Genomic DNA, 234,174 nt, shown 5'->3' with positions numbered 1-234,174 from the left:
TTGTCCGCCTGTTAATCTGACTGTCAGAGACGATTGAAAGAAAGTACAAAAGCTTGGGGATAAAATTCTCATCTCATCTCATCTCATAATCTCTAGCCGCTTTATCCTGTTCTACAGGATCGCAGGCAAGCTGGAGCCTATCCCAGCTAACTACGGGCGAAAGGCGGGGTACACCCTGGACAAGTCTCCAGGTCATCACAGGGCTGACACATAGACACAGACAACCATTCACACTCACATTCACACCTACGGTCAATTTAGAGTCGCCAGTTAACCTAACCTGCATGTCTTTGGACTGTGGGGGAAACCGGAGCACCCGGAGGAAACCCACGCGGACACGGGGAGAACATGCAAACTCCACACAGAAAGGCCCTCGCCAGCCACGGAGCTCGAGCCCGGACCTTCTTGCTGTGAGGCGACAGCGCTAACCACTACACCACCGTGCCGCCCCTAAAACGTATCATGAGCCTGAAATTGTTTGATATTGATCACAATAGATAGTTTTCACTGATGTCACGGCATTCCGGGGAACGCCCCCCAGCCGCCATCTTGCGGGGCAAACAAAACGGACCATCGCCACTACCGGCTACGTTATCTTGGACGAATTTATGAAGTTATATAGTCAGTTTTCTAAAATAAAGATAAATGTCGGTAAAATCAAGCAAACGGAAGTATATAGATACATTAGACGACATCTCACGACAACGGTATGCAGCCAAACTGGCCTTGATTGGGGGAATTGACCCCTACGAAGTGGACAAAGATGCATATTCAAGTGACTATGCAGGGCTGCCAAAGCCTGAAACTGCCAAAGCCTGCTCCAAAGCCTGAAACTGACTTCATCAAACATTAAAGGCTGTCTGATATATGCAACTTTATATATTCACAGCGCGCCTTTTGGCGGATGCTGCCTTTTTCACGGCTGAATCGCGCAGATCCGATTTTTTTTGGGGGGGGGGGGGCGTTGGAGTGTCTGATTATAATTTCAAAGTAAATTCTGTATTAAAATTACTAAATAAGCAAATCCATTACAGTCCATGAAACAGGAAGTATAAGGATGAGAAAAAAACAGTTTAAATCAGAAAGCTGCGGATATTTGCGCAGTCCTGCACACCGCTCGGGCTGCGCTAATGTGCGCAGCTTTCCGATTTAAACTGTTTTTTTCCTCATCCTTATACTTCCTGTTTCATGGACTGTAACGGATTTGCTTATTTAGTAATTTTAATACAGAATTTACTTTGAAATTATAATCAGACACTCCAACGCCCCCCCTAAAAAAAAAAAACGGATCTGCGCGATTCAGGCGGCATCCGCCAAAAGGCGTGCTGTTTGCATCCCAAACACAAATCAAATCATACAGAATAGACCTAAAATGTTTTTTGAAAATGACCCTGAGTGAGTGAAGTGACAAGTTTCAAATAGAAACGTGACAAACGAGCGATATTAAGTGTACATTACAATGTAAATGTACACTCAGCAGTTCCAGTTAGACATTCTCCAGAGATTGTTCACATGATGTTTTGGTTTCCAAAAACAAACTTACACACAATTGATTGTTTATTTAAACAACTTACCACTTATAAAATGATCAGAGCAGACTTTGCTGTGTTTGGAAGGCTGATAATCCTTGCGGTTGATTCTTGCAAACCATAGATTTCTCCTTTGTATGCTGAGTTTGTTTGCTCACCTTCGTGCTCCCGTACAGTGGGAATTCCATAAAAGCTCCGCTTGACGTCATCATCTGACCTATTACAACAGCCGTGAATACAACAGGTGTGCACCATTGCTAGCTTTAAATAGTCTGCTTGGGTTCTTTTGAAGACGTACTCGTGCGTTACAATGTGTGCTCAGTGACCCGTACGGTAAGCTTGACCCACAAGATGGCCGCCACTAGGGAATCCCCGACTCTGTGACATCATGTGAAAACTATCTATATCAAATACAGATTGTAGTAGATTTTATTCATACAGCTGTAATGACAAGAAGGTCCGGGTTTGAGCCCCGTGGCCGGCGAGTGGAGTTTGCATGTTCTCCCCGTGTCCGCGTGGGTTTCCTCCAGGTGCTTCGGTTTCCCCCACAGTCCAAAGACATGCAGGTTAGGTTAACTGGCGACTCTAAATTGACCGTAGGTGTGAATGTGAGTGTGAATGGTTGTCTGTGTCAGCCCTGTGTCAGCCCTGTGATGACCTGGCGACTTGTCCAGGGTGTACCCCGCCTTTCACCGGTAGTCAGCTGGGATAGGCTCCAGCTTGCCTGCGACCCTGTAGAACAGGATAAAGCAGCTAGAGATAATGAGATGAGATGAGTTGGAGAAATTATGTTCTTAAGCCGGTATCTCACTGGGCTGAGACAGCTTGCGACAAATTGCGAACGTCGTTCGCGAGAGAGTTTCAAAAGTGTCTTGAAACATTCGCGGGACTTCTCAATTTCCTTACGTGAGTCGCAAAGTGTCGCTCCTTCATCGCTGAAATTTTGAACATGTTCAAAAAATTCGTGCGACAAAATTTCTCTCAAAATAGCCGCAAATGCGTCGCTGGTGTCGCAAAGCCATCGCAAACCCTTCTCAAGTCAGTTTCCGTGACGCTTCCTCTACTTCTCTGTCTGCCAAGGGAAAGCCGGGCTGCGACAGCCTGTGACTAGTTGGAGACACAACAATGGCGGTAAAATATGCGAATATCAATTCAGTGTGATTCCAAGTGAAAATTGTTGCTAATTCGCATATTTTATCGTAATTGTTGTGTCTCCAAGTAGTCACGAGCTGTCGCAGCCCAGTGAGATATTACCCTTAGCTCGATGCTCACACTCACAATCGCTCAAGTTTCTTGTTGCGTGAGTGTGTAGCGACTGCAACTCTACTGCTGATGTTTGTGGGTGTGGCCTGTCCAGCGTATTCCATCCATCCATTATCTGTAGCCGCTTATCCTGTTCTACAGGGTCGTGGGCAAGCTGGAGCCTATCCCAGCTGACTATGGGCAAGAGGTGAGGTACATCCTGGACAAGTCGCCAGGTCATCGCAGGGCTGACACAGGTAGACTTACATTCACACCTACGCTGAATTTAGAGCCACCAATTAGCCTAACCTGCATGTCTTTGGACTGTGGGGGAAAACGGAGCATGCGGAGGAAACCCACGCAGACAACATGCAAACTCCACACAGAAAGGCCCTCGCCGGCCACTGGGCTTGAACCCAGGATCTTCTTGCTGTGAGGCGACAGTGCTAACCACTACACCACCATGCTGCCGTCCAGCATATTTTTATATCGAAATAAGAACAGTAGTAGCTATAGAGGTTATTCAGTCACGTGACGTATCTAGTATGGCAACCACCACCGAGCGCTGTATAAAATCTGGAGCGCTTATAGCCCATTCCCCTCTGTAGAGGTAAACAGAGGTGGACAAAGTACCCAACTTCATTATTTAAGTCAAAGTACAGATCCCGCTGGTTAAATGTTACTCCAATACAAGTGAAAGTTGTCCAGTCAAATTTTTACTTAAGTTAAAGTACTGAAGTACTTGCTGTTAAAAATACTTAAGTATTAAAAGTACATTTTTTTTGTCAACACATTGTTGTATTATTGCCACAACGCTTACAAAACCTAATGCCGTTACCAAAGACAGAAATGTGAATTCACAAAATGAACGCATGCTGTGCCATCATGGCGGTTTAACGTCAAGCTAGCTAGTCAGTGAAGCTCCACCTGACATGCTAGCAAACTCTTTTTTAAACTTGAAATCATACTGGGTAGCTAACGTTACTAGAAAAGAAAGATTTCTTCATTGTTTATTTGGCAAGATTATGCTAAAACACATTTCTGAAAGGACTTCAGATAAGTTAACGTTATTCATGTTAGCGTAACTCCGTTTTTACCGTACATGCTAACTAACAGTGTCCAAGTTAACTAGCTACATGTTTTTGCAATGCTTTAAAATGAAAAAAAAAAAATAAATATATATATATATATATATATCATTAGTAATGACTAAAATGGGGCGGCACGGTGGTGTAGTGGTTAGCGCTGTCGCCTCACAGCAAGAAGGTCCTGGGTTCGAGCCCCGGGGCCGGCGAGGGCCTTTCTGTGCGGAGTTTGCATGTTCTCCCCGTGTCTGCGTGGGTTTCCTCCGGGTGCTCCGGTTTCCCCCACAGTCCAAAGACATGCAGGTTAGGTTAACTGGTGACTCTAAATTGACCGTAGGTGTGAATGTGAGTGTGAATGGTTGTCTGTGTCTATGTGTCAGCCCTGTGATGACCTGGCGACTTGTCCAGGGTGTACCCCGCCTTTCGCCCATAGTCAGCTGGGATAGGCTCCAGCTTGCCTGCGACCCTGTAGAAGGATAAAGCGGCTAGAGATAATGAGATGAGATGAGATGACTAAAATGAATTTATAAAGCAGGGGGGAAAATAATATAAATCATTTGTTATTTTATTATCAAGTACAAAACTATCGATAAATCATAGCTTCCAGATCCCGGAAGAATGCAGCGTTGCCCCAGGGCAAATCTTGCGCAACATCACACGTGGAACCACGGTTATCTGGGTCATTTCCATTCATCTGACTCTGTGTTTGTTTACTCACTGAGATTGGATATTTTTGTAGGAATCAGGGCTGAACAAGAAACTTGCAAAGATAGCCTGTCCGGCTGTGGACATGTGGAGACACTCCGTGGTCAACCACATGTACTATGTAGCAGCCACAGCTCCAGCACAGAATAGAGCCGACTATCTCCGCGAGATGTGGCTGTCAGTGGACAACCATGTCTGTGCTGTTCATGAACATGAGTCCAACATCTACCCATGCTGCGACCACACCGATCCGCTATACAACCGTGACAAGGAATGGATGGACAGAAGTAAGGTTATAGCATGTGGAACAACCTGAGAATATACAGTCTATTTTGTTTACCTGAATTTGCAAGGATATTTTGGATTCTTTTGCTTTCAGACACTGTAGGAAGTATCAAGTTCTCAGATATTGTCACTGATGAGAAGTTGGTAAAAGACATACAGAGGCTAACACCAGACCACCAAACATCAACCTTGGAAGCCTTCCACAGGCTTCACCCATTTTGGGTGGCTTAGTCAGATCACTAGGTATGAAGATGAATGGACATTTAGAAAGTTTCCATGTCTCCAGAAATTAATATGGTAAGGTCTTTGCATATTTACCGGTATCACTGAATGTTATATTTATTTCAGAACATACTTGGTGGCTATGCACCATAATGAAAATGCCGGTCGTTTGCAAGCAATTAGTAGAGATGGGTGGCTGCAGTACAGACCAGCATTCCCAAAGGCAAAGGCTGGACACCACACCGTACAGATGGCGGAAACCGAACCAACAATTGGTAAATGCAATAACAAGGAACATTTGCTCATTAAAAGTAGTAGCGTAGACAAAACCTGATATCAATCACATTTTATCACTAATTAAAAGCAGTAATATTGATGTACCATATGTGCCAATTGTACAAATCCATGTTATTTTTCAGAGTATGCTCACAGGCTGATGAGGAATTTATTGCTGGAGCACAGAAATGGTCCGAGACGGCTCAAAAACTCTATCTTTGAGCTCAGACAGGAGAAGCCTCCTGCTCTGGTGGCAGCATATCCTCACCCAGATAAGGATGAAGCTGTACAACATGTGACACGCTTCGATTGAGTGGGGGTACTCCGAGGAGACAGCAATTGTATGATGTTTGTTAAATGCATGTTTAAGAGATTTTTTGTGAGATTAATGGAAATTTTGACTGTATACATAGGGAAAAAGTATAAAAGAGAAATATCATGACACAAAACTTTGTTTGTACTGCATGCATGTGGACTGTTTATTTTTCACTTTGTTTCATTGATGAGTTCTAATAGAAATATTTAGATTTCTGGTATGACTGATTTTATAGACATCACAATGTAGGCCATTTGAATCCAGCCTATTGTCCATTTTGATTGGGGAAAGTTTCTCTGATTTTTGAAACCGCACAGGCAGGCAGAGGTTGTCAGTTATTCTTTCCTATTATACCCCAACACCATGTCACCAGTTGCCGATATGCTGCATGTCTGTATATTCTGAAAGTAAAAGAATATGTGATGAAATACCAGTAGTATACCCTTATCAAAAAGAAGTCCATTTTATTAAGTATACTTAAGTAAAGTTAAAGTATATTTCCTTAAGTATACTTTTGTGTACCAAGTATACTGATATTTATTTTCCATCAATTTATGGCCTTTTGGATCAGCTTTGATTCTAAAACACATGGTCAAGCAACATAATGATTGTTGCTTTGTACAAGGAAAAAAGTGAGATTTAGAGGCATTACATAGACTTTAACCTAACTGCATGTCTTTGAACTGTGGGAGAAACCGGAGCACCCGGAGGAAACCCACACAGACACAGGGAGAACATGCAAACTCCACACAGAAAAGCCCCCCATCAGCCACTGGGCTCGAACCCAGAACCTTCTTGCTGTGAGATGACAGGGCTAACCACTACACCACCGTGCCTCCCCCATATTATTATTATTATTATTATTATACTACCAACAGAAAGACTGTACAATACTTCCTTTCTATTTAGAACAGTTGTTGAAACAGGATTATTACCTCCGCCAAGGAGGTTATGTTTTCGGTAGCGTTGGTTTGTTTGTTGGTTTGTCTGTTAGCAACATTACGGAAAAAGTTATGAACAGATTGCTCTGAAATTTTTTCCAGAGGTGTGACTGGGCACAAGTAACAATCCATTAAATTTTGGCGGTGATCCGGATCACCTTCTGGATCCCGGATTTTTTTAAAGGATTCTTGGCGGAGGTCCGCGCTCTCCGAGCGCTTTTCTAGTTTTCTCATGTTATTTGTCATTTTCACTTCATTCTCACAGTCATGTCTGAACAGTATTTATTGGTCACATTATTCACTGTCATTTTAGACACAATTAAATTTTGATGCTTTTTTCTTTTTAAGACCACACAGTGTTCAGCAAATGAGGTAACCTTTAAAGCTAGACAGCCTTTCGATTTCATAAAATCAGTGAAATTTAGTTCCCTCTGATATTTGGTCATTTTCTGTAATATCTCAAAAAAGAATCAGGCCATTCTGTGGCTGGGAAGTTATTTAATTTGAGGGGATTAAAGCAAATAATGTGCATGAAATCGCTTGCTTTGCGCAGTCAAGCAGACAGCGGAAGTCCGTGTGCACATGTACAGGTTTGCCTTCTTCTTTTTTGGGGTTTTACAGCATCTGGCATCCACAGTGTTGCATTACTGCCATCTACAGGTTTAACGTTGAGCGTGCACTGACAGTTCCATCATTCTGTCGCTAAACAAACAGCTGATCACACCGAGGTGCTCGCTGAGCGCCGATATTTATTAATTTGGCCCTGCGTTTCCTTTCCTTCGTATATAACATAACGTCTTTTCTTCTCGCTTTCCGTTACTGTAGTCGGTCTTTCACGTTTCATTCTCACACTCACGTCCTCCATTTTTCTCTCCTGTTTCAAATTTGTATCCCACAATGCCTTGCGTGAATGGGGAAAGCCCACCACGTGATGCATGACGTAGTATCTTGAATTGGGTCATGGTGAAGCAGGAAAAAATTGTGGAGAATTTAGGGACACGTAGCTCTAATTTCATTAATTGTTCTATTTTAAAGAATAGGTACCCTATGGGTATATGTTGCTACTGCGTATAAATAAAATTGTTTTCTGATACCATGTCCATACAGTAAATATAGTGTCAGTTTTGCAAAAGCATCTCATCTCATTATCTCTAGCCGCTTTATCCTGTTCTACAGGGTCGCAGGCGAGCTGGAGCCTATCCCAGCTGACTACGGGCGAAAGGCAGGGTACACCCTGGACAAGTCGCCAGGTCATCACAGGGCTGACACATAGACAACCATTCACACTCACAGTCAATTTAGAGTCACCAGTTAACCTAACCTGCATGTCTTTGGACTGTGGGGGAAACCGGAGCACCCGGAGGAAACCCACGGGGAGAACATGCAAATTCCGCACAGAAAGGCCCTCGCCGGCCACGGGGCTCGAACCCGGACCTTCTTGCTGTGAGGCGACAGCGCTAACCACTACACCACCGTGCCGCCCCCTATGCAGGATGAGTTTTGCAAAAGCGTTCATTCAGAAATTGCATTGTGCAGGATAAGACACCAGTCTTCCATGTGTCCAGTTCTCGACCACATGCAGGTGCAGACAACATGGACGAGGAACATATGCTTCTCATCAGAAGATATGATCTTGAAGACCGCAATCCAAGGTTACCCCATTTGCAGAACACTGCGTGGTCTTTAAAAGAAAAAGCATCAAAATTGAATAGTTTGTGTCTAAAATGACAGTGAATAATGTGACCAATACTGTTCAGACATGACTGTGAGAATGAAGTGAAAATGGCAAATAACATGAGAAAAAAAAATCCTGTTTCAACAACTGTCCTAAATAGAAAGGAAGAAGAAATCGACGAAAGAGAAAATACCCTGTAGAAGAGAAAAACTGAAATAATCTCTGTAATAATAACTATAGTAGTAAAAGAGCTGGACTGGAAAATGAGAAAAACAATAACAGTGAATGGGAGCACTATAAAGATATGTAAGGAATGGGGGTAAAGTGGAAAAAAAGAGGAGGTAATAACAGGGAAAAAAGTCAGGAGATACTTTTCTTGGGGCAAATTAGATCAGATACGACGCTTTAACTCATAAACCAAATACACGTGATGTGAGTGGTAAGATAACGGCCAGACGGCTTCACTCTGATGAGCCTATGAGCTCTCTAGATTTTATATAGAGCTCAGTGGCAACCACTGGCTGACCATATTGGACATAACACCTTAAACAAAATGGCGTCTCCATTCAATGCTTCCAATGCTAATCTGCACTTCATTTTCCATAAATTAACCCATAAAATGGATGAGGTTTGGGAATGCCTAATCTGAAAGAGGAGTCACCACAGCAGTACGCTGCCTCGAAGGCAATTACAGCCTGTCATGTCGAATCAATCAGAGCCCAAAGCTCCATCGTACCCCCGGAAGCTGAAGCAGCAAAGAAACAACATCAATCCCTCAAATTGGGAAACCTTAAATCTAAAGTTGAAGAAATCGACGCTTTGCTCCCACAGCCTCTGCTCAGGCAAGTCACCCAAGCGCGAGATAAAGGTGCCAGTTCCTGGCTAAATGCTATACCCTATGAAAGCCAAGGTCTAGTTCTGAATAAACAAGAGTTCAGGGATGCTTTGCGCCTACGATACAATATGTCGCTAAGCGATTTATCACAGACCTGTCCATGTGGCTCATCCTTCAATGTCAATCATGCCTTATCTTGCAAGAAGGGAGGCTTTATTGCCCAAAGACATGATAATGTATGTGATTTCTTAATTACACTATTGAGCAAAGTTTGCCATAATGTCCAAGCTGAGCCTCAGCTGATTCCATTAAATGAAGAACACTTTGATCTAAAATCTACAACTACAAGTCAAGATGCACGCCTGGACATTAAAGCTGGGGGTTTCTGGCAATGAGGAGTTACAGCATTTTTCGATGTACGAGTCTCGCATGTAAACTCCAAGTGCAACCAGTACAAGACAACCTCAACAATCTTCAAGGAGCAGGAACAAGAAAAGAAAAGAAAGTACCAACAAAGGATTCTAGACGTGGAAATGGGTTCTTTCACACCTTTAATTTTTGGAACTAATGGCAGAATGGGTGTTGAAAGCCAGATCTTCCTTAAAACTCTTGCCGAGAAATTAGCAAATAAAACCGGGCAAGACTATGCAGACACAATGACTTACATAAGAACCAAGTTATCTTTTGAAATTTTGAAAGCAGTAATAATGTGCATTAGAGGTTCACGCACTCCTTTCTTTAAAAACAATGAATATGAATTTTTATTGGATTTTACTGTTAATGCCAATCTTGCTGATATTAGATAGTTTTTTTTTCTTTTCCAGTTTTGTTTTTTATTTTATAATTTTTTTTCTTTGGTAATTTGTAAATATGGTGTTTTTAATTCGTAAGAGTTTATATATTGTAAATTAGATTTTTTTATCAATGAATTTCAATAAAGTTGTCATTTAGGACTCATAAAATGGATGAAAAATGTAAATCAAGATATGCACAAAAGTGAGATTTAGTACCACAGACCCAGATTCAGTCCTGGCAGTGATGATGACTGCTTTAGACAGAAGCAGTTTAGTAGAGGAGCTTTAAAAATCTTAGACATTTAATATCAAAATGTACCCAATTCATAATTTATCATATAAAGTCTGCTAGGACATAACGCATAGATCTATTGGGATAATTTATGGGCTTGTCAAAATAATAATGTATTTATCGTAAATACATAACACTGCATGTGGTGTAAAAATACTGCTGTCACATTGTTTTATGAACAAGCTCACATACTCGATACAATACATATAATGCTTCTAATATCACCCATATGCTATCGCATAAATGTAACAGTTTTCCAGGTATATAGATCTGTGTGTATACAGTGGCATGCAAAAGTTTGGGCACCCTTGCTGAAAATGTCTGTGACTGTGAATAGTTAAGTGAGCAGAAGATGAACTGATCACCAAAAGGCATAAAGGTAAAGACGACACATTTCTTTTCAGCGTTTTCTGCAAGATTTGTGTATTATTTTTGTTTTGTACAATTGGAGAGTGAAAAAAGAAAAGGCGCACCATGCGAAAGTTTGGGCACCCCAATACATTTGAGTTCTCAGTTAACTTTTACCAAGGTTCCAGACCTTAATTAGCTTATTGAGCTGTGGCTTGTTCAAATTCTTTGTTAGGAAAGGTCAGATGATGCAGATTTCAAAGCTGTATAAATTCTCTGACTCCTCAAACTTGTCCCTAAAATCAGCAGCCATGGACTCCTCTAAGCAACTCCCTTGCATTCTGAATAATAAAATAATTGATGCTCACAAAGCAGGAGAAGGCTACAAGAACGTAGCAAAGTGTTTTCAGGTAGCTGTTTCCTCAGACTGTAATGCTATTAAGAAATGGCAGTTAACAGAAACAGTGGATATCAAGGTGAGGTCTGGAAGATGAAGAAAACTTTCTGAAAGAACTGCTCATTGGATTGCTAGAAAGGCAAATAAAAACCCCTGTTTGACTGCAAAAGACCTTCAGAAAGATTTAGCAGACCCTGGAGTGGTGGTGCACTGTTCTACTATAAGCGACACCTGAACAAATATGACCTTCATGAGATAGTCATCAGAAGAAAACCTTTCCTGTGTCTGTATCTGTCAGAGTATTAGGGTGTTTACGGTACTCTGCTTTACGACTGTCGCAATGTAGCTGTTGCTGTTTACTCAAGGCGGGTGTTACGGCAGTGGGGGGAGGGCTTTTACATGAGTTTTCACGTGTATGATGTGGACATGAACCGAAGAGCTCCGGGATAAAGTTGAAGTCACAACTTAACCTGTGTCTGGACATTCCATGTTTTATTACATGGTGTCAGAAGTGGCCCGTGTTTTGCAAAGAGTGTAAATCATGGCAAAGTTCAACCCACCAGAGAGTTTCAGCTTTGATAAACCGATGGAGTGGACGGACTGGAAAAGACGGTTCAAGAGATATCGATATCGAACGGCCACTGAGCTCAACAAGAAGTCGGGTGAAGTACAAGTGTGTTCCCTGGTGTACGCAATGGGGAGTGAAGCAGAAAATATTTTTAAGTCATTTACTTTTACTGACCCAGGAAACCAGAATAATTACAAAATAGTGATGGAGAAGTTCGACGAGTATTTTTTCCCACGGCGGAACGTAATCCATGAGCGTGCTGTTTTCCACCAGCGCGTACAGCAGCCTGGTGAGCAGGCAGAGACTTTTATCAGGGCTCTTTGTGATTTATCAGAACACTGTGAGTTCGGGGCAGCACGGTGGTGTAGTGGTTAGCACTGTCACCTCACAGCAAGAAGGTCCTGGGTTCGAGCCCAGCGGCCGACGAGGGCCTTTCTGTGTGGAGTTTGCATGTTCTCCTCATGTCTACATGGGTTTCCTCCGGGTGCTCCAGTTTCCCCCACAGTTCAAAGACATGCAGGTTAGGTTAACTGGTGGCTCTAAATTGACTGTGAGTGTGAATGGTTGTCTGTGTCTATGTGTCAGCCCTGTGATGACCTGGCGACTTGTCCAGGGTGTACCCCGCCTTTTGCCCGTAGTCAGCTGGGATAGGCTCCAGCTTGCCTGCGACCCTGTAGAACAGGATAAAGCGGCTAGAGATAATGAGATGAGATGAGACTGTGAGTTCGGGGCGAGTAGAGATGAAAATATTCGGGACCGAATCGTTGTGGGGATTCAAGATAAAGAGCAGTCTCATAAGTTGCAGCTCATGTCAGATCTTACGTTGGCACAGACTATACAGTCCGTTCGCCAGTCAGAGACAGTGAACATGCAAATCAGTGCGCAGGCAGCAGAGGCCACGGTAGCCACAGCATCCGTACAAGAGGTGCGGGGCACGCAAAAGAAGAATATAAAATGGCAGCGCAACGCCAAGAGAGGGGGAAAGACGGAGCACGGGAGGAAGTGCAGCCGGTGTGGGAAAACGGAGCACAAGGATCCAGAGAGATGTCCCACTCGCAATTCAGCTTGCAACAAATGCGGCAGGAACGGACATTGGCAGAGCCAGTGCAAAACCAAAGCGGTGAGTGAAGTAACAGAGGCGGATGAGCAGAGTGAATACTTTCTGGGATCAGTGAATGCAAATGGACAGTGCAACTTCTCCTGGGTACAACCCCTGTGAAGTTTAAGGTCGATACAGGGGCTGATGCTAGTGTAATGTGTGAAGAGACTTTCAATATGCTCATTCCAGAGAGAGAACTGAAGCAGACTAGTGTATCTTTGACCAGCCCAGGGGGTCAATTAGACTGTCGAGGACAATTTCAAGTTAACACCACATAGAAGAACAACTCATACTCATTCCCAGTGTATGTTATTAGAGGGAAGTCTGTCAACAACTTACTCAGTAGAGCCACTGCAGCTGAGATGGGCCTCGTGAAACGGATCGAGGAGGTCCATGTGGCGCCTTTGGAGAGCATGGCACGCTCAAGACGGAGCCTGTGAGGATACAGCTCAAGGACAATGCCACCCCATACGCAGTGCAGACCGCGTGCAGGGTCCCAATACCACTGATGTCCAAGGTCAGAGAGGAGCTGTGCCGCATGGAGGAGAATGGCATCATAGAGGAGGTTACCCAGCCAACCGATTGGTGCGCCCCCATGGTGCCTGTGCTCAAAAAGAATGGAAAGGTGCGTATATGTGTGGATCTTAAGAAACTAAATGAACAGGTAAAGAGAGAGAGATTCATCTTACCCACACCAGAAGAGATTACAGCGGAGCTGTGTGGAGCAACGGTGTTCTCCAGCCTGGATGCAGCCTCGGGGTTCTTCCAGATTCCTCTGCACAGTGAGAATAGCAGACTCACCACATTCATCACGCCATTTGGCAGGTACTGTTTCCGACGCTTACCGTTCGGGATAACGAGCACCCCAGAAATTTTCCAAAGGAAAATGTCAGAGACACTTCAAGGCCTATGGGGCGTCTCAGTTTATATGGATGATATTGTTGTGTATGGAAAGGATATGGAAGAACATGACCTCCATCTCCAGAAGGTCCTGGAGAGAGTCGAGTCTGCGGGGCTCAAGCTCAATAAGGAAAAGTGTAAGCTCAGACAGGAGCAGCTCAACTTCCTGGGCCAGGTGGTCAATGCCACAGGCGTGCGGCCGGATCCAGCAAAGGTGCAAGCCATCCAGGAGCTCGCTGCACCAGAGAACGTCCACGAGCTCAAACGTATCCTTGGCATGGTGAACTATCTCGGTAAATATGTGCCGAACCTGTCCACAGTGGGCCAGCCGCTGTACGAGTTGCTCCAGTCCAAGACAGCATGGACCTGGGGGCCCGCACAACACACAACTTTTGAGAAGCTGAAAGAGCTCCTGATGACATCGCCCGTGTTAGCGTTTTATGACGTCAACAGACCCACCGCTGTCTCAGCTGATGCAAGTAGCTATGGGCTCGGTGGCGTGCTGTTGCAGCTCCATGGACAAGACTGGAAACCAGTCGCATACTGCTCAAGGAGGCTGACCGATGCAGAGACCAGATATGCGCAAATAGAGAAGGAGTGCCTGGCGAGTGTCTGAGCCTGTGAGTGGTTTGAAAAATACCTCTACGGCCTTGAGAGTTTTGAACTCGTGACGGACCACAAGCCCCTGGTCCCACTAATGAACAGTAAGGACTTAGACAACGTCCCATTAAGGTGCCAGAGACTTCTCATGTGGCTCATGCGCTTTAAGCCAGTAGCTGCGTATGCTCTGGGGAAGACCCTTGTTGTGGCAGACACACTGTCACAGTCATGGACAGTGTGCCAGCTACTCCGCAAAAGATGGACAACATCCGAGCAGCTACTGTAGCTGATGAGAAGCTGCAGACAGTGATCAGGTACATCAGGTCAGGCTGGCCAGACCACGCATACCACGTACCAAGTAACATACGTGAGTACTTCCCTATGAGAGATGAACTTTCAGAGTATGATGGAATGGTCATCAGAGGAAGCCGCATCGTGATACCAGGGATGCTGAGGGCAGACATCCTTGATAGAATCCACGACGGACATCAAGGGCTCTCAAAGTGTCGGGACAGGGCAAACGCTGCTGTCTGGTGGTCCGGCATTTCCTCACAGCTGAAACACAAGGTCTGGTCGTGTCAGTCCTGCTGCGAGTTGAGAAGAGCACAGCAGAAGGAGCCGTTGATCTCTACCCCGCTCCCCAACAGATCATGGCAGCGCATAGCTCTGGACCTATGTGAGCATAACAAACAGAACTACTTAATCATCTCAGACTACTACTCGAGATACATCGAGATACTGCACATGAAAACAACAACAACAAGTGATCACGTCTCTCTGAAGCTGAAAGCTATATGCGCCCATTACGGCGTTCCAGATGTGGTCGTCAGCGACAACGGGCCGCAGTTCACAAGCACCGAGTTTCAAGACCTCGCCCATGAGCTTGACTTCGAACATGTCACCTCGAGCCCACACAACGCACAAGGCAACGGTCATGCGGAGAGGGCGGTGCAGACCGCTAAGCGAATATTGAAACAGGAGGACCCTCTCATCGCACTAATGTGCTACAGGTCAACACCATGCAGCACAACAGGAGCCAGCCCAGCTGAACTACTAATGGGATGGAAGATTTGAACAACACTGCCTACCCTCGAGAGAAACCTGCAGCCCTCATGGCCCAACAAGCAATGCATCAGGCAGAAGGACGAGGCCGAGAAGAAGAAGCAAGCCTTCTACTACAACTGATGCCATGGGGCCAGACCCCTACCCCCACTTCAGCCTGGTGGTGATGTCCTCACCAAGCTGGACCACCAGAAATCCTGGACAGCTCCTGCAGTAGTGACCACTGAGAGTGTCACGCCACGCTCTTACATCATCCAGACACAGCAGGGGGCAACACTCAGGCGCAACTGGCGCCACCTCCAGGACATGCCTGCTCCACAGCCACCTGGGGGCAAAGCACCTGTCTTACTTGTTCGCACGGATGTCAATCAAGAGCAGGGGGACTCCAGTGCCAGCATGTATGCTGGTGCTGAAAATCTGTCACGGACCAGGTCTGGACGAATCTCTAAGCCAGTCATCAGACTGGACTTGTGAGTTAACATGACCTTGCACTCATGGCCTTTGGGGGGGGGGGAAGAAGGGAAAAGAGTTCCAGGTGGTAACTTTCAAACCACATAAAAGAGTTCCAGGTGGTAAAGCCACATATATTTAAAAAAAAAAAAGAGTTCCATAGAATGTTGTAAACTGATGTTTTAATATAAAAAGAGTTCAGGGAAGCAAACTGTGATCTTATAGTAAAAAGTAATTTGATAATCTAAATGTTTATTGAATATAAGTACTACAAAAGATAGACCTAGGGTTGAATGTTGTTTATTGATATTTAATGAAGAATGACACTGTTTACATTTCATCAGGACATTTAATGTGTTCCTGCTGATTGCTATAATGTTATGCTGGGATTCAAACCTGGGTCGCTGGCGTGATAATCCAGCAAACCCTCACTAGGCCACCAGGGGGATGACTCAAGTGCAGAGGCGTGAGGCGAAAGTAGAGTATCAAAAACAGTTTATTTACATTATATACAGTCCAAAGGAAAAAAACAAAAGGATAATCCAAAAGCTCAGAAGATGTACAAAAAAACAAAAATATCCAAAGGGTCAAAGTCCTAAAATCCAACTAAGAAAAGAAGAGGCAAAAACTCAAATGCTCAGAAGATCAAAAGGTCAAAACAAAATCCACAAAGTCCAAAAGAAAGAAGCAAAAACCAAGAATACAAAGATACAGGCAAGGTACATGGGACAGAGGGAACTAGCACTAACAGCATAGCATAAAGACTCCGTGACTAGGGGGACAAACAGAGGAGTATTTATACACAAAATAAATTGAACACAGGTGACACTAATGAAGACAAAACAGGCAATAAAGACAAACACAAAACACAGGAACAGTGGCGGCCTCTAGAGGCCAAAACAAACATGACAAGAAAAGGAAATAACAGTGGCCTCTAGAGGCCAAAACAGTCCCAGTCCTAACAGGACCCCCCCCTCTAGGAGCGTCTCCTGACGTTCCCAGGGCGATCCGGATGGGCCGAATGGAAGTCCCGACAAAGTTCCTTATCAAGTATGTCCCGAGCTGGGACCCAGCAGCGCTCCTCAGGACCGTAGCCCTCCCAATCTACTAGATATTGAAAGGCAAGGCAAGGCAAGTTTATTTATATAGCACATTTCATACACAGTGGCAGTTCAATGTGCTTTACAGAAGTAAAAGCAAAACAGTAAACAATAGAGAATAAAATTACATAAAATAAATAGGAAAAATATAATAAGAATTAAACAATAGTAGAAATAAAATAATAAAATGAAGTAGAAGTTCAAATAGCGGGAGTAAAAAAAACAGCAGAATAAAATAGAATAAAAGTTAAGTAAAATTTGAAACATGCAGAAACTGTAAAAGTACAGATTATAAAAACATGTATAGAAGACAATATTAATTATTTAACAAAAAGCATCTGAAAACAGCTTGGTCTTTAACCTAGATTTGAAGCTGCCAACAGCAGGAGCATTTTTTATGTCCCCTGGGAGTTGGTTCCATAGCTGCACTGCATAGTAGCTAAAAGCTGCTTCACCATACTTTGTTTTAACAACAGGTTTGAAGGTTGAAGTCCGCCACGGACCCGGCGGGAGCCAAGCAGGCGATGCACAGTGAACACAGTCTGACCCTGAAGATGCGGGGGGGTGGGGGGTTCCTAGGGGCAGGGGCATACGTGGACGTCAGTATGGGCTGCAACAGGAAAACATGGAATGTGGGGTTGATCCTCAGAGTCCGGGGCAACTGGAGCTGGTAGGCGACAGGGTTCACCCTGTGCACCACCTTGAAGGGGCCAATGTAGCGAGGAGCAAGCTTGCGGTTCTCCACCTGCAGCGGAAGGTCCTTAGTGGACAGCCAAACCCGCTGCCCAGGACGGAAAGCGTGGGCAGGTCTTCTATGGCAGTTGGCCTTAGTTTGGTTGGTTCTGGAGGTCTGTATGAGGTTCTTCCTGACCTTGCTCCAGGTCCTCCGAGCTCCCGGGTGGGCGGTGAGAGGGGAAGAGTGACCCCACTGGAGAACCTTGGCCCGGGCTTCATGTGGAACGTACAAGAGGCCCGGTGGCCCTGTCCCAGGACCGGGGTCCTGGCATTGGGCTCGTCGGACGGCCTCCTCAATACCCCAGCGGACAGGGGCCACAATCCGGGACACAGGGATAATAGGCCCGACTTCACTCTTCCTGTTAGTGGCAGAGAACAGCCTGGACAGTGCATCAGGTTTGGTGTTCTTGGAGCCGGGGCGGTACGAGAGGGTGAAGTCAAACCGACTGAAAAACAGGGCCCACCTAGCCTGTCGTGGGTTCAGTCTCTGGGCTTGCTGGAGGTACTCAAGGTTCTTGTGGTCCATCCAAACCAGGAATGGATGTTGCGCTCCCTCCAGCCAGTGCCTCCACTCCTCAAGGGCCAGTTTGACCGCTAGCAGTTCTCGATCCCCCACATCGTACTGGGACTCCGCAGGACTCAGGCGGTGGGAGAAGTAAGTGCAGGGGTGCAGCTTTCCTTCCGAACGTTGAGAGAGCACCGCGCCAACCCCACTGTCCGAGGCGTCCACCTCCACAATGAATGGTTGGGAGGTGTCCGGGAGGACCAGAATGGGTGCCGTGCAGAAGCGGTGCTTGAGGTCTTTGAATGCCTTTTCTGCCTGAGGAGACCAGACATAAGATCCACCTGTCCCTTTGGTGAGGTCCGACATGGGTGCTGCTACAGAACTAAAGTTCCTGATAAACTTGCGGTAGAAGTTAGCAAATCCTAAGAACCGCTGAACCTCTTTGACGGACTTGGGAGTGGGCCAGTCCCGGACGGCCAGGGTCTTGGCTGGGTCCATTTGGAGTTGGCCTGTCCAAACAATAAAACCCAGAAAGGAGACCTCGGGAACATGAAATTCGCATTTCTGGGCCTTGGCGAACAGATTGTTCTGTAGCAGCCTCTGGAGAACCTGGCGGACATGGTGGCGGTGCTCCTGCATGGTCTTGGAAAAGATAAGGATGTCGTCGAGGTAGACAAAAACGTACAGGTTAATCATGTCCCTCAAGACGTCGTTGATTAGGGCCTGAAAAACAGCTGGTGCATTGGTGAGTCTGAAGGGCATCACCTGGTATTCGTAGTGCCCAGACGGGGTGTTAAAGGCAGTCTTCCACTCGTCTCCCTGTCGGATACGGATGAGGTGGTATGCGTTCCGTAGGCCCAACTTGGTGAAGATGGTGGCGCCTTGGAGCAGGTCGAATGCTGTGGACATCAGCGGAAGGGGATATCGGTTGTGCACATTGATCTTGTTCAGGCCCCTGTAGTCAATACATGGTCGGAGCCCCCCATCCTTCTTGCCGACAAAGAAGAAGCCGGCACCAGCAGGTGAGGTGGAGGGTCGAATGAACGCAGAGACTAGGGCGTCTTTGAGGTATTCCTCCATGGCCTTGCGTTCTGGCTGAGAGAGGGAAAACAGTCTGCCACGAGGAGGGGTAGTCCCAGGGAGCAAGTCGATGGCACAGTCATAGGCCCGGTGCGGAGGAAGAACGGCGGCCCTGCTCTTGCTGAATACCTCCTTTAAATCCCAGTACTCTGTGGGAACTTGAGATAACTCGGTGAGATCAGGGGGCTCGGCAGGAGACACAGGAGAGCTAGAGAGCAGACAAGAGGCATGGCATGCAGGGCCCCATTCCACAACCTGGCTAGTGACCCAGTCTATATGAGGGTTGTGGCGGGTAAGCCAAGGAAGACCTAGAATAACTGGGAACTCAGGTGAAGGAATCAGGTGCAGGGATATTTCTTCCTTGTGACCTTGAGACTGGAGGAAGACTGGAGAAGTAACTTGGGTGACTCTTCCATCACCTAACACTTGGCCATCGAGGGCAGACACAGACAGTGGGACTTCAAGAGGTGCAGTCGGGACATTGATGCTTTGGGCGAAGTGGATATCCATAAAGTTTCCAGCCGCCCCTGAGTCTAACAAGGCTTGACAAGAGTGGAAGGACTCACCCCAGGAGATGGAAACCGGGATGTAGATTCCTTGGCCAGGAAGTCCAGGAGAGAGGGTAGGCCCCGTCACAACCCTCCCTCGGCTGGACAGGGCGGTCCTTTTCCCGAGAGCTCGGGACATGATGCTCGGAAGTGACCAGGCTTGCCACAGTAGATGCAGCACTTGTCCCTCCTTCTGCGCTCCCTCTCGGCTGCGGAGAGACGAGTACGACCAACCTGCATGGGCTCTGGACAGTCACTGGAAGTGGTGGACAGACTCCAGGTTGAGGCAGGGAGGCCGGGGAGGCTCAGGACTTGGTGGCGCTCTCTAATCCTGTTGTCCAGATGAATAGCATGTGAGATCAGAGTTTCGAGGTCACTTGGGCATCCAATAGAGGCCAGGCCGTCTTTGATGGGGTCAGACAAACCATGGTGAAAGGCTGAAACCAGGGCAGCCTCATTCCATCCGCTGACTGCTGCGAGCATCCGGAACGATATGGCGTAGTCTGCGACGCTTCCTCCTTGCTGGATGGACATGAGCTTTCTGGCTGCGTCAGTACTGATGTCCGCCTGGTCGAAGACCCGAAGCATCTCTTCAGTAAACAGTTCAAAATCAGAGCACTCGGGTCCCCGTCTCTGCCAGATAGCTGTTGCCCAAGCTCGTGCCTTACCAGCTAACAAGGTTATCACAAAGGTGATCTTGCAGCGATCCATAGTGTAGGTGGTAGGCTGGAGCTCAAAGGTGAGTTGGCACTGGGTAAGGAACTCCTGGCACTCACCATGCTTGCCGTCATACCTCTGTGGTGCAGGAAGGCTGGGTTCGCGAGGTGAAGGAGACAGTGTGGCAGGAGGCACTGGAGCAGGAACAGGAGCTGGATCAGGATATACAGGCAGAGGTGTCAGCTGTGCCAGGGTTTTCCCAATTTGCTGAAGCAGTACCTCGTGGTGAGCAAGGGCCTCACGTTGGCTTGTGAGCGTTCGTCTAGGAGCGTCCATGGTCGCTCCGAAGCATGTCAAAGCTGCCATAATTCCCTGAAGGTTGGCCAGGTAGACAGTTGAAGCAGCCTCTGCTGAGTCGGTCATGACGGAGTCTTTCTGTTAGGGTTTTGCTGGGATTCAAACCCGGGTCGCTGGCGTGATAATCCAGCAACCCTCCACTAGGCGACCAGGGGGATGACTCAAGTGCAGAGGCATGAGGTGAAAGTAGAGTATCAAAAACAGTTTATTTACACTATATACAGTCCAAAGGAAAAAACAAAAGGATAATCCAAAAGCTCAGAAGATGTACAAAAAACAAAAATATCCAAAGGGTCAAAGTCCTAAATCCAACTGAGAAAAGAAGAGGCAAAAACTCAAATGCTCAGAAGATCAAAAGGTCAAAACAAAATCCACAAAGTCCAAAAGAAAGAAGCAAAAACCAAGAATACAAAGACACAGGTAAGGTACATGGGACAGAGGGAACTAGCACTAACAGCATAGCATAAAGACTCCGTGACTAGGGGACAAACAGAGGAGTATTTATACACAAAATAAATTGAACACAGGTGACACTAATGAAGACAAAACAGGCAATAAAGACAAACACAAAACACAGGAACAGTGGCGGCTTCTAGAGGCCAAAACAAACATGACAAGAAAAGGAAATAACAGCGGCCTCTAGAGGCCAAAACAGTCCCAGTCCTAACATATAGAACAGCATTGTTCTATACAGAATGTTTATCTGTTTACTTGATTGAAGAAAGTAGAACTAAAAAGGGGAGATGTCAGAGTATTAGGGTGTTTACGGTACTCTGCTTTACGACTGTCGCAATGTACCGTAGCTGTTGCTGTTTACTCAAGGCAGGTGTTACGGCAGTGGGGGGGCTTTTACGTGAGTCTTCACCTGTATGTTGTGGACATGAACCGGAGAGCTCCGAGATAAAGTTGAAGTCACAACTTAACCTGTGTCTGGACATTCCGTGTTTTATTACAGTACCTGTGGATAGATCTCAGAAGAGTAGTGCATGCAAGACAGCCCAAGAAACTTGTAGAACTGGAAGCCTTTTGGACGAATGTGCGAAAATCCCCCAGATAAGAACTGAAAGATTATTAGCTGGCTTCAAAAAGTGTTTACAAGCTGTGATACTTGCCAAAGGGGGTGTTACTAGGGACTAACCAGGCGGGGTGCCAAAACTTTTGCTTTGGGCCCTTTTCCTTTTTTGTCATTTAGAAAATGTCTCATCTCATCTCATTATCTGTAGCCGCTTTATCCTGTTCTACAGGGTCGCAGGCAAGCTGGAGCCTATCCCAGCTGACTACGGGCGAAAGGCGGGGTACACCCTGGACAAGTCGCCAGGTCATCACAGGGCTGACACATAGACACAGACAACCATTCACACTCACATTCACACCTACGCTCAATTTACAGTCACCAGTTAACCTAACCTGCATGTCTTTGGACTGCGGGGGAAACCGGAGCACCCGGAGGAAACCCACGCGGACACGGGGAGAACATGCAGACTCCGCACAGAAAGGCCCTCACCGGTCATGGGGCTCGAACCCGGACCTTCTTGCTGTGAGGCGACAGCACTAACCACTACACCACCGTGCCACCCATTTAGAAAATGTAAAAGATGAAAATAATTTTTTTTGCTTAAAATATTAAGGGAATGAGTCATCTTTAACTTTATGCCTTTTGGAGATCATTTCATCTTCAACATGTTTAACTGTTCACAGTAACAGCAATTTTGACCAGGGGTGCCTAAACTTTTGCATACCACTGTACTTTGAGTCTCTGACTTTACAACAAAATTAATAATTTAATATGACAGAGATTAAATACAAACCAGATATAAAGTGTGTGCTAAAAATTCTACTGTACATTGATGTACTGTTTTCAGCCTCCAATATCGCATGCTTAACAGCCAATATCTATTTATTCTGGCATTCAGGATCTTTAGGAAATCTATAAAATGACAGCTGGGGATTTTTTTGCTTGATTATTTGTGTATCCAAATGCCGAACAATTGATTGTCATTTTGAATTTCAGCTATACTAACAGTATTTGGTGGGTCTGTGTACTAGATTGTCTTGCATCCAAAATGGTGCTGTTGACATTTTGACCTCGCGCAGTGTTTCTCAAACAATTTGGCCTCAAACTTGAACAATTTTTTTTTCAAGTTTGAGGCCAAATACTAAATAGTTCAGGATGTCGTAGTGTCCCAAATCCAGTAGCTGGTTTGATCTACAGTGGTGCTTGAAAGTTTGTGAACCCTTTAGAATTTTCTATATTTTTGCATAAATATGACCTAAAACATCATCAGATTTTCACACATGTCCTAAAACTAGATAAAGAGAACCCAGTTAAACAAATGAGATAAAAATATTATACTTGGTCATTTATTTATTGAGGAAAATGATACAATATTACATATCTGTGAGTGGCAAAAGTACATGATCCTTCGCTTTCAGTATCTGGTGTGACCCCCTTGTGCAGCAATAACTGCAACTAAATGTTTCCGGTAACTGTTGATCAGTCCTGCACACTGGCTTGGAGGAATTTTAGCCCGTTCCTCCGTGCAGAACAGCTTGAACTCTGGGATGTTGGTGGGTTTCCTCACATGAACTGCTCGCTTCAGGTCCTTCCACAACATTTCGATTGGCTTAAGGTCATGACTTTGACTTGGCCATTCCAAAACATTAACTTTATTCTTCTTTAACCATTCTTTGGTAGAACGACTTGTGTGCTTGGGGTCATTGTCTTGCTGCATGACCCACCTTCTCTTGAGATTCAGTTCATGGACAGATGTCTTGACAGTTTCCTTTAGAATTTGCTTGTATAATTCAGAATTCATTGTTCCATCAATGATGGCAAGTCGTCCTGGCCCAGATGCAGCAAAACAGGCCCAAACCATGATACTACCACCACCATGTTTCACAGATGGGATAAGGCTCTTATGCTGGAATGCAGTGTTTTCCTTTCTCCAAACATAACGCTTCTCATTTAAACCAAAAAGTTCTATTTTGGTCTCATCTGTCGACAAAACATTTTTCCAATAGCCTTCTGGCTTGTCCACGTGATCTTTAACAAACTGCAGACGAGCAGCAATGTTCTTTTTGGAGAGCAGTGGCTTTCTCCTTGCAACCCTGCCATGCACACCATTGTTGTTCAGTGTTCTCCTGTTGGTGGACTCATGAACATTAACATTAGCCAATGTGAGAGAGGCCTTCAGTTGCTTAGAAGTTACCCTGGGGTCCTTTGTGACCTCACCGACTATTACACGCCTTGCTCTTGGAGTGATCTTTGTTGGTCGACCACTCCTGGGCAGGGTAACAATTGTCTTGAATTTCCTCCATTTGTACACAATCTGTCTGACTGTGGATTGGTGGAGTCCAAACTCTTTAGAGATGGGTTTGTGACCTTTTCCAGCCTGATGAGCATCAACAATGCTTTTTCTGAGGTCCTCAGAAATCTCCTTTGTTCGTGCCATGATACACTTCCACAAACATGTGTTGTGAAGATCACACTTTGATAGATCCCTGTTCTTTAAATAAAACAGGGTGCTCACTCACACCTGATTGTCATTCCATTGATTGAAAACACCTGACTCTAATTTCACCTTCAAATTAACTGCTAATCCTAGAGGTTCACATACTTTTGCCACTCACAGCTATGTAATATTGGATCATTTTCCTCAATAAATAAATGACCAAGTGTAATATTTTTGTCTCATTTGTTTAACTGGGTTCTCTTTATCTACTTTTAGGACTTGTGTGGAAATCTGATGATGTTTTAGGTCCTATTTATGCAGAAATATAGACATTTTTAAAGGGTTCACAAACATTCAAGCACCACTGCACACCTTTCAAGTGGAATAAATACATTTGCATGCAAATTAAGAAGAACAAGCCTTTGTTATTGTCACATTCCTCCTTTGCATTTAACCCCCACATTCTCTTCTAATTCTAATTTGGCCCCAATTTCTATCAAATTAACTTCAGAAATGAAAGGGTTACTGTCCTGAAAACATTAAAAGTAAGTTATCCAATGAGATTGTTTTGTTTGTTGTCTCTAGGCTGAGAAGAGTTTAGAGCTTGCTTACTCATTAGTTAGGACTTCACTGCCAGGACAGAAGGCCATGGCAGTGCATGTTTATGTAGGAAGTGACAGATGAATTAACCAATCAGATTTTGATTTATAGTGGGAGGGACCAAAAATGTATCACTGTCGGCCTTCTCTAGGCCAATGCGAGCTTAACCACGAGTCTGCACCATCAGCGTGGCAGTGAAGTCACCTTCCAGCCGGTGTAGCATTCATCAGTAGTGTTAGTGAATGCTAATAAAGCAGTCAAGCCAGTGCTATCTATCGAGAGCAAGTAGCACAGGCTAACAACTGAGAAACTACGATTTCTGTTTTCAGACTCTTCTTCCACGCTGCGTGCTCGCTACCGTATTTTTCACTCAGACTTAAGTATTCATTTCCCTGTGTAATTTACTTAGTTACTTTTAAAATCAACATCAACAACTACACACAACAGAGCAACCTGGCAGCCTGCCACTAATCCCTTACAAAATCCTTTGCCCTGTTGCTTTTTTGGTGTCTGGCTAAGTTTTGGCTGAGCTCAAGTCCCAGCTCTAATAGTAACGGTTCACCACTGATCACACCTCATATCTGACTGAGGGCTCACTGGATTGGTAACTGCTGTGGTTACTGACCGTGCTGCCAATATGTTGTCTGGGGCTACGCCATTTATACCTTCAACCTCATTGTCAAGAAGGCAGTTGAGGAACATCATGGATTGATAAATATTCATAGCAGAGTAAGGAGAATGGTGTCCTTCTTCAGAACAAGTGCAAAGGCCAATGAGAAGCTAATCCTTGCACAAGAAATGATAGGGTAGGCAGCCTCTGAAGCTTGTGAAGAAAGTTGACACCAGATGGAATAGCACCTACGACCTGCTGCAGAGACTTCTCAACCTCCAAGAGCCTGTTGGTGCTGCCTTGGCCAGTCTGTGCTGATTTTGATATCATCCAACAAAGCCTTGAAGTGCAAGCACCAGTTAAATATGCCACAGCAGAGCTCTCTGAGGAGAAAATGGGGTCAGTGTCAAAGGTTATTCCCATTATCCAAATGATTCAGCACAGTGGCAGAAAAAATAACAGGTCTAGCAATAAACCAAGCTGCTGAATATTTAGGGAAGTTTTGAAGCAATATGCCAGTAAAATATATCACAATGGCTAGACAAGCCAAGTATTCGCAACGGTGACTGCTAAATCCCTGATTTAAGACCCTCAGGCTTGGCAACCCTGATAATGCTCATGACACTGAGCAACTGCTGACAGCAGAATATGCCTCACTGATTGGGGCAGCCTGTGAGCATGATTTACAATCAGAGCAGCCACCTACATCCGAGGGAGTCCAGAATCCTCCTCCAGCCTCAAATAATCTTTTGGTTAAAGCTCCTGGACTGCCAGGTCAGTGAGACACAAAAATGTTACAGTATTCATATTAATGCCACTGAAGAGGTAAAGATGTACCTCACAGATGTGTACCTCCTTCAAGCAGAGGTCCTTCTTCAGTATTGGGGTGCCCATAGTAATCAAATATACCATGCACTGAGAGGCTCCGGTTGAAATTATGGATTCTGATTGAGGGGCACAGCCCCAAAGAAAATAGTACTATGCCAGTCACTGAAGAGAATCCATAATTACTGGTGCCTTTCAGTGCATGGTATATTAGATTTTTATTATATCCACATTCATTGGATATGAGCAATCACGTGCTCTGATTAGCTACTCTACTACTAGACTATCAGATAATATACCGTGAGTAGAGAAAAACTGTTAGGACTGGGACTGTTTTGGCCTCTAGAGGCCGCTGTTATTTCCTTTTCGTGTCATGTTTGTTTTGGCCTCTAGAGGCAGCCACTGTTCCTGTGTTTTGTGTTTGTGTTGATTGCCTGTTTAGTCCTGATTATTTTCACCTGTGTTCAATTTAGTTTGTGTATTTATACCCCCTGAGTTCAGTCCTCTTGTCACAGAGTCTTTGTGCTGTTATGTTTATCTCCAGTTTCCTCTGTACCGTGTTCTTTGTTTTGCACTTTGCTTTTCTTTTGGACCTAGTAGTGACTGTGTTTTTGGATCTTCTGAGCTTTGGTATTTTTGCCTTTTCTTTTCTGTTTTTTTGGCTTTTGTTTTGTACTTTTGGATATTTTTTATTTTTCCTTTATCTTCTGAGCTTTTGGATTACTTTTGTTTTTTGCCGTGGATTGTACATATTGTAAATAAACTTTTTGATACTTTTCTACTTCCGCCTCACGCCTCTGCACTTGCGTCATACCCCTGGTGGCCTAGTGGGGGTTTGCTGGATTATTACACTAGTGAACCAGGTTTGAATCCCAGCAAAACAAAATGGTGGTGTGCTGCTGAACCATCCGAGGATGAAATAAAAACTCTACACAAAATCAAAACCCTGAAAATACAAAAAATAAGCAGCAAAACATGGAATAAAAGTATTTGACTGTAAGAGCACATTTTATTTTTGAATTATTATAGCTTTTTTTTTTTTTTACAAATTGCTCCTGTTATTTTGCCAGTTTGTTTACATTCTTCATTTTTGAGCATTAAAATTTGTTAGATTTTTTTTAGATTGGTTCAAAAGCTCAAAGGCGTTTGAAAGTTAACATCATTGAAATGTCCAAGGAAGAATTAAATAAATGTCTAAAGCTGTTCTATACCTCAGCATGACAGCAAGACGGCACTTTCAGCAAAAAAAACCCAACAACACTAAAGTCAATTAATGCAGCCATGGATAGGTTTTTAAGAAGTCTGCCTGAATGGAAATGATTTTGTCGGACATTTTGTATAAAGTGTTTATTTATTGAATTTGCAAAAAATAAAAATGCTCTGTTTCTCAAAATCCAGTGAATGTGGATAGAATAAAACAGTTATTCCACTCAATCTCATCGTACATGGCTTATAGCCAACTCAGTGCTATGTGCCTTGTTGGCTATCAGCTCATGTACAACTCGATTTCATGGAATAACTCTTAAATATCCCTCATCAAAAAAATTCCAAACTAACAGTGTACTAAGAGGCAGCCATGTTTGTTGTTTACGTCAGAGCAACCTTCGACCTGTGCATGTGCAGTGTACCATGCTATCACTTTGGGTTTTTTTTTTATTTTTTAAATATATTAATTAATTTTACCATGCTATCACCTGTGTTGCTAGGCATGATCATGATGTGTAGATCTACACACGAAGAAATGCTTGTGGAGCCACAGCTGTGACTTGAGTCGGTTACGAAACCATTATTTTTGGTATTTGAAAAAGAGACCAAGCAGTACATAAAAAAACAATTACTGACTCACAAAATCAGAAAGTTGTTAAAACTATTGATTTGTGTGGTTATTTTAACGTGTTCAGTTGAAAATCCCCCTGGCTGAAATGTTAATGTTTTTGTTTCGATTGTATTAATGACTTCTATTTTTGTCTGTCTTTATTGTTAAAACAAATAGACTCGAGTCTGCCGTACAGGTTGAAACTGTGATGTCAGTTCATGGTATATCCAAGATATATTATGACTGACTCACACCATATCCATTTTTTCTTATTTTTGATGTCACGAGATGTGTTCCTTAATCAATGGTGGAACTATTTTATGTCATGTGAGCCATCCTTGGCCAATCCCTGCACAGGAATTTTTTGATGAGGTGATATAATGCAATTTATTATTATTCATGTTCTGGCCAGTAAATATCTGGCTCACTGCCACATTCGTTCCATGTGAGCATATTTTTTAAAAGCTGGGGAGCCAAAAAAGAAGCCAGTTAAGAGTTAAGCCCCAGCACAGCAGAGTAAATAATTTTCTTGAATGTGCATGTCTGTGCTATTGCATAATCAGGAACACAAGCATATTCATTCTTCTGCATGACATTTCAATTTAATATTATGAGCCTTAAAGTTTTATATTATAATAATAATAATAATAATAATAATAATAAAAGGAATAGCCAACAAACGGTGCAATGAAGGTTTTATTTAGAAAGTGAAGAAAACATACACGTTCAATGTGAATAAAGGTGAAAAATAATGCAATATATACAAATTAATCTGAAACTGATATGGCAATGTTCAAAACTTCAGGATGAAACAGTTGGTGTAGGAATGTGTATTAACCACCAGATGTTGTAGTTCAGCAAAGTGTCAAAAGTTTCGCAGCACCAAAATATTTTGGCTGTCAAAGCATCACTGTTTCAAAATCCTTGTTGGAAACATTCCTAGTAGTCAGGTTAAATGCAAAACAACTCCCTCCCTTTCTTCGCTTTTCTTTATTTTTTTGGCAGTCTGTTAAAAGATGGCTCTTATTTCTTGTTGAATCTATTTGTATAGTCAATTGAACAACAGCTCTTTTCACATTTTAGATCTTTTTTTTTGTTTGTTTGTTTACACAGCATTGTTTGGAGCTGTGTTACTTCTGTCAACAGTGAAGCCATGTGTATTCTTGCTATTTTAGCCCTCTGCTGTCTGAACAATGCAATTACAGCTAGGAAAAATGAAGAGATTACACAACCTAATAATAATTGTGATTCGTTTTTTATTTTATTGATTTGAATCATCATAAATTTTATCACGATGTATCATCGCATGATATATTGTTACATGCCTAATAGCTATATATAGCTTCTAGGGCAGTAGGCATGTGCCATACTTGATCGCCGTGCAATGGAGTAGTAAGACGTCTCCTTCCCTCCATTAGTCTGGGGTGATGCCTTGAGCAAGCACTAGCAACCCCTCGCTCCCCCTGGCCAGGGTTACAACCGAAGACTGGACTCGGCAAACTGTGTGGAGGAGACCCCCACCTGGTGGTTCAATAGGAAGGAAGGCAGACCCAGCAAAGCATTTGTGGAGGGCGATCAGGGCACAGTGCAACACATAGAACACTGTTGGCCATCCACTGCATCCTGACCTAGCTCCAGCCATCTTGATTCTCTCTTGTCCCTGGACCCAGTTAGGGTGGGACGAGAGAGTGAGACTGACAGCTGTGCAACTCTCCCTCACTCTAATCCAAGTCAGGCACAAGTCATAAATTCAAATTCAAGTCTTGTGGCGATGGACATGTGGCAAAGCAGCAGGTGCGGAAACACTGGAAGTTGTAGTGATGAACCTGCAGACAGGTGGCCCAGGGCATAGGGTCACTCCCTGCTAGAACAAATCAACAGCAGAGTTCAGCAGCCGCCTGGGTGTCTGAGCAGCCCTGTTTAGGATTCACTCTGCTCACCTTCATGGAGGAAGGGGCTAGAAAAGGTGCCTCAAATATAGCTTGCTTCATCTCACCCTGGCGAGTACATCGTGGCTGGCGGGGATCCCACTCAGCTGTCAAAATACAACAAAAAGATACTGATGGTACTCAAACTTGGCATGTGAAATGTTGGCACGTGGGCATACCTTCAAAGCTTGAATTGGCTTCATCAGTCATCTCCAGACCCACAATCACCACCCACCAAATTGAAGTCATGGTCATCTTCAACCCCGAAGGATGAACATCGAATCGATTGATACATAGCTTCTAATGCTAACTATTTTAATAACACACTAATCAGTGTGAGAATTGGTTGTTTGAATTATATGTTACGTGCTAGGATTTGTACTAACTTTGTTGCCAGATTAGCTAAGCAGGATAACTATACTAGCTACGGTACATACGCTCATCAGAGGTACCAACAAGCAATCTCTGCTACAGCTTTCCATTGTTTCTTTTTCTTCTTAATGTCTCTACACATTTAATGAGCGGTCAAATATGACTAGATATGTTTTTCTTCGATTTTCATTTTGCATCAAACAGCAAATGGGGACTAATTGGATTGGTTCAAGGATTCTAAGTTTGGATTTCTCACTTTACTGCATCATACCTGATTTGTACAGAATTGAGAAGTGCTCTTTTCACTTTTGTTGTTTTCTGCAATTGTTGCTGAAATCAGAGCTGAAATCAGACCACATCTGGATGACATGCAGGAAATCATTGATCGTTTTGCCACAGCTGCAACCCTCTTTGGATTGAAAATCAATACCACGGAAACAGAACTCCTGTACCAACCCTCTCCTGAGCCACAGGCAATGTCAAACAACATCATTTTGGTCAATGGAATGCCTCTTAGGAGTTCTGAGAGTTTCATCTACTTAGGCAGTGCAGTTACCAACACAAACTCATCCGACTTGGAGGTAGACTGCCAGATTCAAGCTGCCACCAAAGCCTTCGATGCATTACAAAAGCAACTATGGTCTTGCCATGACATCAAGAGAACCACCAAGTTGAAAGTATACAATGCCTCAGTCTTACCATCTCTGCTTTACGCCACCGAATGCATGACACTCTACCGTAAACATTTCAAAAAACTGACCAGGTTACAACTCCGACACCTGCATCAAATCCTCAAAATAAAATGGCAGGACAAGGTCACTGATGTAGAAGTCCTCAGGCAAGCCAGTACAGTAAGCAGGAAGCCCTTATCACAGCCTCCCAACTTTGTTGGGCTGGACACATCTGGCACATGCCTGGCATGTGAGCACCCAAAGCCATTTTTGATGGAGAACTGAGCTGAGGAAAGAGGAGTCAAGGAGGACAAAAACTGAGGTACAAAGACGTCTTGAAGAGGAACATGAAGAATGCCGGAGTTATCGATCAGATGTAGGAAAGGGATGCCTTGGATAGTGCAACACTGCGAAGCATACGTAAAAGCTCAGTGTCCGCAATTGAAGTCAAGTGTCTGAGGGAGTATACGAGGGCTCACGAAACCAGGCCATTTGTGCCACCGCTGCGGACAACTCTGTCGCTTTGGTGCGGGCCTCACGGCCCATCTGCATTTCTGCGCATCCTAATGAAGCACTCATCATTGCTAGCGATGGACAGCTGATGACAACGATGTCACAGGTTAACATCGCTTCATGCAGTTACAATGAATTTTCAACAGTTTCAAACATAAGGGATAACGGTTTGCTGTTGGCTTCTAAAACCAAAAAGAGCAACAACTTCTTTTCTCATTCGCCATTTCCCAGCAACATTCAACATCATATTAATGAGAAATCCAGTGTTGATGTAAGGGGAAAAACCAGCATTGGACTCCCATATCCAGAATGCAGTACAATTACATGAGTTATTCAGCTTAGTTTACATGGTGTTGATTGAGGATGATGGTATCAGCATGAAAGTTGAAGCTTTAGAACCTGTTCTGTTGAAGTAAAGTGTACTAATAGGAGGTGGCTGAACTCGACAAGACTAAAGCACTGTTGCAGCATTCTCTTTCAGTAGAGATGGAGGGTTAAATCACACAGTCACCAGTATCATCAAGTAGTTGAATAGCTTTCTGGGTAATATCGGAAATTGTTACAGTTATAACAGACCAAAATGCCCATTAAAAAAGAATAAAACATAGCTCATTATCAAATACATCTTGGATATTATTGACAGAGATATTTGTCTTTTAAGATCACCATGGAAGAAGTGCTCAAATTAAGTTGTCCATGCAAATGGATGTCCAGTGCTCAGACGTCAGCCTTAATATTAGAGCAAATGTTTGGGTTGCAGTCCTTTTTACGTTGCTCGCAAACCTCATGCATGTTGCTGCGACATGGTTTGGAAATGGTTTGGTACAGGAACACGATTGGAACAAATTGATGAATTAGTGTTGCGTTAGCGATTTTAACAGCCATCTTTTGGTCTTGTAGATGTAGTGTGAGCAGGTTGATGTCCATACAAATGGATTTCCTGTTGCTCTGAACTCCTGCACAAGCTGCTCTGGGTTACAATGACCCTGCTGGGCCAAAGCAGACCACACACTCGCCGCAACACGGCCCGTCTCAGGAGGATGTACACCCACGGGTCCAGGATCTGATTCCAGGATGCCATCCTCAAACCCAGCAGCAGCAGCTGCTCAGACTGCAGGTCTGGATTGGTATTGCCTCTGTAGAACTGCCTCACTGACATGGAGATGTAAATCTGAGCAAAGGAACATGGGAAAATCACAATAACAAGAACATCGATTACACGAGTTGCTGTTGTTTGCCTTTAAAGTGCCATCACCCAAGATTACCTCTTGGCAAAAGGTCTATCTTCTCTTCTAAGTGTTAAAGCCTCATTGCATTTTTCACATGTTTAATGCTTTATTTCCAGTAAATGCATCAACAGAGCTTTTTGTCAATTTAAACTTTGTCTTTTATTAGATATATTAAAGAGGCAATTAATAATTTTTAATTTGTAATCAGGCATTGTGTTTGCATGTTTGAAACACTTAGAACACATATATAATGTAACTAGAGGCACTAAAGGGCAGTTTGTCATTTTTAAGTGTTAACGTTTTTATTAGATGCATTAAAGCTTGTCATTTTAAAAGTGTTTCTGTAGTGTTTTTTTTTAATTGGCTGCATTACTGAGGCAGTTTGCCATTCCCAAACCTGTTTCTACAGTATAAGTTAGCATTTAAGTCTTAATTTTTTTAAATTTGTTGATATTTTTATTAGATACATTAAAGGGGCAGTGTGCATTTTTTTTAAGAATTCGCTTCTATTTTTTATTATATGCATTAATGTGGCGGTTTGTAATTTTTAAAACTGATTCTCTCTTTCTTGCTCTCGTTGGGTAGTATCTCACTGGGCTGCGACATCCTGCGACTAGTTGGAGACACAACAATTGCAATAAAATATGCGAATTAGCGACAATTTTCACTTGGAATCACACTGAATTGATATTCACATATTTTACCGCAATTGTTGTGTCTCCAACTAGTCGCAGGCTGTCGCAGCCTGGCTTTCCCTCAGCAGGCAGGGAAGTAGAGGAAGCCTCACGGAAACTGACTTGAGAAGGGTTCGCGACGGCTTTGCGACACCAGTGACGCATTTGCGGCTATTTTGAGAGAAATTTTGTCCCACAAATTTTTTGAACATGCTCAAAATTTCAGCGACGAAGGAGCAACACTTTACGACTCAAGCGAGGAAATTGAGAAGCCCCACAAATGTTTCAACACTTTTGAAACTCTCTCACGAATGACATTCGCAATTTGTCGTAAGCTGTCGCAGCCCAGTGAGATACTGGCTTTTCTCTCTAGCTTTCCTATAGCTTTATTAATAGATGCATTAAAGGGGCAGTTTGTAATTTTTAAGTGTTTAAATTTTTATTAGATGCTTGTCATTTTAAAAGTGTTTCTGTAGTTTTTTTTTTTAATTAGATGTATCACTGAGGCAATTTGCCATTCCCAACCCTGTTTCTATAGTTTAAATTAGCACTAAAGGCTTAATTGTTTATTTTTATTTTTAAGTTTGTCAATATTTTTATTAGATACATTAAAAGAGCAGTGTGTAATTTTTAAAACTGATTCTCTCTCTCTCTCTCTCTCTCTCTCTCCCCCCTCTCTCTAGCTTTTCTATAGTTTTATTATTAGATACATTAAAGTGGCAGTTTGTAATTTTTACATTTAAGTGTTTATTAGATGTGTTAAAGATTTTTTAAATGACAGTGTTTCTATAGTTTTTTTTTAATTGGGTGCATTACTGAGGCAGTTTGTCATTCCCAAACCTGTTTCTTTAGTTTAAATGAGTATTAAAGGTGTAATTTTTTTAAAGTTTGTTGATATTTGACTAGATAGTTTAAAGGGGCAGTCTGTGATATTTTTATTTGCTTCTATTATTTATTATATGCATTAAAGGGGCAGTTTATAATTTTTAAAACTGATTTTCTCTCTCTCTCTTGCTCTCTCTCTCTCTCTCTCTCTCTCTCTCTCTCTCTCTCCCTCCCCCTGCTCTGTCTCTAGATTTTCTATTGTTTTATTATTGGATCCATTAAAGGGACCGTTTGTCATTTTAAAAATTGTTTCTATAATTTTTTATTAAATGCATTAAAGAGGCAGTCTGTAAATTTTTAAGTGATAGTTCATAGTTATTAGGTATTATATGCAACAAAAGTGAACATATTTTGCAATGTGTTCTTTGTTTTACAAGTGAAGAACCTCTTGTTACAAAGTGAATTGAGTAATAGTCACATGACTGTACATCTATCTATCTATCTATCTATCTATCTATCTATCTATCTATCTATCTATCTATCTATCTATCTATCTATCTATCTATCTATCTATCTATCTATCTATCTATCACATATTGGCCTCAATTTGCGAAAAGCAATTATCCCCATGCCCTGTCCACACACACACATGGATAATTTTGAAAATATGGTTTTTACCCCAAATTTTAAAAATATCTCCATCCACAAGAAGACACAAAAATGACTTGAAAATTCTCATATGAGCACGCCAGTCAATGGGCATCCATGCTACCTGTATACGTGTGGACGGTGCCTCAGAGGCAGCAGAGGGCTCTTTAAATTCCAAACTGCTTCTTTATTATTTAATTGATCCACTCACAAGGAAGGGACTCCAGCAGACAGAGGACACCAGGGTTATGACTACTAGCTGCACCATCATCTCCACATCTAGTGAATGCGCAGATGAACTAGATGATCCGCATCTCCTGGAGGTGGTCGGTTTTGCTCCTTGGTTGTTAATCCTGGCCTGCAGCAACGTCAGCCCACTCACAACATTACACAGTACAGAGACTGTTAGAGCTGCTAGGCCCAGGCTCGAGAAGGCCAATGCCAGGCCGGCGTCAGCACTCGAGAGAGCGCCATGTACCGGAAGGAAACACCAGGTACCGGGGAACTGAGGTTCATAGGTACCTACATTGAGCAAGGGGAGCGCCGCAAAGCTAAAGGCCATGGTGATGAGCAGGAGGATACTGAGGCGAACATGGGCTGTGGTGGCCAAAGCAGAGTGCTGGAGCGGCTGTGTGATGCCCATGCACCGTTCCACGGCCATAGCACTACCCAAGAGGAGAGGAGTCAAGCCAAAGAAGACCATGCAGGCACCAAAAATTTTGCAGAAAACCTGAGGGGGTTCGCCTGCCTCCCTGCTTGATGCTCGTTGCCTCCTGACTCTTCCGAGATGCAGGTGCAAGGCAAAAGCGCCAGCGACTAAATGACCGGCCAGGTCGCTCAGAAGCAGAGCGAATGCTAGCAGCAGAAAAGGTGTCTTTCCTCGATGGTGGAAGCGTGTGTAGGATGCGGAGATGATGGCCAGGCCAATTAGGTTGGAGAGGACCCCGAAGGTCATGGTGAAGTAGGACATCCCAAAGTTTGGTGGGTTGAGAGGAGACGGTGATGTGGAGTTTGGATCATGCTGGCAGAAGAACGACAGGTTAAAGTCTTGACACATGGCAGGAATGGAGGACGTAAAGACAAAGTCCATGATGAGACAATCAGCAGAGCATTGGAAGCCAGCTTGTCAGATGTACACCATCTGGAAAAAGAAGAGAAAATTAAAAGTTGTATGTAGTTTTTTTTAACACAGACAGTGACATGAGTCATTGCATGCATCATTTCGTTACCTCTTAATGGTAGACTGCCTTTCGGATTTTTCAATTTTAGGTCATAAAAATAATTTTTCCTGAAACCCAGTTATTTTTGCTTAGTGGACCGAAAGCTACTGAATTCGAATCACAGACTTGCAATTTTATTAGTATTTTTTTAATAGAACAATTAACGAATTTAGGGCCACATGGCCCTAAATTCTCCACTATTTTTTCCTGCTTCACCATGACCCAATTCAAGATACTACGTCATGCATCATGTGGTGGGCTTTCCCCATTCATGCAAGGCATTGTGGGATACAAATTTGAAACAGGAGAGAAAAATGGAGTATCCTGAAATATCCTGGAGATATTCAAGATTGTGCCATGGACGGCTGCCTCGGAGTTTTGGTGCACTCTGTGTTGTCTTGTTTTGGTTGTAAATAGTGCTTCATGTAACTCTTCCCAAATTTCTTTCATGAGAGAAGAAGAACTGAACATCAGGGAAACAACTTCAGTGGACTTATTTCCTACATTCATTCCACCATCCATAGATTTATTGTCCATTCTGGTCAAAGGTGCCCTCACCTGCGCTGCTGCTGCTAGAGTGATACACCGGAGGAGAGGTAAACAAGCTGGAGGGCTTGTGCGCCTTTGCCAGCACGGACACCGTACACCGCTGCCTGGAATATATCTCTCCAACATGCGCTCATTGAACAATTAAATGGATGAACTCCAGCTACTTTTGGGAAAAAAACAGAGACTATTCTTTGTCGGCCGTTCTGTGCTTTATGGACACGTGGCTGTATGAATCGATACCGGACTCAGCGCTGCAGCTGGCAGGCTTCCAACTCTTCAGAGCGGATCGTAACATGGAACTCTCTGGCAAAACTAAAGGTGGAGGAATCTATTTTTACACAAATAGTGGCTGGTGTAACGACATGACTGTGATCCATCAACGCTGCTCTCCCAATCTGGAATCTTTTTTCATTAACTGCTAACCCTTTTACTCCCCCTACAAGTTCGCTTCATTCATTCTGGTCGGTGTTTACATTCTACCGCAAGCTAACGTGCAGGAGGCACAGCGCTTACTCTCCGACCAGATAGTGCGTGTGGAGTGGGCCAACCCAGACTCTTTAGTTATTGTCCTTGGCAACTTTAACAAAGGTAATCTCTCCCATGAACTCCCCAAATACAAACAGTTTATTGAATGTCTGACCAGAGAAGAGAATGTTTTGGATCACTGTTACACAACAGTTAACAATGCTTATCACGCTGTCCCTCCTACTGCACTGGGCCACTCTGACTATGTCATGGTCCACCTAATCCCTTTTTACAGACAGAAGCTAAAGTTTAGCAAGCCTGTTGTGAGGACATCAAGGAAGTGGAGCAAGGAGGCTGTGGAGGACCTTCAGGCATTTCTGGACTCAATAGACTGGGATGTTTTCAGGACAGCCACAAACAGTTTAGATGAGTACACAGAGGTGGTGACTTCATACATCAGCTTCTGTGAGGACAACTGTATATCTGTCTGAAGAGGGCTAAAGGCCAATTTATGCTGACAACCCAGTCCTCGCAGATGGCGTCGCAGATGGTGTCTGCGAAGCCCCCCCTTCGCAGACACTCTGTGCGCACCTCCCAAAAATTGTGACCACCACAGACAGCGTCGCAGACAGCGTCGCAGACAAGAGGGCTCTGATTGGTCCACTCTACATCCGCTGTACATGCACTTCCGCTTCCCTACTTTCCTGGTTTGTTTTGTTTTCACGACCTCCATTTTTAAAAACACGAGCGAAGATGGAGCAGCACGGTTGATCGAGGAAGTGAGGAAGTACGTACATCTATACGACTCCAGTTCTAGTCATTATAAGTAACCGGAGGATAAACACTCCACTAACCACACCCACCAACTACTCCTAGCGATTTCGCGACTTCGCACCCCCTTGCGTTGTGGTGGTGAATAACATCGTGCATGCCTATTACTCCCTGCTCAACGATAAATTACAACTGTCTGCGAAAAGCTATCTGTGAAAGCCTTGTCGCAAGAGCATGCAGAGGCCTTAAGGCAAATCATGAACTACAAACCCAAACCCCCTCACTCTCAACAACCTTCACCTTGCAAACGACCTTAACACCTTCTACTGCCGTTTTGAAAAACAATGGGACAGTCCTGATACCTCCCCCCACAATCACCACCCCCAACCCAACACCCCCACCTCCCCCCTCTCTTCAGGAGCCCGCTCCTCCTCATCTCTGTCCACATCAAAGGCCCCTTCCACCTCCTCCCCCACTGCACCTCTCACCATTCAGGAGAGGGATGTCAGTAGACTGGTCAAGAGACAGAATCCCCATAAATCAGCTGGACCTGACTGTTTCTCCATCCACCCTGAGAAACTGCACCGACCAGTTGTCTCCAGTGTTCACAGACATTTTCAACACCTCACTGGAGACATGCCACATGCCAGCCTGTTTCAAGTACTCCACCATCATGCCCATCCCCAAAAAAGCAAGAACCACAGGACTAAATGACTACAGACCCATTGCCCTCACCTCCATGGTGATGAAGTCCTTTGAGTGCCTTGTTCTCTCCCACCTCAAAGCCATCACAGACCCCCTTCTGGACCTTCTGCAATTCACCTACAGAGCCAACAGGTCTGTGGACGACGCCGTCAACACAGTCCTCCAGTTTATCCTCCAGCACCTGGATTCCCCAGGAACCTAAGCCAGGATCCTGTGTGTGGACTTCAGCTCTGCGTTCAATACCATCCTTCCAGCTCTACTACAGGACAAACTGTTCCAGCTAAATGTGCCTGACCCCACCTGCAGGTGGATCACTGACTTCCTGACTGACAGGAAGCAGCAAGTGAGGTTGAGGAAGCATGTATCCAACACTCAGACAATCAGCACCATATCCCCCCAAGGCTGTGCTCTTTCTCCTCTGCTCTTCTCCCTGTATACAAACAGCTGCACCTCCACCCACCAGTCTGTCAAGCTCCTGAAGTTTGCAGATGACACCACCCTAATTGGACTCCTCTCTGGTGAGGATGAGTCTGCCTACAGGTGGGAAATCGACCATTTGGTGACCTGGTGCAGTCAAAACAACCTGGAGCCAAATGCTGCAAAAACAGTGGAAATGATTGTGGACTTCAGGAAGAACCCAGCCCCTCCTCTCCCCATCACCCCGCATGACTCACCAGTGGACACTGTGGAGTCCTTCCACTTCCTGGGCACCACAATCACCCAGAACCTGAAGTGGGAACTGAACATCAGCTCCCTCATCTCAAAAGCACAGCAGAGGATGTACTTCCTGCAGCAGTTAAAGAAGTTCAACCTGCCAAAGACAATGATGGTGCACTTCTACACAGCCGTCATTGAGTTCATCCTCACCTCCTCCATCACCATCTGATACGCTGCTGCCACTGCCAGGGACAAGGGTAGACTACAGGGTATCATTCGCTTGGCAGAGAAGGTGATCGGCTGCAGCCTGCCTTCACTTCAGGACCTGTTCACCTCCAGTACACTGAGGTGGGTAGGAAGGATTGTGGCTGATCCCTCCCACCCCGGACATAAACTCTTTGAGACACTCCCCTCCAGCAGGAGGCTGCGGTCCATCAAGACCAAAACTTCACGCCACAAAAACAGTTTCTTCCCTACCGCTGCTGGCCTCATAAACATGACCAGTGACCTCTGCCCCCCTGCCAGTATCATACCTCAGACTCCTGACCCACTCTCCCCCCCACCTCAATAAACAAGACCAGTGACCCCATTTACTCTGCCCCCAGTTGTTTACCTGATTTGCACATTTCTTTATTTTATCTTATTGTTTACCTAATTTGCACATTTGTTTACCTGCACAGTTGTTTATTTATTTTAGCTTAGTTTTTATCTTATTTAGTTCTTATTTCTTAACATCTTACAATAGACTGTCTTTATTTAGCATTTATTTATTGAGCACCTTAAAGTGCATATTCTGGACCAATTTTGTTTTTTTTATATGAAAGTATGTCCCTTTACACACTCATCCAGAAGGGTAATTTTGCACAAGGCCGTCTGTCTACAGCAGAAAAAAATAAAATAACAAAACGCGTCTGGAAAAATCCCAAGGGAGTCTGGAGCCAGATTCGTGACGTTACCTGCGGAAGCGCCAGCAGGCTGCGTGAGCTCGCACAGTTTCAGTGCACAGCCTGTGTAGACCAAGTGCTCCCACTTCTCTCTCACTGTCAGGTCTTTTGGGAAACAATGAGTACTAATCCCATCAAGATTGGTGTTGCTACACCCTCCTACGATACATCTGTTAACCATTTTAATAATTACGCGATAACATTGAAGAAATTTGTAGAAAACCTCCAGGTCGTTTTCTCATAAACAAACCAGTGTTGACGTAGGATTCAGAAGGAGGCGTCCTGCACGTGACGTCATGAAAATCAATGTTTCCCGGGAAATCCAAATGCCAAGTTTTTTCAGAGGCAGACCAATTTGCCTCAGATGGCTTGATTTCAACTGAATTTTTCTGGTATTACACAAGGTAAAAAAATTGCACAAAATGCAAAATGTGACAGATATTTGACAAAAATTTAATATAAAATAGGAGAATTACATTGATCTTGCTCCTGAATTTACCTGTGATATGCACTTTAACTCCAAGCCAAAGTCCTTGTAGTTGCAACAATTACTTGGTAATAAAGTTTTTTCTGATTCTGATTCTGGAGGATGTGAGTGTAGAAATGAAACGTAAAAGCCCGACTAAGGTAACGGAAAGTGAGAAGAAAAGACATTATGTTGCGAAGGAAAGGAAAGGCAGGACCAAACTAATAAATATCGGCGGTCAGCGAGCACTTCGGTGTGATCAACTGTTCATTTAGTGACAGAATGATGTAACTGTCAGTGCATGGTCAAGGTAAACCTGTAGATGGCAGTAATGCAACACAGGATACCAGCTGTCGTAAAACCCCAAAAGAAGAAGAAAAAGAAGGTAAACCAATGCATGCGCACACGGACTTCCTCTGTCTACTTGACTGCGTGAAGCGAGAGATTTCATGTACAGTATTTGCTTTAATCCCCTCAAATTAAATAACTTCCTGGCCACAGAATGGCCTGATATTTTGTGAGATATTACAGCAATAAACATATATCACGATGACCACATTTCAGAGGGAACTAAATTTCACTGATTTTATGAAATTGAAAGGCCGTCTAGCTTTAACCTTTTAACATGACAACCACAGATGTTCACCTCATTTCTTCATGTCATTATGCTCATTTCCCTCATCGACGAATGGAAATGACGTGCAGAGTCACTTCCCTTCGTCAATTAGTTGTATGCTGCAATTAAACATTTTCCAGATAGGTAGAGACATCTTTGTCTTTTCTCATCTCATTATCTCTAGCCGCTTTATCCTGTTCTACAGGGTCTCAGGCAAGCTGGAGCCTATCCCAGCTGACTACGGGCAAAAGGCGGGGTACACCCTGGACAAGTCGCCAGGTCATCACAGGGCTGACACATAGACACAGACAACCATTCACACTCACGGTCAATTTAGAGTCACCAATTAACCTAACCTGCATGTCTTTGGACTGTGGGGGAAACCGGAGCACCCCCACGCGGATCAGTTAAATAAGAGCTGAGCCAGGAGAGGGCCGTTCCCTTAACTCCCACAACATTTTCTAGTCTATCCAGAAGAATGGAATGATCAATGGTATCAAATGCTGCACTAAGGTCAAGCAACACAAGCAGCAAGACACAGCCCTGATCAGTCGCCAACAGTAGGTCGTTTACTACTTTAACCAGAGCTGTTTCTGTGCTGTGATTAGGTCTAAATCCTCATCTCATCTCATCTCATCTCATCTCATCTCATCTCATCTCATCTCATCTCATTATCTTTAACCGCTTTATCCTTCTACAGGGTCGCAGGCAAGCTGGAGCCCATCCCAGCTGACTACGAGCGAAAGGCGGGGTACACCCTGGACAAGTCACCAGGTCATCACAGGGCTGACACATAGACACAGACAACCATTCACACTCACATTCACACCTACGGTCAATTTAGAGTCACCAGTTAACCTAACCTGCATGTCTTTGGACTGTGGGGGAAACCGGAGCACCCCCACGTGGACACGGGGAGAACATGCAAACTCCACACAGAAAGGCCCTCACTGGCCACAGGGCTTGAACCCGGACCTTCTTGCTGTGAGGCGACAGCGCTAACCACTACACCACCATGCCGCCCCGCTTTGTCTTTTAAAAAAAAAAAACTTTCTCTGTTCTAAGTGTCAAGCTGCTCCAGGTAATGTCACAATGTTCTTGTCTTTCTTCCTTGATGAGCATTTCCATTTGATTTTGCCCTAATAAAGATTAATGGATTGCAATCCCATGGTCTATTATGATCAAATAGAAGCCTACATGTGTCTTTTCTTAGAAAATCTGTTGAAATGAAAGTCACAGTAGGGTGAAGTGAAAAAAAAAAGTCAGAGACAAAGACAAGGATATTATATATTATTGAAATATTATGGCTATCACTGGTTTTTATATTTAGTGCCGTTTATGTTCATCTGTCTTCTGTGAATTCTAAATGTCCACTGAGTGAAATAAATTTGGACAGCTCATTTGTTTTCTCCTGTTCCCGCAGCCTCGCCGTCTTCCTTTCACTCTGCAGTGTAATCTTTCTCCATCATTATACTTCTCTCATGTCCAGCCTGTTCATACATATTGTATTCACTCTCATAGAGACTGAATGTATTTTTATTTTTGCATATATTTATGAAACTTTTTTGGTATTTTTTTTGCATCATTTAATTAGCCCCTGAGGAAAGAACACATTTTGTAACTCAAAGGACACACTTATGCCACTCAACAGCAATTTGGGAGCACAATTATCTGCCAATACGACCATTTTAAGTAAAAAATGTCTGAAAATAGGCATAATGATCCTGTCTTTGTTATCTAATAAGCTCATAATGATAAAATATTACAACACCTAATCAGAAAAAGCTGGGATGGTATGATGAAATATGTGGAAATGATTGGTCAATAATTTTTGACCTGTTTTTCACTCAAAACAATACAACAGCACATTATTTGATCTTTTACCTCATGCCTGTGTTACCTTCTGGCTCTCCCCTTTTAGTTATGCTGTCTTAGTTAGTTGCCGGAGTCCCTGCTTGTACTCGGTGCAATATGTACACTGTTCCTACTTATTCAGGTGACATTGGGCATACCTAATAACCTGTGTCCCCCCCCCCCCCCCCCCAAATCTGTCCCTCTGCGTTACATGTCAGTCCTGGGATCGAGATGGTGACCTCTTCTGCTCCTAGGACCTGCCTGATCCATCCTGGTGCCCTGTGTCTGGTTGGAGCCTCATCGCATCGCTCCTGTGGAAGGCGGCCCCATGTGGACAGTTGGGGGTAGTGCCTGGAGGATGCTCTGGACTCTTGCAGTGGTGCTTTTGTGGCTGGGGACTGCAGTTGAGTTGCTGACTTGGGGACTGCAGTTGACTTCCTGACTTTGGGACTGCAGTTGTCATGAACGATTTTGCGCTTGGGTTTCCGTCGGTGGGGGGTTTATAGCATCAATGAAGCTGACTTTATGTTAGGACTGTTAATGTTATAGTCATGTTGTCTGTTGTTGCCTGGATGGGGATGGGTTCCCTTTTGAGTCTGGTTCCTCTCGAGGTTTCTTCCTCGTGTTGTCTGAGGGAGTTTTTCCTTGCCACCGTCGCCACAGGTGTGCTCATTGGGGATAAATTAGGGATAAAATTAGCTCATATTTTTAAGTCGTTCAAATTCTGTAAAGCTGCTTTGCGACAATGTTTATTGTTAAACATTTTTTTCCCTGCAAGATGGCGCCAGTGTGTTTGTCGGCCTGCCGTCTGTTCCGTGAGCTCTTACCTGTCCGATCGTTGTTTTGTCTGTACCTGTTCCTCTCCCTGCTGCACTGGAAATACTCCACTGCTTTTCGGATTTACGATCGCCAGACACTGCTACATATTAAGGACTCCCTAGAACTTTTCACCAGGGCTTTGAACCAGAATTTTTTTCCTATTGGTTCGTTCCGAACAGAAACGGAATTTTAACGTTTCCGGTTTTGGGTTCCACCATTAAATAGACGTTCCCGAACCGGTTAGAACAAAAAAATTTCGTTCCCGGAACGGTTAATTACGTTCCCTGTCAGCTGTTTAACAAAATTATGTCTCTGTCTCATCCAGCTTAAACCAAATGTAGGCTAATTCTATTACAACCTTCATTAAATAAGACAAGAAATAATTCAAAACAATTATTATTTCAAATGTTGGTGATTTGGATTCTCAGTATGTCGTCCCATCTACACAAACAGAAAAAGTGCCAAAAATGAAAGATAATTCGTTTAGTGTGTTACCAAAGGCTAGTCAGGCCCTATAGAGGGCTACCGCATGACGTCACCGCGCCGCGAGATTTTGTTAGGCGCCATATTGGAAGACCAAGTACACATCTATGCAAGTACATACATACATAAAACAAACTACACCTGAAATGTAGCCAGGGCCGGTTCTGCCCTAATCTGGACCCGGGTGCAACATCGCGCAACCCCCCCCCCCCCCCCCCAAAAAAAAAAACAGTCTAAATCAGGACAACCATCACATAACTATAACTATAAACATTTTATATCAACTATTTTAACTAAATGGGCTATAATAAATAGGGCTGCAGGCAGCCACGGCGGGCTGCCTCAGAAAAGTAACCATTCAATGACACAACTGAAAGCCTGCAGCCACGGCGGGCTGCCTTAAAAAGTAACCATTTGTCCTACCTTAAAACTCGTTTTGCATTTTCTGCCTCCTTTTTTGTATTTTCGACCCTCCGTTTATTTTCTTTCCTTTTCTGAAAACCCGATTTGTGTCCAGACATTTTGTTCTGCTACCAACGAACTAACTTGTCAGGTCTCGTCTCTCGAGCCCGCGATGATTCCCATGGGAAGGGCAACAACTGATACATTTTTACAAACAGCCAATAGGGAGGTTGCATCGTTCAGGCTCTCCTTTGCTCAGACACTCAGTAATGCACTTACTCAACTATTATCAGGTGGAGACATGATAGTAGTCCACCTTCCCGCTCTCTCCATTCAGTCAGCGAACGTCACACAGGAAGTGAACCCCAGCGGGTCATAGAAACTTGTGCAGGAGAAGAATGGCTTTTTTATTTGTAGGCTACGGAAACTTTGAGGAACGAAATAAAAACCGGTATTAACCGGTTACCATTATTTTTAATAAGCGTTTCTGTTCTGGAACATAAAAAATAATAAAGTTTCTGGTTTCGTTTCTGTTCCATGTGAAATAGAAAAAGTTCCCGGTTTTCGTTTTCGTTCCTTGAACCGGTTCAAAGCCCTGCTTTTCACTGGTGGTAGTCCTGCCGCTCACAATTGGCATCATCATACGTTTGCTCACCTTCCCACAGAGTGCATTCGCTGGCTTCCCTGTTGCACCGTCCACCGAAGGAGGCGTTGCAAGCGCCGGGGCAAACGCGGAGGTTTTCGGGTGAAGATCAGGAGCCGAGCGAGTTCCGCCCTCTCACAACCAGGGCACACGGGATGGGATGATCTCTTCCTGACCTGCCATTCGTGGGACTGGAATTACTCTTCCCATGTCTCCATTGTGTCAGTGCATGACGGGTTATTAATATTGGGTGATTTTAATATTCATGTTTGCTGCCCAGACAAACCCTTGGTAAGGGAATTCTGTGACGTATTGGACTCTTTTGGCTTCACTCAACACATAGATCAACCCACCCATACACTGGGTCACATCCTTGACCTCATTTTGTCATATGGTTTCACTGTAGATAACATTATTATTGAGGAGGCTACTTTCTCTGACCACACACCTATCCTATTCAACACAATCCTTCCCAATCCTGTGCAGACCGTCAGAGCTCTTGGTCACTACTCTAGACGCATAAACTCACTCACTACAGCTCAGTTCTCAGACTGTTTTCTCAGTAAGGCTGTTGCTACTACTTTGTCTACAGCTGCATCTGCCTCATCTTGCCCAGATGAACTGATTACGTTATTCCATTCCTCCTGCACATCTATTCTCAATTTAGTGGCTCCTCTCAGTTACAGACGACCACATTTCAAATCTCAGGTCAGATTACGGTAGATGAAGCTACCTGCTCTCTTAGGCAGGCCTGCCGGAGAGCTGAAAGAAAATGGAGGAAAGATGGTCTCACTATCTCCTTCGAAATCTTTAAATCTTCACTAAAATCCTTTCAGGCAGCTGCCAAAGCTGCCAGAGCTAAGTATTTCTCTGATATTATTAATCAGCACTCCAACAGACCTAAAATTCTGTTTAACACTATAAACTCATTATAAACCCAGCACTCTCACCAGCTCCTATCACCAATACTGATGCTTGTGAGAAATTCTTGGAATATTTCATTGACAAGATTGAGAATATCAGAGCTCAGTTTCCCCTCCCACCGCCAACCCCCCTTTATGTCTCCCCTGGCCCTATACCTAGTTTCAGTCAATTTCATAATATTCCCCTTGCAGATTTAAAGGACCTAGTCCTACGCATGACACCAACCTCCTCTCCTGGTGATGCTGTCCCCTCTCATTATTGTTAAAAAAGCTTTTGATGTAGTTGGTCCTTCCATACAGGTAATTATTAATTTGTGTCTGTCATCTGGTGTTGTTCCTGCGTGTTTTAAGCATGCAGTTGTCCAACCCCTGCTTAAAGAGCGTAACCTGGATGGTAAATGCTTCTAAAAATATTAAATTCTTCTCTAAAAATAATATAATTATTTCTTCTCTTACGATTGGCTATGTACCCAAATCCTTTAAACTAGCAGTTATCAAACCCCTGATTAAAAAACCTGACCTTGATCCCTGTCAGCTGTCCAATTATACAACCCCGATTCCAAAAAAGTTGGGACAAAGTACAAATTGTAAATAAAAACGGAATGCAATAATTTACAAATCTCAAAAACTGATATTGTATTCATACTAGAACATAGACAACATATCAAATGTTGAAAGTGAGACATTTTGAAATTTCATGCCAAATATTAGCTCATTTGAAATTTCATGACAGCAACACATCTCAAAAAAGTTGGGACAGGGGCAATAAGAGGCTGGAAAAGTTAAAGGTACAAAAAAGGAACAGCTGGAGGACCAAATTGCAACTCATTAGGTCAATTGGCAATAGGTCATTAACATGACTGGGTATAAAAAGAGCATCTTGGTGTGGCAGTGGCTCTCAGAAGTAAAGATGGGAAGAGGATCACCAATCCCCCTAATTCTGCGCCCACAAATAGTGGAACAATATCAGAAAGGAGTTCGACAGTGTAAAATTGCAAAGAGTTTGAACACATCATCATCTACAGTGCATAATATCATCAAAAGATTCAGAGAATCTGGAAGAATCTCTGTGCGTAAGGGTCAAGGCCGGAAAACCATACTGGGTGCCCGTGATCTTCGGGCCCTTAGACGGCACTGCATCACATACAGGCATGCTTCTGTATTGGAAATCACAAAATGGGCTCAGGAATATTTCCAGAGAACATTATCTGTGAACACAATTCACCGTGCCATCCGCCGTTGCCAGCTAAAACTCTATAGTTCAAAGAAGAAGCCGTATCTAAACATGATCCAGAAGTGCAGACGTCTTCTCTGGGCCAAGGCTCATTTAAAATGGACTGTGGCAAAGTGGAAAACTGTTCTGTGGTCAGACAAATCAAAATTTGAAGTTCTTTATGGAAATCAGGGACGCCGTGTCATTCGGACTAAAGAGGAGAAGGACAACCCAAGTTGTTATCAGCGCTCAGTTCAGAAGCCTGTATCTCTGATGGTATGGGGTTGCATTAGTGTGTGTGGCATGGGCAGCTTACACATCTGGAAAGACAGCATCAGTGCTGAAAGGTATATCCAGGTTCTAGAGCAGCATATGCTCCCATCCAGACGACGTCTCTTTCAGGGAAGACCTTGCATTTTCCAACATGACAATGCCAAACCACATACTGCATCAATTACAGCATCATGGCTGCGTAGAAGAAGGGTCCGGGTACTGAACTGGCCAGGCTGCAGTCCAGATCTTTCACCCATAGAAAACATTCAGCGCATCATAAAACAGAAGATACAACAAAAAAGACCTAAGACAGTTGAGCAACTAGAATCCTACATTAGACAAGAATGGGTTAACATTCCTATCCCTAAACTTGAGCAACTTGTCTCCTCAGTCCCCAGACGTTTACAGACTGTTGGAAAGAGAAAAGGGGATGTCTCACAGTGGTAAACATGGCCTTGTCCCAACTTTTTTGAGATGTGTTGTTGTCATGAAATTTAAAATCATCTAATTTTTCTCTTTAAATGATACATTTTCTCAGTTTAAACATTTGATATGTCATCTATGTTCTATTCTGAATAAAATATGGAATTTCGAAACTTCCACATCATTGCATTCTGTTTTTATTTACAATTTGTACTTTGTCCCAACTTTTTTGGAATTGGGGTTGTAGGCCAATATTAAACCTCCCCTTTATCTCCAAGATCCTTGAAAAAGCTGTGGCACAACAGTCATGCTCATATTTACATAGGAATAACATCCATGAAATGTATCAGTCGAGATTTAGACCTGGCGGCACGGTGGTGTAGTGGTTAGCGCTGTCACCTCACAGCAAGAAGGTCCGGGTTCGAGCCCCGTGGCCAGCGAGGGCCTTTCTGTGCGGAGTTTGCATGTTCTCCCCGTGTCCGCATGGGTTTCCTCCGGGTGCTCCGGTTTCCCCCACAGTCTAAAGACATGCAGGTTAGGTTAACTGGTGACTCTAAATTGACCGTAGGTGTGAATGTGAGTGTGAATGGTTGTCTGTGTCTATGTGTCAGCCCTGTGATGACCTGGCGACTTGTCCAGGGTGTACACCCCCACGCGGATCAGTTAAATAAGAGCTGAGCCAGGAGAGGGCCGTTCCCTTAACTCCCACAACATTTTCTAGTCTATCCAGAAGAATGGAATGATCAATGGTATCAAATGCTGCACTAAGGTCAAGCAACACAAGCAGCAAGACACAGCCCTGATCAGTCGCCAACAGTAGGTCGTTTACTACTTTAACCAGAGCTGTTTCTGTGCTGTGATTAGGTCTAAATCCTCATCTCATCTCATCTCATCTCATCTCATCTCATCTCATCTCATTATCTTTAACCGCTTTATCCTTCTACAGGGTCGCAGGCAAGCTGGAGCCCATCCCAGCTGACTACGAGCGAAAGGCGGGGTACACCCTGGACAAGTCACCAGGTCATCACAGGGCTGACACATAGACACAGACAACCATTCACACTCACATTCACACCTACGGTCAATTTAGAGTCACCAGTTAACCTAACCTGCATGTCTTTGGACTGTGGGGGAAACCGGAGCACCCCCACGTGGACACGGGGAGAACATGCAAACTCCACACAGAAAGGCCCTCACTGGCCACAGGGCTTGAACCCGGACCTTCTTGCTGTGAGGCGACAGCGCTAACCACTACACCACCATGCCGCCCCGCTTTGTCTTTTAAAAAAAAAAAACTTTCTCTGTTCTAAGTGTCAAGCTGCTCCAGGTAATGTCACAATGTTCTTGTCTTTCTTCCTTGATGAGCATTTCCATTTGATTTTGCCCTAATAAAGATTAATGGATTGCAATCCCATGGTCTATTATGATCAAATAGAAGCCTACATGTGTCTTTTCTTAGAAAATCTGTTGAAATGAAAGTCACAGTAGGGTGAAGTGAAAAAAAAAAGTCAGAGACAAAGACAAGGATATTATATATTATTGAAATATTATGGCTATCACTGGTTTTTATATTTAGTGCCGTTTATGTTCATCTGTCTTCTGTGAATTCTAAATGTCCACTGAGTGAAATAAATTTGGACAGCTCATTTGTTTTCTCCTGTTCCCGCAGCCTCGCCGTCTTCCTTTCACTCTGCAGTGTAATCTTTCTCCATCATTATACTTCTCTCATGTCCAGCCTGTTCATACATATTGTATTCACTCTCATAGAGACTGAATGTATTTTTATTTTTGCATATATTTATGAAACTTTTTTGGTATTTTTTTTGCATCATTTAATTAGCCCCTGAGGAAAGAACACATTTTGTAACTCAAAGGACACACTTATGCCACTCAACAGCAATTTGGGAGCACAATTATCTGCCAATACGACCATTTTAAGTAAAAAATGTCTGAAAATAGGCATAATGATCCTGTCTTTGTTATCTAATAAGCTCATAATGATAAAATATTACAACACCTAATCAGAAAAAGCTGGGATGGTATGATGAAATATGTGGAAATGATTGGTCAATAATTTTTGACCTGTTTTTCACTCAAAACAATACAACAGCACATTATTTGATCTTTTACCTCATGCCTGTGTTACCTTCTGGCTCTCCCCTTTTAGTTATGCTGTCTTAGTTAGTTGCCGGAGTCCCTGCTTGTACTCGGTGCAATATGTACACTGTTCCTACTTATTCAGGTGACATTGGGCATACCTAATAACCTGTGTCCCCCCCCCCCCCCCCCCCAAATCTGTCCCTCTGCGTTACATGTCAGTCCTGGGATCGAGATGGTGACCTCTTCTGCTCCTAGGACCTGCCTGATCCATCCTGGTGCCCTGTGTCTGGTTGGAGCCTCATCGCATCGCTCCTGTGGAGGGCGGCCCCATGTGGACAGTTGGGGGTAGTGCCTGGAGGATGCTCTGGACTCTTGCAGTGGTGCTTTTGTGGCTGGGGACTGCAGTTGAGTTGCTGACTTGGGGACTGCAGTTGACTTCCTGACTTTGGGACTGCAGTTGTCATGAACGATTTTGCGCTTGGGTTTCCGTCGGTGGGGGGTTTATAGCATCAATGAAGCTGACTTTATGTTAGGACTGTTAATGTTATAGTCATGTTGTCTGTTGTTGCCTGGATGGGGATGGGTTCCCTTTTGAGTCTGGTTCCTCTCGAGGTTTCTTCCTCGTGTTGTCTGAGGGAGTTTTTCCTTGCCACCGTCGCCACAGGTGTGCTCATTGGGGATAAATTAGGGATAAAATTAGCTCATATTTTTAAGTCGTTCAAATTCTGTAAAGCTGCTTTGCGACAATGTTTATTGTTAAACATTTTTTTCCCTGCAAGATGGCGCCAGTGTGTTTGTCGGCCTGCCGTCTGTTCCGTGAGCTCTTACCTGTCCGATCGTTGTTTTGTCTGTACCTGTTCCTCTCCCTGCTGCACTGGAAATACTCCACTGCTTTTCGGATTTACGATCGCCAGACACTGCTACATATTAAGGACTCCCTAGAACTTTTCACCAGGGCTTTGAACCAGAATTTTTTTCCTATTGGTTCGTTCCGAACAGAAACGGAATTTTAACGTTTCCGGTTTTGGGTTCCACCATTAAATAGACGTTCCCGAACCGGTTAGAACAAAAAAATTTCGTTCCCGGAACGGTTAATTACGTTCCCTGTCAGCTGTTTAACAAAATTATGTCTCTGTCTCATCCAGCTTAAACCAAATGTAGGCTAATTCTATTACAACCTTCATTAAATAAGACAAGAAATAATTCAAAACAATTATTATTTCAAATGTTGGTGATTTGGATTCTCAGTATGTCGTCCCATCTACACAAACAGAAAAAGTGCCAAAAATGAAAGATAATTCGTTTAGTGTGTTACCAAAGGCTAGTCAGGCCCTATAGAGGGCTACCGCATGACGTCACCGCGCCGCGAGATTTTGTTAGGCGCCATATTGGAAGACCAAGTACACATCTATGCAAGTACATACATACATAAAACAAACTACACCTGAAATGTAGCCAGGGCCGGTTCTGCCCTAATCTGGACCCGGGTGCAACATCGCGCAACCCCCCCCCCCCCCAAAAAAAAAAAAACAGTCTAAATCAGGACAACCATCACATAACTATAACTATAAACATTTTATATCAACTATTTTAACTAAATGGGCTATAATAAATAGGGCTGCAGGCAGCCACGGCGGGCTGCCTCAGAAAAGTAACCATTCAATGACACAACTGAAAGCCTGCAGCCACGGCGGGCTGCCTTAAAAAGTAACCATTTGTCCTACCTTAAAACTCGTTTTGCATTTTCTGCCTCCTTTTTTGTATTTTCGACCCTCCGTTTATTTTCTTTCCTTTTCTGAAAACCCGATTTGTGTCCAGACATTTTGTTCTGCTACCAACGAACTAACTTGTCAGGTCTCGTCTCTCGAGCCCGCGATGATTCCCATGGGAAGGGCAACAACTGATACATTTTTACAAACAGCCAATAGGGAGGTTGCATCGTTCAGGCTCTCCTTTGCTCAGACACTCAGTAATGCACTTACTCAACTATTATCAGGTGGAGACATGATAGTAGTCCACCTTCCCGCTCTCTCCATTCAGTCAGCGAACGTCACACAGGAAGTGAACCCCAGCGGGTCATAGAAACTTGTGCAGGAGAAGAATGGCTTTTTTATTTGTAGGCTACGGAAACTTTGAGGAACGAAATAAAAACCGGTATTAACCGGTTACCATTATTTTTAATAAGCGTTTCTGTTCTGGAACATAAAAAATAATAAAGTTTCTGGTTTCGTTTCTGTTCCATGTGAAATAGAAAAAGTTCCCGGTTTTCGTTTTCGTTCCTTGAACCGGTTCAAAGCCCTGCTTTTCACTGGTGGTAGTCCTGCCGCTCACAATTGGCATCATCATACGTTTGCTCACCTTCCCACAGAGTGCATTCGCTGGCTTCCCTGTTGCACCGTCCACCGAAGGAGGCGTTGCAAGCGCCGGGGCAAACGCGGAGGTTTTCGGGTGAAGATCAGGAGCCGAGCGAGTTCCGCCCTCTCACAACCAGGGCACACGGGATGGGATGATCTCTTCCTGACCTGCCATTCGTGGGACTGGAATTACTCTTCCCATGTCTCCATTGTGTCAGTGCATGACGGGTTATTAATATTGGGTGATTTTAATATTCATGTTTGCTGCCCAGACAAACCCTTGGTAAGGGAATTCTGTGACGTATTGGACTCTTTTGGCTTCACTCAACACATAGATCAACCCACCCATACACTGGGTCACATCCTTGACCTCATTTTGTCATATGGTTTCACTGTAGATAACATTATTATTGAGGAGGCTACTTTCTCTGACCACACACCTATCCTATTCAACACAATCCTTCCCAATCCTGTGCAGACCGTCAGAGCTCTTGGTCACTACTCTAGACGCATAAACTCACTCACTACAGCTCAGTTCTCAGACTGTTTTCTCAGTAAGGCTGTTGCTACTACTTTGTCTACAGCTGCATCTGCCTCATCTTGCCCAGATGAACTGATTACGTTATTCCATTCCTCCTGCACATCTATTCTCAATTTAGTGGCTCCTCTCAGTTACAGACGACCACATTTCAAATCTCAGGTCAGATTACGGTAGATGAAGCTACCTGCTCTCTTAGGCAGGCCTGCCGGAGAGCTGAAAGAAAATGGAGGAAAGATGGTCTCACTATCTCCTTCGAAATCTTTAAATCTTCACTAAAATCCTTTCAGGCAGCTGCCAAAGCTGCCAGAGCTAAGTATTTCTCTGATATTATTAATCAGCACTCCAACAGACCTAAAATTCTGTTTAACACTATAAACTCATTATAAACCCAGCACTCTCACCAGCTCCTATCACCAATACTGATGCTTGTGAGAAATTCTTGGAATATTTCATTGACAAGATTGAGAATATCAGAGCTCAGTTTCCCCTCCCACCGCCAACCCCCCTTTATGTCTCCCCTGGCCCTATACCTAGTTTCAGTCAATTTCATAATATTCCCCTTGCAGATTTAAAGGACCTAGTCCTACGCATGACACCAACCTCCTCTCCTGGTGATGCTGTCCCCTCTCATTATTGTTAAAAAAGCTTTTGATGTAGTTGGTCCTTCCATACAGGTAATTATTAATTTGTGTCTGTCATCTGGTGTTGTTCCTGCGTGTTTTAAGCATGCAGTTGTCCAACCCCTGCTTAAAGAGCGTAACCTGGATGGTAAATGCTTCTAAAAATATTAAATTCTTCTCTAAAAATAATATAATTATTTCTTCTCTTACGATTGGCTATGTACCCAAATCCTTTAAACTAGCAGTTATCAAACCCCTGATTAAAAAACCTGACCTTGATCCCTGTCAGCTGTCCAATTATACAACCCCGATTCCAAAAAAGTTGGGACAAAGTACAAATTGTAAATAAAAACGGAATGCAATAATTTACAAATCTCAAAAACTGATATTGTATTCATACTAGAACATAGACAACATATCAAATGTTGAAAGTGAGACATTTTGAAATTTCATGCCAAATATTAGCTCATTTGAAATTTCATGACAGCAACACATCTCAAAAAAGTTGGGACAGGGGCAATAAGAGGCTGGAAAAGTTAAAGGTACAAAAAAGGAACAGCTGGAGGACCAAATTGCAACTCATTAGGTCAATTGGCAATAGGTCATTAACATGACTGGGTATAAAAAGAGCATCTTGGTGTGGCAGTGGCTCTCAGAAGTAAAGATGGGAAGAGGATCACCAATCCCCCTAATTCTGCGCCCACAAATAGTGGAACAATATCAGAAAGGAGTTCGACAGTGTAAAATTGCAAAGAGTTTGAACACATCATCATCTACAGTGCATAATATCATCAAAAGATTCAGAGAATCTGGAAGAATCTCTGTGCGTAAGGGTCAAGGCCGGAAAACCATACTGGGTGCCCGTGATCTTCGGGCCCTTAGACGGCACTGCATCACATACAGGCATGCTTCTGTATTGGAAATCACAAAATGGGCTCAGGAATATTTCCAGAGAACATTATCTGTGAACACAATTCACCGTGCCATCCGCCGTTGCCAGCTAAAACTCTATAGTTCAAAGAAGAAGCCGTATCTAAACATGATCCAGAAGTGCAGACGTCTTCTCTGGGCCAAGGCTCATTTAAAATGGACTGTGGCAAAGTGGAAAACTGTTCTGTGGTCAGACAAATCAAAATTTGAAGTTCTTTATGGAAATCAGGGACGCCGTGTCATTCGGACTAAAGAGGAGAAGGACAACCCAAGTTGTTATCAGCGCTCAGTTCAGAAGCCTGTATCTCTGATGGTATGGGGTTGCATTAGTGTGTGTGGCATGGGCAGCTTACACATCTGGAAAGACAGCATCAGTGCTGAAAGGTATATCCAGGTTCTAGAGCAGCATATGCTCCCATCCAGACGACGTCTCTTTCAGGGAAGACCTTGCATTTTCCAACATGACAATGCCAAACCACATACTGCATCAATTACAGCATCATGGCTGCGTAGAAGAAGGGTCCGGGTACTGAACTGGCCAGGCTGCAGTCCAGATCTTTCACCCATAGAAAACATTCAGCGCATCATAAAACAGAAGATACAACAAAAAAGACCTAAGACAGTTGAGCAACTAGAATCCTACATTAGACAAGAATGGGTTAACATTCCTATCCCTAAACTTGAGCAACTTGTCTCCTCAGTCCCCAGACGTTTACAGACTGTTGGAAAGAGAAAAGGGGATGTCTCACAGTGGTAAACATGGCCTTGTCCCAACTTTTTTGAGATGTGTTGTTGTCATGAAATTTAAAATCATCTAATTTTTCTCTTTAAATGATACATTTTCTCAGTTTAAACATTTGATATGTCATCTATGTTCTATTCTGAATAAAATATGGAATTTCGAAACTTCCACATCATTGCATTCTGTTTTTATTTACAATTTGTACTTTGTCCCAACTTTTTTGGAATTGGGGTTGTAGGCCAATATTAAACCTCCCCTTTATCTCCAAGATCCTTGAAAAAGCTGTGGCACAACAGTCATGCTCATATTTACATAGGAATAACATCCATGAAATGTATCAGTCGAGATTTAGACCTGGCGGCACGGTGGTGTAGTGGTTAGCGCTGTCACCTCACAGCAAGAAGGTCCGGGTTCGAGCCCCGTGGCCAGCGAGGGCCTTTCTGTGCGGAGTTTGCATGTTCTCCCCGTGTCCGCATGGGTTTCCTCCGGGTGCTCCGGTTTCCCCCACAGTCTAAAGACATGCAGGTTAGGTTAACTGGTGACTCTAAATTGACCGTAGGTGTGAATGTGAGTGTGAATGGTTGTCTGTGTCTATGTGTCAGCCCTGTGATGACCTGGCGACTTGTCCAGGGTGTACTCCGCCTCTCGCCCGTAGTCAGCTGGGATAGGCTCCAGCTTGCCCGCGAACCTGCACAGGATAAGCGGTTATGGATAATGGATGGATGGAAGTAAAAACACAGGCCATGTATGTAATATAGTCAAGTCAAGTTTATTTGTATAGCGCTTTACTTTTATAGCGCTATACCCCGCCTTTCACCTGTAGTCAGCTGGGATGGGCTCCAGCTTGCCTGCGACCCTGTAGAAGGATAAAGCAGTTAAAGATAATGAGATGAGATGAGGATTTAGACCTAATCACAGCACAGAAACAGCTCTGGTTAAAGTAGTAAACGACCTACTGTTGGCGTCTGATCAGGGCTGTGTCTTGCTGCTTGTGTTGCTTGACTTTAGTGCAGCATTTGATACCATTGATCATTCCATTCTTCTGGATAGACTAGAAAATGTTGTGGGAGTTAAGGGAACGGCCCTCTCCTGGCTCAGCTCTTATTTAACTGATCGTTATCAGTATGTTGATATAAATGGTGATATTTCTAGACGTACTGAGGTAAAGTTTGGCGTTCCACAAGGTTCTGTCTTGGGTCCACTGCTTTTTTCTCTATATATGTTACCTCTGGGTGATATTATTCATAAACATTGTATTAGTTTCCACTGTTATGCTGATGACACACAGTCGTATGTTTCTGCAAAACCTGATGAGAGACACCAGCTTTATAGACTTGAGGAATGTGTTAAGGACATTAGACACTGGATGTTTATTAATTTCCTTCTGCTTAACTCTGACAAGACTGAAGTACTTGTACTAGGACCACATACAGCTAGAAGTAAGTTTTCTGATTACACAGTGACTCTGGATGGCCTTTCTGTTTCTTCATGTGCAGCAGTAAAAGACCTTGGAGTGATTATTGACCCCAGTCTTTCATTCGAAACTCACATTGATAACATCACCCAGATAGCTTTCTTTCATCTCAGAAATATTGCTAAGATGATAAGAAATTTATTGTCATTACATGACGTGGAAAAACTAGTTCATGCTTTTGTTACCTCCAGGTTGGATTGTTGTAATGCCTTACTGTCTGGATGTTCCAATAAGCGCATAAACAAGCTCCAGTTAGTTCAAAATGCAGCAGCAAGAGTCCTTACTAGAACTAGAATATATGACCACATCACACTTGTCTTATCCACACTGCATTGGCTCCCAATCAAATTTCGTATTGATTATAAAATACTACTATTGACCTTTAAAGCACTAAATGGTCTCGCACCACAGTACCTGAGTGAACTTCTGGTCCTCTATGACCCGCCACGCCTACTTAGATCAAAAGGTGCAGGCTATCTGCTTGTACCTTGTATAGTGAAGGCTACATCAGGGGGCAGAGCCTTTTCTTACAAAGCTCCACAGTTATGGAACAGCCTTCCAAGTAATGTTCGGGAATCAGACAGTCTCAGCGTTTAAGTCTAGGCTGAAAACATATCTGTTTAGTCAAGCCTTTTGTTAATGGTGTTTATGAGGTAAAGGTGTAGATCTAGAGGGTCCTCAGACATAGAGTGTTTTGGTAAACTGGGATGTATGGATGCTGTCAGTCCCCACTCACTTGCTCATTCGAGTTTATTGACGGTGTAGTGGCTGGCTGCTTTATGTCCCGGGGCTCCCTTATGCCTGTGTTACCTTCTGGCTCTCCCCTTTTAGTTATGCTGTCATAGTTAGTTGCCAGAGTCCCTGCTTGTATTCATTGCAATATGTATACTGTTCCTACTTATTCAGGTGACATTGGGCATACGTAACAACCCGTGTTTTCTTTCCCCCCCCAAATCTGTCCCTCTGAGTTACATGGAGTCAACAGGAAATCTTTTGGTGGAGAGGGTGGAGACCTCGACTGGCTATCATAGCCTGCAGGGAATCGGCCATCAGACATTCTGTCGCATGTCCCAGACCTGCTGAAATGTAACTGAATTGTCTTGGCCAGCCCTAAGGGTCCCATTTGCATCCCATCATTGCTGAGGAGTGTGCTCCCATCACCCAATCAAGCATCCAGCCAGAGCAGGTCATGATATTTTTTAACCATATTAACATGCCATTGTTGTTTATTATGCCTGATGTCAAGACTCTCGTCTCTGCGAGCCTACCACACAGACTTAATACTTGTGTCATTTTTAGGGCATACCTAACAACCTGTGTTTTCTCTCTCTCCCTCCCTCCCCCTCATCTGTCCCTCTGAGTTACATGTTGGTCCTGGGATTGAGATGCTGGCCTCTTCTGCCCCTCGGACCTGCTTGATCCATCCTGGTGCCTTGTGTCTGGTTGGAGTTTTATCGCACCGCTCCTGTGGAGGACGGCCCCATGAGGACAGTTGAGGGTTACACCTGGAGGATGCTCTGGACTCTTATAGTAATGCTTTTATGGCTGAGGACTACAGTTGACTTGCTAACTTTAGGACTGCAGTTGTCATGAACGGTTTTGCACTCAAGTTTCCATCAATGAAGAGTTACAACATCAACGAAACTGTCTTCATGTTAAAACTGTTAATGTTATAGTCATGCTGTCTTTTGTTGCCCAAATGAGGATGGGTTCCCTTTTGAGTCTGGCTCCTCTCGAGGTTTCTTCCTCATGTCGTCTGAGGGAGTTTTCCTTGCCACCGTCACCACAGGCTTGCTCATTGGGGATAGATTAGGGACAAAATTAGCTCATGTTTTAAGTCATTCAAATTCTGTAAAGCTGCTTTGCGACAATGTTTATTGTTAAAAGCGCTACACAAATAAACTTGACTTGACTTGACTAAATGCTTGAGTAATTACCGCCCTATCTCTAAGCTCCCTTTCATTTCCAAGGTGCTGGAGAAAGTCGTGCTGTCCCAGCTGCTTCCCTTCCTGTCTGAGAACAACATTCTAGAGCAGTGGTTCCCAAACTTTTTTGGCCGCGCACCCCCTTCTATACTCCAACTAGGTTGACGCACCCCCAGTTCCCCAGTTTCAAAAAACACACGCTTTCTTATAAAGGCAGTATCTTTAATTGTGCTAAAATGATAACAAACATCGTGTGTCACACCTGCAGGAAACCACAAAAGTGAAAAAAAAAACACCAAAGCTTTCTTAGGCAGCACGTCGTGCTCGAATGAGAACATCGAATCACATTAACATATTATGTGCTCTCGTATTTGAATTAGATAGAATTTGATTGAAATGTAACAGTTTTAAAACGTTGCAACACGGTAAATGCGCAAATTCATTACAAAGGGAGATCACATCGAGACATGTAGTCTACCAGCCAGATATGGGGAAAATATATGATTTTCATCCATGTTTAAAACACTAGCAACACAACCCTGTCATTAAGGTTATGAAAATGAATTGAGAATGAATTTAATTTGCAAAAAAGTTAACATATAATAACAGTAAAAATAGCAATGATAATTATGAACATATGCATTTTAAAGAGATACAACAATTAAGGAGCATATCAGGAACAGATAAAGAAGAGGATCCATCTGATTGTGAAGTGCAGCACTGGTGGCTCAGTCTGCAGCGAGAAAGAGAGAGAGAGAGAGAGAGAGACAGACAGACAGACGGTGGGTGGATTCCTCCCTATCTGTTGGGGTTTCTCCTCCTTCATCCCTGATTTGTGGTGGCACATTTAGTTTTGCCGATTTCAACCAGTTGAGCATCGCGAATGAATGAATGAATGAATGAATGAATGAAGCCACAAACTACTGCAGAACCGTTACAGCGTAGAAGAGTTAAAAATCGCCATTACATTTTTTATCTTGCGCACCCCCTAGTGGCAGCTCGCGCACCCCCGGGGGTGCGCGCACCACACTTTGGGAACCGCTGTTCTAGAGCCGTTCCAGTCAGGTTTTAGAGCACTCCACAGTACTGAAACGGCTCTGCTCAAAGTGACTAACAAACTACTGCTCACTCTAGACTCAGGCAAGAATGCAATCTTGGTCCTATTGGACCTTAGTGTGGCCTTTGACACAGTGGACCATGACATCCTCCTCTCTCATCTTGAGGAGTGGGTAGGCATTAATGGGACAGCACTGCATTAGTTCAGATCCTATTTAAAACACAGAACCTTCTCTGTATCTCTCGGTTATTTCTCCTCTTCCTCAGCCCCAGTCTCTTATGGGGTCCCACAGGGCTCTATTTTGGGTCCAGTACTCTTCTGTTTGTATATGCTCCCCCTAGGTAACATTATTAGAAAGTATGATATCTCCTTTCACTTCTATGCAGATGATACACAACTGTACCTCCCCTTTAAATCTAGGGATTCCATACAGCCACTATTGGATTGTCTTGAGGACATTACAGTGGGTATGGAAAGTATTCAGACCCCTTTAAATTTTTCACTCTTTGTTTCATTGCAGCCATTTGCTAAAATCAAAAAAGTTCATTTTATTTCTCATTAATGTACACTCAGCACCCCATCTTGACAGAAAAAAACAGAAATGTAGAAATTTTTGCAAATTTGCTAAAAAAGAAAAACTGAAATATCACATGGTCATAAGTATTCAGACCCTTTGCTGTGACACTCATATTTAACTCACATGCTGTCCATTTCTTCTGATCCTTCTTGAGATGATTCTACTCCTTCATTGGAGTCCAGCTGTGTTTAATTAAACTGATTGGACTTGATTAGGAAAGGCACACACCTGTCTATATAAGACCTTACAGCTCACAGTGCATGTCAGAGCAAATGAGAATCATGAGGTCAAAGGAACTGCCCAAGGAGCTCAGAGACAGAATTGTGGCAAGGCACAGATCTGGCCAAGGTTACAAAATAATTTCTGCAGCACTCAAGGTTCCTAAGAGCATAGTGGCCTCCATAATCCTTAAATGGAAGAAGTTTGGGATGACCAGAACTCTTCCTAGACCTGGCCGTCCAGCCAAACTGAGCAATTGTGGGAGAAGAGCCTTGGTGAGAGAGGTAAAGAAGAACCCAAAGATCACTGTGGCTGAGCTCCAGAGATGCAGTAGGGAGATGGGAGAAAGTTCCACAAAGTCAACTATCACTGCAGCCCTTCACCAGTCGGGGCTTTATGGCAGAGTGGCCCGATGGAAGCCTCTCCTCAGTGCAAGACATATGAAAGCCCGCATAGAGTTTGCCAAAAAACACATGAAGGACTCCCAGACTATGAGAAATAAGATTCTCTGGTCTGATGAGACGAAGATTGAACTTTTTGGCATTAATTCTAAGTGGTATGTGTGGAGAAAACCAGGCACTGCTCATCACCTGCCCAATACAATCCCAACAGTGAAACATGGTGGTGGCAGCATCATGCTACCGTATGGGGGTGTTTTTCAGCTGCAGGGACAGGATGACTGGCTGCAATTGAAGGAAAGATGAATGTGGCCAAGTACAGAGATATCCTGGAAGAAAACCTCTTCCAGAGTGCTCAGGACCTCAGACTGGGCCGAAGGTTCACCTTCCAACAAGACAATGACCCTAAGCACACAGGTAAAATAACAAAGGAGTGGGTTCGGAACAACTCTGTGACCATTCTTGACTGGCCCAGCCAGAGCCCTGACCTAAACCCAATTGAGCATCTCTGGAGAGACCTGAAAATGGCTGTCCACCAACGTTCACCATCCAACCTGACGGAACTGGAGAGGATCTACAAGGAAGAATGGCAGAGGATCCCAAAATCCAGGTGTGAAAAACTTGTTGCATCATTCCCAAGAAGACTCATGACTGTACTAGCTCAAAAGGGTGTGTCTACTCAATACTGAGCAAAGGGTCTGAATACTTATGACCATGTGATATTTCAGTTTTTCTTTTTTAATAAATTTGCAAAAATTTCTACATTTCTGTTTTTTTCTGTCAAGATGGGGTGCTGAGTGTACATTAATGAGAAATAAAATGAACTTTTTTTTATTTTAGCAAATGGCTGCAATGAAACAAAGAGTGAAAAATTTAAAGGGGTCTGAATACTTTCCGTACCCACTGTAAGTGCTGGATGACCAATAACTTCCTCCAGCTAAATAATGACAAAACTGAGGTTATAATTTTTGGTCCTCCCAAATCTAGATCCTCAGCGGCTGACAAGCTTGCTCATCTCTCTCCATACGTTAAGTCATATGCTAAAAACCTAGGTGTCACTCTTGATTCAGAACTCTGCTTTAAAAAGCAGATTAGTACTGTTATTAAGAATAGCTTCTTCCAGCTGAGAATGAGCTCCCGTCTGAAACCTTCTTTATCCTTTGAAGACCTAGAAAAAGTCATCCATGCCTTCATTACATCCCGGCTAGATTACTGCAATTCCCTCTATCTTGGTCTCCCCCAGTCTCAATTAATGCGTTTACAGTTGGTGCAAAATGCAGCTGCTAGACTGCTGACAGGTACCAAGAAGAGAGAGCCAGGGTTCCCGCGGGTCCTTAAAAAGTCTTAAAAAGCCTTAAATACAACTTTCGGTTTTCAAGGCCTAAAAACGTCTTAAATTGTTTGGAATGACTGGAATTTTCGAAAGGGAGGTATTAAATTTAATATTGGACCGAACGAGTGAAATGTCTCCATCCGGTTTGGGTATTTTTTTAACCGTAATTTTAAAAGTGACCAGTGTACCTTTTGGGGGCAGCATTGGTTCTGTGCGTCTTCTATGCATTCTGTAGATCAAGAACTAATGTTAGGAGGCTACTGGAGGAAGTGTGGTGCGGTGCGGTGGTTGTGAAGAGTGAGAGGTACGCAGGTAGCTTACATGGGCGCTAGAAAGTGTTGATAATTATGGGAAGATGTCTGTTTAATGACAAGTGGTTGGGGGATGACAAATACCCCCAAAATAAGGAGAAGAATTGTTTGCGATAAAAAGCGCTGGATCACACAAATGTGTTTAAAGATGGTAATGCAGCGCTGGGGACATGGCGGACTGGGAAACTGCTTTTTCACGGACTCGAGGCGCGCGCGTGTGTGTGTTAGAGGTCAAGCGCTCCGAAGTGAAATGCAGGGGGGTTCGCGCATGTGCACGAGAGTCAGGTGGAAAATGGGACTTGCAGGACATATACTACTACTAATAATGATTAGCATCATTTTTTACATAATTAACATCGTTTATTGTACTAAGTTTAATATAAATATATAAACAACCTTTATTTCAAAACTCAATCAAAAAGAACTCCAGAAAATACAATAATTCTAAATATAGTACAATATAAATAATTTGTACAAAGTTTTTTAGTTTTATTACTTATTGTCTACAACAGTGTTTTTAATATAATAAGAATAATAACCACTAATAATTAGTAGTAATAGTTATTATTGATTATTAATCATTACTACTTATTAATTAGTGATTAATAAGTACTAGGGATTATTAAATGTTATAAAATTAAGTTATTAAAATTATTGCAAATAATCATTAAAAAGTAGTAATTGGTAGAATGCAAACAAATATTCATGGATTATAGATAATTTTTTTAAATAGTGAACATTGATATAAAATAACTGTACTACTACTAATAATAATAAACAATAATACTACGAGTAATACTTGTTGTTAATGTTATTATCAGTTCAATTGTTATATCAATGTTCACTATTAAAAACAAATTATCTATAATCCATGAATAATTGTATCACTACTACTACTACTACTAATAATAATTACTACTTTTTTAATAATTTTAACTAATCTTGTAACTCAATTTTATAGCATTTTAATAATCACTACTTATTATTTATTAGTATAATTTAGTAGTTGATAATAATAATTACTGCTTATTATTAAATTACATTTTGATAATCACTGCTTATTAATTAAGTCGTAATTAATGATACTGAATTATAATAATTGCTACTCTATTAATTAATATAGCTAATAAATAGTGATTAAAATGTTATAAAATTGAGTTAATTTTTTAAAATTATTATTAAAAAAGTAGTTATTATTATTATTATTAGTAGTAGTAGTAGTAGTAATACAAACAATTATTCATAGATTATAGATAATGATTATTTTTGAATAATGAACATTGATATAACAATTACACTGATGATAATTAGTTTACAGTTATTACAACACATTGATTAATATTGATAATGGTTATGAAAGGTGACAGTTGTTTTTCTGTGTTTAATGTAACGCTCTGATGATTCTATGACTGCATAAACAGGTTTATGCTGTTACCTGCTATAATGCAGAAGATACTCGAGAACTTCCTCAGCCAGCTGTATACTGTACGACACTCAGACTGATTTTGCTGTCGGACACAAAATCACACATCATCAAAGATAATCTTTGGGGATTGAAATAATGCCGGCTAAGGTTGTTCAGCTGGTTCTACTTGCCGTTTATTGTTTTCGTTTTTTAAATGATTCATGGTGTTTTCTCCAGTAAACACCAGTCTTCTCCTTGCTGCTACAGTAGTTCTGCAGGCCCAAAACACACGACTTTGCTTCAGCTGTTCGCATGTCTAACAGTTGCCTTTGATGCACCCTGTTGTTCACCAATTGTGTGCGTTCTTCTTAAAGTTAGTAAAAAAAAAATTGCAGAAAACAGTTTTAAGTTGTCATATTTATCATTTTCTTTGCCATGGTACAGTCTTAATTTTTCCATTTAGAGGTCTTGAAAAGGTCTTAAAAGTCTTTAAATTTGTACTTGAAAAATGTGCAGATACCCTGGAGAGCACATTACCCCTGTCCTGGCTTCTTTACACTGGTTCCCCATTAGTTTTAGGATCCAATTTAAAGCCCTACTAATAGTCTACAAGGCGCTGCATGGTCAAGTCCCCACTTACATCTCAGATCTTCTGAAACCACCCCCTGCACCTACTGTAGGTCCCTCAGATCTGCTGATAAAGGTCTCCTCCATGTGGCCCGGACTCACCTCAAACAAAAAGGTGATAGGGCATTTGCAGTAGCGGCTCCAAGTCTGTGGAACTGTTTGCCCCCAGACATTAGATTCGCCCCCTCTGTTTCCTCTTTTAAATCCAGGCTCAAAACTCACCTCTACTCACTGGCTTTTGCAACCTCTTAGCTGCCCATTCCCTCGTTCTTTTTGTAGTGGGTGTTATTCAATGTTGTTCTTCGTTTGTTGTTTGTGTAATTCTGGCCTCTTTGTCTATCTGTCAATCTCTGTGTTTGTAATGTGTACTTTTGTTGCAGCTATTAATGCATCTTTTCTTTTGTGTTGTGTTTATGTTTGTGCATTTTACCTCTGATTTCTTAGCTACCCTATGTACAGCACTTTGGTCAGTGAAAACTATTTTAAATGTGCTTTATAAATTAAATTTACTTACTTACTTAAAAGCGCTATACAAATAAACTTGACTTGAATATTATTGTGTGTTTTTTTTAAACTTATAATTTTGATTATAAGTTGGGACAGTAAAGCATTTATCACTTTAATATGTTGCCATTCCTTCTCACAATACTTAATAGATGTTTATGGACTGAAGACACCAAGTGATGAAGCATTTCAGGTGTTTTGTTGTTGTTGTTTGTCCCATTCTTCTTGCAAACAGGTCTTAAGGTGTGTACCAGTATGGGGTTGTTGTTGTCATATTTTTCATTTCAAAATTCTCCACACATTTCTCTATTGGGGACAGAGGGGACACACCCTCTTCTATCACAGCTATGCCTTTGTAATGTGTGCACAATGTGGTTTTGTATTGCCTTGTTGAAATCTCCCTGGAAAAAATATCGTCTTGAAGGCAGGATATGTTGTTCCAAAATCTCAGTGTACTTTTCTGCATTAATGCTTCATCACAGAAGTGTAAGTTACCTTTGCCAAGGGCACTGACACAACCTTATACCATGACACACCCTGGCTTTTGGACTTGTTCCTGGTAACAGTCTGGATGGTCATTTTCATCTTTGAGCACACAGTGCCCATTTGTTCCAAAAAGGATCTGGAATACTGATTTGTCTGATCACAAAACACATTTCCACTGTGTGATGGTCCATCCCAGATGCCTCCAAGCCCAGAGAAGTTAACAGCACTTCTGGACACGGTGAACATAAGGCTTCCGTTTTGCACAGTAAAGTTTTAACTGGCGTTTGTGGATGTAACTCCGTATTGTAGTGCTTGACAAAGGTTTGCCAAGGTAATCCCATGTGGTGCTATCAGCTATAGATGAATGACGGTTCTTGATGCAGTGCCATCTGAGGGATCGGAGATCATGGGTGTTCAGATTAGGCTTGGGCCCTTTGCCCTTTTTGCGCACCAAAATTCCTCCAGATTCCTTGAATCGTTTAATGATATTATGCACCATAGAGGGTGAAATATCTAAACCTCTTCATATCTTTCTTTGAGGAACTCTTGCTTAATTTTCTCTTTTTCATTTTTATGTAATACGAAAACAATTACAGCTTGTCATGTTACAGAGAAATGAGAAAGTCTAATCTGAAGACTTTTCCATGCCAGAAAAATGAATGCATTTCAAAGCACTGATGTGGAAATTTGAAGAAAAACCCCCCAAAGCAATCAAAACAAGTAAGAGGCTTAAAGGCACTAATCGATTTTGTCAGCATTTTACTGTACATGAGTGAATAATGAATTGTGCTTCCTGAAATAAATCCAGAGCAAATTGTAACTGGATTAAGCTCATAGAAAAACCCCTACTTATTCATGATATATTAACGTCACAGTGTAAGCCATTTCTGAGCGTTCATGTCCAGCAGGCCAGTGTTACATTATTCAGTATTAGCCATTACAAACTCAACATGAGCTTCTACACTCTCAGATGAGCAGAGATATCCTATTAAGGTGATTTTTTATTTGGGCTTTCACACTTTTGTACATGCTGCAATGAGTTTTTTTCATAGCTGAAATAACAGCATCATCCTCCCGACCCCTCTCCCCCCACCACTTTCCAAAATGACACACTGCAACACAATGGCTGAAAATGAAACTCTTCCTGAGTGAATGAATAATCAGTTTAGCATTTTAAACTTGGCATGTTGTGATATGTGGGGACTTTTTCTCTCCGTCCCTCTTTCTCTGGACTTGTTATGCATCCATGTTTTTTTTCTTCTTCACTTCGACCCTTTGACTTTTTTTTTTAATTTAAACTTTTTATCTGCAGTGTATTGAATACATTTTTCATATTAGGACAGGAATAATCAACCCAGGCAAATGGAAATTGGATCATTTGTTCCTCAGGTAAACAGGATGTTTACCTGCAGGATGTTTTGTTCCATGCATTAAGCGTTCTGCATACAGTCAGCAATGATGTCTCGGTTTCGCTTGAGGAAAACAATGAATAACTGACCCTGGGCTAAAAACATACTCAACAAAATACATGCTGATGATGTTCAGCTTTAAGAACTAAAAACAAAACTGATCCGTGTGAAAGGGAGACCCATGCTCAGTATGCTGGGGATAGAAAAGCCACACCTTGTTCAGTTCAAAATCAACTTGTGATAATAAAATTGAACAGAAGCATGCATTCAAATTAACACTTGTCAGCGAGAGCTAAGCGGCGAGCCATTTGTGTGTTCCTATTATTATGAGAAAAAAATGAATGAGAAGTTTTTGCAGAGTTTATTTCACGTAGACATTATTTAACAGAAGAGAATTACGAGTCGAGGTTCCTCACTCACCCAGGTCGCTCAGAGTCGCATCCTCCTGTTTTGCAGTAATGCCTCATTCGACATTCTTTCAGGATACAGTCTCTCTCTCTCTCTCTCTCTCACTTGCTGATTTGACCATTTCTTTGCCTCGCTCTCTTTCTGACTTGCTCTCTTTCCAAGCCCACCTCCTTTTTGTCATTTCTGTGCACTATCCACATTCCCTCTTTGTCCCTCCCTTTTTCTCTCCCTCCTTTTTCTACTTCTTTTTCTGACTTCATCTCACACTCTGCTTGTCTTTATCTCCTATACACTCTTGCAGGCTGCTCCATTATATTTAATGGATCCCTTTAGTACACTTTGACAGTAAGTAACTCTGTACTACTCACACTATGTCAGTAGTACAGCGTTGTCAATTTAATTAGGAAACAATATTTCTCCATCTTAGAAAATCCATGTTAATTGAAGTTTGGAAACATGGCACTTTGGAAACAAGGAGCTTTTAATGGCATTGTGTTATGAATGGCTGATTTGAATCAGTTGGCAAGTGAAATATTCATTAACATGACAAAGCCATTCACTTCTCTCCCTATTCATTTAAATAAATGGAGTTAAGCCGACCCACCATTATACAACTCTGATTAACCTTCTTAAGAGCAATCGGGTTGCTTAATGGTCAAAATCAAAATTATTATCAGCACGCTTAGTGCAATCAGGTGTACTAATAAGAAATTGAGACAAGGAATGATGAACATCAATTTCATTTGCTCTAAATGAGCCTGAATCAGGGTGTAAGAGAAATGTTGGCAGAGATAAGGATTCTTGTCTTAAGTCTCACCTGAGTCACTAATTTACTGAATGGTGTCTCTGAGTTTTATTCACTTACCTCTAACTCAAATTACTCAGGTTAATGTTACTGTGCTTTCTACTCCAGTAATTCTCAGTCAACATGAAGCCTTATTTCCTTGAATCAACCTTAAAAATTGCACAAACCCTTGTGCTGGATGGCATTACACACTCTCTGATTGTTCCATTGTGATGGCCAGTGGAAGATTTAGGTATGGGCGACATGGGCAGCCACCTAGAGAGGCATCTCAGCAGGGGTGGCACAGGACGCCCACGCACACACACAAAAATTTGAAATAGTAACACCATGTACAACAACTTGTTACTCTGGACTTGACTTACACTCTACAACTAAGGATTCTGGCATCAACTCGGACCTTTAGCCACAGGATTCTGAACTGGACTTGGGATTCTGGTCCTGACTCAGACTCCATTACTTGAGAGTCTGCAAGCAACTTGGACTCTATGCTTTGGGACTCTAGACTTGACTTGGACTCTATGCTTTAGGACTCTAGACTTGTACCTTACCTTATACCTTGGTCAGGTCTTCATCCATCTCGTGACAGGTCTACCTGCTTACAATCTCTTAATCATTGTTTGGCGGTCTGTAGGATTCGGTGCCATTTAACTTGATCCAATGCACAAAGCTTCTCCATCGCAATATCGTAATCCTCTCCTAGATACAGCTCAAAATCATTACCGAGCCTCTTTAGGATGTTTAGTCTTGGGCATCCAACACCTCTAGAGCCATGGGAGGGAACCCAATCTAGCAGGAATTTAGCGAACCTGCCATCTGACATCCGTGCCACATGCCCAAAGTAAAGGAGATGGCAGTAGCTTATGCTAATTCCTAGGCTACAGCAACCAGTTCTCCTTCTTATCTCAAGGTTCGAAATGTGATCGCGGAACAGAACCTTTAGGATTCTGCACAGACAGTTATGATGGAAGGCATCCATTCGATGTAACTGCTGTTGTTTAAGTGCCCAGGTGGCATACCCATAGAGAAGTGTTGTAATAACTCCACACTCAAGACTTGACTTGGACTCTGTGGTTTGGGGCACTGGACTTAAATTGGTTTTGAAAACTAGGGACTCTGGATTTGACATGGAATCCAAGGTTTAGGACTCTGGACTTGACTTGGGCTCTGTAGTTTGGGATCCTGGAATCAGTTGAACACAATTTTATTTCCATAGCACTTTTAACCATGGACATTGTCATAAAGCATCTTTATATTTCAATTATGGATATTTTGATCCCTAATAAGCAAGCCAGAAAAAAAATCTCTCAGGCATCCATGATAGTGTAGCATGTTAAGTGCTGTAGCATATCCTAATGTGGCTGAAGAGGCCTACTCTAGAATGACAGTCTCTCACACACTGGTTGCAGATAAAGGATACTGGCTCTCCTGAAGATGTTTCCCTTGCTTTCCTCTTTCACTGAAAGCTGGTAATTTCACTGAAAGCTGGTAATTTCAGCCTTCTGCATAACAGCCCTCCAAGCTTCACATAAGTCTGCTGTGTTTTCCCAATTGCTTGGATTGATGCCCACCAGCTTCAAGTCTCTCTTACACACATCATTAAAACAGAGATGCAGCTTTCCAAATGGATGTGACCCTTAACACAGTTCGCCATACAGCATATCCTTTGGAATGTGCCCTGAGTCCATGTGACGCATGTGGCCTAGCCACCTGAGGCATCTATGGCTTAGAAGGGTGTTCAAGCTTGGGATGAGAGCATGTTGAAGGACCTCTGTGTTAGTCAGTGTGTCCTGCTACGGAATGTTCTGGATACACCTAAGGCAGCGGAGGTGGAAACAGTTAAGCCTGTTTTCCTGCCTCGCATACGTTGTCCAGGACTCAGTGCCATAAAGAAAAGTGCTGAGTACACTGGCTTGGGACATGTGCAGTTGAGTATTTGCAGTCGGCTGAATAGTGGACCACACTTTCTTGTTCAGTCTTGCCTTAACCACTACGGCTTTAACAATTCTTGTGCTGACTTCAGTGTCCAAGGAGAGAGAGCTAGAGTTAGCACTCTCTCCCTAGGAAAAAAAAATATGAGGAAGAAAACTTGACAGAAACCAGACATAAAAGGGAACACATACTCTTCTGGATGATAGCGGATAGTGTGATTAGTCATCACTATTGACTTTGTCTCTACAGTTTGAGGCTCTGGTTTCAATCTGAACTCTAGAACAAATGATTCTGTCTTCAACTTGAACTGTATGGTTCGGTACTCTGGACTTGAGCTGGAGTATGTAATTTGGAACTCTGGATTTGTGTTTGACTGTAGAAGACAACATTGGGTTCCACTTCAGTTAGCCAAGAACAGAAATCTGTAGTTGCAGTGGACACAGGCTCACCAAAACTGAATACTGGATAAACATAGCCTGGTCTGACGAATCTTGGTTTCTGCTGAGGCACACAGATGCTAGGGTCAGAATTTGGCACCAACAGCATAAATCCATGGACCCAGCTTGCCTTGGGTCAACAGTCCAGGCCAGTGAAGGTGAAGTAATGGTGTGAGGAATGTTTTCTTGGCACACTTTTGGCTGTTTATACCAATCAGCCATCACTTGAATGCCACATCCTATTTGAGAATTGTTGCTGATCATGTGCATCCTTTCATGGCTACAATTTACCCATCTTCTAATGGCTACTTTCAGCATGATAATGCACCATGTCCCAAAGCAGAATTCATCTCAATCTGGTTTCATGAACATGACAATAAGTTCTTTGTTGTTCAGTGGCCGTCCCAGTCACCAGATCTAAATCCAACAGAACACATTTGGGGTGTGGTTGGGTAGAATGGGAGATTTGAAGTATGAAAGTGCATCTCAAAAATCTGTAGGAATTGCATGATGCAATCATGTCCAGAATCTCCAAGGAAGGTTTCGAGCATCTTGTCGAATCCTTGCCATGAAAAGTTGACAGTATTTTGAGAGCAAAGTGAGGCCCTAACAGGTATTTGTATAGTGTTCCTAATAAAGTGTTTGGTGAGTATATATTGCATGTTTTACTACGGACGTGACTCAGCCACAACACTACTTCATAAACAAGGCTGATGAGCAGTCACAATCATGACTTGATTCCCCAGTCTCTTATTAGTCTCAGGCTGACCCTGTATTTCAGATCCCAGATTGAGTTTTCAGACCCCAAACTGTTTTTTCATGGGGTTTAGCCATTCATAAATAATGAATGTGAGTTTTAATGAGCAATATGGTTGACTGCTCAGAGGTTCAGGGTCTCAAGTTTGATTCTGAAGTTTGGTTAGTGTCTGCACAGAATTGCATATGTTCTCTTGTCCGAATGGGTTCCTCAGGTTTCCTCAAGCCTCCCCAAAACATGATGATACATGGATTGTCTGCATTAGATTGTTGCTAAGTGTGAATGAATGTGTGACTGGGTATGTGTGTGGTGGCCTGAGAAGGTGTCCCATCCAGGTTATATTCCCACCTTCTCCCCAGCATTCCTGAGACAGGTTCTAAATCCACCATGATCAGGATAAAGCACTTAATGAAGAGGAATTAATGAAAAACATTTTGTATAAGTTGTTTTGTATAAGTTATTAGTGTTGTAGTGCAGACCACCTAAACCAAGACCAAGTCACGACCAAGACCAGAGTGTATCGAGCCCGAGACAAGACCAAGACTTTGAGGGGTTGAGACCAACACAAGATCAAGACCAAGGCAGGGCAAGACTGAGTCAAGACCAAGACCAGACCAGAGGGTGTGAAGGGGGTGGGGGAGGGATGACAGCCATTAACAGTAATGAAAATTTCAAATTCGCAATGAATCACGTTACTGGTCACATTTGAAGCAGGAGGTTTTACATCCAATCACAGTAATGATGTTAACAAACAAATCAGACAATGCACTGGCAATTTATTGAAATCCCCACAGTTGTGATCTTGACCGGTCTTGAAATAAAATCCCGAGTCTGCAATGTCTGAGACCGAGACAAAACCGAGTAAAATTGTGGTAGATTCCGAGACAAAATCGAGACCTTCAAAAAGTGGTCTTGAGACCAGTCTTGGTCTCAAGCACTGTAACACTCACTTTTATAAACTTGAAATCAGAGCATCAGCCATGCAGTAGCTCACACAGCCGTACCATGAGAAACCAGACTTGTTTATCATTAGCTAAATTGCTCTTCATGAGAACAATTTGATCTTCAAAACAAAACAATCAGAATCAAAATCCATTGAAAACTCTGGGAAGAGTAGCAATTTTCCTGAAAGTTTGTTAACTGGCCTAATTAGCAACTTGTTAATGAGAAATCACAAAATCAAGGAGTAACTTTTGTGCAGCTGGATTAGATCTTCCAAACAAAACAATCAGAATCAAAATCCACTGAAAACTCAGGCAGGAGTAGTGATTTTTGTGACTTGTGGACGAATGGACGGATGGATGGATGCTGTGTGATGGCAATAGCTCATCGCCCTACGGCCGTGTGAGCTCAGCCTATGGCAGTGTGAGCTGATCATGCTGAGTTTGTTGCTTGTTCTTGCTGACTTTTTAAGATCCATCTTGTAATCTCTGGCAGCCGTTCATTCTCATGCACAGGCTATAAGAGGGTTGTCAAAAACAGACTATAAGACAGATGTCAGACGATAAGAAATGACAAAATTCCTCAGAACTAGAGGATAGAAAGTTATATACATGTCAGCCTGGCTCCAAGGTTGTGCTCTTAGAATGCACAAAGACATTATTGTTATTAATGATGTTATGACTGCGTATAAATTATGGAGCACTTTAAGATAAGTGCTGTTCAGTGACAGATTTGTGCCCTACTCCAGTGTGCTGTGAAATGAAATCTTTTACTTGCTTTATCACACCTGGCTCAAAGCATCTGCTAATTGCTGAACCCTTTATGAAGTGATAGATCGCATTTCAGTATCCAAGACTTTATGGAGAGTTTTGTATGCAGCACTTGAAGGATAGTTCTCACAAGAACAGGGGAGGTTAAACATCAACTATTAAAATGATATTTATTTAGTCTACTTCATAAAATAAATGTCAAATCTGGCACATTTTTTGGTCTTATAATGCATGTAATTTGTATCAAGCTGAGTTTATTACATATTTCAATATTTTACTACTCAGCTTGCTTTTAATGGCTGGAGCAAGAGCATCCAATAAACCAACTTCACCAATATTCACAGTCTTATCCAAATTGAACTGCATTTCCTGTTTGAGATAAAGAAGCCATTTGTCAAGTTCTAATAGTTAAGAGGAATCAGATGTCTGCAGTAATATCGGATGCCTGCATTTGGCAGACGTGTTTATATCTGAAAGGAAACAATAGCAGCATAAACATATCAGTCAAAACACCTGATATGTATAAAGTTAAACAAGTTACTCCATATATATTGTAGCATAAATGTATGGTGTGTGTGTGTGTAACATGTGCCTCATTTGATTTTACAGTATTACAGTCATGGTATTTAAAAGGAGGAACGAGGGGGGCTTGATGGTGTAGTGGTTAGCACTGTTGCCTCACAGCAAGAAGGTCCTGGGTTCGTGGCCGGCGGGGCCTTTTTGTGTGGAGTTTGCATGTTCTCCCCGTGTCTGCGTGGGTTTCCTCTGGGTGCTCCGGTTTCCCCCACAGTCCAAAGACATGCAATTAGGTTAACGTGGGGCGGCCTTGGGCTGAGGTGCCCTTGAGCAAGGTACCTAACCCCGACTACTCCCCGGGCGCTGTAGTGTGGCTGCCCACTGCTCTGGGTGTGTGTGCGCATGTGTTCACTGCTTCAGATGGGTTAAATGCAGAGGATGAATTTCACTGTGCTTGACGTGTGCATGTGACAAATAAAGTTTCTTCTTCTTTAAAATGAGCTCTCTCAATAATCTGAGACCAAAATAAAATGTTAACATTTTATTGCGTTGATGGCATATTGTTGACAAATGGAGATCCTTCAAGACATTTGTCAATCTTTCCAGGAGTGAATGTCTCAGCAAATTCAGTCCAAGTTCAGGCCATTTAATGCTCAGAGATATAAATAAAACCCCAAGAGCTGCATCATCTGACCTACACACCACTGTAAACACCTGAAACATTGATGTTTATTAGAAAAAGATTGAACACGACTGACCTTTCATTGAAGGGCAGCTAGGAAAATGAATATGGAGCATGACTTAGGTTTGCAAAATTGCATCTGAAGTTCCTTTGGACTGATGAGACCAAATGAGATGTTTGGTCGTCATGGAGGGCACCATGTTTGGTGGAATCCAAACATGACGTGTCACTATAAATACCTCATACTAACTGCGAAGCATGGTGGTGGAGGTGTGAAGATTCATTTTATTCGCATCTCATTGCCATCATCTACTTATGCTGTGCAATAATATTACTATCTGGTACAATATCCTTTTCATTTGTAAGTATTGTCTTATTTAAGTCTCACTCTTATAATTGCAGTGTACAATTATGTTCATAGCCTTGGTTTTGGCGGCACGGTGGTGTAGTGGTTAGCGCTGTCGCCTCACAGCAAGAAGGTCCGGGTTCAAGCCCCATGGCCGGCGAGGGCCTTTCTGTGCGGAGTTTGCATGTTCTCCCCGTGTCCACCCGGGTTTCCTCCGGGTGCTCCGGTTTCCCCCACAGTCCAAAGACATGCAGGTTAGGTTAACTGGTGACTCTAAATTGACTGTAGGTGTGAGTGTGAATGGTTGTCTGTGTCTATGTGTCAGCCCTGTGATGACCTGGCGACTTGTCCAGGGTGTACCCCGCCTTTTGCCCGTAGTCAGCTGGGATAGGCTCCAGCTTGCCTGCAACCCTGTAGAAGGATAAAGCGGCTAGAGATAATGAGATGAGATGAGCCTTGGTTTTGGGTTTTGTCTTTTTCTGGCATGTGTTGGTTACTTTACAGACATACCGGTATTCCATCCTCATTATTTATGTAATTCACTACCTTGGTCTAACATCCGCTGTGCAATAGCATTCACTACCTGGTGCAATATTCTATTTCTATTTCAGTTGCAAGTATTTTATTAGTGCAATATTCTACTTCAGTTGAACTAGTACTACTCTTATTTAAGTTCCATTCTTATTTAGTTGTATATATTTAGTCCCCCCACACACACATACACACTCTGTCTGTCCCTCTGAGTTACATCTCATCTCATCTCATTATCTCTAGCCGCTTTATCCTGTTCTACAGGGTCGCAGGCAAGCTGGAGCCTATCCCAGCTGACTACGGGCAAAAGGCGGGGTACACCCTGGACAAGTCGCCAGGTCATCACAGGGCTGACACATAGACACAGACAACCATTCACGCTCACACCTACGGTCAATTTAGAGTCACCAGTTAACCTAACCTGCATGTCTTTGGACTGTGGGGGAAACCGGAGCACCCAGAGGAAGCCCACGCAGACATGGGGAGAACGTGCAAACTCCACACAGAAAGGCCCTCACCGGCCACGGGGCTTGAACCCAGACCTTCTTGCTGTGAGGCAACAGCGCTAACCACTACACCACTGTGCCGCCCTCTGAGTTACATATTAGTGCAATTGAGATGCTGACCTCTTCTGCTCCTCAGACCTGCTTGATCCATCCTGATGCCCTACTACTGTACGTCTGGTTGGAGTCTCATCACATCACTCCTGTGGAGGACGGCCTCATATGGACAGTTGAAAGTCGCACTTGGAAGATGCTCTGGATGCTCACAGTAATGCTTTTATGGCTGAGGTCTACAGTTGACTTGTTAACTTTAGGACTGCAGTTGTCATGAACAGTTTTGCACTCAAGTTTCCCTCAGTGAACAGTTTATAACATCAACGAAACAGATTTCATGTTAAAACTGTTAAAAATGTTATAATCACGCTATCTGTTATCACCCAAATGAGGATGGGTTCCCTTTTGAGTCTGGTTCCTCTTGAGGTTTCTTCTTCATGTTGTCGGAGGGACTTTTTCCTTGCCACCATCGTCACAGGTTTGTTCATTGGGGATAAATTAGGGATAAAATTAGCTCATGTTTAAAGTCATTAAAATTCTGTAAAGCTGCTTTGTGACAATGTCTATTGTTAAAAACGCTATACAAATAAACTTGACTTGACTATATTACATACATAGCCTGTGTTTTTACTTCCATCCATCCATTATCCATAACCGCTTATCCTGTGCAGGTTCGCGGGCAAGCTGGAGCCTATCCCAGCTGACTACGGGCGAGAGGCGGAGTACACCCTGGACAAGTCGCCAGGTCATCACAGGGCTGACACATAGACACAGACAACCATTCACACTCACATTCACACCTACGGTCAATTTAGAGTCACCAGTTAACCTAACCTGCATGTCTTTGGACTGTGGGGGAAACTGGAGCGCCCGGAGGAAACCCACGCGGACACGGGGAGAACATGCAAACTCTGCACAGAAAGGCCCTCATCGTCCACTGAGCTCGAACCCAGAACCTTCTTGCTGTGAGGCGACAGCGCTAACCATGACACCACCATGCCATCCCTTCAGTGAGATTCTGTGTGTAAAAGAATGTTCTCAAACATCAATGAATTGTAATATGTATGCATACTGTATGTAATGAATATTTCAGGTTGCATGCTGCTCCAGTAGCAAGCTCTACAGCAGACCTGGGCATTTTACGGCCCGCGGGCCGCATCCGGCCCTTTGGTTCATTCTGACCGGCCCGCGTAAGGTTAATTAGAAATTACAAAATAAACGTATTTTCTAATTTTACCTCATGCATGGACTGCATGTGCATTGCTTTTATTTTGAAGTTGTGTTCAACAAAAACGCAATGCATGCTACATGAAATTCCACGAAACCTAATCCCGCGATAACTACTTCCGTAATTTGTCCAGACCAACCACAAACTTGTACGTCATCCTTCAAACGATCCAGCCAATCACATAGTGTGACGTCACCAGCAGGCGCCAGAGCCCGAGCCGATCTGTAGATCTGATACCTACACCGAATCGATGCTTTCAGTGATGAAGTTTAACAAATCCAGGTATAGATCCTCTCTCACCGATAATCATCTGTCAGCTGTGCTTCGCATCTCCACCTCAGACATTCAACCTGACTTTGATGCACTCGTTAAAGACCAACAGAGACTAGATTTCTCTCACTGAACAAATAAAAAACTGAAAAACACCAAATGAGGTTATTAGACTACAAATGTGGGCATCATTATTATAATATGATGTATCTTGCTTGATATTTGGAGTAGAAAGACAATATTGTGATGCCTTTATTGTGTTTTGGGGTGAATGTGACTGAAAAAAAAATGGTACAAACGTTCACGTTTTGTTAACCATTGTTTTGGGAAATTTGATTGAATAAATGACATTTTTTGTAAGGCAACCTCGTTTTTTCCACACTCTTACCAGTCTTAGCAGCTTGTAAAAACAATGTTATTTACTGCTTTATATAAAGAAATACAATTAATATTATGCAGAATTTAGTTCAGCCTTTTGGTCCGGCCCTCCACAAAATTTTCTGTTTCTCATGTGGCCCCATGGAAAAAATAATTGCCCACCCCTGCTCTACAGTATTGTCAGTGAAAATCTTCTTGAAAAACATTCGGCCAAAGCATAAAGTCCTTGGTGGCAGTAGATAAAAAAGTCCATCTGCGCTCATCTCCAGACTCACAACACACTAAACATCTTTTCAAGACAATTAATACTGCTTGGCTTTAACCCTCTATACCAGTGTACTGTAATTGTTTATGATCTGACAATCTGGTGCTGCCGAGAAGAAGATAGAGTCCCTTTTTCATCTGGTTCCTCTCAAGGTTTCTTCCTCAGAGTTTTACCTCTGCACCATCTCCACTGGTTTGTTGATTAGTGATTTGAATCTATATCCTGATTCCTATAAAGCTGTAGTGTCTGTTGTTCAAAGTGCTCTAGAAACAAAAGTTAAGTAAACACACTTTATGTGATCGTATATAGTAGAGATCAGTACAGATACACATACAGTATTTGCATGTGATAATTGTGGAACTGTTAGTCCCATGTGCAAGCACAGATTTTAGTGAATCAGGGTTAGTGTCCTTGTGTGCATCAAAATAAAATAGCAATCCAAATTGGATTTACTTCAATAAGGTGCAGTGTGCCACACAAGCCCAGTCCTCTGATTAGATGTGTAGGGTAAGTGCATAGTGTTCCAGGTTTCAGGCTTTTGCACACAGTGATTCATTAATGCATTGGTAAGTGTGTGTGTGTGTGTGTGTGTGTGTGTGTGTGTGTGTGTGTGTGTGGAATGAACCATTGTAAACACCCCCACCCCCCTTAAAGCTAGACGGCCTTTCGATTTCATAAAATCAATTAAATTTAGTCCCCTCTGAAATGTGGTCATTATGATCAGGGCCGTCGACAGGGGGGGACAACCGGGTATTTTGTCCCGGGCCCAGGCATGAGGGGGGGCCCAGAACTGGTCCCTCATGAAGATGCCATTAATCATTCTGTTTCATTTCAAAATGTGTTGATCTGGGGGAGAAAAATGTGCTATATTTGCATTCAATGAATGATTTCTGGTTCTTTTGCCTTTATTGTCTTCAAAAATAGATTCAAGAACCCACCTACCACCCCTAATGCAGAAATGGTTTGGTCTTTGATTAAGTCGCCAAATAACACGGCACTATTCCATCATAACGCTTCGACAATAAGCGTGCAAGCCCGTTTGCCAACATGCACAAGTCAGGAGCAAAGAAAAGAAAAGAAAAGAGAAAAAGAGATGAAGAAGCCAAGAGCCTCAGGGGCTCACTGCATAGATATTTTAGAAAAGATTCAGATGATGCAGCAGGTGGTGAAGGCAGTGGGGCAGCTGAGCCAGGTAAGACACAGATAACTTTTTTCCAGCCCCGTAATGTAACCCCAGCATGCGTGACGCGCCATTCATAATTATAAAGTAGGGGATAGCAGGGTACACTGAGTGAACACTGAAATGCACAGGGCATTGAATTATTTCATAAACATATCGGTTTAATAACACTGTGTTGCATATATCTCAATGAAGCAAAGAATAGCACATTGGCCTGCAATCATATCCAAATGTTTTAGGCACGCTTGCTGAGCTGCGCTGAGCTGGACTCCGGTTAGCTGAAAGCCCGTGGAACGCTGCCTCTTGTTAAGTAAACCTTATTTTGTTGGAAATCATCCCGTGTAGATACGACGGCATGTGAAATTGCCAGCTAGATAGAGTTTAATGTAACGAATGGGCTATAAATGGGGTGTTTTGAGGTTAGTCTGTTGCAAAACATTAAACTTTCGCTTAGACTGGATACTCTTCAAACAATTCCCTTGCTCAAGTGAAAAATGATAGGCCTGTATGAAAAGCGCAATTAATGAAAGTAGCCTAATAAGCCCTAAATGAATAAAACAACCTCTGTTTTATTGTTGTTGCTTACACGTTAAGATTTTGAAATCTTCTCGGTCCAGTTCTATATCCAGGGAATGTTGTAATCCTTTTGGTTTATCCGTAATAAACGTGTCAGCCCCCAGGTCAGATAGGCTAATGTTACGTGGTTGGGAGGGTGTCAATTTTTTTTTGTAACATTCTAAATCGAGTACGGAAAGGACGTTTATGAAAAACAAGACAAAAAATACACTGAAAAAAAGAGGGGTTGGGTGTGGGTGGTTGCTGTGTGGCGATGTGCGTGCGCGCGTATGTGTGTGTGTGTGTGTGGGGGGGGGGGGGGGGGGCACTCAGATTATTTGGGGGGGGGGGGGCCCACTCAGATTATTTTGTCCCGGGCCCAGCCAAAGCTGTCAACGGCCCTGATTATGATATATATTTATTTCTGTAATATCTCACAAAATATCAGGCCATTCTGTGGCTGGGAAGTTATTTAATTTGAGGGGATTAAAGCAAATAATGGGCATGAAATCGCTCGTTTCACGCAATCAAGCAGACAGAGGAAGTCCGTGTGTGTGCGCATGCGCAGGTTTACTTTTGACCGTGCACTGACAGTTCCATCATTCTGTCGCTAAACGAACAGCTGATCACACTGAGGTGCTCGCTGAGCACTGATATTTATTAGTTTGGTCCTGCGTTTCCTTTCCTTCGAATATAACATAACGTCTTTTCTTCTCACTTACTGTTACTGTAGTCAGTCTTTCACATTTCATTCGCACACTCACGTCCTCCATTTTTCTCTCCTGTTTCAAATTTGTATCCCACAATGCCTTGCACAAACAGTGAAAGCCCACCACGTCATGCATGATGTAGTATCTTGTATTGGGTCATGGTGAAGCAGGAAAAAATAGTGCAGAATTTCAGGCCACGTGGCCTTAAATTCATTAATTGTTCTATTTAAAAAAAAAACAAATAAAATTGGAAGTCTGTGATTCGAATTCAGTAGCTTTTGATCCACTAAACAAAAATAACTGGGTATCATAAAAAGAAAATTCTTTTTATGACCTACACTTGAAAAATCTGAAAGGCAGTCTACCTTTAATGTATAATTAAATATAATGAAATACAGTATATGTGTATAGGAGAGATTTTTATGTATGAATAATTTAAGTCTTAATGGAGCAAAAAATGTTGAGAACCTGTGTTGATAGGGTTCTCAACATCTTCTAGAGCCATCCACAGTTCTTCTGGACACAATGACTGTCACACTCACGTCTTCATTTTGCACCAAAACCCAGTAGCCTTTGTTTGTTTTCTTTTTTAATCTGAAAATTGCTCTCTTATGTAATATGCTGCTCAAATACAAACATTTTTTTCTGTAACATTTAATTTTGTGCTGGAAAAAAAACCCTGAACGTTTGGAACTCTAAAATGTTTTTGTAATGTTTTGACTTGATAATGCAGAAATCGGCGGCACGGTGGTGTAGTGGTTAGCGCTGTCGCCTCACAGCAAGAAGGTCCGGGTTCGAGCCCCGTGGCCGGCGAGGGCCTTTCTGTGTGGAGTTTGTATGTTCTCCCCGTGGGTTTCCTCCGGGTGCTCCGGTTTCCCCCACAGTCTAAAGACATGCAGGTTAGGTTAACTGGTGACTCTAAATTAAGCGTAGGTGTGAATGGTTGTCTGTGTCTATGTGTCAGCCCTGTGATGACCTGGAGACTTGTCCAGGGTGTACCCCGCCTTTCGCCCGTAGTCAGCTGGGATAGGCTCCAGCTTGCCTGCGACCCTGTAGAACAGGATAAAGCGGCTACAGATAATGAGATGAGAATGAATGCAGAAATCATAAAATAGAAATATATAACAAAGTTAGTATGAAAAAGAAAAATAATAGGGTGCCTAAGACTTTTGCACAATACTGTATCTCAGGCGAAGCATGAGCTACCCTTCATCCACCCATTCATATAAACAGAATAAAAACATTATTATTATTACATAAAGAATTTGATCTCATAACATTACACTCAGCACGTTAACAGTTGTGCATGCCAAATTTTTTATTTTTTAAAAGTGCATCATTTATTTTTGTTTGAAAGAGAGCAGAATGAACCAAAATGTACCTGACAAAACATAGCAGTAAAAACATCTCTCTTTACATTACATCTGAAACCACCATCAGCACCTACATTTCATTCCTCAAGCAATAAAGTGATGTCATTATCACCAGCATATCTCACAGCACCATAACACCAGCTCGATTTGCATGATAGCAATATTTAGACTGAATATTGCCATAACAATACAAAATAAATCCTTGAAAGAAAGCAAGGCACAGATCTGTTTAATAGCTTAGAAGTACTGTCCTATGGTTAGCAATCATCCGGACAATATTGCATCGAAAAGTATACCAAAGTAACATTCAAATAATTAAAGCTCAGCATTAAATATTACAATAAAACTATTTAAAATTTATTTTAAATTGTGTACATCATTTAAAAAAAAACACACACATTTATAAATACATTCAATTCAATTTCTGTGAAAGAAATTAAGCCTGGGACAGTAATAATAACACGTTCCTGTTTCAACTCTTTAATCTGTTTCATTTGTGATAAAACTGCAGTTCATCATCTCAAAGCTGCTCCTGAGATGCATTAATGAGGAACGTGTTTAACTAAAAGCAATCATATGAGGGCGACCCTTATTTGGTTAATTTTAATTTTAGATCATCCCAGTTAGTCCTTCCTGAATACACACACACACATGCACACACACACGGTGTACTGATCAAAATTTTAGGCATGTATCTGTGATTGAGTATGCCAATCCTTTCTGTATCTTTGGGCTATAAATCAGTATTTCACCTTTACACTACAATTCATTCTCCTTGAATTCTGATTGGTCAGATTATTACATGTTGATCACATGTAATAATACGTTATTGTTTCTATAGCAACACATGGACTTGTATAGCTGATGCACCATACAATTGAACTTTAAATAAACCAATTTTAATAAACGTTTTTGGAAGGAGTCTCCAGTATCAATGCTTTGTGACTGATACTGAACTGTAACTAAGGTTTTTTTGTTAACACGCTGCATTTGTATGTCTTATTAACTTCAAGAAAGAAAGAAAAAACAGAGACCGGTGAGGGATCCACTGTTTATAGCTGCTATACTAAATTCCTGACATGTTCCATGGCTGTTCCTCAACAATACATGTGTTATTCTTTATAAATAAAATATTTTATTCTATTCACATTCACTGGATATGAGCAATCGTGCGCTCTGATTGGCTACTCTACTACTAGGATATCAACTCTTATACTGTGAGTAGAGAAAAACAAAATGGTGCAGCGTGTTGCTGAACCAACTAATGATGAAATAAAAACTCGACTTGAAAACAAAACCCCCCCAAAATACAACAAAAAAGCAAAAAGTATTGAAAAAAAGTATCTGATGGGAAGAATGTATCTTTTTTAGTTTTGAAGAATTATTATTGTAGCATTTTTCACAAATTGCTCGTCATTTCGCCGGTTTGTTTCCATTCTTTATCTCTAAGCATTAAAATTTGTTGAATTTTTTTTTTTAGACTTGTTCAAAAGATCAAAGAAGTTTGAAAATTACAGAACTGAAATGTCCAAGGAAGAATTAAATAAACGTCTAAAGCTATTCTATAAGTCGGCACAACAGCAAGACGGCACTTTCTACAAAAAACACAACACTAAAGTCAATTCACGCAGCCATCGATAGGCTTTTAAGAAGTCCACCTTAGCGGAAATTATTTTGTCGGACATTTTGTATAAAGTTTTTATTTATCGAATTTGCAAAAAAAAAAAAAATGCTCCATTCATACATGTCAAGTAATACGGTTTCCCTGTATTTTGTACGGGAAAATGCAATTTTTTGGCTAATACGGCATACGCTGATTTTCATACGGGAAAATTACATTTTGTATCAGAGATTTTTTCCGTTACTCCGAGAAAATTTTCTTAGCATCCACCATTTATTTTTTTAAACACGCATGCCCAGAAAGAACTATTTTCGATTTATGTGGTTTTATAGTTGCACGTGATTTTCTTGGTCATTTAAGTACATCGGCTCAGACTGCCCAGACTTCTGTGATGGCTGCACAAGTTATGTTCTGTCAATTTCTCATGGAACACAACATCCCCCCGTCTGTGGCAGACCATTTTTCGCAACTAGTGAAAAAAAAAAGTTTCCCGATTTAAAGACCGCACAGGAAAGCATTTGTTTTTTTTTTTACATTTATTTATTTATTTATTTATTTATTTTAAGTTTTTACTGTTTGCATGTAGGAAAGCTTCCTCCATTATGATGATAATTTTGGGAGGCGATACTGGGAGTCGCCGTTTATACAACGGCAACTGTAGTTACCCGGCGATTTCTGGTTTCGCTTCCCTAAACATTTAAATTGCTGATAGACATTATATGTAGACACAGATGACCAACACCCATTCGTCAGTAAACTGGAAAAGTATTGAATGAAGAGTAATGGTGGTAACAGTGGTGGGCGGCATGGTGGTGTAGTGGTTAGCATGGTCGCCTCACAGCAAGAAGGTTCTAGGTTTGCGGCCAGCGAGGGCCTTTCTGTGTGGAGTTTGTCAGTCCCCACTCACTTGCTCACTCGAGTTTGTTGACGGTATAGTGGCTGGCTGCTTTATGTCCCGGGGCTCCCTCATGCCTGTGTTACCTTCTGGCTCTCCCCTTTTAGTTATGCTGTCATAGTTAGTTGCCGGAGACCCTGCTTGTACTCAGTGCAATATGTATACTGTTCCTACTTATTCAGGTGACACTGGGCATACCTAATAACCTGTGTTTTCTCTCTCTTCTCCCCCTCCCCCCCCAAATCTGTCCCTCTGAGTTACATGTTGGTCCTGGGATCGAGATGCTGGCCTCTTCTGCTCCTCGGACCTGCCTGATCCATCCTGGTGCCCTGTATCTGGTTGGAGTCTCATCGCATCGCTCCTGTGGAGGGCGGCCCCATGTGGACAATTGGGGGTCGCGCCTGGAAGACGCTCTGGACTCTTGCAGTGGTGCTTTTGTGGCTGGGGACTGCAGTTGACTTGCTGACTTTAGGACTACAGTTGACTTGCTGACTTTGGGACTGCAGTTGTCGTGAACGGTTTTGCACTCGGGTTTCCGTCGGTGGGGGGTTTATAGCATCAACGAAGCTGACTTTGTTAGGACTGTTAATGTTATAGTCATGTTGTCTGTTGTTGCCCGGATGGGGATGGGTTCCCTTTTGAGTCTGGTTCCTCTCGAGGTTTCTTCCTCGTGTCGTCTGAGGGAGTTTTTCCTTGCCATCGTCGCCACAGATTGGGGATAAAATTAGCTCATATTTTAAGTCGTTCAAATTCTGTAAAGCTGCTTTGTGACAATGTTTATTGTTAAAAGCGCTATACAAATAAACTTGACTTGACTTGACTTGAGTTTGCATGTTCTCCCCGTGTCTGCATGGGCTACCTCCAGGTGCTCCGGTTTCCCCCACAGTCCAAAGATATGCAGTTAGGTTGACGTGGGGCGGTTTAGGGCTGAGGTGCCCTTGAGCAAGGTACCTGACCTAACCCTGACTGCTCCCCAGGCACTCTGTTATGGCTGCCCACTGCTCTGGGTGTGTGTGCGTGTGTTCACTGCTTCAGATGGGTTAAAGGCAGAGGATGAATTTCACTGTGCTTGAAGTGTGCATGTGACAAATAAAGGTTTCTTCTTCCATTAACGACCGTTGGTAACCTGTCTCCAAAATGTGTAGTAGGGGATGGAAGCGATTTAACGCCATCTACATGTTTGCCGTGCTCTGATTTTCTTTTATTGACCAGGAAAATAATAGATGTACATTGGGGAAAGGTCTTCAATGTAAAAACTGCTCTGGGTGTTGCCAGGTTTCCAAAGCTGAAACAACTTTTTACTGCTTTGCTGTGCCTCCCACATAGCAATGCAGATAGTGAGAGGGCTTTTTCATTGGTTAGGAAAATTCATACCGAGTACAGAAAAAAATATGGCTGCAGACACTTAACTGCATATCTGCAAATTGAAATGAACTGTGTTGAGGAGCTACAACTGCGACCCAAGCAGTGATATTATAGCTAGTGCCAAATCTGCAACATCTTTGTACAACAAGGAACACTCCAAAAAGGAATAAGATTTAAATTCTTGTTATAAATTACTGGGAAGATTTTCAGTTTAACTTCATAATTTATTAATATTTTCACTTATCCTTGTTTACATAATATACTTGATGTGGTTCAGTCATCTTTAGTTGGATCGAACACTGCTTGTGGTGCCAACACTTTTTTCTCAAATGGAACTTTTACTAACCTTCATTTACTGTTTGACATGATTATAATTTATTCCATGTAACCTACTATTTTAATTAACATACCTACTTAGTACTGCTGTTATATTTCAAGTAATTTTATTTGGTGGAATGTAATATTGTAGGTGATGTCAACCCTTGTCAAATAGAACTTTGTGTAATTTTTATGAACTATTTAATATTAATACATTTTATTTGCAAAATTTACATCAATAATTCTGGTATTACTGATGCAATGTATATTAAATAATTAAGTTTATAGTTCAGTCATTCTCTTTAGTAGATAATTGTTTACTTGACTGTACATATAGTCCTTTTTAATTCAGTTGTTTTACCTGGGATCTAAAATTTCTTTTTATTCAGTACATGCTTATTTGGGGGTGGCATGGTGGTGTAGCGGTTAGCGCTGTCGCCTCACAGCAAGAAGGTCTGGGTTCGAGCCCCGTGGCCAGCGAGGGCCTTTCTGTGCGGAGTTTGCATGTTCTCCCCGTGTCCATGTGGGTTTCCTCCGGGTGCTCCGGTTTCCCCCACAGTCCAAAGACATGCAGGTTAGGTTAACTGGTGACTCTAAATTGACCGTGAGTGTGAATGGTTGTCTGTGTCTATGTGTCAGCCCTGTGATGACCTGGCGACTTGTCCAGGGTGTACCCTGCCTTTCACCCGTAGTCAGCTGGGATAGGCTCCAGCTTGCCTGCGACCCTGTAGAACAGGATAAAGCGGCTAGAGATAATGAGATGAGACATGCTTATTTGATCCCTTTAACTTGATGCAGTGTGATAAATATGCCTATTACAATAGGAGTGTATAATGTGGAATAAAACAATTGGTGCTTTGGATTATATATTGGAATTTTTTCTCGTGGGTGTACCGGTATGTAAGGGAAAAGTATAGATTTTGTAAGGGCATGGGTAACTAAAGGTTGACATATGTGCCCATTTCTCAAAATCCAGTGAATGTGGATGGAATAAAACAGTTATTCCACTTTTTGACAGCAATTTGTCAATGACTATTGAACAGTTATTACATGAAATCGAGTTGTAAATGAAATAACTGTTAAATAGTCATTGACAAATTGCTGTTGTCTTAGAGAAATAAAAGACCTTCACATGCTGTTATAGGAAAATGATCAACTATGAGATTATAAAAGAATGAAAATTTTCATAAGATTTTCATTTTAAATAATAAGAATAAAAGAATAAATAAGAATAAAATAAGAAGAATCAAAGAGTAAAAAAATGTTTAAGAATAAAACACCTTCCTATGCTGTTATAGGAACCTAATCAACTATGGGGAAGCCATGGCCTACTGGTTAGAGAAGCAGCTTTGGGAGCAAGAGGTTGTTAGTCCAATTCTCTGGACCAACAAGAATAGCTAAAGTTCCTTTGCGCAAGGCACCTAACCCCCAACTGCTGCTCTGGGTATATTGTTCTGGATAAGAGTGTCTGCTAAGTGCTAGTTATATGAGTGGTAACAGTCAAATTTTGTTGATTATTTTGTATTTTATTCCTTACATATTGAACATAACATCTGCTTCTACAGCCTACTTTAAAGCTAGACGGCCTTTCGATTTCATAAAATCGGTGAAATTTAGTTCCCGCTGAAATTTGGTCATTATGATATATGTTTATTTCTGTAATATCTCACAAAATATCAGGTCATTCTGTGGTTGGGAAGTTATTTAATTTGAGGGGATTCCTGAGCAAATAATATGTATGAAATCGTTCGCTTTGCACAATCAAGCAGACAGAGGAAGTCCATGTGTGCATGTGCAGGTTTACCTTCTTCTTTTCCTTCTTCTTTTGGGTTTTACAGCAGCTGGCATCCACAGTGTTGCATTACTGCCATCTACAGGTTTCCCTTTGAGCGTGCACTGACAGTTCCATCATTCTGTCGCTAAACGAACAGCTGATCACACCGAGGTGCTCGCTGAGCGCCGATATTTATTAGTTTGGTCCTGCGTTTCCTTTCCTTCGCATATAACATAACGTCTTTTCCTCTCACTTTCTGTTACTGAAGTCGGTCTTTCACATTTTATTCGCACAATCACGTCCTCCATTTTTCTCTCCTGTTTCAAATTTGTATTCCACAATGCCTTGCGCGAACAGGGAAAGCCCACCACGTGATGCATGACAGTATCTTGAATTGGGTCATGATGAAGCAGGAAAAAATAGTGGAGAATTTCAGGCCATGTGGCCCTAAATTTGTTAATTGCTCTAGTAGAAAAAAACTAATAAAATTGGAAGTCTGTGATTCGAATTCGGTAGCTTTTGGTCCACTAAACAAAAATAATTCGGTGTCAGGGAAACTTCTTTTTATGACCTATACTTGAAAAATCTGAAAGGCAGTCTAGCTTTAAGGAAAGTTCATTAATGAAGCCAGAACCAGAACAGGACTTTGACTTGAGTAGCAGATTATTATTTTTCTATTTTTCTTCTGTAAAAAATAGAGCCTGAGATTAATTTGAATTGAGATCTGCTAACCTGAGACTCGACTTGGATTTGGATGTACAAGCTCTTTGTTGTTACAAACAACAACAACAGCAACAACAACACTACTACAGCAGAATCAGAAAGCAGCTAATTCACAGATGAGCTTATGCTGAATGTGAAGGTCATATAAAGACTCGCCCAAGGTTTGTTTGCTTCAGATCCGTGACTCTCCTGTGTTGTGAGTGCTTTTGGAGCCCTACGGAGACAGAAGTTCAGAAAGTTTATTTGATACTTAGACTAGAAAAAATTTTTCATTCAGGTCATATTCAAAGGCTCAACCCAAGCTCTCTGTTAGAGCATTGTCTGTGCTGAGAAATTGCTGTCTTCTTGCCTATCATATAAAACTCCAATTTCGCAGTGCCATAGTCACCCAGAAAATACGGCACAGAGCTGAAAGTAGATTTAAGGACCTGTCTTGATTGATAATGCTGCCAAACTTGGCATTACACTCAAGCATTTCAATTCATAGTTAGCTGGAAAATGAACTACACACTTAATTCGAGAATTGAGAGACCACAATTAAAGAGAGGCCGCTACTTATGTCTGTCAAATTTGGCTTTGAGGTACAGTAAATATTTTAAGCCTGACAACTAGACGGAAATTAAATGACCTGCTTTGGTGTATTAATTAAAACACAGCGCAAAAAAAGAACAACCCAACTGGGACTGAAGCGGTGGTTTTTCATCATGTACATAATCAATAATTCTTTATTTTTACCTCCGTATGAGCCTGCATTACAAATTCAATCTAAGAGTTATAAGGTTGACTTTAAGACAGCGTGTACCTGGGATTTGCTGGACTGGTTTGTGCTGAACTCGGAGTACTTCTGTCGTCTAGTCAGACAAGTCAGGAACCTGATGTATTCATCTCTCACCTAATCACAGCAGGAGAAGGATTTTCGAGGTATATAATGTGGAATTGTGAGAATGCTGGTTGTATCATTATACAAGCAGTTTCTGAAATGCGACATATTCAGCCCTAACTCACAATGTCTTTTCATTACGCTGAATTGACATCTCATTTCATTGTCATCTCTATTTCAGTGACGCAAACTCAAGAGAAATCAACGGACCTGTTTGGAGAGCAGACAGTGCATGATGAACAACAGCACTCCCTGCAAGCTGTTTAAGATAGTGAAGAGGTAGGACATGACCAACGTTCTTTCGTCAAACTGAAAACAGCCAAAGATCCACATGGTGCCGAGCACACACAGCTGAGCAATGGCAGTGATTGTGAATGCCCTATAGGGGGAGACAGAGTTATCCAGAGTTATACGCAGCTAATACACAGATCCTGTTAAAAATAAGAGACTCTGGCTCTGTCCGAAACTCCGTACTGGGTACTGCTCATACACCGATCAGCCATAACATTAAAACCACTGACAGGTGAAGAAATGAATAGCATTGATAATCTCAGTACAGTGGCACCTGTCAAGGGGTGGGATATATCAGGCAGCAAGAAAACAGTCAGTTCTCAAAGTTGATGTGTTGGAAGCAGGAAAAATGGGCAAGCGTAAGGATCTGAGTGACTTTTTTTTTTTTTACAAGGACCAAACTGTGATAGCTAGATGACTGGGTCTGAGCATCTCCATAATAACACATGTTGTGGGGTGTTCCTGGTAAACAGTGGTTAGTACCGACCAAAAGTGGTCCAAGGATCCAAAGGACAACCGGTAAACCGGTGACAGGGTCATGGGTGTCGAAGGCTCATTGATTCGCATGGGGCATGAAGGTTAGCCCATATGGTCCAATCCCACAGAAAAGCGACTGTAGCACAAACTGGTGAAAAAGTGAATGCTGGCTAAAACAGAAAGGTGTCAGTGTTAACTTTTTCAGCAGTTTGTGCTTCAGTAGCTCTTCTGTGGGACTGGACCATTTGAGCTAGCCTTCATGCCCCATGCGAATCAATGAGCCTTCGACACCCATGACCCTGTCACTGGTTCACCGGTTGTCCTTTGGATCCTTGGACCACTTTTGGTCTGTACTAACGACTGCATACCAGGCTTGAAGTACCTGAGTCCGACTCATGCCCTAATTTTAAGGACTCGTGACTTGACTTGGACTTGAGCATTGATGACTCGGACTTGGACTTGGACTTGTGCATTAACTGCATTCAGACTCGTAAATTGGAGATGAGGACTCTGATTTTTTTCTTTATTTTTTGTAATATGCCATAATAATTTGGCACAAGATATTTATATCTACATTAATTTTTATACTCATTTTGTGCAAGAGAATGCACATTCACCTGTTCATACATCATGTTCAGGAACAAATTAACATTAATGGCACTAAAATGCCTGGAGAGAATGCCCCTAGGATTGTCCGCTTTGCTTATACAGACTTCTCATGCAGTGGGAAAAAATGCACTATCGAGGAGACAACTGGGACAACCTCGAACTTCAATTGTCATTTGGGAAGACTCCACCCAGAGAAGGAAGTGACATGCTATGTTCATTGCTTTGTTGATAGCGGGGTTTGCTGAGCATTGAACTAGCTAGTGTTAACCCTCTCTCATGTTATTTGCCCTGTTGATAGTGGGCGGGGCTTGCTGAGCGATGAACAAGCTTTTTATCTGTAGCCTGTTAACTAAAATGAGGCAGTCGAGCAGGAACGCTAGTCCAACACAGCAGCAGAGACGCTTTCACATAAAGGCAGCAACAGCCACCGTCGAATGGTGCAGCTGGAGTCTTGTTCTCGGACTCGACTTGAAATTTTCTTTAATGACTTGGACTTGACTCGGACTTGAACACTGGGGACTCGAGACTGGACTCGGACTTGAGGTTTAGTGACTCGACTACAACACTTCTGCATACTGGGAACACCCCACAAGATGTACCATTTTGGAGATGTTCAGACCCAGTCGTCCAGTCATCACAATTTGGCTCTTGTCAAAGTTGCACAGATCCTTACACTTGCCCATTTTTCCTGCTTCCAAAGCATCAACTTCAAGAACTGACCGTTCTCTTGCTGCCTGATATATCCCACCCCTTGACAGGTGCCACTGTAATGAGATAATCAATGTTATTCACTTCTTCACCTGTCAGTGGTTTTAATGTTATGACTGATCGGTGTAGACTGATCTTGGTGGTAAAGTAGTAAGTCGTATACTGTATGTGAAAAATAAAAAATTTGCAGCACACGACAGTTACCTGGATGATATACTACTCTGGCGAAAATTTCCAGTATACAGACAGAGCTCACTTCGTCGGCTTCTGCATCCCATGATGCAACATGGTGATTTAAATGGCGTGAATTTTGCACATAATGCTGCATTCATGATGTGTCAGAAATTTGGAAAATACAAGCTCTGATTCAGACAAAATATAATATATGCAGTGTAACAAAACATATATGCATAGTACTTAAGATAAAAAGTAAAGTACGATAAATATTGCAATTAAATTGTTGTTTAGAGTTGAAATTCCCCTTTCCTTTTCATTAAACTGAACATGATAACTGATGAAATAAATTATAATGTTCATCTAATAAATCGTTGTTGGGTTACTTTCACATAAATTCAGTGTTGAGTATTGACGTTCACGTTTTTAGCATCAGGAAACATGTCATGTTTGTCATTGGAGATTCCAGCCAATGAGGCTGATGTTCTGGCATCACGAAGGTGTGTTCTAGCTCACGCAGTTGATGGAGAGCATCTGCAGTGCCTGACTTAGAAAACTGCAGCCTCTTTGCTTCCGCAAGGTTTTAATGTCATATAGTCGGGCCATGTTTCTAACCAGCATGAATTGTTTTAAGTCCAGCCTGCGTCACGTTAAGTCAGCGATGTGCAGCACTGGATTAGTTGAATACACCTATTAACTACATGGTAGAACATGTAGAAACTCAAATGGCCAAATATGCCCTTAGTACATGTATATACATGTATGTTTATTTCTTAGTGACCTTAATGTTACTTTTTTAACAATTTAATCAAGGTCAGTGGAGGAAAGCCTTACCTGATTTTTCTCAGGCGGCTTAAATCAGGGTTGAGGGAGTTGAATTTCTCTGCCAGCTTCGATACCGTTATGAAAAAGAAGACTGCATTCACCTGGCACAGACCGACCAAATAATAATGAGAGATTATTGAGAGCACAAAAAACTAATAAGGTATGTTGATTTCTTTTTAATTAAAAATACATCACGCATCAGAACTCTCATTACTTACAATAATTATGACACAAACAGGGCCGAAAAAGCTCCAGATGAAATTGTCTTCCAGATTGAGCCAGCAGCTATGGATGAATGCAGCAAAAAATAAAAATGCAACAATTTATCAGTGGTTTGAATTCGTATAAAAGGAATACTCCAGTGTTTTCTCAAACTAATGCCTGTTTACTGTATCTGTAGTGTATGTGTGATTACTCCAGACAAGAATTTTGACATATTTCCCTCTAAAAATTACGAACAAATTATTGATTCCCAAAATTTGAGCAAAATTTGCATGCTGTCTGGGTGGGAGGGGTATATTGTCTCTTCCCTGTCAATCAGAGCGACTCTAACTAATCGTGGGCATCTGTGAGATCAAGTATGCAGAAGAAGGCAGATAACGTTATACAGTGTCTTGCAAAAGTATTCATCCCCCTTGGTGTTTGTCCTGTTTTGTCGCATTACAAGATGGAATTAAAATGGATTTTTGGAGGGTTAGCATCATTTCATTTACACAACATGTGTACCACTTTAAAGGTGCAAATTGTTGTTTTATTGTGACACAAACAATAATTAAGATGAAAAAAACAGAAATCTGGAGTGTGCATAAGTATTCACCCCCTTTCATATGAAACCCCTAAATAAGAGCTGGTCCAACCAATTCACTTCATAAACCACATAATTAGTTGATTAAGAGCCACCTGTGTGCAATCAAAGTATCACATGATCTGTCACATGATGTCTGTATAAATCAACCTGTTCTGGAAGGACCCTGACTCTGCAACACTACTAAGCAAGCAACATGAAAACCAAGAAGCCTCCAAACAGGTCAGAGGCAAAATTGTGAAGAAGTATAGATCAGGGTTGGGTTATAAAAAATATCCCAAACTTTGAATATCTCAGGGAGCTCCATTAAATCCATTATAGCAAAATGGAAAGAATATGGCACCACTACAAACCTGACAAGAGAAGGTCGCCCACCAAAACTCACAGACCCGACAAGGAGGGCATTAATCAGAGATGCAACAAAAACACCAAAGATAACACTGAAGGCGCTGCAAAGATCCACAGCGGAGATGGGAGTATCTGTCCATAGGACCACTATAAGCCATACACTCCACAGAGCGGGGCTTTATGGAAGAGTGGCCAGAAAAAAGCCATTGCTCAAGAAAACACATTTGGTGTTTGCCCAACATCATGTGGCAGACTCCCCAAACACATGGAAGAAGATTCTCTGGTCAAATGAGACTAGAATTGATCTTTTTGGCCAACATGGGAAATGCCATGTGTGGTGCAAACCCAACACCCTGAGAACGCCATCCCTACAGTGAAGCATGGTGATGGCAGCATCATGCTGTGGGGATGTTTTTCATCTGCAGGGACAGGAAAGCTGGTCAGGACTGAAGGAAAGATGGATGGCACTAAATACAGGGCAATTCTGGAGGAAATCTTGTTTGAGTCAGCCAGAGGTTTGAGACTGGAACAAAGGTTCACGTTGGAAAGAGCAATGACCCTAAACATACTGCTAAAGCTACACTGGAGTGGTTTAAAGGGAAACATTTAAATGTGTTGGAATGGCCTAATCAAAGCACAGACCTCAATCCATTTGAGAATCTGTGGCATAACTTGAAGATTGCTGTACACCAATGCAACCCAACTAACTTGAAGGAGTTGGTGCAGTTTTGCCTTGAGGAATGGACAAAAATCCCAGTTGTGCTAAGCTAATAGAGACATACCCCAAGAAACTTGCAGCTGTAGTTGCAGCAAAACGTGGCTCTACAGTGCTGACTTTGGGGGATGAATACCTATGCACACTCCAGATTTCTGTTTTTTTCATCTTAATTATTGTTTGTATCACAATAAAACAACGATTTTCACCTTTAAAGTGGTAGGCATGTTGTGTAAATCAAATGGTGCTAACCCTCAAAAATCCATTTTAATTCCATCTTGTAATGCAACAAAACAGGACAAACACCAAGGGGGATGAATACTTTTGCAAGACACTGTATGTTCTGATGCCCTGTGATGCTGTATGATGGAGTTACAAATCTTGAAGGAAGCACATGCTCACCTTCACCCTCCTTAGAAGTCAATATCATAGGGGACTGCTGGCTGGTGGGTGGGAATTGGCAAAATACCAAATTGGGGGAAAAATCATTAACTGCTCCAAGACTTCTATTAGAAGTGAATTTGGATTAAAGAAAATGTTTCTGTTCCACTTTCAGTACTTACACATACACACTACAGATAGAGATTATTTTAAGCATAACGGCAGAAGATCCTGGATGAAACTCACTAGCGTGGCGTGCCATATCCTTTAGAATTGACACTGGCTGATATGATAACAATCAGGGCAGGGACTCCGTAACCGGCGGCCATCAGGTAGCCACGACTCAGAGTGGTATTGAACACCAACACCACCATGCGGAAAAGCTGCACACCCTCCAGACACATCCAGCAGAACACAGCGAGGAAGAAGAAATGCAGCAGACCCGCCACCACCGCACATCCCACCTGGACAGAATGTTAACTGTTAGGGTAATATTTCACTCACAGGGAAGGTTAATTGGGTTCAAGGATATTATTTGAGGGATCTAATTGTGGAAGAACATTTTGTAATATGGTTTGTCCTACACTGCATCGATTGATCTCACAAATCAATACATATTTACAGAACCTGGACTGCCTCCCAAACAGCACAATGCGGACCACTGACGCTATTTAATATATAGCTTGAAATGCAGCCCAGTTTTTTTGTGAATCTGTGGAAAGAATTACCTGCTTAGGTTTCCTCAATGTTACAAAAAAAAACAAAACACTGCTGTTCTAATTTGTCTTTCTATCTCTGATGTTAAAAGAGCTAGCATACAGGGGCAGGCCATGGGCCCAAAGGGTTGCTGGTTCGATTCCTGGGACTGGCAGGAAAAATGTGAGGGGAGTTTTGTGAATGAACAGCACTCTCTCCTCCCTCTGTATTATGGCTGAAGTGCCCTTAAGCAAGGCATCTAACCACCAACTGCTCCCTGGGTGCTGTAGCATAGCTGCCCACTGCTCTGAGTATGTATGTGTGTGTTCACCGCCTCAGATGGGTTACATTTGAGTGTGCATGTGACAAATAAAGGCTTCTTCACACCAACTCTAACTAGTGAGTTAAAATGCAGTGTAGAGAACAAGCATTCACGTCTGGTTGTCTCGGATGTGTGTATTTTTATCAGCCAATCTATATTCTCCATTTGCTATCGTCTAACCTGTGCATTTTGTTCTCCAGCCTGTCACCTGGTAATCTGACTTCTTTCATGCCAAGAGTTTAAACCAGAGCGTCAGTGACAATAGCTCACACGCCCATATCATGAGAAACCAGACTAATTTATAATTCGCCAAGTTGCTATTCATGAGAACAATTCGAACAATTTGATCTTCCAAACAAAACAGTCAGAATCAAAATGCATTAAAAACTCAGGGAGGTGTAGCGATTTTCCTGAAAGTCCATTAATCGGGCTAATTAGCAACTTGTTAATGAGAAATCACAAAACCAGGGAGTAAGTATTGTGCAGACTGATTAGATCTTCCAAACAAAACACTCAGAATCAAAATCCATTGAAAACTCAGGGAGGGGTAGTGATTTTTGTGAATTGTGGATGGACGGACGGATGGATGGAAGAAGAGATGACAGATGCTGCGGGAAGGCAATAGTTCATCGGCCTACGGCCATGTGAGCAAATAAAAATTCTTTATATACCATATATCATGGATTCTTAATGGATAGAACTACTACATTAATCTAGCAGTTTGGCAGATGTTTCTTCATTATCAACAAAGAGTAAACACACTATGTTGAAAAACATCTGAATAATCCGTTCTGAAGTTTACATCTTACACTGCAAAAAATAAAAATCTTAGGAAGTTTATTTGTCTATTTTCAAGTCAAAACATCTAGCCACCCTTATAACAAGACATAATTGCCCAACAAGCAAAACCTCATTTAGCTAGAAAGGCTAGTTTTTAGACAGTCCATCTTGAAAATCTTGTATAGACAAAATGTCTTGAAAAAGTCTTATTTGGAGCACCTTTGAAAATAAAACAAGTTTTTTTTTAAAACAAGTAAGTAAATTTTGGACATTTGTCAAATGCGGTTCATCTTGTTTCAAGAAAAAAACAAAGTATGCTTGTTTTGAGAATAAATGAACTTTACTGAAATCTTTTAATCTAGTGCCCCCAAAATGCACTGTTGTTTTGGCATTGTGTAAGCACTGTAAGTCAAAATGCGTAGACTTTTTTTTATTATTATTATTATTTTTTTGGTGCCTGAGGTCCTGGGGAAGTGGAATCTTAAGAGATGTTTTAATGTTTGAATGTTGAAATGGGAAAAAAAAAACTTGTTGCAATGCTACACGTGTCGTCAACTTGATTCAAGATAGTCTCTGGTCTCATATCTAGAGTATTTTACTAATTACAGGTCACAAAAGGAGAATCTTTTAAGCTAGCAATGCTTAGTTGTAGAATTTCATCTCATCTCATTATCTCTAGCCGCTTTATCCTTCTACAGGGTCGCAGGCAAGCTGGAGCCTATCCCAGCTGACTACGGGCGAAAGGCGGGGTACACCCTGGACAAGTCGCCAGGTCATCACAGGGCTGACACATAGACACAGACAACCATTCACACCTACGGTCAATTTAGAGTCACCAGTTAACCTAACCTGCATGTCTTTGGACTGTGGGGGAAACCGGAGCACCCGGAGGAAACCCACGCGGACACGGGGAGAACATGCAAACTCCACACAGAAAGGCCCTTGCCGGCCACGGGGCTCGAACCCAGGACCTTCTTGCTGTGAGGCGACAGCGCTAACCACTACACCACCGTGCCACCGTTGTAGAATTTAACAATCCTAATTTTAGTATATTTATCTTAAATTCAGTTTTTACTGCTAAGACTTTGTCATTTTACTGCTAAGATTTAGTCATCCACTTTGGCTCAGGTGGATAAGGCGCCATACCATAAATCTGGGGATCTGGGTTCAATTCCAACCCAAGGTTATTTCCCAATCCCTCCCTGTCTCTCTCCTGCTCATTTCCTGTCTCTACACTGTCCTATCCAATAAAGGTAGAAAAGGCTTAAAAAAATGGCTAAATATAAGAAGTACAATCTTGTTATAAGGATTATTTTGAGTTAATCAGATCTCGCATAATAAGTTCCCCAATCTTATTTTGGAATTATTTCATCTCAAAACAGGTTAGATTTTTCATCTTACTTTAAGAAATCTTACCAAGTCAAATTTGACTATTTCCATTGGTAGATTTTTTTCACCTGATTCAAGCAAATATGCTTTGTTTTAATCTTTTATTTCTTATTTTTGAAAGGCCATTTTTTGCAGTGTATGTAATATAAATATTCTCTAATTCAGGGGTTCTCAACCTTTTCTGCTTTGAGGCCCACCTATTCATACCTGTAATGAGTCGGGACCCATTCTTAAACTACCTGGTGCTGCAGACATCATTCTACACGGACACACAAATGAAAACCTGGAAGAGCATAGAGGAGTACAACTTTTTATAATGTGGCTGGGTTAAAGATCTGGGGATCAGGACACTACAAGATAGACAGCGGTAGACGGCTCTAAGTGCAGGAAGAGTGTTTATTAGCAGGCGTGATATTTAAGTTAAATCAAGTTATTTTTATAGCGTTTTTAACAATAGACATTGTCACAGTGCAGCTTTACAGAGAATTAAAAACTTCAAACATGAGCTAATTTTATCCCTAATGTTATCCCCAATGAGCAAGCCTTTGGCAACGGTGGCAAGGAAAAACTCCCTCAGATGGCGTGAGGAAGAAACCTTGAGAGGAACCAGACTCAAAAGGGAACCCATCCTCATTTGGGTGATGACGGATAATGTGATTATAAATAACTTGCTTCTATAACTGTCCTATACAGTCACAAAGTATAACTGTGTAACCAGGAAATTCATTGCATGAAGTCTGTTTTGTTGAAGTTATAAACTGTTCATTGATGGAGACTTGAGCGCAGAACTGTTCATGACAACTGCAGTCCTAAAGTTAGCAAGTCAACTGTAGTCCTCAGCCATAAAAGCATTACTGTAAGAGTCCAGAGCATTTTCCAAGTGTTTTTTTTTTTTTTAACAAAAGCAGAATCATAAAACGTGGCACGGTGGTGTAGTGGTTAGCGCTGTTGCCTCACAGCAAGAAGGTCCGGGTTCGAGCCCCGTGGCCGGCGAGGGCCTTTCTGTGCGGAGTTTGCATGTTCTCCCCGTGTCCGCGTGGGTTTCCTCCGGGTGCTCCGGTTTCCCCCACAGTCCAAAGACATGCAGGTTAGGCTAACTGGTGACTCTAAATTGACCGTAGGTGTGAATGTGAGTGTGAATGGTTGTCTGTGTCTCTGTGTCAGCCCTGTGATGACCTGGCGACTTGTCCAGGGTGTACCCCGCCTTTCGCCCATAGTCAGCTGGGATAGGCTCCAGCTTGCCTGCGACCCTGTAGAACAGGATAAAGTGGCTACAGATAATGAGATGAGATGAGAATCATAAATCAGTGTTATAAACATGGCTATAAACAAACATGACAGTAATAATGATAATGCTTCGCAAAGCTTCCGTGAAAACAGCTTCCATGTCTGTGTGGCTGATTGCACTCAAATCAGTATCAGGTGTTTGCTATAATGACCGGGTCCCAAGCGCACGCACAAAGCACTGCATGAGCACGCGCGGCCACTCGAGCTGCACCAGACTCAAGCACGCAAAGGCGCGACAGTCAATTGTTCACCGACTGTGTAACCACATCTCTTAGCTCACATGTATATCACCATCAAAATGCCTCATTTTCATCGATAACCCATCGCAAAGCATCGCGAGCTGTAGTGTGACCGTAGCTTAATGAGGCGGATGTGATGTCGGGTGCAACTCAGCAATTGTACCCTACTACAAGTAAAACTTAGCTTCAACTTGAAAAAAATTCATGGCCCACTAGATGGCGCTTCGCGGCCCACTCATTGGCTGCCGCCCAGTGGTTGAGAAACACTGCTGTAATTAAACCGGAAACCGGAGCACCCAGAGGAAACCCACACGGACAACATGCAAACTCCGCACAGAAAGGCCCTCGCCGGCCCCGGGGCTCGAACCCAGGACCTTCTTGCTGTGAGGCGACAGCGCTAACCACTACACTACCGTGCCACCCTGCGAAAATAATAATTCTTTAAAAAAAAAAAAAAAAAAAGATACAGTGGTGTAGTGGTTAGTGCTGTCGCCTCACAGCAAGAAGGTCCGGGTTCGAGCCCCGTGGCCGGCGAGGGCCTTTCTGTGCGGAGTTTGCATGTTCTCCCCGTGTCTGCGTGGGTTTCCTCTGGGTGCTCCGGTTTCCCCCACAGTCCAAAGACATGCAGGTTAGGTTAACTGGTGACTCTAAATTGACCGTAGGTGTGAATGGTTGTCTGTGTCTATGTGTCAGCCCTGTGATGACCTGGCGACTTGTCCAGGGTGTACCCCGCCTTTCGCCCGTAGTCAGCTGGGATAGGCTCCAGCTTGCCTGCGACCCTGTAGAACAGGATAAAGCGGTGAGAGATAATGAGATGAGATGAAAAGATACATTCTTACCATCAAATATTTTTTGTTCCCTATTTTGCTGCTTTTTTTTGTTTGTATTTTTGGTGTTTTGTTTTTGAGTCGAGTTTTTATTTCATCCACGGTTGGTTCAGCAAAATGTGCCGCCATTTTATTTTTCTCTACTCACAGTATATGAGTTGATATCCTAGTAGTAGAGTAGCCAATCAGAGCATGTGATTGCTCCTATCCAGTGGATGTGGACAGAATAGTACCTTGTATATCCCTGGTAGGCGGCACGGTGGTGTAGTGGTTAGCGCTGTCGCCTCATAGCAAGAAGGTCCGGGTTCGAGCCCCATGGCCGGCGAGGGCCTTTCTGTGCGGAGTTTGCATGTTCTCCCCGTGCCCATGTGGGTTTCCTCCGGGTGCTCCGGTTTCCCCCACAGTCCAAAGACATGCAGGTTAGGTTAACTGGTGACTCTAAATTGACCGTAGGTGTGAATGGTTGTCTGTGTCTATGTGTCAGCCCTGTGATGACCTGGAGACTTGTCCAGGGTGTACCCCGCCTTTCGCCCGTAGTCAGCTGGGATAGGCTCCAGCTTGCCTGTGACCCTGTAGAACAGGATAAAGCAGCCAGAGATAATGAGATGAGATATCCCTGGTTTGTATTTTAGCCGATGTTATCTTTCACCTGTTTTTTTTTTGTTTCTTTGATTTGTTTTCAGCAGGATACACTGATACACCCAGGGGGGTAGCCATGGCCTGAAGGTTAGAGAAGCAGTGTTGGGCCCAAAGGGTTGCCAGTTCGATTCCTGGGACCGGCAGGAAAAATGTGAAGGGAATTGAGTGAATGAACAGCACTTTCCCCTCCCTCTGCTTCATGGCTGAAGTGCCCTGGGCGCTGTAGCATAACTGCCTGCTACTCTGGGTGTGTGTGTTTACTGCTTCAAATGGGTTAAATGCTGAGGAGGAATTTCACTGTGCTTAAGTGTACATGTGACCAAATAAATGCTTCTTCATATTTAATTCTGAATCAGAATTTGATTTGTCAAGATAAATTGTGAAATAGAGGTACATTTTCTTTTTTTCCCCAATTCTGCACTTAATCCCATTTTACTGAATTAAAATGTCATTTGATTGAAACTATATCTTTAGTTGTGTCAGTGCTGAAATGAGTCAGTCTATTTCACTTCTGTTATTACTGCTACTGTTTTTTGGAAACCATCTACAAAAATTTCCTACAGTCTTTATGGAAAATTAGAGTCATTACGCTTTGACATAGTTTCTTTACTAAGTTCCTTTTTCAAGTTCATTTTAAACCACGGGCGGCACGGTGGTGTAGTGGTTAGCGCTGTCGCCTCACAGTAAGAAGGTCCGGGTTCGAGCCCCGTGGCTGGCAAGGGCCTTTCTGTGCGGAGTTTGCATGTTCTCCCTGTGTCCACGTGGGTTTCCTCCAGGTGCTCCGGTTTCCCCCACAGTCCAAAGACATGCAGGTTAGGTTAACTGGTGACTCTAAATTGACCGTAGGTGTGAATGTGAGTGTGAATGGTTGTCTGTGTCTATGTGTCAGGCCTGTGATGACCTGGTGACTTGTCCAGGGTGTACCCCGCCTTTCGCCTGTAGTCAGCTGGGATAGGCTCCAGCTTGCCTGCAACCCTGTAGAACAGGATAAAGCGGCTAGAGATAATGAGATGAGATGAGATTTTAAACCACATTAGCTAATTTATAATAATAATATTAAAGAAAATCAACAACTTTACAGGCTTTACAGAGTAATGGGGGAGAAAGCCTAGTTCAAAGCATGGAAAAGGAATGGATAGTCAGTATTCAGGAGATGAAGAGAGGAGGGAGGGATAGCAGAGAGAGAAGAGATGAGAGTAAAACTGAGTTTCGAATTTGGGAAGAGATGTACAATCACGAAGGTTCTAAGGGAGAGATTTTGACAGCTTGGGAGCTGCAACATTAAATGCCCTGGAACCCATGGTGATTAATTTAAATTTGGGGACAAAGAACAGACCAGAAGGTGAAGATCTGAGACTGCGAATGGGAGAGTAGGGTTAAAGTAATTCCATTAGATATTGAGGAGCATAGTCATGGAGTGCTTTAAATGTAAATAGAAGAATTTTATATTGAATGTGATATAGACCAGGGAGCCAGTGGAGGTTCTGGAGGATAGGGGTGATGTGTGCGGAGTGTTTAGTGTGGGTGAGGACTCGGACTGCAGGGTTTTGAATGTACAGAAGCCGAGCAATGGACTTGTCTGAGAGACCAATGAACAGAGCATTACAATAATCTAGTCATGATGTAATAAAATGTGAATGAGCATTTCAGCATCCTTAGTGCTGAGCGCAGGACAGAGATGTGCGATGTTGTGGAGGTAAAAAAAAAAAAAAGGCAGTCTTAGACAGGGAGTTTATGTGATTTTCAAAAGTGAGGGCAGAATCAAAGATCACAATAGATTAAAACTACTACTTGAGGAAGGAGGTAATTGATTTGGAACCAATGAGTAAAAGATCTGCTTTTATGGGCATTAAGCTTTAAAAAGTTAGGTCTTGGATGTATTTCGAGAGGGCGGCACGGTGGTGTGGTGGTTAGTGCTGTCGCCTCACAGCAAGAAGGTTCGGGTTTGAGCTCCGTGGCCAGCAAGGGCCTTTCTGTGCGGAGTTTGCATGTTCTCCCCGTGTCCGCATGGGTTTCCTCCAGGTGCTCCGGTTTCCCCCACAGTCCAAAGACATGCAGGTTAGGTTAACTGGTGACTCTAAATTGACCGTAGGTGTGAATGTGAGTGTGAATGGTTGTCTGTATCTATGTGTCAGCCCTGTGATGACCTGGCAACTTGTCCAGGGTGTACCCCGCCTTTCGCCTGTAGTCAGCTAGGATAGGCTCCAGCTTGCCTGTGACCCCGTAGAAGGATAAAGTGGCTAGAGATAATGAGATGATATGAGATGTATTTCGAGAGGGAGGTGGCGGGGCAAATGTAGAAGGCCTGCAGCTGATGGAAATCTGTGTGTCATCTGCATAGCAATGAAAATTCAAACCATGACAGGGATACCCTATTGATAGTGAATAGGAAAGGTCCTAAGACAGAACCCTGTGGGACACCACAACTAATGGATGCCAAGGAAGATGTACTGGACAATACTTGGTGATGGAAGTAAAGTAAACTGCTGTCTATCTGTAAGTAGCAATGACAGACCATTTTTAAAAGTAGCTGTCATAGTGTTGTGTAATGTATCAAATTAAAGAGCGTGAAGATCTGAATTTAAAACTTGTTTAATTTTGTAAATATGTCTAAACACATATTTACATCATCAGTTTTTCATTGGCTAATCAGACACAAGGTACACCACCATTCTTGCTGGAGCAGTTGGAGGTTAGGTGCCTTGCTTAAGGGCACTTAAGCCAGTCCTGCTGGTCCAGGGAATCAAACCAGCAACCTTTTGGTCCCAACGCTGTTTCGCTAACCATCAGGCCATGGCTTCCCCAGATGAAATATATCAATGAAATTGGTACATCTTTTGTGTTTAAACATATAAGCCAGACTTTAGCAGGTACGATCACTTTAAATTGTGGACACCAAGCATGACTAATGATGGAGGTGCTCAAATGCGCTGTCTATAAGAGGGTCAAACTTGTTAATTCTCTTGAAAACAGTATTACTGATATTTATACACCTTCTCATTTTTTCTCCATGAAAAAAAGGAAAATCATAGATTTTTAGGAAGGATACAAAATTTTCCTCAGTGATCCAATCTTTTGCAGGTGCTAGACAGCAAAATGTTCAACCAATTTTACTGGAAAAACAAAACAAGTCAACATGAGAGATTCGACCACTAGGTGGGAATCATGAGTTTCAAGCCAATTGAACCAACACTGAGCGAACTGGAAGCAACAACAAAACACACGGATCGGTGAAGAATACCACTGGAAAACCCAAGATGGCGGCGCCTGTGAATTTGGTGCACTGCATTACACAACGTTAAAAAGCGTTTAAAGTAAAAGCTCATCACAACACCGCACAAAATTAACAATATATTCCATAAATATGTTATTTATTCTTGAATCGACACTAGTTTTATGTAGATTAAACACTTTTAAATGTCTTTAAAGGCCAAATGGAAACATGCTGTTCTCCCATAGAAACATATGGGAGGTTCATCAGTGCAGCAGCGTGCTGTCGAGCCTACTTTACGATATGATTTTAAATAGGAAAAGGCAGAATTAATAATACCAATAGCAGAGAGACAGGAGAGAAGCAGTTCGTGACAGACAAGGTCAAAATCACAGCTAAGGTCCAGAAGAAGAAGGCTAATATATAGATTTAGGCACTGCCGAAAAGCGGAGCTCCCATCTGTTTCTGGGTTATAGAATTTTCTTATAGCCAGTCTCTTTTGTTTTATTTCTTTACTGGCTAGCACTGGCCACTAGGCAGTGTGTATGACTGGTAGTTACTAACACTGACCACTAGGCGGTGTGTATGACTGGTAATGACTAACACTGACCACTAGGCGGTGTGTATGACTGGTAATTACTAACACTGACCACTAGGCGGTGTGTATGACTGGTAGTTACTAACACTGACCACTAGGCGGTGTGTATGACTGGTAATTACTAACACTGGCCACTAGGCGGTGTGTATGACTGGTAGTTACTAACACTGACCACTAGGCGGTGTGTATGACTGGTAATTACTAACACTGGCCACTAGGCGGTGTGTATGACTGGTAGTTACTAACACTGACCACTAGGCGGTGTGTATGACTGGTAATTACTAACACTGGCCACTAGGCGGTGTGTATGACTGGTAGTTACTAACACTGACCACTAGGCGGTGTGTATGAGTGGTGGTACACATACACGGACAAACCACAAAAAATCGACTCGATGGGTTTACCATTTTTTCTTAGGTATGGTGCTCCGCTCGCGTGGGCCAAAGCTCCACTATTAAGTGCCCCAGCCTCAGCAGAGGAGAGGGGGTCATAAACTACCTTAAGAAATGCTGATTCAGTACTATTGGTTGGGCGAAAACTGGGCTGAAATTCAACCACAAATCAGAAAACCATTGGGACGGTAAGGAAAATGCAAATAAAAAAAATAAAGAAAGCAGTGATTTCTAAATTTACTCTGACTTGTATTTCATTGCAGACAGAATGAACCTAAGATATTTCATTTTTTTCTGGTCAACTTCATTCCATTCCTGCGTTTCAGGCCTGCAACACATTCCAAAAAGCACTGGGGCGGGGCAATTTAGGGCTAGTAATGAGGTAAAACAATTAAATAATGATGTGTTTTGAAACAGATGATGTCAACAGGTGACTATAATCATGATTTGCTACAAAATTAGTATCCAGAAAAGGCCTAGTCTTTGAGAAGTAAAGATGAGCTGAGGATCTCCAGCTTGTCAACAAATATGTGAGAAAATTATTGAAATGTTTAAAAACAATGTTCCTCAAAGAAAGCTAAGAAAGGATTTGGATATTTATTCCTCTATGGTGCATAATGTCATTAAACAATTCAAATAATTTCAGTGCTTAAAGGGCAAAGGGTCCAAGCCTAATCTGAACACCCGTGATCTCCGATCCCTCAGACGGCACTGCATCAAGAACGGTCATTCATCTATAGCTGGTAGAACCACATGGGATCAGGATTACTTTGACAAAACTTTGTCAAGCTCTACAATACAATGCAGAGTTACATCCACAAATGCCAGTTAAAACTTTACTGCGGAAAAAGGAAGCCTTATGTTAACTGTGTCCAGAAGCGCCGTCAACTTCTCTGGGCTCGGAGGCATCTGGGATGGATCATCACACAGTGGAAATGTGTATTGTGGTCAGATGAATCAGTATTCCAGGACTTTTTTTGGAAGAAATTGACACCATGTGCTCTGGATCAAAGACGTAAAGGACCATCCAGACTGTTATTATCCAGATTATTCATAGCAAGATGGGACTGTAGCTGGCTGGCAACAACCCTTTCAAGAAGTTTTGCAGTGTATGGTAGATTAGAGAGCCAATTATAGTTACTAAAATCAGATGGATTGAGACCAGGTTTTTTAGTACTTCAGTGACTGCTGCGATTTTTAAAGCAAGTGGGACATTACCAAGATAAGGGCTCTGCTAATCAGATGAGAAATGGGCTCAGCCATAATGGATATCAGGGTTTTTTTTTATGAGGGGAGTTTTTTATGGGAGAAGGGTTTAACTGACAGTAAGATGAGTTTCAGTTTTTAATTTGCTCAGCAGCAGTTAGAGGAGCAGTAAAAGTGAAAGATTATAGAAAGACAAGAACTTCAGGAGAGGAAGAGACAGTGTTAGAGAAGTAGTTGTAAACACAGTTGATTTTATCATGTAAAAACTGTAGGAAAGAGTCACATAGTTCTGCAGAACCACTCAATCCAGTAACAGATGGCTGAATAATTTTGTTATTAATAGAAAAGAGCAATTTAGGCCTACTGGTGGCACTGCTAATAGCAGAAGACAGGTAAGATGCATGAGCAACATTTAAAGCAGTTTTGTAAGCTTGTGAGTGGACGACAAGACCAGTTTTGTTTTTTTTAGCTCATCCGGCTGTAGGCCAGGCCGGATGAGCTTATGTGATCATGCGTCGTCCGTCCTTCGTCTGTCCACAATTTACAAAAATCACTACTCCTCATACAGGATTGATTGGATTTTGATCAAACTCACATACAGTGTTCCTCAGGTGGGTGAACATAAAAGTTGTCAAGATGGTGGTGCCACCTGTCATATTTACAATTTTATGGCCGTCTGAAAATTTTGGGTGATTCGTCACATTAAATGTTACTCTTTGTAAACTGCTGGGACGTTTTCACTGAAACTCACCCAGAAGACTCTAAAGACATATTGCAAGAGTTGTTCACCAGGTGGCACCACCTACCATGGATGAGGCTACAGAGGGGTCATATGCAATTTCACGAAAATCGCTACTGATTGGATTTTGATCAAACTCATATGGAATGTTCTCCAGGTTGGTACGTATAAAAGTTGTCAAGATGGTGGTGCCACTTGTCATATTTAACATTTTATGCGTGTTTGAAAATTTTGGGTGACTCATCACACCAAACGCTACTGTTCGTAAACTGCAAGGATGTTTTCACTGAAACTCACCCAGAAGACTCTAAAGACATATTCCAACAAGAGTTGTTCACCAGGTGGTGCCACCTGACATGGATGCAGCTACACAGGGGTCATATGCAATTTCACAAAAATCGCTACTCCGCCTACAGGATTAATCGGATTTCAAACTCACACACAACAGTGGCTGGTATGAGCGACAGCCTCTTTGAGGGTTTTTTTTTTTGTAAAGCCTCTCCAGAAGCCGACCTGCTGTTTTCATTATTCAGAGCTTTGGCATGAACCAGGGGAAGGAACGAGAATTAGGCACAAGCCGAACCTTCTGGGGAGCAAGAATTTTTAAAACTGAACAGACAGGAGAGTTGTACAGAATGAGACTCTCAGAGGGGGAACAATGAGGAGTCAAGTAATGAGGAGAGAGAAGAGGCAGAGAGGGCAGATGAGAAAGTATTCAGATCAATAGATTTGAGATCCATGATTTTAATTTTATCTTGTCTATGTAGGATGACTGGTAAGGAAAAACAGATTTGAATGCGATAGTAATCTGAGATGCCAGACAGAGACCCAGAGACAGAGTCATCAAGCCCAGAAGTACATACTAGATCAAGGGTATGACCATGGACATGAGTGAGGAAGTCAACATGCTCCCTAATGTTAAAGCATTCCAAAGTAGCTTTAGATTCATTTGCACTAGCAGACTCAGCATCGACATGGACATTGAAATCACCTAATAACAGTACAGTTGAGTTAGGGCTACTGATTAACGTGAGCAACTCAGTCAGATCAGAAGAAATCTGGGGAGTAATTTGGGTGGATGGTAGGTAAGAATAAGATTTAGGGGCAGTCATTTTCAAGGCAAGATATTCAAATGACAAAACACTGTGTAGGTTAATGGTCACAGTTTTCAGCATGTTCCTGCATGCAACAGCCAAGCCACCCCTTCTACATGTGACATAGGGTTAGGGGGAAAAAAACATAGCTGAAGGGAGTGAGCACATTAAATTGTTTGTATTCATTCAGAGTTTGCCAGGTTTCTGTGATCAGCAGCATGTCTAGAATTTTATCTTCAATAACATCTCTAAGTGGGCGGCACGGTGGTGTAGTGGTTAGCGCTGTCGCCTCACAGCAAGAAGGTCCAGGTTCGAGCCCCATGGCCGACAAAGGCCTTTCTGTGTGGAGTTTGCATGTTCTCCCCGTGTCCGCGTGGGTTTCCTCCAGGTGCTCCGGTTTCCCCCACAGTCCAAAGACATGCAGGTTAGGTTAACTGGTGACTCTAAATTGACCGTAGGTGTGAATGTGAGTGTGAATGGTTGTCTGTGTCTATGTGTCAGCCCTATGATGACCTGGCGACTTGTCCAGGGTGTACCCCGCCTTTCGCCCGTAGTCAGCTGGGATAGGCTCCAGCTTGCCTGCGACCCTGTAGAAGGATAAAGTGGCTAGAGATAATGAGAATGAGAACATCTCTAAGCAAGGTGGCTTTACCATTAAGTGAATGACAGTTTAATAAGCCGAATGAGTAGGAATTGGCCAAAGGGTTATAGATATGGTTACAGTGAGAACTGTCCACAGATATCAAGGACTCATGACTTGTATTACAAGCTATGATAGTCAGTGTGGTGTGAGCAATTTGGCCAGAATTACCAAATGGATGGTATAGAAGTTGTGTAGCCCAGGTTCCAGGAGCATTCAGAAGAGCGTGGGTGTTGTGTAATTCCGAGCGACCTGCAGTAGACGTATGCAGCCGGGTCAAGCCGAGCATGGCAGTTTAGCTCTTGCAGCTGAGTTGGAGAATAAACCAAGTCCATGGCAATAAAAAAATAAACCAGTCCCAAAGTGTAGATTCTAAAGCCAAGCCACGACAAGCACACATCCGTCATAGCAAGCCACATTAAACAGAACCCAATATTAGCCTAATGTCTACCCAGGATATGAGAAGTGGGAAAACAAACCCACCAGTCACCACCACGAGCTGGCCTAGTGGTTAGCATGTTTGCCTCTCAACCGAGAGATCGCGAGTTCTACTTGCAGTCAGGTCATACCAAAAACCATCATAAAAATGGTACCTATTGCCATCTGGCAAGGCACACTGCAATACAGATGGGAGTCAAACTCTCACAGTTACCAGAGGATCAGCCCCCCACTGTAACCCTAGCTGTATAGATGAGAGGCCAAGGCTATAGAAGTAGAGATCGGTGCCACCTGGTTAGTACTGGGACAGGAGACTGCCTAGGAAGACCAGGTTCTGTCATGGGAGGGACCCCAAGCACCGCCAGGAGATCACATCTTGGAAGTTAGATTCTAAAGCCAAGCCACGACAAGCACACATCCGTCATAGCAAGCCACATTAAACAGAACCCAATGTTAGCCTAATGTCTACCCAGGATATGAGAAGTGGGAAAGCAAACCCACCAGTCACAAACTGCTGAGAAACAGTTAGTAAGTGAGAAGAAACTCACCTGCCCACTGAACAAAGGAAAACATGCGGAAAGCAGAAAAACATGTAAAACACTGACAGGCAAGGAACAGCAGCTAAACACACACAGTCTACCCTCGACCCAGAAAACACACTCCATACAAGCTCCAGTTGGTCCAAAATGCAGCAGGTGAATTCAGAATATTGCTTTTAACTCCGAATATTACTTTAAACTTCATTTTAAACTGCATTTTTATACTGTTATACTTTAATTGAAATGCATGACATTTTTACCAGAAAGTTCTCAGTACTGGCTCAGTATTAAAGTACCTTGTTCTCTGTTTGGCTGATGCCAGCGAGGAAGATGAAGTCAGCAATGAAGAGGCTGATGCAGAGGTGCAGGTGAATGGTGGTGCGGGTGCTTTGGATGGAGCGGACAAGCCAGAAGGTCAGTATGCAGATGAGGAGGCAGATTAGAGACAGCGAGAGTCCGAGCCAGGTAATCAGCCGAAGCTCAAACACATCCTATGACAAGGACATAGACGTAAACAAATAAATAAATGAGAGAAAACTGATGGAGATAAACATTAAGATTCTTTATAATTAGAAGAAGCAGCTAAACCCTTTTCCAAGGTTTAAATACTTTAAATTAAACATATTGCAGGATAATATTATTGCCCCATGCACACCACACACCGGCTGTTCATAGAGTGACATTAGCACAGCGAAGCTGCTGAGATGTGAGCATGAGCAGGTGGTGGAATTGGTGTTGGAGTCGTCCGTTCTGCAGCCTTGAGTAGACCACATACCACCTTCCTTCGCCGAGTCCCAGAATACACAGCTTACGTTCTTCACTTCTTTCTGCCAGAGAAAAAACAAACCAAGGAGTTAGAGTTTAAAGGGATATGGCATTTCACACAGACAGCCTGATGTATGAAAAGTGTATAAATCACAGGCAAACATGATAATTCCTATAAATGAATAAACAAACAAATAAACAAATAAATAAATAAACAAACAGTACAAGTTGCCTTTATGAATGTGATTATGGATGATGAATATGGAGTATTTCTATGTAAAATGAAATGAAATACAGTGTCAAGATCAGTCTATTTATTTTTCTCATGCAGTGTGATTTACCAAACCGACTGAGCCTGGAGAATAGATATGGTAATTAGTGTGACTGAAGAGCAGGTATTAAATTTGCAAAAGTTTTTTTTGTCCAGTTGAGGACAAAATTATACCCATTCTTAGTAAGAAAAAAAATAATTAAAAAATTGTATTTAAAAAAATTATAAAAATCAATTTAAAAAATAAAAATATATAAAACATAAAAATGTAAAAATAAAAATATAAAGTAGACATAAATATATAAAATATAAAAATAAAAATTATATATTACAATTTATATATATATTTTATATGATAAATATTTAGATATTAAATATTTTATTTATTATATTTATATAAAATTATAGAATTTTATATTAAACTTGATATGACAATTATAAATATATAAACTTTATATAAATTGAAATATAAAAATATACAATATATAAAAAGATTTAAAAAAATCAAGAAAAAATTAATTAATAAAAATCACGCATTCGTAAATTAATTAGCAAGTTTCCTTAAATGATTTTCCCAAAACAGCTCTTGTAAATTCCTTGTCCTTGGATCACGGTACATTTCCAAACACTTCCATCACTACATTTATGTTGTTTTGAGCATTTTGTTTACTTTGCTGTTTCTGTTCTAGTCCTTTCTCCCATCTTGTTATACTATTGATTGATTAACCTGATGTGTTCACCTGTTTTTTTGTGAAGCCTTGGGTGAGTTTGTCTAATGTTTCTGTCCTTTTGCTTTATTGTGCATTATTGTATCATTAAGCCGTGCTTTCATTTTTTTTTTTTAATTAATGCCTGGTTTTTAAATTTGTTCATGGATTTACCCGGTTTGATTTTTTAACCCCCCCCAATGCTATGTCTTGGCTCTTATCTATTGCCTCATCTAACTGCACAATACAGCACCCTATTAGTGCCTCAGGAATAATGTTAGTTTTGATTAATCATTATGAAATGTTTCTGATGATGGTCACTGATCCCAGTAATATGGCTGCATCTGTAGCCATACATAAAGTAATATCTTTTTGGTGCCTGAAGGCTACTCATTTCACAGAAAATGATTAATTCTGACTTCTCGGTTGTCTCCAAAGGAGGCTGAGATATCTAATGTGTTTATTCAAGGAAAAAAACAAGAAAAATTGTTGTTCAGAATAACAGTTTCTATCTGTCACAAAATTCAGATAAAAACACTAAAATAATCAGTGGTGCATTATTGCCTGATTAGCATATCATTGTTAGTGTGGTACCTGCAGGTGAGAGAAGTTGATTGTGATCCATTTCTTCAGATGAGTCGTGTTTGGGTTTGTGACTACGATCGTCACTACCTTTGAGATGAGCTTGAACTGATTTGCAGAGGTTTTTATTCCATTGACTGAGCTCTTTTCAAAAAAACTTTCCAGACCGGAGTACTTGAACAGGGATGCAGAGGCAAATCCTGTTTAACAATGTACACAATCAGACGGAGTGAGAGAGGATACTGTCTGTACCACTGTTCTATTCACTATTTATCAAACAAGTTTACACTGAACCAGACAATCTCATTTTATAGCATTACAGCTATTACAGTATGCATCAAAATACTGAATACATTCATTTATTTTCTTTATCCTCTGGTTTTCTTCTCTCTTTTTGAATAATTACACATCAATCATGCAAACTGAGTCCCAACACATACACCTTTCATACACCTGAGGATTCACCTGAGGGCAGGTATGAGTATAAAACAGGGTTTGTATTTCACCATGTTACTCTTAGGGTTGTCAAGTTTCATTCGCAAATGATACCGACTTTTTGACCAAATAACTAAGCTGAAAGAATCAATCACAAAATTGAAACGTGGAAGCCAAAACAATACATTTCCATTCATCCCCAAACGATTTCATGATTATCAAATGGTGCAACTTTGTGGATGCCAAACCATGTCACTGGAAGTGAGTCAGTGAATCCTTTCGCACCTCTTTCATTCAGCAAATCAGTGTTTGAGTGAGTGGATTCTTCAGTCTTTTTTAAGTTGATGTGTTTTATCTGTCTGAATCTCCCACCGATCTGTGAACTATGTACAGTGGTGCTTGAAAGTTTGAAAGTGGTGCTTGAAACCCTTTAGAATTTTCAATATTTCTGCATAAATATAACCGAAAACATCATCAGATTTTCACACAAGTCCTAAAAGTAGATAACGAGAACCCAGTTAAACAAATGAGACAAAAAATATTATACTTGGTCATTTATTTATTGAGGAAAATGATACAATATTACATATCTGTGAGTGGCAAAAGTATGTGAATCTTTGCTTTCAGTATCTGGTGTGACTCCCTTGTGCAGCAGTAACTGCAACTAAACGTTTCCGGTAACTGTTGATCAGTCCTGCACACCAGCTTGGAGGAATTTTAGCCCATTCCTCTGTACAGAACAACTTCAACTCTGGGATGTTGGTGGGTTTCCTCACATGAACTGCTCACTTCAGGTCCTTCCACAACATTTCGATTGGATTAAGGTCAGGTCTTTGACTTGGCCATTCCAAAACATTAACTTTATTTTTCTGTAACCATTCTTTGGTAGAACGACTTGTGTGCTTAGGGTCGTTGTCTTGCGGCATGACCCACCTTCTCTTGAGATTCAGTTCATGGACAGATGTCCTGACATTTTCCTTTAGAATTCGCTGGTATAATTCAGAATTCATTGTTCCATCAATGATGGCAAGCCATCCTGGCCCAGATGCAGCAAAACAGGCCCAAATCATGATACTACCACCACCGTGTTTTACAGATGGGATAAGGTTCTTATGATGGAATGCAGTGTTTTCCTTTCTCCAAACATAACGCTTCTCATTTAAACCAAAAAGTGCTATTTTGGTCTCATCTGTCGACAAAACATTTTTCCAATAACCTTCTGGCTTGTCCACATGATCTTTAGCAAACTGCAGATGAGCAGCAATGTTCTTTTTGGAGAGCAGTAGCTTTCTCCTTGCAACCCTGCCATGCACACCATTGTTGCTCAGTGTTCTCCTGATGGTGGACTGATGAACATTAACATTAGCCAATGTGAGAGAGGCCTTCAGTTGCTTAGAAGTTACCCTGGCATCCTTTGTGACCTCGCTGACTATTACATGCCTTGCTCTTGGAGTGATCTTTGTTGGTTGACCACTCCTGGGGAGGGTAACGATGGTCTTGAATTTCCTCCATTTGTACACAATCTGTCTGACTGTGGATTGGTGGAGTCCAAACTCTTTAGAGATGGTTTTGTAACCTTTACCAGCCTGATGAGCATCAACAATGCTTTTTCTGAGGTCATCAGAAATCTCCTTTGTTCGTGCCATGATACACTTCCACAAACATGTGTTGTGAAGATCAGACTTTGATAGATCCCTGTTCTTTAAATAAAACAGGGTGCCCACTCACACCTGATTGTCATCCCATTGATTGAAAACATCTGACTCTAATTTCACCTTCAAATTAACTGCTAATCCTAGAGGTTCACATACTTTTGCCACTTACAGATATGTAATATTGGATCATTTCCCTCAATAAATAAATGACCAAGTATAATATTTTTGTCTCATTTGTTTAACTGGGTTCTCTTTATCTACTTTTAGGACTTGTGTGAAAATCTGATGATGTTTTAGGTCATATTTATGCAGAAATATAGAAAATTCTAAAGGGTTCACAAACTTTCAAGTGCCACTGTACTGTAAGCCAAATGTGCAATCTCATGTATGCTTGGTCAAAATTCACCTCTCAATTGAGTCAATGTGTGCAGTGAATACCATTCAGGCTCATTCAGTAGACCTACAAGCAAGGCAAGCTGCAGACTGACTCAAGTTATGATAAAAGTCTCAAAAATGTCATCTCTGTCTCTGGGTCAAAATAGCCTTTTCAATTTGTTACTGAGCAAAGTACATCATCATCTCATCATCTGACATCCAGGAGGCTGGTAGCTTGCAGAGATACCTTTGCCCAGGCTTCCCTGTCGGCCAGAGCCATTTTACGTTGTTCACTAGGCAGGCCTGTGTCCCTTTCATGTACCATTTTCAGAGTGGTATACGGCCGGCCAACCTTGCAGTTTACATTAGTCTCCCAGAGCAACACTTGCGCCACAGGTTGGTCGTGTTGCATAATGTGACCACAAAGAGCAAGGCATCATTTCCTGATGATATAGGAGAAGTAGGGTAAGTTGCCATAGAGCTGATTGTTAGAGCAGCAATCACGCCAGGATATGTTAAAACTCTTCGCAGCATTGGAGAATAGGTACCATCCAAGGACTTTTCCTGAGCTTTGGTCAAGGACCAAGATTCTGAGCCATATAACAGCATGGACTTGATTGACATTTTATAAACCCTGTCCTTAGTTTCCCTGGTCAGAGGTGTGGCCCAGACTTTGTTTAGGGCATTGAGGGCACCCTATGCTTTGGCTTTTTGACATTCGATATCACGGGGCGTACTTGTCCAATATCCTGGCTAACGCGACTTCAAAGCTCGGAACAGGCCCTCGTGTTGCGTCACGCTTAGGATGGGCGGACCCAGGCTACTTGTCCAACTGCCCAGGTACTTAAAGTCAATGATTTCTCTGTACTCGAGTTGTCTAGAGCATGGAGGAGGTCATTAGTCGAGGGGTTCGGGTGCATCACATGGTGCAGTGATTAGCACAGTCGCCTCACAGCAAGAAGGTTCAGGGTTTGAGCCTAGTAGCCGACGGGGGCCTTTCTATGTGGAGGTTTCTCCAGATGCTCCGGTGTCCCCCACAGTTCAAAGACATGTGGTTAGGTTAACATGGGGCAGCCATGGCCTGAGTTTGGGTTGAAGTGCCCTTGAGCAAGAGCACCTAACCCATAACTGTTCCCCGGGCGCTGTAGTATAACTATCCACTGCTCTGTGTATGTGTGTGTGCTCATTGGTCACTTGTGTGTGCATGTGTGTGTTTACTACTTGAGATGGGTTAAATGCAGAGGTTAAATTTCACTTTGTGTATAAGTCTGTGCCTGAATGTACGTGTGACAAATAAAGGCTTCTTGGCTTGGCTTCTTCTTTTTCATGGTTTGGCTTCACTTTGGTTTTCTGCGCATTTGCAAAGTGCAACAAGTCTAAAAATGTAATCAGTGACTTAATTTAAAGCACAGTTTGAGAGCTGGTTTGTACCCTGGTATGACTCTCCCACTGCTGTTTCCCAGTGGCTGCTGAATTGCACATCGTTGGTGGACAAAATAAATGGACCACGTGGGGCGATCGGGCTTCTTTGGACCAACATATTGACTCCTGCAGAACAAATATTGGTGTATAGATTACAATAATAGCCTGGAATCATTTTCTAGCTGATTAGACTATAACCATGAAATATGCTCAATTGTGATATAATGAGTAGGGTGAGTGTGTATGGAGTCTGATGGCAGCTTTAAGTCTCTTACCTGTGTGAAGAAATGAGTGGCTGATACTGCTGTTGACCTGCAGCTGTCCTATCAGTGGCAGTGTGTTTTCAACCACTTCAAACAGTGCTGAAATGGTCCTGGGGTCTGTTAAAGACTTTCCTGAAAGAAAGTTTTCCAAAGCCTCAAGGAGAATCTATGAGAGAGAAAACAGATGAATAGAACTAAACCCGTGCTCACTGATCAAACACTATGAATGCTGTTCATGGTAGGATTTGAACCTGTAACCTTCTGATGATTTGTAGACCAAACCCTTAACCACTGGGCCACCACTACTCTATATAATGTGTATTTACAGTAATTAGTACACGAACAACCAAATATATCATTATACTATTCTCAGATTATAAATCATTACATAAACCAATATCAAAAACAAACAAACAAAAAAAATCAACAGACTTGTGTTGATTAATCTTCTATAACAGCAGCTCTGAAAGTAGTTCCGGCTGCAAACCTAAAAAAAAAATCAAATTAGCTTGTTTTAATATGGTCTTGTTTCTATAGGGACAACGTACGAACTCCTGTTTATAGCAGCTAGCAGGACCTAGCTTTTCTCGTTGATATTCCACACCATAACTTAAGTGCAACTAAAAATGGCTAAAAAGCATGACATACAGTGGGGCAAAAAAGTATTTAGTCAGTCACCAATTGTGCAAGTTCTCCCACTTAAAAAGATGAGAGAGGCCTATAATTTTCATCATAGGTACACTTCAACTATGAGAGACAAAATGAGGGAAAAAAAATCCAGAAAATCACATTGTCTGATTTTTAAAGAATTTATTTGCAAATTATGGTGGAAAATAAGTATTTGGTCAATGACAAAAGTTCATCTCAATACTTTGTTATATACCCTTTGTTGGCAATGACAGAGGTCAAACGTTTTCTGTAAGTCTTCACAAGGTTTTCACACACTGTTGCTGGTATTTTGGCCCATTCCTCCATGCAGATCTCCTCTAGAGCAGTGATGTTTTGGGGCTGTCGCTGGGCAACACGGACTTTCAACTCCCTCCAAAGATTTTCTATGGGGTTGAGATCTGGAGACTGGCTAGGCCACTCCAGGACCTTGAAATGCTTCTTACGAAGCCACTCCTTCGTTGCCCGGGCGGTGTGTTTGGGATCATTGTCATGCTGAAAGACCCAGCCATGTTTCATCTTCAATGCCCTTGCTGATGGAAGGAGGTTTTCACTCAAAATCTCACGATACATGGCCCCATTCATTCTTTCCTTTACACGGATCAGTCGTCCTGGTCCCTTTGCAGAAAAACAGCCCCAAAGCATGATGTTTCCACCCCAATACTTCGCAGTAGGTATGGTGTTCTTTGGATGCAACTCAGCATTCTTTCTCCTCCAAAAACGACAAGTTGAGTTTTTACCAAAAAGTTCTATTTTGGTTTCATCTGACCATATGACATTCTCCCAATCCTCTTCTGGATCATCCAAATGCTCTCTAGCAAACTTCAGACGGGCCTCGACATGTACTGGCTTAAGCAGGGGGACACATCTGGCACTGCAGGATTTGAGTCCCTGGTGGCGTAGTGTGTTACTGATGGTAGCCTTTGCTACTTTGGTCCCAGCTCTCTGCAGGTCATTCACTAGGTCCCCCCGTGTGGTTCTGGGATTTTTGCTCACCGTTCTTGTGATCATTTTGACCCCACGGGGTGAGATCTTGCTTGGAGCCCCAGATCGAGGGAGATTATCAGTGGTCTTGTATGTCTTCCATTTTCTAATAATTGCTCCCACAGTTGATTTCTTCACACCAAGCTGCTTACCTATTGCAGATTCAGTCTTCCCAGCCTGGTGCAGGTCTACAATTTTGTTTCTGGTGTCCTTTGACAGCTCTTTGGTCTTGGCCATAGTGGAGTTTGGAGTGTGACTGTTTGAGGTTGTGGACAGGTGTCTTTTATACTGATAACGAGTTCAAACAGGTGCCATTAATACAGGTAACGAGTGGAGGACAGAGGAGCCTTAAAGAAGAAGTTACAGGTCTGTGAGAGCCAGAAATCTTGCTTGTTTGTAGGTGACCAAATACTTATTTTGCTGAGGAATTTACCAATTAATTCATTAAAAATCCTACAATGTGATTTCCTGGATTCTTTCCCCCCATTCTGTCTCTCATAGTTGAAGTGTACCTATGATGAAAATTACAGGCCTCTCTCATCTTTTCAAGTGGGAGAACTTGCACAATTGGTGGCTGACTAAATACTTTTTTGCCCCACTGTATCTTGAATAAATAATTCCTAGCAAATTGCAATAAACTTCTCTTTGTGTTGAGAATCACCTTGTAAACAATCATTTGTCTACAAAGCATGCCACCAAGTGTTTTATTCCTTACTCCATCAAAAAAGTCATGCTACCAGTTCACTGCTGAGAAATGGAATCAAACTAAAGCTTGTATCAGTGGCTACTAAAATAAATATAATTACTAAGTGATTTTCTGTACGTAGACCGAGTTCTTAAAAGTTTGTGAAACCTTTATAATTCTTATTTATACGTCTCATCTCATTATCTCTAGCCGCTTTATCCTGTCCTACAGGGTCGCAGGCAAGCTGGAGCCTATCCCAGCTGACTATGGGTGAGAGGTGGGGTACACCCTGGACAAGTCGCCAGGTCATCACCCCCCTTTCCCCCCTCTTCCCCATATCTTTCATTCATCTCATCTCATTATCTCTAGCCGCTTTATCCTGTCCTACAGGGTCGCAGGCAAGCTGGAGCCTATCCCAGCTGACTACGGGCGAAAGGCGGGGTACACCCTGGACAAGTCGCCAGGTCATCACAGGGCTGACACATAGACACAAACAACCATTTGTACTCACATTCACACCTACGCTCAATTTAGAGTCACCAGTTAACCTAACCTGCATGTCTTTGGACTGTGGGGGAAACCGGAGCACCTGGAGGAAACCCACGCGGACACGGGGAGAACATGCAACCTCTGCACAGAAAGGCCCTCGCCGGCCAGGGGGCTCGAACCCGGACCTTCTTGCTGTGAGGCGACAGCGCTAACCACTACACCACCATGCTGCCCTCCCCATATCTTATTCTTTTATATTTGTATATGTAAATACTTAATTTATTTTAATTTATCTAGAAGTTTTCTCTATTTTCTTTTCTCTGTTTATCTGTAATGATGCTGCTGGAATCTTAATTTCCCTGAGGGAACCCTCCCAAAGGGATCAATAAAGTTTTATCTAATCTAGATCATCACGGGGCTGACACATAGAGACAAATTCACATTCACAGCTAATTTAGAGCCACCAATTGACCTAACCTGCATGTCTTTCGACTGTGGGGGAAAACAGAGCACCCGGAGGAAACCCACAAAGAACATGCAAACTTCACACAGAAAGACCCCCATCGGCCACTGGGCTCAAACCTAGAACCTTCTTGCTGTGAGGTGACAGTGCTAACCACTACACCACCGTGCCACCCCAAAAACAATCCAGTGTTACATATCTGTGAGTGGCAAAAGTACACAGCCCTTTGCTTTCAGCATCTGGTGTGACTCTGTTGTGCAGCAATAACTGCAGGTAAATGTTTGTGGAAACTGTTGCTCAGTGTAGCACATCAGCTTCGAGGAATTTTAGCCCTTTGGTCTGTTCAGAAGAGCTTCAGCTCTGGGATGTTGGCAAGTTTCCTCACATGAACTGCTCACACAACATTTCTATTGAATTAATTTCAGGACTTTGACTTGGCCATTCCAAAACATTAACTTTATTCTTCTTTAATTTTTTTTAGAATGACTTTTGTGCTTAGGGTCGTTGTCTTGCTGGATAACCCACTTTCCTTTGAGATTCAATTCACAGACAGATAGCCTGATATTAAAATTCGCTGGAATAATACAGAATTCATTGTTCTATCAATGTCCCAGATGCAGCAAAACAGGCACAAACCATGATACTACCACCACCATGTTTCACAGATGGGATAAGGTTCTTATACTGGAATGCAGCATTTTCCTTTCTCCAAACACACACTTCTCATTTAAACCAAAATGTTCTATTTTGGTCTCATCCACAAAAATTTTCCAGTCGCATTCTGGCTTGTCTGTGTGATCTTCAGGAAACTGTATTTGGGTAGCAATGTTCTTGTTGGAGAGCAGTAGCTTTCTCCTTGCGCACCATGGTTGTTCAGTGTTCTTGTGATGGTGGACTCATGAACATCAACATTAGCCAATGTCAGAGAGGCCTTTAGTTGGTTAGAAGTTACCCTGGGTTCCTTTAGAACCTCATGGACTATTACATGCTTTGCTCTTGGAGTGTCTTTGTTGCTTGTCCAGTCCTGTGGAGGGTAACAGTGATCTTGAATTTCCTCCATCTGTCTGATTGTGGACTGATGGAGTCCAAACTCTTTCGAGATGGTTTTGGAACCTTTTCCAGCCTGATGAGCTTCAACAACGCTTTTAATGAGGTTCTCAGAAATATCATTTGTTCATGTTGTGAAGATCAGACTTTGATAGAGCCATGTTCTTTCAATGAAACATGGCACCCACTCACACCTGATTTGTCACGCCATTGACTGAAAACACCTGACTCTAATTTCACCTTCAAATTAAATACCAATCCTAGAGGTTCACATACTCACCCTAATATGTAATATTGGAACGTTTTCCTCAAAAAATAAATGACCGAGTATAATATTTCAATTTTTTTCCATTACATAAGAAAGTCAATAGAGTAATGTGCATGGTTACCTGTAGCATTTCCTCTCCAGTCACGCCCTTTTGCACACATGTGCTGTGCAACTCTTTCAGAATATCCTTCAGTGCCACAAGGGTCTGTGATGACAACAGACAGAGGAGGTAAAAGAGGTTAAAGTGAGAGGTTTATGTATGTATGTATGTATGTATGTATGTATGTATGTATGTATGTATGCTGTTCTTGTTCCTTAAGCCCGACAGAGATTTGGTGCTCTTGGTTGTGGAAGATCATCTCAAAACCATTTGCATTTGTTTAATTCTATGAGCAGGTGAAAGGCACCAGTGGTGCCTTTCTTGAGAAATATTGAAAAGAACCAGATTTGCCCCCTTCTGAGTGGGAAGTGAATGACTGACTAAATTAGCTTCTTAGAAATCATTTGGAGAAATACAGTGTCTTGCAAAAATATTAATTCCCCTTGGTGTTTGTCCTGTTTTGGCACATTACAAGCTGGAATTAAAATGGATTTTTGGAGGGTTAGCAACATTTGATTTACACAACATGCCTACCACTTTAAAGGTGAAAATTGTTTTATTTTGACACAAACAATAATTATGATGAAAAAACAGAAATCTGGAGTGTGTGTAGGTATTCAACCCCCAAAGTCAATACACTGTAGAGCCACCTTTTGCTGCAATTACAACTGGAAGTCTCTTGGGGTATGTCTCTATTAGCTTAGCACAGCTAGCCACTGGGATTTTTGCCCATTCCTCAAGGCTAAACTGCTCCAACTCCTTCAAGTTAGATGGGTTGCGTTGGTGTACAGCAATCTTCAAGTTATGCCACAGATCCTCAATTGGATTGAGGTCTGAGCTTTGATTAGGCCATTCCAAGACATTTCAATGTTTCTCTTTAAACCACTGCAGTGTAGATTTAGCAGTATGTTTAGGGTCAATGTCCTGCTGGAACGTGAACCTTCGTCCCAATCCCAAACCTCTGGCTGACTCAAACAGGATTTCCTCCAGAATTGCCCTGTATTTAGTGCCATCCATCTTTCCTTCAGTCCTAACCAGCTTTCCTGTCCCTGCAGATGAAAAACATCCCCACAGCATGATGCTGCCACCACCATGCTTCACTGTAGGAATGGTGTTCTCAGCGTGTTAGGTTTACGTCACACATGGCATTTCCCACAATGGCCAAAAAGATCAATTCTAGTCTCATTTAACCAAAGAATCTTCTTCCATGTGTTTGGAGAGTCTGCCACATGATGTTAGGCAAACACCAAATGTGTTTTCTTCAGCAATGACTTTTTTCTGGCCACTCTTCCATAAAGCTCTGCTCTGTGGAGTGTATGGCTTAAAGTGGTCCTATGGACAGATACTCCCATCTCCGCTGTGGATCTTTGCAGCTCCTTCAGTGTTACCTTTGGTGTTTTTGTTGCATCTGTTTGTTGTGACTTATGAAGTGAATTGGTTAGACCAGCTCTTATTTAGGGGTTTCATATGAAAGGGGGTGAATACCTTCCAATCCAGATTTCTGTTTTTTCATCTTAATTATTGTTTGTGTCACAATAAAACAATAATTTGCACCTTTAAAGTGGTAGGCATGTTGTGTAAATCAAATGGTGCTAACTCTCCAAAAATCCATTTTAATTCCAGCTTTTAATGCGACAAAACAGGACAAACACAAAGGGAGATGAGTACAACCCCAATTCCAAAAAAGTTGGGACAAAGTACAAATTGTAAATAAAAACAGAATGCAATGATGTGGAAGTTTTAAAATTCCATATTTTATTCAGAATAGAACATAGATGACACATCAAATGTTTAAACTGAGAAAATGTATCATTTAAAGAGAAAAAATAGGTGATTTTAAATTTCATGACAACAACACATCTCAAAAAAGTTGGGACAAGGCCATGTTTACCACTGTGAGACATCCCCTTTTCTCTTTACAACAGTCTGTAAACGTCTGGGGACTGAGGAGACAAGTTGCTCAAGTTTAGGGATAGGAATGTTAACCCATTCTTGTCTAATGTAGGATTCTAGTTGCTCAACTGTCTTAGGTCTTTTTTGTCGTATCTTCCATTTTATGATGTGCCAAATGTTTTCTATGGGTGAAAGATCTGGACTGCAGGCTGGCCAGTTCAGTACCCGGACCCTTCTTCTACGCAGCCATGATGCTGTAATTGATGCAGTATGTGGTTTGGCATTGTCATGTTGGAAAATACAAGATCTTCCCTGAAAGAGACGTCATCTGGATGGGAGCATATGTTGCTCTAGAACCTGGATATACCTTTCAGCATTGATGGTGTCTTTCCAGATGTGTAAGATGCCCATGCCACATGCACTAATGCAACCCCATACCATCAGAGATGCAGGCTTCTGAACTGAGCACTGATAACAACTTGGGTCGTTCTTCTCCTCTTTAGTCCGAATGACACGGCGTCCCTGATTTCCATAAAGAACTTCAAATTTTGATTCGTCTGACCACAGAACGGTTTCCCACTTTGCCACAGTCCATTTTAAATGAGCCTTGGCCCAGAGAAGACGTCTGCACTTCTGGATCATGTTTAGATACGGCTTCTCCTTTGAACTATAGAGTTTTAGCTGGTAACGGCGGATGGCACGGTGAATTGTGTTCACAGATAATGTTCTCTGGAAATATTCCTGAGCCCATTTTGTGATTTCCAATACAGAAGCATGCCTGTATGTGATGCAGTGCCGTCTAAGGGCCCGAAGATCACGGGCACCCAGTATGGTTTTCCGGCCTTGACCCTTACGCACAGAGATTCTTCCAGATTCTCTAAATCTTTTGATGATATTATGCACTGTAGATGATGACATGTTCAAACTCTTTGCAATTTTACACTGTCGAACTCCTTTCTGATATTGCTCCAGTATTTGTCGGCGCAGAATTAGGGGGATTGGTGATCCTCTTCCCATCTTTACTTCTGAGAGCCGCTGCCACTCCAAGATGCTCTTTTTATGCCCAGTCATGTTAATGACCTATTGCCAGTTGACCTAATGAGTTGCAATTTGGTCCTCCAGCTGTTCCTTTTTTGTACCTTTAACTTTTCCAGCCTCTTATTGCCCCGTCCCAACTTTTTTGAGATGTGTTGCTGTCATGAAATTTCAAATGAGCCAATATTTGGCATGAAATTTAAAAATGTCTCACTTTCAACATTTGATATGTTGTCTATGTTCTATTGTGAATATATCAGTTTTTGAGATTTGTAAATTATTGCATTCTGTTTTTATTTACAATTTGTACTTTGTCCCAACTTTTCTGGAATCGGGGTTGTACTTTTGCAAGACACTGTACCCACTGCTCACTGGCAGCTCTAGGAATGGTGATATGCAGGGGCGTAGCCATCATTTTAGAAGTGAGGGGGACAAATTGTTCAGAGGTCTATTGAATGACTTATCATCCTCTCGCATTCAGTTGCACCTCTCCTTAGCAGCTAAAGAACCACATAACCACAAACAGCACAGCACCAGGGAACCGACTTTAGTTCTTTAAAATGATATACTATCAAATCTAAAGTCAAAACCTATAAATGTATAAAGTAAAATTTATAAATAGAATTAAGAATAGTAGTAGTGACATAGCTAGTTATATTCTCTTCTCACCTGTGACCCTGCATAATCATCCCTGTTGGCCTCTGGTCCACTGTCTCCTCTCTCACCCTGCTCTTTCTATTGTGGCAATAAAGATTAAAAAATATGTGGAAAGCAACATTTTGAAATAGAATTAGGAATACAGTAATAATAATCAGCAAATTCATGTACTTTAAACTTTAACTACCACAAAAATAAATTAAATCTTTACAAAAATAACAGCCAAAGGAACATACATACATTTATATTCTTATTTTCTACCCAGAAGTGAGTAATCTTAGACTAGCCAAAATAGTAACGTTACTCAAGTAAGACTATTGTTACTTTAGAATAATATTACTCAAGTACAACCCTGATTCCAAAAAAGTTGGGACAAAGTACAAATTGTAAATAAAAACGGAATGCAATGATGTGGAAGTTTCAAAATTCCATATTTTATTCGGAATAGAACATAGACGACATATCAAATGTTTAAACTGAGAAAATGTATCATTTAAAGAGAAAAATTAGGTGATTTTAAATTTCATGACAACACCACATCTCAAAAAAGTTGGGACAAGGCCATGTTTACCACTGTGAGACATCCCCTTTTCTCTTTACAACAGTCTGTAAACGTCTGGGGACTGAGGAGACAAGTTGCTCAAGTTTAGGGATAGGAATGTTAACCCGCTCTTGTCTAATGTAGGATTCTAGTTGCTCAACTGTCTTAGGTCTTTTTTGTCGTATCTTCCATTTTATGATGCGCCAAATGTTTTCTATGGGTGAAAGATCTGGACTGCAGGCTGGCCAGTTCAGTACCCGGACCCTTCTTCTACGCAGCCATGATGCTGTAATTGATGCAGTATGTGGTTTGGCATTGTCATGTTGGAAAATACAAGATCTTCCCTGAAAGAGACGTCATCTGGATGGGAGCATATGTTGCTCTAGAACCTGGATATACCTTTCAGCATTGATGGCGTCTTTCCAGATGTGTAAGCTGCCCATGCCATACGCACTAATGCAACCCCATACCATCAGAGATGCAGGCTTCTGAACTGAGCGCTGATGATAACTTGGGTCGTCCTTCTCCTCTTTAGTCCGAATGACACGGCGTCCCTGATTTCCATAAAGAACTTCAAATTTTGATTCGTCTGACCACAGAACAGTTTTCCACTTTGCCACAGTCCATTTTAAATGAGCCTTGGCCCAGAGAAGACGTCTGCGCTTCTGGATCATGTTTAGATACGGCTTCTTCTTTGAACTATAGAGTTTTAGCTGGCAACGGCGGATGGCATGGTAAATTGTGTTCACAGATAATGTTCTCTGGAAATATTCCTGAGCCCATTTTGTGATTTCCAATACAGAAGCATCAGGGGCGCAGATAGGATTTTTGAACTGGGGGGGACTGAGCTGTCAGCAAATGATTCCATTTTGTGTATGCATGTATGTGTGTGTGTGTGTGTGTATATATATATATATATATATATATATATATATATATATATATATATATATACTACCATTCAAAAGTTTGGGGTCACTTTGAAATGTCCTTATTTTTGAAAGAAAAGCACTGTTCTTTTCAATGAAGATCACTTTAAACTAATCAGAAATACACTCTATACATTGCTAATGTGGTAAATGACTATTCTAGCTGCAAATGTCTGGTTTTTGGTGCAATATCTCCATAGGTGTATAGAGGCCCATTTCCAGCAACTCTCACTCCAGTGTTCTAATGGTACAATGTGTTTGCTCATTGCCTCAGAAGGCTAATGGATGATTAGAAAACCCTTGTACAATCATGTTAGCACAGCTGAAAACAGTTGAGCTCTTTAGAGAAGCTATAAAACTGACCTTCCTTTGAGCAGATTGAGTTTCTGGAGCATCACATTTGTGGAGTTGATTAAATGCTCAAAATGGCCAGAAAAATGTCTTGACTATATTTTCTATTCATTTTACAACTTCTCATTCTCACCTCATTATCTCTAGCCGCTTTATCCTTCTACAGGGTCGCAGGCAAGCTGGAGCCTATCCCAGCTGACTACAGGCGAAAGGCGGGGTACACCCTGGACAAGTCATTTTACAACTTATGGTGGTAAATAAAAGTGTGACTTTTCATGGAAAACACAAAATTGTCTGGGTGACCCCAAACTTTTGAACGGTAGTGTGTATACATGTTATTTCACCTCCCTCACTGCCATCACCAGGAACTACCTGCAGGCCAGGACAATGATAACATTTTAACATAGCCTATGGAAATCCAAAGTTTACACATTATCATCACGCACAGAAATTGCAAAACTCCAAAACTAGTTTTAAAACCGCTAAGTTCCAACTGTTAAACATAGCGAGAGGCTGGGCTACGTGTGTGTGTGTAAAGTGTAAACCAGTGCATCCTGACTTTCTAACTATGCCTGTGTGTTGCGTGAGCGGCAGTCAGTCAACAACTCTTCGCAAAGTTTCCTTATGAAACAATATGCTCGCTGAAATTATGGCAGGGAACGCCAGATTAAACATTAAAACTGCCTTCTGAGCACTGTATCTACAGGCTACCACCGAAAGAAGGAGGCTACCAGAAAGGCATCTCTACTCCGTACGATTTTACTTTCACTACGACATTACTTTGAACAGACTATCAAAAAATTGCAAGGTGATATGATAAAGTAAGGCACAGTTTACTTACAGTCGTTTTTTTTTTTTTTTGAAAAAACGATGCAATCGTTTTCTGCCTTTTGGCACCCTTCATCATGCCGTGTTGGGGTCCTGAACTAGGAGGCGCTGTCCCTGATATGCCTGTCAAACTTGTTGTGGGTAACCATAGCAACCAAGCTTGAGCTCGCAACCTGTGCAGTCTGCGCAGTTGCATCTACGTCTGTACTGCTGTGCACCTCAATAAACCGAATGGTAATTAGTCTTTTGATTTTTCCGTGAGGTTTGCCTTATGCAAAGAAAGACAGCATAGACGGTTTTTCCTCCCTATAAGTGGGGGGGGGACCGAACAAGGTGAATTTAAATCTGGGTGGGACGAATCCCCCCCCCCCCCCCCATCTGCGCCTGTGAGAAGCATGCCTGTATGTGATGCAGTGCCATCTAAGGGCCCGAAGATCACGGGCACCCAGTATGGTTTTCCGGCCTTGACCCTTACGCACAGAGATTCTTCCAGATTCTCTGAATCTTTAGATGATATTATGCACTGTAGATGATGATATGTTCAAACTCTGCAATTTTACACTGTCGAACTCCTTTCTGATATTGCTCCACTATTTGTCGGTGCAGAATTAGGGGGATTGGTGATCCTCTTCCCATCTTTACTTCTGAGAGCCGCTGCCACTCCAAGATGCTCTTTTTATACCCAGTCATGTTAATGACTATTGCCAATTGACCTAATGAGTTGCAATTTGGTCCTCCAGCTGTTCCTTTTTTGTCCCTTTAACTTTTCCAGCCTCTTATTGCCCCTGTCCCAACTTTTTTGAGATGTGTTGCTGTCATGAAATTTCAAATGAGCCAATATTTGGCATGAAATTTCAAAATGTCTCACTTTTGACATTTGATATGTTGTCTATGTTCTATTGTAAATACAATATCAGTTTTTGAGATTTGTAAATTATTGCATTCCGTTTTTATTTACAATTTGTCCTTTGTCCCAACTTTTTTGGAATCGGGGTTGTAAAAGTAAAATGTATTTTGCAACAAAACAACTCTTAAGAGTACAGTTTATCCAAAAAGTCACTCAAATAAATGTAACGGAGTAAATGTAACTAGTTACTACTGCCTCTAAGTTAGCTAGCTAGCTTAACTAACTAAATTGACATCTATTTGTCATCTTTTAGCTCAACATTATCTACATTCAACAGCATTACTCAACTTGCACGGTTTGTTTGGAAAAAACTGTCTAAAGTCTTTAGCCTCTTTGCTGGTTTGCTGAACATATAGAAGCACTGCCCAGATCTGAATCATACCAAAGATACTCATATAATATTTTCTAAAGCGTCTCTGATCACACACGACAGCGGTGTTTGTTTGCCGCCTTAGCTCCGCCTGCTCATGATGCGTTTAGAGGCGGCTCAGAAAAATGCGTTTCCACATGTTAAAAATGAATTGAGTGGTTGTAATGGCTGTAAAAAGTGCGGGGGACAGAGGGCACAAATACGGGAAGTGCGGGGGACATGTACCCCGCGTCCGCTACGCCCATGGTGATATGTACAGTACCAGGATAGGGTGTTTTTTTTTTAATGTATACATACCTCCTCAGCTAAGTTTTCACCGCGAAGTCTGTCACATTTCAGTTCTACAGGGAAAACAGATCATAAATATCATAGAGGTAATATGAATTTTTTTTTCAGACATACGGTTACAAACTCTAGGTATTATGTAATATGTAAAGTTTCCTATACCAGCTTGATCCCAGGTGTTTTATTCCTTACTGAATTAATGGACTACAGAGCAATAATGCAAATAAATGGAATCTTGCTTCACACCTCACCATTGCATTTAACTTCTTGGCTAGCATTAAACTGCTTCTGTCCGTTGCTGGCCACAAACCCAGAATGACACGTGCAGGAATAGGAACCAGGGATGTTATTGCAGTTAGCATTCGAGCCACAGATGGTTTTGTTCATGCTACATTCATTAATGTCTGAGAGAAAAAGAACAGAAGCTGAGGTTCAGGTTTATCCTTAGTGCACTGTTAATACAGGAAACAAATCGGTGAATATTAATCTGTGAGATTAACTTTGCGAGATTTCATCTGGTGCCCAGTTACACACTGATTTGTTGAACACCTTTTGTGTTGCAGCAAAGTGCAAAGTGCATTCTCACTGCATATTGGGTTTTCAGGTGGTTTGCAGGTACAGGTATTATCACTAGGCCACCAGGGGAATGACTCAAATGCAGAGGCGTGAGGCGGAAGTAGAAAAAGTAACAAAAGGTTTATTTATACTATGTACACTATATACAATCCAGGGCAAAACAAAAAAACAAAAACAAAGAGTATAATTCAAAAAGAAAAAGGCAAAAATGCAAAAGCTCAGAAGATCCACAAAACACAGTACAAAGGAAACTGGAGATAAACATAACAGCACAAAGACTCCGTGACAAGAGGACTGAACTCAGGGGTATAAATACACAAACTAATTAAGGACACAGGTGAAGATAATTAGGACTAACAGGCAATTAACAAAAACACAAAACACAGGAACAGTGGCGGCCTCTAGAGGCCAAAATAAACAAGACACGAAAAGGAAATAACAGCGGCCTCTAGAGGCCAAAACAGTCCAAGTCCTAACAGGACCCCCCCCCCTAGGAGCGTCTCCTGACGTTCCCAGGGCGATCCGGATGGGCCGAATGGAAGTCCCGACACAGTTCTTTATCGAGGACATCCCGAGCAGGAACCCAGCAGCGCTCCTCAGGACCATAGCCCTCCCAGTCCACCAGATATTGCAACCCGCCGCGGACCCGGCGGGAGTCAAGCAGGCGATGCACAGTGAACACAGTCTGCCCCTGGAAGATGCGGGGGGGTGGGGGGTTCCTAGGGGCAGGGGCATACGTAGACGTCAGAACAGGCCGCAACAGGGAAACATGGAAAGTGGGGTTGATCCTCAGAGTCCGGGGCAACTGGAGCCGGTAGGAGACAGGGTTCACCCTGCGCACCACCTTGAAGGGGCCAATGTAGCGAGGAGCAAGCTTGCGGTTCTCCACCCGCAGTGGAAGGTCCTTAGTGGACAGCCAAACCCGCTGCCCAGGGCGGAAAGTGTGTGCAGGTCTTCTGTGGCGGTTGGCCTGAGTCTGGTTGGTTCTGGAGGTCTGTATGAGGGTCTTCCTGACCTTGCTCCAGGTCTTGCGACACCGTCTCACATATTGGTTGACCGAGGGCACCCCCGCGTCCTCCTCCTGGTCCGGGAACAGAGGTGGCTGGAACCCGAATTGGCACTGGAATGGTGACAGCTTGGTGGCCGATGACTGCAGAGTGTTGTGGGCGTACTCTGCCCATGGCAGCCAGGTGCTCCACGAAGTCGGGTTATCCATAGCCAGGCCTCGCAGGGTGGTTTCCAGGTCCTGGTTGAGCCTCTCCGTCTGACCATTGGACTGTGGGTGAAACCCAGAGGAGAGGCTGGCAGTGGCTCCGATGACCTTGCAGAACCCGTGCCACACTCGGGAGGAGAACTGGGGCCCTCGGTCTGAGACGATGTCCTGTGGAAGACCAAAGACTCGGAAGACATGATTAAATATAAGTTTCGCTGTTTCAAGAGCAGAGGGGAGTTTGCACAGAGGTATGAAGCGGCAGGCCTTGGAGAATCTGTCAACAATGACCAAAATGACCATGTTACCTTGTGACTCAGGGAGACCCGTGATGAAGTCGACTGCCACGTGGGACCAGGGACGCCGGGGAATGGTCAGAGGATGCAGGAGACCCTGGGGACGCTGTCGTGGGTTCTTGGTTCTGGTGCAAACCTCACAGGACAGGACAAATGACCTTACTTCCTGCTCCATGTTAGGCCACCAGAAGCGTCTTTTCAGGAAGTCCAGGGTCCTCCGAGCTCCCGGGTGGGCGGTGAGAGGGGAAGAGTGACCCCACTGGAGAACCTTGGCCCGGGCTTGATCTGGGACATACAAGAGGCCCGGTGGCCCCGTCCCAGGACCGGGGTCCTGGCGTTGGGCTCGTCGAACAGCCTCCTCAATACCCCAGCGGACAGGGGCCACAATCCGGGACACCGGGATAATAGGCCTGACTTCATTCTCCCTGTTAGTGGCAGAGAACAGCCTGGACAGTGCGTCAGGTTTGGTGTTCTTGGAGCCGGGACGGTACGAGAGGGTGAAGTCAAACCGACTGAAAAACAGGGCCCACCTAGCCTGTCGAGGGTTCAGTCTCTTGGCTTGCTGGAGGTACTCCAGGTTCTTGTGGTCAGTCCAAACCAGGAATGGATGTTGCGCTCCCTCCAGCCAGTGCCTCCACTCCTCAAGGGCCAGTTTGACCGCTAACAGTTCTCGATCCCCCACATCGTACCGGGACTCCGCAGGACTCAGGCGGTGGGAGAAGTAAGCGCAGGGGTGCAGCTTTCCTTCCGAACGTTGAGAGAGTACCGCGCCGACACCACTGTCCGAGGCGTCCACCTCCACGATGAATGGTTGGGAGGTGTCCGGGAGGACCAGAATGGGTGCCGTGCAGAAGCGGGCCTTGAGGTCTTTGAATGCCTTTTCTGCCTGAGGAGACCAGCCATAAGATCCACCTGTCCCTTTGGTGAGGTCTGACATGGGTGCTGCCACAGAACTGAAGTTCCTGATGAACTTGCGGTAGAAGTTAGCGAATCCTAAGAACCGCTGAACCTCCTTAACGGACTTGGGAGTAGGCCAGTCCCGGACGGCCAGGGTCTTGGCAGGGTCCATTTGGAGTTGGCCTGTCCGTACAATAAATCCCAGAAAGGAGACCTTGGGAACATGAAATTCGCATTTCTGGGCCTTGGCGAACAGATTGTTCTGTAGCAGCCTCTGGAGAACCTGGCGGACATGGTGGCGGTGCTCCTGCACGGTCTTGGAAAAGATAAGGATGTCATCGAGGTAGACAAAGACGTACAGGTTAATCATGTCCCTTAAGACGTCGTTGATTAGGGCCTGAAAAACAGCTGGTGCGTTGGTGAGTCCAAAGGGCATCACCTGGTATTCGTAGTGCCCAGATGGGGTGTTAAAGGCAGTCTTCCACTCGTCTCCCTGTCGGATACGGATGAGGTGGTATGCGTTCCGTAGGTCCAACTTGGTGAAGACGGTGGCGCCTTGGAGCAGGTCGAAAGCAGTGGACATCAGCGGAAGGGGATATCGGTTGCGCACAGTGATCTTGTTCAGGCCCCTGTAGTCAATACATGGTCGAAGCCCCCCATCCTTCTTGCCGACAAAGAAGAAGCCGGCACCAGCAGGTGAGGTGGAGGGTCGAATGAACCCAGAGACCAGGGCGTCTTTGAGGTATTCCTCCATAGCCTTGCGTTCTGGCTGAGAGAGGGAAAACAGTCTGCCACGAGGAGGGGTAGTCCCAGGGAGCAAATCGATGGCACAGTCGTAGGCCCGGTGCGGAGGAAGAACGGCGGCCCTGCTCTTGCTGAATACCTCCTTGAGATCCCAGTACTCTGTGGGAACTTGAGATAACTCGGTGAGATCAGGGGGCTCGGCAGGAGACACAGGAGAGCTAGAGAGCAGACAAGAGGCATGGCATGCAGGGCCCCATTCCACAACCTGGCTTGTTACCCAGTCTATGCGAGGGTTGTGGCGAGTAAGCCAAGGAAGGCCTAGAACAACTGGGAACTCAGGTGAAGGAATCAGGTGCAGGGATATTTCTTCCTTGTGACCTTGAGACTGGAGGAAGACTGGAGAAGTAACTTGGGTGACTCTTCCATCACCTAACGCTTGGCCATCGAGGGCAGACACAGACAGAGGGACTTCAAGAGGTGCAGTAGGTATCTTGATGCTTTGGGCGAAGTGAATATCCATAAAGTTCCCAGCCGCCCCTGAGTCTATCAAAGCTTGACAAGAGTGGACAGACTCACCCCAGGAGATGGAGACCGGGATGTAGATTCCTTGGCCAGGGAGTCCGGGAGAGAGGGTAGGCCCCGTCACAACCCTCCCTCAGCTGGACGGGGCGGTCCTTTTCCCAAGAGTTCGGGACATGATGCTCGGAAGTGACCAGGCTTGCCACAGTAGATGCAGCACTTGTCCCTCCTTCTGCGCTCCCTCTCAGATGCGGAGAGGCGAGTACGACCCACTTGCATGGGTTCTGGACAGTCACTGAAGGAGGTAGACGGTCTCCAGGTAGAGGTAGGGAGGCTGGGGGGGCTCAAGGCTTGGTGGCGTTCTCTCATCCTGTTGTCCAGACGAATAGCATGTGAGATGAGGGTTTCGAGGTCACTTGGGCATCCAATAGAGGCCAGACCGTCCTTGATGGGGTCAGACAGACCATGGTGGAAGGCTGACACCAGGGCAGTCTCGTTCCATCCACTTACTGCTGCGAGTGTTCGGAACAAGATGGCGTAATCTGCGACGCTTCCTCCTTGCCGGATGGACATGAGCTTTCGGGCTGCGTCGGTACTGATGTCTGCCTGATCGAAGACCCGAAGCATCTCTTCAGAAAACAGCTGGAAATCAAAGCACTCAGGTCCCTGTCTTTGCCAGATAGCAGTAGCCCAGGCTCGCGCCTTACCAGCTAATAAGGTGATCACAAAGGCAATCTTGCGGCGATCCGTAGTGTAGGTGGTAGGCTGAAGCTCAAAGGTGAGTTGACACTGGGTAAGGAACTCTCGGCACTCACTGTGCTTGCCGTCATACCTCTGTGGTGCAGGAAGGCTGGGTTCGCGAGGTGAAGAAGGCAGCATGGCAGGAGGCACTGGAGCAGGAGTGGGAGCTGGATCAGGAGCAGGAACTAGATCAGGAGCAGGAGATGCAGGCAGAGATGTCAGCTGTGCCAGGGTTTTCCCAATTTGCTGAAGCAGTTCCTCGTGGCGAGCAAGGGCCTCACGTTGGCTGGTGAGCGTACTTCCATGAGCGTCCATGGTCGCTCCGAAGCGTGTCAAAGCTGCCATAATTCCCTGAAGGTTGGCCGGGTAGACAGTTGAAGCAGCCTCTGCTGAGTCGGTCATGACGGAGTCTTTCTGTTAGGGTTTTGCTGGGATTCGAACCTGGTTCGTTGGTGTGATGATCCAGCAAACCCCCACTAGGCCACCAGGGGAATGACTCAAATGCAGAGGCGTGAGGCGGAAGTAGAAAAAGTAACAAAAGGTTTATTTATACTATGTACACTATATACAATCCAGGGCAAAACAAAAAAACAAAAACAAAGAGTATAATTCAAAAAGAAAAAGGCAAAAATGCAAAAGCTCAGAAGATCCACAAAACACAGTACAAAGGAAACTGGAGATAAACATAACAGCACAAAGACTCCGTGACAAGAGGACTGAACTCAGGGGTATAAATACACAAACTAATTAAGGACACAGGTGAAGATAATTAGGACTAACAGGCAATTAACAAAAACACAAAACACAGGAACAGTGGCGGCCTCTAGAGGCCAAAATAAACAAGACACGAAAAGGAAATAACAGCGGCCTCTAGAGGCCAAAACAGTCCAAGTCCTAACACAGTGTATACAAACGTCTTTCACAAATCTCTGCTAAACCATCACAGTGATTCCTGTCTATTGGTTAGACATGAAAGTGAACTTACTACTGTCATTTCACATCATAAATTTACACCATACACCAGTCATCTTGTTTGCTGCTTTTATCCCCCAAGTTCATTCACCCCCTCACCTTTGCATGTAACGCTCTGGCTTGCATTAAACTGCTCCTGTCCGTTGCTGGCTACAAACCCAGAATGACACGTGCAGTAATAGGAACCAGCGATGTTACTGCAGTCAGCATTTGAGCCACAGATGGTTTTATTCTCTCTACATTCATCATTATCTGAGAGATAAAGAACAGAAGCTAAGGTTCAGGTTAATCCTTAGTGCACCGTTAATACAGTGAAAATACAGAAACAAATCTGTGAATATTAATCTGTGAGATTAACTTTGCAAGATTTCATCTGGTGCCCAGTTACACACTGATTTGTTGAACACCTTCTATGTTGCAGCAAAGTGCATTCTCACTACATATTTGGTTTTCAGGTGGTTTGCAGGTACAGGCATTATCACATTTGCACGTTTTAAAGAAACATTGGAGTAAAATAAAACTCTATAGAATTCCTATACATTTAAACCAATCATAGAGCAGAATCAAAGCAGAACAATGAACACATAGCACCTCACCATTGCATGCAAGTTCATGGCTTGCATTAAATTTTTCCCATCCTTTGCTGTTCACAAAACCTGGATTACACATGCAGTAATATGAGCCAAAGGTGTTGGTGCTGTTAGGACTAGGACTGTTTTGGCCTCTAGAGGCCGCTGTTATTTCCTTTTCATGTCGTGTTTATTTTGGCCTCTAGAGGCCGCCACTGTTCCTGTGTTTTGTGTTTGTGTTAATTGCCTAATTATCTTCACCTGTGTCCTTAATTAGTTTGTCTATTTATACCCCTGAGTTCAGTCCTCTTGTCACGGAGTCTTTGTGCTGTTATGTTTATCTCCAGTTTCCTCTGTACCGTGTTCTTTGTTTTGCACTTTGCTTTTCTGTTTTTTTGGCTTTTGTTTTGTACCTTTGGATATTTTTATTTTAGTTATCTTCTGAGCTTTTGGATTTTCTTTTTTTTGTTTTTTCATCGGATTGTAAATATTGTACATAGTATAAATAAACTGTTGTTTGATACTTTTTCTACTTCCGCCTCACGCCTCTGCATTTGAGTTATCCCCCTGGTGGCCTAGTGGGGGTTTGCTGGATTATCACACCAACGAACCAGGTTCGAATCCCAGCAAATCCCTAACAGAAAGACTCCGTCATGACCGACTCAGCAGAGGCTGCTTCAACTGTCTACCCGGCCAACCTTCAGGGAATTATGGCAGCTTTGACACGCTTCGGAGCAACCATGGACGCTCATGGACGTACGCTCACCAGCCAACGTGAGGCCCTCGCTCGCCACGAGGAACTGCTTCAGCAAATTGGGAAAACCCTGGCACAGCTGACATCTCTGCCTGCATCTCCTGCTCCTGATCCAGTTCCTGCTCCTGATCCAGCTCCCACTCCTGTTCCAGTGCCTCCTGCAATGCTGCCTTCTTCACCTCGCGAACCCAGCCTTCCTGCACCACAGAGGTATGACGGCAAGCACAGTGAGTGCCGAGAGTTCCTTACCCAGTGTCAACTCACCTTTGAGCTTCAGCCTACCACCTACACTACGGATCGCCGCAAGATTGCCTTTGTGATCACCTTATTAGCTGGTAAGGCGCGAGCCTGGGCTACTGCTATCTGGCAAAGACAGGGACCTGAGTGCTTTGATTTCCAGCTGTTTTCTGAAGAGATGCTTCGGGTCTTCGATCAGGCAGACATCAGTACCGACGCAGCCCGAAAGCTCATGTCCATCCGGCAAGGAGGAAGCGTCGCAGATTACGCCATCTCGTTCCGAACACTCGCAGCAGTAAGTGGATGGAACGAGACTGCCCTGGTGTCAGCCTTCCACCATGGTCTGTCTGACCCCATCAAGGACGGTCTGGCCTCTATTGGATGCCCAAGTGACCTCGAAACCCTCATCTCACATGCTATTCGTCTGGACAACAGGATGAGAGAACGCCACCAAGCCTTGAGCCCCCCCAGCCTCCCTACCTCTACCTGGAGACCGTCTACCTCCTTCAGTGACTGTCCAGAACCCATGCAAGTGGGTCGTACTCGCCTCTCCGCATCTGAGAGGGAGCGCAGAAGGAGGGACAAGTGCTGCATCTACTGTGGCAAACCTGGTCACTTCCGAGCATCATGTCCCGAACTCTTGGGAAAAGGACCGCCCCGTCCAGCCGAGGGAGGGTTGTGACGGGGCCTACCCTCTCTCCCGGACTCCCTGGCCAAGGAATCTACATCCCGGTCTCCATCTCCTGGGGTGAGTCTGTCCACTCTTGTCAAGCTTTGATAGACTCAGGGGCGGCTGGGAACTTTATGGATATTCACTTCGCCCAAAGCATCAATATTCCGACTGCACCTCTTGAAGTCCCACTGTCTGTGTCTGCCCTCGATGGCCAAGCGTTAGGTGATGGAAGAGTCACCCAAGTTACTTCTCCAGTTTTCCTCCAGTCTCAAGGTCACAAGGAAGAAATATCCCTGCACCTGATTCCTTCACCTGAGTTCCCAGTTATTCTAGGCCTTCCTTGGCTTACTCGCCACAACCCTCGCATAGACTGGGTAACAAGCCAGGTTGTGGAATGGGGCCCTGCATGCCATGCCTCTTGTCTGCTCTCTAGCTCTCCTGTGTCTCCTGCCGAGCCCCCTGATCTCACCGAGTTATCTCAAGTTCCCACAGAGTACTGGGATCTCAAGGAGGTATTCAGCAAGAGCAGGGCCGCCGTTCTTCCTCCGCACCGGGCCTACGACTGTGCCATCGACTTGCTCCCTGGGACTACCCCTCCTCGTGGCAGACTGTTTTCACTCTCTCAGCCAGAACGCAAGGCCATGGAGGAATACCTCAAAGATGCCCTGGTCTCTGGGTTTATTCGACCCTCCACTTCACCTGCTGGAGCCGGCTTCTTCTTTGTCGGCAAGAAGGATGGGGGGCTCCGACCATGTATTGATTACAGGGGCCTGAATAAGATCACTGTGCGCAACCGATATCCCCTTCCGCTGATGTCCACAGCTTTCGACCTGCTCCAAGGCGCCACCGTCTTCACCAAGTTGGACCTACGGAACGCATACCACCTCATCCGTATCCGACAGGGAGACGAGTGGAAGACTGCCTTTAACACCCCGTCTGGGCACTACGAATACCAGGTGATGCCCTTCGGACTCACCAACGCACCAGCTGTTTTTCAGGCCCTAATCAACGACGTCTTAAGGGACATGATTAACCTATACGTTTTTGTCTACCTCGATGACATCCTTATCTTTTCCAAGACCGTGCAGGAGCACCGCCACCATGTCCGCCAGGTTCTCCAGAGGCTGCTACAGAACAATCTGTTCGCCAAGGCCCAGAAATGCGAATTTCATGTTCCCGAGGTCTCCTTTCTGGGATTTATTGTACGGACAGGCCAACTCCAAATGGACCCTGCCAAGACCCTGGCCGTCCGGGATTGGCCTACTCCCAAGTCCGTTAAGGAGGTTCAGCGGTTCTTAGGATTCGCTAACTTCTACCGCAAGTTCATCAGGAACTTCAGTTCTGTGGCAGCACCCATGTCAGACTTCACCAAAGGGACAGGTGGATCTTATGGCTGGTCTCCTCAGGCAGAAAAGGCGTTCAAAGACCTCAAGGACCGCTTCTGCACGGCACCCATTCTGGTTCTCCCGGACACCTCCCAACCATTCATCGTGGAGGTGGACGCCTCGGACAGTGGTGTCGGCGCGGTGCTCTCTCAACGTTCGGAAGGAAAGCTGCACCCCTGCGCTTACTTCTCCCACCGCCTGAGTCCTGCTGAGTCCCGGTACGATGTGGGGGATCGAGAACTGCTAGCGGTCAAACTGGCCCTTGAGGAGTGGAGGCACTGGCTGGAGGGAGCACAACATCCATTCCTGGTTTGGACTGACCACAAGAACCTGGAGTACCTCCAGCAAGCCAAGAGACTGAACCCTCGACAGGCTAGGTGGGCCCTGTTTTTCAGTCGATTTGACTTCACCCTCTCATACCGCCCCGGCTCCAAGAACACCAAACCTGACGCACTGTCCAGACTGTTCTCTGCCACTAACAGGGAGAATGAAGTCGGGCCTATTATCCCTGTGTCCCGGATTGTGGCCCCTGTCCGCTGGGGTATTGAGGAGGCTGTCCGACGAGCCCAACGCCAGGACCCCGGTCCTGGGACGGGGCCACCAGGCCTCTTGTACGTCCCACATCAAGCCCGGGCCAAGGTTCTCCAGTGGGGTCACTCTTCCCCTCTCACCGCCCACCCGGGAGCTCGGAGGACCCTGGACTTCCTGAAAAGACACTTCTGGTGGCCTAACATGGAGCAGGAAGTAAGGTCATTTGTCCTGTCCTGTGAGGTTTGCACCAGAACCAAGAACCCACGACAGCGTCCCCAGGGTCTCCTGCATCCTCTGACCATTCCCCGGCGTCCCTGGTCCCACGTGGCAGTCGACTTTATCACGGGTCTCCCTGAGTCACAAGGTAACACGGTCATTTTGGTCTTAGTTGACAGATTCTCCAAGGCCTGCCGCTTCATACCACTGTGCAAACTCCCCTCTGCTCTTGAAACTGCGAAACTTTTGTTTAATCATGTCTTCCGAGTCTTTGGTCTTCCACAGGACATCGTCTCAGACCGAGGGCCCCAGTTCTCCTCCCGAGTGTGGCACGGGTTCTGCAAGGTCATCGGAGCCACTGCCAGCCTCTCCTCTGGGTTTCACCCACAGTCCAATGGTCAGACGGAGAGGCTCAACCAGGACCTGGAAACCACCCTGCGAGGCCTGGCTATGGATAACCCGACATCGTGGAGCACCTGGCTGCCATGGGCGGAGTACGCCCACAACACCCTGCAGTCATCGGCCACCAAGCTGTCGCCATTCCAGTGCCAATTCGGGTTCCAGCCACCTCTGTTCCCGGACCAGGAGGAGGACGCGGGGGTGCCCTCGGTCAACCAATATGTGAGACGGTGTCGCAAGACCTGGAGCAAGGTCAGGAAGACCCTCATACAGACCTCCAGAACCAACCAGACTCAGGCCAACCGCCATAGAAGACCTGCACACGCTTTCCGCCCTGGGCAGCGTGTTTGGCTGTCCACTAAGGACCTTCCACTGCGGGTGGAGAACCGCAAGCTTGCTCCTCGCTACATTGGCCCCTTCAAGGTGGTGCGCAGGGTGAACCCTGTCTCCTACCGGCTCCAGTTGCCCCGGACTCTGAGGATCAACCCCACTTTCCATGTTTCCCTGTTACGGCCCGTACTGACGTCTACGTATGCCCCTGCCCCTAGGAACCCCCCACCCCCCCGCATCTTCCAGGGGCAGACTGTGTTCACTGTGAATCGCCTGCTTGACTCCCGCCGGGTCCGCGGCGGGTTGCAATATCTGGTGGACTGGGAGGGCTATGGTCCTGAGGAGCGCTGCTGGGTTCCTGCTCGGGATGTCCTTGATAAAGAACTATGTCGGGACTTCCATTCGGCCCATCCGGATCGCCCTGGGAACGTCAGGAGACGCTCCTAGAGGGGGGGGTCCTGTTAGGACTAGGACTGTTTTGGCCTCTAGAGGCCGCTGTTATTTCCTTTTCATGTCGTGTTTATTTTGGCCTCTAGAGGCCGCCACTGTTCCTGTGTTTTGTGTTTGTGTTAATTGCCTAATTATCTTCACCTGTGTCCTTAATTAGTTTGTCTATTTATACCCCTGAGTTCAGTCCTCTTGTCACGGAGTCTTTGTGCTGTTATGTTTATCTCCAGTTTCCTCTGTACCGTGTTCTTTGTTTTGCACTTTGCTTTTCTGGTTTTTTGGCTTTTGTTTTGTACCTTTGGATATTTTTATTTTAGTTATCTTCTGAGCTTTTGGATTTTCTTTTTTTTGTTTTTTCATCGGATTGTAAATATTGTACATAGTATAAATAAACTGTTGTTTGATACTTTTTCTACTTCTGCCTCACGCCTCTGCATTTGAGTTATCCCCCTGGTGGCCTAGTGGGGGTTTGCTGGATTATCACACCAACGAACCAGGTTCGAATCCCAGCAAATCCCTAACAGGTGCACTGAGCATTAACACCACAGATGATGTTGTTCTCACACTCATCGGTGTCTGGAAACAAAAGAGTAGATGTTTGAGAGAAGTTTCAGGATTATTAGCCAAAAATTGGTAAAGACATCCTGGTTTTAGCATAGTTTTATATAATAATAATAATCATCATCTCCATATTCCATGAAGCATTTGCAGAAAAATAAGTGCTAAATTATGAAATAAATGCACTTGGTTGTTGTATAAACTGTTGTGTGGTAAAGGGTAATAGTTCACATGGCTGCTACTGTATCTTAAATAAAATAATCTGTAAAAACATCTTCTGTTTCCTCATGCTCTTTCACAGTTTCAACCCCAATTTTATGCTCATGCCATCAGGGAAGGAAAATCCATCGATGTGATGATAACCTGGTCATTCAGTACATTCAGGTCGTCAGCTGACTTCATTTTATTGTCCTATAACGTTGCTAAGCCTCGACCTGACCAACTGAAGCAACCCCAGATCTTCACACTGCCTCCAGAGGCTTGTACAGTGGACACTATACATGATGGGTACATCGCTTCATGCATTTCCCTTCTTACCCTGATACGCCCATCGCTCTGGTATCGAGAAAGTCTGGACTCATCAGATAACATGACCTTTTTCCATTGCTCCAGAGCCCAATCTTTATGTTCCCTAGCAAACTGGAGCCTTTTCTTTGGATTAGCCTCACGAACAAGTGGTTTTCTTATGGTCACACAGCTCTTTATTCCCAGTTCTGTGAGATTTTGTCACATTGTAAGTGTGGAAATGCTCTTTCACAATAAAACATAGTTGTGAGGTTTACTGTCAGTTTTTTTTTTTACAATTTGATTTCAAGTCTGATCATGGTCAGTAAAGATTTTTTTCCGACCACATTTCTTCTGTGAAGCTGATGGTTCACCACTATCCTTCCAGATGTTAATAATGGGTTACAGCTCTTAACACAATTCCAGTCATTTCAGAAAATCTCCTTAGTTATTTCCTTTACTTGCTACAGGTCAATAATTTGACCTTCTGAAACACAGGAACATCTTTTCCACGACTACGGAATCTGTCTTCCGACATGTCTGTTTAAGAAATGAGAAGCTACTCACTGCATCAGTACGGGTTAAAAGAATTGTTGCCAGCTGAAACACATTAATCACTGCAGTAATTATCCAATCAAAGGCTCTTAAGTATTATTTAAATCCGAATGGTGACTTTTTTTTTGGTCAAGCAATGTATACAAAAGTCTTTCACAAATATTTGCCGAACTGTCACAGTGATTCCTGTCGATTGGTTAGACATGAAAGTGAACTTAATACCTTCATTTCATATCATAAATTTACACCATACACCACTCATCTTGTTTGCTGCTTTTATCCTCCAAGTTCATTCACCCCCTCACCTTTGCATGTAACACTCTGGCTTGCATTAAACTGCTCCTTTCTGTTGCTGGCCACAAACCCAGAATGACACGTGCAGGAATAGGAACCAGGGATGTTACTGCAGTCAGCATTTGAGCCACAGATGGTTTTATTCTCTCTACATTCATTAATGTCTGAGAGAAAAAGGACAGAATCTGAGGTTCAGGTTTATCCTTAGTACACCGTTAATACAGGAAACAAATCAGTGAATATTATAGACACACTGACCTTTGCAGGTTCCACTTTCATCCGCAGTGAAATTAACTTTGCGTGAGTTTATCTGGTACCCCGTTGCACACTGACAGTAGTAGCTGCCATTTGTGTTGGTGCAAATTGCATTCTCACCACATCTTAGAAGTGCATCGTCACACTCATTCTCATCTGTGTTATAGGAAGTAGATCACATATGAAGAATAAATACATTCATTGTTGGATGAAGAAACTGACAAAAAAAATCCCTAGAAATTGCAGAAGCATAAAATGTAATTTATTCCTGTATTATTTCTAATATACAGAATAGAAAGTAAGTTTCAAAGAGTGTATTTAAAAAAAAAAGAATGAGTCAGTTGAGATTCGTCTGATTTCACGTGGGTCTGATAATAAATCAGTGAATCTAATGAAAGTTCGTGGGTGGCTGAGCACATTACTGTTTGCTGGACAAACTCTGTGTGTTAAAATTAAAAGGTAACAAATAACACAGATGACATCAGCTCAGTTTTAAAGAAGTAAAAACTGTTTAGGAAAAAAACGAATGGATGAAATTATGATGAAAAGTGAGCATTTAAAAAATCCTTTGAATATATATTAAAGGTTTGTCCATACCTACACAGTCTTCATGGTCAACCCCAAATCCTGGAGGACATTCTTTTCCAGCAGCATTGTTCAGTACGGCGAACAGAAGACCTGCAGGAAAAGATTTACCTTTAGTTCAGTTTACAACTGGGTATCTGTGTTATTATTATTATTATTATTATTATTATTATTATTATTATTAGTAGTAGTAGTAGTAGTAGTAGTAGTAGTAATACAACCCCAATTCCAAAAAAGTTGGGACAAAGTACAAATTGTAAATAAAAACGGAATGCAATGATGTGGAAGTTTCAAAATTCCATATTTTATTCAGAATAGAACATAGATGACATATCAAATGTTTAAACTGAGAAAATGTATCATTTAAAGAGAAAAATTAGGTGATTTTAAATTTCATGACAACAACACATCTCAAAAAAGTTGGGACAAGGCCATGTTTACCACTGTGAGACATCCCCTTTTCTCTTTACAACAGTCTGTAAACGTCTGGGGACTGAGGAGACAAGTTGCTCAAGTTTAGGGATAGGAATGTTAACCCATTCTTGTCTAATGTAGGATTCTAGTTGCTCAACTGTCTTAGGTCTTTTCTGTCGTATCTTCCGTTTTATGATGTGCCAAATGTTTTCTATGGGTGAAAGATCTGGACTGCAGGCTGGCCAGTTCAGTACCCGGACCCTTCTTCTACGCAGCCATGATGCTGTAATTGATGCAGTATGTGGTTTGGCATTGTCATGTTGGAATATGCAAGGTCTTCCCTGAAAGAGACGTCATCTGGATGGGAGCATATGTTGCTCTAGAACCTGGATATACCTTTCAGCATTGATGGTGTCTTTCCAGATGTGTAAGCTGCCCATGCCACACGCACTAATGCAACCCCATACCATCAGACATGAAGGCTTCTGAACTGAGCGCTGATAACAACTTGGGTCGTCCTTCTCCTCTTTAGTCCGAATGACACGGCATCCCTAATTTCCATAAAGAACTTCAAATTTTGATTTGTCTGACCACAGAACGGTTTTCCACTTTGCCACAATCCATTTTAAATGAGCCTTGGCCCAGAGAAGACGTCTGCGCTTCTGGATCATGTTTAGATACGGCTTCTTCTTTGAACTATAGAGTTTTAGCTGGCAACGGTGGATGGCACGGTGAATTGTGTTCACAGATAATGTTCTCTGCAAATATTCCTGAGCCCATTTTGTGATTTCCAATACAGAAGCATGCCTGTATGTGATGCAGTGCCGTCTAAGGGCCCGAAGATCACGGGCACCCAGTATGGTTTTCCGGCCTTGACCCTTACGCACAGAGATTCTTCCAGATTCTCTGAATCTTTTGATGATATTATGCACTGTAGATGATGATATGTTCAAACTCTTTGCAATTTTACACTGTCGAACTCCTTTCTGATATTGCTCCACTATTTGTCGGCGCAGAATTAGGGGGATTGGTGATCCTCTTCCCATCTTTACTTCTGAGAGCCGCTGCCACTCCAAGATGCTCTTTTTATCCCCAGTCATGTTAATGACCTATTGCCAATTGACCTAATGAGTTGCAATTTGGTCCTCCAGCTGTTCCTTTTTTGTCCCTTTAACTTTTCCAGCCTCTTATTGCCCCTGTCCCAACTTTTTTGAGATGTGTTGCTGTCATGAAATTTCAAATGAGCCAATATTTGGCATGAAATTTCAAAATGTCTCACTTTCAACATTTGATATGTTGTCTATGTTCTATTATGAATACAATATCAGTTTTTGAGATTTGTAAATTATTGCATTCCGTTTTTATTTACAATTTGTACTTTGTCCCAGCTTTTTTGGAATCGGGGTTGTAGTAGTAATAGTAGTAGCAGCCTACTACTACTACTACTACTACTACTACTAATAATAATAATAATAATAAACTTTTTTTAGAGCACTTTTACTACATGCATATCTCAACATATCTGCTTTAAAGTAAAATGAACTATAAATACCAAAACAGAGGAAGTACTTTTAGATAGATAGATAGATAGATAGATAGATAGATAGATAGATAGATAGACTGCATTGTCCTAAGTTTAATGAAGACTGGTACTGAGTTCCACCATTTTGAAACGTAATAACAAAATCTCCAGGTCTCTCCATTTTGTCTGTATTTTCCTGATAATATTTCTCACAGATCTCAGGTCGAGTGTTGAGGTGTATATAGAAGGTTATTCAGTGAGTTGGCATTGGGTAAGAGTGAACAGTACTCTGCTTAGGAAATCTTAAAATTATTCACTAAAACATCCAGTTCTTCTTTAGGTTTTGCAACAAAGCTAAATGCATTAACTAATAGATACATATCAGTAACCACTAACTTGTTTTTACTCATCAAATTTTGTTTGAAATCAATTTTGGGTGTTGATCTGGCAGAACTTTATTCTTACAATTTATTTACAAATGACAAGCTATTCTAGTTGCGTAAAACAGTTATAGATTAAACGAGTGGCCACCGTCTCGCCGAGCACTCTGTGAGTCTGACTGGTACTGATATGTTTAAGTTTGTCATGTAAATTTGTCATTTTTTTCTCAAAACCCAGCCATGATAATCTCATTGACTCACCTTGTGTCAGGCTGAGACTCAAAATGATGCATTAAAAACTTGTACAATGAGCCTTCATCTTATTGAAACAGATCAGAGGTATTTGGATTCCCCTGAAGCCGTGTGTCAGTGCTGTTCTATTGGCAGAGCTTCTGCTGGCTTCTGTGGACATTTTCACGTTGTCCAGTGGAAACAATTTGTGTTAAATGAACAAACAGAGTGATTCCGTTGAATTTTAGGGAAGCCTGTGATACTCATCTGGGTGTACGGTATATCTGGTAGAGTTATTTTACTGCTGACATGTAGCCATGCAGGAGCTTTTTTTTTCTCACTTCTTGCCACATCCAAAACAATAAAACAAAAAAAAAACAAGGTTTAATCATATTGCTTGAAGCAAGGAAACAGAAAAGAGACAGTTTAGGAATATTAAAGGTAGACTGCCTTTCAGATTTTTCAATCTGAAGGTCATAAAAAGAATTTTCCCTACAACCCAATTATTTTTGTTTAGTGGACCAAAAGCTACTGAATTCGAATCACTGAATTCCAATTTTATTAGTTTTTTTTAAAAAAATACAACAATTAATGAATTTAGAGCCATGTGGCCCGAAATTCTCTGCTATTTTTTCCTGTTTCACCATGACCCAATTCAAGATACTATGTCATGCATGACTTGGTGGGCTTTCCCCATTCGCGCAAGGCATTGTGGGATACAAATTTGAAACAGGAGAGAAAAATGGAGGACGTGAGTATGCAAATGAAATGTGAAAGACTGACTACAGTAACGGAAAGCGAGAAGAAAAGACGTTATGTTATATACAAAGGAAAGGAAACACAGGACCAAACTAATAAATATCGGCGCTCAGCGAGCACCTCGGTGTGATCAGCTGTTCGTATAGCGACAGAATGATGTCACTGTCAGTGCACGGTCAAAGGTAAACCTGTAGATGGCAGTACTGTAACACTGTGGATGCCAGCTGCCGTAAAACCCAAAAGAGGAAGAAGAAGGTAAACCTACTGTGTGCATGCACATATGGACTTCCTCTGTCTGCTTGACTGCGTGAAGCGAGCGATTTCATGCACATTATTTACTTTAATCCCCTCAAATTAAATAACTTCCCAGCCACAGAATGGCCTGATATTTTGTGAAATATTACAGAAATAAACGTATATCACAATGTATATCACAATGACCAAATTTCGGAGGGAACTAAATTTCACCGATTTTATGAAATCGAAAGGCCATCTAGCTTTAATACAGACTCTTTTATTATTTCTGAAGCTGTAATATAGAGTCTGTGCACATGAAATCACCTATTCTGCCCTTTCCTGGCACCAGACCTGTTTTTTGAGGCGTTATCTGCTTTAGAGATAAGCAGATCTTTTGTGGATTTTTGTCCTTGCATCGAAGCTGCCTGTGGGATCAGTAAAAACGGCACTTATCCCACACTATTTTCCTCTTATTGTTCCTGGAAGCAGCTGTTGGGTCAGAAACGTACAGGCAGCTCTTCCTGCTGGCCAAGAGAACAGGCAATTGGTCAAATTAGACATGTTCCCTTTTTAGTTTCAAAGAGCAATAATATCTTGTCTTGGTCAGTCGTACTATCCATATTGTCTTCAAAGTAACTCTGGATAGTTTGATGTTTATGTGCAATGGATAGTAGATGACTTTGTGGCTTCTAATACTTTTATACCACAGAGCTGTTGATTCTTGAATATGTGGGTTGCGCTTACGCAGTTTGTTTTCAGGCAGACAGTATGATTTGATAGAGTCCTGGAATAAATGCTCATTCAGCAAGCACTCACCCAAGCTGAGGATCGAACCAGGGATTATTGAGCAATGAAGGTGAGAGGCTACTCACTACACTATCCAACCATAGCACAAGACCACACTCATTTACTGCTTACTCATTTCTTCCTGTCACCGGACATCTCCTCTGCATTATTTATAATATACACTCACCAGCCACTTTATTCGGAACATTCATACATCTACCTGCTGTTTTATGCAGTTCTCTAATCAGCCGATCCCTCGACAGCAGCACGATGCATCAAATCATGCGGATACAAATCACGAGCTTCAGTTAACGTTCACAATGTTCAGACATCTCATCTCATTATCTCTAGCCGCTTTATCCTGTCCTACAGGGTCGCAGGCAAGCTGGAGCCTATCCCAGCTGACTACGGGCGAAAGGCGGGGTACACCCTGGACAAGTCGCCAGGTCATCACAGGGCTGACACATAGACACAGACAACCATTCACACTCACATTCACACCTACGGTCAATTTAGAGTCACCAGTTAACCTAACCTGCATGTCTTTGGACTGTGGGGGAAACCGGAGCACCCGGAGGAAACCCACGCGGACACAGGGAGAACATGCAAACTCCGCACAGAAAGGCCCTCGCCGGCCACGGGGCTCGAACCCGGACCTTCTTGCTGTGAGGCGACAGCGCTAACCACTACACCACCGTGCCGCCCCTGTTCAGACATCAAAATGGAAAAAATTGTGATCTCAATTTTTGTGTGACTTTCTTTCACTGTGGCATGGGTGTTGGTTTGAGCCAGATGGACTGCTGGTTTGAGTATTCCAGAACCTGCTGATCTCCTGGGGTTTGTTTTCACACACAACAGTCTCTAGAGTTTAGATAGACAGAATGGTGTGAAAAACAAAAAACATCGAGTGAGTGAGCGACAGTTCTGTGGGTGGAAAAAACAAATGCCTTGTTGACAAGAGAGGTCAGAGGAAAATGCCCAGATTGGTTCGAGTGTTTTTGCCAGGAAGGATATAGTAACTCATATAATCACTCTTTACAACCGTGGTGAGCAGAAAAGGATCTCAGCATGCAACAGTAGAAAGAACAACACATTGGTTCCACTCCTGCAACCAAGGACAGGAACCTTAGAATCAAGAACAATTTCCTGTTGCTGGTGAGTGTATATAGAGCATGTTAATACTGGACTATGTTAATTAGCCACATGCACTCCACGCAATTCAAACTAGATGAGAAATGAAATATTTAATGTAAACTATACATAATATTTTCTTTTACATCTGAACAACTGCAAGTTCTTATTTTTTTTGTACAGACCTACAAAAATCCATCCATCCATCCATCCATTATCCGTAACCGCTTATCCTGTGCAGGGTCACAGGCAAGCTGGAGCCTACCCCAGATGACTATGGGTGAGAGGCGGGGTACACCCTGAACAAGTCACCAGACCATCGCAGGGCTGACACATTGAGAAAACCAATCATTCACACTTACACTCACACCTACGGTCAATTTAGAGCCACCGATTAGCCTAACCTGCATGTCTTTGGACTGTGGGGGAAACCGGAGCACCCGGACGAAACCCACGCTAACATGTGTGAGGTGACAGCGCTAACCACCACACCACTGTGCTGCCCACCTACAAAAATATTGAAGGTAAATATAAATGCAATTATTCTATCCACATTCACTGTCATATGAGCAATCGCAATTTACTACTAGGATATCAGCTCATATATCATGAGTAAAGAAAAACAAAATGGTGGAGCGTGTTACTGAACCAACCGAGGACAAAATAAAAACTACTCGAAAACAAAACACCTCAAAAATACAAAAAAAAGCAACAAAATATGGAATAAAAGTATTTGATGGTAAGAACGTATCTTTTCTTTATTTTTCAAGAATTATTATTATCACATTTTTCACAAATTGCTCCTGTCATTTCGCCGGTTTGTTTACATTCTAAGCAGAAATTATTTTGTTAGACGTTTTGTATAAAGATTTTATACATCAAATTTGCAAAACATAAAAATTTAAAAATGCTCTGTTTCTCAAAATCCAGTGAATGTGGATAGAATAAAACAGTTATTCCACTCAATCTCATCATACATGGCTTATAGCCAACTCAGTGCTATGTGCCTCGTCGGCTATCAGCTCATGTACGACTTGATTTCGTGGAATAACTCTTCAATGTAGGTAGCAACTGTAGCCATAGCTAGTCGCATAGCCACTTAGTTACCTCTAATGCTCTATGTACCTACTTCTCTACTTCTGTATGTCTGTAATTGTACTGATGACATCATGACCCCAAACAAGTATCTTGGTAGCCAAACAAATAACACCACCACCCATGGACTCGCTCTTACCCACGCGACATTGTTCCTAATCTAGCACAGCATGGTGTCAACCTGGCAACCCTACCACCACCATGCTTTCTCAGCTTTTTTACACTCCAAAGGGGTGGGTCAATTAGCATATGAACAAAACATTTAAACTCCGCAGATTTATTTACAGATAACATTTACATTTAACGTTTGAATTCAACATCTGCATTTACAGTGAACTTTTATGTATAACTTTGTACCTGCTATACCTCAAGTGCCCTTGACTGTTTGGTTATTTGAACCAATTTATGTGTGTGTGTGTGTGTGTGTGTGTGTGTGTGTGTGTGTATATATATATATATATATATATATATATATATATATATATATATATATATATATATATATGAGTGTTTAGTCTATGTCTAGTTCATATCTAGAGTGTTTATACTGTTTATATTGTCTGTTTGAGTGTTTAGTCTGTGTGTAGTTCTTATCTAGTGTTTACACTGTTTATATTGTCTGAGTGTTTAGTCTGTCTTGTTCTTATCTAGTGTTTATACTGTTTATTTATTCTGTTTATATTGTTTGAGTGTTTAGTCTACGTCTAGTTCCTATCTAGAGTGTTTATACTGTTTATATTGTTTGTTTTTTTCAATTATTCTATTTTTATTTATTGCATTGCCTGTTTGCACCGTGGGTCAGAGAGGACTGAAATTTCGAGCATGTATAGCATATGTGACAATAAAGTTGACTTGACTTGACTATAAGTTTACATTTAAGATTTACATATAGACCCATTATGCATTTATATTTACAAATAATGAGAAATTTTCAAGTTGTTTTACATGTAAAAATAACCTGAGGAAACGTAACGCCTTTTTGTCACTGGAAATGACACCTTTATAAAAGTGTCCTCCACACTGACCACACATGTTTACATAGGCCCGGCGCCAGGAACAGTTTACTAAGGGGCAATTAGAAATCGCAAGGGAGCAAATATTTTTCATATAGTGTATAGTAGTGATGGCGGTCTGACAACGTGTTTCAAGCAATTAACTGCGCCAACCACAAAACCACGGCCCCGAAGGTTGCTTTAGTACGGGAAAATCATGTGGCATATTACCAGGGCAGTTGCGCTTTATCAACTCCCGTGTGCCCACCTGTTAACCCTCCCCTCCGATTTTCTCACAGACACGTGTTACAACCGGAAAGATGCCAAACATAAAACAACACACACAAACCTACAGGCAAGTCCTTTACATTTAAAATACATACAAATAGCTCCGCGGCATGAAAACAAAACGTCAATGCAAGTCTAAGATACTTGGCTCGGCGGCCAAAATCATAATTTAAAAAAATCAACAGACCCCGCGGCTGCACCAGTAATAGCCTTCCTGACTCGCACCGAGTCAACGCTAACCACTTAATCCGCGATCCCAGTTTAGGCGTGTAGGGGACTAAACACTCTGAAGTGATGAATTTTCACCCCCGCTGCATGGGGGGGGTGACGTCAACGACACATACGCTATTTGCGCACAAAGTGAACCATATATGAACACATACACCAACATAAACGGAGATAAACTTAGCCTACAAAGAAAGAAAATGGATTCACAATATTGTGATTGAATTCGTTTAATTCGGTGGGGGAAAGACTACTCCCATAAACTTGACTGCATATTACAGGATATTGCAGAGACAGTGCACTTGTAAGTGTCATAACAACCAATCAGATTTGTTCTACCGTGCCAGTTTTAGGAGTGATTTATGTGAAATGTATTTTTGTGCAATGCGCAACCACTTAGTATTTCGTATTTGAAAATGCAAATTATTAATACGTCTATAATACATTATATTTTCATAAGAAAACAATTAAGTGATCTGACCCTTACGAAAATTAACCATGGTTTTACTATGAAAACTAACCATGGTTTTATCATGGTTTATAGTTATTCATGGTTTTCATGGTTTTTTGGGTAACCATGAAAACCATGGTGCATTTTACCTCAATGTTCACTTAAATTTTTAGGTTCTAAGTAAATGTTAATGGATCTGGGCTGTTAATCAAGATCCTTCTCTACAGCATTGACTGTTGGACGAAAGCATGGTAATACTACAGTTAGTGCATCCTTTTAAAAACCATACTATCCCTTTTTAAACTAATTTCATAGTTACTATGACCTATTACACATACAACTATGATGCTACCACAGCTACTGCAGTGCTATGGATGAACCATAGTAATACTATGGTTGGTTCATAGTACTTAGAATAACCATGAGATACCATGGTAGAATCATGGTTACTACATAAAAACCATGATAAAACCATAGTAAACCATGGTAGATTTTGAGTCTCCGTTGAGGGGGCCGGGCTGTAACCACGAGGGGGCGACGCCCCCATTCGCCCCCCCACGGCGCCGGGTCTGTTGGAACAGTGCTCTGTTTGGTTTTAACACCTACTGAAGTGTAAAGAAATGTTTAGCTGCTTCTTTTTTTTTCATGAGATCACAATTGCCCATGGGCCTCTTACAAGAAAATGGACATGCCTCAGTTATTTGTGTCACTAGTATTGGTTTTTGCTTCATCCATGGTTTTTGCCTTGATGAAATTTGATAGTACGATGTTCTAAAAATTCTCATATGTCCCTTTTTATCCGTGCAGTATTGCTGGGTTTCAGTCACATGACTTTTCTTAGTGGTTTTACCGGAAGTGAAATAGCTGGTGGTCTAAATGTAGTGCAAGCAACGAGCGATAACTTATCAGAGTACGCTCGTAATCTAGAAGCCACTGCTCACTTTAGATCTATTCAGAAGATTGCTATGTGCAATGGAATCGACCCCGACAGTCTGGGAAAGAAGGATTTGTCATACTAGACAAAGCAATATGTGACATTTACCAAGGGCAAGAACTGAGCTGGCCAAGAAATCCTTTTATTATCACGAATGTATTGTTTTTAATAGATTAAGTTTATAGTTTGCAGTTTATAGTTCATATTTTGTATTTTATGTGTAGGTTTTTTTTGCATTTGTAATTAATTTGAATATACTGCATTTGTACATATTGTGATTTGATGTTGATTATCACTAGTTTCTTTTTTAGTTTTTATTTATTTGTGTTGTATGTGTGAAGCAGGGCTCCTTTTGATAGCAGAGGCGTCGAGCCATTGTTTGGACTACCCTGTTGTTTTATTTAAATAAAGGGATCTAACTAACACTTGGTGATGTGCTGTTATCTCATCTCATTCATCTCATTATCTCTAGCCACTTTATCCTGTTCTACAGGGTCGCAGGCAAGCTGGAGCCTATCCCAGCTGACTACGGGCGAAAGGCGGGGTACACCCTGGACAAGTCGCCAGGTCATCACAGGGCTGACACATAGACACAGACAACCATTCACACTCACATTCACACCTACAGTCAATTTAGAGTCACCACGGGGCTTGAATAAAGGACCTTCTTGCTGTGAGGCGACAGCGCTAACCACTACATCACCGTGCCACCGATGTGCTGTTATATAAAATTAATCAATAATATCATGGTGTGATGAAGAGGGTTACAGTTCCCATCAAGAGCTGGATTATTTTCCAGTAACAGCACATCTTGAAATGCTTTCATCTCATATCACAGCAATTAGCCAGTGATTAAATTTTTTTTCTGAAAGAACACACCATACTTTAAAAAAAAAAAATCTATTTATCATTATATTTAATGTTGTGGGACGTCCATGAAACAAGTACAGCAGCGATAAAGAAATATAAACTCACCAGTTTGCACTATAACCGGAATAAAACACTACTGTTTATTTATGTTGTAGGAAAATTATCAGTGTCGGTGTGGTAACAGTTACTCGGCTTTGTCATACCCTGCCATTGGTGATAGTTTTTTTCCTATAACAAAACAATACGGAGGGTTTTTTTAATTATTCATTGGTGTTCTTATTAAACCTTTCTACATCTCCAGTCATATTTACGATAAGGTTAGGATAGTCAGTGGAGTAAAACTGTGCTATCTGTATTTCATAGTCATTTTTATTTTAAAGGGTAAAGAAATGCTGTAGACCAAAAACAGATTAAAATAATAAAATGAAATGTTTCAACGCTTAAAAAAAATACTATAAAAAGCAGCAAGCCATAATAAATGAAACAAAGACAATATTTGGTGTGAGACGATCCTTTAGTTAAAAAAAAAAAAAACAATAGTAGTCTCAGTGATTGCAATGAGTGCAGTTTTATAAGGAAATGAGCCATAGGTTTTACTGCACATTTTGCAGAACCAGCCACAGTTCTTCTGGACACTTTGATTGTCACACTCACGTCTTCATTTTACACCATAACTCAGTAGCCCCTTCATTCATGGGCGGCGTAGTGGTTAGCATGGTTGGCTCACAGCAAGAAAGTTCTGAATTTGAATCCAGCGGCCGTCGAGGGCCTTTCTGTGTGGAGTTTGCATGTTCTCTATATGTCCGCATGGGTTTCCTCCGGGTGCTCCGGTTTCCCCCACAGTCCAAAGACATGCGGTTAGGTTAATATGGGACAGCCTTGGGCTGAGGTGCCCTTGAGCGAGGCACCAAACTCCCAACTGCTCCCCGGGCACTGTTAGCATGGCTGCCCACTGCTCTGGGTATGTGTGTGTGCTCATTGCTCATGTGTGTGTTCACTGCTTCAAATGGGTTAAATGCAGAGAGGAAGTTTCACAAGTGTGTGATGAATAAAGTTGTGCTTTCTTTCTTTATTAGGTTTTCTTTTTTTTAGTCTGACAAGTGCTCTCATTTGGAACATGCTGCTCAGGCCAGCCTTCAAAAGTTCTTTGTTGGCGGTAACCTGGCCGGGTATTAAAAAAAAAAAAAAAAGGTAGAAAAAAAACCCTGTTAGGCCTGCTGAATGGCCCTTATTGTACACCGTACCTGTATTGACTGTTGTTAAAACCAATACATGTAGTGGCTAGCGATTGGTCTGTTTGACACGGTGAAAAGAAAACCGCCGACTGCAAGTTGTTTTTAATATCTATAGGAGTGAATAATGACACTAAAATATGCAATAAAATGGTGCGCGTTGATTGTTCTAAAACTTTCAAAAGTGTGTTCATTGAAAATGTAGACAAATATTAAATATCGGATATTTGTATAGATGAGGATGCTGACCTAAGTCACGTACATGTTTTCGTTCTTACACATGGTACAAGGGGGACCGCGATACCTACTGCCGGTGCTGATGAACTTGAGATTGACTTGATTTCTTAAGTTTCACATTCAACTCTGTAGTTTAGATGCAATAATTGCTTTAGTATTACTTTTTGCAGATATTACAAAGTCATGTTGTATGTCATAAGTTTGAGACATTTGATACTTTAAAGTTATATATTTCTGTGTCAGACGTTGATTTTTTCTGGCCCTATGTAGTGTTACCGTAGAAAGATTATGAACCCCTTCAATGCCCTTGGACAAGTCACGTACGTCATGAAATCTTTTACCGCTGTGCCTTATGACGTACGCTACTCATCATAAACACCTCCTTTTATGTACTTTACATGGCACCTTACTTTTACTTCACAGTGGCACATATGAATTACAGTCAATGCCTAAAACATTCTTCTGTCATAAGTCACAGCGGTAAAAGGTTTCATGACGTACGTGACTCATCCAAGGGCATTGAAGGGGTTAAAGTTGTTCAGTTCTTGACATTATATTAAATGGATGGTTTGATTTAGATATCGAACTTTGTGTTGTGTCACACGTCAGTGATGTTTTGATACTTAACATAAAGTTATGAACTTGTTCTATGTCAGATATTAAATTTTTCTAAAGCATTATCAGATTATTTGCATGTCAAATAAAATTATTTGCTGTAAAATGAATTACACTGTTGGGCTTGTAATGTGTGGGGTTTTATATGGCCTGTCTGAACAAACTTTCTCCGCAAATACCTGGTGACCTTGAAGGAGCAAAAAAATTCTTTGTTGCATACCATGTTACCACGAACAAAGGATTTATTAAAGCTGGCCTCAGATTTTAAAAAAAATCTGTAACATTTAATTTTGTGCTGGAAAAAAAAAGAACGTTTGGAACTCTAAAATGTTTTGACTCGATAAAGAAAGGAAAGAAAAGAAAGAAAGCACAACTTTATTCATCACACAACATCATAAAATAGAAATCTATCACAAAGTTTGTATGAAAAAAAAATATATACGGTGCCTAAGACTTTTTTGCACAGTACTGTATATCAGTGATTCCCAACCACTGTGCCGCGGCATATTAGTGTGCCGTGGGAGATCATCAGGTACCGTGGGAAATTATCCAATTTCACTTAATTGTTCCGAAAATTATTATTTATTTACTGCAAATAATTTGTCTTCATTCGTCTATGCCAGCGACGTATAGTGACAGGCAGAACAATTAAATACTCTTCCACTAGATGTCAGGTAGCTAATTAACCTGTGTATCTACCTGTTACCATTCAAACAATAGAATTAGTAATGCTTCGGGTGTGACAGCGATGGATAAATATTTGAAAAGAAAAGGTACACAATCCAAAATGGGTCCTGGAGAAAATTCTGACCCAGATGAAGGCTTTAATATGAGTAGAGGTCAGAAGAAAGCAAAAAAAGTGATTTTCCACAACCTATCTATGCGAGCTGGGCTTTTCAAGCATGACTGCTATAAAAACTAAAAAAGCAGAGTGACTCAGAGCTGTTGAGGAAGATCTTCGTGTGTGTCTTTCTTCAATTCCTGCAAGTATATCAGCTTTGTGTTTAACTAAACAGGCCCAGGTTTCACACTGAGTAAGTAAATTGTGAGTAAATTGAGACTAGATGATCATTATATTTCATTATATATACTTTTTGTGACATTTTTGTTTGGTGGTGTGCCGTGGGATTTTTCGAATGCAAAATATGTGCCGTGGCTCAAGAAAGGTTGGGAAACACTGCTGTATATGACCTTTCAGCTGACCAAGCTGCCTTCTCTAACTTTCCCCCCAAACATAACAGCTCTTCCTGAGTCGACGCCCCACCCCTGCAGTCCTGTAGCGCACAGGGTGATAAATGCACCTTTGATTTCCTGTGGATCTGTTTCCTCCTCTAACTACACACCAGCCTTCCGACAATCTCCACCAGGCACTCCTTGCCTCACAGCGTTTTTTTTCCCTCTCTATCATTTCTTCACAGCTGCTTTACTGGATTTATTTGGTTTGTCATTGTCCCTTGATATCATAACCTTCTGTGTGTGGGTGTGTAGGTGAGAGAGAAACATTGCAAATGAGAGATAAATGACTAAAAGTCAGCTAAAGGTCAGATTGTGGAGCAGACTGCCCCCCCCCCCAAAAAAAAAAAAAAATTCTTGCCTATACGTTGAACCTACATCAGATTTTCCTCTGATGTTCACTCCTGCGTAATTTCCCTGTCTGTGGGTTTGAAGGCGCTTGTAAAGGCACAGATGTTGCCAATAAAATGTCTCTTTAAAAAGCAAAAAGGCTCCCAATACACATCTGCTCACGTAGTTTTGGGTTCATGCTTTCTGTGGCACAAAAACAACCCACATTCTTGTCAAAAGGTTCTTTTTAAATCACACTTTTCCATATTATACCTGTTGTATTCTCAATTCTGATTGGTCAGAAGCTGTTGAACAACTTTCTATAACTGCAGCGCTGCCAATATTGCCTTCACACTTTCACACCACAAGTTTATACTGATGTACTCGTTCTAATACATTACCATTTCCATGGTACACTGTCGTTTCTGTCACACCATCACACTATCACTACGGCACATTATAATTTCTAACTTCCACAGGGCCTTGTATGGCAAATGCTCTGCATAATCTCAATCTAAAATTTTTAAAGGCATTTTTATAATCGTATTATTTATCATTTATCAAAGATATATCATCATTCATGTGCCGAAACTTTCTGTAGATGTTTATTTAATATTTAGGGAAGGAGTCTCTCGTGTACGTCATTGGAAAAGTCTTCAAGATGTTTTTTTTTGTCTTATTAACTCCAAGAGAAACAACAAAAAAGAAAAAGAAAAAGCAAGACTGGTGAAGGAACAACTGTTTACACCTAAATATCAGCCAAGTGTGAAACCTGTGTTTCACAAAACTACATAGTAAATAACATCAAGAAAAAAAGAAGTTGTAGTTGACAAAATTGCTGTAGCATAAGAGGAAGGAAACATTTCAGAACATGTTGTTATTGGAAAATAATCAGCTCCAAGGAGGTAACTGTAACTCCACATCATCACACCACTGCCACTGATTGTTTTCCTATAACTGCATGGCATGAAGTGTTTTATTCATGACATACTGTCCACTGCATGTATATTCGCTTCAGTCTCAGTAAAGTTCATCCACCATAACAGGGACATTCACAATGCAACACAAGAAGGTGTTGCAACGACAGAACAGGAAAGAAGAGAGGTTACAACACGACAACTGTAATCACACTATTACTATGGAAACACAAAACTGACTCACCCAGAAAGAGCAGATACAGATGCTTCATGGTGAGGAGAAAGAAAACAGATCCAGAGTGAACACACTGACTACTGATTAAATCAAACCCTGCTCTCAGCCATTAAATTCAAGGATAACACAATCACTCTCTGTGTCTTTCTGTTTCTACACCACTGCCCTGCTAACACACACGAAAGAAACTAAAAGCACAATGTTCTTCAGCTCTCCCTGAATCTCTGTAAACTCAAAGTCAACTCTGAAATGAAAAGAGGAGGGTTTCATTGAATAAGCAGTGAAAGTCATCTGAGTCCTGCCCCTCTGGAGGTGGGGGGCAATTCTGAGAGGGAGTCTCCACAGCTATAAAACTCAAAGAGCTGAAAATACATACAAAATGCCTCCGTACCACTAACTCGCTATACTGTAACTAGAGTGTTGATCTTTCTCATTTCTGTTTCAGTGTTTTTCTCAACAATGGATGAAATATATATAAATCCATAATCAACAATCAAATAAATACATTTTAGTTTTGTAGGTTCTGGAGGATTTAATATTTATAATCCATTTTTTTTTAAATGAAAACAGTTTTATTTTTGCTTTTTGAGCATTTCCAGTCCTTCCTGTAAGCTTTCTACAAACTCACAGCTTTATACTAAGCTTTAAAAAAAGAAAGAAAGAAAGAAAGAAAGAAAGAAAGAAAGAAAGAAAGAAAGAAAGAAAGAAGCACAGAAAAATCTACTAGATCTATTCAGCCTTTGGGCAGTTCTCATCAAACATTAATTGTAACATTTTCTTCTTTTAACACAGGAGACAATTAAAAACAATTAATTAACAAATAATTGAATGGGATTGTATTGTGGCGGCACGGTGGTGTAGTGGTTAGCACTGTCGCCTCACAGCAAGAAGGTCCGGGTTCGAGCCCCGGGGCCGGCGAGGGCCTTTCTGTGTGGAGTTTGCATGTTCTCCCCGTGTCCGCGTTGGTTTCCTCCGGGTGCTCCGGTTTCCCCCACAGTTCAAAGACATGCAGGTTAGGTTAACTGGTGACTCTAAATTGACCGTAGGTGTGAATGTGAGTGTGAATGGTTGTCTGTGTCTATGTGTCAGCCCTGTGATGACCTGGCGACTTGTCCAGGGTGTACCCCGCCTTTCGCCCGTAGTCAGCTGGGATAGGCTCCAGCTTGCCTGCGACCCTGTAGAAGGATAAAGCGGCTACAGATAATGAGATGAGATGAGATTGTATTGTAACGTTGATATGACCGATATTTTAGGTGTGTTACTCAGAGACAGGTTTGTGTGTACTAGCCTTAAGGGTGTATCACTTCAGGCAAATAGATTGATAAACTTGATCAAATACAGGCTGAACTGATTAAACCCGTGACTGTAGCTTCCTTATTACTTTATTAAACAGATTAATAACTGTTTGAGGTTTTCTAATTGGTGTTGTTCGTAAACAACGTGTCAACGATGTTATTGTAGTACAGAGTCTGTACCACCAGGGGTTGTACCAGAAGCCTGTTGTGTTTGCGCCCTTGATGAAACTTTGCTACAGAATGTCTTTGGTTCTTAAGTGTCTTCATTAGCTTCATCTTCACTCTGTGTTGTTTTTCAGTGTGCGCTTTATTAGTAATGTTAGTAGGATTGAATGTTGAACGTTGGTTGAACGTTAAGCTCGGTGCTTGATGCACCTTACTTTTTATTTTCCCATCATCCATACAGAGTCTTGTTACGCAGATACACACAGAGTGATCTGAAAGAGGCCCTATCGATTAGAAATGGAAGCAAAAACATCATTCAAAATTAATCCAAAAATTCAGGGGTATGTTTTTATCTTTTATATAAGCACTCACTATGAGAAAGTTTCCCTGTACAGGTTTGATAAGTGTCCCAAAATGTTTGAAAGCTCTACCGTAGCTCTAACATATTCACTTGCTAGTTGCTGTTAGCTACCATGTTTACTAGTTGTTATTTTTTAATATAAAAATATAAACCTAGATCAAATGAAAACTGACCAATAGCAACATATTTTTAATCAACTGAAGTCCAATAATGTCTCTGTTCAGTTTACACTTACCACTGTTGCTGATTGAAACAGTATGAACAAACATTTATTTGTTAGTTAGCAATGATAGCTAGCTAGCTAAACAGTTTGCAGGTAGCTACATAAGGAGAATATTTTTATATAACCTCACTATATATTAGCAAATTATAACCATCATAAAAATGTACTAGTGGTTGTCCAAAAGTTTGCTAGATAATTAGCTAGCTAGGTACAGAATGGCCAGCTGGTATTTTTCCAGCTTCCTTATTAATTACTTAGTAAAATAGATTAACAAATTGCCTTTCTGATATGTAATTTGCTTTACGATATGTGCTTTATGAGCTTTAAATTATTATTTCCATGCACTTCCCTAGCTTAGCAAAACTAAATAAAGGTCTTCTCAAGTCTAAGTCCTTCCCACACCATATAGCACATTAGGCAGGACCAATCTCCATTTCTGTAGCCTTCAGCCTCTCGCCTATATTACATAGCTAGGGTTAGTCCTCTGGCAACCATGAGAGTTTGACTCCCCACTGTATTGCAACATGCCTTGCCAGATGGCATCATTTTATGACGATCTTTGGTATGACCCAACCGTGAGTAGAACTCACGAGCTTCCAATCAAGAGGCAGACACGCTAACCACTTGGCCAACTCACAGTTAGCTTCCTAAGTAAACCTCACAAATTAGCAACCATGAAGTATGAACATTTGTTTACGGTTTCCAAAAATTAGCAAGATAACTAGAGAATAGAGAATTTAGAGAATGTAGAGAATTTTCTAACTTACAGCCATCAAGAAGAAGTTTGTCACATGATATAATTTGGCTGTTCATGTTCACTTCTTGAATATTTTTGCCTGTTGATGTCTTCACCCAAATTAGCCTTGAATACCTCTGGCCAGAAGCATAACTAACTGGGTATAGACATTGGTGATAAAGTTTGGGTTTTGAAATTATCCACACATTTAGTTGTAATTTCTATACACACGTTTAGTTACAGCATTTATTTAGAAAACCGCTAGAAACCCTTACATCCTGCTTCAGCACATGTATGAAGTAGAGGAAGTACATTTTGCAACCTCTCATATTTTGCTCCATGTCAACATAGAAACAGAATGTTCTCTCTGAAGGTGCTACTTCTTATTTCCCATGACCTCATACAGAACAATGATTCAAACTGAATACAAGCCTAATGTATTAATATTACATTGTGCACAGCTGTGTCAATGTAAAGAGATGCATATGTATATGTTTTGAGAGAAAGAGAGTGAGAGAGAGAGAGAGACTGGGGACACTCCCCCCCCCACTGTACTATGTCAGAGGTTAAATGTGGTCAGAGAGTTTTCTTCAGCCAGAATAATGAGCAAAAATTCCCAGACTTCCTAACAATAGGAATATGAAGCCCACAAGGGACATGGTGACATAGTGTGGCATGATATACTGTTTTAGTGATTGGCGTTTGGCTGTTATGCTGACACTGTGTACCAGAAAAGGTATTTGTTTTATGTTACAACAATGGGGTTGACCCATAAAAACCTGGGGTCTGAAAAAAGGCACAGTGCCTGATGAGTAATGCCATTCACCAAGACTGAAAATAGGATTTGTGGTTGTGCTGCTGAAGGATACAGTGCACTTTGCAATGGGGTTTTATATATGCACACCACCACAATGGATTTGACATGAAGCAATCAAGATGAAATTGAAGTCTAGACTTTCAGCTTACTTTCAGCTCCCTCCATTTTCACAGGGCCAGTGGACAACTGAAGTCTGGAACCTATGAATATTTCTAAATGCTGCGTTTCCTCCATTGAGATGCTTTACCAGGCCTTTACCTCAGCCATCTTCAGTTGCTGCTTGTTTGTGGGTTTTCTGCCCAAGTGAAAAGATTGCTCAGTTGGGTTGAGGTCAGGTGACTGACTCAGCTATTTAAGAACACTACATTTCTTTGGCTTGGCTATTGGGTTGCTTTCGTGGTATGTTTTGGGTCATTATGGATCTTTACTGTGAAGTGCCGTACTATCAGTTGTTCACCATTTGACTGAATCTGAGCAGAAAGTACAGCTCTATATACTTTAAAATTCATCCTGGTACTTCTATCATCAATAAACACCGGTGTCCAATGCTGTGTTCACACTTATACCGGTCGAAAGTGGTATAACTGTATCGATACAAAGTATACCGGTACCATACATGTCAACCTATACGGAATGTCCGTATTTTATATGGATTTGATTCAATAAACGTAGTATACGGGCGTATAAATAAAGTTATACGGATTCTTTAAAAAAAACTTCAATATTTATCTCGAGCTATAATCAATTCCCACGACAGCCAGTAAAGAGTCTTATGAAATCGCGTGTTATCTTGTGGTAGCGAGACTTCGTTCCACTTTTGATCATGCGCACACCGCATTGCGAGAATCCCGCCAACCCAGAGGTCATAGACATAAACATAGACGCCGCCTTCTGCGTAGAATCATATGTCATCCACGTCGCCAAATTGGATGTGGCAAAGATGCCTCATTCATGTGCTGCGTTTAACTGTACCAACAGGTTTACCGTCCAAACGAGATCACCTTTCACAGGTGAGACTGGAAAAGTACTTTTCATTGTATTTGATCATTATAACGTAATTTTACGAACAGATTTTCCTGACTTTGTGGCTAATATGAAGTCTCGCGCATAATAGCCGCTCGGTGAAACCTGTCTCCAAAGAACGAAGTATTTCCTTCGTAACTACGCTGATAACACTTTGTGTTTTTGTCAAACATTGGAGCTTTGTATTCATTCTGAAGGTTTATTGTTATTAATATTGAATAAAAAGTAACTGGGATATATCATTGTTAATTATCATTCAAATTTTAGGTAAATTATTTTAATTTGCATCTTATATGGATTTTATAAGGGAAATACGGATTTTGGAGGTTGGTTATACAGGTTTGATTGACCAAAGGTTGACATATATGCAGTACAGTTTAGTGCATCTGTCCACACTAGCGAGAAATGTTTGCGGTTTTCTTTCACAGAAGTTGAAATGCACGTGCGCGAAATGTTTCCATGGTTACCGAATAACTTCCTTCCGAGAATATGGCGGATAAAATAACGTGTGTGTGCTTTTTGTTGTCAATGTACAGTCTGTATTTCTGGTGGTCATTTATTCAGTCGAATTGTATAAAACGTACGAGGCAGTTGAGAAAGAAACAAAGAAAACGAATCTCCCTTTCTCCCCCCTCCCTTTCTCCCTCTTTCCTTCTCTTCCCCTCCCTTTCTCTCCCTTTTCCCCTCTTCCTCCTTTCTTCCTCCCTCTTTCCCCCTCCCTCCCTCCTCCCCCTCTCCCTTTCTCCCCCCTTTCTTTGCTCCATGTAGCTCCGCGGTCATTTTGAGCCATTTTGACATTTTATTTACAGCTGGAAAGCATGGGCGTATTGTATTGTATGAATAACCCGGAAGACGTAGGAACGGTTCATTGCGCTTGCGCATTATATTTGTATCGATACAGAGCCGCTTCATCTGTCCACACTACAGCGAAGCGCTACAGTACCGATACTGTACCGGTACAAAACCCATACATTTGTGGGTTTCATACCGATACAGTTATACCGTTACAGTACCGGTATAGTTGCTAGTGTGGACAGGTGTTGCGGTACGAAAGTAGTTTCGTGTCGGTACAAAATCCCTAGTGTGGACAGGGTACAAGTTCCATTGGCAGCCATCAGAGGGGAACCGTCAGTATGGAATCAATTTTGTGCCAAAATGTTCATACAATACTTTTGAAATATCAAACAAAAACGACAAATCAAAATACAAAAAAACAAAAAAAAAGTCTATTTTTTTTAGACTGGCAAACAAATTATTTGTGTAATCGTGCAAAATATCAGTCTATTACTCTTCAGAAACCTTTTATTTTTGTTCCGCGTCTTTCTCAGTTTTGTTTGACGTAATTTATTTTGGTTGCGATTCCAGCTTTCTTGTTTGTGCTCCCTGACTTTTTGCTTGCAGTTTTGGCACAAACTTCATGTGTGGGTGGGCTGTCCAGGAATGCATTTCCATTGGCTAACTTGTGTTTGACTGACAGCTACGCTCATACCCTGTATGCCCGCTCCGATGGGATCACCACCTTATTCGTGGTGGGGCAGTTTGCGTATCCCAGTGACCTCTAGAGCTATGTCGGCAGGAGCCACGTGGCTCCCAGTAGGGTCACCCATGCCGAACAGGTCGAAAGGTAGGGGCCAGACAAAGAGTGATCCCACACTTTCCTCCCTTGGGAGGTTGGTTTAGGGCTAACAACCCTCTACTGTAAAAAAGGAATGTTACAGAATCATCGAGAAGTAACCTACAACAACAATCGGTCCTGGGGGAAGTAGAGCTTTCTAGTAGAAGGTTTATGACGCGGCACAGTGAAAGCCAACCGGAAGCTGTGAGGCTGAATGTTTTACTGACGCCCAGGAAGACTATCAGAATAGGGACTTGGAATGTAAGAACGATGTTCGAATCAGGAAAAGCAGCACAGATAGTAAGGGAGATGAGAAACTACCATTTATCAGTCCTGGGGCTGAGTGAAGTGCGATGGAACCAGGCTGGTCGACTAACTTTATCAACTGGGGAAGTAGTTTTGTTCTCAGGTCATGAAGAAGTGAATGCCCCCCATATAGAAGGCGTTGCTTTAATGTTATCTAAAGATGCAGCAAAAACTCTTATAAGTTGGGAGCCAGTCAGTCCAAGAATTGTGACAGCTAAATTCTTAACCAAGCAGAAGAACATCAAGGTTAGTATTATACAGTGTTATGCCCCTACAAATGATGCAGAACAGACCAAAAAGGAAGAGTTCTATTCCACACTACAAGATCTACTTAACAAAGAGAGACCCAAAGATATCACCATTCTCATGGGAGACTTAAATGCCAAAATAGGATCTGACAACACCGGATATGAGGAAGTAATGGGTAAGCATGGAATGGGAGGAATGAATGAAAATGGAGAATTATTTGCCGACTTATGCGCACTACACCAACTTGTAATCGGAGGGAGTGTTTTCCCACATAAGTCGATACACAAAGCTACATGGGTGTCACCTGATGGAATGACAGAGAATCAAATCGATCACTTCTGCATCAGCAAGAAATTTAGAAAAACCTTACAAGATGTCCGAGTTAAAAGAGGCGCAGACGTGGCATCAGATCACCACCTTGTTATTGCCACCCTAAAGTTGCACCTTAAACGTCATGGACAACCAACAAGTGGCAGGACAAGATACAATGTTGACCTTCTCAGGGAATCAACTATGAGAGACCAGTTTTGTTAAGTATGTCAAATAGATTTCAAGTGTTACAAGATCTATATGAAGTGGAGGGAGTGGCAGACATTGAGACGGAATGGAGACAAGTGAAGAACGTTTGGATCAAAGCATGTGAAGAGACAATAGGTAAGAAGAAATCGACAGACAAGGATTGGATGTCTCTAGGAACAATGGAGAAGATCAAGGCTAGGAAAAGGTGCAAAGAGGTATTGAACAACTCGTGAACAAGAGCAGCGAAGGCAAAGGCCAGTGAACAGTATGGAAGTGCCCACAGAGCAGTGAAGAGAAGTGTTCGACAAGATAAAAGAAGTTATATTGATGATCTGGCAAAGGCAGCAGAAGAAGCAGCAGAGAAGAGAAATATGAAAGACCTGTATAGTTACACCAGAAGAATGGCGGGGAAGCATCAGAGGATACTGAAACCAGTGCGGAGCAAAAATGGAAAGCCATTGACTACAGCTGAGGAACAACTTAAGCGATGGGCCGAACACTTTGGGGAGCTTCTAAACCGTCCTGCACCAGAACATCAACCGGACATCCCCCTGCCAGATGCAACTCTTCCCCTGAATTGCGAAAACCCTAGCAAATTGGAAATAAAGGCTGCCATTCAGGCTCTAAAGAATGGTAAAGCATCAGGACCTGACGGGGTTCCTGCTGAAGCTATGAAGGCGGATTTAACAACATCAGTGGAAATCCTCCATAGGCTATTTGCTAGGATATGGGAAGAGGAGAGTATCCCAGAAGAGTGGAGAGAAGGGATCATTGTGAAAGTTCCTAAGAAGGGTGATCTTGGAAATTGTAACAACCATAGAGGCATTATGCTGCTTTCTGTTCCGGGCAAGGTGTTTAACAGAATACTACTGGTAAGAATGAAGGATGCCGTGGATAAGTTGTTGAGAGACCAGCAAGTGGGATTTAGGAGAGATCGCTCTTGTATAGACCAAATATGCACCTTACGAGTCATCATAGAACAATCCTTGGAATGGAATTCATCCCTGTACGTAAACTTTGTGGACTATGAAAAAGCCTTTGATAGTGTAGATCGAGAGTCACTCTGGAAGCTATTATACTTCTATGGGATTCCAGAGAAGCTTATCACCTTGATTAAGTCCAGCTATACAGGTATGAAGTGCAGAGTGGCCCACGAAGGACAATTTTCAGAACCTTTTGAAGTAAGAACTGGTGTACGGCAGGGATGTCTGCTATCTCCTTTCCTCTTTCTACTGGCTATCGACTGGATAATGAGAACGATAACAAGTGGGAGCAAGAACGGGATACAGTGGACTCCCTGGGAGCAGTTAGATGACCTGGATTATGCTGACGATCTTGCACTGTTTTCACATAACCAGCTGCAAATGCAAGAAAAAACATCAAGACTAGCAGAGGAGTCAGCCAAGCTTGGCTTGAAAGTTAACATAGGGAAGACTAAGGTAATGTGGATGAATACCACAAGTGAGGTACCAGTAGTAGTAAATGGACATCAACTAGAGGACGTCGAGGAGTTCACGTATTTGGGAAGTGTGGTAAATAGAGTAGGAGGAACAGATAAGGATGTGCAAGTAAGGATTGGAAAGGCAAGGGGAGTGTTCCTCATGTTAAAGAACGTGTGGTCATCCAAAGAGCTAACTACTAGAACCAAGTTACGGATTTTTAGATCAAACGTGAAGTCTGTCCTGTTATATGGTGCAGAGACTTGAAGAATGATAAAGAAAACACTGAGCAAGATCCAGACCTTTGTTAACACCTGTTTAAGGCGTATCCTAAAGATAAGCTGGAAGGACAAAGTCACAAATGAAGAGCTATGGGAGCGGGCAAATGAGGAACCAGTGGAATTGCAGATCAGAAGGAGGAAGTGGGGCTGGATAGGCCATACCCTGCGTAAGCCGGCAAGTAACATCACACGCCAGGCCCTCAAGTGGAACCCTCAGGGTAAACGAAGAAGAGGCAGACCAAGGAATAGCTGGAGGAGAGATCTAGAAAAGGAGATGAGGGAGGCAGGATTGGATTGGACCGAGATAGGGAGGAGGGCCCAGAACCGGATACGCTGGAGGAAACTGATCGATGGCCTATGCTCCGCAGGGGGCGAAGGGCCTAAGTGAAGTGTATGCCCCCACATTTTGTATGCTGCTGAATCTGTCCTTTTTTCAGTAGCTTTGTATAAACAATAACCGCTAAATGTAATGCAATGTTATGTAAGGTGATCGCCTAGGCATTCTCATTGTGAAAAGTAAGTCACATGTACATGGACTGGCATTTAAAGGTCCCATGGCATGGTGGTTTGTTGATGCTTTAAACGGGCTCGTGGAGGTTTCCGGATGTTATATCCGCAGCCTTTCTCGAAATGAACCCTCGGCACATAGATATAGCCTCCTGGGAGAAAGCCCCATTTCAGCGCTTTTCCCAGTGTGTCGTTTTGCTAATGAGAAGCAGGAGGCGGGGAAGGGTAGAGGGTGGGGGCGGGTTTTATCATTAATATTCATGACATGCAAACGTGTTACCTCTGATTGGCTAACAGCACTGTGACGCTACCTCCAGTGGCATAACAGAGCATGCTGCATGCTTTTTGGTTTTGTAGCGCAGAGTACCTGGCTAACTGCAGGAAGCGGTTAGCTGCACAGCTAATGTAGCCATTGCAAGGCTAACGCACCGATTTTAAAACAGGGCAAAACATAAGCTCATAAGTTACAGTCAATTTCCAGACTAAACTCAGTTTAACAGAGCATGCTGCATGCTTTTTGGTTTTGTAGCGCAGAGTACCTGGCTAACTGCAGGAAGCGGTTAGCTGCACAGCTAATGTAGCCATTGCAAGGCTAACGTGGCACCGATTTTAAAACACGGCAAAACATAAGCTCATAAGTTACAGTCAATTTCCAGACTAAACTCAGTTTAACAGAGCATGCTGCATGGTTTTTGGTTTTGTAGCACAGAGTACCTGGCTAACTGCAGGAAGCGGTTAGCTGCACAGCTAATGTAGCCATTGCAAGGCTAACGTGGCACCGATTTTAAAACACGGCAAAACGACTTAACAGTTATACACTTACTTGTTCGGTGTTTGTGGCTGATGCGGCAGGGATGCTTGGTACGGACCCAGGCTTCAGTGACAGTTGATGTGCAAAACCTGCCCTGTACTGTCCCAAGTTGTGGAAACATTCATCAGGAAAATGCTTCCGACAAACATACACCGTCTTAGATAGACTCGACGGCGTATTATTGGAGTAAATAAAATTAAGCCACTGCTTCTTCAGGGGCTCTCCCGTCGGCAGTAAAAACAGACTCCTTTCTGTGTTGTCACATCCATGTACAGCGCAACTTCCATGTTTGGTGGCAACTTTTGAGCTGGGCGGGCAATCCATACAGTGGGTGGGAATCATCTCCCTTGCTGATGTAGGCAAGGGAAGAGTTTATCAACGCGCCGTTTTAACGCGTCATTCTCAAATGTTGGGCATAGTTTGGTTTACACATTATGAAATTTCTAGCCACTGGGGTGACTTAAGAAGGTCAGAGGAACTCATTTTAACGTTAAAAAACCTCAGAAAGTGAAAATTTCATGCCATGGGACCTTTAATGTTGTATTTGTTCCTTTCTATTTGTTTTTTGTCTGTTCATATTCTTTTTGGGGGAGTAAAGTCAGTTTAAAAATGCCGTTAAATGCATAGGCCTATAGGTCAAGTTTAATGACCTTGAGGTTATCAGAGGTCATATGTCGTTTTACAAATGAAAAATGAATTCAGCACCCAAACATTTAACAAACAAGGCCATTTGCTAACTTCATTAATCATTTTAGTACATTTCATTCCTTAGAAAGCTGAGAAACTGGGTTCAGCTGAGACGTTTACAGGCCCAAAGTTCAATGACCTCTAGAGATCAACAGAGGTCAGATAGAGCTCGGCATATTGCAGATTTGAATTCGGCACACCCAAATTGACAAAATAAGACTGTTTGCCAACTTTGTCTCAAAAATGCCTTTAACTCCTTAAATAAGCACTGTTTTGAATTTTGGTACCCGTCTATAGTAAAAGTTCACCACTGGCAGCCATGCATTCCCATGTCCACCATGTTTGACAGATGATACTCTTCTCTTCCCATCATTATGGTACAAGTTAATCTTGATCTCATCTGTCCTAAGAATCCTGTTCCAGAACTGAGCAGACTTTTTTGATGTTTTATAGAAAAGTTTAATCTCACCTTTCTGTTCTAATCTTAAGCGTAACCAATAGTTTGCATCTTGAGGTAAACCCTGTGTATTTACATTCATATCTTGATTGTAAACTTTGACAATTATATGTCTACCTCCTCAACAGTGTTCTTGACTTGGTCTTCCAGGCCTCTTGGGGTTGTTGAGTTTGCTGGAGCATTTCTTCTTTTTAAGAATGTACCAAATTGTCATTTTGGCCATTCCTAAAGTTTCTGCTATCTATCTGATAGGTCTGTTTTGTTTTGCTTTTTTTCAACCTTTTTCACTTATATTGACACCTCTTTGAACTGCATACTGAACAGCCAACCAAATACAACACTTGTAATCAACACCAGATCTTTTATCAAAATTGATAAAATAAGGCAGAATATTTCTCATAATATATTTCAGTTGCAAAAAATTGAAAAACTGCAATCACCAATGACACAGATAGATAACTTTAACACAATGTCAGAATTTTGTTTAATTGATTATGAAACTCTTGAAAAAACTGTACAAAATCTCAGTTCTTCAACATCTGAATTGGACATTCTGCCCACCAACTTTTTTAAGTCTGTTCTTCATCTTATAATTACAGATGTGCTTCAAATTATAAATACATCCTTGGAGACTGGCGTTGTTCCTGTGTCCCTAAAAAAAGCTGTTGTAAAGCCCCTTCTTAAAAAAAATAATCTGGATCCTTCAGTGTTAAATAACTACAGGCCAATATCAAATCTACCATTCATCGGGAAAATCCTGGAAAAAATTGTCTTCAATCAATTAACTGCCTTCTTGATATCAAACAGCCGTTTTGATAATTTTCAGTCAGGATTTCGTGCCAATCATAGCACTGAAACAGCGTTGATTAAAGATATAAATGACATACGTCTTAATACTGATGCAGGCAAAACATCGGTCCTGGTATTACTGGACCTCAGTGCAGCTTTTGATACTGTTGATCACAACATACTGCTATATCGACTTGAACACTGGGTTGGATTGACTGGTAAAGTTATCAATTGGTTAAAATCATACTTAAAAGATAGAAGCTTCTTTGTTACCCTGGGAAATTGTTCCTCAACGTCAATGCCCTTGACCTGTGGTGTCCCCCAGGGGTCGATTCTTGGACCATTACTTTTCAACCTTTATATGCTCTCACTTGGGCAAATTATCAATAAAAATTCAATTTTGTATCACTGCTATGCAGATGATACCCAAATTTATTTTGCTCTATCACCAAATGACTATGCCCCCCTTGAATGTCTCTACCAGTGCATCGATCAAATCAATAGCTGGATGTCACAAAATTTTCTTCAGTTGAACACAGATAAAACAGAAGTAATTCTATTTGGAAAAAAAGATGAAAGACTCAGGATTACCACTATTCTTGACACAAAAGGGATTAAAACTAAAGAAATGGTTAAAAATCTTGGTGTTTTCATTGACAGCGAGCTAAACTTTGACAGTCACATGAAAGCAATCACTAAAACGGCATTTTATCACCTAAAAAACATTTCCAAACTAAGAGGACTTATGTCAAAAAATGATCTGGAAAAACTAATACATGCCTTCATCTCTAGTAGGGTTGATTACTGCAATGGCCTTTTCACAGGCCTGCCAAAAAAGACCATCAAACGACTTCAGCTGGTTCAAAATGCAGCGGCGAGGGTTCTCACACGAACAAAAAGAACAGAGCACATTACCCCAATTCTAAGGTCCCTTCACTGGCTTCCAGTAAGCTACAGAATTGACTTTAAAGCATTGCTGCTGGTGTATAAATCTCTAAATGGTACAGGGCCCAATTACCTCTCTGATATGTTGCAGTGGCCTAACCCAATCAGATCTACCAGATCGCAACAGAAAAATTTACTATTAAAACCAGTTGTTAAAACAAAGTGTGGTGAAGCAGCTTTTAGCTACTATGCAGTACATCTATGGAACCAACTGCCAGAGGACATTAAAAATGCTCCTGCTGTTGGCAGCTTCAAATCTAGGTTAAAGACCAAGCTGTTTTCAGATGCTTTCTGTTAAATAATTAATATTTTTACATTTTTTATAATCTTTACTTTCTCTGCATGTTTTAAATTTACTTTAATTTTATTCTATTTTATTCCGCTGGTTTCTTTTTCTTTTTCTCCTTTTTTCTTTTTGGCATTTTATTATTTTAGTTCTACTGTTGTTTAATTCTTATTATTTTCTTTTAATTCTTTTAATTAATTGTTTTAGATTAAAAATAAAATTATTTTATGTAATTTTATTTCTCTATCGTTTACTGTTTTTGTTTTTGCTTCTGTAAAGCACATTGAACTGCCATTGTGTATGAAATGTGCTATATAAATAAACTTGCCTTGCCTTGCCTTGCCTTTATCTCTTGAATCTGTCATGAAATAACGAATAAATGCTGATGTCAGTTGATCACATGGTTGATGGTTAACCACTTTAGCTTCATGGAAATTTCATCATTCTGTGTGGTAAAAGAGTCAGGAGTGTAGAGTTTTTGGTATTACACAAAATCCCTCAGTTGAGGTAAAATTTAGTTTGAGTTCCCTGACACAGTGGTTTACTTTCCACTATATTGGTAAAAGCCATAATGGATCAGCACTTCATGGAGGAGGTCGGTGTGTTTGGAAAGGATTAGGTCCCAGAGATCCTCTGGAAAGACCTGGATTATCCTAAATTAAGCTTTAAACCTTCAAACTATGTTGAAAAAATGATCTTAAATTAATATTTAAATTTCATTTAGGACTGAATTTTAATCGTACATCTAAGGTTTAAATAATTTTAGAAGCTTCCTTCAAACCTTTAAACTTTTCTTTAATCCTGGTTTTTGTTTTCGAATAAATTTAGATTGCCTTAAATCCTATTTCTCCCTTACCTTGAACTAAGATTTAAGATCAATTTTAAAGTTTAAATGTTCTCAATTTCTAATGGAGTAGTAAACACAGCTCAGAATAATCAATATTAAATCAACAAATTGTTGACAGGTATGGTTTAAACAGGGTTTAATCTAATCTTAATCTAATCCAACCTACAGCGGTGCTTAAAAGTTTGTGAACCCTTTAGAATTTTGAAATCCTCTGGTTTCCTTCTCTCTTTTTGAATAATTACACATCAATCATGCAAACTGAGTCCCAACACATACACCTTTCAGACACCTGAGGATTCACCTGAGGGCAGGTATGAGTATAAAACAGGGCTTGTATTTCACCATGTTACTCTTAGGGTTGTCAAGTTTCATTTGCAAATGATGCCGACTTTTTGACCAAATAACTAAGTTGAAAGAATCTCATCTCATCTCATTATCTCTAGCCGCTTTATCCTTCTACAGGGTCGCAGGCAAGCTGGAGCCTATCCCAGCTGACTACGGGCGAAAGGCGGGGTACACCCTGGACAAGTCGCCAGGTCATCACAGGGCTGACACATAGACACAGACAACCATTCACACTCACATTCACACCTACGCTCAATTTAGAGTCACCAGTTAACCTAACCTGCATGTCTTTGGACTGTGGGGGAAACCGGAGCACCCGGAGGAAACCCACGCGGACACGGGGAGAACATGCAAACTCCGCACAGAAAGGCCCTCGCCGGCCACGGGGATCGAACCCGGACCTTCTTGCTGTGAGGCGACAGCGCTAACCACTACACCACCGTGCCGCCCCTAAGTTGAAAGAATCAATCACAAAATTGAAACGTAGAAGCCAAAACAATACATTTCCATTCATCCCCAAACGATTTCATGATTATCAAATGGTGCAACTTTGTGGATGCCAAACCATGTCACTGGAAGTGAGTCAGTGAATCCTTTCGCACCTCTTTCATTCAGCAAATCAGTGTTTGAGTGAGTGGATTCTTCAGTCTTTTTTAAGTTGATGTGTTTTATCTGTCTGAATCTCCCACTGATCTGTGAACTATGTACAGTGGTGCTTGAAAGTTTATGAACCCTTTGGAATTTTCTATATTTCTGCATAAATATGACCTAAAATATCATCAGATTTTCACACAAGTCCTAAAAGTAGATAACGAGAACCCAGTTAAACAAATGAGACAAAAATATTATACTTGGTCATTTATTTATTGATGAAAATGATCCAATATTACATATCTCTGAGTGGCAAAAGTATGTGAACCTTTGCTTTCAGTATCTGGTGTAACCCCCTTGTGCAGCAATAACTGCAACTAAATGTTTCTGGTAACTGTTGATCAGTGCTGCACACCAGCTTGGGGGAATTTTAGCCCGTTCCTCCGTACAGAACAGCTTCAACTCTGGGATGTTGGTGGGTTTCCTCACATGAACTGCTCGCTTCAGTTCATTCCACAACATTGTGATTGGATTAAGGTCAGGACTTTGACTTGGCCATTCCAAAACATTAACTTTATTCTTCTTTAACCATTCTTTGGTAGAACGAATTGTGTGCTTAGGGTGGTTGTCTTGCTGCATGACCCACCTTCTCTTGAGATTCAGTTCATGGACAGATGCTCTGCCACTTTCCTTTAGAATTTGCTGGTATAATTCAGAATTCATTGTTCCATCAATGATGGCAAGCCGTCCTGGCCCAGATGCAGCAAAACAGGCCCAAACCATGATACTACCACCACCATGTTTCATAGATGGGATAAGGTTCTTATGCTGGAATGCAGTGTTTTCCTTTCTCCAAACATAACACTTCTCATTTAAACCAAAAAGTTATATTTTGGTCTCATCCATCAACAAAACATTTTTCCAATAGCCTTCTGGCTTGTCCATGTGATCTTTAGCAAACTGCAGACGAGCAGCAATGTTCTTTTTGGAGAGCAGTGGCTTTCTCCTTGCAACCCTGCCATGCACACCATTGTTGTTCAGTGTTCTCCTGATGGTGGACTGATGAACATTAACATTAGCCAATGTGAGAGAGGCCTTCAGTTGCTTAGAAGTTACCCTGGGGTCCTTTGTGACCTCGCCGACTATTACACACCTTGCTCTTGGAGTGATCTTTGTTGGTCAACCACTCCTGGGGAGGGTAACAATGGTCTTGAATTTCCTCCATTTGTATACAATCTGTCTGACTGTGGATTAGTGGAGTCCAAACTCTTTAGAGATGGTTTTGTAACCTTTTCCAGCCTGATGAGCATCAACAACGCTTTTTCTGAGGTCTTCAGAAATCTCTTTTGTTCGTGCCATGATACACTTCCACAAACATGTGTTGTGAAGATCAGACTTTGATAGATCCCTGTTCTTTAAATAAAACAGGGTGCCCACTCACACCTGATTGTCATCCCATTGATTGAAAACACCTGACTCTAATTTCACCTTCAAATTAACTGCTAATTCTAGAGGTTCACATACTTTTGCCACTCACAGAAATGTAATATTGGATCATTTTCCTCAATAAATAAATGACCAAGTATAATATTTTTTGTCTTGTTTGTTTAACTGGGTTCTCTTTATCTACTTTTAGGACTTGTGTGAAAATCTGATGATGTTTTAGGTCATATTTATGCAGAAATATAGAAAATTCCAAACGGTTCACAATCTTTCAAGCACCACTGTACATTTGGTTTCTCATTTTTATATCCACAAACAGGGGTGTGGTAGTATACTGTGATAAAAAAAAGAAAAGTAGTTCTATTATTAATGTTATATTATGCTAGGATAAGTAATAGATACTCACTCCAGCTGTGGACTGAATATATGGGAGGCGATTTACAAAACCTGGATCATTTTTAGTCATTTCAGAATCTTGGCTTCAGGAGGAGTAAATCATGGCTGTTATGTCTTAGTGTGCTACTGTGTGTGACACTGCTTCTCTTCTTGTCTTCCTCTTCAGCTCTCACTCTGACTTCGGTCCTTATATAGGGTTTAAATTTAACCTGAAAATCACACCACAACCACTTCCTCCTAAAGCTGAAACCTCACATGTGAAAAAATTCACCATGTTCACAAAGAATCAGAATCACTTTTTATTGCCAGGTATGTGGACACACATAGGGAATTTGACTCTGGTTTCACTTAGCTCTCATAGTACAAAACAGATAAAAAGCGTATACACAAAACAAACAAACAAACAAACAAACAAAAAATGATGCAATAGGTGCATAGTGCAAAGTAATCCAAGTAAGTCAAGTAGGAAATAGATAACTATAAAGTATACAGTGTGCACAGGATGATGGTATCGGTGTGCAGATATTTTACAAGTGATATTACTGATATATGAATCTGGATTTTAGCTGTTCATCACAGAAAGGATTTTCCCTTTTGGTGCAGTATGGTGCATAGTGCAAAGATGAAATAGTAAATATAAATAAGTATAAATATAAGTAACAGTGAGCACAGAATGACAGTAATAAACAGAAAATATAATAAACAAGCCCTCTTCTATGTGTGAATTCACATGGGTAATAAATGTACCGTATGAGTTTTATTAAGCAACTATCCACAGTAAGGGTTCCCCTGTTATAAATATAACCAAAGAAGAGGACATTAGTTGATTTATATAACACCTTATTCAACCATGTACTATAACCGGATTAAAATAATGTAGATAAAGAAACACCCTCAGGCACACATTGGTCTTAGCATGTTCCCATTTGCACCCAATTCATACCTTAACCTGAAACTCAATCACCAAATGGAAACATTCAAGATTTTATGAACAAAAATCACCATTTTTGTGAAAGATCAGTCTTCCTCATGGACACAAGGTCAAAACGGTCAGATATTCCTCTCATCATGGAGATATATAAAAACAGACACAGATCTCATCGAAATCTGCACAGGTCAACGCCCTTTTTTTCCAACCCAACTTTTATTAAAGTAATAAACTGAGTATGAGGACCTTTAATAAACCACACCAAACCAAGGGCTGCCTTTCCAGAACTCAGAAGGACTTGGTACTTGTGGAATAAATTAATCAGAGTGTCAATGTGCTAGCAGGCCTAACTCTGCCTGTCATTCAGAGATTACTGTATATATCTCATCTCATCTCATTATCTCCAGCCGCTTTATCCTGTTCTACAGGGTCGCAGGCAAGCTGGAGCCTATCCCAGCTGACTACGGGCAAAAGGCGGGGTACACCCTGGACAAGTCACCAGGTCATCACAGGGCTGACACATAGACACAGACAACCATTCACACTCACATTCACACCTACGGTCAATTTAGAGTCACCAGTTAACCTAACCTGCATGTCTTTGGACTGTGGGGGAAACCGGAGCACCCGGAGGAAACCCACGCGGACACGGGGAGAACATGCAAACTCCACACAGAAAGGCCCTCGCCGGCCACGGGGCTCGAACCTGGACCTTCTTGCTGTGAGGCGACAGGGCTAACCGTAAATAAAAATGGAATGCAATAATTTACAAATCTCAAAAACTGATATTGTATTCATAATAGAACATAGACAACATATCAAATGTCGAAAGTGAGACATTTTGAAATTTCATGCCAAATATTGGCTCATTTCAAATTTCATGACAGCAACACATCTCAAAAAAGTTGGGACAGGGGCAATAAGAGGCTGGAAAAGTTAAAGGTACAAAAAAGGAACAGCTGGAGGACCAAATTGCAACTCATTAGGTCAATTGGCAATAGGTCATTAACATGACTGGGGATAAAAAGAGCATCTTGGAGTGGCAGCGGCTCTCAGAAGTAAAGATGGGAAGAGGATCACCAATCCCCCTAATTCTGCGCCGACAAATAGTGGAGCAATATCAGAAAGGAGTTCGACAGTGTAAAATTGCAAAGAGTTTGAACATATCATCACCTCCAGTGCATAATATCATCAAAAGATTCAGAGAATCTGGAAGAATCTCTGTGCGTAAGGGTCAAGGACGGAAAACCATACTGGGTGCCTGTGATCTTCGGGCCCTTAGACGGCACTGCATCACGTACAGTACAGGCATGCTTCTGTATTGGAACTCACAAAATGGGCTCAGGAATATTTCCAGAGAACATTATCTGTGAACACAATTTACCGTGCCATCCGCCGTTGCCAGCTAAAACTCTATAGTTCAAAGAAGAAGCCGTATCTAAACATGATCCAGAAGCGCAGCCGTCTTCTCTGGGCCAAGGCTCATTTAAAATGGACTGTGGCAAAGTGGAAAACTGTTCTGTGGTCAGATGAATCAAAATTCGAAGTTCGTTATGGAAATCAGGGACACCATGTCATTCGGACTAAAGAGGAGAAGGACAACCCAAGTTGTTATCAGCGCTCAGTTCAGAAGCCTGCATCTCTGATGGTATGGGGTTGCATTAGTGCGTGTGGCATGGGCAGCTTACACATCCGGAAAGACACCATCAGTGCTGAAAGGTATATCCAGGTTCTAGAGCAACATATGCTCCCATCCAGATGACGTCTCTTTCAGGGAAGACCTTGCATTTTCCAACATGACAATGTGGGTGGTAGAAATGGGCAACTGGACTTGCTTGAAGATTCTTGAAAACGTTTCACCTCTCGTCCAAAAGGCTTCCTCAGTTCTGTCTGACTAATAGGGAGTATCAGATATTTATCCTCTCCTGGATCAGAATCAGAATCAGAATTCTGATGACCAGCTCATCTAAGGTGTCATTGAGGCATCATGTTGGTGTGGGTCACTGGAGGCTTGGTGTGAACGGCGAGTCATTAGGGTGATCAAAGGATTGTCCGTTAGGGTGATCAATGGCAATCTGACTCTCTCTGTCCTCCTGTGAGTCACTGAAAACAGCTGGGTCCTGGCATACACACAGCCGTCTGGGAAGAGTGTCCAATACCGCCTTGTAGATGGTTGACAAATGATGTCTTAGACCCCCACCTCTGTTCAGTGATGGCTGTTCCAGGTTGACAAAAATGGCTTCTTTAACTCCTCGCTCATACCACCGATCCTCTCTGGCTAAAATGTGTACATTACGATCCTGAAATGAGTGTCCTTTGTTGTTAAGATAAATGTAGACAGCCGAGTCCTGGCCTGAGGAGCTGGCTCTCCTGTGTTGGGCCAAGCGCCTGTATAGCGGTTGTTTGGTCTCACCAATATATGAATCCGTGCAATTCTCACTGCACTGAATTGCATACACTACGTTGTCCTGTTTGTGTCTGGGTATTCTGTCCTTAGGGTGGACCAGTTTCTGCTTCAGGGTGTTACTGGGTCTGAAATGTACCGGAATGTTGTGTTTGTAGAAGATCCTCCTGAGTTTCTCAGATAGACCAGAAATGTAGGGAATGACAATGTTCTTGCGTTTGTTCCTGTTATCATCCTTGTCAGTTATGTTCCTTTTTATGCTCTTTAGGAAAGCCCAGTTGGGATAACCGCAATTCTGAAGTGCTTTCTTGATATGATTCTGCTCCTTCTCTTTTCCCTCTAATGTTGTAGGAATGCTCTGAGCCCTGTGTTGCAAGGTCCTAATGACCCCCAATTTATGTTCCAGTGGGTGGTGAGAGTCGAAAAGTAGGTACTGGTCTGTGTGTGGGGGTTTCCGGTAGACCTCGATACTAAGGCTTCTGTCTTGTCTAATGTGTACATCACAATCCAAGAAGGCTAGATTATTCCCACTGACATCCTCCCGAGTGAAGTTGATGTTGCTATCCACTGCATTGATGTGTTTCGAGAAAGCTTCCACCTCCTGGATTTTGATTTTAACCCAGGTATCATCCACGTATCTAAACCAATGGCTGGGAGCAACTCCTGCAAAAGTGGTCAAAGCTATATGTTCCACTTCCTCCATGTATAAATTGGCCACAATAGGGGACACTGGTGATCCCATGGCGCATCCATGCTTCTGTCTGTAGAAACTTTCATTAAACTGGAAATAAGTGGTAGTCAGGCAGAGGTCAAGCAGGGTGCAAATCTGATCCGTGGTGAGTTTCATTCTATCCAGTAAGGAGCTATCCTGAAGGAGTCGTTTTCTTACAGATTCGACTGCTTCTGTGGTGGGAATGCAGGTGAACAGAGAAGTGACATCGTAGGAAACCATGGTTTCATCTGAATCTAGTTTGAGGTCTGCAACTTTAGAAGCAAAATCTTGGGAATTTTTGACATGATATGGTGTATTCCCAACCAGAGGAGCCAAGATGGTGGCTAGGTGTTTAGCAATGTTATATGTGACCGAGTTTATACTGCTGATAATAGGTCTGAGAGGAGCTCCTTCTTTGTGAATCTTGGGGAGTCTGTATATGAGAGGCACGGCTTCCCCAGGGTACAATCTGTAGTAAAGAGATCGGTTGATGGCTTGGTCCTTTTCTAGTTGTTGCAAACAGCTAACAACTTTCCTTTTGTAACCACTTGTGGGGTCCCTCCTCAATGTTTCATAAGTGGTTGTATCACTGAGGAGACTGATCATCCTGGAGTGGTAGTCCGCTGTATTTAGCACCACTGTGCATCTCCCTTTGTCAGCAGGAAGGATGGTGATGTTCTGGTCTCTTTGAAGCATTGTAAGAGCAGCCCTCCTTTCTTGGCTGGTGAGGTTGGAGGGGGGGTGCTTTCGCACTGGATAGAGCAGCTGATATCTTCAGTCTAAGTTGTTCTGACTCCGTGTTGGTCAGGTTGTTGTTCCTGATGGCTGTCTCTGTGGCTGTGATGAGTTCTACTACTGGTATCTGCTCAGGTGAAACTGCAAAGTTAAGACCTTTGGATAAGACATCTCTCTCTGGTTGGGTGAGTACCCTGTCGGATAAGTTCTTCACCCATTTCTCTTCTATGTCTGGTGGTGTATCCTGGTCAGATTTCTTCCTCCAAGACAGCCCTTCTGTCTTGTCGGAGGAGGTGGTTTTAGACAGCAATTTTTGAAATTTGCGCATCTGTCATTCCTTACCTTTGGTGTGTTGTGAAAGCTGTGCTTTCTCAGTGAGATCAGAGACTCGTTCCAAAACTTCACTGGGAAGAAGGGCTGTCAACTCCTCAAACCTCAGTTTAGTCTTGTTCTGGAGAGCATCGATGGTGAAATGCACTTGTCTCACTCTCTCATTGAGAAGCTGCTTCTGGGCTTTCTGCAGGATTATCTCAGCTCTGTGTCCTTTAACCGTTGAAAATAGGCGTAGGCTAGTGGGGATAATGTTGGATTGTTGGCATCTCAGGTTAAAACGCAGGTGGTTTCTGTAGTCTGCCAGTTTTCTGGAACACTTCTCATACTCCCGCACCAGTCGAAGGGTTCTCATCCCAAAATGCGTGGAAACATGTCTGTGAAGATTCTCAATCATCCAGGTCATAGTAAATTGTGGGTGGTAGAAATGGGCACAGTTTTGGACGAGAGGTGAAACGTTTTCAAGAATCTTCAAGCAAGTCCAGTTGCCCATTTCTACCACCCACCCTAATGACTCGCCGTTCACACCCAGCCTCCAGTGACCCACACCAACACGATGCCTCAATGACACCTTAGGCCCTGTCCACACGGCAATGGATTCAGGTGACTCCGATACAATTGCTTATCGTTTAGGCCTGGCATCCACACGGCACCGGCGTTTTGGGTGCCCAAAATGCAATCTTTTTGAGAACGGGTTCCAGAGTGGAAAGATCTGGCAACGGTGCCGTTGTGAAGTCGTCTGGATGAGTAGAATGGATTTGTTTACGATGATGTCACAACCACATGACTGTGAGTGCTTCACGCCGGGTAGAAGTGTAACGAACTCGATGCGAGTTGTCAACAAATCCTATAACTTGGTTCATGAAACGCGCTTACAAAATATTTTCACTGTGAATATTTATTGTGTAATGGTGCAAAGTGAGAGAGAGAGAGAGAGAGAGAGAGAGAGTCAATCCCGCCAGCAAAAATAGGGAAAAAAAGGAGCGATCTCACCTCTTCAGATGTTGGTTTTAGTCCTACAATACATTCCTCAAAAAGGGCGTAGAAGAGCAAATTAATCCATCAACGTGTAGCATCCTCGCCGCCATATTGGATAGGTCAAAGCGGAGAATAAAGATTCATGTGCTGCGTTTAACTGTACCAACAGGTTTACCGTCCAAACGAGATCACATGGGATTACCTTTCACAGGTGAGAAACAACAAATGAATCCATCAACATGTAGCATTCAATTTATTCCGGACTATTGAAGACGCCGCCTTCCGCATAGAATCATACATCATCCTCGCCACCATATTGGATAGGTCAAAGCGGAGAATAAAGATTCATGTGCTGCGTTTAACTGTACCAACAGGTTTACCGTCCAAACGAGATCACATGGGATTACCTTTCACAGGTGTGAAACAACAAATTAATCCATCAACGTGTAGCATTCAATTTATTCCGAACCATTAAAGACGCCGCCTTCCGTGTAGAATCATACGTCATCCTCGCCGCCATATTGGATAGGTCAAAGCGGAGAATAAAGATTAGCTGCGTTTAACTGTACCAACAGGTTTGCCATCCAAACGAGATCACATGGGATTACCTTTCACAGGTGAGACTGGAAAAATACTTTTCATTGTATTTGGTCATTATAATGTAATTTTACGAACAGATTTTCCTGACTTTGTGGCTAATATGAAGTCTCGCGCATAATAGTTTATGCGCATGTGTCCTTACTTCTTCTATTGTTCTGGTGTCTCCAAAGGGACTGTCTTACAGCGCCCCTAGAGGTGTGGCATGTGTATTGCATCGTTTTCCGCAAGCGTTGCGTTGCCATATGGACCTGATATTTTACTGATCGTTGCCCATTTGGACGCGATATATTTTTTTAAATAACATCTCGTTGCCGTTGTCGTGTGGATGTAGCCTTAGGTGAGCTGGTCATCAGAATTCTGATTCTGATTCTGATCCAGGAGAGGATAAATATCTGATACTCCCTATTAGTCAGACAGAACTGAGGAAGCCTTTTGGACGAGAGGTGAAACGTTTTCAAGAATCAAGCAAGTCCAGTTGCCCATTTCTACCACCCACAGTTTACTATGACCTGGATGATTGAGAATCTTCACAGACATGCAACATGACAATGCTAAACCACATACTGCATCAATTACAGCATCATGGCTGCGTAGAAGAAGGGTCCGGGTACTGAACTGGCCAGCCTGCAGTCCAGATCTTTCACCCATAGAAAACATTTGGTGCATCATAAAACGGAAGATATGACAAAAAAGACCGAAGACAGCTGAGCAACTAGAATCCTACATTAGACAAGAATGGGTTAACATTCCTATCCCTAAACTTGAGCAACTTGTCTCCTCAGTCCCCAGACGTTTATAGACTGTTGTAAAGAGAAAAGGGGATGTCTCACAGTGATAAACATGGCCTTGTCCCAACTTTTTTGAGATGTGTTGTTGTCATGAAATTTAAAATCACCTAATTTTTCTCTTTAAATGATACATTTTCTCAGTTTAAACATTTGATACGTCATCTATGTTCTATTCTGAATAAAATATGGAATTTTGAAACTTCCACATCATTGCATTCCATTTTTATTTACAATTTGTTCTTTGTCCCAACTTTTTTGGAATCAGGGTTTTATACATATATAAAGGTTTTATTTTAGGCCTCTGTATCCACAAACATTAAAAGTGGATTATTTCTGAATTTTTGTGGAATCGAGAATAAGATCATCATTCACAGTGGTGATAAAAACACACAGAATGCTATGAAGACACGAGAAGCGATTCTGTGGCTGATTTCTTTCTAGCCCAGACTGTAGATTCATGCAGCCTGTCAGCAATTCAATATTTAAATAATCTTGGCTGGCACTGAGTGGTCTATCAGATATATTCCATTCAGATAGCGTGATACTGAATAAGTCAAAGATGAGTAGCTGAATGGAATATACCTGAGAGACCACAAAATGTTAGGGTTTTGCTAGGAATCGAACCCAGGTTGCTGGTGTAGTGATCCAGCAAACCCCCACTAGGCCACCAGGGGAATGACTCAAGTGCAGAGGTGTGAGGCGAAAGTAGAGTAGCAAAAAACAGTGTATTTACAATGCAAAAAATCCAAAAAAGTATAATCCAAAACACTCAGAAGATATAAGGGAAAAAATAAAAAATCCAAAAGTTCAAAGTCAATACAAAAGCCAATAACCAGAAAAGAAGGGGTAGAAATCCAAACGCTCAGAAGATCCAAAAAGTCAAAAACAAAATCCACAAAGTCCAAAAGAAAGCAAAAATACAAAGAACACAAGACATAGGCAAGGCACACGGGACAGAGGTAAGTAGTACTAAACAGCATAGCAAAAAGACTCCGTGACTAGAGGCCAAACTGAGGGAGTATAAATACACAAACTAAATAGAACACAGGTGACAATAATGAGGACTAGGCGGGGCACAAGGCACATGGAAAAACAAAACACAACACACAGAAACAATAGCGGCCTCTAGCAGTCAAAACAAACATGACAACAAAAAAGGAATGATAGCGCCCTCTAGAGGCCAACAAAGTCCAAGTCCTAACACAAAAAAAAGCCAGCCAATATTATTATTATTATTATTATTATTATTATTATTATACATTCCTTTCAAGTGTTCAACTCATCTTTCTCTTTTAAAATTCTCTCAAAATCTTCCGTATTTAATGAAGCAAACCTGGCGGCCAAGTTTGTTTACAAATTGTCACAGTCGCTCGCTAGCGCGGTAGTTTTATGCCTCCGATGTGTGATATCATGTTGTCTTGACAACCATGCAATATCGTAAACCATATTCAGCGCTCATTTTCCATTGGGTAGAGTGACATAATACATGTAGGATAAGCGATATGCTAACAATATTGCATGCTATCAAACCAAATGAATGGAACCCGCTAGAAGGGAATAGAACACGTTTTTATTCCATGGAAAAAGTGTCCTGTATGTATAATAACTGATTATATTTGATGATGTTGATATTGATGAATATTTGATGATAATGAAGATGAATGAGATGGATTATTTACTCAGTTAGCATTTATTTTGTTCTCAAAATGCCTTTGGAGGAGAAACTATAAGTAGATAGAATAAACACACATTGTCCAATCAAAATACAATTCACAAAAAGAGAAATGATGGAAGTTTGGTGGTTTTCGAGTTTGAACAAAATGGTTATAACTTTTCTGTTTATTATGTTTGATGTTCAGTGGAAACATGGCATGAAGCTAGTAGAGCATTACAAACTTAAAAATAAATAAATGAATGAATAAATAAATACTAATTGGCTTTTACAGCAATAAGTAAGGCATAAAACACTTCAGGATGTGCTGTTATAGGACAATAACCCATGCTGCGGTGGTGTGATGATTCACATCAGGGCATTACCAACCCGAAGTTGATTATTTTCCTCTAACAGCATGTCCCAAAGTGTTTTATTCCTCTTATGCCACAGCAGTTTGCCAATACTCACCATTTATAATTCATTAATGAACAAGACAACACACTTTTTAACCATTTATGGTTGCATTGGTACATGTATAGTGGTACTTGAAAGTTTGTGAACCCTTCAGAATTTTCTGTTTCTGCATAAATATGACCTAAAAAAATGTCAGATTTTCACACAAGTCCTCTAGGATTAGCAGTTAATTTGAAGGTGAAATTAGAGTCAGGTGTTTTCAATCAATGGGATGACAATCAGGTGTGAGTGGGCACCCTGTTTTATTTAAAGAACAGGGATCTATCAAAGTCTGATCTTCACAACACATGTTTGTGGAAGTGTATCATGGCACGAACAAAGGAGATTTCTGAGGACCTCAGAAAAAGTGTTGTTGATGCTCGTCAGGCTGGAAAAGGTTACAAAGCCATCTCTAAAGAGTTTGGACTCCACCAATCCACAGTCAGAGAGATTGTGTACAAATGGAGGAAATTCAAGACCACTGTTACCCTCCCCAGGAGTGGTCGACCAACAAAGATCGCTCCAAGAGCAAGGCGTGTAATAGTCGGTGAGGTCACAAAGGACCCCAGGGTAACTTCTAAGCAACTGAAGGCCTCTTTCACATTGGCTAATGTCCACCATCATGAGTCCACATCAGGAGAACACTGAACAACAATGGTGTGCATGGCAGGTTTGCAAGGAGAAAGCCACTGCTCTCTAAAAAGAACATTGCTGCTCATCTGCAGTTTGCTAAAAATCATGTGGACAAGCCAGAAGGCTATTGGAAAAATGTTTTGTGGATGGATGAGACCAAAATAGAACTTTTTGGTTTAAATGAGAAGTGTTATGTTTGGAGAAAGGAAAACACTGCATTCCAGCATAAAAACCTTATCCCATCTGTGAAACATGGTGGTGGTAGTATCATGGTTTGGGCCTGTTTTGCTGCATATGGGCCAGGACGGCTTGCCATCATTGATGGAACAATGAATTCTGAATTATACCAGCGAATTCTAAAGGAAAATGTCAGGACATCTGTCCATGAACTGAATCTCAAGAGAAGGTGGGTCATGCAGCAAGACAACGACCCTAAGTGCACAAGTCATTCTACCAAAGAATGGTTAAAGAAGAATAAAGTTAATGTTTTGGAATGGCCAAGTCAAAGTCCTGACCTTAATCCAATCAAAATATTGTGGAAGGACCTGAAGCGAGCAGTTCATGTGAGGAAACCCACCAACATCACAGAGTTGAAGCTGTTCTGTACGGAGGAATGGGCTAAAATTCCTCCAAGCCGGTGTGCAGCACTGATCAACAGTTACCAGAAACGTTTAGTTTCAGTTATTGCTGCACAAGGGGGTCACACCAGATACTGAAAGCAAAGGTTCACATACTTTTGCCACTCACAGATATGTAATATTGGATCATTTTCCTCAATAAATAAATGATCAAGTATAATATTTTTGTCTCATTTGTTTAACTGGGTTCTCTTTATCTACTTTTAGGACTTGTGTGGAAATCTGATGTTGTTTTAGGTCATATTTATACAGAAATTATAAAAAAATTCTAAAGGGTCCACAAACTTTCAAGCACCACTGTAGATACGATACATCTGCTAAGCAAATAAATTCCTCTTTTGACTTACAATGGAGGAACTGTTCAACAGTTATTCCACAAAATCGAGTTGGCTGATAGCTGATAAGGTGCGTAGCACCAGGTTAGCTATAAGCCATGTACGACTCGATTGATCGGAATAACTGTTTTATTCTATACACATTCACTGGATTTTGAGAAACAGAGCATTTTTATTTTTATTTTTTGCAAATTCGATAAATAAAAACTTTACACAAAACATCCGACAAAATCTTTTCTCTTAAAAGCCTATCAGTGGCTGCACGAATTGACTTTAGTGTTGATTTTTTGTAGAAAGTGTCATCTTGCTGTCGTGCCGAGGTATAGAATAGCTTTAGACATTTATTTAATTCTTCCTTGGACATTTCAGTTCTGTAAGTTTCAAATTTCTTTGAGCTTTTGAACCAGTCTAAAAAAAATTAAAAAATTTTAATGCTTAAAGATGAAGAATGTAAACAAACTGGCGAAATGACAGGAGCAATTTGTGAAAAATGTGATAATAATAATTCTTGAAAAATAAAAAAGATCCGTTCTTACCATCAAATACTTTCATTCTATATTTTGCTGCTTTTTTTTGTATTTTTTGGGGTTTTGTTTTCGAGTAGACTTTTTATTTCATCCTCGGTTGGTTCAGCAACACACTCCGCCATTTTGTTTTTCTCTATTCATGGTATATGAGCTGATAACCTAGTAGTAGAGTAGTCAGAGTGTGCGATTGCTCATCTCCAGTGAATGTGGATAGAATAAAGTTTTATTCCCTCACCAGGCTTGCTGTTTCTCATACTCAGCTTATCATATTCCAGAGAAAATTCAATCAACACCTTCTGATTCAAGAATTCAACAAAGCTGTGGTTTTTGCAGCACACTCATAATGGTCAGTAATGGTCTCTCTCTCTCTCTCTCTCTCTCTCTCACACACACACACACAAGCTCAGGAAAGCACGTTGATGGATTTAACTGCTCTATTGTACATGTTTCATTCTGTTTCCTTAATTGACTTCGTGCTGAATGCTAACAGATTAAACTTCCCTCTTCACACTCTGAATGCGCACACACACACACACACACACGCACTTATATTCATTTTATATACAATACAGTGTCCTCAAGGACATTGTGTCCTCTCTCTCTCTCTCTCTCTCTCTCATGTGGATGAATAAAAACATTCCGTCATTGTGTCTTCATTTCAGGTCTTCACAAAGCTCTTCTGTCCCTGCTAGATGCCTCTGATTTATAGGAATGTCTCAGATCTGTCTCTAAACTAAATCACTCTCTTCTGCGCTCAAACTGACACATGTAATCATTTCCTTGTGTCCTTGTGTGCTTCCTGTGGGTTCCCTAATCTCCTAGGGTTCATGGGATAGGATCCAGATCCAACCCAGATCAGAATAAAGTGCTCACCATTATCTCAGACAATAAATATGATTATTATTTATAATATTATTATTGATTATTTCAAATCTTTGTTGTTATTCAAGGCTATACTTCCTGAGGAGGCTGCGGTCCTTTAACATCTGCAGGAAACTCCTGTGGATGTTCTATCAGTCTGTGGTCGCCAGTGTCCTGTTTTACACCGTGGTGTGCTGGGGGGGTAGCACATCCAGGCTGGACAAACTGATCAGGCGGGCCGGCTCTGTGGTCGGCGTGAAGCTGGACTCTCTGGTGACGGTGGCAGAGAAGAGGTCTATGGACAAACTACTGAACATCATGGACGATGCCAGTCACCCTCTGCACACCGTCATCAGCAACCAGAGGAGCCTGTTCAGTGACAGAATGCTCCTTCCCAAGTGCAGGATGAACAGACATAAAAACTCCTTTGTCCCTCACACCATCAGACTGTACAACTCCTCTCTGGAGGGGAGGAGGGGTAACAGGAGGACAGAGGACGGGAAGGAGCAGTAGCCTAGCCTGACAAAAAGCAATACTGGACAATGTGCAATATAAATGTGCAATACCTCTCCTGCTGGACTTTTTTTTTCTTTCTTCTTTTCCCATATCTTATTCTTTTTAATATTTGTATATGTAAATACTTAATTTAATTTAATTTATCAAGAAGTTTTCTCTATTTTCTATTCTCTGTTTATCCTGTAATGATGCTGCTGGAATCTTAATTTCCCTGAGGGAACCCTCCCAAAGGGATCAATAAAGTTCTAATCTAATCTAATCTAATCTAATCTAATCTAATCTAATCTAATCTAATCTAATCTAATCTAATCTAGCTACTGAAAATAAATGCACTAGTTTGGTGAAGTCATTACTATAAGTCTCAGTAGTGGGGGCACAAATATTGCCCAAGCAGGGCTTTACATTAACTTTTTTGCTCACCGGCCAGCGTGGCTAGTGGTTTTCCAGAGTCACTAGCCATTCAGCCTTTTCACTAGCCACAATTTTGTTGCCAGGAAATCGCAGTTTTTTCTTCACCATGATACGTTAAAGTTCGGAAGATCTCGACTTAATTATGAATGGCAGTGTATAATATATCTCTACAGTAGCACTCAAGTATTCAGTGCTGTTAAGGTATCTCCCTATATGAAAACATGGAACCAATTCAGACAAAAATATAAACAGAATATTCTGTTTATTGAACTCAAATTCAAGCCCCTTACAATATGAAATATCGTATAATATGAAAAATAACATTCAGAACTGATTCTAATATTAAAAGTCCAATTCAAAACATTTATCATTGAAAAACACTTGATGTTTTGATATGCAAGTATTATGTGTATTATCAAGTATTATTATGTATATTAGGGCGGCACGGTGGTGTAGTGGTTAGCGCTGTCGCCTCACAGCAAGAAGGTCCAGGTTCGAGCCCCGTGGCCGGCGAGGGCCTTTCTGTGCGGAGTTTGCATGTTCTCCCCGTGTCCGCGTGGGTTTCCTCCGGGTGCTCCGGTTTCCTCCACAGTCCAAAGACATGCAGGTTAGGTTAACTGGTGACTCTAAATTGACCGTAGGTGTGAATGTGAGTGTGAATGGTTGTCTGTGTCTATGTGTCAGCCCTGTGATGACCTGGCGACTTGTCCAGGGTGTACCCCGCCTTTCGCCCGTAGTCAGCTGGGATAGGCTCCAGCTTGCCTGCGACCCTGTAGAACAGGATAAAGCGGCTAGAGATAATGAGATGAGATTATGTATATTATGTATTATCTATTAAGTGTGTGTGTGTGTGTGTGTGTGTGTGTGTGTGTGTGAACATGTGTAGAGAGAGACATTAAATGTCCTAATTACATTCATCATCAGATGAGTCTGAATGGTCCATGAAAAATGGTCTTCGTGACCTGAGGCTTCCAGCAGGCCGTAAGTTGATAGCTGGGGTGAGATCAACTTCTTTACAATCACCTGAACGTTTCTAAACAGCAGCTCCATCCTCTCCAGCTCAGCCGACTTCATGACAGCCAGGGACTTGAAAGCAATGCTGTCCTGTAGTGAACTAGCCATCTTCGCCGGTTTTGATGTTATAGTACCAATGTGTGCATTTAACTTTTCGTGGTCCTTTATAGTTTCGAGTTTAAAATTACTGGTGCCTGTCTTTGCCATACTTTCTACAGTCTTTGCAGTACATGGTATTTTCTGTTTTGCTATGAATTAGCCAATCTGGGTGGCATGGTGGCGTAGTGGTTAGCGCTGTCGCCTCACAGCAAGAAGGTCTGGGTTTGAGCCCCATGGCCAGCGAGGGCCTTTCTGTGCGGAGTTTGAATGTTCTCCCTGTGTCCGCGTGGGTTTCCTCCGGGTGCTCCTGTTTCCCCCACAGTCCAAAGACATGCAGGTTAGGTTAACTGGTGACTCTAAATTGACCGTGAGTGTGAATGGTTGTCTGTGTCTATGTGTCAGCCCTGTGATGACCTGGAGACTTGTCCAGGGTGTACCCCGCCTTTTGCCCATAGTCAGCTGGGATAGGCTCCAGCTTGCCTGCGACCCTGTAGAACAGGATAAAGCGGCTAGAGATAATGAGATGAGATCTCTTGTGTGATGTGTAATTCACCCCTCTCATTTAAATAGGTCCAACATTTTTCGGCGAGTGCTTTGCGCATCATGGACCTCTGTGATTTTAAAATGCTGCTCCGGCCCTGTTCATCTCTGCCCCTTTTTCCCTGAGCAGCAGGGTTTGAAACTCCAGCTATATGCCGCCACATAGTGCGCTCGTCAGTCATCAGCAACTTTGTTGCTTCGTTCATTAACCCCAAGTTACCGTATCATTGATTTGATCTGAGACGTTAAAGAACGTTATAAACAGTTCTAACATGTTGTCAGAATGTTTATGTAGGTGCTCATGGGAGTTGTAGGCACGTAATATTACTGTACATTGCAATGTGTTTATTATCTCAGATGCCTTCAGAGAAAACCACAATTAAAATATATTGTGATACCACAGAATAAACCACCCGCCAAAGTGGCTAGTGGGACTAAAGTTATTACCCGCCAAAGCCGAATTTTACCCGCATTTGGCGGGTGGGTGGGTGCTAATGTAAAGCCCTGTGCCCAAGACAAGAATATTTATTTTCAGGGCTACTATGTTTATGTGCTGCATATTTGGCACATAGTATCATTTCCTCATTTTCTTTTTCTCAGAAATGGCTCAAGATACTGTATACATGCCTTTTGACAGTATATCAATCAGACTGCAAGTGTGGACTCACAATGAGTGAAAAGTTTATGCTGAAAGGGAAACAAGAATGAATGAAAGAAATGTCACAACAATGTGGTGAATGTGAATAACATGTACACAGGTGCCAAAACATTCAGGCAAACTTATTACCATGATGTGTCTGTGTACTTTTATATTATGTGCACCATGGTCTTCGAGAAATGGCATTTCATTCTAATGTATATAAGCTACGCATTCATCTCAAACAATTAGAATATCATGAAAAAGTCCATTTTTTCATAATTTAATTCAAAAAGGTATATGCTATATTCATTACATGTAAAATGAAATATTTCAAGCCTTTTTTTGTTTTAATTTTGATGATTATGGCTTATAGCTCATGAAAATCACAAATCCAGTATCTCAAAATATTAGAATATTTCCTCAGATCAACCAAAAAAGGATTTACATTACAGAAATGTCCGAGTTCTGAAAAGTATGTTCATTTATTCACTCAATACTTGGCTGGGGCTCCTTTACCATGAATTACTGGATCAGTGCGGCGTGGCATGGAGAAAATCAGCCTGTGGCACTGCTGAGATGTTACTGAAGCCCAGATTCCTTTGATAGCAGTCTTCAGCTCGTCTGTATTTTTGGGTCAGGTGTTTCTCACGTTCCTCTTGACAATACTCCATCGATTCTCTCTGGGGTTCAGGTCAGCCAAGTTGGCTGGCCAATCAAGCACAGTAATATCATGGTCAGCAAACCATTTGGTTGCAGTTTTGGCACTGTAGGCAGGTGCTATGTCCTGCTGGAAAAGGAAATTGTCATCTCCATAAAGCCTGTCAGCAGATGGAAGCATGAAGTACTCTAAAATCTCCTGGTAGATGCTACATTGACTTTGGACTTGATAAAACACAGTCAGGTACGGATCCAGCCCAAGAATCTGACAGATGCACATTTGCAGAAATATTTTCAGTAATTTTACCAGATTGCTATAGATTTTCACAGGGGCATAGAGCACACCAAGCCCTTTCTGAAGAGGGCAGCCACGGCCCGCTATGACTGTGGCTCGGCCCGCTATTTACCCCCAAAGCCCTGCATGAGCACAGCTCACAGAAAACTTTAATATGAGCCCTGGCTCCAACTGCACGCACATGCAGGGATTTAAAAATTCATAATTCAGCCACCAAAAAGTCCTAGCCTCACCAAACTTCACAAGCACCTCCCTCTCCCTGAGACCTTTTGAAACAGCCCAGCCGTGGCTCACTCCAACTGCGGCTCAGCCCGTTACTAACGGTGAATTTTGAATTTCTGACTCTTTCTGGAGCATTTTATTGGTTTGACCTAGAGTCTTTGTCTCAGGTCACGCTATACAAAGCATCATGAGAATACAGGTAATTAGGTCAGGTAAGCATCACCACTTACGACAGGTGGTCAGATCCTGAACCATTAGTCTGTTGGTTGAATGTGGCTATAGCCCATGTAGCTGGCTAGCAGTAAAGTAAACAAATGCCTTGTGACTGATGCCAAGTGGTGCACATATATTTCTGACCGATGCATGTGCATTGGTTGCATCAGTCTGGATCCGCCCCTGACAGTGGATCAACACCAGCAGATGACACGGAACCCCAAATCATCACAGATTGTGGAAACTTCACACTGGACTTCAAATACCTTGGATTCTGTGCCTCTCCACTCTTCCTCCAGACTCTAGGACCTTGATTTCCAAATGAAATGCAAAATTTACTTTCTTCTGAAAAGAGGACTTTGGACCACTGAGCCACAGTCCAGTTCTTTCTCTCCTTAGCCCAGGTAAGATGCTTCTAATGTTTTCTCTGGTTCAGGAGTGGCTTGATATTAGGAATGCGACAGTTGTAGTCCCTTTCCTGAAGATGTTTGTGCGTGGTGGCTCTTGATGCACTGACACCAGCCTCAGTCCACTCCTTGTGAAGCTCTCCCAAGTTCCTGAATTGACTTTTCTTGAAAATCCTCTCAAGGCTGTGGTCATCCCTGTTGCTTGTGCACCTTTTCCAGTCAGCCTTTTCAGCAATGACTTTATGTGGCTTACCCTCCTTGTGGAGGGTGTTGATGATCGTCTTCAGGATAACTGTCAAATCAGTAGTCTTCCCCATGATTGTGGTTATGTGTACTGAACTAGACTGAGAGATACAGGGTATTTATACTGTTTTACTCAAACTCAAAACGAAATACTGTCATATTTTGAATTTTTTTGTGCTGTAAGGCAGAATTATTAAAATTAAAATAGAAAAATGCTTGAAACATTTTAGTTTGCACGTAAGGACTCTTGAATAAATTAAATTTTCACTTTCTTAAATAATTGATGGAAAATATTTAACTTTTTCATGATCTAATTGAGATACACTAGTATATAGAGGACAATAGAAATTCTCTTGACTTGACGTGACTTGACATTTGCATGGCGGTAATAGTGTGGCTTTGCATTGAGCTGCACTTTATGCAGAAGAAAAAGTGTTAGGCATAAGTTCGGTTTGATGTTCCAGAGGAAGTAGCTACGTGCATTATTCATTCACACTTCAGAATTGCAAAGTACAATTACTGAAGTACAAGCTGCCCTGGTGTGGGTGGAATACAGAAGTATGGTAAGCGGTTGCTAGTGCTCAGACAAACACTTATTATTGCTTTTCAGCAAGACACGGTACTTTCAAGACAGGGACAGTCACACACACACACATACACACACACAATCGTGTTCTGATCCCAACCACACACACAGACACACACATTAACCTTCATCCTACCAAGTGGGGTCCATCTGGTCCCCGCACCTATATATTTGTTTGCCATTTTAAAAATATGTGACATACTGCCTCACCGTTTTATGAATTTGTCGGAATTTATGTCTTAATTAAAACACTAAAGCACCGGAAGATCAGCTTTTTGCATTGTGAAGGTATAATTAATTTGTTACTGGGGTCCAATCGGATCCCAGAGTAAAATTTATCTGTCTTTCATTTTATAATTGAATAGCACACTGAAAGTTAACTTCTTTTTGGTTGTTTCAGATTCATAATAGCTAACAGACAAAGACAAGCTAGATACACAGCAGCAGAGGCCATTCTGAACACAAACAATGACTCTGAGGACAGTGAATTTAGTGACTTATCGGGATCTGAGGCAGATCACATCTCTGAAGCCTCAGATCTAAGTGACACTGAAGTAGTAGTTCAGCAGCAAGTATATGCAGATGAAAACAGACCCATTGTTAAAAATCCAGAAGAAATAGGGAACCATGGTGCTGCAGCTGCTCCAAACAGAGGCCCTGGAAGAGGCTGAGGGCATGGTAGAGGCCGCAGTAGAGGCCGTGGCCGTGGCCATGGTAGAGGGGAAGGACGAGGTAGGGGACAAGCCCAGCCGCAAGGGGATGCTGAAGGGGAACATCCAGGTGATGAACCTGCTCAAGTTGCTCATCCATTGGATCAAGACCAACAGAATAACCAGCAAGGTGTACTACAAGGAAGAAATTGGACTGTATGGCAACAGACACCTACTCCAGGTGGACGTCGACAGGCTCAAGACATCATTAGGAACCGACCTGGTGTTACTAATGAAGCTGAATGTGCAAGTATTGAAGAGGCCTTTCTTTTGTATATGACACCTGAGATGATTGATATTGTAGTTTGTGAGACAAACAGGTATGCCAGAAGATGGATTCGAGAATGGAATGAAGCATACCAAGAGAATCAAAGAGGAGAATGGAAGCTCCTCGATGATATTGAGATGAAAGCCTTCCTGGGTCTTTGCATACTAGCAGGGGTTCAAAAATCCAGCAAAGAACCAGTGGCAGCTTTATGGTCAGAAACTGAAGGAAGACCACTGTTCATAGCTACGATGTCCAGGGGAAGGTTTACTGACATTTTGAAATTCCTCAGGTTTGATGACAAAGCCACACTTGAAGCCAGACAAGCTACTGACAAACTTATAATACCTCAGAGAAGATGGGAAGTACAGTAACATGTTCCATAATCAAACTACCAATGATTGCTGTATTCAGTTTTGCCTTAATATAAAACTTGCAAGGCATTCCTTCTTGGGGTCCGCGTGGACCCCACTGCTGCAATAAGCACAGGCTGCAAAACAAAAGCCCTAAATTATTTTACAATTACTTTTTTGTTTTAAATTCTGTAAGAAAAGACCTAAGTTGTAATCCAGAATGTTTTACAGCTGTATGAGCTGCAAAAATCATGTATATAATGCCAATTTTTTTTGTGGCGCTATAATTTGCTACGTGTATGCTAGTTATTGCAATATTATTGCAATGTTATTGCATTTATAATACATCATTGATATTCAGCAGTAGTGGATTTTGTTCTTCAATAAAGTTATGTCTGTTTGCTGCATTGAATTGGTTCTTACTGCATTGATTTCAAGGTATTCCCTCCTGGGGTCCATACGGACTCCGCCTGGTAGTTTGTGTATATAAAATTGGCTGGTAGGATGAAGGTTAAATGAGGACAGATATAGCAATTTGGCCACTCACCTTCCTTGACTCAGCCCTCCATCTACAAACCGACACTTGGCCACGCCCCTGCTGCCACTTACCCTCACTGCCCGACTCAGGCCAGGGAGCTGTCCGACCTGCAGCGGACCCCCCGATGGGACAGGAAGTCCGCCACCACCATCTGTGCCCCCGGCCTGTGGAACACCTCGAATTTGAACAGCTGGAGGGTGAGATACCAACGGGTGATCCGCATGTTGGCATCCTTCATACGGTGTAGCCACTGGAAAGGCGTGTGGTCTGAACAGAGGGTGAAAGGGCGTCCCAGCAAGTAGTACCGGAGGGTGAGGACCACCCACTTGATAGCCAGGCACTCCTTTTCTATCGTGCTCAGACCCGTTGCAACAAGGTAGGCAGACTTAGCAATTTCCTAGGGCCCCAGCCCTTGAAGGGCCCCCGCTGCCGAACGACTGGTTATGTATTCAATAGCAATGACAACTTTTTGAGCGCGGCAGCGCAGCGCCTAATGACACTTGTTGAAATACCCTAGTTCCAAGGGGGGCCCCCTAATGCACAACAGCGCCTCCCTACATGCTTTGGCCGAAAAGTGCAATGACAGTCTGTTGTCAACCCCTCAATACCCATCTCCATCCAGTCAAGTGGTTGCAGAGCTCCGTGGCAAAAAAAAAAACCCAAAAATCAAACATGAAGCAAAATTACCCCTCAGGGAGCCAGAAGAGAAAGAAGAAAAGGGAAGAGGAAGACAGAAAAAAACAAGACACTGGTAAGTGAGAATGTACACACTCATTAATACCAAGCGGGTCGACAAGCAAATTTGGTAGCTAGCTTACGTTAATGGTAGTTATCTTGTAGACAGTGTTTATAACAGTGATGTAAACGTTGTCATGCACAACAGGCTTACAAACTTGCAAGGACTGGCTAAAAATTCTAATATGTGCCACACAAATACAGTGGTGCTTGAAAGTTTGTGAACCCTTTAGAATGTTCTATATTTCTGCATAAATATGACCTAAAACATCATCAGCTTTTCAAAAAAGTCTTAAAAGTAGATAAAGAGAAAGCAGTTAAACAAATGAGACAAAAATATTATACTTGGTCATTTATTTAATGAGGAAAATGATCCAATATTACATATCTGTGAGTGGCAAAAGTATGTGAACCTTTGCTTTCAGTATCTGGTGTGACCCCCTTGTGCAGCAATAACTGCAACTAAACATTTCCGGTAACTGTTGATCAGTCCTGCACACCGGCTTAGAGGATTTTTAGCCCATTCCTCTGTACAGAACAGCTTCAACTCTGGGATGTTGGTGGGTTTCCTCACATGAACGGCGTGCTTCAGGTCCTTCCACAAAATTTCGATAGGATTAAGGTCAGCACTTTGACTTGGCCATTCCAAAACATTAACTTTATTCTTCTTTAACCATTTTTTGGTAGAACGATTTGTGTGCTTAGGGTCATTGTCTTGCTGCATGACCCACCTTCTTTTGAGATTCAGTTCATGGACAGATGTCCTGACATTTTCCTTTAGAATTCGCTGGTATAATTCAGAATTCCTTGTTCCATCAATGATGGCAAACTGTCCTGACCCAGATACAACAAAACAGGCCCAAACCATGATACTACCACCACCATGTTTCACAGATGGGATAAGGTTCTTATGCTGGAATGCAGTGTTTTCCTTTCTCCAAACATAACACTTCTCATTTAAACCAAAAAGTTCTATTTTCGTCTCATCCATCCACAAAACATTTTTCCAATAGCCTTCTGGCTTGTCCATGTGATCTTTAGCAAACTGCAGATGAGCAACAATGTTCTTTTTGGAGAGCAGTGGCTTTCTCCTTGCAAACCTGCCATGCACACCATTCTTCTTCAGTGTTCTCCTGATGGTGGACTCATGAACATTAACATTAGCTAATGTGAGAGAGGCCTTCAGTTGCTTAGAATTTACCCTGGGGTCCTTTGTGACCTCAACGACTATTACGCGCCTTGCTCTTGGAGTGATCTTTGTTGGTCGACCATTCCTGGGGAGGGTAACAATGGTCTTGAATTTCCTCCATTTGTACACAATCTGTCTGACTGTGGATTGGTGGAGTCCAAACTCTTTAGAGATGGTTTTCTAACCTTTTCCAGCCTGATGAGCATCAATGACGCTTTTTCTCAGGTCCTCAGAAATCTTCTTTGTTCATGCCATGATACACTTCCACAAACATGTGTTGTGAAGATCAGACATTAATAGATCCCTGTTCTTTAAATAAAACAGGGTGCCCACTCACACCTGATTGTCATCCCATTGATTGAAAACACCTGACTCTAATTTCACCTTCAAATTAACTACTAATCCGAGAGGTTCACATACTTTTGCCACTCACAGATATGTAAATATTGGATCATTTTCCTCATTAAGCCCTGTGATGACCTGGCGACTTGTCCAGGGTGTACCCCGCCTTTCGCCCGTAGTCAGCTGGGATGGGCTCCGGCTTGCCTGTGACCCTGTAGAAGGATAAAGCGGCTAGAGATAATGAGATGAGATTTTCCTCATTAAATAAATGACCACGTATAATATTTTTTGTCTCATTTGTTTAACTGGGTTCTCTTTATCTACTTTTAGGAGTTGTGTGAAAATCTGATGATGTTTTAGGTCATATTTATGCAGAAATATAGAAAATTCTAAAGGGTTCACAAACTTTCAAGCACCACTGTAGGTGAAAGTGTAGCACTTGTAACACTGTAAATGCAATAATTAATAAATAATGCTACTGGACCGGTTCTAGATTCGTTAGTGGTGTGTGTTGTAGTATATAGAGGAAGAGACATGAGACATGGATACAAATAAGCCGGCAGTTTACTGAATAATAATGAATATGAAAAGGATCAGTAAGTTGGACTGGTTGAGTGTAAGTAGTTCAATAAATATATCAATGTAAATGGTTCAATAAATATTCACAGTACAAGAGATAAATGAATAAATAGATCAATGAATATACAGTACAAGATGTAAGTGAATAAATAGATCAATATATATTTGCAGTGCAAAATGCGTAATTAAATAAGTCCTATGAGTTTAATCTTTTCTTGTTGAATAAATTTAAATAAGTTTGAATATGGGTTTATTCTAGCTTTTCTTGACCAATCTGTTATAGTCTGAATAGCTTATTTCAGTAACAATTGCTTTAGCTATGTGTGGCAGCGGGGGCGTGGTCAAGCACCGGTCTGTGACAGGAGGGCGGAGTCAGGGAAGGTAAGTGGCAGAATCGCTTCACCTGAGTGTGATTAACCTATGTTTTGTGTGTGTTCTCCCCAGTAAACCGCGCCCTATTTAAGGAGGGAAAGTGAGAGCAGAGGGGAGTGATGTTCCAGAGACGACAGTCTGTGTGTGCGCGTCAGCCTCTTAGACTGAATTCTGTGTGTTAGACTGAAAAGTTTGGCAATAAAATCCAGTTGTCATCCTGATCTCTGTCCTGCCGTCTTCTGTGCTCCACCCACACCTTGTACACGCCACAGTGGTGCTGAAACCCGGGAAAGGTGGAGCACCTGTCCTGCAGTCCCATGGAATCCTCCCCGTTCGCGGACTTGGTCCACGCCCTCGCCACGGCTCAGCAGAGCCAGCACCAGGCACTCGTCACGCTCCGGAAGGAGCAGGAGCGCCGCTTCGAAGCCCTGGTGCTGGCTCAACAGGAAGACCGAGAGGCGTTCCGGCGCCTCCTCACGTCGGCGGGATCCACCAGCGCCCCGGCCGCGGGCCCATCTCCCATCACCTTGACTAAGATGGGCCCGCAGGACGACCCCGAGGCGTTCATCGCGTTATTCGAACAGGTCGCCGAAGCCTCGGGGTGGCCGATGGAGCAGCGTGCGGCGCGCCTCCTCCCCCTCCTGACGGGAGAGGCGCAGTTAGCCGCACTACAGCTCCCCGCCAACCACCAGCTGGCCTACGCCGACCTTCGCCAGGCTGTCCTCCAGAGCGTGGGGCGCACGCCGGAGCTTCCGCGCGCTACGAATGGAGGAAGTCGGCAGCCCGTTCGCGTTCAGCCAGCAGCTCCGGGACGCCTGCTGGCGGTGGCTGAGGGCCGAAGATCGCGACGCCGAGGGGATCATCGACCAGGTGGCGCTGGAACAGTTCATCGCCCGCCTACCCGCCGGAACCGCGGAGTGGGTCCAGTGCCACCGCCCGGCGTCGCTGGATCAGGCCGTAGGACTGGCGGAGGATCATCTGGCGGCTGTCCCGGCGGCAGGACAACGGAGGACGTCAGCTTCTCTCTCCTCTTCTCTCTCTCCCTCTTCTCTCTCTCTCTCCCCTCCTCCTGTGTCCCGTCCTCGCCCCATTCCCCCACCTCGGAGGCGGGGGCCGGCTCCACCCCAGCCGGCCCGCCGCACCCGTGGTGCCCTCCCATTTCTCCCTTCTGCGTCTGTCTCTCCCCCCCCTCAGGTGAGTGACCCTCAATCCACAGCTGCAGAGGGGAGGCCCGGGCTGGTTTGCTGGCACTGCGGGGAACCGGGCCACCTGCAGCAACAGTGTGCCGCGATGGAGGTGGGGGCGGTGGTGCGGATCCCCGACGCACCAGAGGCTGCCCTCGATCAGGCCGGAGCGTATCGCATACCGGTAAGTGTACGAGGGGCGACATATCAGGCGTTGGTGGATTCGGGGTGCAACCAGACCTCGATCCGCCAAAGCCTGGTGCAAGACGAGGCATTGGGGGGAGCACAAGGGGTGAAGGTGTTGTGTGTGCACGGGGATGTTCACTGCTACCCGTTGGTGTCGGTCCACATATATTTCAGAGGGGAAAAATCTATAGTGAAGGCGGCGGTTAATCCTCGCCTTACCCACTCTTTGATCTTGGGGACTGATTGGCCGGGATTTCGGGGGTTGATGGCACACCTAGTAAAGAGTGGGTCCTGCCCGTTAACAGGAGGGGGCCCGGTGTCGTTTTGGCTGGAGTTGCGGTCGCAGAGCCGTCTACGTCATCTCCGCGACAGAGTGAGGAGCCCCCGGCCCCTCCTCTTTCTATTGGGGAGTCCCTCGCGGATTTCCCACTGGAACAATCGCGAGACGAAACCCTGCGACACGCGTTTGACCAAGTGAGAGTAATCGATGGTCAAACGCTCCAGCCGAATGCCACCCCGACCTTCCCCTATTTTTCCATTTTAAAGGATAGGTTATACCGAGTGACGCAGGACACTCAGACGAAGGAGCGTGTCACCCAGTTGTTAATTCCAAAGAGCCGCCGGGAATTGGTATTCCAGGCGGCCCACTTTAATCCCATGGCAGGACACCTCGGGCAGGATAAAACACTCGCCCGGATAATGGCCCGATTCTATTGGCCGGGGATTCGCGGCGACGTCCGTAAGTGGTGTGCGGCGTGCCGCGAATGCCAGTTAGTTCCCAAGGCCGACGGCTCGGTCCGGTTCTGTGTGGACTATAGAAAAGTCAATGCGGTGTCTAAATTCGACGCGTACCCAATGCTTCGTATTGATGAGCTGCTCGATCGACTAGGCACGGCTCGCTTTTACTCGACACTGGATTTGACGAAGGGATATTGGCAGATCCCCTTGACTCCATTATCCCGGGAAAAAACGGCCTTTTCCACACCGTTCGGCTTACACCAGTTCGTCACACTTCCGTTTGGGTTGTTTGGGGCGCCCGCTACGTTTCAGCGGCTGATGGACCGGGTCCTCCGGCCCCACGCCACCTATGCGGCCGCTTACTTGGATGATATCATCATTTATAGTAATGACTGGCAGCGGCACCTGCAACACCTGAGGGCCGTCCTTAGGTCACTGAGGCGGGTGGGGCTCACTGCCAACCCGAAGAAGTGTGCGATTGGGCGGGTGGAAGTACGGTATCTGGGCTTCCACTTGGGTAACGGGCAGGTGCGTCCCCAAATTAATAAGACAGCAGCGATTGCGGCCTGCCCGAGGCCCAAGACCAAAAAGGGGGTGAGACAGTTCCTGGGGCTGGCTGGCTATTATCGTAGGTTTATACCTAATTATTCGGACGTCACCAGCCCGCTGACTGACCTCACTAAAAAGGGGGTGCCAGATCCGGTCCAGTGGACGGAGCAGTGCCAGCGGGCTTTCTCTGAGGTAAAGGCTGCACTGTGTGGGGGGCCACTTTTGCACTCCCCTGACTTCTCTCTCCCTTTTTTGTTGCAGACGGATGCGTCGGACAGAGGGCTGGGGGCCGTTTTGTCCCAGCAGGTGGGGGGAGAGGATCGCCCAGTACTATACATCAGCCGAAAGCTGTCGGTGCGCGAGGAGCGCTACAGCACCATCGAGAAAGAGTGTCTGGCGATCAAGTGGGCGGTCCTCGCCCTCCGTTACTACCTGCTGGGGCGCTCTTTCACCCTCTGTTCGGACCACGCGCCCCTCCAGTGGCTCCACCGCATGAAGGATGCCAACGCGCGGATCACCCGTTGGTATCTAGCGCTCCAACCTTTCAACTTCAAGGTGGTCCACAGGCCGGGGGCGCAGATGGTCGTGGCGGACTTCCTCTCCCGTCAAGGGGGGGGGAGTCGGCTGCGGGCCGGACGGGCGCCCGGCCTGAGTCGGGCGGTGGGGGTATGTGGCAGCGGGGGCGTGGTCAAGCGCCGGTCTGTGACAGGAGGGCGGAGTCAGGGAAGGTAAGTGGCAGAATCGCTTCACCTGAGTGTGATTAACCTATGTTTTGTGTGTGTTCTCCCCAGTAAACCGCGCCCTATTTAAGGAGGGAAAGTGAGAGCAGAGGGGAGTGATGTTCCAGAGGAGACGACAGTCTGTGTGTGCGCGTCAGCCTCTTAGACTGAATTCTGTGTGTTAGACTGAAAAGTTTGGCAATAAAACCCAGTTGTCATCCTGATCTCTGTCCTGCCGTCTTCTGTGCTCCACCCACACCTTCTACACGCCACACTATGTTTAAAGGAACAGTCCACCGTACTTCCATAATGAAATATGCTCTTATCTGAATTGAGACGAGCTGCTCCGTACCTGTCCAAGCTTTGCGCGACCTCCCAGTCAGTCAGACGCAGTCAGACGCGCTGTCACTCCTGTTAGCAATGTAGCTAGGCTCAGCATGGCCAATGGTATTTTTTGGGGCTGTAGTTAGATGCGACCAAACTCTTCCACGTTTTTCCTGTTTACATAGGTTTATATGACCAGTGATATGAAACAAGTTCAGTTCCACAAATTGAAAAGTAGCGATTTTCTATGCTATGGAAAGTGCGCACTATAATGACAGGCATACTAACACCTTCTGCGCGCTTCGACAGCGCATTGATACGGAGCTCAGATATCAATGCGCTGTCAAAGCGCGCAGAAGGTGTTAGAACACCTGTCATTATAGTGCGGACTTTCCATAGCATAGAAAATCGCTACGTTTCAATTTGTGGAACTGAACTTGTTTCATATCACTGGTCATATAAACCTATGTAAACAGGAAAAACGCGGAAGAGTTTGGTCGCATCTAACTACAGCCCCAAAAAATACCATTGGCCATACTGAGCCTAGCTACATTGCTGACAGGAGTGACAGCGAGTCTGACTGCGTCTGACTGACTGGGAGGTCGCGCAAAGCTTGGACAGGTACGGAGCAGCTCGTCTCAATTCAGATAAGAGCATATTTCATTATGGAAGTACGGTGGACTGTTCCTTTAAGCTATTTGATTCTATTCGTTTCTAGTTTTCTTTGAGTTAGCTCTTTCTCTTTAACAGGTAAGTATTTTAGGTAAGTATTTTAAATGTTTCTTCTGTTTGATTAATTGTTTAACCTTTCAGTTTACTTTGACAGGAAACCATAAAAGGAAACTGTGGCAGCGGGGGCGTGGTCAAGCACCGGTCTGTGACAGGAGGGCAGAGTTGGGGAAGGTAAGTGGCAGAATCGCTACACCTGAGTGTAATTAACCTGTGTTTTGTGTGTGTTCTCCCCAGTAAACCACCCTACTTAAGGAGGGAAAGGGAGAGCGGAAGGGAGCTTCTTCCCCGGCAGAGACGACAGTGTGTGTGTCTCTGCCTATTGGTTTAAATATTGTTAGACTGAAAAGTTCGGCAATAAAGCCTTCTGAGAACCTTGATCTCTGTCCTGCCATCCTCTGTGCTCCACCCACATGCTATTCTCGCTACAGTGGTGCTGAAACCCGGGAAAAGGTGGAGCATCAGTCCTGCAGCCCCATGGAATCCTCCCCGTTCGCGGACTTGGTCCACGCCCTCGCCACGGCTCAGCAGAGCCAGCACCAGGCACTCATCACGCTCCGGAAGGAGCAGGAGCGCCGCTTCGAAGCCCTGGTGCTGGCTCAGCAGGAAGATCGAGCGGCGTTCCGGCGTCTCCTCGCGTCAGCGGGGTCCACCAGCGCCCCGGCCGCGGGCCCGTCTCCCCTCACCTTAACTAAGATGGGCCCACAGGACGACCCCGAGGCTTTCATCACATTGTTCGAGCAGGTCGCCGAAGCCTCGGGGTGGCCGATGGAGCAGCGCGCGGCGCGCCTCCCCCCCCTCCTGACGGGAGAGGCGCAGCTGCCCGCACTACAGCTCCCCGCCGATCGATGGCTGGCCTACGCCGAACTTCGCCGGGCTGTCCTCCAGCGCGTGGGGCGCATGCCAGAGCAGCAGCGCCAGCGCTTCCGCGTGCTGCGGATGGAGGAAGTCGGCAGCCCGTTCGCGTTCGGCCAGCAGCTCCGGGACACCTGCTGGCGGTGGCTGAGGGCCGAAGATCACGACGCCGAGGGAATCATCGACCAGGTGGCGCTGGAACAGTTCATCGCCTGCTTACCAGCCGGAACCACGGAGTGGGTCCAGTGCCACCACCCGGCGTCGCTGGATCAGGCCGTGGGACTGGCGGAGGATCATCTGGCGGCTGTTCCGGTGGCAGGACAACCACCGACATCATCTTCTCTCTCCTCTCCTCTCCTCTCTCTCTTTCTCTCCCCCCTCCTCCCGTGTCCCGTCCTCGCCCCATTCCCCCACCACGGAGGCGGGGGCTGGCTCCACCCCAGCCGGCCCGCCGCACCCGTGGTGCCCTCCCGTTTCTCCCTTCTGTGTCTGTCTCTCCCCCCCTCAGGTGAGTGAGCCTCAGAACACAGCTGCAGAGGGAAGGCCCGGGCCGGTTTGCTGGCGCTGCGGGGAACCGGGCCACCTGCAGCAACAGTGTGCAGCGATGGAGGTGGGGGCGGTGGTGCGGATCCCCGACGCTCCAGAGGCTGCCCTCGATCGGGCCAGAGCGTATCGCATACCGGTAAGTGTACAAGGGGCTACATATCAGGCGTTGGTGGATTCGGGCTGCAATCAGACCTCGATCCGCCAAAGCCTGGTGCAAGACGAGGCATTGGGGGGAGCACAAGGGGTGAAGATGTTATGTGTGCACGGGGATATTCACAGCTACCCGTTGGTGTCGGTCCACATACATTTCAGAGGGGAAAAATCAATAGTGAAGGCGGCGGTTAATCCTCGCCTTACCCACTCTTTGATCTTGGGGACTGATTGGCCGGGATTTCGGGGTTTGATGGCATGCCTAGTAAAGAGTGGGTCCTGTCGGTTGATAGGGGAGGGTCCCGGTGTCGCTTTGGCTGGAGCGGCGGTCGCAGAGCCGTCTACGTCATCTCCGCGACAGAGTGAGGAGCCCCCGGCCCCTCCTCTTTCTATTGGGGAATCCCTCGCAGATTTCCCACTGGAACAATCGCGAGACTCGACTCTGCGACACGCGTTTGACCAAGTGAGAGTAATCAATGGTCAAACGCTCCAGCCGAACGCCACCCCGCCCTTCCCCTATTTTTCTATTTTGAAGGATAGGTTATACCGAGTGACGCAGGACACTCAGACGAAAGAGCAGGTCACCCAGTTGTGAATTCCAAAGAGCCGCCGGGAATTGGTATTCCAGGCGGCTCACTTTAATCCCATGGCTGGACACCTCGGGCAGGATAAGACACTCGCCCGGATAATGGCCTGATTCTATTGGCCGGGGATTCGCGGCGACATCCGTAAGTGGTGTACGGCGTGCCACGAATGCCAGTTAGTAAATCCAGCAGCCATTCCAAAAGCACCCTTGCGCCCCCTACCATTAATCGAGACCCCGTTCGAAAGAATTGGGATGGATCTCGTCGGGCTATTAGACCGGTCAACACGTGGGTACCGCTTTATATTGGTTCTGGTGGACTATGCAACGCAATACCCGGAAGCAGTGCCTCTTCGCAATATCTCAGCACGCAGTATTGCAGAGGCCCTCTTCCACGTCATCTCCCGGGTTGGAATCCCGAAAGAGATTCTGACTGACCAGGCACCTCGTTTATGTCACGAACACTGAGCGAACTGTATGGGCTACTGGGTATTAAGCCGATCCGCACCAGCGTTTATCACCCACAGACGGACGGTTTAGTTGAACGGTTTAATCGCACCCTCAAGAATATTATCAAAAAATTCGTAAGTGAGGACACACGTAACTGGAATAAGTGGCTCGAACCCTTGCTGTTTGCAGTGCGAGAGGTCCCCCAAGCCTCCATGGGGTTCTCCCCATTTGAATTATTATATGGGCGTAAGCCGCGCGGCATCTTAGATGTACTGCGGGAAAATTGGGAGGAGGGACCTTCACAGAGCAAAAACAAAATTCAGTACGTTATGGATCTGCGCGCAAAACTCCACACGCTCACCCACCTAACTCAGGAGAATTTGCGGCAGGCCCAGGAACGGCAAACCCGCCTGTACAACAAGGGCACGCGCCTTAGAGAGTTCACTCCGGGAGATAAGGTACTCGTCCTGTTGCCCACGTCGAGCTCCAAATTAATCGCCAAGTGGCAAGGACCCTTTGAGGTCACACGGCGAGTCGGGGACGTCGACTATGAGGTTAGGCGAACGGACAGGGAGGGGGCGCTACAGATCTACCACCTCAATCTGTTAAAACTCTGGAAAGAGGAGGTCCCCGTGGCGTTGGTGTCGGTAGTTCCGGAGAAGGCGGAGCTGGGGCCGGAGGTCCAAAAAGGGACATTGGCATCTCGTACCTCTCCGGTCCCCTGTGGAGACCACCTCTCCCCGACCCAACTCACGGAGGTCGCCCAGTTGCAGGCCGAGTTTTCGGATGTATTCTCGCCCCTGCCCGGTCGCGCTAACCTCATAGAACACCACATAGAGACGCCCCCGGGGGTGGTAGTGCGCAGCCGTCCTTATAGATTACCCGAACACAAAAAAAAGGTAGTTCAGGAAGAACTTCAGGCCATGCTCGAAATGGGCATCGTCGAGGAGTCCCACAGTGACTGGAGCAGCCCGGTGGTCTTAGTTCCTAAGGCCGACGTCTCGGTCCGGTTCTGTGTGGACTATAGAAAAGTCAACGCGGTGTCTAAATTCGATGCGTACCCAATGCCTCGTATTGATGAGCTGCTCGATCGACTAGGCACGGCTCGCTTTTACTCGACACTGGATTTGACGAAGGGATATTGGCAGATCCCCTTGACTCCATTATCCCGGGAGAAAACGGCCTTTTCCACACCGTTCAGCTTACACCAGTTCATCACACTTCCGTTTGGGCTGTTTGGGGCGCCCGCTACGTTTCAGCGGCTGATGGACCGGGTCCTCCGGCCCCACGCCACCTACACGGCCGCTTATCTAGATGACATCATTATTTATAGTAATGACTGGCAGCGGCACCTGCAACACCTGAGGGCCGTCCTTAGGTCGCTGAGGCGGGCGGGGCTCACTGCCAACCTGAAGAAGTGGGCGATTGGGCGGGTGGAAGTATGGTATCTGGGCTTCCACTTGGGTAACGGGCAGGTGCGTCCCCAAATTAATAAGACAGCAGCGATTGCGGCCTGCCCGAGGCCCAAGACCAAAAATGGGGTGAGACAGTTCCTGGGGCTGGCTGGCTATTATCGTAGGTTTATACCTAATTATTCGGACGTCACCAGCCCGCTGACTGACCTCACTAAAAAGGGGGCGCCAGATCCGGTCCAGTGGACGGAGCAGTGCCAGCGGGCTTTCTCTGAGGTAAAGGCTGCACTGTGTGGGGGGCCACTTTTGCACTCCCCTGACTTCTCTCTCCCTTTTTTGTTGCAGACGGATGCGTCGGACAGAGGGCTGGGGGCCGTTTTGTCCCAGCAGGTGGGGGGAGAGGACCGCCCAGTGTTATACATCAGCCGAAAGCTGTCGGTGCGTGAGGGGCGCTACAGCACTATCGAGAAAGAGTGCCTGGCGATCAGGTGGGCGGTCCTCGCCCTCCGTTACTACCTGCTGGGGCGCTCTTTCACCCTCTGTTCGGACCACGCGCCCCTCCAGTGGCTCCACCGCATGAAGGATGCCAACGCGCGGATCACCCATTGGTATCTGGCGCTCCAACCTTTCAACTTCAAGGTGGTCCACAGGCCGGGGGCGCAGACGGTCGTGGTGGACTTCCTCTCCCGTCAAGGGGGGGGGGGAGTCGGCTGCGGGCCGGACGGGCGCCCGGCCTGAGTCAGGCGGTGGGGGTATGTGGCAGCGGGGGCGTGGTCAAGCGCCGGTCTGTGACAGGAGGGCGGAGTTGGGGAAGGTAAGTGGCAGAATCGCTACACCTGAGTGTAATTAACCTGTGTTTTGTGTGTGTTCTCCCCAGTAAACCGCCCTACTTAAGGAGGGAAAGGGAGAGCGGAAGGGAGCTTCTTCCCCGGCAGAGACGACAGTGTGTGTGTGTGCGTGTCTCTGCCTATTGGTTTAAATATTGTTAGACTGAAAAGTTCGGCAATAAAGCCTTCTGAGAACCTTGATCTCTGTCCTGCCGTCCTCTGTGCTCCACCCACACGCTATTCTCGCTACAGAAACATAAACACATTTACCCATTCACACTTCACAAGTTTCTATTCTATTTGAAGGCCCTCAATAGATTACTGTGTTGCAACACTTTAACTTTTCAGTCCAATGGATCCGTCCAATTTGATTTGTTCAATAGCTCAGTCAATATTCAAAGAATAGCTCAGTTCGAGTCAAACCGTGTATCGAATGCTGGTTTCAATCCTTGTAGGGGTTAGAATCTCTTGGGTAGACTCGCCATCTAGTGTCCACTTCAATTATCGTTCAGTTCGTATGCTGCCTTGCAAATGCTGAATAGTAAAAGGTCCGATCCGTCGCAGGGGCGTCGTAGTGGGGGGAAAAGGGGGACTGAGTTACCAGGGCCCCAAGTGGGGGTAGGGCCCTTGAGGAGTCTGTAATTTTATTTTCCTTTAAATATCAATACCATTTAAAGATCACAATATATGTTGCTAACTAATGTAAATGTAATGTTTTGGGTAAATAAATTGTTTGATTAATGGATTGAATTGTGTGTCCTAGCCCAGCGGTCCGCAACCACCGGTCCGCGGACCGGTACCGGTCCGTGAGACATTCCGAACCGGGTCGTGACATTGGGGGGAAATGCCAAAAAAAGGGGGGGATTTTTTATATATAAAAGAGAGAGAGAGAGAGGTGTAAATAAAACATGGGTTCATTTCACGTTAGATAAGTATGCGTGGACGCTGCATAGCCTATTGCATTCGGAGGCCGATAGGATAGCACATTTTATTTTTTTCAATCATGATGACTGTCTGACCCGCCCTCAACACGTAGGCTATTTTCCCACAGCGCTGCCTCAGATCAGCTCAGTTCTCACAGTCAGCGACAGTGTATATTAGCTACAATGAGCAAGAAGCAGCAAACATCCTTAGAAAGTTTCTTTGGTTTGGGTAAGGGTGAAAAGAGGTCCAGCATCGATGACAATAATGATCCCGGAAGCAACCCAAAGAAAAAGAAGGGATCTTTCAATAGGAGATATGATGATTCCTACCTAAAATTCGGCTTTACACAGACCGGTGACTCGCATGCTCCTAATCCGTTGTGTGTGGTGTGCGGGGACAAGCTGTCGAATGAGTCTATGAAGCCATCAAAGCTCATTCGACACCTTGAAACTAAATACCCCACACTTAAAAATAAACCTCTTGAATTCTTTGAGCGCAAAAAGCAAGAGCAAGATTCACAAAAACTCATGCTAAAGACAACTACTTCTGTGAACGTGGCTTTGCTAAGAGCCTCGTACAGAGTGGCGTGTCAAATAGCTAAGTCAAAGAAACCATTCACTATTGGAGAAGAGCTAATTCTGCCTTCTGCCCAAGACATGTGCGACGAAGTGCTTGGGGAGGCAGCAGCCAAAAAGATAGGCTCGGTACCTCTTTCTGCCAGTACTGTGCAGAGGCGCATTAATGATATAGCGGAGGATATTGAGGCGCAGTTGTTGCAGAGGCTAAAAGGGTTGCCGTGGTTTGCAATTCAGGTAGACGAGTCCACTGATGTGGAAAACAGGGCAATACTTCTCGTTTTCGTGCAGTACATTTTTGAGGAGGATGTTGAGGAGGATCTGTTGTGTGTGCTCTCCCTTCCAACAAACACCACAGGTGCAGAGTTGTTTCGGGCGTTGGATGGTTACGTGTCAGGGAAATTAGACTGGTCCTTCTGCATCGGTGTATGTACTGATGGGGCTGCGGCGATGACTGGGCGGCTGTCTGGTTTCACTGCGAGGCTGAGCGAGGTTGCACCTGACTGCGAACACACACACTGTGTCATTCACAGAGAAATGCTGGCCAGCCGTAAATTGTCACCGGAGTTGAATGCTGTATTGAACGATGTCGTTAAAATGGTCAACTTCATCAAAGCACACACACTCAACACCCGGTTGTTTGAGCAGCTCTGCGAAGAAATGAATGCAGAGCACAAACGCCTTCTCTTGCACGCAGAGGTCAGGTGGCTGTCGAGGGGGAAGTCACTGGCCAGAGTGTTCGAGTTGAGAGAGCCTCTGCAGGCATTTCTGGCAGGAAAACAGTCTGATCTGGCTGCGCATTTCAGTGATGAACACTGGGTGTCAAAACTCGCCTACCTCTGTGACATTTTTGCTTTGCTTAATGAGCTCAACCTGACACTTCAGGGGAGAATGACGACTGTCTTTAAAGTAGCAGACAAAGTCGCTGCATTTAAAGCAAAGCTGGATCAGTGGGGGCGTCGTGTAGACAAGGGTGTATTTGACATGTTTCATTTATTAGTGGGGCTATTGGGGGAAACGGAGCCAGCGCCAGCTCTATCACAGTTGGTTCGTGACCATCTCGTTGGGCTGTCGAAAGAATTTGACCGCTACTTCCCAGCCTCCCGAGATCCGCGTGATAAGAATGAATGGATCCGCAATCCATTTGCAAGAATTCCTGACCACCTGTTCATTCAGGAGGAAGCGCAGCTGATCGAGCTGGCAAATGACGGTGGTCTTAAGACTAAATTTGACCAAACAAACTCTCTGCCTGCATTCTGGGTAAACGCCAAACGGGAATATCCGGAAATAGCCGTAAAAGCGCTCAAAACGTTGCTGCCCTTCCCAACTACTTATCTTTGCGAGGCCAGGTTTTCCGCAATGACAGTGACCAAAACAAAACTGAGAAACCGATTGGATATTTCAAATACATTAAGAGTGTCACTGTCCAACATCACCCCCAGATGGGACATTCTAGCTGCAGGGAAACAAGCACAGGGCTCACATTAAAATTTAATTGGCTTATGCCATAATAAAATTAGGCCTTTAATTTGTTTCAGCACCTATTCCTATTGTGTTGTGCATGTTGTTTTCATGTTCCTAGTTCAATTTTGTCATTCAATTTTATGTTCCTGATTCAGTTTTACTTACTGTTCATAGCTGAAGTTCGCTACTTTTAACGCATGCACAACACCAGATATGGAACCAAAATGATCACCAAAATTGTCCTCCAATTCAAATAATCAATTATTCTAATTTGTAAAAGCGTCAGCTAAATGCATTCTCCCAGTGTCTGCTAAACATAGACACCCCGCCCCCCAGCTCGCGCGTGTGAGACCACGCCCCCCCCCCACACACACACACACCGGGCCGCAGCAAAACAATGCTGAACCAAACCGGTCCCTAGTGCTGAAAAGGTTGGGGACCCCTGTCCTAGCCTACATATAGTGTCCGGGGACAGCCCCCCCCCACCCTTTGCACGAAATGGTTTAGTCCGCTTTCACCGGGCTTTGTAACTAGGCGCATTTAACGTAGCGTTCATTCTGCTGAAGCAGCACTGCGCATTGTAGGCTATCTGTGCTATGGAAGATGATACACAAGAAAACAAAATCCAGTTTTCAGAAACAAAAAGAGGGCGGCATGGTGGTGTAGTGGTTAGCGCTGTCGCCTCACAGCAAGAAGGTCTGGGTTCGAGCTCCGTGGCCGGCAAGGGCCTTTCTGTGTGGAGTTTGCATGTTGTCCGCGTGGGTTTCCTCCAGGTGCTCTAGTTTCCCCCACAGTCCAAAGACATGCAGGTTAGGTTAACTGGTGACTCTAAGGCCCTGTCCGCACGGCAACGGATTCAGGTGAATCCGATAAAATTGTTTATCGTTTCGGCCTGGCGTCCACACGGCACTGGCGTTTTGGGTGCCCCAAAACGAAATCTTTTGAGAACGGGTTCCAGAGTGAAAAGATCTGGCAATGGTGCCGTTGCGAAGTCGTCTGGATGAGTAGAACGGATTTGTTTATGATGACGTCACAACCACATGTGCTTCACGCCGGGTAGAAGTGTAACGAACTCGATGCGAGTTGTCAACAAATCCTATAACTTGGTTCATGAAACGGGCTTACAAAATATTTTCACTGTGAATATTTATTGTGTAATGGTGCAAAGTGAGAGAGAGAGAGAATAGCCCTTAGGGCAGAGTCAATCCCGCCAGCAAAAATAGGGAAAAAAGGAGCGATCTCACCTCTTCAGATGTTGGTTTAAGTCCTACAATACATTCCTCAAAAAGGGCGTAGAAGAACAAATTAATCCATCAACGTGTAGCATTCAGTTTATTCCGGACCATTAAAGACGCCGCCTTCCACGTAGAATCATACGTCATCCTCACCGCCATATTGGATGGGTCAAAGCGGAGAATAAAGATGCCTCATTCATGTGCTGTATTTAACTGTACCAACAGGTTTGCCGTCCAAACGAGATCACATGGGATTACCTTTCACAGGTGAGACTGGAAAAATACTTTTCATTGTATTTGGTCATTATAATGTAATTTTACGAGCAGATTTTTCTGACTTTGTGGCTAATATGAAGTCTCGCGCATAATAGTTTATGCGCATGCGTCCTTACTTCTTCTATTGTTCTGGTGTCTCCGAAGGGACCGTCTTACAGCGCCCCTAGAGGTGTGGCATGTGTATTGCATCGTTTTCAGCAAGCGTTGCCATATGTACCTGATATTTTACTGATCCGTTGCCCATGTGGACCCGATATTTTTTTAATAACATCTCGTTGCCGTTGTTGTGTGGATGTAGCCGAAATTGACCGTAGGTGTGAATGTGGGTGTGAATGTGAGTGTGAATGGTTGTCTGTGTCTATGTGTCAGCCCTGTGATGACCTGGCGACTTGTCCAGGGTGTACCCCGCCTTTCGCCCGTAGTCAGCTGGGATAGGCTCCAGCTTGCCTGCGACCCTGTAGAACAGGATAAAGCGGCTAGAGATAATGAGATGAGATGAGAAACAAAAAGAGAGGCAGGAAAGAGACAAGAAAAGAAATGAGGGAAAGCAACTGCTCACAAACTTCTTTCCCAAGAAAGGTGAGCCCAAATGTGAAAGCAAATAGCCTACATTAAATGAACACCCGTGGTTATAAATGCTTCAATACCACCGCGATTGTCAGTGCTAAAAACGGCACAACACAAAATTAGAAATAACATGATGCCTTTTTTGTTTACATTCCAATAGTATACTAATCGAAAATTAAATTAATATTTATTATTGGGCCATAACATAATTAGGCTAATAGCCTAATTTAGTCTCAATGTCATAGGTGTTTGGTGACCTTTGGTGGCATTTACTGTTACAACTTTTAATCATTCTGCAAATAAAACAAAGATTCAGTGAAGTATTGTGTGATTAGGGTTTTTTATTCATTTAAGAGTTGTTAGATTAATGTGTGGCTACATAACTGACTGGTAGTACGCCCTTGTTGTTAGATACTTTCAGCATTGTTAACTGCTGAGCTTTTTTTGGGGGGGGCCCATGGCCACTGCTTGTGCATAGGGCCCAGAATTTGGTGCTATGCCCCTGATCCATCGAGCTGTCCTCAAACTCTCCCGGGGGTAGGAAAAAAAACCTGGCCAAAACACTCTCATCAAGATCACCGCTAAGATGTTGTCGGGTTGACTGTTGATGAACTATATTAGAGATGTTAAATGCGATTTATTTGGATACTATTCAAGAGGTCTATATTTCGTGTTGATTCGTAGTGATTTCTGTTAGCGTCTGCCGTTAGTAGTGTTGTGACGTTCGCGAACGAACCAATTCTTTTGAACGGCTCCTAGGCATGAACGATGAGAACTGAGTCTCGAGCTGGGGGAGCCGTTCTTTCTGTCGTTCTTTTTCTGTACTGTGTTTCAGATGAAAAAGCTCCTCCTTTACTCCTCCTCCCTTCACTGAGTTAGGGAAAGGTTACGGTGAGGGCACAGTGGTGCCTATTTGTCTGATATGCAAATGTAGCTATCCGACAAATAGGCACCGATGTGACATCGGGGAGTGGGAGGTGGTCGTCAGAGCGCAGCCCGTTGTGGTCATGCTGCTTGCACGTGCACTCTCCAGAAAGAAAAAAAACCCTGCGTGGCTCTGGCTACATCCACACGACAACGGCAACGAGATGTTATTAAAAAAAATATCGCGTCCACATGGGCAACGGATCAGTAAAATATCAGGTACATATGGCAACGCAACGCTTGCTGAAAACGATGCAATACACATGCCACACCTCTAGGGGCGCTGTAAGACGGTCCCTTCGGAGACACCAGAACAATAGAAGAAGTAAGGACGCATGTGCATAAACTATTATGCGCGAGACTTCATATTAGCCACAAAGTCAGAAAAATCTGTTCATAAAATTACATTATAATGACCAAATACAATGAAAAGTATTTTTCCAGTCTCACCTGTGAAAGGTAATCCCATGTGATCTCGTTTGGACGGCAAACCTGTTGGTACACTTAAATGCAGCACATGAATGAGGCATCTTTATTCTCCGCTTTGACCCATCCAATATGGCGGCGAGGATGACGTATGATTCTACGCGGAAGGCGGCATCTTTAATGGTCCGGAATAAATTGAATGCTACACGTTGATGGATTAATTTGTTCTTCTACGCCCTTTTTGAGGAATGTATTGTAGGACTTAAACCAACATCTGAAGAGGTGAGATCGCTCCTTTTTTTCCCTATTTTTGCTGGTGGGATTGACTCTGCCCTAAGGGCTATTCTCTCTCTCTCTCTCTCTCTCACTTTGCACCATTACACAATAAATATTCACAGTGAAAATATTTTGTAAGCGCGTTTCATGAACCAAGTTATAGGATTTGTTGACAACTCGCATCGAGTTCGTTACACTTCTACCCAGCGTGAAGCACATGTGGTTGTGACGTCATCGTAAACAAATCCGTTCTACTCATCCAGACGACTTCGCAACGGCGCCGTTGCCAGATCTTTCCACTCTGGAATCCGTTCTCAAAAGATTTCGTTTTGGGGCACTCAAAACGCCAGTGCCATGTGGACGCCAGGCCGAAATGATAAACAATTTTATCGGATTCACCTGAATCCGTTGCCGTGTGGACAGGGCCATTCTATTTCAGAGTAGTTAATTGGAGAATTGGAGGGTTGGGGGAGGGATGGCACCAGTTGTGCACGCTGTCTTCACATGTACCCCCCAAAAAAACGTGTGAGAGCCAGTGGGAGAGACCGTCAGTTCAGTTGCAGTCAGAGTGAGGAGGAGAACAGACGTCTTTATCTGTTTGTCTAGTTGTATCTATTTTTCTAATAATAATATATTTTTTGCATTAATAGTTTGTTTTTTCCTTTTAAAATAATCTTGTATTCTTATAACTTTATCTATTTATCTGACTGTTTAGTTGTATCTATTTTTGTTACAATTTCAATATTTTTAATATAGAAAGTTTGTTTTTTTCTATTAAAATGTTCTTGTGTGATAACTAGTTCTTGTGTTATATTTATTGTAGTTGTATCTATTTTGTATCTCAGACTTAAATATTTTTGTAAAACAAGCGTTTTTCTATAAAATAATCTTGCGTTCTTGATAACTATGTTCTTGAGTGGGTTCTCTTTTTTTTTTTTACAGAAAAGCCATTCTGACATTCATGGAAGCCCTCATTGTTTTTTAATGGTTATTTATGAGCGTTTAGGGGTTACAATAATGTAAGTCTAGGTTGCTTTATATAAAAGGTATGTCCAGAAATATTGATGTCACTGTCTAAGCAGAGGGATCTGGCTTCTTTAGACGCTGTCTTCTTAAAACTGAATAAATATTTAAAAAGAGCCAAATGACCCAGTCTTTTGAACGGCTCTTTTCAAAGAACGGATCACAAAGATGCGGATCCCATCAAAGAACCATAAATCCCATCTCTAGCCATTAGTGTTTAGAACTAGCTCGTGCATAGCTGGGACAGTGTCTTAAAGTGCCATTCCACCATTGGATGTATTCTTTGGCATAAAATACAATATATTTTATTACAACATGACTAGACAGAGAAATCTTTTAGCTTCAAAATGATATATCAAACATAATTTTTTGACAACGACAAGTATATTAATTTTGCGACCAAAGTCACCTACCCTTTTAATTTCCGCGCGGTAGTGAAACGTTATGTCATCGGCAGGTTCCCCTTCTTGTGTACCACGTGTCGGTCTATTTTTAGACCAGGAAACCCCCAAAGTGAGAGAGTCATTTCTCCTCGTATATGGGGGCCAAAAAAATTGCGAAAATTTTTGAGTTAATCTTTCAGTTAGCTAGATTTATTGGTATTAGCTAGATTTATTGGTATTATTTTTATCGCGTTCTATCCGCCATTGCTGATAATATGTGCCACGTCACACGTCACGTGGTACACAAGAAGGGGAACCTGCCGATGACATCACGCGCGGAAATTAAAAGGGTAGGTGACTTTGGTCGCAAATTAATATACTTGTCGTTGTCAAAAAATTATGTTTGATATATCATTTTGAAGCTAAAAGATTTCTCTATCTAGTGATACCATTTATATATGTTGTCAAAATATATTGTATTTTATGCCAAAGAATACATCCAATGGTGGAATGGCACTTTAAAGGGGCAGTGTCATTAAATTAAAGGGATGGTTCAAACACCATTAAAAGCATATAAACTTGTACTAAGTGGATTCTAATAAGTGTATTTATTAATGACTGTGTCTTATTTACGTGTTTATTGCTATTTATTCATAAATATTTCTTATTTATTTCACTAGGATTATTTATAGTCCTATTTGAACTGGGGGTTACAAAAGACTGTCAACTTCTCCCAGATTAACTTATTGTGTTTATCAAAATGTCATAGTCAGAGTTAGTTTCAGCGAGCTGCATGGCTTTCATCAGAAGTAGCTAGTGTGTCATGAGCATGAATGGAGTAGGACAGGGGATGGCTCACAAGAAAGCTCTTTTTTACATAAATAGCCGATTTATGTAAAAAAGTGGCACTGATGTCAATTGAATGTGATGTCCGCAGGTCTTTGGACATGGAGGGTATTGTGGTTGCCTTTGCTGAAGCCAAAGCCCGCAAGCAGCAGTTTTAGACATTTTGCTCATGATTCTAGTTGTGTATTCTTAAATTTTTATGTGTTTTTCTATACCTTTTGCACTTTTCTGTGTGTGCTGGTTCTTATTAAGATTCTTATTCATGTTTGTAATCATTTAATCACCATTTGAAGTTATTTCTACTTGTGTATATACTGTGAATATTTAGTGTGTTATTTGCACATTTTATATTACTTTGTCTTATTTTCATATTTTATATATATATATATATATATATATATATATATATATATATATATATATATGTGTGTGTGTGTGTGTGTGTGTGTGTGTGTATTTTGTCTATTCTTGTGTTTAATTGGGTTTGATAATTATTTATAATAAAGAGTTAATTTATTAAGTAAAAATCGTAAGAATGATTACAATATGTGTGATGTTTATTTATTAAGTCTTCAGTGGGTAGGCGGCCATAAGGCCTTTCATCGAGGGGGGGACAATTATGGGCCCCAGATCCCCCTTTGCCTAGGGCCCCCAAATAGCTTGAAACGGGCCTGATCGTGCTGTACTTGCTTTCACGCATCAACAGCTTATGGTTAATGTACAGCACAGGATGTTCCTCACCCTCCACCTTCTGGGACAGAACAGCCCCCAGCCCCCTGTCCAATGCATCTGTCTGTAAAATAAAGGGGAGAGAAAAGTCAGGGGAGTGTAAAAGTGCCCCCCCCCACTGTAAAAAAAGAATAGTTGAGAATACTTGAAATTTCAAGGCAACCGTCTGCATTAAGAATTTTATGTTTTGCCAACGATGTGCCCATGATAATCCAAACTATGATAACACTTATCTTTATTAAGAATTCTTAATTAAGTCAATTTTCAATTCCTCATTCTGCCAACATAGAGTTCTCTTTTTGCTGAACAGTGGCATTCACAGTAGTACAAAAAGGGAATTGAGGTTATCACAATTTTTTTGGTGATTTTTTCACCTTTATTTGGATAGCACAGTGTAGAGACAGGAAATGAGCGGAAGAGAGAGACAGGGAGGGATTGGGAAACAACCTTAGGTCAGAATCGAACCCAGGTCCCCGAATTTATGGCATGGCGCCTTATCCACCTGAGCCACGACATGCTGTGCAGAACATGGGCCTGCACAACCTAAATGCCATAAGGTTCAACATGTCAACATGAACTTCAACCGGAGAGAGAACCACATTGCCCAGCCCTTGCATTTGGGAGAGGACACCCCGTGTCTTAGTCATTAAGAGCATGCGCTGAATAAACACCTGTGGCAATTATGTATTTTCAATTCAGATTATTCACTATTGTATATTTACACATCATTGTGGTGCACCCTATCAGTTTGATGTGGATTTTTCTGTTCGTTAATAATTATTCATATTTTCTTGTCCATTCAATTGTGAATATGGAATTACTTGAACAAAGCGTAATTCTATTTTTTACAGTGCAGCCTTTACCATAGAGAAAGCCTGTTGGCATTATTCCGTCCACTGGATCGGATCTGATGCTCCCTTTTTAGTGAGATCAGTAAGCGGGCTGTTGATGTCCGAATAATTAGGTATGAGCCTATAATAGTAGCCAGTCCCAGGAACTGTCTCATCCCCTTTTTGGTATTGGGCCTCAGGCAGGCCGCAATTGCTGCAGTCTTGTTAATTTGGGGACACACCTGCCCATGACCCAAGTGGAAACCCAGATACCATACAACCCCGATTCCAAAAAAGTTGGGACAAAGTACAAATTGTAAATAAAAACAGAATGCAGTAATTTATAAATCTCAAAAACTGATATTGTATTCACAATAGAACATAGACAACATATCAAATGTCAAAAGTGAGACATTTTGAAATTTCATGCCAAATATTGGCTCATTTGAAATTTCATGACAGCAACACATCTCAAAAAAGTTGGGACGGGGCAATAAGAGGCTGGAAAAGTTAAAGGTACAAAAAAGGAACAGCTGGAGGACCAAATTGCAACTCATTAGGTCAATTGGCAATAGGTCATTAACATGACTGGGGATAAAAAGAGCATCTTGGAGTGGCAGCGGCTGTCATAAGTAAAGATGGGAAGAGGATCACCAATCACCCTAATTCTGCGCCAACAAATAGTGGAGCAATATCAGAAAGGAGTTCGACAGTGTAAAATTGCAGAGTTTGAACATATCATCATCTACAGTGCATAATATCATTAAAAGATTCAGAGAATCTGGAAGAATCTCTGTGCATAAGGGTCAAGGCCAGAAAACCATACTGGGTGCCCGTGATCTTCGGGCCCTTAGATGGCACTGCATCACATACAGGCATGCTTCTATGTTGGAAATCACAAAATGGGCTCAGGAATATTTCCAGAGAACATTATCTGTGAACACAATTCACCGTGCCGTCCACCGTTGGCAGCTAAAACTCTATAGTTCAAAGAAGAAGCCGTATCTAAACAAGATCCAGAAGCGCAGACGTCTTCTCTGCGCCAAGGCTCATTTAAAATGGACTGTGGCAAAGTGGAAAACTGTTCTGTGGTCAGACGAATCAAAATTTGAAGTTCTTTATGGAAATCAGGGACGCTGTGTCATTCGGACTAAAGAGGAGAAGGACGACCCAAGTTGTTATCAGCGCTCAGTTCAGAAGCCTGCATCTCTGATGGTATGGGGTTGCATTAGTACGTGTGGCATGGGCAGCTTACACATCCGGAAAGACACCATCAGTGCTGAAAGGTATATTCAGGTTCTAGAGCAACATATGCTCCCATCCAGACGACGTCTCTTTCAGGGAAGACCTTGCATTTTCCAACATGACAATGCCAAACCACATACTGCATCAATTACAGCATCATGGCTGCGTAGAAGAAGGGTCCGGGTACTGAACTGGCCAGCCTGCAGTCCAGATCTTTCACCCATAGAAAACATTTGGTGCATCATAAAATGGAAGATACAACAAAAAAGACCTAAGACAGTTGAGCAACTAGAATCCTACATTAGACAAGAATGGGTTAACATTCCTATCCCTAAACTTGAGCAACTTGTCTCCTCAGTCCCCAGACGTTTACAGACTGTTGTAAAGAGAAAAGGGGATTAGAGCCCTGCACTCCCACGGGAGTCCCGCGGGACCCGACGCAAAGCAGTGCAGTGCAGGACAAATTTTGAAAGCTCATTGCGGGCGGGAGGGGGAGTGCACAATGCGGGAGCGGGCGGGAGAGGTGATAAGCTGCAGTCCCGCTAACTAAAAACGTGTTTAAAATAAAATTTATAAATTATTAATTTATGTCTATCATATATCATTTGTGCTGGATATTTTATTGGGCATTAATAAAAACATTTTAAGATGCCTAAATTTGCGGATGTGGTCTAATCTCGCGTACGTTTCCGATTCCTTTCCGCTCTTCCGTGTTTGAGATCTCCAATCATGCCAGAAGAGCAGAGCTCCTCTAGTGAAGCTCACAGTGCTTCAGAAGTAAGTGCTGCTTTAAAAAGAGGTACATTTACCGTTAAAAAGTCAAGAGTCCTGAAATCAGACATTTGGAAGTCATTCTCACTCGTGTACGACGCAGAGGGAAATCAGCTGCCCTTTGCTTGTTGTGGTAAGTGCCAAAAGGTTCTGATATACAACGGCCATAAATCAGGTACATCAGGCCTGAATCGCCATGTATGTACTGTCTTAAAAGGACAACAATTGTTGGAGTTCAGAGGGAACAACGCAAAAGTGACAGACGCGTTGAAGGCAAAGACCGTGGAGAAATGCGTTGATTTTGTTGCTGCGGATCTCCGCCCGTATGACAGCATCGCTGGTCGGGGATTAGTTCAGTTAGCCCAACACTTAGTTGACATGGCAGCCACAATAGGCAAATTCGATGTGTGAGATATTCTGCCCCATCCAACAACTGTGTCACGTCATGTAGATGATAGGGCACTCAAATTTAGAAGAGCTGTTGTTGATGACATAAACGAGACAATTGGGAAATACGGGTGTGCTGTGACAACGGATGTCTGGACTGAAATATATTGCAAAACCTCTTTCCTCTCAGCCACCCTGCATTACATCAATTCAGACTACAACTTACAGTCTAGAGTGCTATTTTCTGCCCCATTTGATGAAGGAACCTCAAAGACAGGAGAAAATATCCGTGCTTTTTTATTTCAGAATTTAAGAGCCTTCGGAATCGATTGTTCAGTCTTGGGGAAAAAGATTGTGTTTGAGACAGATAGAGGAGCGAATATGGTAGCCTCCTTATGAGGATTCACAAGGCTAAACTGCAGTGCCCATGTACTGAATTCAGTTCTCTCGCATGCCCTGTCTCCTACTGTGATGAGCGAAGTCCCTGAAGCAGGGCAGCTGATCAGCGACGCGAAGAAGCTGGTCAGCTATTTTAAACATTCCGGCCTGCAAGTCAAGCTGACGAAGTCTCTCAAACAGTCAGTGGAGACGAGATGGAATTCAACTGTGGACATGCTGGATTCTATCTCACAGCAGTATGACGAGGTCACAACAGTTCTACTTGAAAATAACCAATATGACAAAATAAGCTGCATCAATAAACAGATCCTTGCATCCCTGGTGGCGTTTCTCAAACCCTTCAAAGACGCAACGAATGACCTGGAGTCTGACAATACGGCATTAAGTGCTGCGCTTGTTCTGCCATGGTCCGTGAAGTTAAGGGAGCATTGTGAAGTGGCCAAGGCTGACCCCCTACTCAGTGTCATCGCATCTGTGTGTGCGTAACGCCTAGACGCACTGCTGTCACCAAGTCACCTTGTCCCAAACGGAATTGACATGCTGTATAAAGTAGCAACTTTCCTTACTCCAAAGCTGCATCATCTTAGGATGATCAATGCAAATGAAAGACAATACGTGACGGAAACTGTGAAAGAGATGACCGAGGAGTTGGGGTTTGATGTCCAAACTGATGAAAGCGCGGAGCCACCTCCACCTAAAAAGGTCACTTTTCGTGACTTTGAGGAATGGGAGGATGTTGGTGCTACGGGTGCTGAATCAAAGTCTTTAGACTCCGAGATTGATGATTATCTGAAAGTGAAACTCATTGGATCCGAATCACACCAATCTAAAGATATCCTGCTGTGGTGGAAAAAGCACTGCTATGACTTTCCCACACTTGCCAAACTGGCACGGCATGTACTGGCCATTCCAGGTTCCAGTGCACCATCCGAGCACGCGTTCAGCATATGTGGTCGCATACTGGAGGAAAGGCGCAGTATGTTCAAGCCCTCAACAGTGAACAATTTGCTGTTTCTCCATGGCTGTTCAAAGAACCCGATAGCCTAAGCAATAGGCCTAGTTGTTTCGTTTACCTGCATTTGATTAAACCTACCGTGATTTCATTTAGACATGCTATAGCCTACTGACGTTTTTCTTATTCATATTCAAACAAGGTCAGCTATGTTATATTGAGTTTAACACTTGCACGGAGGCTCAAGCCCAAATAGTTTTAGAAATGTGCAACCATAGCCCTATAATGGCTACAGTAGCCTATACTGTCGATTTTTTGTTGTTGTTTTTGACGATGCATAGCCTACTGTCAACACTGTTCGTAGGCTAGGACTGTGTTTTGTTATAACATTTATATATGCTATGCTTACAGGGTATTCTATAGGATATTCTAGTTAGAAATGCTTTACAAATGTAAACTGGGTTAGCCTAATGTTTTGTATGGCTGAACAATAAATATACCAAATTTCCACTTGGAATTACGTGCTCGCCTGTCTTTTTTTATTGTTTGTTTATTATTATTATTATTATTATTATTAGAGACACTGACGAAGGCAACAGCCGAAACGTTTGTCTCCTTCTGCTGCTAAAAACAACTGAAAAGAAATGTAACTAAAAGAAGAAGTTCAAGAGTGCGATCCATCTCTCCTTTCACACTAATTATTCATAGGAGATGCACCACGGGAGAGCGCATACTTAAATGATTAGCCTACTTAAATAATTATTATTATTAGGCCTACATGTTGCCATTTCAACATTCCGAATTCAGAAACAAGGTAAATAATAAATATTTCTCATTGCACTTGATTGCATTTAAACCAATCTGGGGTGCGTTTCCCAAAAGCATAGTTGCTAACTCTGTTAGCAACTTACTTGGTTTAGACTATATAGGTGCGACACAACTGTTTCCCAAAGCATACGTTCGTGTGGACCAACATGGTGTGAACCAACAAGGCGTACACTAACGTGGTACCAACATAGTCCCAACATGGTGCGGCCAACACAGGTGTTTCCCAAAACGTGAACGTGCACAACCACGTTGGTAACTAATGTGGTTAACAACTGCACCTCTCAGTGCTTAGTTTCACCTAACCAACTTTGTCTGAAGGTGTCAACTGCATTCAACATGGCGGACGGAATGTCTCGATGTTTAAATATCTCAGTTGTTTGATGGTGTATCACACAGATTGTTCAATTTAAAGTGAGAAATAGACAGTGTATAATCTGAGGAGCTGGTTGTAGTTGCGCAACACTTCATATGAGAGGAGAATGAAATCGCGGTTGGAATCATAACACCACAGACTCGGAAGTGGGAGTGCGAGTGCGCAAAGTGAGAGCTGTCAATCAAAGCGAGAGCTGTCAATCAAAGCGAGAGCTGTCAATCATGAGCGCATGCAGCGCTCAACTTGGAATGTGTCAGCAGAATGTCAGAGTCTAAACAATAAACTTACAATAAACCTAACAATGCCACCTATAAATACACAACATGTAGAACTACATAACGTTATCTGTGCCATCTCACAGTAGTTTGCTTAGCTATTTTTAATCAGGGCAAATAGCCTTATAGCCAAAACTAGTATATGATGCTTTAATTTATGGAGATGCCTTTTGTTTACACGTGATTTCCAAATGAGGGGTATTGCAATTTTATATTAGTCTAAATGAACATCTACACCAAGTTGCAAGCATTAGGGGAAGATTATGGATGCACCAAATTTGGCTTAACGGTCATTTAATGGTGAAATGTCATTCGCACTGTCAGCCGACTTCGGGCTGTTTCTCTGAATTCCGACAATAAATGAGACCATCCGAACACATCTGAAAACATCGTGGTTTGAACTGTGTTGGTTCAAATCAACTTGGTTCAGACCAAGTTGGTACTACAGCTTTGGGAAACAGTCGTTTTTTGGATGTTAGTTAGTTCAAACTTGCATCGTACCATATTGGTTTAATGCTAACTTGGTTGGTTGTTTGGGAAACGCACCCCTGAACGTGAGCTGTAGATATTTATGCTCAAATCCACTCAAAGTAGGGGGCGGGGCACCATCACGCTGTGTCTTTAAATTATATTAATTTCTTATAGGCCTACTTGTATTTCCTAGAATGTAAATGTGAGGCGTGACATATAAGCTACGTGCAATGTACAATATTCTTAATATCCACTGTAGATTTTGGTAGGTGTGTTGGGTATCTCTGTAAAGCCTCAGCTGCGCATGCCGCCTGGCAACGCGCACCCTCGCTACGTGCGCTAGGTGAAGGATCGGTCAGTGGAGAGCTCAGCTAAGCTCAGCATGTTTAATTCCCCAAGCCAATGACAAGAACTTTCATGAGAAATAACGCGAATGTCTGCATCATGCGGGATTTGCGGGCGGGAGCAGGACAAAATATGGCAGGCGCGGGCGGGAACGGGACTGAAAATCATAATTCTTTGCGGGAGCGGGCGGGACTGAAAATTCTGTCCCACGCAGACCTCTAAAGGGGATGTCTCACAGTGTTAAACATGGCCTTGTCCCAACTTTGAGATGTGTTGTTGTCATGAAATTTAAAATCACCTAATTTTTCTCTTTAAATGATACATTTTCTCAGTTTAAACATTTGATATGTCATCTACTGTATGTTCTATTCTGAATAAAATATGGAATTTTGAAACTTCCACATCATTGCATTCCGTTTTTATTTACAATTTGTACTTTGTCCCAACTTTTTTGGAATCGGGGTTGAACTCCACCCACCCAATTGCACTTTTTCGGGTTAGCTGTGAGACACGTATGCCTCAGCAACTTTAGGATGGCCCTAAGGTGTTGTAGGTGCCGCAGCCAATCATTGCGTGATGAACTGTTCCAGTGTCACCAGGTCGATAATTCCCTCGGCATCGCGGTCATCTGCCCTCAGCCACCGCCGGCAGGCATTCTGGAGTTGTTGGCCAAACGCGAATGGCCAGCCGACCTCCTCCAAGTGCAGTGCGTGGCAGCACTGACGCTGTTGTTCCAGGGAGCGGACGACTCGCTGGAGAATGGGGCTCTTTTTAAGTCCGCATATATGAGTCGGCTGTCGGTGGGGAGCTGCAGCACGGTGAGCTCGGCCTCGCCGGTCAGCAGGTGAAGTAGGCACGCTGCACGCTGCTCGACCGGCCAACCCCACACTTCGTCCGCTTGCTCGAAGAATGCAAGGAAGGCTTCCAGATCATCGTGCGGACCCATCTTTGTTAGGGTGAGGTGGGGAAGGTCTGCTTCGGTGGTGGTTGAGGACCCCACCAATGTGAGGAGGTGCCGGAACACCTGGCGGTCTTCTTGTTGGGCCAGCATCAAGGCCTCAAAGCATTGTTCCTGCTCCTTTCGGAGGGCAATCAGCGTTTGATGCTGGTTCTGCTGTGCCTTGGCGAGGGCATGAACGAGGTCCTTGAAGGGCGAGGACTCCATGGATGGGCTCCCTTCTGCACTCCTGGGTTTCGGCACCACTGTGGAAGCTGCCCTGATGTGGGTCGAGTACAGAAGTACGGCAGGCAGTTGTTAGTGCTCATGTAACCGGTGGGACTTGAATCTGGCTAAAAGTCTTCCTCTCTGTGTTGTGTTGTGATTTGATGGAAACGAGGACAACTGTTGTTTGCCAACCAGAAGGGGGGGGCATTCTGTATGTAAACAAATATACATAAGTACAGTCACTTCACCGCCTCTCACACACACCACTCCTCAGCAAGCCCGGAGACCAACTGAACTTACAATCCCATTCAACAAAACAATCAAACAAATCATATTCATCACTCTGATCATAATACAAAATCATGCTTTGTTATCTCTTTGTTATCTCCCCCAACCTTTAGCAGCAATTTTATACATTTTTCCTGACATCCGAAGACAGCGAGCAATTACAGCGCAATCTAGCCAATGCCGAGGGTTGGAGTTGTGAATCGAACATGCAGTATAATGCCAACAAGTGCAAAATATTGACCATCATGCAGAAAAAAACTCCAATCATTCACGACTACCACCTGGGCAGCATGTGCCTTCAACGAGTTGAAGGAGAAAAAGACCTGGGCGTGGTTATTTCAAGTAATTTAAAATGGGATTCACACATCTGCTCAATAGTCAACAAGGCTAACTGGATGCTTGGCTTTCTAAAAAGATCCTGTCCCTTGCTGACGGAAATTCAAGTGAGGAGGACTTTATATTTGTCACTCGTCAAGTCACAGCTCTGTTATGCATCTGAAGTATGGTCCCCTGCTAGTGTCAACCTTAGAAGCCTGTTAGAGAGAGTCCAACGACTTGCAATGCGCTGGATACTACAACAGCGTATTGGGGATGCTACTTACACAGACAGACTCAGAAGCCTGCACTTGCTTCCTCTGACTTATGATAGGGAGATTAGGGACTTAGTCTCGTCTCGTCTTCTTCCGCTTATCCGGGACCGGGTCGCGGAGGCAGCAGTCTAAGCATGGAAGCCCAAACTTCCCTTTCCCCAGACACCTCGGCCAGCTCCTCGGGAAGAACACCGAGGCGTTCCCAGGCCAGCCGAGAGACATAGTCCCTCCAGCGTGTCCTGGGTCTTCCCTGGGGTCTCTTCCCGGGGGGAACATGCCTGGAACACCTCCCCAGGGAGGCATCCAGGAGGCATCCGAAAAAGATGCCCGAGCCACCTCAGCTGATTCCTCTCGATGTGGAGGAGCAGCGGCTCTACTCCGAGCTCCTCCCGAGTGACTGTGCTTCTCACCCTATCTCTAAGGGAGTGCCCAGCCACCCTGCGAAGGAAGCTCATTTCGGCCGCTTGTATCTGCGATCGTGTTCTTTCGGTCATTACCCAAAGCTCATGACCATAGGTGAGAGTCGGAACGTAGATCGACCGGTAAATTGAGAGCTTCGCCTTTTGGCTCAGCTCCTTCTTCACCACGACGGACCGGTAAAGCGACCGCATCACTGCGGAGGCTGCACCGATCCGTCTGTCGATCTCACGCTCCATCCTTCCCTCACTCGTGAACAAGATCCCGAGATACTTAAACTCCTCTGCTTGAGGCAGGACTTCTCCACCAACCTGGAGAGGGCAAGCCACCCTTTTCCGGTCAAGAACTATGGCCTCAGACTTGGAGGTGCTGATTCTCATCCCAGCCACTTCACACTCGACTGCAAACCGCCCCAGTGCATGCTGAAGGTCCTGGTTTGAAGAAGCCAACAGGACAACATCATCCGCAAAAAGCAGAGATGAAATCCTGTGGTTCCCAAACAGGATTCCTTCCGGCCCCTGGCTGTGCCTAGAAATTCTGTCCATAAAAATTATGAACAGAACCGGTGACAAAGGGCAGCCCTGCCAGAGTCCAACATGCACTGGGAACAGGTCTGACTTACTGCCGGCAATGCGAACCAGACTCCTGCTCCGTTCGTACAGGGACCGGACAGCCCTTAGCAAAGAGCCCCGAATCCCATACTCCCGAAGCACCCCCCACAGAATACCACGGGGGACACAGTCGAATGCCTTCTCCAGATCCACAAAGCACATGTGGACAGGTTGGGCAAACTCCCATGAACCCTTGAGCACCCTATGAAGGGTATAGAGCTGGTCCAGTGTTCCGCAACCAGGATGAAAACCGCAATGTTCCTCCTGGATCTGAGGTTCGACTATTGGTCGAATTCTCCTCTCCAGTACCCTGGAGTAAACCTTCCCTGGGAGGCTGAGAAGTGTGATTCTCCTATAATTGGAGCACACTCTCCGGTCCCCTTTCTTAAAAAGAGGGACCACCACCCCAGTCTGCCACTCCAGAGGCACTGTCCCCGACCGCCACGCGATGTTGCAGAGGCGTGTCAACCAAGACAGCCCCACAACATCCAGAGACTTGAGATACTCAGGGCGGATCTCATCCACCCCCAGTGCCTTGCCACCGAGGAGCTTGCAAACCACCTCGGTGACTTCGGCTTGGGTAATGGACGAGTCCACCTCTGAGTCATCAGCCTCAGTCTCCTCAGTGGAAGACATGATGGTGGGATTGAGGAGATCCTCAAAGTATTCCTTCCACCGCCCGACAATGTCCCCAGTCGAGATCAACAGCTCCCCACCCGCACTGTAAACAGTGTTAGCAGAGTACTGCTTCCCCCTCCTGAGGCGCCGGACGGTTTGCCAGAATTTCTTCGAGGCCGACCGATAGTCCTTCTCCATGGCCTCCCCGAACTCCTCCCAGTTCCGAGTTTTTGCCCCCGCAACTGCCCGAGCTGCAGCACGCCTGGCCTGCCAATACCCGTCAGCTGCCTCAGGAGTCCCGGAGGTCAACATGGCCCGATAGGACTCCTTCTTCAGCTTGATGGCATCCCTTACTTCCAGTGTCCACCACCTGGTTTGGGGATTGCCGCCACGACAGGCACCGGAGACCTTGCGGCCACAGCTCCGAACAGCTGCATCCACAATGGAGGTAGAGAACATGGTCCACTCAGACTCAATGTCCCCCGCCTCCCTCAGAAGCTGGGAAAAGCTCTCCCGGAGGTGGGAGTTAAAGACCTCCCCAACAGAGTGCTCGGCCAGACGTTCCCAGCAGACCCTCACCATACGTTTGGGCCTGCCAGGTCTGTCCAGCTTCCTCTTCCGCCAGCGGATCCAACTCACCACCAGGTGGTGATCAGTTGACAGCTCAGCCCCTCTCTTCACCCGAGTGTCCAAGACATAGGGCCGGAGATCAGACGAAACGATTACAAAGTCGATCATCGACCTCCGACCTAAGGTGTCCTGGTGCCAAGTGCACTTATGGACACCCCATGCTCGAACATGGTGTTCGTTATGGACAAACCGTGACTAGCACAGAAGTCCAATAACAAAACACCACTCAGGTTCAGATCGGGGAGGCCGTTCCTCCCAACCACGCCCCTCCAGGTGTCACTGTCATCGCCCACATGAGCATTGAAGTCCCCCAGTAGCACAATGGAGTCCCCAGTCTGAGCACCCCTCAGCACCTCTCCCAGGGACTCCAAGAAGGCCGGATACTCTATACTGCTACTTGGCCCATAGGTGCAAACAACAGCAAGAGCCCTCTCCCCAATCCGAAGGCGCAGAGAGGCGACCCTCTCGTTCACTGGGGTAAACTCCAACACATGGCGGCTGAGCTGGGGAGCTATAAGCAAGCCCACACCAGCCCGCCACCGCTCACCACGGGCGACTCCAGAGAAGTGGAGAGTCCAGCCCATCTCGAGGAGCTGGGTTCCAGAGCCCAAGCTGTGCGTGGAGGTGAGCCCAACTATCTCTAGCCGGTACCTCTCAACCTCCCGCACAAGCTCAGGCTCTTTCCCCCCCAGCGAAGTGACATTCCATGTCCCAACAGCCAGCCGCTGTGTCCGGGGATCAGGTCGTCGAGGCCCCTGCCTTCGACTGCCACCCAATCCACACTGCACCAATCCCCTACTGCTACCTCTGTGGGTGGTGAACCCACAGGAGGTCAGGCCCACGTCACCTCTTCGGGCTGAGCCCGGCCGGGCCCCATGGGCAAAGGCCCGGCCACCAAGCGCTCGCATACGAGCTCCAACCCCGGGCCTGGCTCCAGGGTGGGGCCCCGGCTGCGTCATACCGGGCGACGTCACGGTCCTTGATTTTTTCTCCATAGGGGTTTTGGTGAACTGCTCTTGGTCTGGCCTGTCACCTAGGACCTGTCTGCCTTGGGAAACCCTAACAGGGGCATAATGCCCCCGACAACATAGCTCCTAGGATCATTCAAGCACACAAACCCCTCCACCACAATAAGGTGGCAGTTCTAGGGACTTAGTCTTTGTATATAAATGCATTAATGGCCAAACAGATTTGAACATAAACCTCTACGTGTCTTTTGTAACTCATGACCGGTCTAGGGCCCAAAACCCGAAATTAATTTTAAAACCTACTCACTGCAGAACTTCAACTTATCAGGCCTCATTCTTCAATAGGATTCTTAAACCATGGAACTATGTATGTCAATATTTGTGACACCTCACTGAATCCAGGGACGCATGTCGGCCAAAACGAATCCGAGATAATCGCAAAAGAAGCATTTTTTTTTCGAAATTTATGATTTTCGTTTTTTTTCCATCATGTGCAAGTTGAGATCTTGAAGAATGCAATCAGTGTTTCAGATAATAGATTGTTTTGTTGGAAAAGCATACATTTTTTGTTGCAAATTGTCTCGTTTTTGTCAGGACTGTAGCCTGCTGGGGGGTGTGGGTAAATTACCATATGGGCCATTCACGTGATGATTTAAGTCTTTTTTTTTGCGAATCAGCTGTATGATACGAGCTGAGCTCGTGGCTACTTAAGCTGCATACAGGCATGTAATTTCACTATGGAATGAGCAAGCTAAACAGATCGCAGAGGAGCTGAAACACCTCGAAGCAAACAGACACACGGTATTTACATTGGAGATGACCATTTCTAGCAAAAAAAATGCAACCAAAAGGAAGTGTTCTAGGACTACATATTCCATCAGAGGCATTGATGTGTGCAAGGCAACGTTTCTCTTTCTGATGGGGTAAGTTTATTAATCTAAGGCTGTGTGGTTATTTTTGCATGTAATGGAGAGTGTTGTGGTTTGGTTGCATGAAACTAGCATTGTGTTAGTTATCATCGTGCTATCTTTCTTTCTTATGGTGTGAGTATTTTGTTATTTTTGCATGTAACGGAGAGTGTTGTGATTTGGTTACATGAAACTAGCATTGTGTTAGTTGTGTCATCATCGTGCTATCTTTCTTTCTTACGGTGTGAGTAATTTTTCAACCACAAAACGTTAAAGTATACTTTAGGACTTATTTTTGTACTTCATAATTGTTTTGGGCATACTTTGCATGGAAGGAAAATTGACGTGGTGATCTTTGTTTACATGAAAGTAGCATCATGCTAGCTAGTAGGGGGTAGGGCTTTCCTTAATGTCATGCAAATGAGCATCATTATGTGCCCTCCCTGCACCCAGAGTAACTGAGAAGGAAAACTTTGAGGGCGATTTTCTCCCTTTTCTGTTTTAAGAGGTATGCACTTTCAAAAGGCCACACATTCTTCAAATATTGTCAGATCTCCACATGGAAGGCATCATTGGAAAGCTTAGAAACTGTACTTTCTGAATCTGTCAATAACTCAAAATGCCCCCGGGCTAGGGTGACCACCTGTCCCGCATAGCGCATGCGCGTACAGCATTTGAAGCCGAATTTATGCGTCCCGCAAATTCAGAACGTGTCCCGCATAATCGATGCTTGCTGAGGGGGATGTCGCTCTCCCCGGGCCACCCAGGCAGCCAAACGAATATTACTTGACATTTCAGCACACACACACACCCCTTACAACTGACTGGTTGTTGTCAACTTTTTGTTGTTGCCATGACACCGCACTCACGTGCACAGACAGTGACGAGGGACGCAGGTGCAACGCATGCATTGCTTTCATATAAAAAATGGAGAAAGGTACCGGGGAGATGGCAGGTGAGGCACCGCCACCTCCAGTTAAAAAGAGAAGGTGTATGTTCAGGAAAGAGTGGGAAAATTAATATTTGTGGCTGAAAGGGGTTGAGGGGGATACCGAGAGGGCTTTTTGTGACCTTTGCAAAACATCTTTCTCAATCGGACATGCATGCATGGATCTTAGTTCCATGGCGGGGAATACGATGTGAAACGACACAGGCTCGCGGAGACTTACAAGAAACGTGTGCAACAGAAAGAAACGTCTAAATCTATGGATGCTTTCCTCCGACCTAAAAACGACTCTCTAGCTGACAAAGTGGCTGCGGTTGTGAGTTAAGAGACTTTTTCTACTGTTTCTGTGGTGCTGAGCCACTACAATTCCTGTTAATCCACTGAAAACTAAATGGAGACTTGTCACTATTCCTGCTGTACTGATGCACTGCAAAGCCTCAGACTCAGTATTATATTATGATTGATTTAAAGTGAATAAATTGTAATGGAAAATAAATAAAATTGAGTAGCTTCATTAAATCATAAGTGGAAGTGTGTCTGTCAAGTCATTGAATGGTCAAAATATTATGAATGTTTATTTAAAAAAAAAACACATTTGGTGGCCTGTTCATGACCATACATCACCAATAACAGCAGAATAGGGTATTATTGATATACCATGTAAGGTAGTATGTGCTAGAAATGGGTAAATCACTATCTGTGAGTCTTCCAGCGGCCGGCGCGGCACAGTGGGGGTGGCGTCCCACATTGTCCCTCAAAAACATACCCCTTGTCCCCCCTTGGGCTTATGAGCAGGTGGTCACCCTACCCCGGGCTGACATGTGTCCCTGGATTCTGTTATCTGACACATTTTTCCCCAGATAAATTCCGTAGTCTCCCTGTTTTCAAATCATCCCTGTTAGAGCTGTACTTTGAATTACTGATCTCCACCTATAATACAGACTTTTCATGTACTTGGTATGTGTACCGTGACTGTGGTTGCCACAGATCAATTTAGTCTAATTTTAATTGTATGATTTTTCTCTTTTATACCTTCGGGGAAACGCCTTGCACGCCGTTCGCGTTCTCCCCTTTGGGCTGACTTACTTTATTATGTTTATTTTTTTATGTGGGGCGGCACAGTGGTGTAGTGGTTAGCGCTGTCGCCTCACAGCAAGAAGGTCCGGGTTCGAGCCCCGGGGCCGGCGAGGGCCTTTCTGTGTGGAGTTTGCATGTTCTCCCCGTGTCCGTGTGGGTTTCCTCCGGGTGCTCCAGTTTCCCCCACAGTCCAAAGACATGCAGGTTAGGTTAACTGGTGACTCTAAATTGAGCGTAGGTGTGAATGTGAGTGTGAATGGTTGTCTGTGTCTATGTGTCAGCCCTGTGATGACCTGGCAACTTGTCCAGGGTGTACCCCGCCTTTCGCCCGTAGTCAGCTGGGATAGGCTCCAGCTTGCCTGCGACCCTGTAGAAGGATAAAGCGGCTAGAGATAATGAGATGAGATGAGATTTTTTTATGTTTATTTGTAACAGTCCAATAAAGTTGGTAAAATAAAATAAAAAATAAAAATTTTACAGATTAACATTTTACCAGCAACAGCTGGATGAACATACACAATATGAATAAGATATCAAAACAAATAATACAAAGTTAAACAATACAATTAATCAAAAATAAAAGAGAGCTCCCATACCTGTATGTAAACAAATATACATAAGTACAGTCACTTCGCCACCTCTCACACACACCTTTAAAGGAGAGGGGAAGACAGCAGCGGTCTGACAGACTACGCAGGCGCAGTTAGCTTAGCTCAAATCATAACTATCAAACTGCGAAGTACCATACACAAATACATTAATACATACACACACTAATATACATCTCGCTAACAAAAGAACAACCACACGTGGCCTGCGCAACATAACATTAAAGTCTCTATTTAGCATTTTTAACTCATTTTAACAACTTATATACAGGACCACCCTGTCATCTTACCGCTCCTCAGCAAGCCCGGAGACCAACTGAGGAGAATGGCGCGAATTGACAGGATGTGACATCACCAATAAGCTACAGGTCACGCAATCAAAACAAAATTATCAAAATAAAAGCTCCCCATAAAGAATATTTAAAAAAAAAACAAGTATATAGTACATTGAAATGAATAACAAAATGTGAACAAAAGAGAAAACTGGATTTATGGTGACATTAACAAAAAATTATTAACTGAATACATCGGTTACATCCTCCCCTCCTAGATTTCATCAAAATCCAAACCATACCTCTGAATAAACCAAATAAATCATGGACCAAAGCACTGGGACAACAGATCCAAAATGTGAAAACCTGGCTAGGATGCACTGAAAGCCTCTAAACTTTAACATCACCTGTATAAGCCACCTACTAATATATCGTAGGTTCAGAGAAAACTTAAGGGTGATCAAGCCTCAGTCCCTCTTAGATTAATATGATGCTTTTCACACCATACAATTACCTGCCTCTATCAAACATAACACATGTGAA

The 234,174-nt window shown here is 43.2% G+C and overlaps 2 protein-coding genes across 5 annotated transcripts; both read right to left on the bottom strand.

Moving 5' to 3' along the window:
- Positions 1-28,653: 28,653 nt before the first annotated feature.
- Positions 28,654-67,738, bottom strand: ptger1c (prostaglandin E receptor 1c (subtype EP1)). 2 transcript variants are annotated; one of them, XR_009656780.1, is made up of 4 exons: positions 67,625-67,738; positions 34,978-35,907; positions 29,847-32,561; positions 28,654-29,767 (listed from the first exon to the last, which is right to left on the bottom strand). XR_009656780.1 is itself a non-coding variant. In XM_060942527.1 (3 exons), exons 2-3 carry the CDS (start codon positions 35,854-35,856, stop codon positions 32,265-32,267), a joined length of 1,176 nt encoding a protein of 391 aa, XP_060798510.1. In that variant the 5' UTR covers positions 35,857-35,907; positions 67,625-67,738; the 3' UTR covers positions 28,654-32,264. The 2 variants fall into 2 exon arrangements, 1 of the variants encoding a protein (XP_060798510.1); XM_060942527.1 differs by having other exon boundaries at positions 28,654-32,561.
- A 14,032-nt stretch (positions 67,739-81,770) lies between these two features.
- LOC132900432 (adhesion G protein-coupled receptor E1) lies at positions 81,771-158,348 on the bottom strand. Of its 3 annotated transcripts, XM_060942522.1 has the most exons (20): positions 158,132-158,348; positions 143,021-143,101; positions 142,427-142,579; positions 142,180-142,332; positions 134,816-134,968; positions 129,013-129,165; positions 128,774-128,817; positions 124,563-124,628; positions 120,987-121,070; positions 116,276-116,429; positions 116,010-116,126; positions 112,126-112,313; positions 110,451-110,615; positions 110,085-110,279; positions 94,999-95,216; positions 92,722-92,788; positions 92,513-92,604; positions 89,630-89,798; positions 89,342-89,431; positions 81,771-88,753 (listed from the first exon to the last, which is right to left on the bottom strand). In XM_060942522.1, the coding sequence occupies exons 1-20, from the start codon at positions 158,157-158,159 to the stop codon at positions 88,712-88,714; spliced, it is 2,412 nt and encodes an 803-aa protein (XP_060798505.1). In that variant the 5' UTR covers positions 158,160-158,348; the 3' UTR covers positions 81,771-88,711. The 3 variants fall into 3 exon arrangements, with proteins under 3 accessions (XP_060798505.1, XP_060798506.1, XP_060798507.1); XM_060942523.1 differs by lacking the exon at positions 124,563-124,628; XM_060942524.1 differs by lacking the exon at positions 134,816-134,968.
- Between the last annotated feature and the right edge of the window lie 75,826 nt (positions 158,349-234,174).

Source organism: Neoarius graeffei, chromosome 16 (genome assembly GCF_027579695.1).
Source record: "Neoarius graeffei isolate fNeoGra1 chromosome 16, fNeoGra1.pri, whole genome shotgun sequence".
Taxonomy (NCBI): Eukaryota; Metazoa; Chordata; class Actinopteri; order Siluriformes; family Ariidae; genus Neoarius; species Neoarius graeffei.
The sequence above is the reverse complement of the archived record's forward strand: the minus strand, read 5'-3'. Positions and strand labels throughout refer to the sequence as shown.

Excerpts from the sequence above, each read along its gene's own strand:
- ptger1c (XM_060942527.1), bottom strand. The coding sequence starts at position 35,856 with ATGGACTTTGTCTTTACGTCCTCCATTCCTGCCATGTGTCAAGACTTT. Across the intron at positions 32,562-34,977 it reads TCTGCTGGAGTCCCTTCCTT|ATTTACATCTCCATGTCAGT; the intron begins GTGAGTGGATCA and ends TCCTTTGCTCAG.
- LOC132900432 (XM_060942522.1), bottom strand. The coding sequence starts at position 158,159 with ATGAAGCATCTGTATCTGCTCTTTCTGG. Across the intron at positions 142,580-143,020 it reads TGACCATGAAGACTGTGTAG|ATGAGAATGAGTGTGACGAT; the intron begins GTATGGACAAAC and ends CCTATAACACAG. Across the intron at positions 88,754-89,341 it reads ACCAGTCCAGCAAATCCCAG|GGCTCCAAAAGCACTCACAA; the intron begins GTACACGCTGTC and ends CTGTCTCCGTAG.